This window comes from Cheilinus undulatus, linkage group 22 (genome assembly GCF_018320785.1).
Source record: "Cheilinus undulatus linkage group 22, ASM1832078v1, whole genome shotgun sequence".
NCBI lineage: Eukaryota > Metazoa > Chordata > Actinopteri > Labriformes > Labridae > Cheilinus > Cheilinus undulatus.
Window position 1 is genome coordinate 2904625 of NC_054886.1, and position 288358 is coordinate 3192982.

Consider the following 288358-nt stretch of genomic DNA (forward strand, 5'->3'; position numbering starts at 1 on the left):
GCGTACAGTAAAATTATGATGTGTTTAATGACAACTCAGACTCTAGAGTATCGAAGGGGGGACAAAGTTAAGACCTTTTTGTGATGTGTTCAAATGTCCCACCGAGAAAATTTGAAGTTTAGATTTTAGTGAGAAATCTGAATAAATCTAGTCATTTTAAAGGAGGAATATTATAGATGTTAAAAATGGGTTAAGTTAAAAACATGTCTCATTTTTCCACCTTAAATACACAAATAATCCTGTTGATATAACTAATAGTATCAATGAAGAGTGTAACAGCTCCTCTGGCCCTTTAGAATAAAAAGTTAAAGAATTTCATACATTAATAAAACACATCAACGTAGCACACCTGTAAAGCTGGAATGGCTTAAAAAATCTGATAATTTAATTTAGTTTGGCTCTGGGTTTTAGGTACTGGAGACTCGACTAGGACTCGAACACAGGTAGTGGGGACTCGACTAGGACTCGAACACAGGTAGTGGGGACTCGACTCGGACTAGAACACTAAGGACTGGGGACTCGACTTGGACTCGAACACAGGTAGTGGGGACTCGACTCGGACTAGAACACTAAGGACTGGGGACTTGACTTGGACTCGAGGTTTGGTGACTTGACAACAACATATAGTGTGACCCATGCATGCAAGTGAACACCATGTTGGAGCTTAAAGAGACTTGGATTACACCAGACGAGCAGTAAATAGGCATTTTGTTTCTTTTTTCCCAGTTGTTTTTTCCGTTTGAAAACTGGACACCATTCACTAACGTTGTTTGGGAGACTGCTACGCTGTTTTCCTGTGAAACTAGCAGTGTTTTGTGGACTAAGGGTGAGTGAATAAAGACTGAATTTTCATTTTTGGGGTGAACTATCCCTTTAATATGTTGTGTTTGTCTGTAACTTCAAACGTATGTATACAGTTGAAGGGTTGCACAGTAGACATTTCTATATGTCATACCAGAAAATCAAAAGTGTTTTAATGACTGCTCCATTTCACTTAAGGGAGGTTCTTCTACTGTGCATGCTGGTTCACCATCACTGTTACAGGGACACTTAAAGAAACTGTTAAGTCCACCTGTGTTTTTCCTGGTCCTAACAAGTCAAAATATCTGCTGTGCAACAAGATCACCTTTGACGATTTGAGAACGGTATTGAGGACTGTTACTACATATTAAGCATATTTGTGTAACAGTTGTTGCATTTACTTTGTTGTTAAGTGTTAATGTATTTCTATAGTTATGCATTTTATACACGTGTTGGTCTAACATGTTGTGACCAAAGTTAATGTAATAAAGTAAAAAAAACAAAAGATTTTAGTATGTCTTTTTTTTCCCCACACAACTTAAATATTTACTTATTTTGAAAGTATTTAAATTATATTTGACAACCTAAAATTTAACATAAGCGTTACTATAAAAACAACTTTTTCCTAAACCATAATATTAGGTTGTTAAGGAACAGTATTTTACTTTAAGGTGAAGCAAAAATTTGAGTTGGGAAAACTGATTTTTTTAAATCGACCTACCCTAAAATTTAAGTTGCATTAATGCAAACTTTTGATTTGAAATAACTAAAATCATTAACTTAATTTGACTTAAACAGTTGTGTTGATTCAACTTGTTAATTTGACTTGAGATAACTTAATTCAGTTGTGTTACCAATTGAAGTAATTTTTTTAAGTTGGTCCAACAATTTTCTTTTTTCAGTGTACTCTTATCATAGAAACACATTTTAATTCATTTTTGTAGTAAGTAGCCCTCTTTAGAGCTCTCATTTTGTTAAAATCAGAATTACGCTAAGTTAAAATGAGCTAAAATTGGTTCGTAATGGCCAAAAATGGGGGGAAAGATGGTGAAATTAAATTGTAAAAGTAGCAGCAAGGGGTTAGAAAAATTAGCAAAAAAGAAAGACAAAAGATGGTTTAAAGTGGCAAAATGGGCAGATTAAGTAGTAAAATGGATTCAAAAGTGGCTGAAATGGCGTTAAAGGGGCAAAAAATAGGTGGAAATTTGGTGAAATGGGATAAAAATTGGCAACAAAGGGTTAGCTGAGGCAGAAACAGGAAAAAATGGGCAAATATCAAATTGTGAAATGTGGCTTATAAAGTGGTAAAAGGGGTTAATAGTGGCAATAATGTGTCAACAGAGCCAATAATACGCAGAGATTTGAGAGATTTGGTTTAAAGTGGCAAAAACAGGCAGAAAAAAGTGTTGGAAAGGGTTTAAAATGGACAGAAAATGGGTTTCATGTTGAAAAAATGTGATAAAATTGGCAAAATTAGTGGGAAAAAGTGATGAAAACAGTTTAAAACTGGGTTAAATTGGTGTAGGTGGCAACAGTGTAATTCAAAAACGTTCTTACTTATTTTTTTAAGGCATCTGGAGACCCCCTCTCAGTGTCTCACGACCCCCAATGGGGTCCCAGCCCCAAGGTTGAGAACCCCTGCTCTACCTGAACTTCAGAAGACAAAGGCAGTGATTTATTACTGACTTGTGGGGTTTTTAAAGTTCATTTACTGTTTGACATTCAGTTGAATCTCCCTCTGAAGTCCAAGAAGCAGCATTTGCATAGCCATTCCTTATGGTAATGGAGATTAAGAGATGAACTTCATCAGGTGATAACTATGACTCAGCTACCACTCAGGAAAGTCTATCAGGACTAAATATTTACTACAGACATGGACCTTTTCAAAAAGGATTTCAAACCTTTGCCACCTTGAGTGGTACTGATATCTGAAATGTTGGGGTCTGGCCCATGGACTATATGACGTCATTTAACTGCACAATATTTACACAGTGGCCATTTTGATTCTTGTAAAATGACAGATTTGGTGGGAGTGAACAGTAACTTATTTAAGTATGTTTTTTTAATTGTATAATGTTTCCTGCTAATATGCTAATGATAACTGATGGTTCTGGGCTGGAAACACTTGTAAAAAGAATAATTCGGCTCTAAAATACAGGAAAAGAGCTTCATTTGGTCAGATTCTCTTCCACACATTTTGGTTTTTCCCCTTAAACTTTATAAATCCTCTTTATTTCTCATAACCCAATTATTCAGATTTATTTTTGAGATTGTTTTATTTTCTGTGTCGTGCACTCACATGCGCGTGCGTCACTCACACGCGTCACTCGTTGCCATGGTAACATCCGTGACGTTTGATTCGAAGATGACAGCCAAAGAACTTTTTTGAATTTATCGTTCCATTCAGACTTTACACCCGTTGGCCTGACTGTTGAAACTGTTTGGAGAGCGAAAACTTTGGAGAAAACTTTCTCTACAGCCGGAAATCAAACACCTGGACAAGTGAAATCTTCAACAAATAATCTTAATAAATAATCCAAATCAAAATCATCTAGAAATACCTGGTGAAAATAAAGCTCTACCACCGTGATGGACCGCCTGCTGGCCTGGGTCAGACGATGGCTAACCAGCCTTGCTAGTAAGACATCCTCATATTTTCACCAATAAATGTATTTTTAAAACAATCTTTATTTCTGTCTTCATGTCTTTAGATGTGTTTTATTCCAAATATGCTGTAAAATTAGATGAATTATCTCATGTAAAGATCGACAGCTAATCTAAATGTAATTCACCTGTTAGCAAAACACAAAATGTTCGATTAAGGCTAGTCAAAGTTTTGCTGATTTACAGTGATTATTTTATGCTGAGATGTGCTTATTTATCGTTGCTCAACTCTTCAAATATATTTGTTCAAATAAAAGTGTATTAAAATCGTCTTTAAAATCGTGTATTTCTGGTTAATAGTCTCAGTAAATATCAGCAGCTCGGCTAACAGAAGTGTCATTGACCTGTTAGCAAACACAGACTGTTGGATATATGCTGTTTTCTAGATTTAAAAGGTTAAATAATAATCAATTGTAATTATTTATGACTTCATTATTTAGACTGATGTAAATAAAATTAGTATAATTCTTATACTAGTATTAGAATTACTATTTTGAAAACATGATTTAGTATTTATAGGTATATTGTTGCCACAATACAATATATTTTTTGACCCTGTCATTTCTGGGGCTCTGTAGTCATTAGAAAACAGATGTGTTTTGTTTGAAAAACACTTTTATTTTGGTTTGATGGCATCAGATTCTACTAAATTAGGTGTTGAGATCTGGCCTTAATGATGGATTCAGATTTTTTCTCAGATCTTATTCTTTTTGTTTGTTTGCCTGTTCACACTGCAGTTGAACTCCAAAGATCAGATACATATCTGAGTTAGAACCACATATGAAAGTGGCCTGAATCTGGTTGGAAAAGGTCAGATTCAGTGGGACTTGTGCTGTTCACACTGTCAGAAAAAATCAGATATAAGTCACATATGAGCAAAAAACTTCATATTCAGGTGACTTTGAACTTTAGTGTGAACGCAGCCTTTGAGAACAAAAAGCATTTTGGACTTCAGACATATGAAAATAATTTAGGAAGGTTGGTGGCAAATACAAGGATGTTAATGAGCATGTGTATTTAATAGAGCTTGTTCCACTGAGGAGAAGGTTTATTTTTTTAACATGGTTGTTGAAGTTTAGTCAGATATATTGATCCTTTCTTTCATCGATGTTTTCAGAGATGTGTCAGGAATATTTTGGCCTTGTTCATATATTTTAATAGGGTTTTTATGATTCCCGACTCCTCCACGTGTTTGATTTACATGTGATAAATAAATAAAAAATATAAGATCATTTGTGTTTTTAGCTCGTATTTATTGAGCTAGATTTAATAAAGACATTCACGTTTTGGCATGTAATCACTCAAATATGAATATTTCCTTTATTTATCACAGCTATTTGTTTTATTATTGGGAATATATTCATTATAAAGAAAATATGCTTTTATTAGTGAAAACAAGATAGAGATAATTTAAAAAGTGCCAGTGAAAGTGATGTTTAATCTCCCAAATTCAGTTATTTATAGTCACTGTATTATTATTAAAAAAATAACTGTTGAATCTACTTAAGGAGTAGTTTTCAGGACGTATAGCCATTAAAAACAACTGCTGTATCATAGTAAACCTTCTAATTATGTCAGTTTACTATCAGCTGGACCAAAATATCTCCCCTGGTTGTAATGGTATTTTATTTATCAGGTTGTGATTGTGGATGTTTCTTCTTACATGGACTCAGTTTCATAGCACACTTGTTTGTCCATTAGCAGAGCTGGGTGCCTGTCTGTTAATTGTTACATATCATCATAAAGGTTTTATTTACATTTTATCATAGATTTGAAACTGAAATATGATTAATGAAACCACTGACTTTTGTGAAATTCAGTTTCTGTTAACTTCATTTTCTAACAAATGCGTCCTGGGTTTGCCCCCATTATGTTTGAAATAGAAGAAGGATCCAAACCCTGATCTGACATACAGAGCTGCTGATATGCAAACTGAGTAAAGAGCATTAATGCACCATAAAATCAGTGATGTATATGAACATAGAGTGCAGTTATTGTAGATAATATAATGTTTAAGTTTTATCATCAAAAAAGGTTAATTATGTCTGACAGCCTCTTGTTTCAGTCTATTTTATGGACGTACAAATCTTAACTTTTTAGATATTGTGTCTCCTCTAGATGGTGCTGTTCATCATGGTGATCCTGCTGCTCCTCCTGTAGCCCACCCTGGACCTGCTGCTCCTCCTGTAGCCCACCCTGGACCTGCTGCTCCTCCTGCAGCCCACCCTGGACCTGCTGCTCCTCCTGTAGCCCACCCTGGACCTGCTGCTCCTCCTGCAGCCCACCCTGGACCTGCTGCTCCTCCTGTAGCCCACCCTGGACCTGCTGCTCCTCCCTCTGCTTCATTTGCTCCTGTAGATCCTCCTGCAGCTCCTGCCTATCCTGCATTTCTTCCTGACGCTCCTTTTGCTGCTAATCTTCATGATCCTGCTGCTCCTTCTCCTGCTGAGCCTGCTGCTTTTCCTGTCCATCCTGTTGCTGTTCATCCTTTCCCTGGAGCTCATCCTCATGCTGCTCCTGCTTATCCTTTTGTGTATCCGTACTCTTATTCTCCTGCTTATCCTTTGGCATATCCTCCTGCTTATGTTCCTTCTCTGTATGCTTATCCCTATGCTTATCCTCCTGCCTATCCTTATTCTTATTCTTACCCTAATGCTTATCCTTATGCTTTCCCTCATGCTGATCTTCCTTTCCCCTATGTCGGTCCTGAGGTTCATCTTCCTTTTGTTGACCCTTTACCTCCTTTCCAACATGAGGACCCTGAACCTGAGGCTGACCCTATTGCTGCTGCAGTTGATCAGTTTCTTGCTGACCAACGGCAGCAAGTGGACTTCATGCAGCAAGAAGATGGTCATCTAGAGGATGATTATGAAGAGCATGATCATCCAGAGGATGATTATGAAGAGCATGATCATCCAGTGGAGTATGATCCAGAGCGTGATGTTTTATGGGAAGCGTCAGAGTCAGAGTCAGAGTCTGGCAGCGAGCATCCTGAGGCAGACCAGGATGGGGATATGATCTATCTCCCATCCATTGCTGTCGAGAACATCGGACCAGGTGATTCTGACAGCTCTATGACAGAGGATGAGGACAGCTACAATAACAACCCTGTTCCATCGACTTCTGGACTCAGCTCTTCGCTGAGGATGCGTCAACCATGGGAGGACAGCGAGTCTGAGGAGGAGGAGGAAGAGGAAGCTGTTCCATCAACATCTGGACTCAGCTCCTCAGGGAGACGACGAGCGAGGGAGGACAGCGATGATGATGAGGAGGGTCCTGCTGCCAAGAGGCTGAGAGGGGCTGATGACAGCGACTCAGACTGATTCTGTAGTCGTCTATCAGAACTCTTTGGCTGGATTGGTGCAGCACCATTCCTCACATCACAGGACCATAGATTCTGGAGGACTCCTTCACCCTGGTTGGATTTTTGACACCCTGAGTGGAATCTTACACCAGGATTTATAATTACCAGGACAGGCAAAACGCCTGAGAACAAGCCTTTGCATCTGGCTGGGCTCAAGACAACGGACCCATTCTCGGGCCATTTATTTCTTTAATTGTAGGGACAATGGACCCTTTCAAATCTTGCCTTTGCGTCTGGCAGGGCTTCTTGTTTTGTTTGTCATGCAGAGATAATGGACCCTTTAAACTCTTAACAAGCCTTTGCGACTGGCAGGGCTTCTCATTCACAGGGTAGGGATAACGGACCCTTTAGACCCATAGAACAAGCCTTTGCGACTGGCGGGGCTTGACAACCCGAGTAGCGTCTTGCACCGGGACATTTCCTTTTTTACTTGCACTAGGGAAAACGGACCCTTTTTGACATCTTGCCTTTGCGTCTGGCTGGGCAAGATAGTCCTCAAGGAGCCTCTGCATCCTGCAGGGCTTCAAAGATCCCAGGTAGCGTCTTGCACCAGGATTTTAACAGCCTACTTCTTTTTCTTGAAGCACGAGGAAGTATCGACTTGTCTTGCAACTCGAGGGATCCTGAGGCATCGCTGTCCTTTGCAGGAACAGCGATGCCTCAGGTCACTCTTGCATCTGGCAGGGCTGTCGACACCTCGTGTATTTAACAGGACAGGAACATAGGAAAGAAGACGGACCAGAAAGCTGCACCATGGGAAACTCCCTAAAGGCTGTTGGACCACAGCTCACACCAGGATCTGGAAGGTACCAGATGTTCTAAAGCTTGGTGATGCCTGGACCACATGGACCTGGATCAGTCTGGAGTTTAGTGGAGTTCATGCAGCGAGAAGAACTCGAGGAACAACCCACCAACCTGGATTTAACGGAGGACGTCTCAGGCAAGCTCCTCCCATTCAGGTAACACAAACAACAAAGGTAAGTATGGAGCTCTGGATCAGCTCAGACGGTGGAGCAGGAGCCTCGTAGCCCTATCCATCAATTTCTCAAGACATGGTGCAAATTTCAGGGTAGCTGAAACTCTAGGGCGTAGTAACACAAGACTAAAAAGCAAGAAGAAAAAAAAATACCAACAAGAAAGAATATCAGAGAAAATGTGTCCTCAAAATCCAATTTTATAGATATGCTAGCAGTAGTTTTCAAAATATATGTTAAAGTAGAGAATAAGTTAAAGTTGTCTGAAATTAAAGACATACAACTCCTAAAGTATTAGATGTAGAATAAGAATTAGAAATAATAATAAAAATAATAATAAGAAATGAATTAAAGACAAAAGAGGGAAAATAAGCAGATTTACCATGATACAAACATTGAGCAGAGATCAGTTTATATTTTGGAGTTTAAAACTAGATAAAATTTTAAAAAATAAAAAGTTTTGGCATCTAATTAAGTGATTATTTTTCGGTAAAGTTGATTTTTATGTCATTGAATGGGGATAGTGGGTTTAAATTCTTACAATAAAAGTCACAAAGAAAAAACAGTTATTAAAAGTAAAGTTATTTGTCCTCCGTTGAGGGCTGGTGGTGGCGGGTTTAGAATATTATGAATATTAATTGTCTATTTAATTAATTTTCAAATATAATAAAAATATTTTTAAAATTTAAGAAAAGTAAAATATTGTATTTATTTTGAATAGAATAAAGTTATTTGTCCTCCGCTGAGGGGTGGTGGTGGTGGTGGATTTAGCATTTTTAAGACATAAATAGTCAAATTAATTATTTGAAAATAGAATAAAAGTAGGTCTAGTATTTAACAAAGTCAATCTGCTCTTTTATTTTCCTGGGAATAAAGTTATTTGTTCTCCACTGAGGGGGTGGTGGTGGTTGGTTTAGCATATAAAAGACATGAATTGTCAGATATAATCATTTTAAAATAAAATTAAAATAGTTCTAGATTTAACAAAGTAAAACTGCTTATTTATTTGAATAGAATAAAGTTATTTGTCCTCCACTGAGGGGTGGTGGTGGTGCGTTTAGCATTTTTAAGATAAAAATAGTTAAATAAATTATTTGAAAATAAAATTAAAATAGAACTAGATTTAAAAAGTAAAATTGCTAATTTCTTTGAATAGAATAAAGTTATCTGTCCTCCACTGAGGGGGGGTGGTGGTGGGTTTAGCATTTTAAAGATATAAATAGTCAAATTAATTATTTGAAAATAGAATAAAAGTAGTTCTAGTATTTAACAAAGTCAATCTGCTCTTTTATTTTCCTGGGAATAAAGTTATTTGTTCTCCACTGAGGGGTGGTGGTGGTGGGTTTAGCATTTTTAAGACATAAATAGTTAAATGAATTATTTGAAAATAGAATAAAAGTAGTTCTAGGATTTAACAAAGTCAATCTGCTCTTTTATTTTCCTGGGAATAAAGTTATTTGTCCTCCACTGAGGGGGGGTGGTGGTGGGTTAAGCATATAAAAGACATGAATTGTCAGATATAATCATTTTAAAATAAAATTAAAATAGTTCTAGATTTAACAAAGTAAAACTGCTTATTTATTTGAATAGAATAAAGTTATTTGTCCTCCACTGAGGGGTGGTGGTGGTGGGTTTAGCATTTTTAAGATAAAAATAGTTAAATAAATTATTTGAAAATAAAATTAAAATAGAACTAGATTTAAAAAGTAAAATTGCTCATTTATTTGAATAAAATAAAGTTATCTGTCCTCTGCTGAGGGGTGGTGGTGGTGGGTTTAGCATTTTTAAGACATAAATAGTCAAATTAATTATTTGAAAATAGAATAAAAGTAGTTCTAGTATTTAACAAAGTCAATCTGCTCTTTTATTTTCCAGGTAATAAAGTTATTTGTCCTCCACTGAGGTGGGGTGGTGGTGGGTTAAGCATATAAAAGACATGAATTGTCAGATATAATCATTTTAAAATAAAATTAAAATAGTTCTAGATTTAACAAAGTAAAACTGCTTATTTATTTGAATAGAATAAAGTTATTTGTCCTCCACTGAGGGGGGGTGGTGGTGGGTTTAGCATTTTTAAGATATAAATAGTCAAATTAATTGTTTGAAAATAGAATAAAAGTCGTTCTAGGATTTAACAAAGTAAAACTGCTCATTTATTTGAATAGAACAAAGTTATTTGTCCTGCGCTGAAGGGGGGTAACTCCGTTACTGTTGAGTGGTCATCAGAGTAACTGTAAGTAGGTGTAAGTAAATGTAAGTGTTCAACCATCTTCAGGTACAGTCGGGGTCCCTGGCCCCTGCACCTTTATTTTGGTGGTCGTGGGCTGAAAAGGTTGAGAACCACTGTGGTAGAGGTAGAAGTCCACTAGGTGGCGGTGTTGTGTTAAAAAACTAAACCAGCACCTTGTGTCTGCTCTGTTTGCCAGAGTTACACTGCAGGTAAATGAAGAAAAGAAATGTCATGTCTGTGTTGCGTTCTTTATTTCAGTGCTCCAAGCAATACCAATTTCTACAAGGCATATGAAGAATAAGGTGATAGTGTTCTTTTTGAGCAGGTTTTTATTGTGGAAGGAAACCCTGCCACAAAGTGGGGGGATATTAAACTGTTTGTAAGCATAATCAACCAAGCACGGTCAAGAACTGTACAACGCTGTGTAATAAAACATTTTTGTATCAGCAGTGAGCATCACTCAAGCAGGGGTTTCCAAACTTTCCATGTAAAGATCACGGCAAAACTGGACAGAGTGCTGGCACTATGGCACTGAGAGAAAGAGAGCACTGACCAGCAGAGGAAGCATCATTTCTGTCCAATGTTGCTCCACTTAACCCTCGTACATACCTTAAAATTGACATACACTTGTTAACCTCGTGTACACAAACGGTCCGTCTCATTAATGTGCTATAAAAACATAAATATTTTTGTTTTACTTTCACTGCATCATATCTCTTCAACAACTTCAGACATATCCACAAATATAAAGTTTATTATATTTTTAAATATTGTTTATGTTTTGATGGTCTTTTTTCATTAGAACCCCTGATTTTTTCAACAGGAAAAACACAAAATGTGCAATATTTCCAAAAATGGGGTGCAAAGTGAAACATTTGTGATGAATATTTTACAGCCTTGACCATGTCAATAATTGATAAGAATATTGATTTTAATGCATTATTATTTTTGGCATAATGAGAGTTTTAAAAAACAATTACACCTGTTCACCTCGTGTACACAAACGGTCCGTCTCATTAAAGTGCTATAAAAATGTAATACATAAATATTTTTTTACTTTCACTGCATCAGATCTCTTCAACAACTTCAGACCTATCCATAGATATAAAGTTTATTTTAATTTTTAAATATTTTTTATGTTTTATGGTCTTTCTGTCATTACAACCCCTGATTTTTTCAATGTGAAAAACACACAAATCTCTCGTCATCACCCTCCATTGAATTGTCTTCACAACAACTAATGACCAAAGTACAGAGTGCTGGGTCACTCACAAAGAGCTGGGCATAAACATCCCGGGATTAGAGCAGGATTAAAAGAGGAATGACAAGCTCTCTTGGGTTGGTTGAAGACCAGACGTGCTGCAGGGTTCTGGATCATCTGCAGAGGTTTAACTGTGCATGCAGGGAGGCCTGCCAGTAATGAGTTGCAGTAGTCAATGCCCGATATTACAAGAGCCGGTACCAGGAGCTGTGTTGTCAGGTAGGGTCTGATCCTCCTGATGTTATAGAGGGAAAATCAGCTGGACAGAGCAATCGAGGCCACATGAACCTTGAAGGTTAGCTGGTCATCAATCATGACACCCAGATTTCAGGCAGACTTAGTGGGCATGAGATTATTTGATCCAAGATGGATACTGATCTGTGGTTCCACAGTGGGACTGGCTAGAATGATAATAAGCTCAGTCTTGGACAGGTCAAAATGGCAGGGTCACTTCATGTGAGGAAGACCGAAGGATTTCACCATTTGGTGACTTCCATTGAGAGGTGTCATTCTCCACTGCCTCTTCCTCCTCCTCTTCATTTTCCCCTGTCAAGTTGCAGGGTTCCTCTCTGTCTGGAAGGTACTCCTCCCCTGAATCTTTCTGGCTCCAAGGTGAGTTCACTGCTCATATACTCCTCAGAAACATGCGCCTCACTCCCCTCAGACAGCTGCACACATGCAGCAACTGCCTGCTCCAAGTTCAGATGGTTTTCCTCTAGAGAAATGACCTGCCAAGTTGTGTTTGAAGTTCAGTTTTTTTCTTGATCAAACGGAAACCTCATTGGATGTGTGGAATGGCATGTTTTAGGGTGTGTGTGTTGCTGCAGTCTTGCAGTCCTCTGAGGAGAATGAGGAGCATGTTTCTGAGGTGGAATCTTACCAGCAGTGAGGATTCATCTGAGAGTCAGTCAGAGTCGTGTTTGTGTGTGACGATTGAAAAATCCCAGGTCAAATGGGCTCTGTTCATGTTTTTTTTTCATATTCACACCACTATTTTATATCAGTGCTAATATACCAAGACCATTTTATGGTCTTCAGATGTTTTATTGCTAGATATTGCTAGGTAAGAAATCCAGGCCTTCACTGAAGTTTCCCTGAAACTTTATGTGATGGCCTCTGGTAGTTAAAGGGGGCCATTACACCTAAAACACCTTTTCCCTATATTTTGGAGGGAGAGGCTTAGATTTATTAGGAATTAATGGAAAAAGCACTATAATATGTCAGGATTATCATATATGAAAAATATGTGGTTATAATGGGAGTCAATGTGGCAAATTTGGTCACGAGGTGAAAGAGTGTTGGTGTGATGCAAATCTCCTATTCTATACACTTCTAGTAGACAGGATTTTGGAATTAGGAAATAGAAATGAAAAAAAAATAGTGGCAAAATTTCATACAGTTAGCCTTTAAACTGACAGGTATACTGAGAGTTAAACAAAAAAAACAGCCAAAATGTCACTTTTGGTCCCCAAGATGCTACGAGGGTTAAAAATGAAGAAAATTGAAAAAATGAAGAAAACATGATAAAATCTGCTATGCAAACATGAAAAATGGGAACATTTGCCATTGAATACATCTATATGTCAGGTTCTTTAAAGGAATCAGATAATAAATCAGATTATAACTGGCTGTACTGGTTGCTGCTAAAATCTGTGATGTGCATCATTTATTTTTGTATAAAAGACTAAATTTATAATAGAAATGTACTAAAAAAGTGCTCATGTTCAGTGCAGTGATAACATCTTAAACGCTGTATCTATTTGGATAAATAAAGCTTTACTATTTGATTTTAAAAGTAGAAATGATGGCTTCAGGAACTCAGTATCCTGTCAAATCTGGTTAGAGAATCAAGTTTCTTAGTAACCATAACTGCCTTTCTCTGGTCTGATATCACCTTCTCTGGTAACTGGTGTTAGATTCCCAGTTTATACCCCTGTACAGGAGGTACTGGACCAGCTCTCTATCCCTCAGGTAAGACTGTCAGCTATCATCCCTATTGGTATTACCAACAGGGGGAACTGACAGTGTTTAAGCTGGTGGCGAGGAGACTTGCCTAACTTCCTAACTGCCTTCCTCCTGACGTCTACCCTGCTTCCTCTAACACTGCACTCAGTCGAGTAGCCTTAGACTAAATACTAGCATTAGAGTTAACGCCAGTTAACGGCAGCTCTCCTCTGTGAATCTTGGCTCTTGGTAAATGTGTTAGGAATTCAGTTAGAGATTTATACAAAAAATCCCAAGGGTCTATTACTTTTATTGGCTAGAATAACCTATGGGAACCGTAGATGTAAGTTACACTTAACTTGTAGGATCAATGGTCTCGGGGAACTTTAAAAGACAAAATCAAATGTCCATTCCTTGTCTTTAAATGCAAATTAAGTATTTTATTGCAATTTAGCAGGGCAAACAACTTGAAATCATGGAATAATTGAGTAAGGTAAGACCTTATGATTAATAGTTACAATTAGTAATAATGTAAGAATTTGTAATAAAAACCTTGTGCAGTTAACTTGTCCAAGTGAACAAAAGCGTTATGCCGATCAGATTAATCACTCATCTTAATCGACCCATCCGGCTCTCTAGATGGACGAGTGCTCGCATGGACGTCAGTCACTGATTCAACCAACTATCCCTTGTGTTGGTGCCAGGTATCCATTTGTTCATGCCAAGTGTTCAAGAGTTGATGCTGAGGTTTAGTTCTTTAATTTAAGAGACTGAGAGAGGGGCCTCCAGGCCAAGGTGGCCCCTCTTTTAGTCCACAACGAACTGTAGGCTTCAGATAGTCCCAAGATCTTGTGCAAAATCCTCAGAAATAATCCAAATTCCATTTGGTTCCTTGTGGTTGGAGGGTAGAAAGAACTCTGTCCGAATCGGTAATCCACAATTGAAAGGAATGGTTAATCACCCCCATTTGACACTCCTCAGGAAAATAGTCCAACAGTGGAAAATAGAGTCCTTTTCTGTAAGTCTCTCCAAGAGCAGCAAAATAGAATAACTGTAGAGAAGCGATCCTGCACTTCCTCTTGCAGTCTCGATCCTGCTCCTAAGGTGTCCGGGGTAGAAGGACAAGATTTTATTCTGTTCTCCTGTTTTTTACTGATAGTTTGTCTCATACAACCATTTACATATTAGCACATTTTCTGGCCAATCAATCCACATTAGTGCATTTCTTATCCAATCAATTGCTGATAGTTTAATTCTTATCCATGAATTATTCATTTCTGACAGATTTTCTTATGATTCTTAACTTCCTCTTCTTACACTCAAGCATCTCCCCCTGCACACAGTTAAGCAGACTCATGGTGAATTGGCACTTTTTGAACAGGACATGTTAAGACATGTCTTGGACTTAACTGTGTTCAATACATCTCATACAATGATTAAAATATTTCATTCCTTAGCATCTATTACATTCAAAAACAGCTTGCAGCAGTTAGCTTTCTGATTTCTCATAATATAGACTTTGTTATCTTTCATTCAGGGTAAAGGGTGCTCTTACTATGGTATCCTCAAACAAGGAATGATTCAATTTTACTTGACACTGGCCAGGTATAATTCCAGCGTTCTTCACATTTTTACCACACAGCACTGAGAAAACTGAATCTGAGCCACAGCAAATGTAGCTGATTTCAATCTGTGATAACAATAAAAACAATCAAATAAGCTTCATAAATACGCCTCATTTTGAAGTCTGTTTATTTTGTTCAGACGTTGTGAAAAGTTGACCTGAACAGAATCATTGATGTAATGTCAGCTGATGTTTCTGAGTTCATCCACACAACTAAACTTCATTTTACTGGCTTCCATTCTTTATTTCAACACATAAATACTACATTACCCATCAGCGCCCCCCTGTGGTGCATTGTGGGTATTTCAGTATTAGGGATAAAGAGCTTTGTGAATGAACAGCTGAACTGTTGACTGAGGGGGGATTTCAAATGTGGGCAGAATTTTCCCATGATGCCCTGGGGCAGAGTGTAAATGTAGATTTGATGAAATGTGTGGAGAGATGACTGCTGAGATTCCTCTGATCCTGTTTGTGAGAGATTAGTGTTGTTAAAGAGAGCTCTTCCTCACTCATCATCTCTGCTATGGAGGAATAAAAGCAGAGTCAAACAGCAGTCAGGTGGATTTATACCGGCCTGCTGGAAGAGGCTTCTAGAAATGAAGTGTGGAAAAATACACAAACTAATGGCTACAAATCTGTGCTCTGATCAATCAACACCATAAAACTGAGTTTGTTTTAAAGCCGGCTTTACTTCAAACTACATTTATTTCAAGAAGAAATACCAAACTAAGCAAAGGCTAGCTTTGTTCAACCTACTAACAGAGTGAGAGAAAGTTACAGAGATTTTTGGTTCTTCAACTAAAATAAATGAGTGGTTTATGTAAAGATTCATCTGACTGGCTATTTTTCAGTGTCTGATAAAAACCTCCAGCCAGCTCTACTTACAAATCTGATTTTTTAATGTAGATTAACCAAATTCATCTTTTTACACTGAGAAAAATCAATCTGGGCAAAAGTAAATGTAACTTCATTTAATCTGTGATTTCAACAATAAAAATCCAAGTTTCTATCTTGACATAAATCATTTTGTAGTCAGTTTCTTTTGTTAAAAATACAAGACACTGTGATTTTTCTCCTAAACAAGAATAATTGAGGTCATGTAAGCCAATCTTCCAGAGTTTATCCACATAACTAAGCCTGACTTTGTTTCCTTTACTCAGTTTCATTCTGTTTCTTTTTTATTTTAACTTTATTTATTGTTGTTTTTAACAAATACAAAACATGTTGATGAAATGAAGATCATGAGACAAAGATTCCCCGCCTCCTACCCCCACCCTGTGAAGCCACATTATGTAGTAATGTGATAAATGTTCATTTCATTATGTAATAAAGCCACATTATGTAATAATGTAATACATTTTCACTTCATTATGTAATAAAGCCACATTATGTAATAATGTAATACATTTCACTTCATTATGTAATAAAGCCGCATTATGTAATAATGTAATACATTTCACTTCATTATGTAATAAAGCCGCATTATGTAATAATGTAATACATTTCACTTCATTATGTAATAAAGCCGCATTATGTAATAATGTAATACATTTCACTTCATTATGTAATAAAGCCGCATTATGTAATAATGTAATACATTTCACTTCATTATGTAATAAAGCCGCATTATGTAATAATGTAATACATTTCACTTCATTATGTAATAAAGCCGCATTATGTAATAATGTAATACATTTCACTTCATTATGTAATAAAGCCACATTATGTAATAATGTAATACATTTCACTTCATTATGTAATAAAGCCGCATTATGTAATAATGTAATACATTTCACTTCATTATGTAATAAAGCATTATGTAATAATGTAATACATTTCACTTCATTATGTAATAAAGCCACATTATGTAATAATGTAATACATTTCACTTCATTATGTAATAAAGCCGCATTATGTAATAATGTAATACATTTCACTTCATTATGTAATAAAGCCACATTATGTAATAATGTAATACATTTCACTTCATTATGTAATAAAGCCACATTATGTAATAATGTAATACATTTCACTTCATTATGTAATAAAGCCGCATTATGTAATAATGTAATACATTTCACTTCATTATGTAATAAAGCCGCATTCTGTAATAATGTAATACATTTCACTTCATTATGTAATAAAGCCGCATTATGTAATAATGTAATACATTTCACTTCATTATGTAATAAAGCCGCATTATACATGATAGAAAGCAGACAAAACACGAAAACAAACATGGAACAGAAAATGTAACAAATTTCGCCCTTCATCTGTAGTTATAGGCAGAGGTCGCGTTAACTGAATATTCTCTGTCATAGACCTTTTTTTTTTTTTCAAGGATGACAGAGAATTTTGAAGTCTGTCATTTTGACTGGAATGACGAGGATGAGCCTGCATTTCAGCGCACACACACAGACAGATGCATAGACCTTTTCCATTTAGCACACATGGACTATCAAGGTTATTTAATCTATTAAAAATCTAGTAGCAGTGGGCTCTCTCACTGATCTAAACATCATAGATTAATAAAAAAGCAGATTATTACACAATGCAGCTTTATTACATAATGAAGTGAAAATTTATTACATTATTACATAATGGCTTCACACACCCTCACCCTTCAGGAGGCAAATAACAGGTTATACACTCAAAATGAGAGTAAAATGTAGTCCACCAAAACACACAGATACATACAATGATTGAATAAATGAGTATTCAAGTTCAAAAACATCATGACCTCAGCGATCCACTGAGTAAAAGTAGGAGGGGTTTAACTCTTCCAATGAAGCAAAATGAGACCACAGCCAATCAGAGATGCAAAAGCTAGAGCATTTTTACAGGAAAGGGGGAGCTTTATACCTTCTTCTATTACTCCATAAACTGCTGTCAGAGGGTTGGGATTAATAGTCTCATTCCCTGTTGCTGAAAGAGAAGGAAAAACCAGGATCCAGAAATTGGAGAGAGATTGACAAGACCAAAACATGTGACAAAGGGAAACAGGGGAGTACTGACACTGAGGGCATGCCGGGTCAACACTGGGATAAATCTTTGCCAGTTTATCATTAGAGTAGTGAAGACGGTGCACCACTTTAAACTGGATGACTCCATGACCAACACAGAAGGACCAAGTGTGTATTTTAGAGATCATGTTTTCCCAAGTTTCATCCAGAATGGGTTCCCCAATATCAGCCTCCCAGGCACTTTTAGATTTTTCCCATTTATGGAAGAGCTCTTTTTGGATCAAGTTGTATCATTTAGAAATCAAACCTCTCTTGGATGGGTCAATGTTGAGGACTAAATATGATATATCTTCTGGGGAGTTTGGCAAATTGTAAAGCTGGCAAAGTGAAATAAATGGTAGGAAGCCCTCCTCATGAAACAAATCCTTAAAGAAAACAAGAGCGTTTGTACGCCACAATGAAAATGCTGAGTCTAGTTGAGATGGCCTGAAGAGATGGTTAAACATAATAGGGCAAAGTCTATTTATACCTTTAAGGCCAAAATGTCTCCTGAACTGGTCCCATATTTGAACAGAGTTTCTGACAACCAAATGAACATTCAAATTCTGGTTAGTGTTTTTAGTACTCAGTGGTGCTGTCAGAAATGAAACTGGAGAGACTGGGAGAGTTGACTTTAACTCCATGTCTACCCAAAGGGCTCCTTCTTTGCCAGCCAACACTGTGGTCCAATAATTGAGTTTGGCAATGTTAGCAGCCCAATAGTAGTGTCAAAAACTGGGTAAGCCCAGACCTCCCTCTGATTTAGCTCTCTCTAAATGAGATTTTTTCACTCTTGCTGTGGATTTATTCCATATAAATGAAGAAACAAGAGCATCTAGTTGAAGGAAAAAGGACTTAGGGAGGAAAATGGGTATCATCTGAAATAAATAAAGAAACTTAGACATTATTGTCAACTTCATTGAATTAATCCGGACAGCCAGTGAAATGGTCGATCCTTGAATAACTGTGATGAACCGGGGAGAAAAAAATGACTATTGTCTGGTGGTGGGATTCATTTTCCTCCATGGATCACACAGGCCGTAGGAATGCAGAAAAGAATTCACAACAGTTGCTGAAGCTGACAGGGAGCTATTTGGATTGGGATTCATCTGTCAAGATGTGTATGAAGGACGTAATTAAAATCCCCTCCCCAACTTAGCTGATGGCAGTTCAAATCAGGTAGAACTGAGGATTATCCCAGTTTGGGTCATAAACATGAAATAAAATGAGGGGGGTATTAAATAATTTGCCCACAACTATGACATAACGTCCATTAACATCTGAAATAGTATCGGTAAGTTCAAAAGGAATCCCTCTCCTGATAAGAATAGCTGTCCCCCTGGCCTTATCATTAAAATTTGAATGGAAAATTTGTCCAATCCACTTACACCTCAACCTCCCTGACAAGCAATCTTCAAATGTGTCTCTTGTAAGAATCTGATGTCCACATGGAGTGATTTAAGGTGAGTCAGTATTTTGATTCGTTTCACCGGATTATTCAATACTTTAACATTCCAGCTAACAAAGGATATTGCACCTTTTTGATGATTTTCTATTTCAGAAACTATTTCTGAGGATTGTCAGGGGTCTCGGGGGTTTTCGGGGATTCAGGGTCGGGAGAGTCCAAGGCCTCTGGGCCTGCTTTGGCCTTCGAATGTTTTGGCATTTCAGGGAAATTTAACTCACCGGATGTTGAGGAGACATCTATTTTTTGAATTATACAACTACAAACATGTTGTAGTATGTCCTTTTTTGACTTTTAGACTGAGAGCAAAAAACAATACTTAAATTTTTATCCATGCAGCGCTCGTAAACCCACGTCTTTACATGTCACTGCTCACAAGCGCCCCCTAGCTCTCTTTTTTGACACATTTGTGTGTTTTCAGTCCAGATCTTGTGAAGCTTTTCTCACAACCAACACACCAGTACGGCCTGTGTCCGGTGTGGATACGCAGATGCTCCTCAAGACTGTGAGCTGAAGCAAACCTTTTGTCACAGCGCTCACACTGGTACTCTCTGACTCCAACATGGGTGAGTTCATGTCTGCCAAGTGAAGATGACCAATCAAAACTCTTCCCACACTCCCCACAGACGTATGGTTTCAGACCGGTGTGGACGCGTTCATGTCTGATGCATTCCCATTGACTTCTGAAGGCTTTCTCACAGTGTCTACATTTGTGTGGTTTCTCTCCAGTGTGGATCTGCTGGTGGACTGTTAAGTTGCTTTTATGCCTGAAGGTTTTCCCACATTGGTCACAACTGAATGGCTTTTCTCCAGTGTGGCGACGCTGATGGATCCTTAGATTACTTACTCGAGTGAAGGCCATACCACATTGCTCACAGCTGTATGGTTTCTCTCCAGTGTGGGTGCGCTCATGGTTTATACGTGATCCTATTGCTGTGAATTTCTTTTCACAGTATCTGCACTTGTATGGTTTCTCTCCAGTGTGAATACGCTCATGATGCTTTAAAGCACTTTGACTAGTATAGACTTTCCCACAATCCTGACAAGGGTAGAGTAATTCTCTGGTGTGGATGTTTCTGTGAGTCTTGAAGGTATCCAACCAACTGAAACTTTTACCACAGTCCTCACATTTGTATGGTTTCTCTCCAGTGTGAATGCGTATATGATTCTTCAATGCAGATGACTGTGTGAATGCTTTCCCACAGATCTCACAGCTGTATGGTTTCTCTCCTGTGTGAATACGCTGATGGATCTTTAACTTGTCCTTTCGAGCAAATTTTTTCCCACACATGTCACAGCTGTACAGTTTCTCTCCAGTATGAATGTGGCGGTGTAACCTGAGTTTCTCTAACACTGAGAAAGCTTTCCCACACTGATCACAAGTGAACGGCTTTTCTCCAGTGTGGCGACGCTGATGGATCCTTAGATTACTTACTCGAGAGAAGGCCATACCACACTGATCACAGCTGTATGGTTTCTCTCCAGTGTGAACTCGCATATGCCTCTTTAAATGTGATGAAGAAGAGAACTCTTTACCACACTGCTGACAGTCATGACTACGAGGCGTGCCCCTCCGTTTCTAGAACAACAAGAAGCAGAAAAGAAAACAGTCATGGTGGAGATCTTCAGCTGACAGCTTTGCATTACTGTGGAGGAGAGTTGTCACAATAGCAGTGTTTTCAATGTCAAACTGATACACTTTTCAATACCACTGCAACAAAAATGGCCTCCTGGTAGGAGTCAGTGATATGGATAAAAAACTGATTCACACTTTTTTTCTGTCATGACCAAAACATCCACAGATTTTACTTTCCTGAAGTCAGTTGGCATAGTAACATGAAAATGTTTGTTTTTAGAAATGAAAACAACTGTAGAAGACTGGACTACTAGACTACTACAAGACAGGAGCTCAGTTACAGTTAGAGGAAACTACACCAAATAACTATGTCTAACCTTCCAGGACATCCAAACCTTTCTCACTGGAGGCAGAAAATCAGCTGCTCAACTCCATCACATTGTCAGAAAGGAAAAAGTCAAACTTTAAATGTGTTAGGTGTATTTCACTTTAATTGTTGTTTTCAATAAATTGCTTACTCAAAATCTTTTTTGTCTCACTCCCATTTCTTCTTCTTGCATTTTGAAGCTCTACTTAGAACCTTCTTAAGATCCAACAGTGCAAAATGTAAATTCTTGCAATTTTTCAACTGGTCTGAAGATTTTGATCAGGAGTGTATAACAGGTATAACAGGTTATACTTCCTGTACTTAAGGTGCTCTTCCACGTAGTGTTTCACAACGCTGAAGAAGACCAAGTCAAAACGCATCCGTTGTGCCACATTTTACCTTGGATAAAACTACCTAAAAAGACATTTTCAAGTGCTGATACCTCTTGTTCTTGTAAGTCTTTTTTGTTGTGCACCTTTAGGAGTTTATTTTTATTGTTATTGCTCCTTTTTTCCCTTTCTCTGTAAATTCATTCCTACCTTGAGAGGGGGAGTCATCTTTCTTCCTCAGACAGCTGCCCTGAAGTCAGATTCAATGATGGACGGCGTTCCTCTCCACAAGTGTCTGGTCTCAGCACTGAGCTGAGGACAAACAGAGACACATTATCAGACAGCAGCTCCTCAAGTGTCCACGGTCTGCAGAAGCCCGCTGCCTCATTCTTACAAACTTCTAGAAAGGCGTCATAGTGGCGGCTCCATTCAGAAAGAAAGGAACAGTAGTTTTTATCTCAGAGAGGAGGTGGGCTCAAAAATAACACCTGGCGTGACTCATGCTTTCACGGGCTGTGATTGGTTGATGTAAACTGTGAATAATAGGGATGAACGTGATTAGATTTGTGTTTATATCAGACATTTACTAATTAGGTTTAGCTTATTCCTTGTAAGAATGTGGAGCAGACCTAAAACTTCAGTCCTTAGGACCAGCCCATTAAACAAACAGCAGCCATCAGGAAATAACATACAGTCAAGCCTGAAATCATTCGTACCCCTGTCACTTTGAAGTACTTTTGATTTTTCTCATTTAAACAGTGACTCTTCACCCTCAAAACAACATGGACAGAAAATGTTGGAAAGCCTTCAGCCAAAAACATTTTACTTTGGAATTACAACCATAACACATATTTTTAACAACACAAAAAAAATCACTGTGTCAAAATGATTCATACCCTGTTTTAGTGATCAACTGCAAAGCCTCTATTTTTAGTAACAGCCTCCAAGTGATTCCTGGAATTGCTCACAAGTTTGTTACAAAAGTCCTTGGGAAGTTTGAACCACTCTTCCTTGGCAAAAGCTTCAAGATCCTTGAAGTTGATCTTCTTCCTTGCTGCTACCCTTTTCTTAAGTTCCCCCAGAAGTTCTCAATGGGGTTGAGATCAGGACTTTGACAAGGCCATTCCAAAACTTTCACATCATTGGTTTGAAAGCATTTCCTCGCCACTTTGGCCGTATGTTTTGGGTCGTTGTCCTGTTGATAAGTCCAACACTCCCCCAGGTCCAGACTCTCAGCTGACGGCTTGATGTTTTCTTTGAGAATCTTGAGATCCTGCTGTTTTTCCACTTTGACTAAGTTGCCCCCCTGGAAAAGAAGGCTGCCCCAAATCATGAGCTGATATTTACAGCCGAAACAGGCCTTTATTTACAGTACAAAAACAAGCCCATATTTACAGAAAAACAGAACCTATATCTACAGCCAAAACAGGCCTATGTTTACAATCAAAACAAGCCTATATTTAAACCTAAAACAAGGCTATATTGATAGCCAAAGGAATCCTATAATTAAAGGCAAAACAATCCTATCTTTACATCCAAAGCAAGGCAATATTTGAAGCCCAAACCGGCCTTCATTCACAGCCAAAAAAGGCAAATATTTACAGAAAAAAGGGGCTTTATTTAACAAAAACAAGCCTATATTAACAGCCAAAACAAGCCTATACACTCAGAACAAAGTCTTAAGATCAGTAGATAAATTGAAAGAATTTGCATTTTGCACTGTTGGATCTGAAGCAGGCCGTGCCTCGTCCTTCAGTCTCGGGGCAGTGAAGCATGCCGTCCCCAAGCATGGAACAAATGTACTCTCAATGGTCAAACGTTCTGGACTTTAAGCTCAAAGAGCCCAGACATGGTCCGGATGGTCTAGTGTGAGTGTGCAGTAACTGCTCCATCACTCTGATACCATCACTCTCCAGAAAGTCCTCCCTAACTAATGGATGTTGGTTCTTCCTGGCCCTAAACCTTGGGTAGGCGGCAGCCTTTTTGTCCCTACTCAGCTCCTGTAGTCGTCTTCTTCTTCTTCATCTTTTTGTTTTGTTGGTGGGTGGCAACCAGCATAAAGGTGCATTACCACCACCTACTGTGTTGGAGTGTGGACCAGTATTCAACAAATAATAAAACAAAATAATAATTAAATAAATAAAAAATAAATAGAACAAAAACAATCCTAAATTCTTCACATTAAACCTGTCTCAATAAGGTTCTTGAACAGACATTTTTGTCCCACAGTTCAAAGATGTTTAAGTGTCATCTCAACTCCCAGTTTCCTGACTTCTCTCCTCAATATTTCTTGCTTATCTTCAAACTTCTGACAATGAAATAAAACATGTTCAACTGATTCCACAAGGCTGCACTGTTCACATAGTCCTGTCAGATGCTTTTTTATCAAGTGTCTTGTTTAAACCTGGATGTCCTACTCTTAATCTTCTTCATAGATTTTCTTCATGTGTTCTTCTACTCCTCCTCCTCGCTGTACCCACTTCTTGCTGTATTGCATAAAGGTGCCTTCCAGTATATCCATTATCCCAACTTTGTTGCCATACTTTCATGATGTGACTTTTAACTAATGCTTTAGCCTCATTTTTACTGATAGGGATATTCATTTTATCATCAAGTTTCAGAGACACTTTTAGACTCAATCAGACATTTCATTGTCTTTAATCCTCCTATGAGCTTTTAATCATAGTTTTAGTGGATGAAATGAACACTGATTTAACAGACAAACACCGGACTGATGCTCAGAGAGAGAGAGCAATGGACAATATGCTGCGTTACGTTCAGGTGCGACTCCAAAAGGAGGACAAATAAGCGTCCGGCGCCGGACAAGGCATTTAAATCCCGGCCTGTCCGGACACATGTCCACCCTAATCACTACTAAACATAGAAGATGAACAAACAAACAACTGTGACACAGTCAAACCACTAACTTTAGTTTAGCACAGATCAGGTTTACCTTCTTCTTCTTCTTCTCTGGACTTCTTTGGCGGTTAGCAGACCAGCTGAAAATCACTCTAACCTTCAGAGGAGACGAGGGGCCGTGTGGACTCACTCAGCGCTGACCGGAAGTAGGTCAATGGCGGGACTGTTGCAGAATTGTCCGGATGCATTTAATTGTAATGGACGCTGTAGGAGAGAGGAAAAACGTCATGAGAGACAAAAAGTTAGTAAAAAGAGCCTCAGTATGTGTAGAACTACAAATGAACTTTCTTCTTCTGGACAAAAATCAGAGACACTCTGGCAGAGTTACTTCAAATTGGATTCATTGATGTTTTTGACTTTATTCTTCTAGTTTTCATCAGTTTGGTTTTCATGAGTTTGGTGTAGTTTTAAACCGTATGATCCACTTAAGAGCCTCCAACAAATCACAGTGAAACATGAAGATTTTCAAGCAGAACTATCACTCCCTCCAGGAAATATACCACACCAAAGTTCTTCTGGAACTGATGGATTTATTCTTTCAGCACATCATCTTCATCTAATCCACCGTCCAACTGTTTGAAATACACTACACTGCATTACAAAGCAGCATGCATTCATATTACACAAGTTGGAGAATAAAGTGTGAAACATCAAAATAAAGATGAAATAAATACCTCGCTGTCTGCACACAACCGAGAGGGAATGAGTCCGGAAGAGAGATGAATGTGCATCCACTAAAGTTTCCCCTGGACAACAAGTAGCAGCTAAATAGTTCCTACCTTACATTAGACATGTCAAATCAGATACTTCAACAAAAATAAACTACTAAGTTAAATGTGCAAATAAATCACTCAATTGACATGCTATTGTGGCAGTTAAAATAACATTTGTGTGTGTGTGTGTGTGTGTGTGTGTGGGGGGGGGTGGGGGTGTGTGTGTGTGTGTGTGTGTGTGGGTGTGTGTGTGTGTGTGCAACCTACATTAACAATCTAAATCAAGGGTGTCAAACTCAGTCCCACAGAACACAAACATATTTAACAATAACAAAATATTTCACAGGTTAAAATGTATTTAATATATTCAAACTTATTTAAATCATCAGTTTAAATATATCTAATATAGTCACACTATTTTAAATCATCAGTTTAAGTATATTGAATATATTCAAACTTATTTAAAGAATCACTTTAAATATACTACATATGTTCTAAATTATTTGAACTATAAGTTTAAGTATATTACACATATCCAGAATTATTTAAACTCTCAGTTTAAATACATTAAATATATTTGAAGAAACGAGCATTTTTAAGACTGTTTGAGCCATTGTTTCATCAAATGTTTGTAGAATAATGTTTTGGGCGTGTCGTCTTTACTGATAGTTACAGACTTCATTTTCAGCTGATTCAGGCTACAGGCTACATGAAGCTATGCTAAGTAGAGCCTGCTGCCAGTGATGTCATTTAGAAAGGTCATGTGACTAAACAACAACAAATCTATCCATGTTTAAAGTGACATTTTACTAGAAGACTTCAGATTCTCCTCCACAGAGAAAGGAGATGGACTGTTTGGTAGAATCAGTTTTAGTAGCTGTATTTGTAAAATAGCTGTTGCTCCTTTTAATCCTCTTTCCTACACATCAGCAAACATCCAATCAATAAGACCACAGCGTCTGATTTATTGATGAGACATTTCAAAGTTTATCAGGTCAGTGTAACTGGAGTGTTTTAAATGAACAAGACATGTTGATTGAGTGTTTTAGTTAAAGGTAGGCCTGGAGTTTACTACAACACCATTTTGATTCTAAGCTGACATTTATTAAATGATCCTGGTCTATGAGAGTAATCAGCTGAATGTGAAGATCCTAAATCAAACTTTAAATCTAACTGGATGGCATGGTGTTTGGTCATTTATAGATCATTTCTTCTTTCTTTATTCAATCATGTTGAAATGTGGGGCTACCTATTTCCCCACACTCCTGTTTCCCCTTGATTCTGCAGTAAAGTCATTCTGCCACTAGATGGAGACAAAGAACAGCTGCTTGGTGAAGTCAGAGCAGATTCTGCAGGACATTTCACACACAGAGAAACAAATGAGATCAATATGTGTGTGAATCTGTGTTGTTGAGTGCACAGATGTATGCCAGACTGATGCATATAAAGACAGAATCATGAAAACCCCTCCCATAGGCTTTAAGCTAACAGGATATTTGGCGTTGGCTATCAGAACTTTGAAGGATGACATATCCATCAACTAAACAAAGGTTCACTCAGTCATGTGAAGTCTCTGTCACTTTTAACCTTTAACTTTTGAACTGCATTTTGCTATCCTATCTGGCACCAACAAAACTATCTCTATGTTGTTTTCTTACTTGATCATTACATCATAAATAAACATTTTTCATCATCTGTCCCTTTAAATCCAGAAACTTCTGAGTCTATTCCCTGCTGTGGTCATTCATTCGTGGCAGCGCTGCACTGAAATAAGGCCCAGAATTATATTATACCTGAATTTATCAGTGAGTTGGTGTTTGTTCTGTGGGGATAACTACGTATTTCCTGTGATTGTTGTTTTTATGTATTTTTGCTCGATTTTCTCTGATTCAACCTGTTGTGCAACACTTAAGATAAGATAAGATAGGATAAGATAAGATAAGATAAGATAAGATAAGATAAGATAAGATAAGATAAGATAAGATAAGATAAGATAAGATAAGATAAGATAAGATAAGATTAGATTAGATTAGATTAGATAAGATAAGATAAGATAAGATAAGATAAGATAAGATAAGATAAGATAAGATAGGATAAGATAAGATAAGATAAGATAAGATAAGATAAGATAAGATAAGATAAGATAAGATTAGATTAGATTAGATTAGATAAGATTAGATTAGATTAGATAAGATTAGATAAGATAAGATAAGATAAGATTAGATAAGATAAGATAAGATAAGATAGGATAAGATAAGATAAGATAAGATAAGATAAGATAAGATAAGATAAGATAAGATAAGATAAGATAAGATAAGATAGGATAAGATAAGATAAGATAAGATAAGATAAGATAAGATAAGATAAGATAAGATAAGATTAGATTAGATTAGATTAGATTAGATAAGATTAGATAAGATAAGATAAGATAAGATAAGATTAGATTAGATTAGATTAGATTAGATAAGATAAGATAAGATAAGATTAGATAAGATAAGACTTTATTGATCCCCCAGAAGGTAAATTCTGGCATTGTTGTTAAGAAGTGGAAGAATGACTGTTAACTCAGATGTTAACTACTCTTATATACAGTACATGTGACTTGGGACTTCATGGTACACACCAGGAAATAGGGCTCCTCTGAAAATGTGAACACTGAGTGCCTGGTTTTTCTAGAGAGGGAGATGCTCTCATCATCACTCTGTCTCAAAAGATGCTACTGTAGTGATGGTGCAGCTTTCAGCGTAGCATTCTCCACGTCCTCTCCACAGTTTGACCAAACTCTCCAACTGCCATAGGCAGAATCTGGACTCATGGCTGAACAGGAACCAGTCAGGAACCTGAATGTCAGCACCTGGTGGTACCAGAAGCTCAAAACAAGAGTCAGTAGCAACAGCAACATGAGCTGGTTAGCTCTGGCAGAGAAGATCTGGCTAACTTTTCACGAGTGCAGCCCACACACTCAGCTCTGCTGCTCATCCCACAAACACATGTTCCTTACAAATGTGTCTCCATTTAAAAGGAGAATAAACAGACTGTCCAACAGAATAAGATTCATTACCATGGAGCATTTTTACAACAGAAGGTTTTTCAGTTTTCGTGTCCTTCTATTTAGAATTATGAATTCATTCAACCCTGTAGCTCTTGTTTCAACCCTGTTACCATTTCATTTTAACAAAATAATCTTAAATTATATTCTTTCACTGCAAGAGCTTTAAACTGTTGTCATCTAAATAGTTTTGGTCATGATGTATCTGAGTAAATATCTGAAATAAATACTGAGAAATGTTGGAATTGGAAATGTTGTCCAAGATTGATTTCCAAAGCTCCTTAAATTCTTAGAAAGTCAAATCCTAGCAGATTTATGAGAATTCAGAGTGAATGTGACTTACTCTGTTTTAATGAGAAAGGATTTATTAAACAATAATTTAAATACCTGTGTTTCAGGCTGGAGTTCTGGTAACAGGATTCACCAAGAAGGAGACAACAAATAAAAATGCTTTTGATGCTAAACACGTTATATGATAATCAACTAGATGTATTTTCTAAATAGAAATATCAAGAGTTTGCAGAACATAAAGTTGATTTTTCTGTATTTTGGTGTCTAAATTTTCCTCTTATTCTGGATTGACCCTAAATGTCCATGAACAACTTAGATCTATGTAAGCCTGGATTATGTAGGTTATGCAGGTCAAACTGTAGGACGGAGTCAAAGCTGGTGTTAAAGACCTGCTGATACCAAAGACCAGGGCTGTCAAACTCAACCACAGCAGGGGCCGAAATCTGAGTTTAGGTCTAACACGAGGGTCTAACAGGGTCAAGATTTAACTGGAAACCGTCAACTGTGCTTCACAGGTAATGAATTATAGGGAAATTAAACAGTGATGATAAATGAATTTAAGATTTCTAAAAAAAGTCCAAATGATTAAAATCAGCATCAATCAATCTGAGATATAAAGTCAACTCTATAAGTCCTGAAGGTCAAAATACAAAATTAAAACTCAAAGTAAGTTTTTAAAAGGCAAATATATGAGATAGAGAGTTAAATCATGAGTTTAAAGGTCAAGATATGAGATAAAATACAAAATCAAGAGTTTAAAAAGTCAAAATAGAAGATAAAATTCAAAATTGTGACTCTAAAAGGTCAAAATATGAGATAAAATTCTACATCAGATTTTCAAAAGTTAAAATATGGTATTAAAAGTCAAAGTTGGGAGTTTAAAAAGTCTCAATATGATTTATAATGAAAAACTGAATCCTAAAGGTCACAGTTGAGAGAAACGGTCAAAATTATGAATTTAAAGAGTCCAAATATGAAATGAAAAGTGAAAATCCTGAGTTTCAGTGATATTCTTGGGATGCAAAATGAAAATGTGAAATGAAAACACAAAATAATTTCTTTTCCTCATTCCTGACTTTTAGTCTAATTATTCCTACTCTCGACTTTTTCAGATTTTTATAACTTAACAAGGATTTTTTTTAAATACTGAGGGTTAAATTTACATTTCTATACTGGAGGAAATCTGCAGACCTCACAGCAGCAGGCCACTTCTAATTCAGACGTGATCTTGTGGGCCGGGTTAAACTGCACCGCGGGCCGCATTTGGCCCCCGGGCCTTGAGTTTGACACCCGTGTCATAACTGTAGAAAGAACAGCTGATACCTAGACTCGGTTTAACCTGCAGAGTAACCCACATCCAGCCCCTCTCAGGGGAGGGGAGGGGAGGGGAGGGGAGGGGAGTTATCTCCCCTGGTTCCCTAGGCAACCAAACGTCGCCATGGTAACGCACACTGACTCAGCCCGGGCTGGACGGAGGGGAAAGTAGAGGCATACTGACAGAGACAAGATGACTTTTTCTAAAGTGGTGCTGTCTTTCAGAGTAGAAGGTAAGAATACATACTTCATCTTTGTCCTCGAGGCTGATTTGGCTTTTAAGGACGTTCGCGCTCGAGACTCTCTCATAAAAGGCGACAGTTAGCACGGGGCTATGCTAGCAGGCTAACGCTCTGTGCTCTAGTTAGCTGGAGACACCTCCTCCAACATGAGTCCGTTATAAAGTCCAACTAGACTCCACTTTAAAAATTGTTCCTTTGTAACTTCAGTTATATTTGTTTGCACCAAAATAAGCAACATTTATGACGTTTTCCCCCAATTTGACCAATCAATGAAAGACATTTTTAACCCCAACCCCAGACAGGCTGAAAAGAGCCGTGCTAACGGCCGATATTCCTCAAATAGCATCAGGAAAGGAGGCCAATATGACAAAGCCCTTAGCTGAGGTGATAACCAAGGCTTTAACCCTAAACCCTGACACAGAGCAGTAAAATAACAGTCTGATCATTTAAAGGTGGAAACAACCTGTGATATAAAAGCAGTGCTGACATGAAACATCCGCTAAAATCCTCCCCCTAGTCTTCCTCTAAACCAGGGGGGCAGACTCAGTCCCAGCGGGGGCCAGGGTCTGGATTCAGGTCTAACCTGAGGGCCGAACAGGTTCATTATAAACACCATGAAAAGTCAAAATGGTCAGTTTAAAGGCTCAAATCTGAAGTGAAAAGTTGAGTTCAAAAGGTCAAAACACAAAATAAAAAGACAAATAGAATAGAAAAGTAATATATGAGGCTGAAAGTCAAAATCATGAACGTAAAAGATCAAAATATGAGACAAAATTCACAACTGTGAAATACGAGAATATGAAATATGAGATAGAATTTAAAATTATGAGTTTAAAAGCTCAATACATGAGATAAAATTCAAAATTATGAGTTTTAAAGCTCAAAATATGAGATAAAATTTAAAATCATGAGTTTTAAAGCTCAAAACATGAGATAAAATTTAAAAAATCATGAGTTTGAAAGCTCAAAATATGAGATAAAATTAAAAAATCATGAGTTTGAAAGCTCAAAATATGAGATAAAATAAAAAAAAATCATGAGTTTGAAAGCTCAATACATGAGATAAAATTCAAAATTATGAGTTTTAAAGCTCAAAATATGAGATAAAATTCAAAATTATGAGTTTGAAAGCTCAGAATATAAGATAAAATTAAAAAATCATGAGTTTGAAAGCTCAAAATAAGAGATAAAATTTACAATCAGGAATTTTAAAGCTCAAAATATGAGATAAAATTCAAAATTATGAGTTTGAAAGCTCAAATATGAGATAAAATTCAAAATTATGAGTTTTAAAGCTCAAAACATGAGATAAAATTTAAAAAATATGAGTTTTAAAGCTCAAAACATGAGATAAAATTAAAAAATCATGAGTTTGAAAGCTCAAGATATGAGATAAAATTAAAAAATCATGAGTTTTGAGTTTGAAAGCTCAAAATATGAGATAAAATAAAAAATTATGAGTTTGAAAGCTCAAAATATGAGATAAAATTTAAAAATCATGAGTTTTAAAGCTCAAAATATGAGATAAAATTAAAAATTATGAGTTTTAAAGCTCAAAATATGAGATAAAATTAAAAATCATGAGTTTTAAAGCTCAAAATATGAGATAAAATTAAAAAATCATGAGTTTGAAAGCTCAAAATATAGAGATAAAATTCAAAATTATGAGTTTGAAAGCTCAAAATATGAGATAAAATTCAAAATTATGAGTTTTAAAGCTCAAAATATGAGATAAAATTCAAAATCATGAGTTTTAAAACTCAAAATATGAGATAAAATTAAAAAAATCATGAGTTTTAAAGCTCAAAACATGAGATAAAATTAAAAAATCATGAGTTTGAAAGCTCAAAATATGAGATAAAATTAAAAAATCATGAGTTTGAAAGCTCAAAATATGAGATAAATTTACAATCATGAGTTTTAAAGCTCAAAACATGAGATAAAATTCAAAATTATGAGTTTTAAAGCTCAAAATATGAGATAAAATTCAAAATTATGAGTTTTAAAGCTCAAAATATGAGATAAAATTCAAAATCATGAGTTTTAAAGCTCAAAATATAACATAAAATTAAAAAATCATGAGTTTGAAAGCTCAAAATATGAGATAAAATTAAAAAATCATGAGTTTGAAAGCTCAAAATATGAGATAAAATTTAAAAAATCATGAGTTTTAAAGCTCAAAACATGAGATAAAATTAAAAATTATGAGTTTTAAAGCTCAAAATATGAGATAAAATTAAAAAATCATGAGTTTTAAAGCTCAAAACATGAGATAAAATTAAAAAATCATGAGTTTTAAAGCTCAAAATATAAGATAAAATTCAAAATTATGAGTTTGAAAGCTCAAAATATGAGATAAAATTCAAAATTATGAGTTTTAAAGCTCAAAATATGAGATAAAATTCAAAATTATGAGTTTTAAAGCTCAAAATATGAGATAAAATTTAAAAAAAATCATGAGTTTTAAAGCTCAAAACATGAGATAAAATTAAAAAATCATGAGTTTGAAAGCTCAAGATATGAGATAAAATTAAAAAATCATGAGTTTGAAAGCTCAAAATATGAGATAAAATTAAAAAAATCATGAGTTTGAAAGCTCAAAATATGAGATAAAATAAAAAAAATCATGAGTTTGAAAGCTCAAAATAAGAGATGAAATTTACAATCAAGAATTTTAAAGCTCAAAACATGAGATAAAATTCAAAATTATGAGTTTTAAAGCTCAAAATATGAGATAAAATTCAAAATCATGAGTTTTAAAGCTCAAAATATGAGATAAAATTAAAAAATCATGAGTTTGAAAGCTCAAAATATGAGATAAAATTAAAAAATCATGAGTTTGAAAGCTCAAAATATGAGATAAAATAAAAAAAATCATGAGTTTGAAAGCTCAATACATGAGATAAAATTCAAAATTATGAGTTTTAAAGCTCAAAATATGAGATAAAATTCAAAATTATGAGTTTTAAAGCTCAAAATATGAGATAAAATTTAAAAAAATCATGAGTTTTAAAGCTCAAAACATGAGATAAAATTCAAAATTATGAGTTTGAAAGCTCAAAACATGAGATAAAATTAAAAAATCATGAGTTTGAAAGCTCAAAATATGAGATAAAATTAAAAAATCATGAGTTTGAAAGCTCAAAATATGAGATAAAATAAAAAAAATCATGAGTTTGAAAGCTCAAAACATGAGATAAAATTCAAAATTATGAGTTTTAAAGCTCAAAATATGAGATAAAATTCAAAATTATGAGTTTTAAAGCTCAAAATATGAGATAAAATTTAAAAAAATCATGAGTTTTAAAGCTCAATACATGAGATAAAATTCAAAATTATGAGTTTTAAAGCTCAAAATATGAGATAAAATTCAAAATTATGAGTTTGAAAGCTCAGAATATAAGATAAAATTAAAAAATCATGAGTTTGAAAGCTCAAAATAAGAGATAAAATTTACAATCAGGAATTTTGAAGCTCAAAATATGAGATAAAATTCAAAATTATGAGTTTTAAAGCTCAAATATGAGATAAAATTCAAAATTATGAGTTTTAAAGCTCAAAACATGAGATAAAATTTAAAAAATATGAGTTTTAAAGCTCAAAACATGAGATAAAATTAAAAAAATCATGAGTTTGAAAGCTCAAAACATGAGATAAAATTAAAAAATCATGAGTTTTGAGTTTGAAAGCTCAAAACATGAGATAAAATAAAAAAATCATGAGTTTGAAAGCTCAAAATATGAGATAAAATTTAAAAAATCATGAGTTTTAAAGCTCAAAACATGAGATAAAATTAAAAATTATGAGTTTTAAAGCTCAAAATATGAGATAAAATTAAAAAATCATGAGTTTTAAAGCTCAAAACATGAGATAAAATTAAAAATTATGAGTTTTAAAGCTCAAAATATAAGATAAAATTCAAAATTATGAGTTTGAAAGCTCAAAATATGAGATAAAATTCAAAATTATGAGTTTTAAAGCTCAAAATATGAGATAAAATTCAAAATTATGAGTTTTAAAGCTCAAAATATGAGATAAAATTTAAAAAAATATGAGTTTTAAAGCTCAAAACATGAGATAAAATTAAAAAATCATGAGTTTGAAAGCTCAAGATATGAGATAAAATTAAAAAATCATGAGTTTGAAAGCTCAAAATAAGAGATGAAATTTACAATCAAGAATTTTAAAGCTCAAAACATGAGATAAAATTCAAAATTATGAGTTTTAAAGCTCAAAATATGAGATAAAATTCAAAATCATGAGTTTTAAAACTCAAAATATGAGATAAAATTAAAAAAATATGAGTTTTAAAGCTCAAAACATGAGATAAAATTAAAAAATCATGAGTTTGAAAGCTCAAAATATGAGATAAAATTAAAAAATCATGAGTTTGAAAGCTCAAAATATGAGATAAAATTAAAAAATCATGAGTTTGAAAGCTCAAAATATGAGATAAATTAAAAAAAATCATGAGTTTGAAAGCTCAATACATGAGATAAAATTCAAAATTATGAGTTTTAAAGCTCAAAATATGAGATAAAATTCAAAATTATGAGTTTTAAAGCTCAAAATATGAGATAAAATTCAAAATCATGAGTTTTAAAGCTCAAAATATAACATAAAATTAAAAAATCATGAGTTTGAAAGCTCAAAATATGAGATAAAATTAAAAAATCATGAGTTTGAAAGCTCAAAATATGAGATAAAATTTAAAAAATCATGAGTTTTAAAGCTCAAAACATGAGATAAAATTAAAAATTATGAGTTTTAAAGCTCAAAATATGAGATAAAATTAAAAAATCATGAGTTTTAAAGCTCAAAACATGAGATAAAATTAAAAAATCATGAGTTTTAAAGCTCAAAATATAAGATAAAATTCAAAATTATGAGTTTGAAAGCTCAAAATATGAGATAAAATTCAAAATTATGAGTTTTAAAGCTCAAAATATGAGATAAAATTCAAAATTATGAGTTTTAAAGCTCAAAATATGAGATAAAATTTAAAAAAATCATGAGTTTTAAAGCTCAAAACATGAGATAAAATTAAAAAATCATGAGTTTGAAAGCTCAAGATATGAGATAAAATTAAAAAATCATGAGTTTGAAAGCTCAAAATATGAGATAAAATTAAAAAATCATGAGTTTGAAAGCTCAAAATATGAGATAAAATAAAAAAATCATGAGTTTGAAAGCTCAAAATAAGAGATGAAATTTACAATCAAGAATTTTAAAGCTCAAAACATGAGATAAAATTCAAAATTATGAGTTTTAAAGCTCAAAATATGAGATAAAATTCAAAATCATGAGTTTTAAAGCTCAAAATATGAGATAAAATTAAAAAATCATGAGTTTGAAAGCTCAAAATATGAGATAAAATTAAAAAATCATGAGTTTTAAAGCTCAAAATATGAGATAAAATAAAAAAAATCATGAGTTTGAAAGCTCAATACATGAGATAAAATTCAAAATTATGAGTTTTAAAGCTCAAAATATGAGATAAAATTCAAAATTATGAGTTTGAAAGCTCAAAATATAAGATAAAATTAAAAAATCATGAGTTTGAAAGCTCAAAATAAGAGATAAAATTTACAATCAGGAATTTTAAAGCTCAAAATGTGAGATAAAATTCAAAATTATGAGTTTTAAAGCTCAAATATGAGATAAAATTCAAAATTATGAGTTTTAAAGCTCAAAATATGAGATAAAATTCAAAATTATGAGTTTGAAAGCTCAAATATGAGATAAAATTCAAAATTATGAGTTTTAAAGCTCAAAACATGAGATAAAATTTAAAAAATATGAGTTTTAAAGCTCAAAACATGAGATAAAATTAAAAAATCATGAGTTTTGAGTTTGAAAGCTCAAAACATGAGATAAAATTAAAAAATCATGAGTTTTGAGTTTGAAAGCTCAAAACATGAGATAAAATAAAAAAATCATGAGTTTGAAAGCTCAAAATATGAGATAAAATTAAAAAATCATGAGTTTGAAAGCTCAAAATAAGAGATAAAATTTACAATCAGGAATTTTAAAGCTCAATACATGAGATAAAATTCAAAATTATGAGTTTTAAAGCTCAAAATATGAGATAAAATTCAAAACCATGAGTTTTAAAGCTAAAAATATGAGATAAAATTCAAAACCATGAGTTTTAAAGCTCAAAGTGTGAGATAAAATTCCAAATCACGAGTTTTATATGTAAAATATGAGATAAAATTCAAAACCATGAGTTGTAAAGCGTTCAGCCCTGCTAGTGCTGACTGGGTAGGAAGACCAGAGCCCTAATGTTTGTACATGATCTTAAAAATGTGACCTATGTTTGAGTGTTACACACAGAGAAGCATCACAGGAGGAGTAAACATTCAAGATTAGACCTGAGGTAAAGTGATGTCTTCAAATGTCAGTGTTTTGTGTTTGAACAGGAGCAGAATCTTAAAGTGAGCACTCAGAAGAAATGGAGGAAGACTACTGCAGGACTATTCGTCCGGTAAAGCTAGGTCTTTGACTGTAATCCCTGATGTTCACTCTTCCTTTAATTAAAATAACTACCCAGTAGTCCTACTGACCGTGTCTGTCTCTTTTTGTCTCCCTCCATCCATTTGAAGATGTTTATTCTGCGTGTGGCTCTTCCTGGTGTAACAGAGGAGTTGTGGACGGAGGAGAATGAGACAGCTTTGGATCAGTTTATACTTGACCCCACAATCGAAGCCATGGTTGTGTATCTGGACTCTGACTCTAGACTGATGGTGGAGTTCTCTGTTTCTGTGCAGGTAAACACAATGTTGTGTTTGTTTTTTAAATTCTTCAGTCTTCTTTAATCCTGCTTGTTACGAGCCTTTAAACATGTGTTTTACATGGACAGGTGGCAGGGCAGCTGTTCTTTTTTATCCGTGTGCCAGGAGCAATTATCACAGCAGAGACTTTTGAGACGGCTGTCAGATTTGGCTCAGTGCAGGGCTACGCCATCCAGAGGCTGCTCCATGACATTTCCTGTTCTCACGCTCCCTCTCTGGCCCTCACTACCTACCAGAGGGGCATCAAAGAGGACTATATGAACAACATGCACTGTTACCTCTCTGTCCTCACAGGTGAGACACTCAGTTAAAGTTCTACCAGAGTTTCTGAGGTTATAAAACCAGGCGTTGTCTTAGCTCTACTCAGTGGTATTTCTTCTGAAACTCCAGTTTTCTCTTTGTTATTAGGCATGTTAAACTGTAAATTATTTCAGACACTATCTCATCATCTCATGCAACTAAACTGTTCTTTTTAAAAATGAAATGTTCCTGTCATAAAGTCTCTGTTCAACTAATCTGCAATACAGGATCTGTAGGCAAATGACAGTTTTTTAAAGCATTCAGGTTTCTGTTTCTTATCAGCGTATTATAGTTGTAGTAAGATACTCTCTATCACTTAACCACGGCTTCTCTGGAAACCAAGAAATGCTGGCTGTTTCTCAGAGACTCTGGACTTTTCTTACTAAAGATGGAATATTTGATCCCTGTGCCATATTTTCAACACATTCTAAACAAGTTGGGTCTGTGTTTGAGGAGTGTGATGAGAAAGCAACAGTTCTACTTACATATGTCGTGGACTAGAATTATTGCTGTTTCTAGAGATTCTGTCTGAACCAGCTGGTCTGAGTAGAACCTTACCAGAAGAATTCATCTGGCCTTTAAAATGGAACATATTCACAGGACCAAGGTTATCGTAGTTAAGTAAAACTAACTAAATAACTAAAACTGAAATTCAAAAGTCATTTTAGTTAACTGACACTAACTAAATAACTAAAACTGATATTCAAAAATCATTTTAGTTAACTGACACTAACTAAATAACTAGAACTGAAATTCAAAAATCAGAAGTCATTTTAGTTAACTGACACTAACTAAATAACTAAAACTGATATTCAAAAATCATTTTAGTTAACTGACACTAACTAAATAACTAAAACTGAAATTCAAAAGTCATTTTAATGAACTGAAACTAACTAAATAACTAGAACTGAAATTCAAAAATCATTTTAGTTAACTGACACTAACTAAATAACTAAAACTGAAATTCAAAAATCATTTTAGTTAACTGACACTAACTAAATAACTAAAACTGAAATTCAAAAGTCATTTTAGTTAACTGACACTAACTAAATAACTAAAACTGATATTCAAAAATCATTTTAGTTAACTGACACTAACTAAATAACTAGAACTGAAATTCAAAAATCAGAAGTCATTTTAGTTAACTGACACTAACTAAATAACTAAAACTGAAATTCAAAAGTCATTTTAATGAACTGAAACTAACTAAATAACTAAAACTGAAATTCAAAAATCATTTTAGTTAACTGACACTAACTAAATAACTAAAACTGAAATTCAGAAGTCATTTTAGTTAACTGACACTGACTAAATAACTAAAACTGAAATTCAAAAATCATTTTAGTTAACTGACACTAACTAAATAACTAAAAGTGAAATTCAAAAGTCATTTTAGTGAACTGAAACTAACTAAATAACTAAAACTAAAATTCAAAAATCATTCTTGTTAACTAAAACTAAATTAAAAACTAAGCTTTACTGAAAAAACGTAACCTAACTTAAACTGTATTGTGCACTTACAAACTAACTAAAATAAAATAAAAATGGAGACAAAATATCCTTAGTTTTAGTCTTTGACACAACCAAACTGACTGGAACCTCCACCAGAGTCTGAGTAGAGTAAAATTGCCTGATCTGCTTGGTTAAGACTTCTTACAGTTTTATTTCTGGTGTTGTATTCAAAGATCATCTTTAAACAAATAAAATGAAAAGTGAAGAGTAGCCTGTTAGAAGGTATAATGTTCCTTCAGCCCTGACATCTATCCATAAAAAACTAAACTAACACTAAAACAAACTAAAACTGAACTGAAACGAAGCATTTTTGCAAAATAAAAACTAAACTAAGCTAACAAACCAGCAGTCAAAACTAATAAAAACTAATAAAAACTAAACTGAAATTGATAATAGAAAGTGAAAACGAAGTAAAAATAAAAATTTAATAAAGATTATTTTGGTAAGGTAAGATGAGATAAACTTTTTTATTTATTGCCCATTGGGGGAAATTTTGTCAGTACAACAGCACAACAAGAGAGAGGCAGAAATCTGAAATATTTAACAGACGTAGAAATAAAATGTGCAAACAATACTAAAATACAATATATCCCAAATTTGCAATAAAAATAATAACAATAAACTGATCTGTAAGTGACCAGATTTAGCGTAAGTGTTGAGCATTAAGCTTATCTACAGTTATGGCTTTTTGTTATGTTTTATTTTTGTAACTTTTGTATTAATTTAAGCTAAGGTAACTGTACTTCCTGTTTAGGCAGTAGCAGACTTTTACTTTGAAAGAGCTAGAAAGGAAGAGAGTAAAGTAACACAAGGGAACTTGACTAAGGTGAGAAAAGTTAACAGGGCAAACGAGAACGTGAAAACCTAGCACCCTTTTGCAGGTATTAAATTCTCAGGGTGTTAAAATAGTTAAACCACAAAAATCATCAGTTTGAGAGTCAGCGTCATTCATTCAGGAGGGATGCTGCATGATCTGTTCACTGAGTGTGAAATGGATGGTTGGAGGGACTGTGCTTATGTTTGTAATAGATTACAGGTAAAGTTTCCCTTAAAGAAGACTCTGGCTGTGTCCAAACCACTCACTATTCCCTCTGTAGTCCTCTATATAGTGAATATGCCATGTTGTAGACGTGTCTGGATTCTGAGTGAGCATTGTTATACACTATAGTGCTCTACTCAGAAGATACAAACACATACAAAGCTGCTAATATCAGTAATATTAGTAAATGAAATTAGTTGTTTTCCTGCTCAGGGCTGTCTTCAGACGATGGCAGTTATTTTTATATCAGTCCTTATTTGTCTAGCACCAGTTCATATCAGATGTTTTCACATCTTTGCAGAGAGGACAGGTCTTCACTATTTGTTCTATCATTCATGCAGACCAAACATTAATCCAATGTTCACTGCACTATTTAGAAAAAGGCAGGGATAAACCTCCCTTTGACAGACAGAAACCCTGAGCCAAACCAGACTCACGTTGAACAGCATTCTCCCAAAGCTATGTAGAGTAAGACAGCAAAGATGGGTGGAGGGGAATGAATGAGACGGATGTATGGCTGTCTTGGCGTTTATCCTGTTTTTCTAATTAAAGGATATAATGTTAAAAATAATGATAGCAATATGTGTCGTTTTAGCAAGCATTCCCATGTTTGATAACAGACTGAACAGATAATATAGACTGATAATAGACTGAATCTGGTATTAGCAGTAGCAAATATGGTCAAGAAATGGAGATGGCTAACATTGGTAATTATGATTGTTAAAGTTGAGCAGATTCTTGCTAACATTTATGATAAGGATAATAGATTCAAGACTGAATGTTACAGATATCAGGATGTTCCATAGCAGCAGGTTGTCCATGTCCAGAGTGTTTGGTATCTTGTGGCCATCCACAAGAACATGGGAGTCTCAGATACCAGGAATATCATTCTAAAGGAAATTTAGCATAGCTACATCTGTTTTAGTAATGATATTTAATATCACTGTAATTCTGTGCAGATGATGTGTATAAGAAGCTGGGCAAAACAGTGCTATACATCCCAATGGAAGGCCTACAGAGCAGCCCTGAGGAGGCCAGGAAGGACAGGGGGCTTGTGCAAAGAATGGAGAGTAAGCCTGAAAAGTTTTTCTTCCTCCTCATGTGTTTCTGTGGGGCCGATATATTCAGACCTTTGCTCCTCTGTCCCTCTGTTTTTAAGTTGTTCTTTCTCTTTACCTTTCTTCCTGTCTTTATCTTTCTGGGGCTGCACAGTGGTGCAGGGGTCAGTGCTGTTGCCTCACCTGGTCAAGGCTTTTCTGTGTGTCCAGCTTTCTCCCACCAACATGCTGGTTAGTTAACTGGTGACTGGCGACCAGTCTCGCCTAAATGACAGCTGGGATAGACTCCAGCCCCCTCATGACCCTACATGGGATAAGCAGTGTAAAAAATGGCTGGATTTTCCTGTAGCTTTATTTCCACTGAATTCCTGTCCCTGTTTTTGCTAGCCGCTGTAATCTACTGGACGGATCAGATCAAGGAGGTGCTGAATGACCAAGAAGTCAAAGAGACGGGGGACACTTGTGGCCCGCTGCAGGAGATAGAATTCTGGAAGAGTCACTCAGTTAAGCTGTTGGACATCAGCCACCAGCTGCAGAACCCAAAAGTTAAGCACATCCAGAAGATACTGCAGCTCTCAAAGTCTCTTTATGAACAACGCTTTAGCAGACTGTCCACAGAGATTCAGGTACTCAAAGACAGCAAGTCTGCTTTCTATCAGTCATTTATTAGAAGCATGCTGTGTTTATTATACAAGATAAGGGCAAAAATTAAAGAACGATGCAGAGCTTTGTAATGACTATGTCTGATAATAACTTAATATTATCAATAAACCTTGTAGAAGAATAGGGCACCACTGCTTATGCAGATTGGTCAGTTAATAACCAATAAAATATTGTAATTATTAATCAATCAAGACCTTTAATTAACAAGAACATTAACTGTAAATCAATCTCATTTCTAAACTAATGAGTCCTCGTAACAGGGACTCCATTCCTCACGGCTTAATAAAAATTGATTTCCCGAACCATGACTGTATTTTGAAGATTTATTATCATATCACAAAATAATCGACATGAATCCCGGGTGATATGTATGTAATGTGGATGAATAATCAAAACATGACTAAATATGATAAGAAAGAAAGGATGCTAGCTTAGTTGGTGAAGAGAGGATTATGATAATCAAAATGGAAAAATTAACTAAAGGCCTAAAATTTGGAGTGTGACTTTAGAAGAAAATCTATTTGGTCTGAAACTAGAACTAGTTTTGGATTTGGAGATGTCGGCACGGCCAGATGGGTTTGGGTCTCTGGGAGTAGTCGCTCGTCTTCCAAAAATAGTTCGTAATTCGTCCAATTAAAATCAGATAAATTCAAAACATCGACATCACGTGACTGTGGGTTACAGTGATGGAGTGATGGACATGCAGAAAAAGGAAAAACGAAAACTCTGCTTTACAAAAAGTTACCTCAAGGCTATAAAAAAGAAAAATTAGTGCTAGAAAAACTTAGGGTTCTAAATCCAGTTGGACCAGACTTGGCACAGCGCTTGGTTTGTGAGCATAGCAGATGGAAACAGGACTCAACAGAGTTCTTCTGAACTCTCCTGTTGAACCCCCGCTTGAACTGAAATGGCTTCTCTTTAAGAAAGAAAAGGGAGGGGTCGGTTTACTAAGCCCTCCTCTTGATCAACTGGGTGTCTTTTATGACACCCAGTTCAAAGGTGAGGGTTTTATGGCTTTGGTAGAAGAAGAGGCTTGGGCCGAAAAGTTGATCAGCCAATCAGAGATTTCGATTTTAAGGTGGTGAATCTCTCTGGGGATCTGGCGTATATCCGAAATGTCACTTTCAGCGCCGCATTGTCTATGAAACTCTGTAAAGCAGGAAGAGTTCATCCATAAAGATGGGCCTGGGAAAAAAGGGTCCTTTCCCCTCTGACAGAATTTATGACGCGATATTCGAGATGTAGATTTTGAGATAGTGTGGACACGCAGAGGATTCAGGCCTTTGATTCCACTACAGCTTTGTTGCCTAATACTGTAATTCTATATGACGAATGTGTCCATTCTCCTACGGCTGACAGCTATGGATATACACAAAGACTGCTCACTGTGCTAACCTCTGCTCTCCATTTATAAAGATGAAAAACCCTGAGACTAAAAACCTGAGATTACATAACTTTGGACAAGAACCATGATGTGTGAAAATGACAATGGTAATTTAGTAGTGCTGTGTCAGCATTGCAGTATAATTAAGGTCCGTAATTGCTGCATTCATATTTTAGTGGATTAATCACATGCTTTATTGTCACAGTTTGGTTAATCCACAGCAGCGTCTCTCTGCAGCCACAGTGATGTTACATTAATGTGATAAAGAAGGAGGTCATTTGCCCTTAGTTTGTGGGTGGGTAGGGATCACAATTAGCTGCAGGATTTCTGAGATTAATGAGGATTTTAATGTTGACAGCCCATATATTAATATTTCCATCCTTGGTATTTTGTGTGTGTTGCTTCCAGGAAAGCTCAGTTCAAGCTAGATCAAACCTGACCTATCTGTCCATAGTGAAGCAGCCCTTTGAAGAGCTAGCCACACTCAAGCCTAATCAAGTTTCTTCCAAACTGGGCCACATTGTAAGCCTAATCCGCATCATTTGGATGAAATCCCCCTACTACAACAGTCGTGAGAGGATCACTGGCCTCTTCCGGAAGGTACTTTTTCTTCTTCCTTTTCTCCATTTTTAACAAACAGCACACGTACAGTCATGGATGAAAGTATTGGCACCCCTGGAATTTTTCCAGAAAATACAACATTTCTCCCAGAAATTGTTGCAATTACAAGTATTTTTGGTATACATATGTTTATTTCATTTATGTACATTGAAACAACACAAAAAAGCAGAAGAAAAAAGCCAACATTGTCATAATTTTACATAAAACTCAAAAATTGGCCGGACAAAATTATCGGCACCCTCAACTTAATATTTGGTTGCACACCCTTGGGAAAAAATAACTGAAACCAATGGCATCCTGTAACCATCAACAAGCTTCTTACACCTCTCTACTGGAATTTTGGACCACTCTTCTTTGCAAACTGCTCCAGGTCTCTCAGATTTGAAGGGTGCTTCTTCCAAAAGCGGTTTTGAGATCTCTCCATAGGTGTTCAATGGGATTAAGATCCGGACTCATTGCTGGCCATTTCAGAACTCTCCAGCTTTGTCTCCAACCATTTCTTGGTGCTTTTTGAGGTATGTTTGGGGTCATTGTCCTGCTGGAACACCCATGACCTCTGACCCAGACCCAGCTTTCTGACACTAGGCCCTACATTGCAGCTCAAAATCTTTTAATAGTCTCCAGATTTCATGATTCCTTTCACACAGTCAAGGCACCCAGTGCCAGAAGCAGCAAAATAACCCCAAAACACCCTTGAAGCTCCACCATGTTTGACTGTAGGTACTGTGTTCTTTTCTTTGTAGGCCTCATTCTGTTTTCTGTAAACAGTAGAATGACGTGCTTTTCCAAAAAGCTCTACCTTAGTCTCATCTGTCCACAACATGTTCTCCCAGAAGGATTGAGGCTTACTCAGGTACATTTTTGCAAACTCCAGTCTGGCTTTTTTATGTCTCTTTGTCAGCAGTGGGGTTCTCCTCGGTCTCCTGCCATAGCGCTTCATCTCATTCAGATGACCACGTATGGTCCCAGCTGACACTTTTGCACCCTGAGTCTGCAGGACAGCCTGAATTAGTGTGGAAGTTGACTGAGGATGTTTATCCACCATTCCAACTGTCCTGCGTTGCATTCTGTTGTCAGTTTTTCTCTTCTGTCCACGTCCAGGGAGATTAGCCACAGCTCCATGGTTATAAACTTCTTGATTATATTACACACAGTGGACAAAGGAATTTCTAGATCTCTGGAGATGGTCTTTAACCTTGAGATTGTTCATATTTTTCCACAATTTTGCTTCTCAAGTCCTCAGACAGTTCTTGGCTCCTCTTTCTCTTCTCCATGCTTGGTGTGACACACACAGGCACACAACACAAAGGTTGAGTCAACTTTTAGACATTCTAACTGGCCTCAGGTGTGATTTCTAGATTGCCAGCACCTGTTACTGCCACAGGAGAGTTTAAATGAGCATCACATGCTTGAAATAAAATGATTTACTCACAATTTAGAAAGGGTGACAGTATTTTGTCCGGCCCATTTTTGAGATTGGGTAGAATTATGACAATTTAGTCTTTTTTTCTTCTGCTTTTTTGTTTTGTTCCAATACACATAAATGAAATAAACACATGGATACCAAAAACATTTGTAATTGCAACAATTTCTGGGAGAAATGTTGTATTTTCTGGAAAAATTCCAGGGGTGCCAATACTTTCGTCCATGACTGTATGGTAGAGCTCTACTGTTAATTATTTTAGATAAGGATTTGCCCTCAGTCCATGTTTCTTCTACTGCATGCTGGTATGTTTTATAGACACGTCCTCTCTCCTGTTTCTTTGCAGCTACATGCTAAGTGTCGTTTGTTCTAAGTTTGTTTATTCATTCTGGCTGCCTTAATCCACCCTTTAATTTGCAGAAAATTACTTTTTTCATATTTATCTGATTCTGCAAATGGAAATGCATATCTGTGCATGTGCTGTTGCTTTTTAATTGTGCCATATTTGTTTTATTTTGTGTTGCAGATGAGTAACGAGGTCATCAACCTGTGCTTCAGAAGTATCTCTCTGGACAGGATCTTTGAGGGTTTTGTGCTATCCAGCAAGAAAAGCCTAAATGACTGCATCCAGTGCCTCCTGTCCTGGGAGGAAATTTACCAGAAAGCCTCTCTTGTTCATATCAAGTAGGATTAACCTGCATGTGGACTCAACACTAAAATTTCAGTCTATGTTTGTTTTCAAGAGCCAACATTCATGTCTTTATGAGGGTCTAGTTTAAATCCTTATAAGCTGAAGGAAATCGTTATTTTAGGTTGAGAGTTTTCTTGGGATCAGATTTGCACCATTAAAAACGTTGTGGAACTGAATAGCCTTGATTTGACAGTGATAGTATATTGAAGCTCATCTTCAAAAAGTTTCCTTTATATCAGAAATGTAAACCGTCGGTAGTGACAGTCTCTTATCCCCCTTTATCACTCTTGTGTTATTTTTCCCTTTGACATCAGGCTTTCATCAAAGGGATGGCTGGTGCACGAGAAGAGCATCTTTGTGGTCATTGATGCTGTCATTCAGAGGTTTAAAGACCTGATTGAGGTATTTTTTTCTTTTTATCACAGAAACAGAGAACTAAAGCGTGTAAAATGAGAGTTCTTTATGCTAACTCTGTGTATGCTGTTGGATCAGTCGTAAAACAGCTGTAAACAAATGCAAAGCAAATGCATATTTCCCTAATGATGACATTTGATGCAACCTATTAATAATGGAGGCAAAACCCTGACGCTTTTTTTTTCTTGTCACAACTTCCTTTGAGCTTCCATCCTTTTTTACCTTTAGTTCTATTTCTCTATTTCAATCAGGAGAGACTTATACGAGTTAAACAATGATTTATTTAAGGAGTTTGGAAATGTCTGACAATATTTGGAGTAGACTCCATAGTGATGTCTTGATAAACTTGAAGGGGTAGTGAGGCAGACAGCAGGACAGGATACCGCCCTGCTATGGGTTGCACCAGATGTGCGTAAGTTCAAACATAGTCTAGTTTGAACGTAAGTTCTTACTTACGACGGAGTTCACGCTCCCCTAACATTTAAGGTGTTGCACCAGCTGTGGTAGTTTCAACGTAGGCGTAAGTTATAACTGTCATAGCTCTAAAAGACGTGATAACCCAGAGCATGGTGAGGAGTTGAGGACTTTACCGGGAATTTGGAGTCAGCACTGTGTTCCCCATGATCAATAACTGTTGTTTTCCGTGAGGGGGAATCATTTCCACCATCTACTGTTAAATTACCTTGTGCTATTAGCGATTTCACCACTCGATATCAGTGTTATTTTTTACTGGCTCTAGGTTTAGGCTGTAGGCTTCACAATACTCACATTGGCAAAATGCCTTCTCATATTTTTCATCCACACTGGACGCTGTTTGATGATTAACAGCAGTTAGCATACATTATTTTTAGCCGTTAGCAAACAGGGGTTAAAAAATGCTTTTCAGTGGTTGGTTAAAGTAAGAGAATACATCAGATCTGTGACAATATTTTGGTTATTTTGGATGTAAATCTCTACTAGTTAAGATCAACCTTACATCTCTGCGGTGCAACTGAGCAATGACACAACTTAAGCTAGAACTGAACTAGTCTCAACGTAGGGTTTAGTGTGGACTTTACAGCATAACTTAAGACAGAACTTACACATAGCTGGTGCAACAGGCTACTGGAGTCTGGACACTGGTGGTGGTGATGGAAGGAGTAAGATCAGATGAGTAAGAGACTTCTGAGGAGTAGATATCAGAGGAGCTTGACCCAGACGCTGATGAGATGTGATGGAGGTAGCTGGGGAGGAGGAGGGTTGCAGCGATCGCACTGAAACGACAGACTGACTGTGAAGGAAAGAGAACAGATTTTAAAATATGACATCTGCAGGATGATTGGATAGAGAGAGGTCGTGGCTGAAAGGGATTGGCTCAAAGCTTTAGTGAGTAGACGCCCATTGATGATTACTAGAGCAGGAGCAGGAAAATGAGGGACAGGTGAGTGAGTGGTTACTAATGAATGAAAAGGTGAATGGAAATCAAACAGTCTTCCAGCTTGGACTTCACTCCCTGGTTATATATGCCTTTGGGTTTGCTTCTATTTAAATAACTCAACATAAAAACAACACGACTGTCTCTTCAGTAGTAACTAAAACTTTCCCATGTTTCTGTGTCATATGACGGTATCAAAAGGGTCATTAATTACAGTTTTTGACTCGCTGAGGTTCATACAGAGTATTCCTGTTAGAGTTAGCAGACATATTGGTGGCTATCATCCTGATTTTGTATCCATTCTGCATTTATGCTCAATCATGCTGTTTTTCTTTGTTCCCACCATATTTAAGGTAGCCTCTCTGTGAATATCACGCTTTATACAACCAAGAACAAATGACTTCAGTCATGAAGGCAGTAATTTCACCTCCTGTTTTTCCTTACAGGGTAATACTCTGTTTATATGATGCTGTTGTTTTTAGGTCTGTGACTGCCAGCACCAGTTTGCCCGCTGGGAGGATGGTCAGCAGAGGGCTCTGCCATGCTTTAGTGGTGTACAAGGACCAGACTTCACCCGGTCCCTCCTGGAGCTAGAGGGCATTTTGCACGGCAGCCTACAGAACCTGCGCTCTGTCACTGAGAACATGTTTGATGTTGAGAGCCCCGTTTGGTTCAGAGAGTTTAACAGGTAGGTGTGACTCTTTAAACTTAGACTGTAGCCCAAAATAATAGCTTAGCTTGTCAAAGTTGAAAAGAGCGTTCTCTCCGATCATCTGGACATGACTTTTCAGCACCGTTACTGAAGGTATTCACGGGTTTCATTCCCATCAGACTCAAATTTTCACTCTGCTTAAACCTTTATGAGCATACAGGCTGTGAAAGATCCTCCTTAGCCAAATCCCATGTAAGTTCAACCTAAAGCAATTTCTGCCAATGCAGTTAATTTCTTATGAACCCCATAATATTCCAGTGAAAGTGTCCAACAACTGTTTTTTTTTTTTTTTTTTTCTGAAAATCTGAGTCTGTTCCAGCATGCTAGCTGTGTCACTACATGCTTGGCAAGCCCTTTAAGCTTTTCTGTGGCTTCAGATGATCTAGCTGGGCTTCTATTCATGTTTCTATAAAGGCTGTTCTTGAAACAGACATGGATCAGCAGAAAAACATTAAGCAAGCATATTTTTAATCATTTGTCAAAACTTAACTTTAATATTCCAACAGATGTATGAAGGGTTGAGATAAAATAATGGTTCACCTCTTTAATTTAACTTAAAGTCTACATGTTTCCCTACTTTTGTAGATCTTTCCATCTGCTCATCTTTGCACTCTTTTGCTCTGTTCTTGTAAATGCAGTATCTCAGAAATGTCTGGAATGTGTTTCAGTGTGATATTTATAGTTTAACATAATCATCTGCACAAAAAGACCTTTGTCCTTTTGCTCCATGTGGCTTATATTGTATTCATCATCTGCTTATGCTATTTGTTTTTCATTCTGTGATAAATATGTGCTTGTGTCTGTTTTTTTTTTTTTTGGATGCGTAGATTTCGTACAGCAATAAAGGATCTGGAAATAAAGGTGCAGCACTTGATCAATTCAGTGTTTAGGACGGTGAACACAGTTGAGGAGGGAGTTCGGCTTCTGGCTATTTTTAGACCCATGTCTACTCGAGAGGTGATTCCCTGACTCACACAGACACACACCTAAACACACATAAAGGACAAAAGGAAGAAGAACAGATGGAGCCACAGGTTTCTTTGTCCTCTTTTAGGGAGAAACTTGTTGCTTTCTAATGTTTAATTTTAACACCAACCATTTCTAATAATATTAAAGATACTTTATATCTCGATGGCCTGCCCCCCTGAGTTTAACTTCTAATTGTTGACTCTCACACACTGCAGTGCCTACTAGCCTAATAACAGTGGCACATCTGTGCAGAATGAGGTGTTGCTTATAGCACTCACTTATATCCACCTCATGTACCTGAGTTTCTGAGCAGCATCGCCTGCAGTATCAATTTTTGCATGTGGGAGACACCCGCTTTTGGTCTGCACTATGCTCAGATCTCCGCCTATTGATGATATCTGATAGACTTTTAGTGTAAAGTAGCCATAATCGGGAAAACTTAGTTTGGTTTGCATCAAACACAAAGTTGCACCATGACATTTACTGATGTGGCTGTTGCAGTGTGAATTTTGGCGGCTATTTTTCATTTTAGTTTTGGTCTTTAAATGAAATGCATTTAAGTTTTAGTCCCATTTTAGTCATTTCTATCCTTTTTGGTTTTACTCTATGAAAACTCCAAACATTTTAGTCTAGTTTTAGTCCAGAAAAAGTCCTCACATTTTAGTCTTAACTTTTAGTCCAAGCATTTATTCTCTTGCCTAAATCTGGTACCAAATCATGGTAGTGTGTTCTCTGCCAAACCTGGGGTCCCTGCTTTCTACAGCTGAGAGGCAGAATAGATACAAATGCATTGTTCTTAGATAGATTTACCCACAGTGGAGAAATATCACAGATTTACAATGTCTGACCAAAACTACATTACATTTTAGTCTATTTTAGTCATCTCTATGAAAACTAAACTTAGTTTTTGTCAGTTTTAGTCATCACAGATCTATTTTTGTTAGTTTTAGTCTGGTTTTTGTCATGAAAAAAAGGCTGTTGACAAATAGTTTTGGTCATAGTTTTAGTTGACAAAATTAACACCGGACCATTGGCATTGGTGTAATTATTCCACATGCACACATGCAGTTGTTACTGAGAACGCCCATACTGGTTGCACTTCATGTTTGCCTGAGCGCTAAATGCTCTTCTAAACATGCAAACTGACTGTTAGGCATTCCTCAGATCATATTTATTTGACGTGAATTTTTAATGCCTGTGGTCTCTGCAATAAATCCATCTTTTACAGTGTAAAGTCAGTTTTTCTCACTTAAGTTCTGCCTGTGTAACCACTCCGGTACACCATGTGAGGCTTGGCATGCAGCTTATCTGTCTCACATTGTAGAAACACTTGTTGGACTTCACAGGTCTGACAGTGTTGAGTTTATTTCAAAGTTCATGACATCCTCGTCTCAGTATTCTTGTCCTACTGTTCATTTCCTTTTTTTTTCCAGGCTATTAAACGCACTACGGACGAGAAGGTTGAGGAAGTGTATAATATCTTTAACATGGAGCTTAAAAAAATCAAAAAGGCGTTTTACCAGCAGGCAGCGGTTTCTCCTGACCATATACCCCACATATCAGGTCAGGCCCACTGGGTGAGGGCCCTCAAACATCGCCTACAGAGACCCATGGAGGTGAGTCCACGTGTACTTCACATTTATCCATTTAGCCCAGAGGTGCCAAACTCAGGGCCCGGGGGCCCAATCTGGCCTGTGGTACAGTTACACCCGGCCCGCAAGATCATATCCTATTCTTACTATAACTGGCCCGAAAATATAAGGTCTGCAGATTTCCTCCAGCATAAAAATGTGAACTTAACCTTAATGATTAAAATATCCTTAAGTCATGGATATGTCAAAAATAAAGAGGAAAAAGAAAAGAGGTCTCATATTTTGACCTTTTACATTTATTATTTGGACTTTTATTTCATATTTGGACTGTTTACATTTATTATTTGGACTTTTATTTCATATTTGGACTGTTTACATTTATTATTTGGAATTCTATTTTATATTTTGACCTTTTACATTTATTATTTTGACTTTTTGTCTCATACTTTTAATTTGTCAATTTATTATTTTCACTTTTTTTGAGTTTTTCAATTTATAATTTCAACCTTTTTCTCATATTTTGACCTTTTATGTGCACCATTTTACATATTAAGTCATATTTTTGCATTAAAAACATGATAGTGACTTTCTTTTTTCTATGTTTGCCTTTTAAAGCATTTACATCTAATTTTGTGTTTTGTCCTTTTGAACTAAAAAGTTTGACTTCCTTTCTCAGATCTTATAATTTTGACTTTTTTAATCTTAAAATCATTTATCATCAATGCTTATTTTATCCCCAAAATGTATAAGAGTTTGGTTTTGTGTGGACCCTGTTAGGCCCTCAGGTTAGACCTGAATTCAGAATCTGGCCCCTTCTGTGATTGGGTTTGACACCCCTGATTTAACCTGTGGTATATCAGTAATTGAAAAAAGTGGTCCAACTTTCTGTTAGGTTTTTAGTGTTTTGCATGCACACAAACATTAGCCCCTTCTACACTGTATTTTTAATGTCATGGAGGCATTGTGGTTAGCTGAACTCTTTCCTCTGACATAGTGGCAAAATGATGCAACTGCAAGGATAGGTCACAGTGTCTATGCTGTTTTTTATAAGTGGGTTGGGCACAGTGTTTAATTTTTTCCTCTTTCTCTCCTTCTAGTTCCTTCAAATTGCCCATTTTATGCATGAATCATTCAGTCAAAGGCAGGCTAGTTTTGACTTTGGCCAAATGGTCCAGGTTTTGGACGAAACAGCCAGAAAGTATTTCAGCATGTGGAACCAGAAGCTGGATGGTCAATCCATACAGAGGCTTGAGCAGCCCCTCATGGTGCGCTGCAAGGACAAGACTGCCAAGCTGGACGTCAATTTTGACAAGTGGGTCACACAAAAACCCCTTAAGCACAGGAGACGAGGACCATCTGCATCAAATATGATACAGATTTTCTTTGCATGTATGATTGCATATTAGGAACAGATACAGAAGACACTGATTCCCTCATATAACACAAACTCATATAGAAACTAAGCTATTAACTACAAATAAAATACAAAAATCAATAAAAATTACAAGAGCTCAGAGTTTTTACACTTTTGTTTGCAGAAACTTGTTGAGCCTGTTCTCTGAGTTCCAGTACTGGGACCGTATGAAGTTTGAGGTCCCACAGAGTGTGTCTGACATTTGTCAAGACAGAGAGGACTTCAGGGCCCTGAGAGAGGGAACACTGCTGCTGATCCGGGACTATAACAGGTCAGCACACTAACACTGGCATCCAGTGAGCCTTGTACACAGATTTTAGGCAGATATGTGGCTTTTGAATTAGTAATGGGAACCACTCTTAAGTATTTGAGGTGGGTAAGAACCAGATACCAAAATAATGTATTATGCCCGCTGATAGCATTGGAATTTGCAAGGAATTATGCCTGCTTTTTGCCCCACTTTTGAACCATATGCCAAAAAAAGTGCACAAGCACGCCCACAAAGTTTGAGCACATTTTGTGCCTGTACTGTTGCTATCCCTCTGAATGATAAAGGTGAAGACATCACAGACCCCTGAACCATGAAAAACATGAGGAGAAGCGAAGGGTGGACCTAGTTGACATAATGCACACGAGCTGTTTATGTGGGACGGTCTGCTGTAAGACTCCAAACTTCAGTCTCCTTCACACATTTTTACAAGTAAAACTTTATTATAGTGACGCAAATCATACAACCAAAACCATTAGATAAAAATAGTCTAGGTCCAGGCAAGATGGTTGGAAAATGAAATGGCCTTTAAAGGGGACATATTATGAAAAAATCACTTTCTCAGGCTTTTTTTAAACAAAAATATGTGCCCCTGGCCTCTCCACAATCCATTTAAGTACAGAACCCCCGCCCCTTTTTCCACCTTTTGGAAAATGTGTCCTAAAACAAACCGTTCTCAGATTTCCCCTCATGATGTCATGTGGGGAGTTAGCTCCGCCCCCAGGTTCTGTCAGTCCTTCCCACTTGGAAGAAAGTTCCGTCCTTCCCTCCTGATCCTGAGCCACATCCATTTCCTGAGAGGGGCGGAGTCAGGGGCGGAGTCAGACATTTAAAGCCAGAGACAGAGAAACAGCTGGTTTTGAGCAGGGCTGAAATAGAGGGGTTTTTAGACATGCAAAAATCCAATACTGGAGTGTTCTTTCAGCAGCAATCTTCACAGGCATGTTTTAGGGAGCTCTGAGACCGATATAAACTTGTCTTAAAATGTTAAAATATTCCCCCTTTAATTTCTAGGGCTAGAAACATGAAAAAAATACACCGGTGCATATCGGCTTACTCCTTTCTCAGGGTGTAGTGACACTTTAATCAAAGAGAGTAATTTTTTCTGCAGTTTAGGTTTGACTGAGTCTTTTACTCCTGTCCAGCGAGAAAGCCCTGTTTTAGTCCTGAGTAAAGCGCTGGGGGGGGGGTCTTCGCTGTCTGAAAAGTTGGTGCATGTCCATAGATTGAGTGTTGGAATCTTGATGAGTCACATATTCGCTCTGTCGTGCATGTGTTTATGTCTGTGTACATCAGGATCATTGACATGCTGTCTGCTGATGAGCTGGGTCTGTTTCGGGAGCGTATTCGTCTCTTGGATAAGAAGATTAAGCCTGGTTTGACAAGGCTCCTGTGGCTGTCAAAGGGAGCATCACACATCTTCACCAGAGAGTGCCTCCTACACATCAACAAGGTTTTTACATACAGTTCACCAAATTACTGAAATCAATCTCAGACACCTGTGATCATTAGTTTGCCAGGTGAGCCCAATTAAAGGAAAACTACTTAAGAAGGACGTTCCACATTATTAAGCAGGCCACAGGTTTCAGCAACATGGGAAAGAAAAAGGATCTCTGCTGCCGAAAAGTGTCAAATAGCGTAATGCCTTGGACAAGGAATGAAAACATGAGATATTTCAGGAAAATTTAAGCGTGATCTTGTACTGAGAAGAAATTTGTGGCTGATTCAGGGCACAGACGAGTTTGTGCAGATAAAGGCATAATGAGGAAGGTTTCTGACAGACAAATTCATCAGATTAAGAGAGCAGCTGCTAAAATACCATTACAAAGCAGCAAACAGGTATTTGAAGCTGCTGGTGCCTCTGGAGTCCCACCAACCTCAAGGTGTAGGATCCTCCAGAGGCTTGCAGTCGTGTATAAACCTACTATTCAGCCACCCCTAACCAATGCTCACAAGCAGAAGGGCAGTGGGCTCAGAAATACATGAAGACTCATTTTCAAACAGTCTTGTTGACTGATGAGTGCCGTGCAACCCTGGATGGTCCAGATGGAGGAGTAATGGATGGTTGGTAGATGGACACAATGTCCCAGTAAGGCTGTAATGCCAGCAAGGAGTGGGCAGAGTCATGTTTTTGGCTGGATTCATGAGGAGAGAGCTGGTAGGCCCTTTAGGTCCCTGAAGGTGTGAAAATGACCTCGGCAAAGTATATAAAGTTTCTGACTGACCACTTTCTTCCATGTTACAAAAAGAAGAACAGTGCCTTCTGTAGCAAAATGATCTTCATGCATGACAATGCTCCATCTCATGCTGCAAAGAATCCCTCTGTGTCATTGGCTGCTATGGGCATAAAAGGAGAGAAACTCATGGTGTGGCCCCCATCCTCTCCTGACCTTTAACCCTGTTGAGAACCTTTGGAGCATCCTCAAGCTAAAGATCTATGAGGGTGGGAGGCAGTTCACATCAAAACAGCAGCTCTGGGAGGATATTCTGACATCCTGCAAAGAAATTCAAGCAGAAACTCTCCAAAAACTCACAAATTCAATGGATGCAAGAATAGTGAAGGTGATATCAGAGAAGGGCTCCTATGTTAACATGAACTTGGCCTGTTAAGATGTTTTTGATTGAAATAGCTTTGATTTCAGTAAATATGACCTCCTAATGCTTCAAATTCAACAAATGACCATTTTCAGTTCTTTACAATCAAAAAATGTTTTAAAGCTCTGTTGTGCTTAATAATGTGGAACAGTGCATTTTGAGGTTTTTATTTTAAAAAAAAAGGTTATCATTATGAAGTTTGTTCAGAAACATTTAAATTATGCTCTAAAGGCTGATGACTTGAAGAATAATGTAATAATTTGGAACGTGGTGTAATTGTAGTGGGAGGTGTCTTGTAATGAAGGCTGTAAGTTCAGTCGCCCTGACTCAACTTCCTGACGTGGGTGTGAAAATGACTACTGCATCACGTAAACAAGACCAGGTTAAAACCTGTGGCTGACCACAGCTATCTGGGATGCCTGTGGTAACGCTGGACAGGAAGAGGAGTAGCTCCGCCTACTCCCCCAAACAACCGCTCCACAGCGCTACAGACAGAACATTAACCTGACACACCAGAGAGAATGTTTCATATCTCCATTGTATGAATATATTCAACATTAATCTGGGAAAACTCTTACATAGAGCTTTTGGGTAGGGCGGGACTTCTCAAAAAATTCTCACAAGGTGATTGGAGGAATGTTCTGTCACATTCATAATGGGCCAATCAGAATGGCAAGACAAAATGATGTTCTGTGCATGCACTCCTCTTGTGCTGACAGGCTAATGCTATCATAGACTGTTAATGGTGGAGCTTCTCTTTGAATAAAGTTGGTGCCAAGCCCTGTCAGGGGACGTGCATAAACATTTTCTCAGCTAAGACAAGCTTTCAGTGTGGCTCTCTGATCTTGTTTTAAAAAGAAATGTGGTCCAGTTCTGATAAAACTGCTGCTTTCCTACAGCTACCTCTGAGCTTACAGCTACCGCTGCAGCAACCATTGGATACACCGGCAAACCTCACCTTAACGATCGCAAACCTGTGCGGAAGCAGACTGTGACAAAATCGAAAACATGACAAACGCGTTGTCCAGTTCTGACACAACTGCTGCTGTAGCTAAGTCTGAGCTAATTACTCCACTAGCAGCCATTGCACCCAACAGCTACCCCTTCCCTCTGAACTAACACAGACTCATGCTGAAGCAGGTCGGTAGAACTGCGAAAACACCTTTACATCATGAAAGCTGGTAGTGTTTTGATCTTTATTTCATACAGAAGCGTGGTCTGGGTTCTACAGAAACTGACACAATGCTAAAGCTACGTCCGACGTAAACACCACAGAGAAGGCAGCTTTGACAACAACTAAGCCCCGCCCACTGGGCTACTCTTTATGTACGGCTCTAATAGGAACGTCACTCGCTCAGTTACCCAGTCAGGCAGTCAAGCACATACAGACCTGTGTGTAGGGCTGACCTCAGCAGTCGGCCAAAAGCACACTTTCGCTGTGTGCCAACACAGTATGATAAGGCCCACAGCTACAACTGCTGGAGTTTAATGAGTGGCTGTGGATTTGTTAGGGAACTGGACCAAGAGCACTGAAGGATTTGGATCTCCTCTCCTGTTGTCTTTCCTCTTCTTCTCTCCTCTTCTTCACTCAGGCCCAGCTGGTAGTGAATGAATTCAAGGAATCCAATCTCTCCATCTCCAACCTCTGTCTCCAGATGAGTGAAACATTACTGGTTAAACTGGATGGAAAGAATGTGTACAGGTAATGAAGGATATGCAAATTGTTACCTAATACAGACAATTTTACAATGGTAAAACACAGAGGAATACATTAACGCTCATAAATATCACTAGTTAGATTTGGAGCGTTTTCATATAATAGTTTTCTTATTTCCTACATTGCATGTGTTTATCTAAATGTACCAGAAAATGGGTGTTTTCATACATTTTCTGATTTTTCAGCTCATACAGTAGGGCATATATCAGTGATACTCAACGTGTGGCTCTTTTGTGATTATTTTTGGCTCTTTTATGTCTTAATTTTATTACCCCAGAAAACCTTAAATAAGGGAAACCTTTTGCCATTTTCACCATTTTTGCCACTTTTCACCCATTTAGGCTATCTTTTGCCATTAATTACCTCTTTTTTCCTATTTTTTTGGCCATTTTGCAACTTCTTTTTGCCACCTTTCCCCACTCTTTCAACTTTTAGCCCATTTTTGCCCATTCAAGCTACATTTTGCCATTAAAGATCCATTTTTTATACTTTATTTTTTATATTTTTGGTTTTTTTTTTTAACAAACACATGGAACGATAAAAAACAGACAGGGTCATCACATATCAGACAGAATGTTTTGTCAGCACATAATATTGAGCTTAAACGACATATAAAATGAAATAAACATACATAAAAATTTACAGTAAGGTTACAATTAGGTGCTCAAGTCAGTATTTCCTTAGTCCTTGTACAAATCAATAATAATAATAATAATGTCCCCTGAGCTCAAAAGTCTCCTTAATGTTATTCCAGAACAGATTTTATAAAGGATCAAGACATCATTTCAGGTTACTATATGCTTTCCAGTTTTTCCAGTATTTTTCTCCTTTTTGGTTGCATACCACAGAGAGAATGTGAGTTGTTCCATTTCATAAATGTCCTGAATTATTTGCTTCCATTCAGTGATCGTTGGAGGTTCCTTATTCAACCATTTCCTGGTAATTGCTTTTCTACTACCAGCTAGCAGTATTTGCAGTAAATACCTGTCCTGTTTATTAAGTCCAGTTGGCACATTTCCCAAATATACAAGACTGAAAGAAAAATTAAGCTCAGAACTGATTATAGACCTAATTGCAGTCATAATATCCACCCAGTAAGAAGAAATAGCAGGACAGTCCCAAAATATATGAAAATGACTTGCAGACATGTTTCCACACACTAGATATCCCTTTTATTGCTAATTTTTGCCTCTTCTTTTTGCCTCTTTCTTGCCTATTTTTGCCCTTTTTCCACTGTTTTTTGGCCACGTTTTGCCCATTTGAGCTACCTTTTGCCATTAAATACCACTTGTTTCCTAATTTTCTTGCCCATTTTTGCCAATTTTGACTGCTTTTTGCCCATTTTAGTCACTTTTCACATATTTTTTGCCACGTTTTTGCCCCTTATGGACCATTTTTGCCACCTGTAACTAATTGTTTTTGTTACTTCTCACCCATTTTTGCTACTTTCTGACCATTTTTTCTCTATTTATCCCCATTTTCACCCCTTTTTGCCACATTTTGACCATTTTTGCCACCTTTAACTTATTTGTATTGCTACTTCAAGTCTTTGTTGCCACTTTTCCACCTCTTAGATTGTGGCTCTTGCAGATGTATTTTTCAGCAGTTTGGCTCTTTGGCTGAGCGGGGTTGAGTAACACGGGTATGTATAATAGAATAATAAATACAGTTTTTAACCAGGAAATGGGTCCCATATCCCTAACAGCAGGATTAGGAAGCAGCAAGCTCTTCCCCTTTATAAGATCTTCAGTCCTGATCTTTGTTTGCTTCTGAAGTGGTTTTGTCTGTTTGTTGGATCCTCTTTATGTGTTCTGTTGGAATACTAGGGACCTGCAGTTTGAGGATGACCAGAAGGCTCACCAGCAAAGCCAACTCCAGTCACTGCTCTCAGCACACCAGGATATTGTTGCTATCATGACCCGCATTTACAGTATCTTCTCTAATGAGGGATCTGAGGTCAGTGCTATGTTCGCTGTCATTCACTCAGTATAGGAGATATTTGATCATTCAGCCTCTTTGCATGTTAAATGTGCTTTGACCTGTAGTAATAAGGCTGATAGAAATACTTCAGCTGTTTCTCAAAGTCCAGGATCCTTCCTCTGTAGGACGGATCCTCCTGAGTCAGGGCTGACTGAGGTGAGAGTCCTCCCTAAACACACATTTGGGACAGACTAGCGAGTGTGTGTGGTTAGAACCGTCAGACCCATATATATTTTACCCAGCACTAATATGCTGTCATATCATCATATAATTGAATACAATAATGTGGTTATGTCATCATATTTATCATATAATAAAACCATGATATAAGCATATTCTTTAGTGCCTCTTTTACCCGTCCAGCTTTCCTCTGACTCCAGAATATGATGATGATACAAATCTACAGTGAAAACAGAACATTCGATGACCTAGTAAACAGCAGACGGAGGACTGCACCCTGGCTTTGAGGAACAGCTTGAGTGGGACACTGGTCACTTGTACGTCTCTAAGGTCCTGGCTAGGGCTGGGAAATTAATCGCAAATTAGATTTAATCACAATACGGCATGCTGCAATTTTCAAATTGTAAAAATTACAATATTTTTTGAACTTGAAATCTGTCAACATACCAGTGTAAGACTTTTTTTGCAGGGGATATTTTATGCACATCATGCAAACATTCAAGTATTTTTAGAATAAAAATGGCTGTTTTACTTATTTACAATGAGATGACAGAAAAATGATCATCCCTTCAATATAGCGATTGGTATCAAATTTGCAATAGGAGCCAAAAATTCCAATCAGCTATTTGTTTTAAATTGTTTTGCCCTTGTATATTCTATATAATAGTGTGAAGGTTATAATATAGAAATTTATTGCTTGCATTTATTGAAAAATATATCAGATTAGGAATTAAATTGCAATTGCAATATTGGGGGGAAAAAATCACAATTAGATTATTTACACAAGTTGTTCAGCCCTAGACGGAAAATTCATATTTTTAGTGGCTATGTTTTCAATCTGAGAATGACCAAAAAAAGAGAGAACCAGGTACTCCAAACATGAATAAATGTATAAAATGAGGGAGGAGAGCCTTAGAAAGCCTTTTTATAATGTCCAAATCATTCAAAAGCCAGCATGTTTGCACCAGGCCGGTCTTCTTCAGGGCTGACGGAGCAGTCACCCCTCCTTCCTGTTGTTCTCTGAGGAATGAGTGAGATGTAACAGAAAACATGCTGAATTTACCAAATCATCTTACGATTGAAGAGCATGCAAAGGCAGCTAGCTTCCTTTTGTTCATGCAAGCTGGTATCAGTGAAATAGATGAAGATTTTGAAGAAAAAGTATTATTTTATATTATAAAAATTAACCCTGATGATTGAAAACCTCCTTCATAAAAATTAGAAAAAGTAAAAAGTTAACATAATTAGACTTAAAAAAAGAGGAATGTGAGAAAATAAATTTCTGTTTTCATTTTATATTCTTAATTTTGCATCTCACAGTTATGACACAAAGTCGTGATTTTGACTTTTATGTCATATTTTGACCTTTTAGATCCTCAATTTTTAAAATTGAAGTAATCTCCCGACCTTTCAAACTCAGTGTTTTGATTTTTTACTCACATTTTACCTCCTGACTTTGACTTTTATCTCATAATTTGACCTATTAGGTCATACATTTAAATCTTAAACAATATTTTGATCTTCAAAACTCTAAATGTATTATTTTTCTCACACTTTGATGCTTTAAAGAGATGGTTTTGAATTTGATCTCAAATATTGACCTTTAAAACTCTGATTCCAATTGCCTTTTAAAAACATTATTTTGACTTTACATGCCATGTTTTGACCTTTTGAGATAATTAGTTTGAATTTTTATTGCAGAGTTTGAGCCTTTAAACTTATCATTTTGTTTAGGGTTGAATGTTGACCCAGTTCGGCCCTCAGGTTGGACCCAAATGCAGAATTTGGGCCCTATGCATTTGCATAGTCCGCCTAAAGCAAGAAACAGCCCTGTTAGGCTTAACAGTATATGTGTCATTGCTCTGTGTTCTGTCAGGCTTGGTGTAGGGAAACCAATTATTTTTGCAGCTTTTGAGCTACTATGAGTGAGTTTGGCATTGCCGCTCTGGCTTTTTACCAAAAACCATCTACAGCTTTGATTCTGTTGCAGATCAGTTAATTGTATTTGTCTAAAAAGGCTTATTTTTGTGGTGTTTTGTTGTGTAAGGTCCAGGAGCACTGGGAACAGTACACAAAGAAGGTAGACGGCATGATAGAGGAAGCCCTTAGAAGTAATATCAAGCAGTCCATGAAGAAACTATCCAGGGTCATCAATGGAGACAGCAAGACATCCCCTGAACCCCTGTTCAAAGTCCTGGTAGTACTGCACCAGGCATCATCAGAATCCCCACCACAGGTAACAGCATTCACTCTTAAACCACTGACTTAGAGATTCATTCACACTATGTTCACTGAGTTTAAATATATAAATGTATATAGACTTTTAATCAAGGCAGGTAGTTCAAACTTTGTTAATCTACATGGTTGGGGTTGTGATCGATTGTTACTTTTGCTTTACTTTAAAAAAGTTTTACCCATCAGCCCCCTGTACCAGCTACCCATCCTCCTTCCACCTGCCCCCCTAAGCTAGGTCAGGTGTCAACTCTTGGTGCTTTCTTTCTTTATAGTTGGGGTTCTCTCCTGCACTTGCAAAGCTTGCTCAGCAAGTGAACATTTTACCCCAGCTCATAAACACCACCTTAGGAATCAAGCGTCTGCCTGAACTTCTCTCTGGCAAACAGTTCCAGAGGAATCCTATTCACATAAACCTGGGTGAGATCATTATTGTGTTCAGTTAACTCTTAACTGCCTTTAACTTTTATCTCATATCTCTATCTAGTGGCTTTTTATTGGTGGATTTAGATCAGATGTATAAATGATTTCCCAGTGCATTAAAGAATAAAGCACTGTGGTTACTGTACACTTAAATGTATTTGTGTGCTTTCACACTCACCCCTATTTCTCACTCCTGTCCTCTGTTCAGAACAAGATGAGGAGATTCAAAAGATTCAGGCTGCCATTTCAACAGGGATGACAGCAAATGCAAGTCACCTCCAAGCCTATCTGAAGACCTGGGACAAATACAGGGACATCTGGCAGACCAACAAGGACGCTGTCATACAACGCTACCAGAGACAAAACCCAGGAGTCACTGCTTTTGATGCAGATATTCTAAGGCACTGTGCAGTTCAAATCATTTTTAAAAATCACTTTTCTAGACCATAATGTTTTACTTGGCCTTTTATATTTTTGGTTATTTTTCAAAAATTTAAACCAAATCGCTCAGGAGAACAAACTTTGGATAGAACAGGTTCCTTGAATAAATTCAAACGGACTTCAACAACTGTCTCATTGTCATTAAAATGCTTTACGAAGCATTTCTGCATCCTTTACATTTCTGATTTGTGTCCTGCTCTCTGTTCAACCCCAGATACACAGAAGAAGCCAACAATATTGAACAGGAAAATACTGTGGCTGAAATTGGCTTTGTCACACTGGATTGTTCACCGCTCAAGTCCTCCTTGGTGCAGCACTGCAGTGATTGGCAGACAAAATTCACTCAGCTGCTTAACCTGATGGCGAGCAGCCGCCTTACAGAACTCCACGACTCTTTGCAAGACAACGCCAGAAGGTAAGAAGTCAGCTTGGTTTAGGAACAAGGGCCCCTGGTTTTATATTGTACTCTGGTTAATTGCTGTGTTGTTATTCTGTTCAAAAATTCTTTGTATTTATTATTCTTCCACTCGCTTTTCGGCGCGCTTCTTCTTCGACAAAATTCAACCTATTCAAACCATTCAGCCTTCAAAAGATTCAGCCATATCAGCTATATCTTTTCAAAGACCTCTTCTTCATAGTTTCAGAGATATTCAGCCGTTTTCAAAAAAGTTGGGACCATTGAAATGAATGGGTAGAATGTTCTAAAAGAATTCAACTGATTCAACTTTAAAAATATATTAAGGTGGTTTAAAGGATTATTATATTTACCATAGTACTTTCCATTTGATTCAAACTTGTCTACCTTTTATTTATTGATTAGGTTATTTTTTAACATTAAATTAATCTTCTGCCCTTCAAATTTCATTCCCACTATTAGCAGATTGGCTTTAGCAATTCAATATTAAATTGAGCTTCTTTCTCAGATTTTTCCAACCCACCATTAGCAGTTTAGGATCAGCCATTCAAGATAGCATTTAGCTTCTCTCAGGGAATATTGAAAACGCTGCATTAGCAGTTAGGCTTTAGCAATTCAGTATTAAATTGAGCTTCTTCCTCAGATTTTTCATACCCACTTTAAGTAGTTCGGTGTCAGCCATTCAAGACTACCTTTAGGTTCTTTAATAGATTTTTCAAACCCACCATTACCAGGTCTGCGTCAGCCGTTCAAGATAGCATTTTGCTTCTTTCAGGGATCGTTCCAACCCAGCATTAGCAGTGCGGCGCAGCCGTTCAGCATTTCAGCATTCACAGCCAGTTTGTTCAGAAATTGCATTCTCTAGTTCTCATGTTGCCTTTTCCTTTATGGTATCTATGTGTGAGTGTGGCCATTAATGGGTTATCCAAAGTGTGCAGGAAGTTCAAACCCTAATTCTAAAGATGTCAGGATGTTGTGCAAGATAGGTATTTTAAAAATGCAAACATATTTGCGCAATCGAAATTTGATGCCGGCAAAATATTCCAACAAAGTTGGGACAGGAATGTGTTGAGATACATCACCTCTTCTTCCAACAACACTCTGGAAGTTTCTGACTGAGGACACTAACTGTTGAAGTAAAATGGAGCTCTCTCTTTGTCACACTTGCTTAATTTGCTCAACAGAGCAGGGTTTCTATTGTGTTTGGTGCTTCATAATGGGCCACTCATTTTCCATGGGTCAGGTCTGGACTCGTCCTGTACCCTTACTCTTACTGCAAAGCCCTGAGGTTATGGGGTTGCAGAATGTGGCTTGGCATCGTCTTGCTGAAAAAGTAAGACGTGGCTAAGGGGTGGCTCCAGTATTGATAGTGCCTTCACAGGTGTGCAAGTTACCCATGCCACATGCATTAATACACCTCAACACCATCACAGACGCTGGCTTTTCAACTTTGTATTGAAAGCAGTCTGGGCGGTCCTCTTTAGCCCTGAGGACTCACCAGAGGAGTCAGCAGTGCTTCTAGATGATGATGTACTGTATGACTTTGATTTGTATGGTAGAGTCTGAACTTATGGAGAAGCAGTGAAGTGCTGTGTTGGCTTTCCTAAGTGTTTACAAGCCCCTGTTGTAATATTATAGGTCTTTTCCACCAAGCGGTCCAGCTCACTTCATTAATTAATGTATAGTTGTTTTTTTAAAAGCACTTTCAGCTAAAATAAAGCTGTTTAATGCTCATTCCCTACTGAATCAAACTGGACCTTCTGATGGAAACATGGCTTTAGTTACAGATTGTTGCTGGTTTTCAATAAAGCAGGCCGGAGGGGTTAAAGGTCATGGACATTCAGACTTAGTCTAGTTTTAGTCATCACAGATCTATTTTTGTTAGTCTTAGTCTAGTTTGAGTCATCACAGATCTATTTTTGTTAGTCTCAGTCTAGTTGTAGTCATCACAGATCTATTTTTGTTAGTCTCAGTCTAGTTGTAGTCATCACAGATCTATTTTTGTTAGACTCAGTCTAGTTTTAGTCATCACAGATCTATTTTTGTTAGTCTTAGTCTATTTTTAGTCATCACAGATCTATTTTTGTTAGTCTCAGTCTGTTTTTAGTCATCACAGATCTATTTTTGTCAGTCTTAGTCTAGTTTGAGTCATCACAGATCTATTTTTGTTAGTCTCAGTCTATTTTTAGTCATCACAGATCTATTTTTGTTAGTCTTAGTCTAGTTTGAGTCATCACAGACCTATTTTTGTTAGTCTTAGTCTGTTTTTAGTCATCACAGCTCTATTTTTGTTAGTCTCAGTCTAGTTTTAGTCATCACAGATCTATTTTTGTTAGTCTTAGTCTAGTTTTAGTCATCACAGATCTATTTTTGTTAGTCTCAGTCTATTCTTAGTCATCACAGATCTATTTTTGTTAGTCTCAGTCTAGTTTTAGTCATCACAGATCTATTTTTGTTAGTCTTAGTCTTGTTTTAGTCATCACAGATCTATTTTTGTTAGTCTCAGTCTGTTTTTAGTCATCACAGATCTATTTTTGTCAGTCTCAGTCTAGTTTTAGTCATCACAGATCTATTTTTGTTAGTCTCAGTCTATTTTTAGTCATCACAGATCTATTTTTGTTAGTCTCAGTCTAGTTTTAGTCATCACAGATCTGTTTTTGTCAGTCTTAGTCTAGTTTTTGTCATGGAAAGAAAGGCTGTCCACGAACATTTTTAGTCACAGTTTTAGTCGATGAAATGAACACTGTTGGAGATGATGGGATACAGAAGAGAAATGCTGACTCATTCATACATTTGAGATATAATTTGTTTCTAAAATTGTGACTCATTATTGTATGTGTGTTTAGGCTTACTCAACCCCCCCAGACACTGGCAGAGCTCGGGGAGAGCTTGAAGCTCTTGGAAAGTCTTCAGAGCAATCTGCCCAGAACAGAGGCTGAGATTCCTCTCATCCATGATCAGTTTGCTATTCTTGATAAATATGAAGTCCCCATGGAAGCAGCTGTAAGTTTCTCACTCATCAAAAACAAAAGCACTCTCCATGATTATCTATCATTAAAGGAAAACACATGTGATGTTGAACTGACATAAGGCTTTGCTGCTGTGCTAGCATTCCTGAAAACAATAGCAACAGTGTCTGCTAGTGACACTGAGTTGTCATGACAACAATGACAACAGTACATTTCTGATGAGGAGAAGAGTTCATTTTATTACAGTCAGGTTTGTCCTGATTTTTACTCTGTTTATTCAGATAAAAAATCAGGACAAATTGAGATTTGATTTAAAATATGAAAGAACAGCAGGGGCAGGTAGGCCACACTCTGACCTCTGAGTTTACAGGTGTCATTGTAAATTTATGATGAGAATATTCTTCCTCACCATGAGCCCTCTCCTGTCTTTTGGATTACAGGTGCAGAATATGCGTGAAGTGCTGAATGAAGAGTGGGTGTGGTTCCAGGGAGTGTTGATTGATAGTGAGATCACGCTCCAAAAGCACAAGGAAAAGTTTAAGAACAGCCTCATCGTCTCCTCTGACGAGTTAAAGAAGAAGGTCCAGGCAATGATCCAAGAGTTCAACAGCACAGGTGCTGCACTCTCTGGTCTCAGGTTTACAAAAACGTTCACCCTCCTAAACCAGCAGCTTTTATTTCATACCCCATCCACCTTGACACTCCAGATGACTGTTTCATATATCCATGGCATGGAAATATTTCACATTTATCTGGGAATCCTCTCACACAAAGTATTTAAGAGGGGCAGGCCTTATCAAAAAGCTCTTAAAAGGTGATTGGACGAATGTTCTGTCTGTAATATTTTTTACGGGCCAATCAGAGCGATACGACAGAATGAGGTGGTAGAAAGCTGGCAGGCTTCTGAACGGTTGAGCTAGTTGGTGGATAAAACTCATGCTGCAGCAGGGCAGGAGAAAAGTGAAAACACCTTTTCTCTCATGAAGAACTTTCAGTCCAGTTCTTTGATCTCCGTTTGCTAATGAAAATGGTCCAGTTCTGATAAAACAGCTGCTGTATCATTGCTACATCAGAGCTACCTGCATGCAGAAAATTTAAACCTCCCATGTAGATCCTGCGTTGTTCTCCTCAATGGCACTGATTGGTCTGGTCTGTTCTTAGACCTGGCACAGTTGTTCCAGCTTGGAGCTCTGCAAGATAGATCTGCCTGATGGCAGACGTGGAATCTCGCTTTCACGTTTTTCCTTTCATGATGACTTCTTACGTCTGTTACCCTCCACAGGGTAACTGGAGGATCCTAAACTTCTGCTATACTATCCCTTATTTCTTTGCCTTACTCTTGCTTTTTGCTTCTATTATATTTCCTCCACTTTTTCCTGCTTCTTTCTAGTTCTTATTGTGTGTTTCTACACAGTTTCACATTATATGAAAACATTTCAGTGCTCTTCCTGACCATTAAGATGCAGTTTATCTCCTTTGTTTTGGTGTTTTTGTGTGCTGACTTATAAATGTCTTTTTGTGATTGCATATGCACATCTAGGTCCATTTAACAGTGCACTCAGCACTAAGAAGGCCCTGGACCAAATATCAGAGCATCATAGCCAACTGGAGGCTCTCAAACAGGAAGAAACCACCATCATTGATGGCCTGGGCTTCTTTAAGACAGAGCAACCCCCCAACAAAAGCATCCGTGCCCTGGAGAAGGTCTGTCACAGCACTAGGATAATAAGGGTGGGATTATTGAAAAGTGGCAGGATAAATGAGAGACCATATGTGTTACAAAGGCCCCCGGCTGAATGCCAGCCCAGCATAATGCCGTGTCATTGGTATCATTTTTATGTTTTTGAGGTTAGTGTTTATGTATGTCTACATGTTTTCTACAGGACATAAACCAGCTACAGGAGGTTTGGGAGATCACACAGGAATGGAATACCGTGTGGAACACCTGGAAGGTCGGCCAGTTTGCTACACTGCAGACAGAAAGCATGGAGAGCACGGCGCAGGACATGTTCAAGAAACTGCATAAGCTGCAAAGAGAGCTAAAGGTCAGTTCCATCACACAAATGATCGATGGTAAGCTTTCTACAAAGACAATATCATGCTTTTTGCTTCTAACTGATGCAGTGACTCAGGTGACAGAAGGTGTTTTCAGTAGGGATGCATGATATTGGTGCATGACACTCTTTAAAGTCTGTTTTAAGGACTGAAATTGTTCATTTTTGATCCTCAGATATTAAACTGAGTGTTTTAAGGACTTTAGTTTTTGGTCCAAACTACATTTAGATATCAATATCAGCATTATCTAAGCTTATGTTTGTAAATATCGATTATCAGATATCTGCCAGAATGCAACATTGTGCATCCCAGGTTGTAAGTTTGGATACAGTGTTGCCTAAAATGTTAAATGTGTGCACAAAACTGTTTGTCTTTGTCAGTTACTGTTTTGTATCACAAACCACAGTAGTGAGGATGTGTTTTATGTCTGCAGGATAAAGACTGGGACATCGTACATTTCTCAAAGAGCAGGATGGAGCAGTTCAGGCGGACTATCCCTCTCATTGGAGATCTGAGAAACCCAGCTATGAGGGACAGGTGCTGACCTAACTATTTATCTTTTATTACAAATCATTCAAGGGTTTTTTCATCCAGAGTATCATGTATTTAATGTCCCGACAACCTATTAGACAAAATAGTTACATGAACTCCTTGTTGGTGTTTGGGAGCTGCTACAACTTAATTGTGGGGTTTAAGATTCACATGACCTACAGCCATTTGTAAATTAAGCAAGTGGATATATGATTTATAATGTAATAGAATAGCAGGTAAATTTCACACACACTCACTGGCTACTTTATTAAGTACACGTTTATTCAATCTTAATCTAACCCCAAGATTTCATTGAGAGCAACCTCTCATTTATAATGATGTGAAAGTTGCCTCAGCTGATGGGTGTCTCCTGGTGTCTCCTGCTGCTGTAGCCATTCTTCTTCAAGGTTTGAGGTGTCATGCCTTCAGAGATGCTCCTCTGCTCGCCTCTCTTGCTAAGCTGGCCAGATTCCATGTCTGTCGTTTGGTGGATCCATCTTGTAAAGTGTCAAGATAAAACCTTATTCCAGGTCAGAGAATGATGGCACCGGTCAGTGGCATTGAAGGAAAGGATTTGGTGGCTTTAGGCGTGGTTTAGTTGAACTACTCTGTGTCACTCAGGCTCTCGCCTCCAGTTTATGAGTCTGTGCACATTTGCTGTTTGGAAAAGCATGACATGATGATGAAAAGCCTGTTGGTTGTCACAGCCCAGTTACAATGCATTCTGGGATACAGACAGACAATATGGCAGCTAGCCTGCTAGCTGCAAGGATGATCAAAAATGGATGACAAACGGATAGAAAGACATCCAGATTTGAAGTTACTGGTGTGTCTGTAGTCTTTAAAGACCCCAGAACGTCACCAAGTTCTAGGCTCACTAGAAAATGTTCTGTAAGAGCTACAAAGGCGTGGATAGCTTCATTAGAAAGGCACAAACACGGGTCAGAGGAAAAGTGGCTGAGATTTATGGTTGAAAAGCTATTTAACTTTGAAGAACAAGTCTCTTCTTGTCGTGTTTGACAACGCCAGTCTCTGAGGGTTAAAAATGTTTTTTGACAGCCCTAGTTTAAATAAATTTGACTGTGCTGTTACAGACCACACAGAAATACAGAGGTCTCTGCTGCACTCAGATTACATACTTTTACTGTTGTCACAGAGAACATCATCTGTTTCACCTGCATACATTTAATCATAAAAACGAGCTATACGTGTAAATGAAGCCTGGACAGCCCTCACAGTCATTAGATATTCTCCTGATCAGTCTTGGTTTAGGCTGGGCTCTCCAGAATAAAATACATAAAAGCTTCTTTTCTTAATATCCTGTAGTGATCAAACACGAGAGACATCTCTGAGTCCTGAAAATGAATAATAACTGCAGTGAAACCAGAGCATAATGATGAATAGTGGATTTTTGTCATTCAGTAGGAGGAGAACGGGAATGCAGCAGCTGTGTGGGATCTCTGTTTTATGTCTTATTCTTTTCTGACTGTTAGCATTCTGGCAAACTCACAGTGATGTCAAACCACCCTTTCACTTACAAGCACTTTAGTTTCACTGTTGCTATATTTGATGCCTTTTCCAAACACTGCATGTGTTTCCCAGATGGATGTTAAAACACAAATCAGGCCATTACACAGCAGACAGCAGTACATGTAGTAATGAGAAGTTGAACCAGTACCTGTTGAGTGTTTGTATCAGTCACTGGTTAAGGTTTTAAATTAGTGCGCTGCTCCAGAAAATCTCCAGACAGTAACAGAGGCACTAGTTCTTCTTTCTTTTCCCTGTAACACTTTTATTATCAGCACAAGCCCTCAGTTTTTTTCAGTTATTGAGCTAATGTTATACGGTATTAGGGGATTGTGTAGATTCCAGCATCCGTCAGTTGGAAATTTCTTGTTGCTACTCAATATTTATAGGAATGTGAGATTTTAGTGTGGTTTTGTGGAGTCTGAAAACCTGGAATATTTATGATGTAATTAGGGATGCATTATATTAGATTTTTGCTGATATCCGATATGTCGATATTTACAGATTTGTTTTATCCGATAAAAATTCAGACCTTTGAACACAATTTTAGGTTTGAGGATAAAAAAAGAAACAAACCATTTTTTTTCATCAAAAACACATTTTAAAGTTTAAAGAATGAGAATGAATAAAGAAAAAGATCTCAACTTACAAAGGTCTGTGAGTCCAGCCTAAAACTAAAACACTAATTTATTAGTATATATGGACACATTTTACATTTGATATATGCCAATATTCATGATAAAATATCAAATTAAATATCGACAAAAATTTTGATAGCTGCTGATACCGATATTTGGCCTTTTTTGTTGCTAATATCTGCCGATACGACATCTGGCCGATAATATGGTGCATCCCTAGATGTAATTAATGCAAAGCCCCTGCTTATGTATTATTTTACTGTGTATCAGCCAGGCTTGTTAATGATTTAACCCATAAGGACCCACAGGTGTAACATGACCTTTAAAGGTCAATTCATAAGGCCCCTGAGTGAAACACACTCAACATTCTGATCACATCATGTGGCCGGCCCATTACGGGGATAAAGGGGAGAACTTTCTTGGGCTCAGCCAAACAGGGGACCCATTAAGGTCAGCAAAATCATGATCCATTCTAAAGTTAAGATGTGATAACCATGTTTTATATTTTTGAAAAATGTATATATTGCAGTGTATAAATGGGTTAGATGTGGCAAACAAGTTGCAAAAATGGCCTGATATGGTAAACAGGGCTAAACATTGACAAAAATGAGTTAAAAGTGGAAAAAAATGGAATCGATGTAGGAAAAAACTGGCTAAAGGAATGGAAACAGTGGGAAAGGGTTCAAAAGAGGAAAACTGATTTTGACCAATGCTGTATAAATACAAACAAAATATATAGTTAGTGTTGTGCCTCCAATAATTTTTCTATCAGGAGAACTGCGTGTGGGTCCTTATGGGTTAAATATTACTGGTAGCTGCTGACATTAACTTAAACCTGTCCTTTGTTAGATGGCCTCTTTGTTAAGCTAAACTAGAGTATACTGTGATTTCATTGGCTCTTTTCTTTCAGGCACTGGAAGCAGATATGTGAAGAGATGCAGTGCTATTTTGACCACACCAGCGCTGAATTTACCCTGGAGAAGATGATTTCTCAGGGCCTGGACAAGTATGCTGAAAAGATCTGTGAGATCTCTGGAGCCGCAAGCAAGGAACTTTCCATCGAGCAGGTCTGGCCTTCTCTGCGGTCTAGACTGACGTTGTGTTAAAGTGTGTGAATGTGGTGTGGACTGGTAAATAGACATTTCTAGACTTCTACACAGCATTTCTATGAGTTTACCTAAACAGTTCCCAGTCTCTGATTTATGTAAGAATGATTTATTCTCTCAGGGTTTTTAAAGTTTTAAATTTCTGTTAAAACCACTGCTGTCTCATTCTGTGTTTTATGTATAAGGGTCTGGAGGACATCAGCAAGACCTGGAAGGATACATTGCTGGACATAGTTCCTTACAAAGACCAAGGCCACTACCGGCTGAGGTGAGAACCCAGGCTCTGAGGGTTTGAAGATCTTGATTTAAACTAGGGTTTATTAAGATTATTTATTCACCAGGTCTGATTTACCTGCATCACTCCATGTCACCACCACTACAGACTAATGTAATGCTTCTGATGCTGAGTTCTCTAGGGCAGGGGTTCTCAACCTTGGGGTCGGAACTCCCTAGGGAGTCACGAGACACTGAAAGGGGGTCACCAGATGCTTTACAAAAAAACTAAGAACGTTTTTTTTTTAATTACACTGTTGCCGTTTTACACCAATTTGACCAAATGTTTACTTTTTCATCACTTTTAACACCAATTTTAACACATTTTTGCCACTTAAAACCCATCTGTGTTAATTTTTAACCCTTTCCACCACTTTTTTCTGCCTGTGTTTTCCACTTCTAAATCAGTTCTTGCCACTTTCTGCCTATCGTTGCCTCTGTTGACCCATTTTTGCCACTGTTAACCACTTTTCACTCTAGTATTTGCTTATTTTAACCACAGTTAACCCATTTCACCCAATTTCCAACAGTCTTTTGCACTTTAAAGCCATTTCAGCCACTTTTTTTAATCCCCTTTTACAACTTTATGTGCCCATTTTTGCCACTTTAATCCATCTTTGGTTATTTTTTACCACTTTTATCTAATTTTTGCCACTTTTAACCCAATTATCTTCTTTAAGAATCCAGTTTCACCACATTTTCCACCATTTTTTTTTGTCATTGTTAACCAATTTTAACCCATTTCATGTTTTTAACAAGAGTTATTTTAATTTTAAGAAGGCTGTTTGCTACGCAAATGAATAAATAAAGATATTTGTTGCCTTGATAAGAGTGGTTATTATTCAGGTCAAATATAAAATGTGATTTTCACAGCTTTTCTTTACAATAGACCATAATTTTTGGTCTGACCTCTGTGGTCCCCCACTTTGGCTGGGTCCCAGAAACCTACCTCTTTATCCCTCCTCATGGATGGCTTTGTCTGAACATGACTTTTCTTGAATGTTCATGGCTGTTCAACCACCTTCAGGTACAGTAGGGGTCCCCAGTCTCTGGCACCTTTATTGTGGGGGTTTCAGGCTGAACAGGTTGAGAACCCCTGCTGTAGAGAACGTAGATTTAAGAGGAGAAATATCAAAACTGTTAGTATGTGTGCCTAAATCACCAGTAAAGCTTAGAGTAGATGGTAGAAAATATGTTATTAAGCTCACCAGGTTTTTTTAATTGCTTGTTTTAAAACTTAAGCTCAGTATTGATGGATCATGTTTAACATGTTTAGAAAGGTCAGTAAAATTAGAAATATAAGTTTATTTTAGTTTATCTGAAATTATAACAGCTATAATTAAAAACTGACACCAGGGTGAATAGAAAGCTTTCAGGTACATTCTGATAGTAGTTGAACATTAAAGTGTTTTTTATTTTTAAATGTGTGCATCAATGATGGATGAAATTAACTGATAGTTTAACAGCAGGCCTCACTCATATTTAACTCTTTACCTCTGACATGCATTGACAGCAGCCAGCAGCACTCATGCTGAATTTCTTGCCTTGTGTCTTCCAGGAACACTGAGGAGGTTTTCCAGGCCCTGGAGGACAATCAGGTTATTCTCTCAACAATGAAAGCTTCTCGGTTTGTGAAAGCCTTTGAGCAGGACGTGGACCGCTGGGAACGGAGTCTGTCGCTGATCCTGGAGGTCATAGAGATGATTCTGACTGTGCAGCGTCAGTGGATTTATCTGGAGGTACGGAGCATCATTGGTGGGAAATTATTTATCTTCATACTCGGCCATTAGCTGCTAATCATTGAGAAAATCTGTCTGTGAAGTTCACATTTTTCATCCTTTGAATTAGAAAAGTTGACTTGATTTTCTCACAGTGAAGGAAACTTAAACTAAAGGACCCAAGTACAGAAAACGGAAATGGATTATTTCTGACACCAAAGACAAACTAAAAACAACTCACTCAACATTCAAAGTTCCAAAATTACAGTTTAAATTCAGAGGTAAGAATGAGAGCAAGAGGAAACATGGCAAAGTTTGAATGGTGAAAATATGAGATCAATTTTGAAATCATGAGTTTAAGAGTCAAAATATGACTTTAAATTTTAAATTGTGAGTCTGATAATTCAAAATATGGGAATAAAAAGCCAAAAATTAGGAGTTGAAATGTCAAAATATGAGCTAGAATTCAAAATGATGACTTAAATAGTTAAAAATATGACTTAAATTCAAAATTGGGAGTGTAAACAGTCAAAACATGGTATAAAAAGTACAAATTATTCATTTAAAATGTCAAAATATGAGATAGAAAATTTGAAATCAAATTTTTAAAGTCAAAATATGGGATTAAAAAGCCAAAGTCAGGAGTTGAAAAGGTCAAAATTGGGATTGGGAATTTAAAATTGGGAGTGTAAAAGATAAAAATGTGACATATAAAGTCCAAATTATGAGTTGAAAAGGTCAAAGTATGAAATGAAGACTCAAAATCAGAAGTTTGAGTCGCAATATTGAGATGCAAAATTGAAAATATGAAATAAAAACACTAATTTATTCCTTTCCATTCTTGACTTTTTATGAAATGTTTCTTACTCTTTACTTTTTCAGATTTCTATGGTTTAAGAAGAATATTTTAAAAAATCAAGTTGAAGTTTACATTTTTATACAGGAGGAAATCTGCAGACCTCAGACTGGTGGGCCAGTTATAATAAAAATACGATATGATCTTGTGGGCCGGATATAATCGTTCCATGGGCCGGAAACACAATTTTCATCACAGGTTTCTCAAGGGCCCGTCCCTACTGAGGGCCCGGGTAGTCAGGACCCCTCTGATAACACGCTGGATCATCCCTCTCCTCTAATAATCACGCTGGATCGTCCCTCTGCTCTGATAACACGCTGGATCGTCCCTCTGCTCTGATAACACGCTGTAGCAGTGAGCAGGACACAGCTTCCATCATTCCTATGTCCTCATCCACTTTCCATGTTTTTTTCTCTAACTGCTTAGAATATCTTCCAAGGAAAAGACATCAGGGAGCAGCTACCCAATGAGTGCAGGCAGTTTGAGGACATCAGCTGTAGCTGGGAGACCATCATGGGACGGCTTTTCAAGCAGGACAATGCTCTGGAGGGGACCCACCACCCAGGTATGACACGGCTTTCATGGGCTTTAAAGTTCTCATTTATCCAACATAAATGCTGCAGTGGTAGAGCCAATGGAAGACAGACTTAAGAGGATTTTATGGAGTTCTGGACTTAAGCAAGTTTTTCTTTTGAGTATGTGGATTTCATGTGATCATTATTTTTGGAGCAAACGCATTACTTTTACTTCACTCTGTTTTTCTGACTGTTAGAAATAAATAAAATTTAATTTAATAGAATAGAGTTTGATTTAATAGGAAAGAAATACAAAATGCCATTGATTCAGAGCAGTTCTAAGGGATTTTAATAAGTTTGAAAAGCCTTTTTATCTAAATTATTTTCTTGGAATGTAAAATTTTATGTTTCTCATAATTTTAAAATGGAAAAAACAGGAGAATTGATAAAAAGGGGAACGAGTAAAACCAGCTTTGGTTAAAGAAAGTGTAAATGTGTGTTCAGTTATAGCCTTTAACCCTTAGAGCTCATCCGTGCCGCAGACACAGCCCTTTATAAATCACTTGGTAACGTTTGAACCGTAGGTCGTAGACACTTAATTGCTTTTTAATCTGAAAGCTCTCCGTCGTGCTGTTCCAAATATGTCCTTCAAGCATTCGTTGCTCTCACACAACATTTTTTAGTGAGCCCTAAACTCAGCTGATTTTCCGGGGCCTCTGATGACAGCGTTGTTGTGTGCAACAAGAAGTGACATTGTTAATAAAAATGTTAATAACTTTTGAACCGTAAGTCATAGACACTTACTCTTTCTTTCCTCTGAAAACTGACTTTCTAGTCGTTCATTTGCTACCCTTGACGTCTCTGTAGCCCTAAAGGGCGCCGTTCTAGCGAGCCCGGAACTTCAGTAATTTTTTGGGGTCTTTTAGATCAGATAATAAGCATCTTTTATCGATTTTTAATCCATTTTTAATCAATAACTTCAGTTTTTTGCTCAGGGCATTACCATTTTTTTTGTGGCTATGCATTATGGGATGTGTAGTTGTCCAGTCGTCTCTACTTCTTAAAGGAATGGCAAAAATGAATCAAACTGCATAAAAGGCGCATGGACTTTTTCTTTGTATATATGTAGATATTTTGAGAACTATTAGTCACAGAATGTTTATTTATTCTCTGTTGTGTCCCCAAGAGATGGAGAACAAGTCACTGATGTTTTCTGTATGTTATAAATAAAAATCTCTGAGTTTCAAATTCCGATTTGTTTTTTCCTCTGTCTTTAGAGTCCTATAACTCTTTAAAAATTCAAGTGGCATTATTGTAGATATTTTCTTAAAGTCCAGGTTGTCCTGAATACAAGGATGTATAGGGTTGAAGCTTTTTAAGACAGAAAGTTCAGACGAGACGTGATAGTGAAAAAACAGCTGTGAGCTCTAAGGGGTTAATATCTCTGTCCATCAGGCTTGCTTGGAAAGCTGACAGAGATGAGTGTGGAGCTGGAGGAGATCCAGAAAGCCCTGGACATGTATCTGGAGACCAAAAGACAGATCTTCCCCAGATTCTACTTCCTGTCTAATGATGACGTGCTGGAGATTCTGGGGCAGTCTCAGAACCCAGAGGCCATGCAACCCCACCTGAAGAAATGTTTCGATAACATCAAGAGCCTGAGCATTGAGAAGGTATGAGCGTGTAAAAAATCAAGTACAGCACAGCTGTCATTCCAGATCACTTAGTCAGCATAAATCAGTATTATGTTTATATATTCCATACATAAAGCTTTTTTTCCCTGTTTTTACTGATAAAACTGTTCAGCTAGCTGCACGAGCTGCAGAAACATCTGTTACTAATGTCAGTGATGAATTTTAACCTGAATCTTCATGCAGAATGAAAATGTAGAGATGACGCTGTGTTTTCATGTCCTCTTAGAGAATTACCATTTCAGAGGCCCACGGCATGTTCTCTGCTGACGGGGAGTTTGTAGAGTTCTTTGGTACTGTGAAGCTGGACAAACCTGTGGAGGTACAGCAGCAGTTTTGTTGGTTATTATAGCTGTAGGCTGTTAGATTTTATAAATGGGTGTACATTTACCCAGACTGTGAGGAGCACAAGCATCACGGTGTTCTGTGTCTGTTAAGGTGTGGCTGTGTGACGTTGAAGCAGCGATGCGTTGTACACTGAAGAACTCTCTCATCCACTGCTTCGACGCTTTGAAGGGCTTGAAGGGACAGAGAGACAAGTGGGTCAAAGAATGGCCAGGACAGGTATTTCTTTAACCCTTTCCTTCCCTTTCTTTAGACGTGGATATGAATGTGACAGCTAATGTGAAAAATGAACCTCAAAGTTTTTCCTTATTTTGTTTATTTATTTATTTATTGACTTCAGTGGTTGGTAATGTTGCTTGGTGGAGTGGTTCTCAACACAGGGGTTGGGACCCCCATGGGGGTCACAAGACTCTGAAGGGGGTCGCAAGATGCCCTAAAAAACTAAGAATATTTTTAAAATTACACTGTTGCCACTTTACACCAATTTTGCTCAATTTTAACCCCTTTTTATCACTTTTTCCTACCAATTTTGCTAATTTTAACACATTTTTACCAATTAAAACCCATTTTTTCCCATTTCAGACCCTTTCCAACATTTTTTTTCTGCCTGTTTTTGCCACTTTTAAACCGAGTCTTGCTACCTTACACCTCTTGTTGCCTCTATTAACCACATTCCACCACATTTTATGCCCATTTCAGCCACAATTCACAATTTAATATGCTCTTTTTTGTCAGTTTAACCCTTTTCTGCCAATTTCTGCCCATTTTTCTGTCTTAGTTAACTCTTTTTGAAGGTTTTTATTAATTTTTCATCCCATATCACCAAATTTTCAACCCTTTGTTGCCAATTTAAAGTCGTTTCAGACACTTCTTAACTCCCCTTACCACAACCTATGCCTGTTTTTGACACTTTAACCAACTTTTGCCACTTTTTGCTTATTTTTTGCCAATTTTATCAAATTTTTGCCACTTCTAACCAATTTCTGCTTCTTTTAAAATCCAATTTCTCCACCTTTCACACCGTTTTTTGCCATCATTAACTTATTCTAGCCATTTTTAACCCATTTTATTTCTGTTTTTAACAAAATGGATTTGAATACATTTTTAAGAAGGATATCTACCACAGAAATGAATACAAAATATATTGCATCTTTGGTAGGAGTAAATATTTTTCAGGTTAAAGCTCTCCCATTTACCCCCCCCCCCCCATGGGCGGCCTTGTCTGCTCATGACTGAAACCACCTTCTGGTTCAGTGGGGGTCCCCAGTCTCTTGCACCTTTATTTTTGGGGTCCTGGGCTGAAAAGACTGAGAGCCTCTGGCTTAGTGGGATGTTTTAATGTTCTCCAGAATTTTGATTTGAAGACCCTGTAAAGTGAAATCCAAAGTTTGTGTCTTAACAGTCTACAAATGTTGGACTATGGTTGCTGTAAACATGTGAAAACAGTGAGATCTACATGTGACTGAATTCTGGATTTAGACAGTTTGAAAGTTTTTCACCTCTTTCCTGGCTGGGTTTAATGTGGGTGGGGCTAATACGTGGACTGGTGATGTCATCAGCCCACAGTGGGGAATGACCCCGCCCCTCTAACACTCCAATCTAAAATCCCAGAGCAGTTCATCTCAGTCCAGTCTGTTGTTAGCTGAAGTCTCTGCCTTTATTGAAAGTTAACAGTCAGTTAAATGCTGTTTTCCTGTTCACTATGAGGTAAATTTACCAAATCTATCAGCCACAGTGGTCTATGGATCATTTAAAGCATCAGAACAGAGATTTGAGCCAGAATATGGACTTTGTCTCTTCTAAGGTCAACAAAAGGTCAAGAGACAGGCTAATAGTGTGAGAGCTTTCCTCTACTCAGATTGTAGCATTTTTTTTAAATTTGAGAGGATCGTATTTCTCCTGAGTGGGCGTGGCTTCAGCTCATTCAATAGACATGGCCACACCATCCTGGAGATCTTACTGCCTTATTCTTCATGATTTTGAAGCTTAATTTTATAAACTTAGAGATGTTTTGTTAGACTAAAATTTGACCTGGAGGTTCATAAAACAGTGATCTATCATACAACAAACCTAAATACAAATTTATTTTTACTTTGCAGGGTCTTTAACAGATAATAGACCTTGAAGCAGTTGTATTGAGGTATTTAAAAACATTTATTACCACGTTTTTCCGAAGTTTAATTGCCTTTCTTCCTTATATAGATGCTCATCACAGCGAGTCAGATCCAGTGGACCACTGATGTAACAAAATCTCTCATTACCAGCAAGGAGAAATCTGGGAAGTCTTCTCTGAAGTCGATGAAGAAGAAACAGGTTTGTTACAGAAACTGTCTGGAAAATTTTTTTTTTTATTGTTTTACCACCGTTTAAGGAAGATCAGAGAGGGTGTAGGCAGGATGTCTGTTTACTGTGTTGCCTGATAATCTAAACCCTCTTTGTTTTTAATCTTGTTCATCTGATAGAGTACTGAAGGCTTCAGATATCTCATCCTTGTGTCATATTTTCACATTTTATCTTATCTAATGATGTTTTTTACTGTAACTGATAAACTTGATGTTTTCTCAGTTTTTGAGGCCGTGTTTCTCTCACCCTAGATTTACTAACTATCCTCTGTTCTACCCCTGCATGTCTTTAATATTTTCTTTTGTTGAAAGTGTGCAGAGAACTCTGAGCCCTCCAGTGATCATCAGTGTTCTAGCTTTATAAGAAAAGCTCTCATTAGCTTGCTTTCATTTAGACGTTTATTAGATAGAAGTCACATCAGAGTCCGATGTTTCTTATCCACTCTGGATGTGATTTCTACCTGCTCTCATTAAATGTTGTCATCTCTATCACTATAACAGCAGTTAAACTTCTTCAGTTTGGATTTAGAAATGCTGTATGTTCATAGCTACAGAATTTTAATGTTTTCTTCACCGATATTATCTAAGCTAATTTGAGTCTCATTTAAGAGTTGATTGTTTTTCCCTGTGATTTTCTTCAGAAAGTTAAAATTCCATGACTTCTAGATTCATCTCATTAAAATGAAATGTTTCAGGACTTGTTTTGTTTTAATCTTGCCAAATGTTGACCTCCTGGGAGGTTATGGTCCTTTGTGCACTCAGTAATCCATTGAAGGTCCTTTGGCATAAATTACTGCACCTGTGAAATGTGGCATGGAGCCATCATCCGTGGTCCTGCTGGGGTGTTATGGGGTTTATCTCAAACCATCACTGACTGTAAAAACACTGGATTTCAAGCACGCCTCTACAATCATCGTCCAGACTCTGGGACCTTGATTTCCAAATTAAATGCTAAATTTACTTTCATCTGAGAACAGGATCAATGTTCCTGTTCCTTTTCTCTTTAGCCCAGGTGAAAAGCTTAAGACATCTCTGGTGGGTCTTGGTACTCTGACTCCAGCCTTCGTCTCTTCCTGTGAATCTGCTTTGACAGTCCTCTGAAGGCTGTGGTTGTGCACCTTTTTTCCCTTCCAGTGAAATTTCTCTGAATATGCTTTAAACAGCATTCTGAGAACAGCCTGCCCTTTAAGCAGCGAGCTACCGTGGCTCACCCTCCTTGTGAAGGGGGTCGATGACTGGCCCAATCCCAACGTCCACACTCACACACTCACTGACTTTGAGGCACGCTCCCATTAAAGGCTCAGGGTTGTCCCACTGTCAGATCATAAAGTGTGTGAGGGATCTCTCGCTGACTTTTTGAGCCCTTCTTGCACCCTTTCCATGAGTGGGCATCTCTGCAGACTTACCGCGAGGGAATTACCCAAAGTTCAATGCATTGTGATGTATGACAGGGATTCTCGGGGGATAAATGCTACAAAAGTGAAAACATGGAAGGTGCAAAAAGGGGTTGAAGTATTTTTCCTGTAAGTATATTATATAAAACAACCTTCACCCACTGAGAAAACAGGTCTATAGGTGAGGCACGCTTGTTTTTATCTTTGTTTAAGATCTGCAAGATGACAAAGGGCTGTCCCATTCCTGTTTCTACCACTTAGAGTCTCGCAGCCTCACGAACTCAGTCACTCTCCAGGTGCAGTCATTGAAGTCAGTGAGGGCTCAGGGCTCAGGGTTTAGGGAGGAGTTTGAGATTCAGCCACTGTCTTCTGGACTGGAGTCCAGTCAGAAGTCTTCCCCATGATCATGGTTGTGTGAACTGAACCAGAGTGAGAGAATGAAGACTCAGGAAACCTTTGCAAACTGGGCTTTTTCACAATATCCTAATATCTTGAATTTTGGTGGTGATTTTTTTTTTTACTTTAATGAGCTGTAAGCCGTAATCATCAGGATTAAAACAGAAAAGTCTTTAAATATTATACTTAGTATGAGATTAATACTGGATTTATGGAAATGTAACTTTCTGAAGTAAATCACAGGAAAAAAATCAACTTTTACATGACATTCTAATTTTTTAGATGCAGCTGTATTTGGACCAAAGAGTTTTTTAACTTAGGTACTCAGACTGATGTTTTCTCTTTCTGTTATTTGAGGAGGAGCCACAGGTTAAACTTAAACCTGTTTTATCAAGTTTCGCACGTCTTATTCTATTAATGGCTTCTGTGATGTGATCAGATCTGACTTTTGTCTGTACAGTGTCCTGTTTTGAACAAAAGGAGGCATAGATACACTGCCTGGCCAAAAAAACACTCGCCACCAAAAAAAAGGTCCCACACTCTAATATTTCATTGGACCGCCTTTAGCTTTGATTACAGCACCCAGTCACTGTGGCGTTGTTTCGAGAAGCTTCTGCAATGTCCCAAGATTTATTTCCATTCAGTGTTGCATTAATTTTTCACCAAGATCTTGTATTGATGATGGGAGAGTCTGACCACTGCGCAAAGCCTTCTCCAGCACATCCCAAAGATTCTCAGTGGGGTTAAGGTCTGGACTCTGTGGTGGCCAGTCCATGTGTGAAAATGATGTCTCATGCTCCCTGAACCACTCTTTCACAGTATGAGCCTGATGAATCCTGGCATTGTCATCTTGGAATATGCCCGTGCCATTAGGGGAGAAAAAATCCATTGATGGAATAACCTGGTCATTCAGTATATCCAGGTAGTCAGCTGACCTCATTCTTTGGGCACATAATGTTGCTGAACCTAGACCTGACCAACTGCAGCAACCCCAGATCATAGCCCTGCCCCCACAGGCTTGTACAGTAGGCACTAGGCATGATGGGAGCATCACTTCACCTGCCTCTCTTCTTACCCTGATGTGCCCATCACTCTGGAACAGGGTCAGTCTGGACTCATCAGACCACATGACCTTCTTCCATTCCTCCAGAGTCCAATCTTTATGCTCCCTAGCAAACTGAAGCCTTTTTTGCATGCCAATGATTTGACCCTTCTTAAACAGACTAACATCTTTTCCATGACCACAGGATGTGTCTTTGACATGGTTGTTTAAGAAATGAGAAGTTACTCATTGCATCAGCTGGGGTTAAATAACTTGTTGCCAGCTGAAAGATAATCGCACATGCAGTAATTATCCAATAGGAGACTCGTACCTATTTGCTTAGTTCAGTCCTGGTGGTGACTTTTTTTTTGGCCAGGCAGTGTATTTAGAGAGTCCATCCAGCCTGCTCTTAAGAGCATCTTAGCCTCCTACTTTATGTTTTTGTGAATTCAATGTTTGGATTGATAATCAACCCTGTGTTTATGTCCTAGGTGTCCAAGCTGCAGAAGTATTCAGAAACCATCCGTGGAAACCTTTCAAAGGTGCTGCGTCTTAAAATCGTAGCTCTGGTCACCGTGGAGGTTCATGCGCGGGATGTTATTGATAAGCTCGCCAAAGCGGGCTGCAATGATGTCAACGCCTTTGAATGGCTGTGTCAGCTGAGGCTGTACTTGGACAAGGTATGTACTGGGAGAAAGGCCAGTGTGAACTACTTCAAGGAAACTGTGGAAGGAAGGCAACCATTACCTCAGCCTGATTTTTAAAGGTTTTTTTAGCATTTGCCGTTGTTTTGACTGATGTGGGTCAGAGTTCCTATAGATCAGTGTTACTCAACCAAAGAGCAAAACTGTTGAAAAAAACCTTTGCAAGAGCCACAATCTAAGAGGTGAAAAGTGGCAAAAGCAGCTTGAAGAAGTATTAACAATAAGTTAATGGTGGCAAAAATGGTCAAAAAGCAGCACAAATGGATGAGAAGTGACAAAAAAGGGTTACAGGTGTCAAAAAATGGTTAAAAGATGCTAAAATCATGGTAGAAAAATGAGTGAAAAGAGACTTAAATGTGTAAAAAGCAGTCAACAGTGGCAAAAATGGACAAAAAGTAGGAAACAAGGGGTATTTAATGGCTAAAGATAGCTTAAATGGGCAAAACATGGTGAAAAAGGGCAACAGTGGGACAAAAAAAAGTGGCTAAAAGAAGAAGCAAAAATTTGGGAAAAAAGGAAACAAGTAGAATTTAATGGCAGAGGGTAGCTTATTTGGAAAAAAGTGGCAACAAATGGTGAAAAAGGGCAAAAATTGGATAAAAGTGGCAAAAAGTAGTTGCTAAATGGCTAGAAAAAGGGGCATTTAATGGCAGAAGTGGCTTAAATAGGTGAAAAGTGGCAACAAATGGTGAAAAAGGGTGAAAATTGGATAAAAGTGACAAAGAGTAGTTGCAAAATGCCCAAAAAAAGAAGGAAAAATGGGGTATTTAATGGCAAAAGGTAGCTTAAATGGGTGAAAAGTGGCAAAAATGGTGAAAATAGCAAGAAAATTTCTCTTTTTCAAGGTTTTCTGGGTGAATAATATTTCAAATGAAGACATAAAAGATCCACAGATAATCAGAAAAGGGCCAGGTGCTGCTCCAGAGCCACAGGTTGGTTATGGCTGCTATAGATTAACCCCATTCTTATCCAATCAATGATTTTCTTCATTCCTGATCTGTGTATTTAACTTTTTTTATTATATATAGATAAGTAGTTTCTAATGATCATGATGACCAAAAAAAAAATTCAAATTCATATATGTTTCAACAATTATAGGATGTGAGAAACTGCATAATCCGGCAGACCAACACTCGTTTCGAGTACGGATACGAGTACCTGGGCAACTCTGGACGCCTGGTCATCACCCCGCTCACTGACAGGTACCCATCATGCCCTGAGAGGCTGCTATCCTACAGACACACCAATCATTCCCTCAGTGCTGCTCCTGTGTGACCCTCAGTTCATCTTTGAGTTTAGCCCTCATCCTGAGTTTTTAAAGTCCACGTCTGTTTACAGCATCATAACTGTGTGCATAAAACAAGCACTTTCTTCTTCACTTCCCTTTGTAAATTAATTTTCAGTGTTTGGTTTTAGGTGTTACATGACCCTGACAACAGCGCTCCACCTCCATCGGGGGGGCTCGCCTAAAGGCCCAGCGGGGACCGGAAAGACGGAGACGACGAAGGACTTAGGCAAAGCTCTGGGCATGTATGTAATTGTGGTCAACTGTTCTGAAGGACTAGACTACAAGTCTATGGGACGCATGTACTCTGGTCTGGCACAGGTGAGGGGAAACAGGATTACACTGATGATGATGATGATGATGGTGACTATGATAATGATTCATTTATAATGGCAGAGGAAGTACAGCATTATTCAGACACTTCTCTTACAGTAGTGAGTTGTTCTCTCATATGTGTGTTGGCCATCTTTGTGTTTTAATGATATCAGGTCAGCGTTCAGTATTTCTAAGCAGAGAGAGTAAAATGATGCATTGACGTCTTGTTTTTTAACTTCCTGTCCCGGTCAGACAGGAGCATGGGGCTGCTTCGATGAGTTCAATCGCATCAACATCGAGGTGTTGTCTGTCGTGGCCCAGCAGATCCTCTCCATTCTGTCTGCCCTCTCTGCCAAACAAGTCAAGTTCCACTTTGATGGACAGCACATACGTCTGGTCCCGTCGTGCGGGATTTTCATTACCATGAACCCTGGTAGGTTAACACCCACGTCCATTTAAAGATGCCACACTTTGATTTTTCTTTAAGAATCTTGATGAGCACAGGTTAGAGAAAAAAAATGTGTGTTGCAGAAATAGTTTGAGACATTCTGAGTTGATGTATTTTCTTACTAAAGGATCCTCTTCAGTTGTTATTGCTGTACTTTATCTCTATTTCTATGTTTTTAAGGTTATGCCGGTCGGACTGAGCTTCCAGATAACCTCAAGTCTATGTTCAGACCTATCTCCATGGTGGTGCCAGATTCCACCCTCATTGCTGAGATCATTCTATTTGGAGAGGGCTTCAACAACTGCAAGGTACAACTATAATACTAAACTGCAAACAAGTCAAACAGAACAGAAATGTGAAGTCATGTGATTCCTTAATGTAACGAGCATTTACTCAGGTTTTAGGCCTGAACATTTATGGTTTATTAGCTCCATTTGACTCTCCATAAACACTTCCGTAACATTTCTGCTAGGTGACAGAGGTCAAATTTAAATCTGGTTTTGCTTATGGTTTTTGTAGTCCTACTACAGATGGCTGTAGTCATAAATATCTGTCAGATTCACATCTCTGTCTCTCATTAATAGCTGTCATCAGATCCACGTTCTGTCCATTCAATGTCCAGATTGGATCCAGATATAGAGATACTGAGTCTCCAGTATGTTATGTCTTTGTCTCCAACATGGAGCTGTCCCCTGTCTTATACAGAGCACATATAAAGATACCCCAGAATTAACCCCTTATATACCAGAAGTGCTTCTAAAGGAAATCAGTGTTCAACCTGAGCATTTAGGAGCTTTGTAGAAAAACTGGGCGAGAAGTCACAACAAAGACGAGATAAACATGATTACAAATGATTGGAGACTCTCAAACCTGTTAGGACATGTACAGGTGTAAACACAGAGCTTTTTCAAATGTCACTGAATTCTACTTACCACATACAGTCAAAATGAGGCTAAATGTTTGAGTAGTGATGTGATTCTGAAGCTATGATTTAGGTGCTGATCATAGATTAGTAGGGATGCACGATATGTGATTTTTGCCGATATCTGATGTGCCGATATTTTGAAACAAATTTTGGCCGATACCGATATCGATATTTAATTACATTTTTTTCCACTGTTATAAACACCAATTCTATCATGGACTGCAGTTTTTTTTAAATATTGGTAGTCTGTTTTTGTACAAACTGACAAAACATTTGATTTTTATCGGAACTGAAGGATATATATATGTTTTTTTTTTTTTTCAAATACAGCCATACACTAATGACAAACTTACAGTAATGTCTTTGGGTTACATGTGTATTACATGCTTACATGTGTTTTTAACAGTACAGCCAAAGTCATCTGCATTTTTGAGGGCAATAAGCAGCAGCAAAATAACCTGCTGACTCTGAGCTCCACAGTGCAAAAAAGAAATAGCTTATACATTTAGACTGATTCTCCTTATTACTCAGCCAGTTTGCAGGATGGCTCCCTGAGATACTCCTGACAAAGGGCTTTAAAAAACAACAACACAGATTCTTAAATGCAAAAAAAAAAAAAAAACTAGCTATAGCTCAGAGCTTAATTATAATTCTAAATTTCTGAGACTCAAGGTGAACAGAAGTAAAACTTCAACTAAAGTAGTTCTCCTGATTCTGCTTTAAACAGCACAAACTAACTAAGCAACCAAGTTTAATGGGCATCTCACTGTAAACAGCGCTGTAACACACCTTCGTGCACCTTCGAGTGTGCACAGGAGACGGCACACAGAAGTCTGTCATTGCTTTTGCCATGTTTCGCGCATGTCACGTAGGACGACATGCACGTTCTTTTTATCTCTATCTAAACATGTTATCAAAAGCGGCTGCAACTGCGGCTGCTGAGTCAGCACTCCTGTGAGTGTAGGACAGACTTTATTAGAGTAAAATCCTCCTCTATCCATGGAGGCAGTGAGGCTAAACGTGATGATGTCTGTATAACCGTGGTGAAGCTAATATGTTTAGCTTTAACAAAGAGCCTCTATACGTGACTGGAAACAAAGTTTTTCAGTTCAGATAAGGCTATAAGCGCCTGCTGGGTATAACGTAGCAGGGCTTTAAATGCATCACAAGCTAGTATATTCCACCACGCTGAAAGGCTGATTATCAAGAGCTATAAATTCAATGATTTTCCTGTTCAGCTCATTACCTTTGGGTGGTCATTGCTGTATTTTTAGCTTTGTTGAATGACTTAAGTAGAGGCTGCTGCCGAGTTTTCCCTGGCACGAAGTTTTGCCATTCTTTATAGTCCTTGTAGTCATCAGGTTGGCAGCTTTTTAGATGCAAAATTAAACTGGTGGTGTTAAAGGCATGTTGTCAAGCTCCTCCACGCATCTGATGTACTTTACAAGCGATGCAAACAGCTACTTTGCTGTCTTGTTCCCACTCCTCAGACTTCTCCCACACAGCTGACATGTTTTGTTTATTGTTGTTGTTTGCGTACGTCCGGCATCATCACATGCACTTAATTATGTTGTCATATTATCGGCCATACACATCAGCGTAAATATTACTATCGGCCGATACCGATGAACTTTTTAAGCTATTATCGGCCAATACCGATATACTACCGATAATATTGTGCATCCCTATAAGTACCAAAATGTGATTTATTGTTGAACATGAGGTTACGGTCTTTCTTTATCACTATCTCAGGTTTTTTGGTACGGCTGCATGATTGGAAAGTGAAGGTACATGATCAAATAACTTAATATAGTTATGATTCTACACTTTGCTTTGTTTTAGTACATTGTCATCTAGAAAAATCTTTGAGCAATCACCTTTACCCTAACTGTGATGAGGCAAAGATATTTAAACACCATGATGGTTTCTCATCAGATCAGTCTGATATAGTCTCTCTGTGAGCTTCAGAGTACCAAACTACTCTAAACTAGTGCGCTCTTTATCAGCCAGGTGTTTTTCTGCTATAATATAAAAGATTTTGTTGTAAAACGGGTGTGGTTTTTGATGTAGTCAAACATAATTCAGTGGTTTCTCTGCAGCTTCTAAGTTCAGAGTCAGAATCTGGACAGTGATCAACTATACTATTTCTTCATGCATGAATATCTCTTCATATTCACATTGTTCTCTGACTTCTTATCATGTTATTTCCATCTCTGTCTTCTCTTTAATCTCAGCTCCTGGCTAAGAAAGTGTTCACCCTGTACTCCCTGGCAGTGCAGCAGCTTTCTAAACAGGACCACTATGATTTTGGACTGCGGGCCCTGACCTCTTTGCTTCGTTATGCTGGAAAGAAGCGCAGATTCTGCCCCAATGTACCCGATGAAGAAGTAGGTTTCTCCCTCTGTGGTACAGGATGTATACGGCATTTCAGGACTTACTCAAAGAACAACATACGATATGAACAGCTTTTTATTCTGGCCTTTCTCTGAGTAATTCTATACTCAGAGGTTTATGTGGAGGTTTATTTAAATGTTCATCAGCCTGTGGGACTCAAGTCCAGTTAGCATCCTCTTTTAAACCCTCCACAGAAACTGTAATGTTGAGGAATCTGTTTTTGAACGTCTCTTCTCAGGTCCTGCTTATGGCGATGAAGGACATGAACATAGCCAAGCTGTCTTCTTCAGACCTGCCGCTGTTCAACGGGATTATCCGGGACTTGTTCCCTGCTGTGGAGACCCCGACTATAGATTATGGCAAAGTAAGACAGCAGTACAGCGAACTGTTCCTTTTCTTCACATGCCACATATTTGTGTCTTTGACTGTCTGATAATGCTTGTTCTGTTTGGACCCACACTCTCAGATACTGGTGTAGGAATCATGGTACAACCAGGTCCAAATGTGATCTATGAAGCACACATATCTGTCCGGTCACAGATGAAGAATGAGCAGGTGTTGACAGCAGCAGCGGCTGAAAAAGCATCATATAGATTATATGTCCCAGGGTTCAGAGGACAGCTGAACATTGAATAATATTGAATATTTGATTTTACATTGATTTTAACTTACAAATGATATGGTCACAATTCTTCATATGTAAGTTATAATGTAATCACATGTTTTGACATTAATGAAAAAAAGTGATCTGGACTTAAGACTGGGACAAAACGCTCTGATTAGAGGCCAGCTGAACCCCAGCATGAAAGCTGACCTAGTCCTATCAGTATTATTATATAGTTAAGGGAGCAGACAGGGATGTGCCACTCTTCCTACTGCTTAGGAGACTTTAAAAAACAAAATTATCTGGTGGCCTTTTCTAATGTCTTTCTCATTTAAAATGAACTAACATCAGATTTTAGTTCTTGTTTTTAGAAGCACAGGATCAGGTCCTGGATCTGTCTGACAGCCTCCTGATTAAGAACAGGGCACTGCAGCCAATTAGACTGCTTATTTAAATCTATATATGTATAACAGTTTGTTTAATTCAGTCTAAATTAATGTTGAGTGTTCTTCAATGGTCAGCCATACTGTAGGTTTGTACAGTTAAATAGTTTAAAGCAGGGATCATCAACTATATTTGCACAAGGGCCAGATTAAGGGTGAATCCCATTTCTACCCCTTAGCCCTTATCTTAGCCCTACCCCTTGGTTTTGCATGTTCACGTCAGGTGAAGTGGTGTCCCAATTCTCTTTTGAATTGAGGGGTAGGGCTAAGGGCCAAGGGCTACATAGTCCTTGAAATGAAGATTTTTCAGGACACCACTTGAAACACAGGGGTATGATGAATTTCCCCTCCATGCACTGCGTTCAGTTACAAAATGGCACAACAGACTATGAAGGAGGCACATAAATGAAAAATATTTTCAGCATAATGATTATAGAAAACACAACAGTTGTATTTTCTAGCCACTAACCACTGAGGATTGAAGTTTATTGTATTTTTGGTATCTACACGTGTAAACGAGGGTTATTAATTGTATAAATGAGTGGAGAAGATCAACGCAGTATGAACGAGACGGTTGAAGCTTTATAGTCACCTCTGATGACGCAGCTGTTTATCGGCAATGTGTGATGATGAACTGCAATCAAGTGGTCTTGTTTCTTACGGGAAGGTTTTCACCCCTTCCCTTACCACTCTGTTTCAAGAGGCCAGGGGAAGGGGTAGATGAAGGGGAAGGGGTAGACCAAGGGGAAGTGGTAGACCAAGGGGAAGGGGTAGACCAAGGGGAAGGGGTAGACCAAGGGGAAGGGATAGATCAAGGGGAAGGGGTAGATCAAGGGGAAGGGGTAGACCAAGGGGAAAGGGTAGACCAAGGGTAAGGGGTGGACCAAGGGGAAGGGGTAGACAAAGGGGAAGGGGTAGACCAAGGGGAAGTGGTAGACCAAGGGGAAGGGGTGGACCAAGGGGAAGTGGTAGACCAAGGGGAAGTGGTAGACCAAGGGGAAGGGGTAGACCAAGGGAAGGGTAGATCAAGGGGAAGGGGGTAGACCAAGGGAAGGGGTGGACCAAGGGAAGGGGTGGACCAAGGGGAAGTGGTAGACCAAGGGGAAGGGGTGGACCATGGGGAAGGGGTAGATGAAGGGGAAGGGGTAGACCAAGGGGAAAGGGTAGACCAAGGGTAGGGGGTGGACCAAGGGGAAGGGGTAGACAAAGGGGAAGGGGTAGACTAAGGGGAAGGGGTAGACCAAGGGGAAGTGGTAGACCAAGGGGAAGGGGTAGACCAAGGGGAAGGGGTAGACCAAGGAGAAGGGGTAGACCAAGGGGAAGGGGTAGACCAAGGGGAAGGGGTAGACCAAGGGGAAGGGGTAGACCAAGGGGAAGGGGTAGACCAAGGGGAAGGGGTAGACCAAGGGGAAGGGGTAGACCAAGGGGAAGGGGTAGACTAAGGGGAAGGGGTAAACCAAGGGGAAGGGGTAGACTAAGGGGAAGTGGTAAACCAAGGGGAAGGGGTAGACTAAGGGGAAGGGGTAGACCAAGGGGAAGGGGTAGACTAAGGGGAAGGGTACAAGGGTGGAAATGGGGGCACCAAAGAACTTTGTCAGGGCGCAAGGCTTTGTCTGCTCTGAGACTGCCAAAATTAGATTTGCAAATATCACCTAAAAACATGATAAAGTAGTTTATACAAAGGTCTTTTGATAAGAAATGCATGCATAGGCATTTTTTAGGGTTTTATCAATGGACAACATTAGAATCAATGTTGATTTTTGGCGGCATTGTGTCACTTTTTTTTCTCTCTTGGGGTCCTGGGGGGGCTCCAGGGAAAATTGTTGGAGAAACATTGGTTTAAAGTCTTTGCAATAGTTTTATAAATGAATACCTTAAATTGTTTTTCTGCCTCTGTCTTCCATAACAACTACCATTTTGATTTTATTGCGCACTCTGGAACTTCTAAAATCAAGAAAAGCAGCACTTTCCTTTCTAAGTAAACTGCTCTACATCACTGAAAAGGCAGTAATGCTTACAGGGATTGTAAAAGTGGAGGTTAACGATGAAAAAATGATGATGAAGCGTGCACAAGCTCAGACCTGCTATGGGATTAAAACGTATCCTCCACTCACATCCAGTCTGATAAATGCTGATCTTTACATAAATGAATGTAAACCAGGTTTCTCTCTGCAGGCTAGATCATGAGGGCCGATGTTTGCGCTTCCTGTGAGACCCGTAGCCCCTCTCTATGACACTGTAGCTCACTGATCACTGCATCCTGTTGAGTCTGAAGGACCGTTTCTCCAACTCTGTCCCTCTTCCTCTGTTGCAGCTGAAGGAGGCTATAGAGGCAGAGCTCCGTCAGAGCGGTTTGCAGGTGACTCCCTTTGCTTTGACAAAAGTCATCCAACTTTATGAGACCAAAAACTCCAGACACTCCTCGATGCTTGTGGGAAAGACGGGCAGTGCTAAGAGTGTTACCTGGAGGATCCTGCAGTGCGCTCTCACTGCCATGCATCACAAGGGTGTACCTGGATTCCAGCTGGTCCAGGTGGGTACAGGTAACAATGGATGCTCTGTAATGAGGCTGTTCTAATCAAGGTAGAACATTCGGATGTCTTTTTTAGCTGTCTGGGTCAGGAAGTAAAACTGACAAGTTACTAAAGTCTTCTTATTTTATTTTCCAGATATTTCTGTAGAAGTAGCAGATATATGAACAGTATCAATAATATAACATAGAAACTTTCGGTTTCTTTCTCTTCAGTTTTAATCCGTCAGCTTAACAGTTTTGGACCGCTGCTCTCCTCATGTGCTCCAATTGTACTAGTTGAGACTACTAGACCTTATCCAGCTGATCTGATCTGCCATTGTTATAAACTTTATCAGCTTGTTTATCAGATTCTCTCTCATGCTCTGAACCCTTTGGCACAACAGGACTATCCTCTGAACCCCAAGGCAATGAGTCTAGGAGAGCTGTACGGAGAGAATGACCTCTCAACCAACGAGTGGACCGATGGAGTGCTTTCTGCCCTCATGAGATCAGCCTGTGCAGGTCCTGACACCTCAAACACATTACTCTACTCTCTCTTACTGGAAGAAGTGGTTTTTACAGAATTCAGACTAAACAGCAGAGCTGCAGTCCTAAAAACAAGTATATTTAACATCTTAACATGGATCTAAGTGTCATTGTCTTGGTACTTTGTCTTTTTTACCAAAATTATAACCTTCTCCCTGAATTCTGAATGAATACTCAGGACTAAAAGTAGGATGGTTGTCCTTTTTGACTACCTGGCACTCCGGTTCTTTTCTAATACTGCTAAGAAAATATGTCAATTAACTTTCACACAGCACTACTGAATAAACCTACCTGGGGGGGTTTCTATGTCACGAACTTTATATAAAAAGTAGAACGTTACCACCTCTTACCATTCAGAGACCACTCCCATCCAGTCAGAGACCACTCCCATCCATTCAGGGACCATTCCCATCATTCAGAGACCACTCCCATCCATTCAGAGACCACTCCCATCCAGTCAGAGACCACTCCCATCATTCAGAGACCACTCCCATCCAGTCAGAGACCACTCCCATCATTCAGAGACCACTCCCATCCATTCAGAGACCGTTCCCATCATTCAGAGACCACCCCCATCCAGTCAGAGACCACTCCCATCCATTCAGGGACCATTCCCATCATTCAGAGACCACTCCCATCCATTCAGAGACCACTCCCATCCATTCAGGGAACATTCCCATCATTCGGAGACCACTCCCATCATTCAGAGGCCACTCCCATCATTCAGAGACCACTCCCATCATTCAGAGACCGTTCCTATCATTCAGAGACCACTCCCATCTAGTCAGAGACCACTCCCATCATTCAGAGACCATTCCCATCATTCAGAGACCGTTCCTATCATTCAGAGACCACTCCCATCCAGTCAGAGACCACTCCCATCATTCAGAGACCACTCCCATCCAGTCAGAGACCACTCCCATCATTCAGAGACCACTCCCATCCATTCAGAGACCGTTCCCATCATTCAGAGACCATTCCCATCATTCAGAGACCACTCCTATCCATTCAAAGACCATTTCTATCCTCTCCTGCACCTGCACTGCCTGAGCTCTGAGGGCTCTGGCTCTAGTCGCCAATGGCCCAAACAGGTAGAGCTCAGGACCACCACCGTCCACCACCACTCCCCAGCCTGCTTCACTGTAATATCGAGGGGGAATCATTCATAGACCACTCCCATCCAGTCAGAGACCACTCCCATCATTCAGAGACCACTCCCATCATTCAGAGACCACTCCCATCCAGTCAGAGACCGTTCCCATCATTCAGAGACCACTCCCATCCATTCAGAGACCGTTCCCATCATTCAGAGACCATTCCCATCATTCAGAGACCACTCCTATCCATTCAAAGACCATTTCTATCCTCTCCTGCACCTGCACTGCCTGAGCTCTGAGGGCTCTGGCTCTAGTTACGCCGGCCAATGGCCCAAACAGGTAGAGCTCAGGACCACCATGGTCCACCACCACTCCACAGCCTGCTTCAGGGGACTCTGGAGGGGGAATCATTCAGAGACCACTCCCATCCAGTCAGAGACCACTCCCATCATTCAGAGACCACTCCCATCATTCAGAGACCACTCCCATCCAGTCAGAGACCGTTCCCATCATTCAGAGACCACTCCCATCCATTCAGAGACCGTTCCCATCATTCAGAGACCATTCCCATCATTCAGAGACCACTCCTATCCATTCAAAGACCATTTCTATCCTCTCCTGCACCTGCACTGCCTGAGCTCTGAGGGCTCTGGCTCTAGTTACGCCGGCCAATGGCCCAAACAGGTAGAGCTCAGGACCACCATGGTCCACCACCACTCCACAGCCTGCTTCAGGGGACTCTGGAGGGGGAATCATTCAGAGACCACTCCCATCCAGTCAGAGACCACTCCCATCCATGAGTGGTTGGGGCGCGTGCTATGTGTGCAGGTGACCCAACGAATCCGGATCCGGCCTGTGGCACTGTTTCCTGCGTGTCTCTCCCCGCTCTCCTCCCTGTTTCCGACTCTATCCACTGTCCTATCTAATGAAGGCAAAAAGGCCAAAAATAAATCTTAAAAAAAATAATAAATAAAAATAATAGGAGTGATGATGATAATGATATAAGTTCAATGATGATGATGAAGATCTCAGATGTCAGAGGGGATCCAAGATCATCATTCACGTAAAAGAGATGGCTCTTGAAACCGGCTCGTTCAGGAACAACGCATCATCAGTTTCTAACAAGTGATCCTAGCATGCTTTGCAAATCTGGAAGAGCAACATTTACGGCTGTTCTTACTCATTCTTGTTAATGAAATCAGAATGTCAGTTTACTGTTTAGTAAATACACCTACACTAGTTTAGCTCTCTGGGTAGAGCAGGCGTCCGTATTTAGAAACTACGTCTTCTACCCCACTCTCTCACCATATTTCCCATCTGTCTTCAGCCATCCTGTCTAAGAAAGGCAAAAAGCTCCCAAAATAATCTTGAAATAAAAACAGCAGAGCTGCAGAGCACTGGTCTCTACTTCTCACAATGTGCTATTGTTTAGACTCAGCGCCCCCTGGTGGTGGAATTAACATACTGTTCATTTAATCCAAGCAGATATGGAGAGATATGAGACTGGCTGCAGGAACACCAGACTGTGATTTGTGTTTTCTGTGATTGTTTCACTGAAATTAACCCCTGTGTTTCTGACAGCATTAGTAATGGTATTTTATCTCTGTGCCTCTGTGCATGTGTTCTTCGTTCTGCAGATGAGAAGCCTGATGAGAAGTGGATTGTTTTTGATGGACCTGTTGACACTCTTTGGATAGAGAGTATGAACTCTGTTATGGATGACAACAAAGTTCTTACTCTCATCAATGGAGAACGAATTTCCATGCCTGAGCAGGTGAGAGCAGAAATACAGAGTCACAGCTTATAATATTTAATATTTATTACACTGATATTAATATTAAACTGTGGTATGGATAGGTTGTTTATGGTCTCAGGTAACATAATCAGTTTTAATGTTCTGATCATTTGAGGGGGAAATCTTCTTCGGTTTCAGGTGTCTTTGCTGTTTGAAGTGGAGAACCTGGCAATGGCTTCTCCAGCAACGGTGTCCCGCTGTGGGATGGTCTACAATGATTACGCTGCTCTGGGCTGGATGCCTTTTGTTCAGTCCTGGCTGGACAAACGACACAAGGTAGAATAGATCCATGACCTTAGAGTACTGTCCCATAGTCTGTTTCCAGAATCACAGAGGAAAACTAGACGACACTCAGTTTATTTATTACTTTTGTACTTTTTTTTCACCGTCACTGACATCTAACTATGACTCCATTTCTTCTTAGGCTGAAGTGGACCATTTAAAGCCTTTGTTCCATAAATATGTAGAGAGTGTGCAGACCTTTAAGAAGAACAGCTGTAAAGAACTGATTCCCATCACTGAGCTGAACGGAGTCACCTCTCTCTGCCGTCTTTATGACTCCCTAGCAACAAGCAGCAACGGGGTACGCACACTGTAACCTAACCACTACACTGTAATTTTGACTTTTCACCTTACATGTTGAGCTTTAATGGTTCTAGAGTAAGTAATTTAACACTTGTGACTGTAGTAAAACATGCAAAACCAGCTAAAGATTTCCCATTTGTCCAGGTCAGCACTGCTGACACAGAACACCTGGGCAGGATGGTGGAGCTGTGGTTCGTCTTCAGCCTGATCTGGTCTATGTGTGCCTCTGTTGATGAGGATGGACGCAGGAAAATGGACAGCTTTCTACGGGATATGGAGGGAACTTTCCCAAAAAAGGTTCTCAGTAGTTAAAGAGGCTGTGACGTCTGCTGCATGTCCTTTTCTTTGGATTCTAGTTTGTGTCTGCACATCCACCCTGACCTATAGGTTGTTTTGAACCCTATAAATCAGTGATAACGCGTGGTTCTTGAGCTTCATGTGGCACTTTTGTGATTATTTGTAGCTTTTTTATGTCTTAACTTGAAATATTATTCCCTCAGAGCACCTTAATAAGGGAAATTATCCATTGTAAGTCACATTAATCTGTTTGTTTCCCACACTTATACAGCAGCTTTAACTGTCAAACTTAACTGTGAGCCTTATTTTTTTCTGTATATTTCCATTGCCCTTATTTCCATTTTCACCCCCGTTTTTCACTCTTAACCCCTTTTTACTGCCTTTACCCCATTTCTGCCACTTCTTTTTGCCACTTTTATCCTACTTTTTGCTATTTGCAACTTTCGCCCCTTTTCTACGTTTTTATTTTGCCAGGGTTAGGGTTAAATTAAATTGCCTTTTGCCTTTGTATGGTACTTTTCCCCCCATTTTGCCACTTCTGGCTGTTTTGTTCCCCTTCTTCCCACTTTTCTGCTCATTTTGCCCATTTTTGTCACTTTTCGCTTGTTTTTGCCACTTTAATTCCATTTTTGCCACCTGCAACTCTTTTTGTTGTCATGAATCACCCGTTTTGCCACTTTCTGGCCTTCTTTGCCACTTTTTCCTCCTCATTTCTGCCACTTTACACCCATTTTTTGCTATTTTATGCATATTTTGCTCCTTTTCACATGTTTTTCTGACACTTTTCAGCCACTTTTTGACAGTAATTGCCACCTTTAACTTATTTTAGCTGCCACTTTAACACATGTTTGCCACTTCTTTGTGCCACTTCTATCCCATTTTTTCCTTTTTAATCCAATTTTTGCCACTTTTATCCTGCTTTTTGCTATTTGCAATTTTTGCCCCTTTTCTACCATTTTTTTTTTCTTAGCACTTTTCACCCATTTAAGTTGCCTTTTGCCATTAAATGTCACTCCCTCACCCATTTTGCCACTTTTGGCTGTTTTGTTCCCCTTCTTCCCATCTTTCTGCTCATTTTGCCACATTTTTGTCACTTTCCACTCTTTTTTTGCCACGTTTTTGCCACTTTTTTGACCATGTTTTACCACATGTGCCAACTTTTTTTTGTCACTTCTCACCTGTTTTGCCACTTTTTGCCCTCCCCTGATACTTCTTCCTCCCCATTTCTTCCACTTTACACCCATTTTTGCCATTTTTTACATATTTTAGCCATTTTGACACTTTTTGGCCACTTTTTGACAGTATTTGCCACCTTTAACTTATTTTAGGTGCCACTTTAATGTATTTTTCACAACTCAGATTGTGACTCTGACAAAGGTATTTTTCAACATTTGGCTCTTTGGTTGAGCAGAGTTAAGTAACACTGGTATAAAGAAACTCAAAAGCACACTCTCTTCCTTAGGATGTATCAAAATTTATGTTTACTGCATGTTTCAACTGCAGAACTTCATGTACATAAGAACATTTGATAGTTAAGGCTATTTAGCCATTGAATGTTTTCACAATGTTGTTACAAAGCCAGTTTACATGAGTTTGGAAAGAGGAAGGTGAGATTTAAAGTCACTTCTTCTACAGTAACAGAGGCCTTCTTGGCTTCAGTGTCATACAGGTAGTTTTCATGTGCAAGTCAGAATGCATCAGCATGAGCTGAGCTTCTAATGTGCACCCTCACTTTCAATCACCTGTCTTTGTGTCAGCACTAATATTCTCTTTTTGGAAACTCTTTCAGGACACAGTTTATGAGTACTACGTGGATACCAAGAATAAGACCTGGGCTTCTTTTGAAGAAATGCTTCCAAAAGGCTGGAGCTACAATGCCAAGTAAATAACAGCATTGTCTTTCATACCTTTCAGAAAGCAGATTTGTTTGACGATCACGTTTTTACCGGCAGATTTATTTTCACTTCTGAATCTGTAAAAATAACAGCACGACTCACAGCTAATATCTCCCTCTCCGCTCTCTTGCAGCGCTCCTTTCTATAAGATCATGGTTCCCACAGTGGATACGGTTCGCTACAACTTCCTGGTCAAAGCTCTGGTGTTGGGTCAGTACCCAGTGCTGCTCACTGGACCAGTGGGAACTGGTAAAACCTCAGTGGCCCAGAACATCCTGCAAGGCTTGGATAGCAAATGGACTACACTGACTATCAACATGTCTTCTCAGGTTAGTGCCTTTGCACAGGGTAGATGTGTCTGTGGATCACACATCATGATTTTTTTATCTTTTAACTAATTTATCTTCAAAAACAAAAACATTATCCCAACTGTCTCTGCCAGTGTGGGGATTATGTCCGTTTTATTCAGCTGTATGCTAAGCTAAATCATTGGTACTAGACTCACCACCTTTACCTCTTCATTTGATCTGCACAGGATTGATGTTTTTTGAATTTTTCTCTTTTTTTGAGTCCAGGGCCACATACAGAAAAATAAAGATGGCAGGGCAGATATTCCTGAATTTGAGTTTTTTTAAAAGTTGGTAAAACAGATTCAATGTAGGATCAGATAAGCTCAGGGACTGAACATCTTAGAGGGGCTTTCTTTCTTTATCTTTGAAGGAAGGAAGAAACTAGACCATCATTCTTTAGGATTTTGGGTTGGCCTATCAGATTTCAGGTGGGCGGGTGCTCTGTTTAGCCCTGGCTAGCACTTATCTACCCTCAGTCAGGATGGGAATGATGCTCTGTACAGCAGAAATGGCACTACTCCATATTCAGATCCAAAACCAGATCAGATCCTGAGATGGAGCAGAAGAGATCACTTTGTTGGGTTTGGTATCTTCTGGGTTTTTTCCAGTCCCGGTGCTAAATTGATACTTTTGATACTGTCCCAGCAGTGTTAAATTTGGCAGCTATTTTAAATTATATTCTTAGTTTTAGTCTTTAAATGAAATTCATTTTAGTTTTAGTCACGTTTTAGTAATGTCTATCCTTCTTAGTTTTAGTCTAGTTTTAGTCCAGAAAAAGTCCTCACATTTTAGTCTTTACTTTTAGTCCAAGCATTTATTCTCTTGCCTAAATCTGGTACCAAATCATGGTAGTGTGTTCTCTGCCAAACCTGGGGTCCCTGCTTTCTACAGCTGAGAGGCAGAAGAGATACAGATGCATTGTTCTTAGATAGATTTACCCACAGTGGAGAAATATCACAGATTAACAATGTCAGACAGAAACTAAATTACATTTTAGTCTAGATTTAGTCGTCACAGATCTATTTTTGTTAGTCTCAGTCTAGTTTTAGTCATCACAGATCTATTTTTGTTAGTCTCAGTCTAGATTTAGTCATCACAGATCTATTTTTGTTAGTCTCAGTCTAGATTTAGTCATCACAGATCTATTTTTGTTAGTCATAGTCTAGTTTCAGTCATCACAGATCTATTTTTGTTAGTCTCAGTCTAGTTTCAGTCATCACAGATCTATTTTTGTTAGTCTCAGTCTAGTTTTAGTCATCACAGATCTATTTTTGTTAGTCTCAGTCTAGTTTCAGTCATCACAGATCTATTTTTGTTAGTCTCAGTCCAGTTTCAGTCATCACAGATCTATTTTTGTTAGTCTCAGTCTAGTTTTAGTCATCACAGATCTATTTTTGTTAGTCTCAGTCTAGTTTCAGTCATCACAGATCTATTTTTGTTAGTCTCAGTCTAGTTTCAGTCATCACAGATCTATTTTTGTTAGTCTCAGTCTAGTTTCAGTCATCACAGATCTATTTTTGTTAGTCTCAGTCTAGTTTCAGTCATCACAGATCTATTTTTGTTAGTCTCAGTCTAGTTTCAGTCATCACAGATCTATTTTTGTTAGTCTCAGTCTAGTTTTAGTCATCACAGATCTATTTTTGTTAGTCTTAGTCTAGTTTTAGTCATCACAGATCTATTTTTGTTAGTCCTAGTCTAGTTTCAGTCATCACAGATCTATTTTTGTTAGTCCTAGTCTAGTTTTAGTCATCACAGATCTATTTTTGTTAGTCTTAGTCTAGTTTTAGTCATCACAGATCTATTTTTGTTAGTCTCAGTCTAGTTTTAGTCATCACAGATCTATTTTTGTTAGTCTCAGTCTAGTTTCAGTCATCACAGATCTATTTTTGTTAGTCTCAGTCTAGTTTTAGTCATCACAGATCTATTTTTGTTAGTCTTAGTCTAGTTTCAGTCATCACAGATCTATTTTTGTTAGTCTCAGTCTAGTTTTAGCCATGATAAAAAGGCTGTCAACGAACATTTTTAGTCACAGTTTTAGTTGATGAAATTAACACTGGGTGCCGGTACCTTAACAGTTCCTGACTTGATCCTTTTGAGGGGGAAATGTGTGTTAAAGTCAGCAGCAGAATAAAATCTTTCTTGGTATCATAAATGATTTTCAGAAATATCTTTTTTAGCTGTCAGTCAAACATGGGATATAAAAGGGAACTGGGTAGCTTAACAAATAAATCACACAGACGTTTTTCTTACCTTTCATTGGGTGGGAAGGTATGGAAATTAAGAATCACCGTCTGTGTTGTAATTTGGTCTGGAAGGTATCTGATGTGTTGGTACCAGTTGTCAAAACCCTCCCTACCAATTTGTGCTGCTATCTGCTGTCGTAACTCTGATGTCTTTATGAATTAAGGTTTTATTGTTTTGGTTGTCAATCCCTTTTCCATTTACTCTGCCTGTTTAGTCCTGAATGAAAGTTGATCACCAAATTCCTCTTGTCAGAGTGTAAGTTCACAGAATAGGTGTAGCAGCACCCCCTAGTGTCAGAAAGAAGTAAAATACTGTAGAGATCAAGCTTCATCATGTGTTTTAGTTCATTTTTATAAAATTGGTCCGGGACACCGCTGCTGTTGCCAGTCAGTCAAGCTTTCTCGCCAGCAACTGTTATTTATAGGACAGTCATAGTTGGAAAGTTTTACTTCCTACAGGCTCTCATTTGACCAATCAAAATGCTCGTTGTTCCTGTTTAACAGTTTTGATGTAGACTTAGCAGGAGCAAAAACATTTTCCTCTCTTTGTTACTTGTCATTCTGATGTAAAGAGCTCCGTTTCATAGAGCAGTTTGTGTCTATCCAGTGCTGAGTTAATTTCTTCTTTCATAAATGTCAGTTAACCCTGTAAAAGATCAAACAGGCAGCAGATAGGTCGACACGTGTCCAGTGGATCTGTATGGAACTTTCCTCCATTAAAAACAAAGTTTCCTCTCACTAAGCTCCCTGGACATGCTCCTCTTCTTCCTCAGCCTCAGAGCTAACCTGAACAGAGCTTCAGAGCTATAGCAATGAGAAACCCCTTCATTCCTTTCTCCTATCTTTTTTCTTTGCTTATGTCATCATCGCCATCCAGACAACCTCCAATAACATCCAAGCCATCGTGGAAAGCCACGTAGAGAAGAGAACCAAGGGTTTATTTGTGCCAACAGGTGGGAAGCGTCTTCTCTGCTTCCTGGATGACCTCAACATGCCGGCTCATGACCTCTTTGGCTCACAGCCTCCACTGGAGCTGCTGCGTCTCTGGATCGACTACGGCTTCTGGTATGACCGCCAGAAACAGTCTGTTAAGTTTGTCAAGGTGAGACTTTTGTTTGGTATAGCATGGTGCAGTAGTGAGCCCTAAAAGGTAGAAATGTGTAGTTCAGCACAGCTAATTCCACTTCCTCAAAACCTGTAAGATATTTAAATAAGCTTTTAGAAAGATGCTACGACAAGGTCAGTAGTAAATATGAGCTGAAGAGATTTTAAAGACCATGTAAAGTGAAAATAAATCTGTATTTAGGTTTGTCATATGATAGATCACTGTGTTATGAACCCCCAGGTCAAATTTCAGTCACATAAAGCATCTCCAAGTTTATAAAATTAAGCTTCAAATCATGAAAAATGAGGCAGTAAAATCTGCTCCATGATGGTGTCTGTTGAATGAGCTGAAACCACGCCCACTCAGGACACGGGTAGTCTGCAGCATTAACCCCCTCACTCATGGTGTCATACTTGGAAAAATATTTTTCTCTAAAAACATGAACCAATAAACAAAACATGCAGAACTATAACTTTGCAATGAAACATGAACATTACAGAACGGTACAAGAGCACAAGACTGAATTCCTTTGCACAAAATGAACCAGAAGTCCCTGCTCCAGGCGACTGCTTCCTTCCACAACAGTGTAGTGTTAGAGGGGCGGGGTCATTCTCTACTGTGGGCTCATGACATCATGAGCCCACATATTGGCTCCTCCACATGAAACCAAGCCAGGAAAGAGATGAAATGGCCTAAATCCAGAATTCAGTCTCATGTAGATCTCAGAGTTTTCACATGTTTACAGCAACCAGATTCCAACATTTTTGGAGTGTTCAGACAAAAACTTTGGATTTCACTTTACAGGGTCTTTAACTGTTTTTGTACAAACATACACTGAATCTGGAGGGACTGAACTTGTGAATGTGTGAAGGTTTTTCATCTTAAAATGTAGTTTCTAGAGAATAGTAATGTGGGACAGTAGTTTAATAAAAGTCAGTACACTGAACATGTAAACTAATCTGCGGCCCTAGCTTTCTCCAGGTGTATCTATTTGCTAAACTAGTTTTTATAGAAGAGATTTGAGCCTTAAAAGCTGAGAGCTTAGAAAAAACACTCCAGTATTGGATGTTTGCATGTCTAAAACCCCCTCTGTTTCAGCCCTGCGCAGAACCAGCTGTTTCTGTCTGTAGCTTTAAATGTGACTGACCTGTCTGACTCCGCCCCTGGCCACGCCCCTCTCAGGAAATGGATACTCTCCTGATCCTCCTCTGGATTTTTCTGGTACTTGAGAGAATTGTGGAGAGGCCAGGGGCATGTATTTTTGTTAGGAAAGCCTGAAAAAGTGATTTTTTGCATGATATGTGTAAGAAACGAGACACCACTTGATTGCTGTTCATCATCAAACTTTGCTGATGAACAGCTGCATCAGTATGATGATGATGTTTCCATTACAGTTTTTCTCAAAATAAAAGTGATACTTCTTAAATTTCGATTAAGAACAATTGCGCTTTAAATGCGTTTCCATTGAAGGGAGTTTTGGGCATAGGCCTTGCAATTCTCGTAAAATCTCATCTCGCGTGAATCTGCTGCAGGGAAGCTTGACGCTCAACACTTGTTGCGTGTTGGTACGGTTTTGGTTACATCTACGGCGGTTGCCTTGATAATTTTGAACAAAAGACGGAGGTAACGGATGATAGTTCAGAGGTAAAGTCTGTATGTATGGCAAAAGCCACGTATAAGGGTAGAAGTTTGATGTTAAGAAAAGTCTCGTCTCTTCTTCTGTCTACACGTACCGCGCCATGTTATCTCGGAGTGAATGGTCATGTGACGCCGTACGTCATGTCCCGTGACTTGTAAATGCGGAAAAAGTGTTTCCATTACACTTTTGCGATATATTTCTATATCAAAACGCCTGAAAAACCTCCTCATGAAAGCGTAAAAACTTTTTAGCGATGTGTTTGGGTTTTTTCGAAATTCAGGTGTTTCCATTACCAGTTTTTTATTGCGCTATTCTGATTTTGCGCATTTCCAAGTGTAATGGAAACCCAGCTAGTGATGTTGATCTTCTCAATTTATTTACACAGTTTACAGCTCTGGTTTACACATGTACAATAAAAATACAATAAACTCCCACACCTAGTAGCTAAAGATTAAATATATATGAGAAAACACAACTGTTGTCTTTTCTATAATCAATGCTGAAAATATTTACATTTATGCGCCTCCTTTGTTGTCCATTATGCCGTTTGGCAAGTGAACACGGTGCATGGTGGGAAATTCCACATACCCCTTGGTTTTAAGTGTGGTCCTGAAAAATCTTCGTTGGCCTTAGCCCTCGATTCAAAGACAGTTGTGATATCCCTTTACCTGGGGAAGGGCTAAGATAAGAGCTCAGGGGGAGAAATGGGATTGACCCTAAATCTATGAGGAGAGTCTTCCTGATTCAGAAACTGTATTAATGTGTAACTGTGTAATTCTTTTCTCTGTGTGAGGCAGACATAATTTTTAATATGGATTATAGTCATCTGATAGGAGAGCATTGCTGAGAAGCCTTCCATCTGGACTGCTCGTGTGTGTTTCTGTTTTTTAGGACATGTTCTTGTTAGCATCGATGGGGCCCCCTGGTGGAGGGAGGACTCACATTTCTGGACGCTTCCAGAGTCGGTTCAACCTGATCAACATGACTTTCCCTAATGTAAGTCCCTGTGTTAATCCCTGTCCAGCCAAGCCTTGTCTTCACCTCAAGGAGGACTAGTGGAATTTATTTTGAACATGTAAAATAAAAACAAACATGGTCGTATACCTTCAGACAGAATGAAAGTGAAGAAAGAGAGAAAAGAAACCAAACCAGAACATCTGATCAATTAAAATAATAAGAAATTATTCAGTTTACTTGATAAACTTTAAATTTGTTCATTTAAAACTTTCCAAGATTCATTAATAATGTGCTTCTTTTTTTTTTTACTTATTTTAAAGACTCAGAATAATTTTTCTCTTGTTCTTAATCCAACTGTTTCTGTTACATTATGGTTAATCCTGGTGATCTTTATTTACCTTTTATTTGCATCTGTCTACTATTCCACAGGTTTTTAGCTTAGTTATGATAAAAGCACGAGTGTTAACAACGACCACTGCTAAATTGTACCTTATTCCATATCTCCCACTCTCCTTGGCTTTAATTCTGTTTCAGTTGTTTTTCTCTTTTTTTTAGTTACTTTGCATTTTAGTACTTTTCTCCTCTAACAGGTCACCCCCTTTTCTAGACCAGGGGTTCTCAACATTGGGGTCGAGATCCCCTTGGGGGTTGTGAGACACTGAGAGGGGGTCGCCAGATGCCTTAAAAATTTGAGGATATTTTTAAATGTTATAAAACTGTATATTTTAGCCATTTTAATGAAAACATATGCATGAAATAGTAAAATGTAAAATAAAAAAGTTTTATCAGTAGCATCCTGAATAACTGTTCCCTTATTTGGGAGCTGAAAAGCGTGTCTAACTGTTATGGGGTTTTTTATATTAAGACTATCTGTAAGTGCCACTGTTTAACCAATGTCCCTACCCAATGTTGCCATTATCTTTGGCAATTTTTCAACAATTTTTGCTCAGTTTAAACCCTTTTTTTAAACCCTCTTTACCTACTTTTGCCACTTTACACCAATTTTACCTGATTACCAGTTTTCATCACCTTTATCCTAACATTTTTAACACATTTTACATTCACATTTGGTTATTATTCAGGTTAAATGTATGATATCACAGCTTAACTTAAACATGGGTCCCAAAACCCGCCCCCCCCCCACCCATGCATTGCCTGTGCATGACTGTGTATGACTGTGTATGACTGTTCATGGCTGTTCATGGCTGTTCATGACTGTTCATGGCTGTTCATGGCTGTTCATGGCTGTTCATGACTGTTCATGACTGTGCATGACTGTGTATGACTGTTCATGGCTGTTCATGACTGTTCATGGCTGTTCATGACTGTTCCTGGCTGTTCATGGCTGTTCATGGCTGTTCATGACTGTTCATGGCTGTTCATGACTGTTCATGACTGTGTATGACTGTTCATGACTGTGTATGACTGTTCATGGCTGTGTATGACTGTTCATGACTGTTCATGACTGTGTATGACTGTTCATGACTGTGTATGACTGTTCATGACTGTGTATGACTGTTCATGACTGTTCATGGCTGTTCATGACTGTTCATGGCTGTTCATGACTGTTCATGGCTGTTCATGGCTGTTCATGGCTGTTCATGGCTGTTCATGACTGTGTATGACTGTTCATGGCTGTTCATGGCTGTTCATGGCTGTTCATGACTGTTCATGGCTGTTCATGACTGTTCATGGCTGTTCATGACTGTTCATGGCTGTTCATGGCTGTTCATGGCTGTTCATGGCTGTTCATGGCTGTTCATGACTGTTCATGACTGTGTATGACTGTTCATGACTGTTCATGACTGTGTATGACTGTTCATGGCTGTTCATGACTGTTCATGGCTGTTCATGACTGTTCATGGCTGTTCATGGCTGTTCATGGCTGTTCATGGCTGTTCATGACTGTGTATGACTGTTCATGGCTGTTCATGGCTGTTCATGGCTGTTCATGGCTGTTCATGACTGTTCATGGCTGTTCATGACTGTGTATGACTGTTCATGGCTGTTCATGGCTGTTCATGGCTGTTCATGACTGTGTATGACTGTTCATGGCTGTTCATGGCTGTTCATGGCTGTTCATGACTGTGTATGACTGTGTATGACTGTTCATGACTGTTCATGACTGTGTATGACTGTTCATGACTGTTCATGACTGTGTATGACTGTTCATGGCTGTTCATGGCTGTTCATGGCTGTTCATGGCTGTTCATGACTGTTCATGGCTGTTCATGACTGTTCATGACTGTTCATGGCTGTTCATGACTGTTCATGACTGTGTATGACTGTTCATGACTGTTCATGGCTGTTCATGACTGTTCATGGCTGTTCATGACTGTTCATGGCTGTTCATGACTGTTCATGACTGTTCATGGCTGTTCATGACTGTTCATGACTGTGTATGACTGTTCATGACTGTTCATGGCTGTTCATGACTGTTCATGACTGTGTATGACTGTTCATGACTGTTCATGGCTGTTCATGACTGTTCATGACTGTTCATGACTGTTCATGACTGTTCATGACTGTTCATGACTGTTCATGACTGTGTATGACTGTTCATGACTGTTCATGACTGTGTATGACTGTTCATGACTGTTCATGGCTGTTCATGGCTGTTCATGGCTGTTCATGACTGTTCATGACTGTGTATGACTGTTCATGACTGTTCATGACTGTGTATGACTGTTCATGGCTGTTCATGACTGTTCATGACTGTTCATGGCTGTTCATGGCTGTTCATGACTGTTCATGGCTGTTCATGACTGTTCATGACTGTGTATGACTGTTCATGACTGTTCATGACTGTGTATGACTGTTCATGGCTGTTCATGACTGTTCATGACTGTTCATGACTGTTCATGGCTGTTCATGACTGTTCATGGCTGTTCATGGCTGTTCATGGCTGTTCATGGCTGTTCATGACTGTTCATGGCTGTTCATGGCTGTTCATGACTGTTCATGGCTGTTCATGGCTGTTCATGGCTGTTCATGACTGTGTATGACTGTTCATGACTGTTCATGACTGTGTATGACTGTTCATGGCTGTTCATGGCTGTTCATGACTGTTCATGGCTGTTCATGGCTGTTCATGGCTGTTCATGACTGTGTATGACTGTTCATGGCTGTTCATGGCTGTTCATGGCTGTTCATGGCTGTTCATGACTGTTCATGGCTGTTCATGACTGTTCATGGCTGTTCATGACTGTTCATGGCTGTTCATGACTGTTCATGACTGTTCATGGCTGTTCATGACTGTTCATGACTGTGTATGACTGTTCATGGCTGTTCATGGCTGTTCATGACTGTTCATGGCTGTTCATGACTGTTCATGGCTGTTCATGACTGTTCATGACTGTTCATGGCTGTTCATGACTGTTCATGGCTGTTCATGACTGTTCATGACTGTTCATGGCTGTTCATGACTGTTCATGGCTGTTCATGGCTGTTCATGACTGTGTATGGCTGTTCATGACTGTTCATGGCTGTTCATGGCTGTTCATGACTGTGTATGGCTGTTCATGGCTGTTCATGACTGTTCATGACTGTTCATGGCTGTTCATGGCTTTTCATGACTGTTCATGACTGTTCATGACTGTTCATGACTGTTCATGGCTGTTCATGACTGTGTATGGCTGTTCATGACTGTTCATGACTGTTCATGGCTGTTCATGGCTTTTCATGACTGTTCATGACTGTTCATGACTGTTCATGACTGTTCATGGCTGTTCATGGCTGTTCATGACTGTGTATGGCTGTTCATGGCTGTTCATGACTGTGTATGGCTGTTCATGGCTGTTCATGACTGTTCATGACTGTTCATGGCTGTTCATGGCTGTTCATGACTGTTCATGACTGTTCATGGCTGTTCATGGCTGTTCATGACTGTTCATGGCTGTTCATGGCTGTTCATGACTGTTCACGGCTGTTCATGACTGTTCATGACTGTGTATGACTGTTCATGGCTGTTCATGACTGTTCATGGCTGTTCATGGCTGTTCATGACTGTTCATGGCTGTTCATGACTGTGTATGGCTGTTCATGGCTGTTCATGACTGTTCATGACTGTTCATGACTGTGTATGACTGTTCATGGCTGTTCATGACTGTTCATGGCTGTTCATGGCTGTTCATGACTGTTCATGGCTGTTCATGACTGTGTATGGCTGTTCATGGCTGTTCATGGCTGTTCATGGCTGTTCATGACTGTGTATGGCTGTTCATGGCTGTTCATGACTGTGTATGGCTGTTCATGGCTGTTCATGGCTGTTCATGACTGTTCATGGCTGTTCATGGCTGTTCATGACTGTTCATGGCTGTTCATGACTGTTCATGACTGTTCATGACTGTTCATGGCTGTTCATGACTGTTCATCGCTGTTCATGACTGTTCATGACTGTTCATGGCTGTTCATGGCTGTTCCTGACTGTTCATGGCTGTTCATGACTGTTCATGGCTGTTCATGACTGTTCACGGCTGTTCATGACTGTTCATGACTGTTCATGACTGTTCATGGCTGTTCATGACTGTTCATCACTGTTCATGACTGTTCATGACTGTTCATGGCTGTTCATGGCTGTTCATGACTGTTCATGGCTGTTCATGGCTGTTCATGACTGTTCATGGCTGTTCATGACTGTTCATGACTGTACATGGCTGTTCATGGCTGTGCATGGCTGTTCATGGCTGTTCATGACTGTTCATGACTGTACATGGCTGTTCATGGCTGTGCATGGCTGTTCATGGCTGTTCATGACTGTGCATGACTGTGTATGACTGTTCATGGCTGTTCATGACTGTTCATGACTGTTCATGACTGTTCATGACTGTTCATGACTGTGTATGACTGTTCATGGCTGTTCATGGCTGTTCATGACTGTTCATGACTGTTCATGACTGTGTATGACTGTTCATGGCTGTTCATGACTGTTCATGACTGTTCATGACTGTTCATGACTGTGTATGACTGTTCATGGCTGTTCATGACTGTTCATGACTGTTCATGACTGTTCATGACTGTGTATGACTGTTCATGACTGTTCATGACTGTTCATGACTGTGTATGACTGTTCATGGCTGTTCATGACTGTTCATGACTGTTCATGACTGTTCATGACTGTGTATGACTGTTCATGACTGTTCATGACTGTTCATGACTGTGTATGACTGTTCATGGCTGTTCATGGCTATTCATGACTGTTCATGACTGTGTATGACTGTTCATGACTGTTCATGACTGTTCATGACTGTGTATGACTGTTCATGACTGTTCATGGCTGTTCATGGCTGTTCATGGCTGTTCATGACTGTTCATGACTGTTCATGACTGTGTATGACTGTGTATGACTGTTCATGACTGTGTATGACTGTGTATGACTGTTCATGGCTGTTCATGACTGTTCATGACTGTGTATGACTGTGTATGACTGTTCATGGCTGTTCATGACTGTTCATGACTGTTCATGGCTGTTCATGACTGTTCATGATTGTTCATGACTGTGTATGACTGTGTATGACTGTTCATGGCTGTTCATGACTGTTCATGACTGTTCATGGCTGTTCATGACTGTTCATGACTGTTCATGACTGTTCATGGCTGTTCATGACTGTTCATGGCTGTTCATGACTGTTCATGACTGTGTATGACTGTGTATGACTGTTCATGGCTGTTCATGACTGTTCATGACTGTGTATGACTGTGTATGACTGTTCATGGCTGTTCATGACTGTTCATGACTGTGTATGACTGTGTATGACTGTTCATGGCTGTTCATGACTGTTCATGGCTGTTCATGACTGTTCATGACTGTTCATGACTGTGTATGACTGTGTATGACTGTTCATGGCTGTTCATGACTGTTCATGACTGTGTATGACTGTTCATGGCTGTTCATGACTGTTCATGGCTTTTCATGACTGTTCATGACTGTTCATGACTGTTCATGGCTGTTCATGGCTGTTCATGGCTGTTCATGACTGTTCATGACTGTGTATGACTGTGTATGACTGTGTATGACTGTTCATGACTGTTCATGACTGTTCATGCCTGTTCATGGCTGTTCATGACTGTTCATGACTGTTCATGACTGTGTATGACTGTGTATGACTGTTCATGGCTGTTCATGACTGTTCATGACTGTTCATGACTGTGTATGACTGTTCATGGCTGTTCATGACTGTTCATGACTGTTCATGACTGTTCATGACTGTGTATGACTGTTCATGACTGTTCATGACTGTTCATGACTGTGTATGACTGTTCATGGCTGTTCATGGCTATTCATGACTGTTCATGACTGTGTATGACTGTTCATGACTGTTCATGACTGTTCATGACTGTGTATGACTGTTCATGGCTGTTCATGGCTGTTCATGGCTGTTCATGACTGTTCATGACTGTTCATGACTGTGTATGACTGTTCATGACTGTGTATGACTGTGTATGACTGTTCATGGCTGTTCATGACTGTTCATGACTGTTCATGACTGTGTATGACTGTGTATGACTGTTCATGGCTGTTCATGACTGTTCATGACTGTTCATGGCTGTTCATGACTGTTCATGACTGTTCATGACTGTTCATGACTGTTCATGGCTGTTCATGACTGTTCATGACTGTTCATGGCTGTTCATGGCTGTTCATGACTGTGTATGACTGTTCATGGCTGTTCATGACTGTTCATGACTGTGTATGACTGTGTATGACTGTTCATGGCTGTTCATGACTGTTCATGACTGTTCATGACTGTGTATGACTGTGTATGACTGTGTATGACTGTTCATGACTGTTCATGCCTGTTCATGGCTGTTCATGGCTGTTCATGACTGTTCATGACTGTGTATGACTGTGTATGACTGTTCATGGCTGTTCATGACTGTTCATGACTGTGTATGACTGTTCATGACTGTTCATGACTGTTCATGACTGTGTATGACTGTTCATGGCTGTTCATGACTGTTCATGACTGTGTATGACTGTGTATGACTGTTCATGGCTGTTCATGGCTGTTCATGGCTGTTCATGACTGTGTATGGCTGTTCATGGCTGTTCATGGCTGTTCATGGCTATTCATGACTGTGTTTGACTGTTCATGGCTGTTCATGGCTGTTCATGACTGTGTATGACTGTTCATGACTGTTCATGGCTGTTCATGACTGTTCATGACTGTTCATGACTGTTCATGACTGTTCATGACTGTGTATGACTGTTCATGGCTGTTCATGGCTGTTCATGACTGTTCATGACTGTTCATGACTGTGTATGACTGTTCATGGCTGTGCATGGCTGTTCATGGCTGTTCATGACTGTGCATGACTGTGTATGACTGTTCATGGCTGTTCATGACTGTTCATGACTGTTCATGACTGTGTATGACTGTTCATGGCTGTTCATGACTGTTCATGACTGTTCATGACTGTTCATGACTGTGTATGACTGTTCATGACTGTTCATGACTGTTCATGACTGTGTATGACTGTTCATGGCTGTTCATGGCTATTCATGACTGTTCATGACTGTGTATGACTGTTCATGACTGTTCATGACTGTTCATGACTGTGTATGACTGTTCATGACTGTTCATGGCTGTTCATGGCTGTTCATGGCTGTTCATGACTGTTCATGACTGTTCATGACTGTGTATGACTGTGTATGACTGTTCATGACTGTGTATGACTGTTCATGACTGTTCATGGCTGTTCATGGCTGTTCATGGCTGTTCATGACTGTTCATGGCTGTTCATGACTGTTCATGACTGTGTATGACTGTTCATGACTGTTCATGGCTGTTCATGACTGTTCATGACTGTGTATGACTGTGTATGACTGTTCATGGCTGTTCATGACTGTTCATGACTGTTCATGGCTGTTCATGACTGTTCATGACTGTTCATGACTGTGTATGACTGTGTATGACTGTTCATGGCTGTTCATGACTGTGTATGACTGTTCATGGCTGTTCATGGCTGTTCATGGCTGTTCATGACTGTTCATGGCTGTTCATGACTGTTCATGGCTGTTCATGACTGTTCATGACTGTGTATGACTGTGTATGACTGTTCATGGCTGTTCATGGCTGTTCATGACTGTGTATGACTGTGTATGACTGTTCATGGCTGTTCATGACTGTTCATGACTGTGTATGACTGTGTATGACTGTTCATGGCTGTTCATGACTGTTCATGGCTGTTCATGACTGTTCATGACTGTTCATGACTGTGTATGACTGTGTATGACTGTTCATGGCTGTTCATGACTGTTCATGACTGTGTATGACTGTGTATGACTGTTCATGGCTGTTCATGACTGTTCATGGCTTTTCATGACTGTTCATGACTGTTCATGACTGTTCATGGCTGTTCATGGCTGTTCATGGCTGTTCATGACTGTTCATGACTGTGTATGACTGTGTATGACTGTGTATGACTGTTCATGACTGTTCATGACTGTTCATGCCTGTTCATGGCTGTTCATGACTGTTCATGACTGTGTATGACTGTGTATGACTGTTCATGGCTGTTCATGACTGTTCATGACTGTTCATGACTGTTCATGACTGTGTATGACTGTTCATGGCTGTTCATGACTGTTCATGACTGTTCATGACTGTTCATGACTGTGTATGACTGTTCATGACTGTTCATGACTGTTCATGACTGTGTATGACTGTTCATGGCTGTTCATGGCTATTCATGACTGTTCATGACTGTGTATGACTGTTCATGACTGTGTATGACTGTGTATGACTGTTCATGGCTGTTCATGGCTGTTCATGGCTGTTCATGGCTGTTCATGACTGTTCATGACTGTTCATGACTGTGTATGACTGTTCATGACTGTGTATGACTGTGTATGACTGTTCATGGCTGTTCATGACTGTTCATGACTGTTCATGACTGTGTATGACTGTGTATGACTGTTCATGGCTGTTCATGACTGTTCATGACTGTTCATGGCTGTTCATGACTGTTCATGACTGTTCATGACTGTTCATGACTGTTCATGGCTGTTCATGGCTGTTCATGACTGTGTATGACTGTTCATGGCTGTTCATGACTGTTCATGACTGTGTATGACTGTGTATGACTGTTCATGGCTGTTCATGACTGTTCATGACTGTTCATGACTGTGTATGACTGTGTATGACTGTGTATGACTGTTCATGACTGTTCATGACTGTTCATGCCTGTTCATGGCTGTTCATGGCTGTTCATGACTGTTCATGACTGTGTATGACTGTGTATGACTGTTCATGGCTGTTCATGGCTGTTCATGACTGTGTATGACTGTTCATGGCTGTTCATGGCTGTTCATGGCTGTTCATGACTGTGTATGACTGTTCATGGCTGTTCATGGCTGTTCATGGCTGTGCATGACTGTGTATGACTGTGTATGACTGTTCATGGCTGTTCATGACTGTTCATGACTGTGTATGACTGTGTATGACTGTTCATGGCTGTTCATGACTGTTCATGGCTTTTCATGACTGTTCATGACTGTTCATGACTGTGTATGACTGTGTATGACTGTTCATGGCTGTTCATGACTGTTCATGACTGTGTATGACTGTGTATGACTGTTCATGGCTGTTCATGACTGTTCATGGCTTTTCATGACTGTTCATGGCTGTTCATGGCTGTTCATGGCTGTTCATGACTGTGTATGACTGTTCATGGCTGTTCATGGCTGTTCATGACTGTGTATGACTGTTCATGGCTGTTCATGGCTGTTCATGGCTGTTCATGACTGTGTATGACTGTTCATGGCTGTTCATGGCTGTGTATGACTGTTCATGGCTGTTCATGACTGTGTATGACTGTTCATGCCTGTTCATGGCTGTTCATGGCTGTTCATGACTGTTCATGACTGTGTATGACTGTTCATGACTGTTCATGACTGTTCATGACTGTGTATGACTGTTCATGACTGTGTATGACTGTTCATGACTGTGTATGACTGTGTATGACTGTTCATGGCTGTTCATGGCTGTTCATGACTGTTCATGACTGTTCATGACTGTGTATGACTGTTCATGACTGTGTATGACTGTTCATGCCTGTTCATGCCTGTTCATGGCTGTTCATGGCTGTTCATGACTGTTCATGACTGTGTATGACTGTTCATGACTGTTCATGACTGTTCATGACTGTGTATGACTGTTCATGGCTGTTCATGACTGTGTATGACTGTGTATGACTGTTCATGGCTGTTCATGGCTGTTCATGGCTGTTCATGACTGTGTATGGCTGTTCATGGCTGTTCATGGCTGTTCATGGCTATTCATGACTGTGTATGACTGTTCATGGCTGTTCATGGCTGTTCATGACTGTGTATGACTGTTCATGGCTGTTCATGGCTGTTCATGACTGTTCATGGCTGTTCATGACTGTGTATGACTGTTCATGGCTGTTCATGCCTGTTCATGGCTGTTCATGGCTGTTCATGACTGTTCATGACTGTGTATGACTGTTCATGACTGTTCATGACTGTTCATGACTGTGTATGACTGTTCATGACTGTGTATGACTGTTCATGACTGTGTATGACTGTGTATGACTGTTCATGGCTGTTCATGGCTGTTCATGACTGTTCATGACTGTTCATGACTGTGTATGACTGTTCATGGCTGTTCATGGCTGTTCATGACTGTTCATGACTGTGTATGACTGTTCATGACTGTGTATGACTGTTCATGCCTGTTCATGGCTGTTCATGGCTGTTCATGACTGTTCATGACTGTGTATGACTGTTCATGACTGTTCATGACTGTTCATGACTGTGTATGACTGTTCATGGCTGTTCATGACTGTGTATGACTGTGTATGACTGTTCATGGCTGTTCATGGCTGTTCATGGCTGTTCATGACTGTGTATGGCTGTTCATGGCTGTTCATGGCTGTTCATGGCTATTCATGACTGTGTATGACTGTTCATGGCTGTTCATGGCTGTTCATGACTGTGTATGACTGTTCATGGCTGTTCATGGCTGTTCATGACTGTTCATGGCTGTTCATGACTGTGTATGACTGTTCATGGCTGTTCATGGCTGTTCATGACTGTTCATGGCTATTCATGACTGTGTATGACTGTTCATGACTGTTCATGACTGTGTATGACTGTTCATGACTGTTCATGACTGTGTATGACTGTTCATGACTGTTCATGACTGTGTATGACTGTTCATGACTGTTCATGACTGTTCATGACTGTTCATGGCTGTTCATGACTGGTCCCCGGTCTCTGGCACCTTTATTTCGGGGGTTGCAGGCTGCGAAGGTTGAGAACCCCTGTTCTAGATGACGTCCTTTTTAGACCTAATATTTGGCTTTTTGAATGATTTTTTAACTCCTTTTAGCCATCTCGTTTGTGTTTTGTTTTTGCAGTGCCTCTCCTCGGCCCTTGTTAAAGTAGGGCAGAACTGCAGACTATTTTTGAAATGAGCCAAATACTGTTCTTAAAGCTTACACCTTTTTTCTCTCATGGTTGGTTCTTCAATAATCTGTACCTGGCCTGAACACACCTGTTCTCATGGTCTGCAGGAGTCTCAGATCAGGAGGATCTACAGTACCATGATCAACCAAAAGCTGCAGGGCTTTAAGGAGAACGTGAAACCTATCGGAGCGATTCTGACACAGGCCACTGTGGAACTGTATTACGCTGTTTCAGCTTGTTTTCTCCCCACTCCAGCCAAGATACACTACCTCTTCAACCTCAGGGATATCTCCAAGGTAGAGATGATGCAGAGATGGGTCAGAGGATGAAAACACTGTACAACACACGCACAGCTAAACAGACAGTACAGTTATTTACATGTATAATCCGTGTATTATCTGTTTCTTCCCACCCCTTGTAGGTGTTTCAGGGTCTGCTAAGAGCTCATCCAGAGTTCCATGATAGTAAAAACAACATCACTCGGCTCTGGATCCATGAGTGCTTCAGGTAACATCTATGGACTACAGAACAAAAGTTTAAGAAATACTAACACATGAGATTTATACAAGCTTAACGTTTTTTCTTTTCAGAGTTTTCTCAGACCGGCTGGTAGATCACAGTGACATGGAGGTCTTTATTTCTTTGCTGAGCGAGAAACTCTCCTCTCTGTTTGACCTCACGTTCCACAACATCTGCCCCAACAAGCAGCCTCCTATATTTGGTACATTTACTCCTGCAGAGATATCTCCTCATCCTTTAATGTGAAGGCCTCTCCTTTCTGAAGTGGTAGAGATAAGATTGAACTGAAGTCTCCTCTTTGGGGTTTATAAATAAACTCCACTAGTAGATCTAAATGTGTATCTGTGTGGATTTCTCTGTATGGGTCAGGTGACTTCATGAGTGAGACTGGGGTGTATGAAGACCTGCTGGATGTACAAAGTCTGAAGAAGTTCATGACAACCCAGCTGGAGGACTACAACATGATGCCTGGAGTGGTGCCCATGAACCTGGTGCTATTCCGCGACGCCATTGAACACAGTACGTCAACACGGCCTTGCACACGCTCAGTGGGAAGGATCGCATTTACAAGACCCCTTAACCCCTTCCTTTAGCATTCAGTCTACAAGGTTCTCATCTTCTCACTCTGACTTGTCTTTGCTGTTCAACGTCGACACTAAAAATCAGTATCAGTAAAATATCTCAGCTCAACAACTGCTTTTTATGAGATTTTTGAAAGGGTTTATTAGGCAAAGTGTGAAAACGAACTTCTCTGAATGGATTAAGTATCTGAAGATTTATAAGAAATCGATTGTGGATAGCCGTTGATATCCATGTTTGACAGAAGACTGAATGTTCAAATATAAGCATTAAAAACTAAGATGACGAGAGCTGGGCTCTTTTCTTAAAGCGGACATATTTAACCCTTTAAGACAAGTTTATATCGTCTCAGAGGTCCCCAAAACATGCCTGTAAATTTTTACTGCTGAAAAAACACTAGTATAGGATTTTTGCATGTCTAAAAACTCCTCTGTTTCAGCCCTGCTCAGAGCGAGCTATTTCTGTGTCTGTGGCTTTAAATGTGTCTGAGCTGTCTGACTCCGCCCCTGACCACACCCCTCTCAGGAAATGGATGTGGCACTCCTGATGTTCTCCCAGATCAAAGTCAGCAGGGTAACCCACTGAACTATCCTGCATCTCAGCTGGCAGCTCAGAGGAAGATCAGGAGAAAAGGTGGAACTTTCTTCCAAGGGAGGGGCGTCTGAACCTGGGGGCGGGGCTAACTCCCCACATGACATCATGAGGGGAAAATCTGACAACGCCTTGTTTCAGCACACATTTTCTGAAAGGTGGAGAAAGAGGGGGGTGGAAGGGAATGGATTTTACTGGTACTTGAGGGGATTTTGGACAGTCCAGGGGCACAGATTTCTGTTAGAAAAGCCTGAAAAGGTGATTTTTGCACAGAAGGTGACCTTTCATTTAAGAAATATCTGCAGGAGATCTTATTTTTATCTTTCACTGCAAAAACAGCTGAGTTCATCGGTGTGATACAAGGATAAATAGTTAGAAGATGTCCCGAGACGCTCGTCATTCTAGATATCAGTCTTTTACTGTCTGCTGACATTTGGAGTCTTATTTTACCTTTAAGGGAAGAACAAGAGGAGGAATAATGGAGAGGGATTTAGATTCTATCCATCAGTAATAGAGGGGATGTAGACTCCAGGACATGACTAGACAGGCTGTGAGCCACTGTACTGCACAGCATCGTCTAGTGCAGTGTTACTCAACCCTACACAACCAAAAAGCCAAACTGTTGAAAAATACCTTTGCAAGAGCCACAATCTAAGTGGTGAAAAGTGGCAAAAACAGCTAAAAGCAGCAATAACAATAAGTTAAAGGTGGCAAAATGGTCAAAAAGCAACAAAAATGGGTAAAAATGGGGAGGAAAAGGACCAGAAGGTAGCAAGAAAGAGTGAGAAGTGACAAAAAAATGAGTTACAGGTGGCAAAAAATGGTCCAAAAGTGGCAAAAACGTGGCAAAAATATAAGTGAAAAGAGATTAAAATGGGCAAAAAAGTAGGAAAAAGTGGTATTTCACGGCAAAAGGTAGCTAAAATGGATGAAAAATGACAAATATGGTGAAAAAGGGCATAAAAGTTTCCCTTTTTTAAGGTTTTCTGTGGGAATAATATTCAAAGGGAACTTCTGAAAACAGCTTGTTTCAGTACACATTTTTTTTCTTTTTTAAAAATTTATTTTTGGGCATTTATTAAATAGAGGAGGACAGTTGATAGAGTCAGAAACAGGGTCAAGAGTAGGGGAAAGACATATGCGGGAAAGGGCCTCAGGCTGGATTCGAGCCTGGACCGCCTGCGTACATGGGGAGCGCCTTTAACCACTAGGCCACCTGCTCCCCAGCACACATTTTCTGAAAGGTGGAGAAGGAGAGGGAGGAAGGAAATTGATTTTTCTGGTATCTGAGGGGATTGTGGACAGGCCAGTGGCACATGTTTTTGTTAGAAAAGCCTAAAAACAGGGATTTTAGCATAATAGGTCCCCTTTAATCCCCCTCCCCATTGGCTCCTGTTGGATTTCTGACCATATACCCCCCGCTCCTACAGCATGTGCCATCCCATTCCATCCACTAAAGGAGTGTCAATCCTGCACCAGTTTTGATAATCCATATTACATTTTCAGAATAACAGACAGTTGGTGTGATTAAAGGTGATAGTGATATGTTCACTGAAGCACAGCCATGATAAAGTTTCCTCTCTGAATGAAGGAAACCCAAAGAAAACATGCGCCCTCATCACGTGTAACGGCGCCACACATGGATAGAAACCAGCTGTTTCAGACTGATTTAACTCCTGGTTATGGCTTAGAATTGACAATGTCAAAGTAACATTTTCTGACCTCATTTACTCACAGTTTATCATCATTTATTTTAAAGATAAAGGGCTTTAACCCTTTGCGTGTGCTCTGTGAATGGTTGAGTCCAGTTTAATGGGAGCAATGGCTGCACAGCCGTTTAGTGAATCAGGCTTTCTATGCTGGTAAAGATGATTTCTCTGCTCCCTTTGCAGTAACTCGTGCCGTACGTGTGATCAGCCAGCTCAGAGGCAACATGCTGCTTGTTGGTGTTGGAGGTTCTGGTAGACAGAGCCTGTCCAAGATGGCTGCCTTCATCTGTGAGTACCAGGTGTTCCAGGTGGAGGTCACCAAGCAGTACCGCAGACAGGAGTTCAGAGAAGGTGAGACTACGTACTCAAACACGGAAAACAAGGAAAAGACTCCTAACTCATGAGGTTTAGACATTTGAACACAGCAGGACTGTAAAAATAAAGAACCTGTGAGGCCTGGCCAGTCAGCTGATTCACCTCAGTCTGGAATCACCTCTGCCTTTAACAACAGTCAGCAAAAGACTCTTCTGTCTTTACTTTCAGACATCAAGAAACTGTACCGTTTGACCGGTGTTGACAACAAGCCCACAGTCTTCCTGTTCAACGACACCCAGATTGTGGATGAATCCTTCCTGGAGGATATCAACAATATTCTGAGCTCAGGAGAGGTGCCGAACCTCTACAAGCAGGATGAGTTTGTTGAGGTGGGTGTTTCTGTGGTTTTTAAAGTAGACTAATAACACACGTGCCGCTCTGTAGTCTTTACCCTGTCTGTGCTAAGAGTATGTGAGTTTTCTGATGGTTAGAGCATCTAAACATGTCTGAAGTAAGTTTCTCGGTAAATCCAGCACACGCTACAGGCCACTGTGGTTTCATCTCCAGGTCTGTAACGCCCTGTCAGAGTCAGCCAGGAAAGACAACGTCATGGAGACTCCTGAGTCCTTGTTTGGCTACCTGATAGAGCGAGTGAGGAACAACCTGCACATCGTTCTCTGCATGAGCCCCGTGGGAGAGCCCTTCAGGTAGAGCGTGGTGTCAGCGTTTACTCCTTGGATAACTTTTTTAAAACACAGGAGTGTGTAGATGTGAAGCAGGCAGAGGCTGAGCCATCTGAGCGGAGCAGCAGCTTTCCTCTAGCAGCACATTACTGCTTTAAAAGGATGCAAATATCTGTCTTCTCACTGCATTGTCATTCAGTTTCACAGTTTCTGACAAATTTCTCACTTACCTGTATTTCTGTAAATTTCCATTATTTGCTTACATTTTTTATTATTTGAATTAGGGGTTTTTTCTCTGATGTGCACTTTTGATCAAGACACATGGATGTCTTCCTGGTGTAATAAAGGGAAATATCTGAATTACTAAAATATAAATCAGAGGGGGTATAACGATGGTGTGTACATGTTTTAACAGGCAGAGTCCCAGCAGTTCTAGTAGAAAGTCCATAATGGGGACTGGAATCAGGAGGAAATAAGCAGTTATCACTCTCAGTCGTCATAGTCGTCATTTCTACATGTTCCCTGCTGGCTGTATCTATATACTCAGCTCATATAATATGTTTTAGAAATGTTTAGAGCCATAACGTCACATTGATTAAGGTACTAGACCAGTGATACTTAACATGTGGCTCTTTTGTGATTATTGGTGGCTCTTTTATGTCTTCATCTGAAATATTATTCCCCCAGATAACCTTTATAAAGGTAAACTATGACCTCAGAAATTAGCCATTGCAAGTCACATTGATCAGTTTAAATCCCCACATTAATACAGTTGGCTTTCATTTTCAACCCATATTTTTTGTTTGTATATTTCCAATGCCCTTATTTGCATTTTTTTTCAAATTTTTTGCCACTTTTAATCGATGTTTACTGCTTTAAGCCCACTTTTGCCATCTCTTTTTGCTCATTTTTACTAATTCTATCCCATTTTTGCCACCACTTTTTTGCCTCTTTCGTCCTGCTCTTTGCTATTTTAAATTTTTCCCTTTTTAGCCACTTTTCGCCCATTTAAGCCATATTGTACCATTAAATACCACTATTTTCAGCATTCTTGCCACTTTTTGCTGCTTTTTCACCATTTTTCTCACATTTTTGTCCATTTTAGTCCCTTTTAGACTAATTTTTGGCCATATTTTGGGCATTTTCCCACATTTTACACTCATTTTTTGCTGCTTTTTGACCATTTTCCTTCATTTTTGACCATTTTAGTCATTTTTACACTCATTTTTTGCTGTTTTTTGACCATTTTCTTTAATTTTTGACCATTTTAGTCACTTTTACACTCATTTTACCATGTTTTTTGCTGCTTTTTGACACTTGTTCCAACTTTTTGCCTATTTTTGTCACTTGTACACTTATTTTTGCCATGTTTTTGCTGTTATTTGGCCATTTTTTGCCACTGACTGCCCTATTCTGCCATTTTTTCTCTCTGTTTTTCCACGTTTTGCCATTTTATGCCTACTTTGCCCCTTGTTGCCACTTTTATGCTGCTGTTTGACCATTATTTGCCACCTCGTACTAATTTTTTTAGCCACTATAATCGTTTTTTGCCACTTTTCACCACTTTGATTGTGGCTCTTCCTAAGGCATTTTTCAACAGTGTGGCTCTTTGGTGGAGCAGGGTTGAGTTACACTGCTCTATACCATCTAGAAGCCAAACTAAGCGTCTCAGCTGTACGCTCTGAGGATTCTCTGCTGTATGTGACTGTAGGAGCCAAAATGATTTTCTAGGGATCCATCTGAAAACTCTTCATCAAAAGGAAACACCTGTATATCTTTAAGTTTGAATTATTTAAGCATATGCAGGAAGATATTTTCATTGTCTTCAAAACTGTTTAAATTGCCAAATGTACTGGCAGTGATTTGTAGATCAGCATCATATTACAGCCAATCACGCAGGAACAAAACTCACAAAAACCTCTATGTCTACAGAAAACGCATCCTCCAGTACCCAGCTCTGGTAAACTGTGCCTCCATTGACTGGTTCTGTGAGTGGCCTAAAGACGCCCTGCTGGAGGTGGCTGAGAGGTACCTGGATGGACTGGACCTAGGCTCTGTGAGTGGGGTGAGGCATTATGCTACAGACTATAGAGCTATTTACAATGTTACATACTGGATCTGTGATAGTATAAAGCTTTTTCAGCCACCATTCAATAAGCCAAACATCTGTTTAGTCATCATGCTGAGTTTTAGCCGTCCTAAAAGAGATGGTAGCTGCTCCAGACGAGCAGATGTAGGATGTCAAACACAGGGAGATCATAGTCACAGTGTAAATACAAGAAAATGTGTGTTTCATTGAAAAAACCTGGATTCCTTGTTAGCATGTCAGGCTAACGTTTTTGCTTTGTGATGTCGTAGATCCAGACGAAGGTGGCCAGTATCTTTGTGACCACACACCAGTCAGTAGCCCAGGTTTCACAGAGGATGAAGGTGGAGCTGAGGAGGCATAATTATGTGACTCCCACCAACTACCTGGAGCTGGTGTCCGGATATAAAAAGTGAGAGCTTTAGCCTGCTGCTATCAGTCTTACTTCCCTTCTTCTAAGCTGCTGATTTCCTGTTTTTATCTGCTTTTTCAGCTCTCTTCTTTAACCCTCAGGCATCACTAGGGACATTTTTGTCCATTTGGGCAAATGTTTCCTCTTTCTCTGCGGACCATTTTGGCTGTGTTAGTGCATATGGTCTCATTTTTGTAACAAAGTTTCTTTGAAGGAAAATTTTTGAATTCAAATTTCAATTGCTATAATAGGTCACCCTTAAAAGCCATTAAGGACAAACATGTCCACTTCCAAAAAACTGCTATAAAAACTTAACAGATTCATATTTTTCTGCTATTTTTGCATAAATCTCTTAAAAAACTTCAGCTGTACTCAAAGCTACCAAACATTCAATCATTTTGAGGATTTTAACCCTTTAAAGGCCAGTTTGATTACTTAAAGTCAATGTTTTTATGAAAAAAAAGTGGAAAAAATGTGATATCTCCCTCAAACCAAATGTTGGATGGCTGAGGCATTATTCTAAATCCAGCATAAGCATGTCAATGATTAACCAAAATATTAACTTTGATGCATTTTTAGTTTTTGTGTAACATCTGTTTTAAAATTTACTACCCTTTCGAGTCATTAACCCTTTAAAACCTACCATTGTGCAAGTCCGCCAGGACATACTGTTTAGTTTTTACATACTGAAGTGCTATTTTAGGTAGTATTTTTATTTGCTTTACATCAATATAACCCTTATATCCCAAGTTTTAATAATATGGATTGACTTATGTCTTAACTACTACAATAAATTGCTTAAAAGTGCAATAAACCAAAAAAAAAAAAAAAAAGAAAATTGTTTTTGTTTTTTCACATTTATTTTAAAATACAGAAATTGCACAGCTGTATTCCTCAAATTTGTGAATGTAAAGAAGTTGCACAATATCATTTGGAACCACAGGAAATTTATTTTGAGTCTGTTCATAACTTGCTTTTTGATATATAGTCAGTTTTGTAACCTGTAAAAAAAACGAGCCAAATGAGTAGTTAGACTCTTCATCCAATGTTGAAATTAGTTTGAGAGCTCTAAAACTAAAGCTCTAAAACTGTTTGGCAGGACCAGGGTTTTGCGAATCCATAACTACGTATGTGTGGAAGTGTGTCAGAGGTGTGTGTGATGGATGTCTGGTGTGTCTGAGTGTTTTTGTAAAACAAAGTTGGGCTGAAATGAGAGCGAGGGCGAGTATGTGTGCAGGCGAAGTTCTTCAATGTATTCCATGGAAAAAAATACAACTCCCGGGAAAATACACCACTTCCTTTTGTTGGGGTAGGGAGCCTATGAGGTAGGGACACTTAAGAACCATGTGACAGGTCATGCCCACAATGTGATGATGTTTATTTCAACGCAGGAAGTGCTGCAAATACCCGTGGTCTTGTTTATAAAGATTTTTATGTGCATTTTATTGTGTATTTTTACAAACCCATCACTGCAACGAAAAGCACTCTAAAATGTGGTGAATGTGTGAAGTGTTAGTGTAACTCTCCAAGTTTTATATGCAAAAAGAATGATCGATCTATCTTATCAGGTTTCAAATCTACCGCCAGTCAAAAATGGATGTGCTTATTGTAGTGCCGATGGTTCTATAGGGTTAAGGATAAAAACGTCCACTTCACAAAACATTTTTTCTGCTTTTTTTGGTCAGATCTTTGATTAACTTCAGTTGTAATCAAAACAATTGATTATTGAGTAATTTTCAGGATTTTAACCCTTTAAATGTCAGTTTGATTACAGGATGGTCGTATTTTTTCTAAAAAAAAAAAACACAAAAAAAACATTAATTATTTTACAGATAACTAATGTTGGGGGGTTGGGCATTATTTTTTTAAATCAGTCCTGGGTATGTCAAACATTAGCCAAAATACTGACTTTGATGCATTTTTAGTTTTTGTGTAGCATCCAATTTAAAATTCACTACCCTTTTGAGTCACTTGTGGACAAAAACGTCCCATTGACTCCCATTCAAACCACATTTTTTGATCTTTAAGTAATCAAACTGGCATGTAAAGGGTTAAAATCTTCAAAATGATTGAATGTTTGGTAGTTTCGAGCACAGCTGAAGTTTTTAAAGAGATTTCTACAAAAAGAAGCAGAATAAAATATCAATCTGTTAATTTTATAGCAGTTTATTGGAAGTAGGCATTTTTATCCTTAATGGCTTTAAAGGGTAGTAAATTAAAGCCATGCCTGAGGGTTGATGAGATTTAAACAAGGAAACTCTTCTTAAACACAACTCTGAATAAGTTTTTGATGCCGAGCACTGCACAGCGTGGCCTTTAGACCTCTGTTTCCCCTTGTTTGTTATTTCACCACAGTTCTCAAATCTCAGCTCTTTGACTCTGACTCTTCAAACCTCTCACTCATTCACATGCATGCTCACAGCTTGTTCTCTCGTAGGCTCTGCTGCTCTCCATAAAGTTAAAATGCTGTGGATAAACTGTATAATCGTCCCTTTCTCTAGGCTGTTAGCAGAGAAGCGTAGTGAATTGGGAGAGCAGGTCAGTAAGCTGCGTAACGGCCTACTCAAGATCAGCGACACACGGGAGAAGGTGGAGGTCATGTCTGTGGAGCTGGAGGAGGCCAAGGACCAGGTGGCCGACTTCCAGATCCAGTGTGAGGAGTACCTAACCGTCATTGTTCAGCAGAATCAAGAGGCCAAAATTCAGCAGCAGGTACGCCACAGTTACAGGAGTAAGCTTGTTAAAGTAATGGTCAAACTAAGATTTCTGAATGAGTCAGCTACCTGAGCTTACAGATGACTAGACTGCATAAACATCAGTGTTGGTGCTCTGAAGAAAGCATCTTTTCTTTGGTTTAAAGAGACATAAAAGTCAGGGACTCATGGATGTATGTTTACATGTGTTTTTAGACTGTGAGTGCCAGCAGTGAGAAAATCGCAGCTGAAGAGTTAGAGTGTAAAGCCATCGCTGAGAATGCACAGAAAGAGCTGGACGAGGCTCTTCCTGCCCTTGAAGAGGCCATGAAGGTACATGTTTTTGCTTAGTTATCTGAAATGTCAGTGCCTTTTTGTCTTCATCTGCTTATCCAAACATTGGCTGTCCCGTCCTCCGTTCGCTCACAGGCTCTGGAGTCTCTGAATAAGAAGGACATGACAGAGATCAAGTCATACGGCCGTCCTCCGGCGCTGGTGGAGACAGTCATGCAAGCTGTCATGATCCTTCTGTGCAAGGAGCCAACGTGGGCCGAGGCCAAGAGACAGCTGGGTAGGAGAGAGTGAATGAACGGAGTTGTACCAGACAAATGCATGTGGAGTTACTCTAAAGAACGGAGCGATAGCAATGGAGTAGAAGATACCAGCTTAAATATTTCAGATCATCAAGCTCATTTTATTTTTCAAAGACAAAGAATCAATCAGATAGAACCTGTCAGACAACATGAAGTAGGCTAAAAGACCTCAAACAGCAGCACATCATGTTAAAATCTACAGAAAGATCAGATGAGAAACAAAGTCAGGGACTACTTACAGTCTGGATAGGGTTATAAAGCCATTTTGAAGGCTTTTGGACTCCAGTGAACCACAATGAGAGCCGTTATCCACAAATAGAGAAAATTTGGTACAGAGGGGAACCCTCCCAGGAGTGGCCAGCCTGCCAAAATGAGCATATTGACTCATCCAGGAGCTCCCAAAAATATGCCAGAACTTCTATCTGAAGGCCTCCATTGACTCAGTTTGATATGAGTCAACCAAAATAAAGAGACCGGGCAAAAATGGCATCAATGGGAGAGTTCCAAGGCCAAAACCACTGCTGAGCAAAAAGAACACAAAGGCTCGTCTCACATTTGATTAAATCATCTTGATGGTCCCCAAGACCTTTGGGGAATTATATCTGATGTAAAAGTTGCACAGCGTTTCATGGTAAGAAAAGTAACCAACAGTCAACCATGGTGGCAGTGGTGTGATGGTCTGGACCAGGACCTGGAACCATGAATTCTGCTCTCTACCAGGAAGTCCTGAAGGAGAATGTCCTGCCATCAGTTCTGCAGTCACAATGATCTGAAACATACAGCAAGTTTACCTCTGAATGTCTCTAGAAATAAACAAAATTAAGGTTTTGGAGTAGCCTATAGAAAGTCTGGACTTAAATCCAATTGAGATAATGTGGCATGACCTTGACAGGCCTGTCTTGCTGGAAAACCTTCCAATGGGCTAAATTAAAACATTCTGCAAAACCGGTCGTCGAGTGGTTAAGGCATGCACCGTGTATGTGGGCGGCCCGGGTTCCAAAAAAAAAAGTGACCTACAAATTAAAGTTAAACAGTCAAGGTTCTCTTGAAATTTACAGCAAAGAAAAATGTAAGAAACTGCCACTGATGTTTTTTTCTTTGAAAATGTTCTGACAGGTGAAGCCAACTTCATCAAAACATTAGTGAACTTTGACAAGGACAACATCTCAGACCGTGTGCTGAAGAAGATCGGCCAGTATTGCAAGCTGTCAGATTTCCAACCAGAGATCATTGGCAAAGTGTCATTGGCTGCCAAGTCGCTCTGTATGTGGGTCAGAGCCATGGAGGTAAGAGGTTATCAGGGCCACTCACACCAGAACACATTAGAACAGTGGCTGTATTTATTTACAAGCCTAACTCCAAACAGGTGTGGCACTGAGTAAATTGTACAAAAAACACAGAATGCATTCATTTTTATAATAAACCCGTATTTATTCACAACCAAAGTTTAACAATATATCAGATGTTAAAGAATTTAACTCATTTTGATTCTGATTGCAGCAACACATCACTAAAAAGTAGAGACAGGGTGACAAAAGGCTGGAAAAGTAAGTGGCACCAATGAAAAACAGCTTGAGGAGCATTTGGCAGCTAATTATCAGCAGGTCAGTCACATGACTGGGTATAAAAGAAGCATTTTAGAGAGGCAGAGTCTCTCGCTCATTCGATGTGTCATTTTTTTAACTCAAGATCTTTTTATTGTAATACATGCAGCAAAATTAACCAGTCATTAGTTTACATTAGATCTCAACTAAACACACATTTAACAGGCATGTATAAGAGTGGAATTAAGTGTACAAAAACTCTGACAGGAGTATGTAAAATAATCCCTGCAGTACCCGTTCCTGGACGTACCCGTTCAAAAATGCTGCCATAGAAAAGTCATTGAACAGATTTTCCACAAAATCCTAAAATGTCATCAATCAGGAACTTCCCTGTGTTATGAAGAGAGTGGAATGTGATTGCATCTTAGTGCCAGCAGAGGGCACCAGAGTCATATAAAGTGTGGGGGATTATGTGGCAGAAGTAGGAAAGCTGGCACAGGACTTCACTGCAGCTGATGTAGAGATTGTTTGTTCTGAGGCGGACTGACCTTTGAAAAAGCACCCGAGTTTGCATAAGCAATGGAGGCGTGAAAGAGCCTGGTGAATGGAATAAAGCAGAAATTAGAAAATGCTACAGATGCGGTGGAGAAAACCACCTGGCAACAAATGCAGGTTTGTCAATGCGTGAGAGAGAAGGAAGGAGCAGGCTCTGATCTAAATCATCAGTCACCTGTTTAAATTCACTGAACTGATGCAAAAAAAACCCAGAAAAACTCAAACCTGGACATCTCAGTGTCAGTGTGTAAAAATAATTAGCACAACATGAGCTTGATTTTATTCTTTAATATGCTAAACATTATCAAAGCGGTGTCAGTGTGCACAGGCTCACACAGGGTGACATGACCATGTTCTGTCTGGATGTGGAGCTAGTCATTCCTAGAGAAGAACCAGTCTGTAGTGGTAGTGAAAGGCTCAGGATCCAGTCTAGTACCTATCAGTGAAATGTCTATATGAACAGGGAGTATATGGACGAAAACTCAGTCCTCAGATGTGCATGTTCCCACAGGTTTATGGGCGTATCTACAGAGTGGTGCAGCCAAAGCGGGCCCAGCTGAACACTGCTATGACCCAGCTAGCAGAGAAGCAGGCTGCACTGGCAGAGGCTCAGAGAAAACTCAGTGAAGTAAGTGGGGTGTCTCAGTGAGGACACTGGGTCGTATTTATGTACAAATGCTACTGTTGATGTAATGTTCTAAATGACAGGTGAAATACCAGTGTGTTATGATAACTGTGTGTGTGCAGGTGGAGGAAAAGCGGCAGCAGTTAGAAAAGCAGTACAGTGAGAAGTTAGCCATGAAGGAGGATCTGAGGAAGAAATCTGAGGAGATGGAGGTGAAACTAGACAGAGCTGACAAACTGGTGACTGGACTGGCAGGAGAGAGAGTCCGCTGGGAGGAAAGAGTTGTTGTAGGCTCCACATGCACACACACACACAAATACACACGCATTGATAAACAGCATAAAAGGCCCTAGGAAATTAAAGTTGAACACCTCAACACAAATGCACACACACCGATCTGTGGCTGTTTACTTCAGGGACTTGAGGAGAACATGGGATACCTGGTTGGAGACTGCCTGCTGGCAGCATCTTTCCTGTCCTACATGGGACCCTTTCTTTCTAACTATAGAGACGAGCTGCTTGCCATCTGGATGAAGGAGGTGACACACACACACACACACACACACACACACACAGAAATCATAATACCTTTCACCCTGGTTACCTCTCAGTGAAAAGCTTGCTGTTTATTTTAGTTTTTAATGTGACAAGCAAATCATGAAAAAGAAGTTTCCTCTTAAAGATGCAGCCATAGATTAGATCAGTGTTACTCAACGCTTCTCAACCAAAGAGCCAAACTGTTGAAAGATACCTTTGCAAGAGCCACAATCTAAGCATGGAAGAATGGCAAAAATAGGTTAAAGAGGCAATAAAAATAAGTTAAAGGTGGAAAAAATGGTCGAAAAGTGGCAACAAAGTGGCAGAAATGGGTGAAAAAGGGGAAAATTGGCATAAAATGGCAAACAACTTTGTGAAAAGTGGAAAAAATGGGTAAAAAGTGGCAAAAAAAATAGTTATAAGTGACAAACATGGTCTAAAAGCAGCAAGCACATAGCAAAAATGTGTGAAAAGTGACTAAAATGGGCAAAGAACAGCAAAAAGTGGCAAAAATGGGTATAAGGGGGGTAAAATTGGTATATAATGGCAAAAGTATGGGTGAGAAGTGGCTAAATGGGGAAAAAGTGGCAAAAAAATGAGTCACAGGTGGCCAAAATGTTCAAAAGAGGCATTCACATAGCAAAAAATGAGTGAAAAGTCACTAAAAAGGACAAAAATCAGCAAAAAGTATCTAACAAGGGGAAAAGATTTTATAGCAATTTAGATTTTATAGCATTTTATAGCAAAAGACAGCTTAAATAGGTGAAACACAGCAAAAATTGATTTAAAGTCGCAAAAAATGGAAAAAATAAGGGCAATGGAAATATACAGACAAAAATATGGTTGACCATTAAGTTTGACATTTAAAGCCCGCTGTGTAAGTGTGGGAAGCAAACTGATTGTGACTTGCAATGGATAATTTTTGAGGTCAAAGTTTCCCTTTTCTAAGGTTTTCTGGGGGAATAAAATTTAAAATTAAGACATTAAAAGAGCCACAAATCATCATCAAAGAGCCACAGGTTGAGTAACACTGGATTAGACTATTATTCTCTGGTTTAATTTCCCATGTTGCAGTCCTGCTGTCTTCCCTCCGTCTCATCTCTATCACCTGTTGTTTCTTCTCTGTAGGTAAGGGACTTTGAAATCCCCTGCACTCCTGGATTCAGTTTTTCAACTTTCCTGTCCAGACCTACAGCAGTGAGAGACTGGAACATCCAGGGCCTGCCCTCTGATGCTTTCTCCACTGAGAACGGAGTTATAGTCACTCGTGGAAACCGGTAAGACAGCAACACAAGACTGCTTTAGTTAAAGGTTCAATAGTTGTGACATATTCTCTGATAAATAGATAAAGTAAAGGACTTCTGGTTGTGTTTTATCACCATTTTGACTTTATTATTTAAATAAAACAAATGTCTAATATTATTAATACAAGCAATCTTTTATTTCCTACCCTTCTTTACAGATGGCCACTGATGGTGGACCCTCAAGGCCAAGCCCTGAAGTGGATCAAGAACATGGAGAGGGAGAGAGTAAGTCTTCAATAATCTGATCTAGCTGCTTGTTTGGTTATTGAATCATTATAATTAGACAATTAAAGTCCAGTGAAACTCAGAGTTATGTTAGTGTCAGTAACCATCAGCAGTTAAGATATGGATTTATGATGTCAGAGTGCTGAAATACTATGAACACCACAGCTACCTGATGTCTGATATCACAGAGGAGGATCTGTTCTTAGTTAGACCAATGGAGACTTTTTATTTTTCTCAAGCATACGTGCTTAGATATGATCAGAACAAACAGATTTGTGTCCAGTCTCATTATAGTCCAGTCTGGTTAATTTTCCACTGACACATTTTCCTCCTACAGTCTTTAATTTCTCATCGATTTTCTCAGTGAGTGCAGCACTTCCTGCTGAAGGTGCAGCAGGAGAAAGAGAGCCTTTTCAGAATGATATACTTGACATTCTCATGTAAACGGACAGCCAAAAACACTGTGAATGTTTTGTGTTTTCATCTGAAACATTGTGCAAACTGGGCCCCGTTCCTCGTGCCTGGCTAACTCAGTTAGCTGGATAATTTCAGGATAACCTGACGTCATGTCAGGCTTGTTCCATGCCTCGAAGCAGGCTAAGCTAAATCACTATAGCAACAGATCAATAAACCTAAACCTGCTCCAGGGTAATAATGATAATAATAATGATATCTTGAATTTATATAGCGCCTTTCAAGAAACCCATGGACACTTTACAGGAACACATAGACATGGACAAACTATGTGAGGGGTAGGATGAGTGTAAGGGTTGGTTTAGTGAAGACTGTAGGCTGTGGTGAACAGGTGGTGCTTGAGACGGTTTTTGAAAATGTCCAGAGATGGAGCGCTACGAATGTCTGCAGGAAGAGTGTTCCAGAGGGTGGGAGCTGCAGCACTGAAGGCTCTGTCTCCATAGGTTCGGAGTTTGGTTTTGGGCATGGAAAGTAGGCCGGTGTCTGAAGATCGAAGGTTGCGGGATGGTGTGTATGGATGGAGGAGATCAGAAAGGTACTGGGGAGCCAGAGCATGGAGAGATTTGTATGTGAGGAGGAGGACTTTGTAGTTGATACGGGACTTGATAGGGAGCCAGTGGAGGTGGATGAGGGTCGGAGTGATGTGTTGCCAGGGTCTAGTGCGGGTGAGAACTCTAGCTGCAGAGTTTTGGACGTACTGAAGCCTGTCCAGGGTTTTGCTGGGAACTCCAGACAGGACTCCATTACAGTAGTCCAGGCGGGAGGTTATGAAAGCATGAATGAGTGTTTCAGCCACAGAATCAGGGAGTGATGGTCGGAGTCTGGAGATGTTCTTGAGATGATAGAAGGCAGATTTGGTGACAGACTTTATGTGGGACTGGAAGGAGAGGGTGGAGTCCAGGATGACGCCCAGGTTTCGGACCTCAGAGGATGGACAGATGGAGGTCCCGTCCACATCGAGCATGAGATCTCCAACCTTCTGCAGCAGCGCTTTGGGGGCCACCACCATGAGCTCTGTTTTATTGCTGTTGAGTTTGAGTTGGTTAGAGGTCATCCAGGCTTTGATGTCGTGGAGGCAGTTTACCAGGGAGTGGGGAGGGAGCTGAGTGGATGGTTTGGTGCTGAGATAGAGTTGGGTGTCATCTGCATAAGAGTGAAAGCTGAGACCGTGTTTGTGAATAATCTGTCCAAGGGGAAGCATGTAGATGGTGAAAAGGAGAGGTCCAAGAACAGGGTAGGTTTATTTCAAGAAGCCGGATCTTAAGACACACGTACCAAAAGAAAAAAGGAGGAAGCTCCCTTCCTGAGAGACCAAAGCCAACAGGAGCAATCATAATCCGTGCCGCATTTCACAGGGAAAGACTGATCTGAGATCGCCAAGATCCCTTATCATTTTCTAATGATTTTTAGTATGAGTGTTACTGTTTCAGTCGCCAAGGCATTATTTATTTGCAACAGCTGATAGGGCCATATATCACCAATACTACCCAGCACTGACCTGACACGCCAGATGGATTTGTTTCACACATCAGTGAAAAACAAGGAAATGGGCGTATCCATCTGCTTTGCAAGGTTAACCCAGCGCAGCCGTGTGCTTACTGTCACTCAGACTTTGTGTAGGATTGCAGTTTTTGCGGGTGGCAGTGTGGCATATTCAAGAAACATTTCTAATTCAACACCATGGAGCAAATGATATTCCTGTACCACACTGAATAATGTTCTTGTATTTTTTTTTACTTGTTCCCAAGTTTGCTTGACATTTGGGTTTGTTCTATATGAAGCGATAAGAGGAGAAAAAGTGCACAATATATAAATATGAAAACAGATAGCTGGGCCTATAGGCTATATAAAACACATCATCTTAAATTAGTAAGCTTACTAACAGCTTCCTTTAGAAAATACACAAGGTTCATTATGATAGGAAGTAATTAATCTAGGTCATTAGGCTACGAGGTTATGGCAAACACACATTTAAATTAACAGCCTAGGCTATAGCCTTATACAGCAGTGCATAACTAGGCCTACATGTTCCTTACTTGCACATTTAACTTGTCCACAATCCTTTGCCAAGCTGCATGTCTCGCCTTCGCTGCAGCCGAGCTGTTGGATTTCACAGTTACAATGTTTATGTACTTTTCAAACTCCTCCATGATTGTTTGCTGCTCTGTTTGTGTGAAAAATGTCGCCCTTTCCTTATTATTCGCCATGAATTATGACAGACAATCATGATTTCTGTGATCTACACTGCTCCCTTTTTCTGAAGAACGGGCACGCGCAAGTATCCTGATCGCTCATGTCTGGTCCCAATTAACGTCACTGATTTAGCGCGATTCAGCCGTGGAGGAACGGACTTAGCCAGCCTTCAATCATCACGTTAATTGAATCAGGCTTAAAGGACATTAGCTCTGATTATTTGAACCACAGGAACGGGGCCCAGGGCCTGAGATAGCTTATTTACATCTGAGAGACTAATGCCTTTGGCATGAGAGGAGCTGTGGCTCAGCAGGTAGTCAGATGTCTGCAGGTTTGAGCCCCTCAGTTACATGTTGATGGATCCTTCAGGAAGGCACTTAACCCCGGTTTAATCCCACAGCTGTAACCAGGGTGTGTGTGAATGTGTGTTAATGTGTGTCAATGTACTTTACCACTACTGATAGCCTCACTATCCGTGTGTGAGTTCGGAGTGAAAGGGTGTGAATAGATGAGAGTGACCAGTGGTAGTATGTGCAGTCAGACTAGAGCAGTGATCCTCAACCTGTGGCTCTGGGGCCACATTTGGCTCCTTTGTGTTTATTTGTGGCTCTTTTATGTCTTAAATTGAAATATTATTTTCCCAGAAAACCTTAAAAAATGGGACACTTTTTCCCTTTTCACCAAATTTAGCCACTTTTCATCCTTTTAAGCTGCCTTTTACCATTGAATACCACTTTTTCCCTACTTTTTTCCCATTTTTGCCATGTTTTTTTGCTATTATCCCAGTTTTGCCCATTTGAGCTACCTTTTGCCATTGAATACCAATTTTTTCCTACTTTTTGCCCATTTTGCCACTTGTTGATTTAATTTACCTTTTGTCAATAAATACCACTTTGTTCTTAGTTTTTGCCCATTTTTGACACATTCTTTGCCACTTTTATCACATTTTTGCCCTTTTTTGCCACGTTTCACCCATTTGAGCTACCTTTTGCCATTACATACCACTTTTTCCCTACTTTTTTTGCCAATTTTAGTCACTTTTCACTCATTTTTTCCATGTTTTTGCCACTTTTGGACCATTTTTTGCTACCTGTAACTAATTTTTTTGTCACTTCTCACCCATTTTTGCTACTTTCTGACCCTTTTCCTCCCCATTTTCACCTGTTTTTGTTGCTTTTTGACCATTTTTGCCACCTTTAACTTATTTTTATTGCTACTTCAAGCCTTCACCACTTAGATTGTGGCTCTTGCAAAGGTATTTTTCAATAGTTTGTCTCTTTGGTTGAGCAGGGTTGAGTAACACTGGACTAGAGTATTATACAAGCTGAAGTCCATTTACTATGTGCATGAATTTGAACTTTAACTTTTTTACAGACGTGTCTCTTTGGTTTAGCAGAGACTTTTCTACATGCTTGTGTGTGCCTTGATTTGTTTATCCTATTCTTTTTCTCCAGATATATTCTGATCTCTCATGCAGAATAGATCCTGATCAAAAATATATGTTAAAATAAAACCATGCTTCTCTTTCTCTTCTGTTTTTGTGTCTGTGTGTGAAGGGTCTGAAGGTGATAGACTTCCAGATGCCAGACTACCTGCGCATCCTTGAGAACGCCATCCAGTTTGGAAATCCTGTTTTACTGCAGAATGTCCATGAGGAGTTAGAACCCTCCCTCAACCCAGTCCTTAACAAGTCCTTTACTCGAACAGGTCAGAGGGAAATAGAGGCAGGAGCACACACTATGAATGTTTAGGAATCTGAAGTAATGAGGCTGAAACTGAGCTGTGCCGTTATCAAACAGCACGCATGTTCTGTTCATTTCCTCCAGGTGGCAGACTGCTGCTGAAACTGGGCGATAAGGAGGTGGAATATAATCCAGAGTTTAGTTTCTACATCACCACCAAACTGTCAAACCCACACTACACTCCAGAGATCTTTTCAAAGACGACCATCGTCAACTTCGCTGTCAAGGAGCAGGTTTGTGTGCCTGCATGTGTCTGTGAATATCCTTATTTTGGCTGTTGTGTTTGTCTGAGTTTGTATAACCTCACAGGCTGGAGTAATGAGCTGCTACCTCAGTTATCTGCTTGTGTTTGTCTGTAGGGTCTTGAGGCCCAGCTGCTGGGGATTGTGGTGCGAAAGGAGCGTCCTGAGCTGGAAGAACAGAAAGACTCTTTGGTGATCAGCATTGCCTCTGGCAAGAAAAGCCTGCAGGAGCTGGAGGATGAGATCCTCAGGTTGGTAAATGGGACACTGACTTTCCTCCAGAGTCGTATTTATTGGTGGAAAAGTAACGATTTGATCAGTTAAAGCTTCAGTGGTACTGGTAGCTGTGAAAGTAGGAGAATATAGCTTAACACTAATCCTAAGTTTTAAATACATTAAAACTGTAACCACAAGAAGAAGCATGCAGCTAAAGCTGGAATGTTTAGGATTAGGATAATAGTAGGAACATGACAGGTTTGAAGCTGATGGTTTTTCTACTCTGCAAGGCTGCTTAATGAAGCCACTGGCTCACTCCTGGATGATGTGCAGCTGGTGAACACGCTGCAAACATCTAAAGTCACAGCCACCAAGGTTTCAGAACAGCTGGAGAGCAGCGAACGCACCGAAATAGAGATCGACTCTGCTCGAGAGGTCAGCTGTGTTACTGAAGGAGATGTGATTTAAATGACAGCTGTTCATTTATGAATCTCAAAGTCAGTGCGCTCTCTGTTAACAGGCCTATCGCCCATGTGCCCAGCGAGCCTCCATCCTCTTCTTCATTCTCAACGACATGGGCCGCATTGACCCCATGTACCAGTTCTCTCTGGATGCCTATATTAACCTGTTCAACCTCAGCATCAAAAAAAGCAAGCACAGCCAGAAACTGGAGGAGAGGATTACACACCTCAATGACTACCACACCTATGCAGTTTACAGGTAAGCCTTTTCACTGTGCTGGGATTCTACATGTAATTTAACCAGGAAAACCTCAGTGAGAGTAAAATATCTTTTCAAGAACATCCATGATACAAAAAATCCTCTCAAAAGACCCGAGCAGGAACAGCTGATTCTGTTTCAATTCATTCTTAGTAAACGGAGCAGGAAATTCAAACATCTACCCAGCTACCCCTACACCGACCCTCCTTACCCAGTTAAAGTCTGACCTTTGGAGCGGTTGAAGAATATTTTAAGTCATAGTTTTGGTCGACTAAATTAACAGTGCTCCCTTTATTAAAACAAGGGCAGAGAGCAACGCTGAGAGCTTTTCATGACAGAGAAGATGCTTCTTTCACTCTTCCCCTGTCTGCTTCAGCATGGGTTTGTGATGGTTACGGTGGGGGTTTCTGGTGTATTCAGGGGGTTTCTGCTGCAGTAGCCGTTAGCTGAGGTCTGCTTCAGCATGGGTTTGTGATGGTTACGGTGGGGGTTTCTGGTGTATTCAGGGGGGTTCTGCTGCAGTAGCCGTTAGCTGAGGTCTGCTTCAGCATGGGTTTGTGATGGTTACGGTGGGGGTTTCTGGTGTATTCAGGGGGGTTCTGCTGCAGTAGCCGTTAGCTGAGGTCTGCTTCAGCATGGGTTTGTGATGGTTACGGTGGGGTTTCTGGTGTATTCAGGGGTTTCTGCAGTAGCCGTCCGCGGAGGTCTGCTTCAGCATGGGTTTGTGATGGTTACAGTGGGGGTTTCTGGTGTATTCAGGGGGTTTCTGCTGCAGTAGCCGTTAGCTGAGGTCTGCTTCAGCATGAGTTTGTGATGGTTACGGTGGGGGTTTCTGGTGTATTCAGGGGGCTTCTGCTGCAGTAGCCGTTAGCTGAGGTCTGCTTCAGCATGGGTTTGTGATGGTTACGGTGGGGTTTCTGGTGTATTCAGGGGGTTTCTGCTGCAGTAGCCGTTAGCTGAGGTCTGCTTCAGCATGGGTTTGTGATGGTTACGGTGGGGGTTTCTGGTGTATTCAGGGGGTTTCTGCTGCAGTAGCCGTTAGCTGAGGTCTGCTTCAGCATGGGTTTGTGATGGTTACGGTGGGGGTTTCTGGTGTATTCAGGGGGCTTCTGCTGCAGTAGCCGTTAGCTGAGGCCTGCTTCAGCATGAGTTTGTGATGGTTACGGTGGGGGTTTCTGGTGTATTCAGGGGGTTTCTGCTGCAGTAGCCGTTAGCTGAGGTCTGCTTCAGCATGGGTTTGTGATGGTTACGGTGGGGGTTTCTGGTGTATTCAGGGGGGTTCTGCTGCAGTAGCCGTTAGCTGAGGTCTGCTTCAGCATGGGTTTGTGATGGTTACGGTGGGGGTTTCTGGTGTATTCAGGGGGGTTCTGCTGCAGTAGCCGTTAGCTGAGGCCTGCTTCAGCATGAGTTTGTGATGGTTACGGTGGGGGTTTCTGGTGTATTCAGGGGGTTTCTGCTGCAGTAGCCGTTAGCTGAGGTCTGCTTCAGCATGGGTTTGTGATGGTTACGGTGGGGGTTTCTGGTGTATTCAGGGGGTTTCTGCTGCATTAGCTCAGGTCTGCTTCATTTTGATTTTTTATTTAAAAAGCTGGAGAATGTTAGTGAAGATAAAACTAAAACTATGGGTGCATGCTGCAGCACAACGAGTCTGAAGTTCCACCTTCAGGCAAAGCACATCTTTGCTAATGTTAGCACAGACGCTAACAACAACACGGGATCAAGCCATGGTCATACCACTCTGTTCAGCTTCTTCAGGACAGTTTTCTTCTTCAGCTGCTCAAATAAATGCTGAAAAGCTCCAAAACTTTGAGACAGTCTTGTTTGTTAATAATATTAATCCAGAGTAGAAATCCACGGCGGAATCGGCAAAATTGAAGTTAAGTAGTGAACTTTATTTAGACGAGTGTATTTTATATGTAAGGATGTGTTCAAATGCCACTTAAAAATGGGAAAATGTAGTCTTTGATGAGAAACTTCAATAAGTACAGTGTGAATATGTGTTTATATTTGAGGGACATACAATAGATGTGACAGACTGTGATTAATTGTGATCAATCACAGTGTAGTGATGTAATTAACTTGGTTAATTTTATTAATGGAGTAACAGGACTAGAATTTACTAAACCAAACTCAGTTTTAGTGTTTTAGTGTTTTATTTTTCTTATTAGCATTTCTTGATTTCATTTTTTTTGTATGTTTTTGACAGACTGAGTTAAATGTGGGACAACAATATTATAGTTATTTAAAACAGGGGTTCTCAACCTTTTTAGCCTGTGACCCCCAAAATAAAGGTGTCAGAGACCAAGGACCCCCACTGTACCTGAAGGTGGTTGAACACAGCCATGCACAATTAAGAATATAATAAGTGGGGGCTTAATGTAAATCCCTTTTGTTAAAAAAAAAAGAATTAAAGTAGGTTAAAAATGGCTAAAATAGGTTGATAATGGCAAAAAAATGGTGGAAAAGGTGGTGAAATGGATTTTTGAAGTAGCAGAAATGACTTAAAGTGGCAAAAATGGAGTTGAAGAGAGGCTTAAATGGGCAAAAATGGGTGGAAATTTGTTGAAATGGGGTGGAAAATTGATATAAAATGGCAAGAAAGGTAAACTGAGAAAGAAAAAATAGGCAGATATTGACGGAAATTGGTTAAAATACCAAAACTGGGCATATCAAATGGTGAAATGTGGTTAAAATGGGAAAACATTGGGTTTTAAAAGGGGTTTATATTAGCAATAATGGGTCAGCAGAGGCAACATTAAGCTTAAGTGGCAAGAATGGGTTTAGAAGTGGCAAAAACAGGCAGAAAAAAAGTGGTGGAAAGAGTTTTAACCTGACCAAAATAGGTGCTAAATATAAAAATGTGTTAAAATTGATGGGGGAAAATGATGAAAAGGGGTTAAAAGTGGCAACAGTGTAATTTAAAAAAATAATCCTAGTTTTTTAGGGCATCTGGAGACCCCCTCTCAGTGTCTCCCGACCCCAAGGTTGAGAACCACTGATCTAAAATATCAGGAACAAAATACTCAGTACTAAGTACTGACGACACAAACAGAATCCTGAGTAAACGGCCTGATTTCACTGAAGAGGACTAAACACAATGGTAACTTTAGGTCCTTAGTTGTTTTCAAAGATCAGATCAGAATGAATGAGATTAGGGGTGAAGAGCTGCTGATTTGAATGGATTTTAAAGAGGAAAATAAGAAAAGATATGTTAACTTTCCCTGGTCCTTTGTGGTCTCAGCCCTGACAGATACTACTGAAAAAAACAAAACTAATGAAAACTGAACTAAAACCAGGTATTTTTGCAAAATGAAAACTAAACTTCACTGACAAACTAGTATTAAAAACTAATAACTAAACTAGACTTGAAAACTAGAATTGAAATAAATTGATGAAACCCCTGTGGGTGGACTGTAGCAAAGTTTCCCAGCTCTTTAATGGCCGTCCTCTGCAGGTACACCTGCCAAGGTCTGTTTGAGGCCCACAAGCTGCTCTTCAGCTTCCAGATGTGTGCGAAGATCCTGGAGGTAGCTGGAAAACTCAACATGGACGAATACAACTTCTTCCTACGAGGAGGGCTGGTAAGAACAGCAGACGCAGGTCTTTTTAAGAGAATCCTCAGAATAAATATATAAACATCTAATTTTTCTTATTCTTTGAACTTAGTGACCAACAGGTGTTTCAGGACGACCTCAGTGATGCGTCGTCTGACCATCGATAATGTCTCAAACTTTATTGTAAGGACAGTCTGGCTGTGAATAATGTTGGATTGCTTTGTAGGTGCTTGATAAAGAGGATCAGATGGAAAACCCCTGCCCCGGCTGGCTGGCAGACTCCTGCTGGGACAACATCACAGAGCTGGATAAGCTTCCAAATTTCCACGGCATCATGACCTCCTTTGAACAGTATCCTCGAGACTGGAATCAGTGGTTCACCAGCGCTGAGCCGGAGAGCGCCTCACTGCCAGGTTCCTCAGATCTACCCAGGGTTTCCTCTTCTTAGAACTAATAATCCCTGTTATTACGTACAGAAATCTGCAGGCAGAAGCAAACATGCATCCTGTCTCTCTGCTTTCTTAGCTGACTGGGAGAATAACTGTAATGAGCTGCAGAAGATGCTGGTTGTGCGGTCTTTGCGTCAGGACCGGGTCTCTCTGTGCGTGACGACCTTCATCGTTAAGAACCTCGGCTCTCGCTTTGTGGAACCGCCTGTTCTGGACATGAAGGCTGTGAGTGTTCTTCCATTCTTATGTGTTTCTGTAGCTAAACCCTTCCAGACGCTGGTCTAGTTTGACAAAGCTCTTCTTGACTCTGACATTAGCTCAGGGATGTTCTCGCTGTTGTCTTCCAGGTTGTGGAGGAATCCAACTGCATAACTCCTCTGATCTTTGTCCTGTCTCCTGGTGTGGACCCTACAGGGGCCCTGCTGCAGCTCGCTGAGGCCTCTGGCATGAGTAACGCTTTCCACGCTCTGTCTCTGGGCCAGGGGCAGGCGCCGATAGCCAAGAGCATGATCCAGGAGGGTGTCCAGAACGGTATCCTCTGAGCTCTGACCTCCTGCTTTATTATCTGGCATGCTTTCATGCACAGAATGATCTTTTAACAATTACTTCTGTCAGTTAACCTTTGCTCCCCTGCTTTTATCTCTTCATGGTTTGTGGAAGATAACCCCGGCACTCAGAAACAATGAAACACTACATGAGGAAAATTCACAGGATGAATCAAAGTAACTGGAGTTTTGTCGTCTCAGGTCACTGGGTGTTTCTTGCCAACTGCCACCTGTCCCTCTCATGGATGCCTGAGTTGGACAAACTAGTGGAGCAGCTTCAGGTGCAAGAGCCCAACAAGAACTTCAGACTGTGGCTCAGCTCCTCTCCACACCCAGGGTTTCCTATCACCATTTTACAGGCCGGCATCAAGATGACGACTGAACCTCCAAAGGTGCCATACGATGCAGATGCATGCCACGTCCAAACTGATTTAAAGTGCTGCTGTTTGTTGTAGTTATTAGTGTGAACTGTCATGTGTTTATAGTCAAATATTGATGATACAGTGTTAACTCTGCTGTTTTTGTCATTAGGGTGTTAAAGCCAACATGAAGCGTCTGTACCAGCTGGTGTCTGAGGATCAGTTCAACCGCTGCTTGAAGCCTGTCCCGTACAGGAAGCTGCTCTTCTCTCTCTGCTTTTTTCACAGCATTCTGCTGGAGAGGAAGAAGTTTCTACAGCTGGGCTGGAACATCGTCTATGGCTTCAATGATTCTGACTTTGAGGTCAGAACTTTATGAAGGAAGGAGAGGAGAGTGTTAGAGAGCGTGTTAGTGAGGACAGCTGGGGTTGGAGTTGTTATGTAGGGATAAAAAGGCTGATTACTGATTGAATACATGACAATGACCTCAGTTTATTTCATGTGTTAGAACTTCCTCCCTTGTCTGTTTCTGTGTCCCTCCGTGTTTCTAAAACCATTTCTGCCCCCAGGTGAGTGAGAGTCTGTTGAGTCTGTACCTGGATGAGTATGAGGAGATTCCATGGGATGCTCTGAAGTATCTGATCGCTGGGGTCAACTACGGAGGTCATGTGACTGACGACTGGGACAGGCGTCTTCTCACAACATACATCAATGGCTACTTCTGTGAGGCTGCCGTTAGCCAGCCGCTCTTCAAGTGAGGCACTCCTACACTCCGACACACAGATCTGGATGATAAACACTGGTAGAATAGAGAGAAGGGCAGGAAGAAGTTTTATACTGAATGCAGAGACGTTTAGGTGCATCGTCTATAAAACAGACAGTCTGAGGTTGAACTAAGGTGATCATATCAACCGTCAGAGCGCCAGCACCCCCATGTGGACACTTAGGGTACTCAGCCACTAAGAGGAGCCCTATACTTTTATACACTTAGATTGCTTTATGTTCCAGCCAACAGCTAGAAGAGAAATGTTCCTCTCTAGAATAATTTAACACACCAGCTCCTACTAACACTGATGAGATAAAGAGTTCTGTTTAACAGGTTTAATAGTCTCCTCTGGGACAATGGCATTACTACCACATCTGACAGCAGACAGAGAAATGAACATAAATATTCACATTTGTACATATCATCATTTATTTTGATTGTTTTCTACAGTTTTAAGGTAGACCAGTACAAGAAAGCTGGGCCTTTAGTTAAACAGTGTTGTGATGGTCTAAGGCAGGGGTGTCAAACTCAGTCACAGCAGGGCCGGATTCTGGATTCAGGACTAACCTGAACATGGTCACCTTTTTAACATAAACTGTCAACCTCATCTGACCACTAATAAAATATGAAAAAAAACCTTTGCAACAATGTTAACTGATTTTGACATTTAAAAAGTTAAAAAGATAAGTCTAAAGGCTCACAATCTGAGAAAAGTAAATTTATTAGTTCAAAAAGGTCAAAACATGAAAGTGAAATTGAAAAATTATGTTTTTTAAAGGCAAATATATTAGAAAGAAAGTCAAAATCATGAGTTTAAAACAGGTGTGTCAAACTCAAGGCCCAGGGGCCAAATCCGGCCCACGAGATCACATGATATTTCTGTTCTAACTGTCCCATCAGTCTGAGGTCTGCAGATTTCCTCAAGTATAAAAATGTGAACTTATCCTGATGATTTAAGATTTCCTTGTTAAGTCACAAAACCTGAAAAAGTAAGGAGTAAAAATGTTTAGTTAAGAAGTCAGGAATGTGGGAAAATAGATTATTTTGTGTTTTAATTTCACATTTTCATTTTTGCATCTCCCAATTAGAACTCATACTTAGGATTTTGACTTTTAATTTCATACTTTGAGCATTTTAACTTATAATTTTGACTTCTCATATGATATTTTGGGCTTTAGGATTCACAATTTAAAATTTTAAGTGATATTTTGACCTTTTTAACTAATTATTTTGTATTTTATCTCATATTTTCAACTCCAGACTTTGACTTCATAATCCCATAGTTTGACCTTTTAGACTCACAATTTAAAATTCTGAATCATATTTTGACTTTTAATTTCATGATGACAAATTTTATTTCATATTTTTACCTTTAAACTCATGATTTTGACTTTCTTTCTAATATATTTGTCTTTATAAAACATTATTTGTCAGTTTCAATGTCATGTTTTGACCTTTCTGAACTGATAAATTGACTTTTCTCAGATTGTGAGCCTTTAAACTTATCTTTTAACTTTTTAAATGTCAAAATCATTTATCATCAGTGCTAAGGTTTTTTTTTCATATCTAATTACCAGGGAAACAAGGTTGACAGTTTATGGCTAAAAAGGTGACCCTGTTGGACCCTCAGGTTAGACCTGAATCCAGAATCCGGCCCCTGCTGTGATTAAGTTTGACACCCCTGGTTTAAAAGGTCAAACTATGGGATTATGAAGACAATGTAATGAGATGAAAGTATAAGATAAAATACAAAATAACTGGTTAAAAGGTCAAATATGACTTAAACATTAGAGTTATGAATCTTAAAACTCAAAATATTCTATGAGAAGTCAAAATTATGAGTTGAAATGCTCAAAGCATGAAATTAAAAGTCAAAATCCTAAGTTTGAGTCCTAATTGGGAGATGTAAAATTGAAAATATAAAATTAAAACACAAATTAATTTATTTCCCCACATTCCTGACTTCTTATCTAAATATTTTTACTCCTTTTTCAGATTTTATGATTTAACAAGGATATCTTAAATCATCAGGATAAGTTCACATTTTTATATTTGAGGAAATCTGCAGACCTCAGACTGATGGGCCAGTTAGAACAGAAATATCAGATCATCTTGTGGGCCAGATTTAACTGTTCCACGGGCCGGATTTGGCCCCCGGGCCTTGAGTTTGACACCCCTGTTCTAAGGCATCTTTGACTGTTAACACAGTAAAGTGTTAAGAATAAAGATGCTGCAGCATGTGACCCCCAAAAACAAAGAGACCAGGCACCAGGGACCCCCACTGTCCCTGGAGGCGCTTAAAGAGTAAAAGACTATTGAACTAAAGTAAAGTGCAGTTAATGTGGTAGAAATGTATTTAAGCAGAAGCACTGGCCAATAAATACACTCAAGTACAAACACGTTTATTTAAACTTAAAGAGCTGAATAGCTCCTCAGTAACTGTTCAGTAGAATATGATCTTTCCACGATGACATCAGGAGAAAATAAAGATTTAAAGTCACACCTTTATAATAAAGGGGAATGAACAGCTGTTGTGGGATGTGTACATACATTACTGAAATCTAAGCTCAGATCTCACCAACACCTCTGGTTTTATGTGAAGTTGAACTCATTTTAGGATTTTTACAGTGATGAATAAAACATAAAACATGATGTAATTTTAAATGCATCCATGTTTTAAGAGAATACAGAGGAATAACTCTGACTGTCTCTCTTATATGTGTCAGGTTGTCCTCCCTAAGCTCCCATTACATCCCCAACAACGGTCCCCAGTCCTCTTACAGGGACTACATCAGTATGCTGCCATCCACAGAGCACCCGGAGGTGTTCGGCCAGCACCCTAACGCTGACATTGCCAGCCAGATCGCAGAATCCAGGACATTGTTTGACACCCTACTGTCCCTGCAGCCCCGAGTCACCGGTCCCACTTCTGCAGGGGGCGGGCCGAGTAGAGAGGAGAAGGTGAGACCAAAGTGAAAGGAGACTTTTGAGACAGAAAAAGGGCCGAGATCTAACATCTTTTAGCAAAGTAGCTTCTCCAAACCTAACCACTACAGCCTCAGAGAAATATACAAACCTACTCTTAAAGAAGTCAGGTCTGAATCAGTGCTCTTCACTAAAGATTAGTAACTGATACTGAGCTGTCAGCTAACCTGTCAAAGTTTGTTTTTGTCAAACATTTTTTGGTGTCTTCAGGTGTTAGAGCTTTTGTCAGACGTCCAGGGGAAGATCCCAACACTCATTGACCTCGGGGGGACGAGGTCACTGCTCCAGGACAACCCTTCACCTCTTAACGTGGTCCTTTTACAAGAAATCCAACGATACAACGCACTGATGGAAACCATCATGTAAGAGCACAGCTCCTGGCTCCTCCCCCTCATGTCATTCCCCTCCCCCACTGCCCTGTCTCTCTAATCAGAGCGTAAAACCTAAAGTAAGCCTTAGAAACAGCATGTATGGGCTGTCAGATCTCAGTGATAGCGTGTGTTGGTGCTGTGTTTGTGTTTTTATCAGCTCTTCCCTGGTGGAACTGGAGAAAGGGATCAGAGGCTTCGTGGTGATGTCGTCCAGTTTGGAGGAGACCTTCAACTGCATCTATGACGCCCGAGTGCCACCGCTGTGGGAGAAGGTGCAAGGTTCACACACACACACACACGCACACACACAGACAGGCTTCCACTAATAAACAGCACCCACAGCCTCACAGGCACAAGACATGCAGACGAGTAGCATCCAGCTGGAAGTAGCTTAGCTGCCTGAAACAACCTAATATTTTGCTTTAAATGGAATTTCACAATTTACTGTTGTTCTGGGACCTTAAATGTCTAAAACTTACATTCCTTGTTGTGTTAAAGTGTGCTCAGCCCTTCCTCTCCTGTCTTATGTCAGTCAAACAGCTGCAGGCCTCTCTCTGAATCTCACCGGTCTGTTATTAAACTTGTATTTATCCATCATTCTGCAGAGACACACACACATTGTTCTTCTCTGTTCACTGGCAGACACACCATCACAGAGTTCCTGGGCTCAGCTCTGGCAGGGCTCCAGCTGTAATTTTGTTCACTTTATGCTGGACTAGAGAACACAGGGTGCTGTCAGCCAGGATAAGTGGGGGGTATCAGGGGTCTCTCAGGGTGTTTCATGTCTATCTTCAAGTCTCTCATTTGGTTTTCATAATGAACTATGCAGGAAAGTGCTTACCTGCTTGTGTTCATCAGAGCTTCAGAGCTCACCTGAGCTTACCTGGGGATTAAACTCACTGGGCCTTACTCACCATCATCTTCCTCTAGATTCTCACGTTTCTTCTTCAGAAGATCCTCAGGAGTCTAAAGCAGATCCATGAAGCTGTTCTTAAACTGATGATTTGATCATACTTAGTGCTTAGTTTATAGCCACGATATCACATTTAGTAGTTTTGATCGATTATTGCACTGTAAAAATGAGACCTCTTTTAAAGGTGCAGTGCAATATTTATCCTGGTAGTATTTAGTGAAACAAACTTGGTCAAAATGAAACCAAATATTTATCATCATTAGTGTTCAATCACCAGAATACAAAAATGTTTTTGTTTTCTTTTTTGTTCTAATTTAACTCAGAATACGCCTCTCTGCTATACCTAGGGAGGGTTCCCTCCACAAACGGCGCCATCTTTGATTTTTGCATTGTGCATGTTTCTACGGCATCACAGAAGGAACAAATAACAGACACACATTCTTTAATCCCAGCAGAGAAATGAGTATCACTGTCTAGAACTGGCTGCTGTTATTCTGCACCTTAAACCTTGTTTTATGTGTATTTGATCCTGTAAAGTCAAACATAATGTATGATTTGGCTCTGACGTGTCAGCGCATAAATATTTAAAAAGTCTTCTTAGGTTCTGTTGTTTGCCAGGAAAGTCCCAGATAAGAAAACTTTATTAGAATATTAAAAACTGCATAAAAATTGGTTTTAGGATCAAATGTTCACCTGAGAGAAACAGATGAATGTGGCTGAGCCTGCAGCATCTTACTGCTCAGGTGGACAGGTGTGAGTATACAGGTGTGTTTATTCCCTTTAGTATGATGTGGTGTTGTGGACAGACTGTATAGGATGACTCTATCTCCAGTTTCGGGGTCCCATAGATGCCGTTTTTCCTGTTTTCTTTTTTTGTGTGTGTCCAGTCTGAGCAGCAACAAAGTCCTCTCTCTGTGCTGCTTATTTATCTCTCCATCCTTTCAAGCCGAGGTTCTCCACCCCTCCTTGGCATGGAAGCCTGTCATTAGTTCCAATCTCATGGATTTGTGGCTTTAATTTTGACCTGCTTGCTTCTTAGTCTGTGTCCATCTTGTTTCTGTGGAAGGCTCTGGTGAATGTCAGTGTGTAAAAATTCTGATTCTCATATGTAAAGATATGAACGATGTGCAGATCTGTTGTGCAGCTGTGTTGAAAAGTAAGGATGTTGTCCCTGACTCTACGCTGACAGGTAAAATGTAAATAGAAGCTTTCCTGTTCAGAATCTTTCTAACCTGGTCTGATCAGGAGAAAGTCGAGCACAGGCAGTGATGATGTCAGTTTTTACCTGTACACGGGGCACTAGTGTTGCCTTTTAAATCATGGCGTCCAGTCCACCATTTTGTCTGGTTGTTGCACCAGCTGATAGCACTTATGGACATAGAAAACTGAACAGAGGAGTTACAGACTCACATGGATGGGCAAACCAGGCTGTGCAGAAAGACTCATACCCTAAAGCAGTGGTTCTCAACTGGTGGATTGGGACCCAAAAGTGGGTCGCAGAGCAGTTTTCAATGGGTCGTGACTAGGTGTCTGGAAAGAAAATGGTGGCAAAAGACCTGAAGTCCTTAATGGACAAACATTGATATCTTTTATTTTACCCTGTTTTACTGTGAAATTTGATACATTAAATGTTTGATCAATATTTCAACTAATTTATCTCTTCTTCTGGCATTAAATGGCTGCTTTACTCTCTTTGTCAAATCCTGCCCACTATGAGGGCAGAATGCGATCTGTCGTAGGACAGACTGGTGGGTCCTGAGTCTTGAGTTTCTCAACGGGGCTGTGCGTCCATCTATGTTAGAGTATTCTCATGGAAACAACAAAACAAGCAGCAGAGCTAAGGATGGTAAATAGACATGGGTAAGGTCTTGATGACATTGGGTAAATGGGTAAATCTGTCTAACAGCCCAACAGCCTAACTTTAAGACCTGGAGAAGACCAGAAACTGAAGTGGGTTTTTAGCCTCCTGACACAGCGACAGTGAACTAACCCACAGCCAGGTGCCTCACGATGGATAGTCTTATCCTCCATTAAACCAAAATGAATTTAAAAAACAGCAAACTTTGGAGACAACATTCAAAACTAGCCTGTCTGAATCTCAGATCTATAGATCAGCACTCCAGGAAATCATTTTACGTGTCCTACCACTTGGTGACTGAGTTGCTGTCATTCCCAATGGCTTCCACTTTGGAATATTTAGGAGCCAGAAAATTTCACCACTGGACTTGTTGCACAGGTGGCATCCTATCACAGTACCACGCTGGAATTCACTGAGCTCCTGAGAGTGAACCATTCTTTCACTAATGTTTGTAGAAACAGTCTGCATGCCTAGGTGATGATTTTATACTCCTGTGGACATAGAAGTGACTGGAATACCTGATTTACATTATTCAGATGGGTGAGTGAATACTTTTGGTAATATAGTGTATTTAGACAGTAAACTAGATCCCAGGCTTGAAGGGATGGGAACATTTTACAAGCTACTGTTCCAAAAAAATGTGGACATCATGTAAAATGTGTAGAGATTCAATTGAATATACTAAGGACGATAGGTTTATATGAAACTGAGAAACTTTGTTAAAGGTCAGGTATTTCATCCCTTTAAGACAAGTTTATATCAGTCTCAGAGGTCCCAAAACATGCCTGTGAAGTTTGTTGCTGTAAAAACACTCCAGTATTGGATGTTTGCATGTCTGAAACCCTCTCTGTTTCAGCCCTGCTCAGAACCAGCTGTTTCTGTGTCTGTGGCTTTAAATGTTAATGAGCTGTCTGACTCCGCCCCTCTCAGGAAGTGGATGTAGCTCTCCTGACCCTCCTCTCAGTTGATGAGAGGAAGATCAGGAGAGGAGGGCAGAACCTTCTTCCAAGCGGAGAGGGCAACTGAACCTGGGGGCGGGGCTAACTCCCCACATGACATCATGAGGGGAAAATCAGAGAACAGCTTGTTTCAGCCCACATTTTCTGAAAGGTGGAGAAAGAGAGGAGGGAGGGAATGGATTTTTCTGGTACCTGGTGAGATTGTGGACAAACCAGGGGCACACATGTTTGTTAGAAGAACCTGAACACGTGATTTTAGAATAGTGTGTGATCTTTAAGGTCACTAAGTAGCATCATTATACAAACCCTCATAATCCCATTAGTTCAACAAAAGTTACACACACCAAAAATCTAAGGAAGCTGATCCATTTTTATTTATCAGTTACTGATGAATTCACCTTACTTTTTCCTCTAAGCTCTGGAATAAAGTTTTGGGGCTTTTACTGGAAACAAGTCTTTCTGTTGTTCTCCTTTATTTCCCTCAGAATATTTCATTATGATAACTCTGAGCTCACACCTCTGTTATCTGACACACACACCTCACACACCTCTGCATCCCGCTGATACTGCTTGTTCCTATCTGGCTTCTACTGCAGCTGCCAACAGCTGGTGGTGTCTGCAGCAGAGACGCCTTTACTTCTGTCTCTCCCTCTCCTCATGCCGTTCTCTCTCTGCACCAGGCGTACCCCTCACTGAAGCCCCTGGCAGCATGGACCAGGGATCTTTGCCAGCGAGTCAATCAGTTTGCACGCTGGGCTGAGATGGCCCAGCCCCCCAACTTGTTCTGGCTCTCCGGCTTCACCTTTCCTAACAGTTTCCTCACCGCCGTTCTGCAGTCGGCTGCTCGGCAGAAAAATGTGAGTGCACACAACGGCAACACAGAGAAAGGAGACAGTATAAAAGACAACAACAGGACACGCTTTTTAGTTATCTCACCTCCTAAATGCTAGAAAGATAAACCATATATCATAAATGTAGACTCCAGTAATATCAACTATATGATGTTTGTGACCAACAGCCACAACTGATAGAAACAAAGCCAGTAAAACTCACTGGTTTTAGACTTCAACCTGTTTTTTTATTCCAGTTTTATCCTTCTGAACAATCTTCTCTCTCTCTCTTCTGAGTCTGTAAAAGATCTACGTCTCATGGATCTTAGAGCCAACAACAACGTTTAACCTCAGTAACTAAAACTCTAACTATTCCTATTATGTGAAAACATCTGTTTGTGTTTGCAGATCTCAGTGGATACGCTGTCCTGGGAGTTTATAGTGTCGACTGTAGATGACAACCTCCTCCTCGACCCCCCCAAGGTGATTCCTTCTATTTACCTTCATATTTTCAGCTAGACTTCTATAAACCTGGAATAATAACAATCATCTAAACCAGTGATACTCAACGTGTGGCTCTGGAGCCACATGTGGCTCTTTTATGTTTATTTGTGGCTCTTTTATGTCTTAATTTTAAATATTATTAACCCAGAAAACCTTTAAAAAGGAATGTTTTTGCCATTTTCACCTGTTTAAGCTATCTTTTGCCATTAAATATCTCTTTTTTTCTATTTTTTTGCCCATTTTTCAACTTCTTTTATGCCACTTTTGCCCATTTAAGCCACTTTTTACGATTAAATATCCCTTTTTTGTTTGTTTTTTTGCCAATTTTTGCCTTTTCTCTTTGCCACTTTTTTCCATTTTCCCCCTTTTCACCATTTTTGCCACATTTTGCCCATTTAAGCTACCTTTTGCCACTAAATACCACTTGTTTCCTTTTTTGCCCATGTTTGCCAATCTTGACTGCTTTTTGCCCCTTTTAGTCACTTTTGCACTCATTTTTTGCCACTGTTGGACCATTCTTTGCCACCTGTAACTCATTTTTTGGTCACTTCTCACCCATTTTTGCTACTTTCTGACCATTTTACCACTTTGCTCCCCATTTTTACCCATTTTTGCTGCATTTTGACCATTTTTGCCACCTTTTACTTCTTTTTATTGCTACTTCAAACTGTTTTTGCCCCTTTTCACCTCTTAGATTGTGGCTCTTACAGAGGTATTTTTCAACAGTTTGGCTCTTTGGTTGAGCAGGGTTGAATAACACTGGTCTAAACTAAAACAATTCAAATCAGGCTAACTTTTTGTGCTTACATGGTAACTCTTCAGTTTTCAGTCATTTCTCTTAGCTGCTTCTTTATTTTTGGCTCTTTCCTTCCATCCAAAGTGAATTTCATCTTGTTTCCTCTCTTCCTCTTCTTTGCCAGTTTTCCTCCATGCTCTCTATCCTCTTCTCCTGGTTTTCTCTCCTTTCTCCAACCTTTACGTCCTACATTGTCTCCCATCTGTAGTTCCTCTTTATCTAGCTGCCCTCTTCTTTCACCTTCATACCTCTTTAAAAATGCATTACCTTATTGGAAATGGCTGTTGTTCACCTTAAAAGGTCACATTTTTTACCCTTTTAAGACAAGTTTATATCGGTCTCAGAGGTCCTAAAACATGCCTGTGAAGTTTGTAGCTGTAAAAACACTCCACTATTGGATTTCTGCATGTCTGAAACCCCCTCTGTTTCAGCCCTGCTCAGAACCAGCTGTTTCTGTGTCTGTGGCTTTAAATGTTAATGAGCTGTCTGACTCCACCCCTCTCAGGAAATGGGTGTGGCTCTCCTGATCCTCCTCTGAGATCTCAGCTGAGAGGAAGATCAGGAGAGGAGGGCAGAACTTTCTTCCAAGCGGAGAGGGCCAACCAAACCTGGGGGTGGGGCTAACTCCCCACATGACATCATGAGGGGAAAATCTGAGAACGGCTTGTTTCAGCACACATTTTCTGAAAGGCGGAGAAGGAGAGGAGGGAGAGAATGGATTTTTCTGGTACTTGAGGGGGTTGTGCACAGGTCAGGGCCACATATTTTTGTTAGAAGAGCCTGAAAAAGTGTATTTACCATAATATGTCCCTTTTAAACAAGTATGGCCCTTGCTTTCCCGTATCCTCCTCTCCCTCTCATGTCAGGATGGGGTGTTTGTCCGAGGTCTGTACCTGGAGGGGGCAGGTTGGGACAAGAAGAACTCCTGCCTGGTGGAAGCAGAGCCCATGCAGATGGTCTGTCCCATCCCAACGATCAACTTCAAACCTGTGGAAAACCGCAAAAAGATGGCCAAGAGTGAGTTGTTCTGAATGATGCTCTGTCCTGTTTGTCTCATTTTTGGATTAGCCCCGCCCACTTCTTCATGTTTGTGTTTAGGTATGTACCTTTGCCCGTGCTACTACCTCCCGCTTCGGTCAGGAAGGGCGGGCAGAGCGTCTTTCGTGGTCAGCGTGGAGCTGAAGTCTGGAGCTGTGACTCAGGATCACTGGATCAAGAGAGGAACCGCACTCCTCATGAGCCTGGACAGCTGAGGGACTCAGACTCACACATGGGCTCTTTCTGAACTTTTATTGGCTGCAGAGCCAGAGGAACAACTCAGTAACATCACTGAGCATCTATGTTCACTATTTAGTTTCACTTATCAGCTGTTTTATTGAGCGTGATGCATCACTTCCTGTCTTTGGCTCACATGAATTTTTAATACAGATCTATTTAACTGTTTATTTTGTATTTCTGTTTTTTACTCTAAAAAGTGTCCCTTTGTATAAATGTGGATATTCTACAGGCTAGAAACCTTCAGAAACAAGCATTCTCCCACTGTTCGACACTCACACATGCAAACAGTGAATGAAGGTGAGGTGAAGGATATTTGGATGCTAATATTCAGTCCCTCCTAGCAATAGGAGAAAGAGGACGGAGGGAGGGAACGACTGGAGGAGAACTGAAGCTTTTCAAACAAATGAATTCTAATGAAGCTTTGCAGACAAGACGGTTGGAGTCGCTGAGAGAAGGCCCAGACTTCCCCACTGGAAAGTCCAAACTGAAAGAGAGGCAGAGAAAAACAAGAGAAGCACCCTAGAGAAAGTGAGCTGGGGGAAGAATGGTCCAGTAATGAGAGAGGGGAACCAGAGAGAGGGGGGCTGAGTTCAAGGTTGTATTCAGACGCAAAGATTGTCCCCCTGAAAGACTGAACAGACTTCCTCAGGGTTTAAGAGCCTCTTTATCAGACCTGGGCCTGTGTGTGTGTGGGTGTGTGTGTACACTGGTGGTCTGGTTGGGTGGGAGATGGAGGGGTGCGCTCACAGCAATATACTGAATTCAAATTCAAATTGGCTTATTCTGGGGACAGTTGCTAGAAAATACCAGAAATGTTGTTTGGGGGGTCGTGTTAAAAACTGTAGCTGAAGCTAGAATGTAAACGTGCTGTCAGACCAGTTTGAATGCTTCTGTTATTCCATTTTAACCAACAGGACATGGATGTTGTTTACAAAGGTGTGCAGATTTCAGGTCAGCATCTACGGGGCTGAGGAAAGAATTTACCCCCTCCAGTGTCAAAGTGGGACGCAGTAGTGGACCGGTTTTCTTAGTATACATTCATTTCATATTCTTGATTTTACATCCCCAGTTATCAGGCAGTTATGGTTTTGACTTTTTATTTCATATTTTGACCTTTTAAACTCACATTTTTGACTTTTTATCTTATTTTTCACCTTTTTTCCTCCTTATTTTTAAAATTTAAAGTAATATTTTGACCTTATAACTCACGATTTTTTTTTCTCACCTTTTGACCTTTTTAGCTCCTGACTCTTACTTTTTTCCTCATAATTTTGCCTTTTTTATCCTCAATTTTAAATACTAAGTAAGATTTTGACCTGTGAAACTCAAAATTATTTTGACATTTTTGAGAATGATTTTGAAATTTATCTCATATTTTCACCTTTAAAACTCATGATTTTAATTTTTTTATCTCATGTTTTGACCCTTAAAAATCCTCATTTAAACTTTCTCTCTTATGTATTTGCCTTTTAAGAACATGATTTTGACTTTTAATGCCTTTTACGTTTGAATTTTTAGATTTTGAGCCTTTAAACTTACCAGTTTTACTTTTTTAAATCTCAAACTCCTTTATCAACAGTGCTAAGGTTTTTTTCCCCCATAATTCATTGCTGGTGAAAATGAAGTTGACAGTTTCTGGTTAAATGTGGACCCTGCTCGGCCCTAAGGTTGGACCCAAACACAGAATCCGGCCCCTGCTGAGACTGTGTTTGACACGCCTGCTTTAAACAATGTTTTATTTTTACATACACAGCAGTTACAGAGGTGACAGCTACGCCACTGTAGGACCGACCAGCTGGAGGTTGTTAAAAAAAGAAAAGAAAAAGGTTGTTTTAACTCCCAAATAGCTGCTTCAGCTCTAGTTTTCTGAGTTGTTGAACACATTTTTAGTTTTAGGTAAACAGTACTCAGTCATTGTTATTGTTTTTCACTCAGTGTGGCTTTTAGTCACTAAAACTGGACTACACTGGAAATATTCAGAATTAAAGTATGTGATAGAAAGAAGGGGATAATGTATTTTGAGTACATTTACTCAGTTTAATTTGTTAATTCTACTAAATCGGTTTATGCAGACATTAAAATATCAGTTAGATTTACTCATTGTTAATGACTTGATTTACAAAGCTTTGAAATCTACTTCATATTTTTGAGTGTAAAAATGTTTTATTGATTTAATGAAGTAAAGAGCAGGAATATTTTTAGAGTGAGGCTGGAATGGGTTACAGAGCATTTACAAGGATTTGGGACTCCAGTGAACCACCGTGAGAGCCATTATCCACAAATGGAGAAAACTTGTAACAATGGTGAACCTTCCCAGGAGTGGATGGCCAACTAAAACTGTTCCAAGAGAACACGGACGAATCATCCAGGAGGTCCCAGAAGAACCCAGAACAACGACTACAGACTGCAGGCCTCACTGACTCCGCTAAGGTCAGAGTTCATGACTAAACAATCAGAAACTGGGCAACCATGGCATCATGGGAAAGTTCCAACACCAAAACCACTGCTGAGCAAAAAGAACACAAAGGCTCGTCTCACATTTGACTAAAAACATCCTGATGATCCCTGAGACTTTTGGAGAAATATTCTGTGGACTGACCAGACCAAAGTTGAACTTTAGGACCTGTTAAACTATCAGATTCTATAAACAGAACATCAGACCAGCAGTCAAACATGGGGGTAGGGTGATGGTCTGGACCAGGACCTGGACTGCTTGACTCGTCATTGATGGAACCACGATTTCTGCTCTCTAGCAGAAAATCCTGAAGGAGAATGTCTGGCCATCGATGCCATTGAGGACTACTTGGGTTATGCAGGAGGAAAATGGTTTGAAACCAGAGCAAGTCCACCTCTGGATGGTTGAAAGCAGGAAAAATTAGGATTTTGGGTAACCTTGCATGCAGTAACCTGACACACCAGATGGCTGTGTGAAAGCTTCAATAGGAAATGTTTGAGAAAAGGCAGAGGATTTGAAAACACTCGGAGTGTGATTGGGTGAGCGTTCTATCACATCTCTACGGGCCAATCAGAGCAAGAAAAGAAATGTTTTTGAAAAGAAAACAACTCACTGCCGTTCTTTGTTCTTCTTTTAACGAAGAAATGTCATCAAGTTCTGATAAAACTGGCACTTGCATCTTGTTAAGCTCCCGTCTGAACAGTTTGGGCCCGGTTAGAAAGTGACAGGACCAATCAGTGACGAGGGGCAGTGCTTTCAGACGCGGCGGAGTCGTGACGTAAACAAGGAGCAACAAGAGGGCAGAGCAATTATGGCAGAAGAGCTTAGCTGCTAAAGCGCTAGTTTTATCAGAACTTGACGACATTTCTTGGTTAAAAGAAGAACAAAGAACAGCAGTGAGGTGTTTTCTTTTCTAAAACGACAAAAGCCGTGTGCTGACACATCTACAGTCGTCTCAGTAGCTGCCCATGCAGACCTCGGTCACGGCTACGTCGCGTGTTTGTTGCTCTGATTGGCCCATAAAGATGTGACAGACAGAGCGATAATCCAGTCACAGAGTTTTTTTCAAATCCTCTGCTCTTTCCCAAACACCGTCTATGAGAGGTTTACCAGATGGATGTGTGGCCTAGCCAAACTCCAGATTTAAATCTGGATAAAATTCTGTGGCGTGAGCTTGAACAGGCTGGAAAATCCTCCACTGAACTAAAACAAGTCTGGTATGAGCTCCTCACACAGGGCCGGTGGATCTGGATGGCTTTTTCCTTAACTATTAAAACTGTATTTTCTTTTACTTGGGTTATCTTTGTCGTACATGAAACTGTTTTGCAGCGTCTGAGTGTGACGTGCAGCAAAAGAGAAATCAGGAGGAGGCTAATACTCCTAGCTCAACAGCAGAAAGACGGACTGATCTGCAGACCCCTGTAGAAACAGTCTCTCATGTTCTCCCATAGAAATGAAAGTCCCTCCAAAGTTTGCCATGACCCCCTGACGGCTCCTCCACCCTCATGGAGCTTCTGTGTGGTCTTCAGCAGTCTGCTCCTGAACCTGAGGAGGAACCTGTCACACATGCCCCCATGCTGACTGCTGACCCCCTCACCGGTCTGAGACTTGGACTCCTGCATGGTGGCTCTCCTCCGGGTCCAGGGAAGTTGTTGGAGGAATTTGGGCTGGATGTACAGTGTGTTAGCCAGAGACTGAGGAGGCGGGGCAGTTAATGTCCAAGACTCTTCCACCGAAAATAAACCTGCATGAGGGAAGAGAGAGAGCAGGGGGAGGAGGAAGGGAAGAGCCTTTCAACAGGGACCAAAGGGAAAGAGTCTCCGTTTCAATGGAATAAAAACTGCGCAATTTCTTTACGCGCTGCCTGCTGGCTGCGCCGAGGACTCGTCCTCCTCTGGCCCCGGCTATCAGCGCTGTTTTTGGGGGGATTAGGGAATCCGCCGCCTCGGAGGCAAGAGCTGACGTTTTTTTTTCAGCAGAGGAGGAAACGAGCAGTGCAATCATTTAGGAAGGCGATATGACTGTGCAGATGTGGACCGGAGAGGAGTCTGCCCATCGAGCCTCGACGTTTGCACCTAAACGCGACATGGATGTTGGATTGGGGAGGAGGGGGGTGCTTTTTGGGAGAGTGCTTTTAGGGGGCTGCGTCATCCCTGGTCTGGGAATGAGATGGAGTGTTTTTGCAGAGGATCCACTGTAACAGTTTTCAGAGTCGGCACCTCCCAGCACATTTAGGATCGCATAGAGAGGTATGTATGGAGCAGGACTATCATGCATGCATGTGAGGCTGGAGCCTGTTACCTAATTGTACCAGGGGAACCAATGAGAGTCCAGAAAGTCCCAGATTATAATCCTGAAACAGAGAAGAGCCCACTAACACCACAGGGGCATTAAATCAGATGTGTGTGAAGGGTTTATGTCTGTGAAACTCCTGCTGAGGCTCAGTCAGTCTGTTAGATAAGGCTCGTGTTAACCACATAAATGCTCATATTCAGTAGAAAAGCGTGTCCTCCCCATAAACAGGCTGATAAGTTGGTGACTGCTGCAGCTTTCTGTGCGTCTGTTTTAACCTGAGAGCCCAGACAAACTGCTGCTGGTGATGTCATGTTTTCACGGAAAGGAAGGAATAGTTTACGGGAAGGTAGCTCTCTACTTGATGTCGCAATCGGATTTTCTTCATCTAGTTATATGTGGGAGAAATGCGCTAAAGCACGTGCGCTAAAGTGCGTGTGCGCAGAAGAGGTCTGGTTTGAAGAAGGGTTTATCTAAGGAGGTCTGGGTGGAGGAAGAAGGAGAAGAGGTGGCGTATATTCTTATGGAAATGTCATGTGGTGAAGTTGTGGCGGGTTCTCTACTATTTCCAGGAAGAGCGTTTGAATTTTCTTCCCCTGGATTTTACTGTCTCCACCCCTCTGCTCGCTGTCCTGGTGCCACTTCCGGTGTACGGCCGCTGGGTGGCGCGCTAGGACAGGGATAGGCAGATGTGAAATTAATAGAGGTCATCTTCTGTCTAATAACAGGTCTCCCGGTCCAGTACTGTGGTTTTCCAAGGATGAGGGCTGGTGTGTTGGAGTCCGGACTAAAGGGACAGGGGGGAGGGGAAAGTCTGCAGGAGCCGAGCCCAGTCCTGGCCTCGAGCTCCAGTAGGCCTCTGCATTAACTTTATTAACAAACACACTGGGCCTGCAGTGAAACCATGGTGAGGGGAGAAAGTCTGAGACAGAGCTCCGGACTAAGAAGAGTCATAATAGGATAAATATGATAATAATAAGACAATAATATTATTACAGTATAAAGTATTATAAGAAGACTCATTCTTTCCCCACAGTCACCAACACCCTGGTCTGTAGAAGGACCACATTAATCCAGAAGTTAGATTACTCCAGTTACCTGTACCTCCACATCCTGGTCTGTAGAAGGACCACATTAATCCAGAAGTTAGATTACTCCAGTTACCTGTACCTCCACACCCTGGTCTGTAGAAGGACCACATTAATCCAGAAGTTAGATTACTCCAGTTACCTGTACCTCCACACCCTGGTCTGTAGAAGGACCACATTAATCCAGAAGTTAGATTACTCCAGTTACCTGTACCTCCACACCCTGGTCTGTAGAAGGACCACATTAATCCAGAAGTTAGATTACTCCAGTTACCTGTACCTCCACACCCTGGTCTGTAGAAGGACCACATTAATCCAGAAGTTAGATTACTCCAGTTACCTGTACCTCCACACCCTGGTCTGTAGAAGGACCACATTTATCCAGAAGTTAGTTTCATCTCATATTTTGAGCTTTAAAACTCATGATTTTGAATTTTATCTCATATTTTGAGCTTTAACTCTTTGGGCGCCAGAGTATTTTCAAGAAAATATTCAATTTTGATATCAAGATTGCAAAAGGCTGTAGCTTGAAAGTGGTTAGAGATAAAGGCATACTGTAAATGAGAAAAATCTTCAGTATGACCCAAAGTTTGTGATAGGAGTAAATTCACTCATCTAATTTGCATATTCTGACATCACTAGACAGCCTCCATCGCCATTGGCTGTCCATTTTCTCCCACAGCTTCTAACATGGCCGCCCCTATCTCTGCGGTGTTTTTCGTTCCCTACCTCTGTCACTATTCGCTGTGTTTTAACCATCCCGATACCCCCACCATGTCCCCTCCCTCCCTGGCCACGGTGAGGCAAAGCATCGGCTTCGGTATGTGCTGCTTGTGGACTGTCATGGCGCACGGATGCACTGTCGGTGCTCACAGATGCACCGTCAGTCTCACCCATGGTTCCATCGGATGACTGAACATCATGTCAGAGGGTGAATATTCCTCTATTCCTCCCAGCATTGTGATTATTCTCGCTCCGCTCCGACTACAACCACCGCTTCCTCATCTCCTCGACCGGGGGTGGGTCTTTCAAAACTCTCTCTCCATAACTTTGAATAGAAACACGCCCACAAATGCTGCTAGGATTGAAGTTACTCATGTCCGCCATCTCATGATGTAAAGTAGTAACTGCATTAGGCGCCATATTTGCAGCTCATGATTTTGAATTTAATTCATATTTTGAGGTTTAAAACTCATGATTTTGAATTATATCTCATATTTTGAGGTTTAAAACTCATGATTTTGAATTATATCTCATATTTTGAGGTTTAAAACTCATGATTTTGAATTATATCTCATATTTTGAGGTTTAAAACTCATGATTTTGAATTATATCTCATATTTTGAGGTTTAAAACTCATGATTTTGAATTATATCTCATATTTTGAGGTTTAAAACTCATGATTTTGAATTATATCTCATATTTTGAGGTTTAAAACTCATGATTTTGAATTATATCTCATATTTTGAGCTTTAAAACTCATGATTTTGAATTATATCTCATATTTTGAGGTTTAAAACTCATGATTTTGAATTATATCTCATATTTTGAGCTTTAAAACTCATGATTTTGAATTATATTTCATATTTTGAGGTTGAAAACTCATGATTTTGAATTTATTTCATATTTTGAGGTTGAAAACTCATGATTTTGAATTTTATCTCATATTTTGAGCTTTAAAACTCATGATTTTGAATTATATCTCATATTTTGAGGTTTAAAACTCATGATTTTGAATTATATCTCATATTTTGAGGTTTAAAACTCATGATTTTGAATTATTATCTCATATTTTGAGGTTGAAAACTCATGATTTTGAATTTATTTCATATTTTGAGGTTGAAAACTCATGATTTTGAATTTTATCTCATATTTTGAGCTTTAAAACTCATGATTTTGAATTATATCTCATATTTTGAGCTTTAAAACTCATGATTTTGAATTATATCTCATATTTTGAGGTTTAAAACTCATGATTTTGAATTATATCTCATATTTTGAGCTTTAAAACTCATGATTTTGAATTATATTTCATATTTTGAGGTTGAAAACTCATGATTTTGAATTTATTTCATATTTTGAGGTTGAAAACTCATGATTTTGAATTTTATCTCATATTTTGAGCTTTAAAACTCATGATTTTGAATTATATCTCATATTTTGAGGTTTAAAACTCATGATTTTGAATTATATCTCATATTTTGAGGTTTAAAACTCATGATTTTGAATTATTTTTCATATTTTGAGGTTGAAAACTCATGATTTTGAATTTATTTCATATTTTGAGGTTGAAAACTCATGATTTTGAATTTTATCTCATATTTTGAGCTTTAAAACTCATGATTTTGAATTATATCTCATATTTTGAGGTTTAAAACTCATGATTTTGAATTATATCTCATATTTTGAGGTTTAAAACTCATGATTTTGAATTATATCTCATATTTTGAGGTTTAAAACTCATGATTTTGAATTATATTTCATATTTTGAGGTTGAAAACTCATGATTTTGAATTTATTTCATATTTTGAGGTTGAAAACTCATGATTTTGAATTTTATCTCATATTTTGAGCTTTAAAACTCATGATTTTGAATTATATCTCATATTTTGAGCTTTAAAACTCATGATTTTGAATTATATCTCATATTTTGAGCTTTAAAACTCATGATTTTGAATTATTTTTCATATTTTGAGGTTGAAAACTCATGATTTTGAATTTATTTCATATTTTGAGGTTGAAAACTCATGATTTTGAATTATATCTCATATTTTGAGCTTTAAAACTCATGATTTTGAATTATATCTCATATTTTGAGGTTTAAAACTCATGATTTTGAATTATATCTCATATTTTGAGGTTTAAAACTCATGATTTTGAATTATATCTCATATTTTGAGGTTTAAAACTCATGATTTTGAATTATATCTCATATTTTGAGGTTTAAAACTCATGATTTTGAATTATATCTCATATTTTGAGCTTTAAAACTCATGATTTTGAATTATATTTCATATTTTGAGGTTGAAAACTCATGATTTTGAATTTATTTCATATTTTGAGGTTGAAAACTCATGATTTTGAATTTTATCTCATATTTTGAGGTTTAAAACTCATGATTTTGAATTATATCTCATATTTTGAGGTTTAAAACTCATGATTTTGAATTATATCTCATATTTTGAGCTTTAAAACTCATGATTTTGAATTATTTTTCATATTTTGAGTTTTAAAACTATTGTTTTTTAATTTATTTCATATTTTGAGGTTTAAAACTCATGATTTTGAATTTTATCTCATATTTTGAGGTTTAAAACTCATGATTTTGAATTATATCTCATATTTTGAGGTTTAAAACTCATGATTTTGAATTATATCTCATATTTTGAGCTTTAAAACTCATGATTTTGAATTATATCTCATATTTTGAGGTTTAAAACTCATGATTTTGAATTATATCTCATATTTTGAGGTTTAAAACTCATGATTTTGAATTATATCTCATATTTTGAGCTTTAAAACTCATGATTTTGAATTATATTTCATATTTTGAGGTTGAAAACTCATGATTTTGAATTTATTTCATATTTTGAGGTTGAAAACTCATGATTTTGAATTTTATCTCATATTTTGAGCTTTAAAACTCATGATTTTGAATTATATCTCATATTTTGAGGTTTAAAACTCATGATTTTGAATTATATCTCATATTTTGAGGTTTAAAACTCATGATTTTGAATTATTTTTCATATTTTGAGGTTGAAAACTCATGATTTTGAATTTATTTCATATTTTGAGGTTGAAAACTCATGATTTTGAATTTTATCTCATATTTTGAGCTTTAAAACTCATGATTTTGAATTATATCTCATATTTTGAGGTTTAAAACTCATGATTTTGAATTATATCTCATATTTTGAGGTTTAAAACTCATGATTTTGAATTATATCTCATATTTTGAGCTTTAAAACTCATGATTTTGAATTATATTTCATATTTTGAGGTTGAAAACTCATGATTTTGAATTTATTTCATATTTTGAGGTTGAAAACTCATGATTTTGAATTTTATCTCATATTTTGAGCTTTAAAACTCATGATTTTGAATTATATCTCATATTTTGAGCTTTAAAACTCATGATTTTGAATTATATCTCATATTTTGAGCTTTAAAACTCATGATTTTGAATTTTTTCATATTTTGAGGTTGAAAACTCATGATTTTTAATTTATATCATATTTTGAGGTTTAAAACTCATGATTTTGAATTTTATCTCATATTTTGAGCTTTAAAACTCATGATTTTGAATTATATCTCATATTTTGAGGTTTAAAACTCATGATTTTGAATTATATCTCATATTTTGAGGTTTAAAACTCATGATTTTGAATTATATCTCATATTTTGAGGTTTAAAACTCATGATTTTGAATTATATCTCATATTTTGAGGTTTAAAACTCATGATTTTGAATTATATCTCATATTTTGAGCTTTAAAACTCATGATTTTGAATTATATTTCATATTTTGAGGTTGAAAACTCATGATTTTGAATTTATTTCATATTTTGAGGTTGAAAACTCATGATTTTGAATTTTATCTCATATTTTGAGGTTTAAAACTCATGATTTTGAATTATATCTCATATTTTGAGGTTTAAAACTCATGATTTTGAATTATATCTCATATTTTGAGCTTTAAAACTCATGATTTTGATTTATTTTTCTCATATTTTGAGGTTGAAAACTCATGATTTTGAATTTATTTCATATTTTGAGGTTGAAAACTCATGATTTTGAATTTTATCTCATATTTTGAGCTTTAAAACTCATGATTTTGAATTATATCTCATATTTTGAGCTTTAAAACTCATGATTTTGAATTATATCTCATATTTTGAGCTTTAAAACTCATGATTTTGAATTATTTTTCATATTTTGAGGTTTAAAACTCATGATTTTGAATTTATTTCATATTTTGAGGTTGAAAACTCATGATTTTGAATTTTATCTCATATTTTGAGCTTTAAAACTCATGATTTTGAATTATATCTCATATTTTGAGCTTTAAAACTCATGATTTTGAATTATATCTCATATTTTGAGCTTTAAAACTCATGATTTTGAATTATTTTTCATATTTTGAGGTTGAAAACTCATGATTTTGAATTTATTTCATATTTTGAGGTTGAAAACTCATGATTTTGAATTTTATCTCATATTTTGAGCTTTAAAACTCATGATTTTGAATTATATCTCATATTTTGAGCTTTAAAACTCATGATTTTGAATTATATCTCATATTTTGAGCTTTAAAACTCATGATTTTGAATTATTTTTCATATTTTGAGGTTGAAAACTCATGATTTTGAATTTATTTCATATTTTGAGCTTTAAAACTCATGATTTTGAATTATATCTCATATTTTGAGCTTTAAAACTCATGATTTTGAATTTATTTCATATTTTGAGCTTTAAAACTCATGATTTTGAATTATATCTCATATTTTGAGCTTTAAAACTCATGATTTTGAATTAAATCTCATATTTTGAGCTTTAAAACTCGTAATTTTGAATTATATCTCATATTTTGAGCTTTAAAACTCATGATTTTGAATTATATCTCATATTTTGAGCTTTAAAACTTGTGATTTTGAATTTTTTCTCATATTTTGCCTCTTGACTGCTTTGTCAAACCTCTTTCAGTCACTTTTCACTTATTTTTTGGACATTTTTTTTGCCACCTGTAACTTGTTATTTGCCCCCTTTCACCCATTTTTGCTACTTTGTGTTTTTTTTTTCCACCTTTTCTCCTAATTTTCACCCATTTTTGCCACTTTTCACCCATTTTAGCTACCTTTTGCCATTAAATACCACTTAAATACTACTTTTTGCCCATTTTTGCCAATCCTGACTGTTTTTTGCCCACTTTAGTCACTTTTCTTGTACTTTTTAGACAATTTTTTGCCACCTGTAACTTGTTTTTTTGTCACCTCTCACCTATTTTTGCTACTTCATGTCCTTTTTTCCACCCTTTCTCCTAATTTTCACCCATTTTTGCCACCTTTTGTTCGTTTTTGCCACCTTTAACTTATTTTTTATTGCTAATTTAACCTGTTTTTGCCTGTTTTCACCACTTAGATTGTGGCTCTTACAAAGGTATTACAGTTTGGCTCTTGGTTGAGCAGGGTTGAGTAATGCTTGTCTAAAACATCCACTTCTATGTCTTAGTTTTCTATTACAGTTTATACAAACATGTATTTTTGCTTTGGTAAGCTCTGTTTCCTCATGTGTGTGTTTATGGACACACACATGGATAACCTCTTATAAACAGTGATGCTCTGTCAGTTTTTAGTGGCTTAAAACTTTATTTCTTCAATTCTTCATGTTTTTCTTTAACACAGTGTGAAACCAGTAAAATATAAAAACATATATATGATAAAAATGTTCAGTGTTTCACTGGTCATGCTGCTGTCCTGCAGTGAAGCACATTCTCCAGTAGGTGGAGACACATCCTCAGTCAGTCCAGACCTGGTCCCTGAGTGTCCTCTGTGGATAGAGGCTGGTTTTTCTGAGTTCAGCTCTGCAGGGCCACATCCTCAGTCAGTCCAGACCTGGTCCCTGAGTGTCCTCTGTGGATAGATGCTGGTTTTTCTGAGTTCAGCTCTGCAGGGACACTCTTATTTGATAACATGTTCAGTGTTGGGAAGCAGAAGCCTCACATTCTGCTCTAGTTAAAAAACATCAACAGAAATGAGGCCGGCGTTTTCAGTCAGGGTGTTCACAGCTACATTCTCCTCAGTCCTAATCCTAACCTGTGTTAATCCCAGTGATCCAGTGACTGATTATGATTCTGCTCTGGTTCACAGTGAAGAAGTATGGCAGAGCACAGGTGTGCTGTGTTTGAAGAACCACCTGACTGAGTCTGAGTCTGGACCACACCGATGCCGTTCTGACGCTGTGGTGAGTGTGACAGGATTATTCAACTGCTGCTGTGCTGTGCTCATCTCCAGTCCTTGGTGTGTGAGGCTTTTAAATAAGAGTCTGAGTCACTGGACCAAACTTCTCCATCAGTAGTTTCAGTACAGGACCACAGATCCTGGATCCGGAGAGCCACATCCAATAAGCCATGTCGATTTCCTGAGAGGGGTGTGGTCAGGGGCGGAGTCAGACAGCTCAGTAACATTAAAAGGGCTGAAACAAAGAGAGAACAAGAGTTTTTAGACGTGCAAAAATCCAAAACTGGAGTGTTTTTACAGAAACAAATTTCACAGGCATGTTTTGAGGACCTCTGAGAACAATATAAACTCATCTTAAAGGGGTCAAATATGTGACCTTTAAACATGAGACACAGAAAAGAGGAAATGAAATTAGAGGACAGCCTAATATCACCAGGTTTGAAAAATGAACATGCATAAACAGCACGTTCTGGAGCGTGTCTCTTATTATGTATCTTAGTAATGACATATTTATTTTGTAGAGCCAGCTACTTCCTCTTCTTCGTTGGTGGTTTGACAGCAGTAGAAACATGTAAGAACAGTACTGCCTAGACTGCTGGGTAAACACTGTCGTATTTGTTTGTTTATTTTATTGTTTTTTGGTCATGTGACTACGTGGTCAACGGTGACTTAAATAAAGTTACACCCCTACTGTTAGACTTTACTAACCTCCCTTTAGCTAATGGTGTGTAACTCAGGTTTGTTCTCCAGACACACCAGTAGAAGTCTCCATAGGTGTCTGTGAGCATGAACCAAAAACAGTACATTTAAGAGTTCAGCATCATCATCATCATCATCATCGCTCTGTGACCAGTGAGAGAGGAGAACGCTGGAAGTCCACAGGTGTGTGTGTGTGTTTAGGTGTGTGCGTGTGTGTGCATCGTCATCAGCCCTAGCAGTAACCTCAGCGGTGCAGCAGACAGATGAGTGTTTTCTATGGTCAGGACTCTGCAGCAGTAGTTTAACATGGTTATGTGCAGCATTGAGGGTAAAATACTCAGAGCTTACAGCAGCGTTACTCAACCATGCTCAACCAAAGAGCCACAGTGTTGAAAAATACATTTGCAAGAGTCACAATCTGAATGGTAAAAAGTGACTAAAATGGGCAAAAACGATGTAAAAAGGTAGGAAAATGGGGTAAAAGTGGCAATTAATGGAAAGAGGCAGCTGAAATGGGTGCAAAAAAAGCAAAGAAGCAGGACAAAAGTGGCTAAAGCGGATCAAAAAGGGCAAAAATGGAATAAAAGTGGCAAAAATGGTGGAAAAGATGCTAAAAGAAGTGGTTAAAATGGGCTAAAAGCAGCAGAAATGGAATGAAAATGTGAAAAACTTGGGGAAAAGGGCAAAAGAGGCATACAGTGGAGAAAACTGGGTGAAAGTGGCAAGAATGGATGCAAAGTCACAACAAATAGTAGAAGTGGCATTTAATGGCAAAAGGAAGCTGAAATGGGCAGAAAAAGTGCAAAGAAGCAGGATAGAAGTGGCTAAAACTGATGAAATAGGGCAAAAAGCTGAATAAAAGTGACAAAAATGGTCCAAAAGACACTAAAAGAAGTGGCAAAAATGGTCCAAAAGACACTAAAAGAAGTGGCAAAAATGGTCCAAAAGACACTAAAAGAAGGGACAAAAATGGTCCAAAAGACACTAAAAGAAGGGACAAAAATGGTCAAAAAGACACTAAAAGACGGGACAAAAATGGTCAAAAAGACACTAGAAGAAGTGGCAAAAATGGTCCAAAAGACACTAAAAGAAGGGACAAAAATGGTCCAAAAGACACTAAAAGAAGTGGCAAAAATGGTCAAAAAGACACTAAAAGAAGTTGCAAAAATGGTCAAAAAGACACTAAAAGAAGTGACAAAATTGGTCAAAAAGACACTAAAAGAAGTGGCAAAAATGGTCAAAAAGACACTAAAAGAAGTTGCAAAAATGGTCCAAAAGACACTAAAAGAAGTTGCAAAAATGGTCCAAAAGACACTAAAAGAAGTTGCAAAAATGGTCCAAAAGACACTAAAAGAAGGGACAAAAATGGTCAAAAAGACACTAAAAGAAGGGACAAAAATGGTCAAAAAGACACCAAAAGAAGTGGCAAAAATGGTCAAAAGACACTAAAAGAAGTGGCAAAAATGGTCCAAAAGACACATTAAATGAAGTTGCAAAAATGGTCCAAAAGACACTAAAAGAAGTTGCAAAAATGGTCAAAAAGACACTAAAAGAAGTTGCAAAATTGGTCAAAAAGACACTAAAAGAAGTGACAAAAATGGTCAAAAAGACACTAAAAGAAGTGGCAAAAATGGTCAAAAAGACACTAAAAGAAGTGACAAAATTGGTCAAAAAGACACTAAAAGAAGTTGCAAAAATGGTCAAAAAGACACTAAAAGAAGGGACAAAAATGGTCAAAAAGACACTAAAAGAAGTTGCAAAAATGGTCAAAAAGACACTAAAAGAAGTGGCAAAAATGGTCAAAAAGACACTAAAAGAAGTGGCAAAAATGGTCAAAAAGACACTAAAAGAAGTTGCTAAAATGGTCCAAAAGACACTAAAAGAAGTTGCAAAAATGGTCCAAAAGACACTAAAAGAAGTTGCAAAAATGGTCCAAAAGACACTAAAAGAAGGGACAAAAATGGTCAAAAAGACACTAAAAGAAGGGACAAAAATGGTCAAAAAGACACTAAAAGAAGTGGCAAAAATGGTCAAAAGACACTAAAAGAAGTGGCAAAAATGGTCCAAAAGACACATTAAATGAAGTTGCAAAAATGGTCCAAAAGACACTAAAAGAAGTTGCAAAAATGGTCAAAAAGACACTAAAAGAAGTTGCAAAATTGGTCAAAAAGACACTAAAAGAAGGGACAAAAATGGTCAAAAAGACACTAAAAGAAGTGGCAAAAATGGTCAAAAAGACACTAAAAGAAGTGGCAAAAATGGTCAAAAAGACACTAAAAGAAGTGACAAAATTGGTCAAAAAGACACTAAAAGAAGTGACAAAAATGGTCAAAAAGACACTAAAAGAAGTGACAAAAATGGTCAAAAAGACACTAAAAGAAGTTGCAAAAATGGTCAAAAAGACACTAAAAGAAGGGACAAAAATGGTCAAAAAGACACTAAAAGAAGTGGAAAAAATGGTCAAAAAGACACTAAAAGAAGTGGCAAAAATGGTCAAAAAGACACTAAAAGAAGTGGCAAAAATGGTCAAAAAGACACTAAAAGAAGTTGCAAAAATGGTCCAAAAGACACTAAAAGAAGTTGCAAAAATGGTCCAAAAGACACTAAAAGAAGTTGCAAAAATGGTCCAAAAGACACTACAAGAAGGGACAAAATGGTCAAAAGACACTAAAAGAAGGGCCAAAAATGGTCAAAAAGACACTAAAAGAAGTGGCAAAAATGGTCAAAAGACACTAAAAGAAGTGGCAAAAATGGTCCAAAAGACACATTAAATGAAGTTGCAAAAATGGTCAAAAAGACACTAAAAGAAGTGGCAAAAATGGTCAAAAAGACACTAAAAGAAGTTGCAAAATTGGTCAAAAAGACACTAAAAGAAGTGACAAAAATGGTCAAAAAGACACTAAAAGAAGTGACAAAATTGGTCAAAAAGACACTAAAAGAAGTGGCAAAAATGGTCAAAAAGACACTAAAAGAAGTGGCAAAAATGGTCAAAAAGACACTAAAAGACGGGACAAAAATGGTCCAAAAGACACTAAAAGAAGTGACAAAATTGGTCAAAAAGACACTAAAAGAAGTGGCAAAAATGGTCAAAAAGACACTAAAAGAAGTGGCAAAAATGGTCAAAAAGACACTAAAAGAAGTTGCAAAAATGGTCCAAAAGACACTAAAAGAAGTTGCAAAAATGGTCCAAAAGACACTAAAAGAAGGGACAAAAATGGTCAAAAAGACACTAAAAGAAGGGACAAAAATGGTCAAAAAGACACTAAAAGAAGTGGAAAAAATGGTCAAAAGACACTAAAAGAAGTGGCAAAAATGGTCCAAAAGACACATTAAATGAAGTTGCAAAAATGGTCAAAAAGACACTAAAAGAAGTTGCAAAATTGGTCAAAAAGACACTAAAAGAAGTGACAAAAATGGTCAAAAAGACACTAAAAGAAGTGGCAAAAATGGTCAAAAAGACACTAAAAGAAGTGGCAAAAATGGTCAAAAAGACACTAAAAGAAGTGACAAAATTGGTCAAAAAGACACTAAAAGAAGGGACAAAAATGGTCAAAAAGACACTAAAAGAAGGGACAAAAATGGTCAAAAAGACACTAAAAGAAGTTGCAAAAATGGTCAAAAAGACACTAAAAGAAGGGACAAAAATGGTCAAAAAGACACTAAAAGAAGTGGCAAAAATGGTCAAAAAGACACTAAAAGAAGTGGCAAAAATGGTCAAAAAGACACTAAAAGAAGTGGCAAAAATGGTCAAAAAGACACTAAAAGAAGTTGCAAAAATGGTCCAAAAGACACTAAAAGAAGTTGCAAAAATGGTCCAAAAGACACTAAAAGAAGTTGCAAAAATGGTCCAAAAGACACTAAAAGAAGTTGCAAAAATGGTCAAAAAGACACTAAAAGAAGGGACAAAAATGGTCAAAAAGACACTAAAAGAAGTGGCAAAAATGGTCAAAAGACACTAAAAGAAGTGGCAAAAATGGTCCAAAAGACACATTAAATGAAGTTGCAAAAATGGTCAAAAAGACACTAAAAGAAGTGGCAAAAATGGTCAAAAAGACACTAAAAGAAGTTGCAAAATTGGTCAAAAAGACACTAAAAGAAGTGTCAAAAATGGTCAAAAAGACACTAAAAGAAGTGGCAAAAATGGTCAAAAAGACACTAAAAGAAGTGGCAAAAATGGTCAAAAAGACACTAAAAGAAGTGACAAAATTGGTCAAAAAGACACTAAAAGAAGTTGCAAAAATGGTCAAAAAGACACTAAAAGAAGTGACAAAATTGGTCAAAAAGACACTAAAAGAAGTGACAAAATTGGTCAAAAAGACACTAAAAGAAGTGACAAAAATGGTCCAAAAGACACTAAAAGACGGGACAAAAATGGTCAAAAAGACACTAAAAGAAGTGGCAAAAATGGTCAAAAAGACACTAAAAGAAGTGGCAAAAATGGTCAAAAAGACACTAAAAGAAGTGGCAAAAATGGTCAAAAAGACACAAAAAGAAGTGACAAAATTGGTCAAAAAGACACTAAAAGAAGTGACAAAAATGGTCAAAAAGACACTAAAAGAAGTGACAAAATTGGTCAAAAAGACACTAAAAGAAGTGGCAAAAATGGTCAAAAGACACTAAAAGAAGTGACAAAATTGGTCAAAAGACACTAAAAGAAGTGACAAAATGGTCAAAAGACACTAAAAGAAGGGACAAAATTGGTCAAAAGACACTAAAAGAAGTGACAAAATTGGTCAAAAAGACACTAAAAGAAGTGGCAAAAATGGTCCAAAAGACACTAAAAGAAGTGACAAAATGGTCAAAAGACACTAAAAGAAGGACAAAATTGGTCAAAAAGACACTAAAAGAAGTGACAAAATGGTCAAAAGACACTAAAAGAAGGGACAAAATGGTCAAAAGACACTAAAAGAAGGGACAAAAATGGTCAAAAGACACTAAAAGAAGTGACAAAATTGGTCAAAAGACACTAAAAGAAGTGACAAAATTGGTCAAAAGACACTAAAAGAAGTGACAAAATTGGTCAAAAGACACTAAAAGAAGTGACAAAATGGTCAAAAGACACTAAAAGAAGGGACAAAATGGTCAAAAAGACACTAAAAGAAGTGACAAAATGGTCAAAAGACACTAAAAGAAGGACAAAATGGTCAAAAAGACACAAAAAGAAGTGACAAAATTGGTCAAAAAGACACTAAAAGAAGTGACAAAAATGGTCAAAAAGACACTAAAAGAAGTGACAAAATTGGTCAAAAAGACACTAAAAGAAGTGGCAAAAATGGTCAAAAAGACACTAAAAGAAGTGACAAAATTGGTCAAAAAGACACTAAAAGAAGGGACAAAATTGGTCAAAAAGACACTAAAAGAAGGGACAAAAATGGTCAAAAAGACACTAAAAGAAGGGACAAAATTGGTCAAAAAGACACTAAAAGAAGTGACAAAATTGGTCAAAAAGACACTAAAAGAAGTGACAAAATTGGTCAAAAAGACACTAAAAGAAGTGACAAAATTGGTCAAAAAGACACTAAAAGAAGGGACAAAAATGGTCAAAAAGACACTAAAAGAAGTGGCAAAAATGGTCAAAAAGACACTAAAAGAAGTGACAAAATTGGTCAAAAAGACACTAAAAGAAGTGGCAAAAATGGTCAAAAAGACACTAAAAGAAGTGACAAAATTGGTCAAAAAGACACTAAAAGAAGTGACAAAATTGGTCAAAAAGACACTAAAAGAAGTGACAAAATTGGTCAAAACACACTAAAATAAGTTAAAAAATTGGTCAAAAAGACAATAAAAGAAGTGCAAAAAATGGTCAAAAAGACACTAAAAGAAGGGACAAAATTGGTCAAAAAGACACTAAAAGAAGGGACAAAATTGGTCAAAAAGACACTAAAAGAAGGGACAAAATTGGTCAAAAAGACACTAAAAGAAGGGACAAAAATGGTCAAAAAGACACTAAAAGAAGTGACAAAATTGGTCAAAAAGACACTAAAAGAAGTGACAAAATTGGTCAAAAAGACACTAAAAGAAGTGACAAAATTGGTCAAAAAGACACTAAAAGAAGTGACAAAATTGGTCAAAAAGACACTAAAAGACGGGACAAAAATGGTCAAAAAGACACTGAAAGACGGGACAAAAATGGTCAAAAAGACACTAAAAGAAGGGACAAAAATGGTCAAAAAGACACTAAAAGAAGGGACAAAAATGGTCAAAAAGACACTAAAAGAAGGGACAAAAATGGTCAAAAAGACACTAAAAGAAGTGGCAAAAATGGTCAAAAGACACTAAAAGAAGTGGCAAAAATGGTCCAAAAGACACATTAAATGAAGTTGCAAAAATGGTCAAAAAGACACTAAAAGAAGTGGCAAAAATGGTCAAAAAGACACTAAAAGAAGTTGCAAAATTGGTCAAAAAGACACTAAAAGAAGTGACAAAAATGGTCAAAAAGACACTAAAAGAAGTGGCAAAAATGGTCAAAAAGACACTAAAAGAAGTGACAAAATTGGTCAAAAAGACACTAAAAGAAGTTGCAAAAATGGTCAAAAGACACTAAAAGAAGTGACAAAATGGTCAAAAGACACTAAAAGAAGTGACAAAATGGTCAAAAGACACTAAAAGAAGTTGCAAAAATGGTCCAAAAGACACTAAAAGAAGGACAAAATGGTCAAAAGACACTAAAAGAAGTGGCAAAATGGTCAAAAGACACTAAAAGAAGTGACAAAATGGTCAAAAGACACTAAAAGAAGTGGCAAAATGGTCAAAAAGACACAAAAAGAAGTTGCAAAAATGGTCAAAAGACACTAAAAGAAGTGACAAAATTGGTCAAAAGACACTAAAAGAAGTGACAAAATTGGTCAAAAGACACTAAAAGAAGTGGCAAAAATGGTCAAAAGACACTAAAAGAAGGACAAAAATGGTCAAAAAGACACTAAAAGAACGGACAAAATGGTCAAAAATACACTAAAAGAAGTGACAAAATTGGTCAAAAAGACACTAAAAGAAGGTACAAAAATGGTCAAAAAGACACTAAAAGAAGGGACAAAAATGGTCAAAAAGACACTAAAAGAAGTTGCAAAAATGGTCAAAAAGACACTAAAAGAAGTGGCAAAAATGGTCAAAAAGACACTAAAAGAAGTGGCAAAATTGGTCAAAAAGACACTAAAAGAAGGGACAAAAATGGTCAAAAAGACACTAAAAGAAGGGACAAAAATGGTCAAAAGACACTAAAAGAAGTTGCAAAAATGGTCAAAAAGACACTAAAAGACGGACAAAAATGGTCAAAAGACACTAAAAGAAGGGACAAAAATGGTCAAAAGACACTAAAAGAAGGGACAAAATGGTCAAAAGACACTAAAAGAAGTAAAAATGGTCAAAAAGACACTAAAAGAAGGGACAAAATGGTCAAAAGACACTAAAAGAAGGACAAAATGGTCAAAAAGACACTAAAAGAAGGACAAAAATGGTCAAAAGACACTAAAAGAAGGGACAAAAATGGTCAAAAGACACTAAAAGAAGGGACAAAAATGGTCAAAAGACACTAAAAGAAGTGGACAAAAATGGTCAAAAAGACACTAAAAGAAGTGACACAAAATGGTCAAAAGACACTAAAAGAAGTTGCAAAAATGGTCAAAAGACACTAAAAGAAGTGGACAAAATGGTCAAAAGACACTAAAAGAAGTGACAAAATGGTCAAAAAGACACTGAAAAGAAGTGACAAAATGGTCAAAAGACACTAAAAGAAGTTGCACAAACGGTCAAAAAGACACTAAAAGACGGGACAAAAATGGTCAAAAAGACACTAAAAGACGGGACAAAAATGGTCAAAAAGACACTAAAAGAAGTTGCAAAAATGGTCAAAAAGACACTAAAAGACGGGACAAAAATGGTCAAAAAGACACTAAAAGACGGGACAAAATTGGTCAAAAAGACACTAAAAGAAGTGGCAAAAATGGTCAAAAAGACACTAAAAGAAGTGACAAAATTGGTCAAAAAGACACTAAAAGAAGTGACAAAATTGGTCAAAAAGACACTAAAAGAAGTGACAAAATTGGTCAAAAAGACACTAAAAGAAGGGACAAAAATGGTCAAAAAGACACTAAAAGACGGGACAAAAATGGTCAAAAAGACACTAAAAGACGGGACAAAAATGGTCAAAAAGACACTAGAAGAAGTTGCAAAAATGGTCAAAAAGACACTAAAAGACGGGACAAAAATGGTCAAAAAGACACTAAAAGACGGGACAAAATTGGTCAAAAAGACACTAAAAGAAGTGACAAAAATGGTCAAAAAGACACTAAAAGAAGTGACAAAATTGGTCAAAAAGACACTAAAAGAAGGGACAAAATTGGTCAAAAAGACACTAAAATAAGTGACAAAAATGGTCAAAAAGACACTAAAAGAAGGGACAAAAATGGTCAAAAAGACACTAAAAGAAGTGACAAAATTGGTCAAAAAGACACTAAAAGAAGTGACAAAATTGGTCAAAAAGACACTAAAAGAAGTGACAAAATTGGTCAAAAAGACACTAAAAGAAGGGACAAAAATGGTCAAAAAGACACTAAAAGAAGTGGCAAAAATGGTCAAAAAGACACTAAAAGAAGTGACAAAATTGGTCAAAAAGACACTAAAAGAAGTGGCAAAAATGGTCAAAAAGACACTAAAAGAAGTGACAAAATTGGTCAAAAAGACACTAAAAGAAGTGACAAAATTGGTCAAAAAGACACTAAAAGACGGGACAAAAATGGTCAAAAAGACACTAAAAGACGGGACAAAAATGGTCAAAAAGACACTAAAAGAAGTGACAAAAATGGTCAAAAAGACACTAAAAGAAGGGACAAAATTGGTCAAAAAGACACTAAAAGAAGGGACAAAATTGGTCAAAAAGACACTAAAAGAAGGGACAAAATTGGTCAAAAAGACACTAAAAGAAGGGACAAAATTGGTCAAAAAGACACTAAAAGAAGTGACAAAATTGGTCAAAAAGACACTAAAAGAAGTGACAAAATTGGTCAAAAAGACACTAAAAGAAGTGACAAAATTGGTCAAAAAGACACTAAAAGAAGTGACAAAATTGGTCAAAAAGACACTAAAAGACGGGACAAAAATGGTCAAAAAGACACTAAAAGACGGGACAAAAATGGTCAAAAAGACACTAAAAGAAGTGACAAAAATGGTCAAAAAGACACTAAAAGAAGGGACAAAAATGGTCAAAAAGACACTAAAAGAAGGGACAAAATGGTGACAAAAGACACTAAAAGAAGTGGCAAAAATGGTCCAAAAGACACATTAAATGAAGTTGCAAAAATGGTCAAAAAGACACTAAAAGAAGTGGCAAAAATGGTCAAAAAGACACTAAAAGAAGTTGCAAAATTGGTCAAAAAGACACTAAAAGAAGTGACAAAAATGGTCAAAAAGACACTAAAAGAAGTGGCAAAAATGGTCAAAAAGACACTAAAAGAAGTGACAAAATTGGTCAAAAAGACACTAAAAGAAGTTGCAAAAATGGTCAAAAAGACACTAAAAGAAGTGACAAAATTGGTCAAAAAGACACTAAAAGAAGTGACAAAATTGGTCAAAAAGACACTAAAAGAAGTTGCAAAAATGGTCCAAAAGACACTAAAAGACGGGACAAAAATGGTCAAAAAGACACTAAAAGAAGTGGCAAAAATGGTCAAAAAGACACTAAAAGAAGTGACAAAATTGGTCAAAAAGACACTAAAAGAAGTGGCAAAAATGGTCAAAAAGACACAAAAAGAAGTGACAAAATTGGTCAAAAAGACACTAAAAGAAGTGACAAAATTGGTCAAAAAGACACTAAAAGAAGTGACAAAATTGGTCAAAAAGACACTAAAAGAAGGGACAAAAATGGTCAAAAAGACACTAAAAGACGGGACAAAAATGGTCAAAAAGACACTAAAAGAAGTTGAAAAAATGGTCAAAAAGACACTAAAAGAAGTTGAAAAAATGGTCAAAAAGACACTAAAAGACGGGACAAAAATGGTCAAAAAGACACTAAAAGACGGGACAAAAATGGTCAAAAAGACACTAAAAGAAGTTGAAAAAATGGTCAAAAAGACACTAAAAGAAGTTGAAAAAATGGTCAAAAAGACACTAAAAGACGGGACAAAAATGGTCAAAAAGACACTGATAGACGGGACAAAAATGGTCAAAAAGACACTAAAAGACGGGACAAAAATGGTCAAAAAGACACTAAAAGAAGTTGCAAAAATGGTCAAAAAGACACTAAAAGAAGGGACAAAAATGGTCAAAAAGACACTAAAAGACGGGACAAAAATGGTCAAAAAGACACTAAAAGACGGGACAAAAATGGTCAAAAAGACACTAAAAGAAGGGACAAAAATGGTCAAAAAGACACTAAAAGAAGGGACAAAAATGGTCAAAAAGACACTAAAAGACGGGACAAAAATGGTCAAAAAGACACTAAAAGACGGGACAAAAATGGTCAAAAAGACACTAAAAGAAGTTGCAAAAATGGTCAAAAAGACACTAAAAGAAGGGACAAAAATGGTCAAAAAGACACTAAAAGACGGGACAAAAATGGTCAAAAAGACACTAAAAGACGGGACAAAAATGGTCAAAAAGACACTAAAAGAAGTTGCAAAAATGGTCAAAAAGACACTAAAAGACGGGACAAAAATGGTCAAAAAGACACTAAAAGACGGGACAAAAATGGTCAAAAAGACACTGAAAGACGGGACAAAAATGGTCAAAAAGACACTAAAAGAAGTTGCAAAAATGGTCAAAAAGACACTAAAAGACGGGACAAAAATGGTCAAAAAGACACTAAAAGACGGGACAAAAATGGTCAAAAAGACACTAAAAGAAGTTGCAAAAATGGTCAAAAAGACACTAAAAGACGGGACAAAAATGGTCAAAAAGACACTAAAAGACGGGACAAAAATGGTCAAAAAGACACTGAAAGACGGGACAAAAATGGTCAAAAAGACACTAAAAGAAGTTGCAAAAATGGTCAAAAAGACACTAAAAGACGGGACAAAAATGGTCAAAAAGACACTAAAAGACGGGACAAAAATGGTCAAAAAGACACTAAAAGAAGGGACAAAAATGGTCAAGAATCAGCAAAAATGGGTGAAAATTGGGAGAACAGTGGAAAAGGGTCAGAAAGTAGCAAAAATGGTTGAGAATTGACAAAAAACAGGTTACAGGTGGCAACAAAAGGTCAAGAATGAGTGAAAAGCGACTGGGGTTTCCAACCCCTCCTCCTGCATAAGCAGCTCAGAAAAACGTCACTGCTCTGAGAAGATTCAGAGGTGTTTCACTGAGAAACCTAAAGATGGCATGGACCTGTGACTATGGTATCACAGAAAGGACAAAATTTAACAACACAGTGTTTGCTATCTCCTTATTCCTCTGAAAATCAAGATGCAGAGTCCTTCTACAGCTCTGTCAGTCTGAGAGCGAGGGATCATGGGAAAAATGAGAGAACGTTCAGTTCAGATGAGAACAGATCTAAGAGGAGTGAAGGAGAGAGAGGTGGTAAGAGCTGACTCAGGATCCCAGGGGTAGGAGGAGAACAGGAAGTACGCCGCGCGGGTGAGACACCTCTTCATCATCCTCCTCCTCCTCTGTCATCATCAGTGGTGACACTGAGGGAGGAATGTCAAAAGCAGGGAGGAGAGGTGGAGCTGTTCTCATCCGCCTCCAGAGATCTGTGAGGGCAGACTTCCACATTCACATTAACCAACGACATCTGGACCACAGAACAGGGACGGTCCGGACCAGAGAACAGGGACGGTCCGGACCAGAGAACAGGGACGGTCCGGACCAGAGAACAGGGACGGTCCGGACCAGAGAACAGGGACGGTCCGGACCAGAGAACAGGGACGATCCGGACCACAGAAAAGGGACGGTCCGGACCAGCGAACAGGGGCAGTCCGGACCACAGAACAGGGACGGTCTTGACCAAAGTACCGGGACAGTATGGACCAGAGACCAGGGACGGTCCGGACCAGCGAACAGGGGCAGTCCGGACCACAGAACAGGGACGGTCTTGACCAGAGACCAGGGACGGTCTGGACCAGAGCACAGGGACAGTCTGGACCAGAGACCAGGGACAGTCTGAACCAGAGACCAGGGACGGTCTGGACCAGAGAACAGGGACAGTCTGGACCAGAGAACAGGGACGGTCTGGACCAGAGAACAGGGACAGTCTGGACCAGAGAACAAGGACAGTCTGGACCAGAGCACAGGGACAGTCTGGACCAGAGACCAGGGAGAGTCTGGACCAGAGAACAGGGACAGTCTGGACCAGAGAACAGGGAAAGTCTGGACCTGAGCACAGGGACTGTCTGGACCAGAGACCAGGGGCAGTCTGGACCAGAGAACAGGGACAGTCTGGACCAGAGACCAGGGAGAGTCTGGACCAGAGTGCAGCTCACAGGAGTGCAGAGACGATGGCAGAGTGAGGTGTGCACTCAGAGCTCTCTCTGATTACATAACTCTGCAGCAGAGAGGGCATTGGGTTTATGTGTGTGCCTGCTTGTTCTGGTGTGAACTTGCTGTGTAGGCTTTTTGTGTTTGTGTGAGGAGAGACGACGGTCTGCAGAGAGGAGGATGCTAACATGCCTGCTGTCCTTCACTGTGATGCTGGCCTGTGTTACCCAGCTGTCCCAGCTTTATCTGCAGTATTAGAGAGAGTGTATTCAGAAGGTCTCTGTGCACAGGTATGTTTAGGGGAGGTTAGGTAGGTCAGGGGAGTGTGAGGTTTGTTTAAGGGAGCTGGAGAGCTTGTGGTCAGCACCGTGTTTATCATGTTAGCTTTAGTAGAGGTAAAGGTGAGTGTACAGAGCTGTAGCTGCTTCTCTGCCTGCTTCTTTGAATCATCATGGATTTAAAACAAGGGAGTCATCAGTTAAAACACACATTTAACAACTGTTTTAATATGAATCACTGCAGCGCCGTTATACAGTCAAACTAAGTTGATCCATTGCAGCGCACAGCTTGTATTAAAGCACCGGATAGACCCAGAGAGTCTGCAGAGCATAGCTGCTCTGTATTACAGCCGTCTGATTACTGTTCTACATGCTGACTACACTAAACAGAAGGTGATATTCTGCTACCTGGCTGTTTTTGTCCGTGTTTTGTCATTGACATTGAGTGTAGTTTAGTGTTTTTCCAACTGCCACAGTCACACTTTTCTTTCAAAACAAAAAGTAGGAATCAGACGGGACTCAAGGTTTGGCTTTGAGGTTAGGCAACATGGACTAGCCCAGGGGTTCTCAAACTTTTCAGCCCGTGACCCCCAAAATAAAGGTGCCAGTGATCAGGGACTCCCACTGTACCTGAAGCCATGCACACTCAATAATAGTCATGTGTGACAAGGCCACCCATTAGGGGGGAAACATGGGAGAGCTTTCTGGGGCCCAGCCAGACTGGGGGCCAGCAAAATCGTGGTCTATTGTAACGTTAGCTGTGGTATTTTATATTTAACCTGAATATTAACCACTCTTTTTTTTTTTTTAAGATTTATTTTTGGGCATTTTTGTGCCTTTATTAGATAGAGGAGGACAGTGGATAGAGTCGGAAACAGGGTCAAGAGTGAGGGAGAGACATGAGGTCAAGGGCCTCAGGCCGGATTTGAGCCCGGGCCGCCCATGTACATGGGGAGCGCCTTTAACCACTAGGCCACCTGCTCCCCAATATTAACCACTCTTATAAAAGAAACACATTTTAGCCCTCTTAAAAATGTAAATCCTTTTGTAGAAATCAGAATTAAAATACATTAAGAATAGCTAAAATGGGTTAATAATGTCAGAAAAATGGTGGTAAAGGTGGTGAAATTAGATTTTAAAAGTAGCAGAAACAGGTTAGAAAGGCCAAAAATTAGATAAAAGGTTCAAAAAATTAACCAAAAAATGGCAAAAAACATGGTTAAAGTGGCTAAAATGGGCATTTTAAGTGGTAAAAGGAGATTCAAAAGTGGCTGAAATTACATTTAAGTGGCAAAATAGGGGGAAATTTGGTGAAATGGGATGACAATTGATATAAACTGGTAAAAAAAAGGGTTAGCTGAGGCAGAAATAGTCAGAAACTGGCAAAAATGGGCATATGAAATTGTGAAATGTTCCTTAAAGAGTGGTAAAAGGGGTTAATAGTGACAATAATGTGTCAACAGAGCCAACAATAGGCAGAGTGGTAAAAAAAAAGTGGTGGAAAGGGATTAAAATGGACAAACAATGGGTTTTAAGCTGCAAAAATGTGTTAAAATTGTCAAAATAGGTGAGGAAAAAAAGTGATAAAAATGGGTTCAGTTTAGACAAAAACTGGTGTGACGTGGCAACAGTGTAATTAAAAAATGCTCTTAATTTTTAAGGCATCTGGAGACCCCCTCTCAGTGTCTCTCCTGACCCCAATCTTGAGAACCACTGGACTAGCCCACTGTTAGTGCTTTCAGACAGACATGGTTCTGGCTCTGGTTCTGGTTCTGGAGTCTCAGAACTTGGTGCTTTCTGGCAAACCGGCCCGCGTTGACACCAGTTTAAGTTGAGCTAATGTGGGAGGACATTACTCCGTGTTACTCAGGACGTTTGTTGGGTTTATCATGTATGTGGTCTGGCGTTCAGGTGAGTCCAGCCTTTCCACGTCTCTTCCATATTTAACTCACACTTCCTGGTTCTGCTCTCCAGCTTCACCTGGAATTCTGTCGATTCTCCACCAAACATGTGGTCTCCTCAGCAGAACACCTGTTCACAACCTAGAAATGACATGCCCTCCGGTGATGTCACACTGTGAAAGAACCAACTTTTGAGATTCTGAACCAGGTTTTTTAAGGTTCAGGAACCAGACCCGACACAGAGCCCTGCTGGTCTGAAAGGCCTGATCCCTGATGGAGCTATTTGAGCCAGAATCAGACCGTACCTAACCTTACAAAGCAGATGGATGCGCCTGTTTCTGTGTTTTTCATTGGCAGATCCATCTTGCAAAACTCCCGTTAGAAAGTGACAGGACCAATCAGCGACGAGGGGCAGTACTTTCAGGCGCGGCGGAGTCGTGATGTAAGCAAGCAGCAACAAGAGGCCGGTGCAGATATGGTGGAAGAGATTAGCGTGGATGCTGCTAAAGCGCCAGTTTTATTAGAACTTGACGACACTTCTTCTTTAAAAGAAGAACAAAGAACAGCAGTGAGTTGTTTTCTTTTCAAAAACGACAAAAGTCGAGTACTGACATGTCTACAGTCGTCATGGTTCGTGTTCTGCTGTTCTCTATGGAGTTTACTCCTCGGTAGTGGCTACGTCACGTGTTTTGTTGCTCTGATTGGCCCGTAGAGATGTCACAGACAGAACGTTCATCCAATCACCCTCTGAGTTTTTTTTCAAAGGCTCTGCCCTTTCCCAAACACCATCTATGAGAGGTTTTCCAGGTGGATGTGTGAAACAAATCCATCTGGTGTGTCAGGTCAGACCGTACCAGGATCATTTCAGTGTACTCCTGGTCATATTAACCATCTCTCTCTCTGACTAACTGGCTGTCGTATGTCTGTGTGTGCATTTTTATTGTGTATTTAGTATAAATTATTTAGAAATAGATTATGATGAAAAAGATTTGAAATGTTTTCTCACATTTTATCATTATCGTTATATTTTGTGATTTTGAGGCTGCATGAGCCCTCTCTCTGCTGGAGTGTTCCTCACCATGCTCCTTCATCCTGTGAATCCAGTTAAACACATCAGTGATATAAATGCACAAACGTTCCCATCGCTGACGTCCCGTCAGTTTCAAATATCAGTTTTAAAGATGACTTGTTTTTCTGTCTAGTTTGTTTAGAGATCTGCAGGTATTACAGACACCTTTAGGGTGTGTTATCTCTCTGCAGGTTCTGTTGCTGCTCTGAGTATGAAACGTGTCGTGTTTAAGGGCTCTGCTCTAAAGAGTGATAGTCTGAAATGCATCCACAGGCTTTAGCAACTGTTGACGATGCATTCCCCAAACCAAACCTCTTCTTGAACAGAACTATACAGCCTGGAAACAAACCATGGCCAAGTTAAAGCTTCCTCTCTTACCCCTCGACCCCTAGACGATGGCGTCCCATCTCTCTATCCAAGTTCCTGTTTTGGCTTTCTGACTCTCAGGTTTCTCCCCACCCCCATCATCCATCTACACTCCATGGCCCCCCTTTGACCCCCTGTTACCCCCCCATCCACCACCTTGCCATCCCTCCTGCTCCCAGGGCAAGCCCACAGCCTGCAGTCTTTTGTGCCTGCCTCTCCCCTCCCTCCTCCTCCTCCTCCTCTGCCTCCCCCTGCCTTTGTGTGTGTGGGGCCAGCAGAGGGAAAGAGAGGCGAAGGGGAGAGTGAAAGACAGGAGAGGAGTCCAGCAGATCTGCAGTGACACCTCACATCAGAGCTTTTATTTACCACATGCTCAAAACCATAAATGTATGGACGATTTAGTGCATTTTAAAGAATGAAAGCCAGCATGCTTTACTGGTTACCCACAATCCTCTGCAGAATAAAAAGTCTAGTAAATGACCCATAAAGCGAGCAGACAGGTGTAGCAGAGGGAAGAGGAGCCCAGGGTTTGAGTGAGGTGGAGTGGTCAGACATAGACCTGGTGTGTTCCTGCAGAAAAGTCAGAGAACTTCAGCCCCTAAAGCCTGATCTAAACGCTAACACCTGGGCCACAGTGATATTTATACGACTGCCTGAAAGACGGGCATGGACCGTCCTGTAATGGGACTGTTCTAGGAGTGGAGAAATTTTCAGTCACAGCTCCTGCAGTCACATTGTCCTGGGGTAAAAACATGACTGCCACTGCTGCATCAGTGGCATGTAACATGTAGAAGTGTAATATGCACAAATGTAGCATGTACAAATGTAGCGTGTACAAATGTAACATGTACATATGTAACATGTACATATGTAACATGTACATATGTAACATGTACATATGTAACATGTACAAATGTAACATGTACATATGTAACATGTACATATGTAACATGTACATATGTAACATGTACAAATGTAACATGTACATATGTAACATGTACATATGTAACATGTACAAATGTAGCATGTACAAATGTAACATGTACAAATGTAGCATGTACAAATGTAACATGTACAAATGTAACATGTACATATGTAACATGTACAAATGTAGCATGTACAAATGTAACATGTACAAATGTAACATGTACAAATGTAACATGTACAAATGTAGCTTAACGCTGCAGAGAGTATGTCAGACTCATACCTGCTGACACAATGACCCTGGGGTAATTGGACTGTTTTCTAGGGATCAGATAAGCATAGAGAAGGATTCAGATAATAAACCAAAATTTAAATGAGTATTTAGACCGATGAGGAAGTAGACGTGTAGGATTATCCTTATGTCTGACCATTAAGATGTGCAGACTCTGAAGACCTAGCTTAAATATTTCAGGGAGCTGCCAGCAGATAATAAACCACTCAGATGTAGACAGGAGGAGTGGCTGAGAGAAACTGTCAGAGCACAGCAGAGATGGTCTGGTGTTATGAAAGTACACACAAATGTGTCGATAAGCTTGTCTCTGAGTGTGTGCATGCATTCTGCATGTCTGCAGACCCTCAACACTCCACATGTATTTTTAAAACCCAGGAAACTGACAGGTGTACCTCTGTGTGTGTGTGTGTGTGTGTGTGTGTGCATGCGTATCTATGATAGTGTGTGCATCTTTGAGTGACATCCACTATAGTGCATGTAGTAGGGGAATATATTCCTGGAAAGCCAGCTGCCACTCCCCTTATCACTGCTAACTTGATTAAAGGAGCTTCTGCTGCTGAGCCCTCTACAGCAGCTTCATGCAGGACTGACATACACCCACACACACACACACACACTGACACTGTTGAAGTAGTGCTCCATTCATTGAAATCAGCAATAATAAAGTTTAACCTCTTTCCCCTTCGTTCCAACAATGGAACCATTTGAATAAAGCTGGAGCTTAGCTCTAGTAGCATGTATTCTAAAGAAAAAGTCACTCTGTTGTCAGTGTGGCAGATTTCTCACTCGAACTGTGCAGGTAGCTGTGACTATTCGTGTCTTTTTGTTGACTTTACATGTCATCACCTTGAGCAGGGGATTTTTCTCGTGTCTGGTGTGAACAAGGCTGGCCACTGTGGGGCGCTGTGGCTCAGCTGGAAGGTTGTGGGTTTGATCCCCAGCTGCCTGAGTCACATGACCATGTGTCTCCAATCCTGCACTGGTGAATACAAAAGCGCCCGGACACTGAACCAGTGTTTCTCAACGTGTGGCTCTAGAGCTGCATGTGGCCCTTTTATGTCTTAATCTGAAATATTATTCCCCCAGGAAACCTTCAAAAGGAAAATCTGACCTCAGAAATGATCCATTTCAAGTCACATGAATCAGTTTGTTCCCCACACTTACACAGCAGGCTTTAATGTCAACCTCTGTTTTTGTCTGCATGTTTCCATCGCCCTTATTTGCAGTTTTTTGGTACTTTTATTCCATTTTGACTGCTTTAGGCCATTCTTTGACAAATTTGCCCCTTTTTTCACCTTTTTGCTGATTTTTTCCCATTTTTGTCACTTTTCACTCATTTTCAGCCACGTTTTTGCCACTTCTGGACCTTTTTTGCCACCTGTAACTCTTTTTTTCTTAATTCTCACCCATTTGTTGCCACTTTCTGCTCTTTTATGCCACTTTTAACTTTTTAGTCCATTAGTCCATTCTTTTATCCTGCTTTTTGCATTTTTTTTGGCCCTTTTTTATACTTTTTTGCCATTTCTCGCATATTTAAGCTATTTCTTGCAATTAAATGCCCATTTTTGACTATTTTCCCCACCTTTTTGCTGACTTTTGCTCATTGTAGTCACCTTTCCCCCCTTTTTTGCCACTTTTTGACTATACTTACCACCTCTAACTTATTTTAATTTCCACTTCTCACCACTTGGATTGTGTATTTTTCAACATTTGCCTCTTTGGTTGAGTAACACTGGTCTTAATGCTCAAATAGATTTGAAACACTGAAGACATAAGTAAATCCCATTTTAATAAAATACATCAGAATGTTAAATTTTTGGGAGAAGACCTTTAGACCTCCTGCCTGATGGTGCCAGCTGTGAAATATTTGAATATTTCATGCATTGACCAGTAGACTGTTGCTGAAGGCAAAGCCAAAAACTCAGTGTTTGTGCATTTGAAAATTAATATGGGAAATAAGTCTGGTTAGTTGTTAGTTGTTCACTGGCTAATCTAAAAACCAGGCTGATAAAAAGTGTTATAGATTTGGTCCATCACTGAGAGATGGTGATGTTTTTCCATGTGGCCCCCTGACTGTGGAGTGAATGGGTTTGGTGACCTCTATGGTAAACATGCTGTAGTCAGAAGAAGAGCTCTGACCAGCTCAGGTTCATTTACCATCATCACCACTTCTGAGCAAAGCTGACATAAGAGCCGTTACTGTTCCTCCTGTGGTCAGCAGTAGCTGAGTGTTAGTCGCTGGTTAACTGATGGGACACTAACAGGATGGACTAAAGTTACTCTGATATCCTCTGACCCTCAGTGTTGTTTCCAGGATGTGTTTTATCTCATGGGAGGAGGAGGGGGTACTGGTCTTCATCCTCTACCATGGTCACTGCCACACTGGTCCAGATGTCTGTAGTTACGCTCTGAAGCAGAACACACTGAGGTGAAGCTGGCTCTCTGAGCATCAGACCCATTTATCATGTGTCTGCAGACACAGCTCCTCATTTTCACAATTAACAATTTCAAATTCAAATTCAAATTTTATTTCATATTTCAACCTTTTAAACTCATGATTTTGACTTTTTTTTCATTATATTTGCTTTTAAAAAACATTATTTTTAAATGTCATGTTTTGACTTTCTTGAACCAATAAATGTACTTTTCTCAGACTGTGAGCCTTTAAACTTTTCTTTATAACTTTTTAAATGTCAAAATCATTTATCATCAGTGCTGAGTTTTTTCATACTTTATTACTGGTGAAATGAGGTTGACAGTTTATGGTTAAAAAGGTGACCCTAGGCCCTCAGGTTAGTCCTGAATCCAGAATCGGCCCTGCTGTGACTGGGTTTGACAGCCCAGGTCTAATACATGGTGATGATTGTTCAGGCCCTCTCTGCATCAGGAGCAGCATTCATCTCCTCTCAGTGTTTCTGACCTGCAGGCGTGTTGTTCATGCCATGTGGATTCTGTGAATGTTCAGGAAGCTCAGGTTGATGCTAGCTTCTCTAAGAACTGTGAGAGAGGTGGACTGTCTGATTGGCTGACGGATAAAAACAAACACAGAGAGTGGAGCCGTGTGTTTCTGCTCCTCACTGACTGTCTGACGGTACTGACCCCAGTATTTACAGGCTTCTATCACTCCTCTTCTCTGTGTACAACACTAACGCGTGTGTTATTTCACTAGTGTGGACTCTGCTGTACTGGGTGTGTGTAGGTGTGTGTATGTGTGTGTGTGTACTGTATATAACACTAACGCGTGTGTTATTTCACTAGTGTGGACTCTGCTGTACTGCGTGTGTGTGTGTATGTGTGTGTGTGTACTGTATATAACACTAAAGTGTGTGTTATTTCACTGTTGTGGACTCTGCTGTACTGTCTGTGTGTAGGTGTGTGTATGTGTGTGTGTGTGTACTGTATATAACACTAAAGTGTGTGTTATTTCACTGTTGTGGACTCTGCTGTACTGTCTGTGTGTAGGTGTGTGTGTGTGTGTGTGTGTGTGTGTGTATACATGTGCTTGGCAGACAGGCCAAATCCAGGGCTAAGAGCAGGGTTGTGTTGCCATGGTGAAGATGAAATCCAAAATGCAGAGTTGCAAGGAAGCCCCTGATTGGCCGAGGAGCCATGCATGGGATTGTGATGCATGCTGTCAGCTGGCCAATGAGATGCAGGCTGAGCTTGAGCTGTTGCTAGGGGGAGTAGCTTGGAACAAAGTCAGCTGGGTTCTCTCTCTCTCTCTCCATACCTCTCTGGCTCGATCGCCCTTCCTCTCCTGCTGCTTGCTCTGACTTTGCCCTCATTGACTCCTTCTCCCCCTCCTTCCTGTCTCCCCCACCCCTGCATTTTTTTCGCACTTATACACATGGAAAGGGGAAAGAGCACATGTTGAAAAATTCACTGCATATTTCATGCAGCTTGTTGTGTGGAGCAGAGAAGTCCTGCACTCAGACTAGTCTATAGTCTCTCCTCCTGCTGGCCTCAAACTTTTTTGTTCTATTGTATGTTTTATTTGACTTATCTCTGGATCAGGGTTTTGTTTCTCTGCAGCTGACCTTGTCTTTTTATTCATTTACTATTTTTTTTACACCTTTGTGGAAATGCTTCATACACACCTCTAGTGACCTCCTGTCTTTAGGCTTTAGTGTGTGTTTGGTGCAGGGTTAAGCCTGGAGGTTCTTCACAACTTTAAAATCTTGAACAAAAATGGGAATTATTCAAGTTAAGTGTTTCTTAATGAACTTTTTCATTGTTGTTATCAAATGTTTAACTGACACATTTTATGCAAAAACAGCTCGTTTTCAGTGTGAAGGGCAGCAACACATTTAAAAAAGTGGGGACAGGCCACAGAAGGCTGGAAAAGTAAGTGGTACTAATGATAACAGCTGAGTGAGCATTTTGCAGTGAGTTAGGTTAATCATTAACAGGTCAGTGGTGTAAAAGCAGCATTTTAGAGAGGCAGAGTCTCTAAGAAGTAAAGATGGCAAAATCCCTTTATTGTGTCTATGAATACATTTTACACAGTGGCCCAACTTTTTTGGGAACTGCACTCTACTTGCATTTTGCTGACAATGGGGAGAAAAAAGTGTCATCAAAGGGCAGAAAGTGGCAACAATGGTGAGAAAAAGTGGCAACAATGGGCAGAAAGTGGCAACAATGGTGAGAAAAAGTGGCAACAATGGGCAGAAAGTGGCAACAATGGGGAGAATAAGTGGCAACAATTGGCAGAAAGTGGCACCATGGGGAGGAAAATTGGCAACAATGGGGAGAAAAGTGTCATCAAAGGGCAGAAATATTGGCAACAATGGGCAGAAAGTGGCAACAATGGGGAGAATAAGTGGCAACAATGGGCAGAAAGTGGCAACAATAGTAAGAAAAAGTGTCATCAAAGGGCAGAAAGTGGAAACAATGGGGAGAAAAAGTGTCATCAAAGGGCAGAAAGTGGCAACAATGGTGAGAAAAAGTGTCATCAAAGGGCAGAAAGTGGCAACAATGGTGAGAAAAAGTGTCATCAAAGGGCAGAAAGTGGCAACAACGGGGAGAAAAAGTGGCAACAATGGGGCAGAAAGTGGCAACAATGGTGAGAAAAAGTGTCATCAAAGGGCAGAAAGTGGCAACAGTGGGGAGAAAAGTGTCATCAAAGAGCAGAAAGTGGCAACAATGGTGAGAAAAAGTGGCATAAAAGGGCAGAAAGTGGCAACAATGGTGAGAAAAAGTGGCAACAATGGTGAGAAAAAGTGTCATCAAAGAGCAGAAAGTGGCAACAATGGGGAGAAAAAGTGTCATCAAAGGGCAGAAAGTGGCAACAATGGTGAGAAAAAGTGGCAACAGTGGTCAGAAAGTGGCAACAATGGTGAGAAAAAATGGCAACGATGGGCAGAAAGTGGCAACAATGGTGAGAAAAAGTGTCATCAAAGGGCAGAAAGTGGCAACAATGGTGAGAAAAAGTGGCAACAATGGGCAGAAAGTGGCAACAATGGTGAGAAAAAGTGGCATCAAAGGGCAGAAAGTGGCAACAATGGTGAGAAAGAGTGTCATCAAAGGGCAGAAAGTGGCAACAATGGGGAGAAAAAGTGGCAACAATGGGGAGAAAAAGTGGCAACAACGGGGAGAAAAAGTGGCAACAATGGGGAAAAAGTGGCAACAATGGGGAGAAAAAGTGTCATCAAAGGGCAGAAAGTGGCAACAATGGGGAGAAAAAGTGGCAACAATGGGGCAGAAAGTGGCAACAATGGTGAGAAAAAGTGGCAACAATGGGGCAGAAAGTGGCAACAATGGTGAGAAAAAGTGTCATCAAAGGGCAGAAAGTGGCAACAATGGTGAGAAAAAGTGTCATCAAAGGGCAGAAAGTGGCAACAACGGGGAGAAAAAGTGGCAACAATGGGGCAGAAAGTGGCAACAATGGTGAGAAAAAGTGTCATCAAAGGGCAGAAAGTGGCAACAGTGGGGAGAAAAGTGTCATCAAAGAGCAGAAAGTGGCAACAATGGTGAGAAAAAGTGTCATCAAAGGGCAGAAAGTGGCAACAATGGTGAGAAAAAGTGGCAACAATGGTGAGAAAAAGTGTCATCAAAGAGCAGAAAGTGGCAACAATGGGGAGAAAAAGTGTCATCAAAGGGCAGAAAGTGGCAACAATGGTGAGAAAAAGTGGCAACAGCGGTCAGAAAGTGGCAACAATGGGGAGAAAAAATGGCAACGATGGGCAGAAAGTGGCAACAATGGTGAGAAAAAGTGTCATCAAAGGGCAGAAAGTGGCAACAATGGTGAGAAAAAGTGGCAACAATGGGCAGAAAGTGGCAACAATGGTGAGAAAAAGTGGCATCAAAGGGCAGAAAGTGGCAACAATGGTGAGAAAAAGTGTCATCAAAGGGCAGAAAGTGGAAACAATGGGGAGAAAAAGTGTCATCAAAGGGCAGAAAGTGGCAACAATGGTGAGAAAAAGTGTCATCAAAGGGCAAAAAGTGGCAACAATGGTGAGAAAAAGTGTCATCAAAGGGCAGAAAGTGGCAACAATGGTGAGAAAAAGTGTCATCAAAGGGCAGAAAGTGGCAACAATGGTGAGAAAAAGTGGCATAAAAGGGCAAAAAGTGGCAACAATGGGGAGAAAAAGTGTCATCAAAGGGCAGAAAGTGGCAACAATGGTGAGAAAAAGTGGCAACAATGGGGCAGAAAGTGGCAAAAATGGTGAGAAAAAGTGGCAACAATGGGGCAGAAAGTGGCAACAATGGGGAGAATAAGTGTCATCAAAGGGCAGAAAGTGGAAACAATGGGGAGAAAAAGTGTCATCAAAGGGCAGAAAGTGGCAACAATGGTGAGAAAAAGTGTCATCAAAGGGCAAAAAGTGGCAACAATGGTGAGAAAAAGTGTCATCAAAGGGCAGAAAGTGGCAACAATGGTGAGAAAAAGTGTCATCAAAGGGCAGAAAGTGGCAACAATGGTGAGAAAAAGTGGCATAAAAGGGCAAAAAGTGGCAACAATGGGGAGAAAAAGTGTCGTCAAAGGGCAGAAAGTGGGAACAGTGGTGAGAAAAAGTGTCATCAAAGGGCAGAAAGTGGCAACAATGGGGAGAAAAAGTGGCAACAATGGGGCAGAAAGTGGCAACAATGGTGAGAAAAAGTGGCAACAATGGGGCAGAAAGTGGCAACAATGGTGAGAAAAAGTGTCATCAAAGGGCAGAAAGTGGAAACAATGGTGAGAAAAAGTGTCATCAAAGGGCAGAAAGTGGCAACAATGGTGAGAAAAAGTGTCATCAAAGGGCAGAAAGTGGCAACAGTGGTGAGAAAAAGTGTCATCAAAGGGCAGAAAGTGGCAACAATGGGGAGAAAAAGTGGCATCAAAGAGCAGAAAGTGGCAACAATGGGGAGAAAAAGTGGCAACAATGGGGAGAAAGTGGCAACAATGGTGAGCAAAAGTTTCATCAAAGGGCAGAAAGTGGCAACAATGGTGAGAAAAAGGGGCATAAAAGAGCAGAAAGTGGCAACATTAAAGAGAAAAAGTGGCAACAATGGACAAAAAGTGGCAACAATGGTGAGAAAAAGGGGCATAATAGAGCAGAAAGTGGCATCAAAGAGCAGAAAGTGGCAACAATGGTGAGAAAAAGTGGCATAAAAGGGCAGAAAGTGGCAACAATGGGAGAAAAAGTGGCAACAATGGGGAGAAAGTGGTAACAATGGTGAGAACAAGTGGCAACAATGGGGAGAAAAAGTGGCATAAAAGGGCAGAATGTGGCAACAATGGTGTGAAAAAGTGGCAACAATGGTGAGAAAAAGTGGCAGAAAAGTACAGAAAGTGGCAACAAAGAGCAGAAATAGTGGCATCAAAGAGCAGAAATAGTGGCATCACAGAGCAGAAAGTGGCAACAATGGTGAGAAAAAGTGTCATCAAAGGGCAGAAAGTGGAAACAATGGTGAGAAAAAGGGGCATCAAAGAGCAGAAAGTGGCAACATTAAAGAGAAAAAGTGGCAACAATGGGCAAAAAGTGGCAACAATGGTGAGAAAAAGTGGCATCAAAGAGCAGAAAGTGGCAACAATGGTGAGAAAAAGGGGCAAAAAAGAGCAGAAAGTGGCAACATTAAAGAAAAAGTGGACACAATGGGGAGAAAAAGTGGCAATAAAGAGCAGAAATAGTGGCATCAAAGAGCAGAAATAGTGGCATCAAAGAGCAGAAAGTGGCAACAATGGTGAGAAAAAGTGGCATAAAAGGGCAGAAAGTGGCAACAATGGTGAGAAAAAATGGCAACAATGGTGAGAAAAAGTGGCAACAATGGGCAGAAAGTGGCAACAATGTTGAGAAAAAGTGTCATCAAAGGGCAGAAAGTGGCAACAGTGGTGAGAAAAAGTGTCATCAAAGGGCAGAAAGTGGCAACAGTGGTGAGAAAAAGTGTCATCAAAGGGCAGAAAGTGGCAACAATGGTGAGAAAAAGTGGCAACAATGGGGCAGAAAGTGGCAACAATGGGGAGAAAAAGTGGCAACAATGGGGAGAAAGTGGCAACAATGGTGAGAAAAAGTTTCATCAAAGGGCAGAAAGTGGCAACAATGGTGAGAAAAAGGGGCATAAAAGAGCAGAAAGTGGCAACATTAAAGAGAAAAAGTGGCATAAAAGGGCAAAAAGTGGCAACAATGGTGAGAAAAAGTGGCATAAAAGGGCAGAAAGTGGAAACAATGGTAAGAAAAAGGGGCATCAAAGAGCAGAAAGTGGCAACATTAAAGAGAAAAAGTGGCAACAATGGTGAGAAAAAGTGTCATCAGAGAGCAGAATGTGGCAACAACAGTGAGAAAAAGTGGCATAAATGGGACGAAAGTGGCAACAATGGTGAGGAAAGGTGGCAACAATGGGGAGAAAAAGTGGCATCAAAGAGCAGAAATAGTGGCATCAAAGAGCAGAAAGTGGCAACAATGGTGAGAAAAAGTGGCATAAAAGGGCAGAAAGTGGCAACAATGGGGAGAAAAAGTGGCAGAAAAGTACAGAAAGTGGCAACAATGGTGAGAAAAAAAAAGTGTCATCAAAGGGCAGAAATAGTGGCAACAATGGTGAGAAAAAGGGGCATAAAAGAGCAGAAAGTGGCAACATTAAAGAGAAAAAGTGGCAACAATGGGCAAAAAGTGGCAACAATGGTGAGAAAAAGTGGCATCAAAGAGCAGAAAGTGGCAACAATGGTGAGAAAAAGGGGCATAAAAGAGCAGAAAGTGGCAACATTAAAGAAAAAGTGGACACAATGGGGAGAAAAAGTGGCAACAAAGAACAGAAATAGTGGCATCAAAGAGCAGAAATAGTGGCATCAAAGAGCAGAAAGTGGCAACAATGGTGAGAAAAAGTGGCATAAAAGGGCAGAAAGTGGCAACAATGGGGAGAAAAAGTGGCAGAAAAGTACAGAAAGTGGCAACAATGGTGAGAAAAAAAAAGTGTCATCAAAGGGCAGAAAGTGGCAACAATGGTGAGAAAAAGGGGCATAAAAGAGCAGAAAGTGGCAACAGTAAAGAGAAAAAGTGGCAACAATGGGCAAAAAGTGGCAACAATGGTGAGAAAAAGTGGCATCAAAGAGCAGAAAGTGGCAACAATGGTGAGAAAAAGGGGCATAAAAGAGCAGAAAGTGGCAACATTAAAGAAAAAGTGGACACAATGGGGAGAAAAAGTGGCAACAAAGAACAGAAATAGTGGCATCAAAGAGCAGAAATAGTGGCATCAAAGAGCAGAAAGTGGCAACAATGGTGAGAAAAAGTGGCATAAAAGGGCAGAAAGTGGCAACAATGGGGAGAAAAAATGGCAACAATGGTGAGAAAAAGTGGCAACAATGGTGAGAAAAAGTGGCAACAATGGTGAGAAAAAGTGTCATCAGAGAGCAGAATGTGGCAACAATGGTGAGGAAAAGTAGCATTTAAGAGCAGAAAGTTTAGTTGTAGCTTGTATAGCACTTTTTCTAGTCATAACCATTACCCTAACCTACACATTCACACACTGACGGCCAGGTTGCTATGGAGACGTGACCATCAGTATTAGCTTATCCCATTCATACCCATTTACACACCACACTGGGAGCGAACTGGGGTTTAATGTCTTACCCAAGGAAACATTCACATGTGACTGCAGGAGCTGGGGATCAAACCCACAACCTTCTGGATAAGAGACGACCACCCACTGAACCACAGTCGTCCCATTTGAACCGTTTAGCTGGTTTATTGTGCACATCCTTGCTTTATAATCTGAAGTCCTTTCCCCTCTCTAAACAGTCTCTTCTCTTATTCTGTGCGCTGTCTCTGATAACGTCTGTCCTCCATGTCTCTCTGAGACACTCGTCTAGAACTCCTGTAGCCTTTGTCCTGTTTGCCTGCTGCTGTTTGTGAATGACACACGTGTCCAGGAGCAGGTTGAGGTTGTGCGTGTGCATCCTCTGATTAGTCACAGCCATCCTCAGTTATTTATCTATTTATTTATTTATCTCTGACAGAGTCCAGGATGAGCTGTGGATGGTCTGACTGGTCCATGAAGGACTGGAGCTTCTGTGAGTGGATGTTAGTATCTGAGGCATGAGTCAGGCACTGTGGTAGTCAATGACCAAACTTTGCCAGGAGGAACATTCAAAGACGGACTTTATAGTTCATTTTTGGAGAGGTAGGAATATTATACGTCAGCCCATATGTGGGAGAAGCAGAAACAAAGCATCTGCTCTTCCTACACACTTTTCTCTGTCCCTCCCCCTTCTGTTTCCTTCCTCCTTTCATTTCCTCCCTCCACACTTCCTGTTTCCTGGCTCTCATCCTCTCTTTGTTCAGCTTTCTCCCTCTCAGACACATTCTTCTCCTTCTGCTGTCATTTGGTGTGTGGGTGTGTGTGTGGTGTGTGTGTGTGTGTGAGGGGGGGTAGATCCATTGTGCAGATAGCTGCCAGGGGAATCTCTGATGTGCGGCTTCTTACAAATCAAACTCCACTAATAGAGCAGTTCTGGCTCGCTCTGAGATGACGTAACAAACACACACACACACACTTTGGCCATCCCATAGCCCCAAATCATTCATTCATAATAATCCTCTCAGTCTAATTCATGATGAGAGACAGGGGAGGGAGGGGGAGGCATTTACTCTCACCGTGTGAAAACAAAGCGGTTACGGCGTGATTGCTCATGTAAGCTGTGTGTGTGTGTGTGTGTGGGTGTGTGTGTGTGTGTGTGTGAGCCTTAAAGAGTGTGTGGCAGAGATGAAGGCTGCAGTCCCAGCTGGAGCTAGAGCTGTCCTCTCGGCTCTCTGCTGGTTATCAGGGTGGTCTCCTTACTGATGTGTGACTGTATGTGGGCGTGGCTTCCTCCATTCTTCAAGTTTTCTCATGGCACGAGCAGAAAAGCCTCAACCTGCAGTGGAAGAACAAATACCCCAAAAACAGACAGGAATGAGGGCATTTAGGCACGTCGCTGTCACGTGCACGTGTTTTTCCCCTCTGTTATGATGGAAAACATCAGACACGTGCATGAGCTCTGACACAAGTTTCCTAGTGTGCACTCTCAGAGAAGAAAACCAAGCAGCCCAATGTGCAGGGGTCTAAAAATAGCAATGACACACAGACAAACATGCGCATGCATGCACACGCACACACACACACACACACACATGCACATCTGCTGGAAACAGAAGCCCAACCCCCCTGTTCCCATTTTTCTCTTTTTCTCTTCCTTGTTTTTGCTTCTCTCTCTCTCTCTCTCTCTCTGTCTCTCTATCTTTATTTGTATTGAAACCCTCTGTTTGCATTGCCATGCAGGATACAAAAATGTACAACAGAATAGAGTCTTTTTTAACTTTAAAATGATGGTTCAAATATGTTTAGGCAGTTGTGTTTTTGGTATTTGAGGCTCTTTTATTGGTCACATAATCTGCAGCAGTATTTGCCCATGGTGGCACTTCTCCCAGCAGATCTGGAAGTTTCTGTCCATGCTGATGAATTATTTGTGTTTGCTGCTGAGTCGTCCTGTGTCCTTGGACAGTTAGAGTGCAGCTCAGTTTCCTCCTGTTGGCTGCAGTGGGTGCAGGGATCCAGTCTCTTTCTAACTTTAGTTGAGTTCAGATATAATCTGTTGCTGCTGAAGCAGAGAGAACAATGGATACAGTGCATCATAGATTCAGTACTCGCTCACCCACCTCTTTAAAATGGTGTGCTGTGTGATCAACTTACCTTTTCTGAACCCATGTTTGCCACTTTTATTCTGCACTTAAATCCTATTTTTTGATCATATTTTGCTAATTTCACCCTTTCTATGCCCCCTTCTTGCCACTTCAACTCATTTTTGCTGCCTTTTGACCATTTGTGTCAGTTTTTAAATCATTTTTAATCACTGTTTTGTCTCTTCTTTATGGCACTTTTATCCCTGTTCTGCTGCTTTTTGGCCATAATTGCCACCTTTTTGCCACTTTTTACTAGGGATGGGTACCGAATTCAGCACTTTTATAGGTACTGACCGAATTCCGTCGGTATCAACGAGGACATATTCACGTAAAATCAATTGGTACCATGTTTCGGTACCTAAACGCATCCTTGTGACTGCAAGAGAGTGGAAGAGTAGTCAATTTTCCATGCCGGACACAAACGCAGCATTACACACCAGGGGTGACCTGGAATAGTCGGCGATTTGACGATTCGCTTCAGAGGAGTCTGATTCGACTATGAGCCTCATAGTCGAACCAGACTCCACCCACTGTCCTGCGGTGCTGGGGTTGTTTATCACCTCAGACGGCAAGCACATGGCTAATTATGTATGCATGATGACGTCAAAGCAAGTCTCTCTCTCTGTGCAAGCTCAGTAGCTGGGGACTATGCAGGGAAAGTTGGAAAGTCTGACCAGAGCTTTCTCGTAAAGCAGAATTTTAATCTAAGTCAGGTTTTCCTGGTTAACCAAAGGCTTAATATCATCAGCGGTATGGAGGGATTTTGTGTCATTGCTGCGAGTAATGGAGAGGCTGAAACAAAGGGAACTATGGCTGAGCAGCTGAAACACCGATGCAGCAGAGAGAGAGAGAGGCCTACGCTGGCTGATTAGCAGAAGTAGTCTTGGATAAGCCGTTAATGAGAGGAAGACTGGAGTTGACTATCTGCCGTGGAGCTTTTGTCTTTTCGGGACTAGTCCAAATAAACCAGGATGGTTGGATTAACAGCTTTAGCAGAGGTTACAGTGATATCATCATGAGGACTGATATTAGCAGCTGATGGTAAGACTCATTTTTCATTTGAGTTATAGAGTTCTAACAGTGTCCAGTTGAGGGACCACTTTTGTTATGTGTTTGGATGCGTCATTGTGGTCGCTGGAGGATGGTATTTGGCTGTTGTAAGCTGCTAAGTTATGGTAGCAGCCAATATGCTAACAGGCCAACGGTGCTGATGTGAAGCTAACTGTTGTTATTTATGTCTTAAATGTGGGCGTATATTGTGTAACTGACTGCGTGTGTAAGGAAAAGCGCACAGCTTTCATTTTGATACTTTAAACCACTTACACAAAGAAAAATAAGAGAGAGATTTATGCGTTTTGCTGCTGTTAACGCAACAAAAAAACGTTAAAGCAAATGTCCGGTAGTTGCTCTAAATGGTCGGAATTCTTGAGGACTGTTGGTCCGGGGACAAAAAAGTCCAGCGGAAACGCCGTTCGACTGTTAGTCGACTAAAGGCAAAATCTGACCAATCAGATTCGACTATGAAAAACCTTAGTCGTTGACACCCCTATTACACGCACGTGAGTAATGACGTCGGCAGCAGTGAACTGGATCAACAAAACAAGCATGGCTGATGGGAAGCTGTGGAAGGGAGCGCTTCACTTTTCAAAGTACGATTCAGGTTACGCTGCAGTATTTGTTACATGAGGTTTAATGTTTACCAATGCAGAACCTCTAATCTGAGGAAGCAGTGTGATGATTGATGACTCAGATCAGCTCCCACTGTTTCCTGTTGTTCGCCCCCCTCCCTCTCTCTCTCGTGCCAAATCCTCGCTTTAAACACCGTGATTTACCCGTTTATCATGTGGATATCAACCATGGAAATATTATGTTATTTTTTGTCTGTATATTTCTATTGCCAGTATTTGCACCCCCCTCCCCTTATTTTTCTGTTTTTTTTTGCCACTGTTAATCTATTTTTCTGGTTTTTATGTGTATTTTGCCACTATTGTCCTATTTTGGCCCTTTTTTAACCCTTTTTTGCCTGTTTTATTCTGCTTTTTTATGCACAAATGTTGTCCCCCCATTTAAGCTGCTTTATGCCATTGAATGTCACTTATTTACCCCATTTTTTCCACTTTTGCTACCCATTTTAGTCACTTTTCACTCATTTTTACAATGTTTTTACCACTTTTTTCCCCATTTGTGACCAAAGCTGGTAAAAACTCCTGCAAGTCGTCCGAGGTCATTTTTGAGTTCTTTACACATTATGAAAGCGTAGATCCCAAGCTTTCTACTGGTGTATCACACACCTTAATCTGATCATATTTTACAAAGATATGCTCATTTGAATGTTAACTTCTAGTTCCTGTTTGTTCTGAGAAAACCAGGCTCAAAGTTTCAGGACTTCAGGCAGGCCGGGAGATGGATGTGAACAACAGGGCCACATTTACATAAAGTCCACCCAAACCAAGCTTCTGAATCGACTGGTGACGCTCATCAAAATATTCCCACAGGAAATCCACCGTCATCAAACTTGCCCTGTCGAGTGATCTTGAAGTTGTCCGAAGTCTGTTGATAATTCTTGCTGCTTCTTCATCGTCTCTTCTTCTTTTCTTCGCTGCAGGGTGCATCTTGAGGCTTGTTGTTAAAGGTGATAACTAGAAACAGCTGTATACGTGCCGAGGGGGTTGGCGTTTGATTCATGCAGTGTTTGTTATTGTCCAGCTCAATGGGCGAAACTGGGAACAATGGCAGACTGAGTGGCCAATTATCACCCTGCAGTTTCGCTTTCCCCTCCCCTCAATATCCTTGCAGCAACTGCGAGAATAGGGCATTTTAAAACACAAAATTAACGCTTTTAAATATCACATTTGTGTTACTTCTCATCGAATGAGTAGTTTAAATGTCGGACTTGCATAAAATGAGAAAAAAATGGAAAATGATCATTTTGAAGAAAACGACTTTGTATCCATTTTTCTCAATCAAGAATGCCGACTTGCAGGAACTTTATCTGGGTTCGGTCACATTTTTGCCACCTGTAACTTGTTTTCTCCCCATTTTTTGCCATTATATACCAAGTTGTTGCAACTTTCTGCCTAGTTTGTCCCTTTTCACCCATGTTTTGCCACTGATCTGATACCAGTGAGAACTATCCTGACTGACTGTGCAGACTAGTAAATTACTCTAGACCGATATTTGACTCATCAAATAGAATCCTAATACAGCATCTCTGTGAGCCTTAACTTGTTTTCCTGCTGATTTTTGAGTTTTACTGCTAAATATTAAAATAACAATAATACAAGGGGCTGCAGCACAGACTCTCTCTCTCCTTTATGCTCTGTTCAGGCAGTGTCACATGATTACAGAACAGCCTGCTATTGGCTGACAGTTCAGTTGTTGCTATTTTAAAACTCTCCTTCTGTCCCGTCTGAGTCTCTTTATCCGTCTTTCTGTCCCAAGGATGTGCCCCTTTTGCTGATGACCTCATCAATAAGTGGCGTGTTTGGGGGGCAGGGTCAGGGGCGTGTATGTTATTGTGTGCATGACCCTAATGGTTTGATTGGGGCAGAGAGGGAGTGCGTGCCCCTGTCTTCCTCCATCTTAGGTTTCTGTCTATTGAGCGCTCCTCCTGGCCGGATCTAATGTCTCCTGGTCTCAGTCTTACTCTCCTCACTGCAGGTGGACAGAACAATCGCTCTGTCTCATCTCTGATATATGAATCTCCGCCCGGTCACTGTCCCTCCCATTCAGTCTCTCCATCCTCTCCCACTTCCTGTCTGCGCTCTATCATCCCTTTATTCTCTCAGACGGTCCCTGCCGGCCTCTGGTCAGGTGAGAGAGAGGTGAGAGGAGGGGCTGTGAGTGCCTGGCTGTCTGGAGCCAGTGGTAACTCTATACTCTACAGAGGGAGGAAGGCTTGGCGCTAAGCTGAGCTGTGGTGATTGGACATTTAACTCAGAGGTCATATTTGTAGATATCAGAGAGCAAACAATCACACAATGAGCTGAGATATTTGTCTACATCTAACAAACAAAAGTCCTGTTTGAGATGAATGCTGTAATCCCTCTGGGCGATCGGCCACTCCTGTTCTCTCAGAGGCCTGTGGTGGATCAGCTGGTCCAGCTAGAAACAGGACCCCAGTCAGCAGGGAGCTTTAACCAGAGTAGTCTACTTCTTATTTTAGCCCCACTAGAACTGGACTATTGAAATCAAGTTCTAGACTATGTCCCACATGCTCGTGCAAAGATCCAGATCTTAGAGCCACTCATGTTCATGTAGAGAGCTGTCCCTGTCAGTAGGCTCCACCTACTGACTCCACCTCCCTCACTGTCACGACCTCATATATCAGACCCTGACGTACCTGCATGGCACACACCTGTCGTCTCTTTAAAGCTCCGGTAACATGATGAATAAATCTGTGTTTAGGTCTGTAGTATGGCCGGCCACTGTGTTAGGACCCTCCAGGCCAAAGGTCAGCCATGAAAAACATCCTTAAGTTTATAGAATTAAGCCTCAGAGTCAGCAGTAGAGCTGCTGTAGGATGTTGTGGGCGTGTCTGTTGAATGACCACGCCCACTCAGGACAAATATGGCCCTCTAAAACAGCAATACTCAATGCGTGGCTCTTTTATGTTTTAGTTTCAAATATTTCCCTGTTTTTTGGCCATTTTGCATCTTCTTTTTGCCACCTTTTCCCTATTTTTTCCACTGTTACCCCATTTTTGCCCTCTTTCACCATTGTTTTTGCAACTTTCTGACCATATAAGCTGCCTTTTGCCATTAAATACCACTTTTTAATTCCTATTTTTTGCCCATTTTTAACCATTTTTTCCACTTTTTTTTTCCCATTTAAGCTACCTTTTGCCATCACATACCACTTGTTTCCTATTTCTTTTTTTTTTTTTTGGGATCAATTTATTATTATTCAAAGAAAGTTCATAATGAGGATGTACATAGTGTTGTGTCCCATTAGAAGCCAGTATACAGAAGAGAGAGATTATTTGCGCACACATGCAACAATACTGAACAGAGGATAAAAGGATAATAGACCAAAAGAAAGCATGCAACATCAAGACTAGCCTATCCCTCTGTTCTCAATCATCACAAGAATACATAGAAGAAAAGTCAAATAAATCACACCCCATCCAACCCATACCCACTGAGCAACCTGTCCCAGATACCACCAACCCCAAGGGCCCCATGGATGGACAAAATAATAATAAAGCTTTTCATAGTAAAGCCTTAAGGGTTCCTACGGTATCAAACCAGTATGTTGGTTTTTGGCTTTGTTTGATTTTTGCCACTCTTGACTGCTTTTTGCCCATTTTAGTCCCTTTTCACTCATTTTTTTGCCACTTTTGGACCAGCTGTAACTCATTTTTTGTCACTTCTCACCCATTTTTGATACTTTCTGTCCCCCTTTCCACTTTCTCCTCCCCATTTTCACCCATTTATGCTGCGTTTTGACCATTTTTGCCACTTTAAACTTATTTTTACTGCCATTTTAACCCTTTTTTTGGCCACTTCTCACTGCTTAGATTGTGGCTCTTGCAAAGGTACTTTTCAACAGTTTGACTCTTTGGTTGAGCAGGGTTGAGTAACATGTCTCTAAAATTTGAAACCTGACTGGAGGAGTCTCTCTCTGCAGTTCTCAGCATTAGCCACCAGAGGAACAGCCACGTGAATGTCAGGACAGTTACCAGCAGACCTCACTTCTTCTTAGATCCACCACAGAGTGAATCCAGAAGGACAGCTGGGAGGAGGTCTGGGTTGGAGGAAAGTTCTGGGCCTGCTTGCTCCAGAATCTTCTTCTCTGTTTCCGTAGCAGTGTCACAGCGCCACCTACATGTCTGGCATATGTACTACAGCGGTTTCAGTTTGGTTCCTCTGCAGACATTTCTTAAAACGATGTGGTGTTTACAGAGAACTTTCTAGAAATGAAACAGAAATAGTTTGTATCACATGGAGGCAGAGTGGTGGACTGTCGTCAGAGTTTTATCACAGCACTGTTACACTAGACTGAGGTCTTGATGAGTGGAGACTAGTTTATTCTGACAGTCCCGGTCTCATTGATGGTGTGAGATATTTTAACCCTCCTCCAGTGGTTGTAGGTCACTGACACCAAAACAACAGAAGAACTGCAGGAAGGATTGCTGTGATTTCTTTAATTTTACCCTGAAAACTTTATTTTTGTAGCAGTGCTTCAGCGCTAGCAGGGCTAGCAGTGGTACTGTGGTTGAACCCCAAAGCTCTGCTGGTTCTAGTCTCTGTCACCCCTGTGTCTGTAGAACCAGCTCCAGCCCGGCTCAGGTCTGTAGACAGGTTTGTAGCCATGCCGACCACTCACCACCGGGCTCTGAGGACCAGATGTGTCAAGTGGCTGAGCTGGAGGCACAATAGGCCCCCTGGCGCCTGCTGAAGTGTCTTTGGGGCGGCGGGCCGGACTCCTGCTTATGCCACCTCCCCTCAGCCCCCATCCCTCTTTAGGCCGGGGCTTTTCCCGGGCTGAGTCGCACAGTGTGTGTCCTGGCCAGGTGCCAGAGCAGCCAGCCTGCCCGCCTCTGCCAGCCTCCCTCCCCTGAGACACAAGACAAAGCTGGGACACAGCCAGACACTTCACACTGTGTGTTTATCTCTCCATCATCGGCCTCCTCTCTCCAGACTGTCTTTGTTTTCTTCTCAGTCATCGGGGGTCATCCTGCCCTCCTTCTCTTTCTCTGTTCCACTCTTTCTTTTCCTTTAGCTAAAAACCATTCTGTCATCTTTTCCTCTCATTCATGTTTTCTCCAAAAGCATCTGAAACACTCCTTTAACTTCACAGTGGCTCATTAGTACACACACTCATAAACACTCAGGTTTACCTGCATATATGAGCCGTACATCTCACTGACCCTCCCACACTTCCTCTCCCGTACTCACAGATGTATTATTGCAGCTTTCCCACATAAACATATAGCCCAACTCATCACGTCCCCTACCCAGAACCCCCCTCTCTCTGTGGTGTGTATTACAGTGTGTCTGTCATCCTGTCGCTGTGTGTGGGCTCCACATCAAACCAGCTTCCTCACCAATAAAGGCTAGTGCTAGCCACTGGGCTCAGCCCAGCTCAGATGCATCACTCAGTGTGTGTGTGTGTGGGTGTGTGTGTGTGTGTGTGCACCCTCCTCCACAACCTCCCACAGAGCTGCTGCTAACAACTAAACTACAGCAGGCAGAGACTTCCCTCACATCACACGTTTCTATGCTCTCTGGCTCTAGACCAGCCGTACTCAACCCCCAAAACTAAAGAGCCAAACTGTTGAAAGCTACCTTTGCAAGGGCCACAATCTAAGTGGTGAAAAACGGCAAAAAAAGGGTTAAAGTGGCAATAAAAAAAAGTTAATATGGCATGAGTGGTTAAAAAGCGACCACAAGGTCACAAAAATAGGTGAAAAGTGGTTAAAATGGGTTAAGGAGAAAAACAAAAGTTAAATTTGACACGAATGGTCAAAAAGTGACAAAAAATCCAAAAATGAGTGAAATATAGCAAAAATGGTCAAAGAGTGACAAAAATGGGACAAACAGTGGCACCAAAGGTCAGAAAGCAGCAAAAATGGGTGAGAAGTGACCAGAATAGGCAAAAGCAAACAATGGCCAAAAATAGGGAAAAATTGGCATTTATGGGCGAAGGGAAGATTAACTGGGCAAGATGTGGCAAAAATTGGCTATAAGCAGCAAAAATTCATTAAAAGAGGCAAAAAATAACAAATAAGGGCGATGGAAATATACCGCAAAAATCTGATCAAAGCCTGCTGTGTTAGTGTGGGAAATAAACTGATTTATGTGATTGTGATGATAATATTTTAAGGTTTTGTGGGGGATAATATTTCAGATGAAGACTTTTAACAGACATGTGGGGCTGAGTAGCACTGCTCTAGGCCTTTTGATCGAGCTTACTTTCATTTTCATGATTTAGCCTTACTGCCCTCTGTCATGCAGCCTTCTAATTACCGTTCTGTCTGCCACTCTCTCAGCCTCTGGACCACAGTCTTCACACCTCAGAGAGAGGAATGCACACACGCTAAAGCCAGAGAGGAAGAGTGCCCTAACCCACCCTCTCTCCAGGAACTCTGCCTGTTTTACTGAAAACCATTCTTTGGGGTAAATTTGACCTGCATGGCGGTTCTAGATAGAAATGTCCATTAAAAAAATTCAGGTTTAGGCTAAGATTTTTTTCTGACACCAGGTGCTATCTAACAAACTTTTAGAAAACATCAACTACTGACAGTCTCTAAAACTGTAAACACATCCAGTAAGACACAATTAAAGAACAGCCTTGGGTAAATTTGAGCCATTGGCAGTTCTAGTGTTAAAGAAATGACATTCCTGAAGCAGCACCCATAGGAGAGTGCTCAAAGACAACCATGGCGCCCCCTTTTTAAAGGAACAACACACTTCTATGATAGGGACAGAGCAGGACTTCCTTCTTCTAGTCTGAGCTGAGGTCAAAATGATGAATAATTCTTAACGCGTCAAAATACAGTCAGACCAACAACCAATAAAACACATGGCTGCAGAGTGAGAGAGTAGGCAGGAGAAGGATGAACTCTCCTCAGATGTGTCTAAGGATGATTCAGTCTCAGAGGGAGCAGGCTGTGCTTCTCTCCCTTCACTATGACTGTTCTGACAGCAACAGTTATCACTAAACTTCAGCTAATGTCGCGCTTTTCTAGCCATCTGACTACTCAGAGCTCTTTTAGTCACACACAGATGTTAAAGTCCATCAGCTGATCCCATCTGTACATGTTCACAGACCACCAACACAGCAGAGGGAGCAGACTGGGGTGAAGTGTCTTCCCCAAACAGACACTGACATGTGACAGCTGGGGATCAAACCTAGAACCTTCCTGTTGGAAGACTCCGCCCACTGACCCACGGTCGCCCCATTGAGGATCAGAACTGGGAATTGGCTTTTTGGCGATTATTGCAGCAGAAATGTGAGCAGATCCAGCAGCCGGGGACGACCTGGGGGGTAAGGATAGCTCCACCAGCAGCAGAAGCTCCGCCCCACACGTCATCCAGCCTCCTCCCAAATCTCAGCAGCACCTGACTCAGCAAGAAGAGGCAGAAGAATGGTCATCTCAGCAGAGATGTGCTGTTTCTGTTATGATGAGTTTATATGTACCAACCTCCAGGAACTGCCAGGGTAATAATCCATCCCTACCTGCAGCGTGTCACATGAAAAACAGGTGAGGGGTTGCAGAGATTTTCTGCAGTGAGTCTAGACCCAAGTCTGGGGGAGTACAGCCTCACAGAGGTGATGAAGTGATCCTGGCGTTGTTGTACAAAACAAAAAAACATGAATCGTAACCACTTTTTATCCCTCCTAATCAGGGCTGGGCAGTTAATCCCAAATTAGATTAAATTGCAGTATGACCTGCTGCAATTTACAAACTGCGAAAGCTGCAATATTTCTTCATTCAAACTACCAGTAATGCACATCATGTAAACATTCAACATTCCTGTTTAACTTATTTAAAATGAAATGACATAAAAGCAATCATCCCTTCAACATAGAAATTTAAATCAAAATTGCAATATGAGCAAAAAAATCCCAATTAGCTATTTGTATTAAATTGTTCTGCCCTTTTATGTCCTATATAATGGTGTGAAGGTTTTAATATAGAAAGTTATTGCTTGCATTTATTGAAAAATAATCACATATTAAATCATAAATGGGGAAAAAAATCACGATTAGATTATTTCCACAAATCGTTCAGCCCTAGTCTAATGATGCTTTTCCTCATGGAAGCTTTAGCAAGCCTGGAACTTTCCAGGGCATTTAAAGATTAAATCCACACTTTAATCCACTTTCTATTGTCCTATTGACTATAATGTTTCCCACAATGCATTGTCACGTCATGCTTTGCCAAACTGCACGTGCTTTAGCTCTTTGAAACAGCCTGAGGAGTTTCTACTGAAGAGAACGAGACACAGAGAGGCCGTGACGTATCCCTCTGTGTCTCTGCAGACAGGAAGTGCTTTAAATAGACTCAGAGGAAAACAATGCCAAAAAGTGCAAGGACTTCTTTTGTAAATATGTGAATGTTTTGAAGAATTGGTGTCACAGAATGATTATTTTTTTCACTTTTTGGTCCCAAAGGATGACATTTCTGCAGCACACACTCTTAAAGCCCGGGTGGTCCTGGATAAAGGGATGTTTAGGGTCTTCAGACCACAGGGTTGATATTTTCTATGATTTTAAGACAAAAAGTCCAGCAGAGACAGGATGGTTAAAACATGGATCAGGGCTCAGGGGGTTAAAAGTTTCTCTGGACACTTTTCTTAATCAGTTTGGATCATGTCTAGATCGCCTAGATTGTCTGGATCGTCAAACTCGCGTGTCCTTCGTTTCAGTGAGGAATGAAGAGGTAGAGACGGTAGCTCTCTCTGTTCCTCATTGGAGGGCTGGCTGACCAGCTGGTCTGATGGTTGCTGTTGTGGCTGAGGGAGACGTGTAGGGGTCATCTTTTTAATTCTTTGCACTGTTTGAAGTTTTTCTTCGGTCTGTTCCAAATTTTGACATCAGAAGATCAGGTCAGACAGCCTGCCTTCATCTCTGCGTCCTCCTTCTCCCATCAGCCCCTGCTCTCTCACTCCCTGTGACCTGGGGAGACGAGCGTTGGAGTGTCCAGCTGATAAGACCGATGCTCCTACAGAGACTCACTTCACAGAGACGAGTGAGCACAGCCAGGTCTCAGCCAGCACATCTGCAGCTAGAATACGACAGTTTACGGTGTTAACTACTATTCACTCAGGGACCTCTGCTAACGTGCTACGTGTGACAGCGGAACTGAGCGGACCAATGTTTAGCAGATTTTATTTGTCGGCATACAGACTCTTAAATAAGTCAGAGACAAATGAATACAGACAGCCTGTATGTGCCTCCACCATTTATAAAGAGGCTGATCTGGACTGGATTACTGTCTTAGAGGACTCATCTGTTCACTGAAACATGCCCTGAGATGTTTAATATACAAATAATAATAACAAAATAGATGTGATGACTAAAACTAGACTAGGACTAACAAAAATAGATCTGTGATGACTAAAACAAGACTGAGACTAACAAAAATAGATCTGTGATGACTAAAACTAGACTGAGACTAACAAAAATAGATCTGTGATGACTAAAACTAGACTGAGACTAACAAAAATAGATCTGTGATGACTAAAACTAGACTGAGACTAACAAAAATAGATCTGTGATGACTAAAACTAGACTGAAACTAACAAAAATAGATCTGTGATGACTAAAACAAGACTAAGTCTAACAAAAATAGATCTGTGATGACTAAAACAAGACTGAGACTAACAAAAATAGATCTGTGATGACTAAAACTAGACTGAGACTAACAAAAATAGATCTGTGATGACTAAAACTAGACTGAGACTAACAAAAATAGATCTGTGATGACTAAAACTAGACTGAAACTAACAAAAATAGATCTGTGATGACTAAAACAAGACTAAGACTAACAAAAATAGATCTGTGATGACTAAAACTAGACTGAAACTAACAAAAATAGATCTGTGATGACTAAAACAAGACTAAGACTAACAAAAATAGATCTGTGATGACTAAAACTAGACTAAGACTAACAAAAATAGATCTGTGATGACTAAAACTAGACTAAGACTAACAAAAATAGATCTGTGATGACTAAAACTAGACTGAGACCAACAAAAATAGATCTGTGATGACTAAAACTAGACTGAGACTAACAAAAATAGATCTGTGATGACTAAAACTAGACTGAGACTAACAAAAATAGATCTGTGATGACTAAAACTAGACTGAGACTAACAAAAATAGATCTGTGATGACTAAAACTAGACTAAGACTAACAAAAATAGATCTGTGATGACTAAAACTAGACTAAGACTAACAAAAATAGATCTGTGATGACTAAACCTAGACTGAGACTAACAAAAATAGATCTGTGATGACTAAAACTAGACAAAGACTAACAAAAATAGATCTGTGATGACTAAAACTAGACTAAGACTAACAAAAATAGATCTGTGATGACTAAAACTAGACTAAGACTAACAAAAATAGATCTGTGATGACTAAAACTAGACTAAGACTAACAAAAATAGATCTGTGATGACTAAAACTAGACTAAGACTAACAAAAATAGATCTGTGATGACTAAAACTAGACTGAGACTAACAAAAATAGATCTGTGATGACTAAAACTAGACTAAGACTAACAAAAATAGATCTGTGATGACTAAAACTAGACTGAGACTAACAAAAATAGATCTGTGATGACTAAAACTAGACTGAGACTAACAAAAATAGATCTGTGATGACTAAAACTAGACTAAGACTAACAAAAATAGATCTGTGATGACTAAAACTAGACTGAGACTAACAAAAATAGATCTGTGATGACTAAAACTAGACTGAGACTAACAAAAATAGATCTGTGATGACTAAAACTAGACTAGACTAACAAAAATAGATCTGTGATGACTAAAACTAGACTGAGACTAACAAAAATAGATCTGTGATGACTAAAACTAGACTGAGACTAACAAAAATAGATCTGTGATGACTAAAACTAGACTGAGACTAACAAAAATAGATCTGTGATGACTAAAACAAGACTAAGACTAACAAAAATAGATCTGTGATGACTAAAACAAGACTAAGACTAACAAAAATAGATCTGTGATGACTAAAACAAGACTAAGACTAACAAAAATAGATCTGTGATGACTAAAACTAGACTAGGACTAACAAAAATAGATCTGTGATGACTAAAACTAGACTGAGACTAACAAAAATAGATCTGTGATGACTAAAACTAGACTAAGACTAACAAAAATAGATCTGTGATGACTAAAACTAGACTAGGACTAACAAAAATAGATCTGTGATGACTAAAACTAGACTGAGACTAACAAAAATAGATCTGTGATGACTAAAACTAGACTAAGACTAACAAAAATAGATCTGTGATGACTAAAACTAGACTAAGACTAACAAAAATAGATCTGTGATGACTAAAACTAGACTAGGACTAACAAAAATAGATCTGTGATGACTAAAACTAGACTGAGACTAACAAAAATAGATCTGTGATGACTAAAACTAGACTGAGACTAACAAAAATAGATCTGTGATGACTAAAACTAGACTAAGACTAACAAAAATAGATCTGTGATGACTAAAACTAGACTGAGACTAACAAAAATAGATCTGTGATGACTAAAACTAGACTAAAATTAACAAAAATAGATCTGTGATGACTAAAACTAGACTAAGACTAACAAAAATAGATCTGTGATGACTAAAACTAGACTGAGACTAACAAACATAGATCTGTGATGACTAAAACTAGACTGAGACTAACAAAAATAGATCTGTGATGACTGAAACTAGACTGAGACTAACAAAAATAGATCTGTGATGACTAAAACTAGACTGAGACTAACAAAAATAGATCTGTGATGACTAAAACTAGACTGAGACTAACAAAAATAGATCTGTGATGACTAAAACTAGACTAAGACTAACAAAAATAGATCTGTGATGACTAAAACTAGACTAAGACTAACAAAAATAGATCTGTGATGACTGAAACTAGACTGAGACTAACAAAAATAGATCTGTGATGACTAAAACTAGACTGAGACTAACAAAAATAGATCTGTGATGACTAAAACTAGACTAAGACTAACAAAAATAGATCTGTGATGACTAAAACTAGACTAAGACTAACAAAAATAGATCTGTGATGACTGAAACTAGACTGAGACTAACAAAAATAGATCTGTGATGACTAAAACTAGACTAAAACTAACAAAAATAGATCTGTGATGACTAAAACTAGACTAAGACTAACAAAAATAGATCTGTGATGACTAAAACTAGACTAAGACTAACAAAAATAGATCTGTGATGACTAAAACTAGACTAAGACTAACAAAAATAGATCTGTGATGACTAAAACTAGACTGAGACTAACAAAAATAGATCTGTGATGACTAAAACTAGACTAAGACTAACAAAAATAGATCTGTGATGACTAAAACTAGACTGAGACTAACAAAAATAGATCTGTGATGACTAAAACTAGACTGAGACTAACAAAAATAGATCTGTGATGACTAAAACTAGACTAAGACTAACAAAAATAGATCTGTGATGACTAAAACTAGACTGAGACTAACAAAAATAGATCTGTGATGACTAAAACTAGACTGAGACTAACAAAAATAGATCTGTGATGACTAAAACTAGACTAGGACTAACAAAAATAGATCTGTGATGACTGAAACTAGACTGAGACTAACAAAAATAGATCTGTGATGACTAAAACTAGACTGAGACTAACAAAAATAGATCTGTGATGACTAAAACTAGACTGAGACTAACAAAAATAGATCTGTGATGACTAAAACAAGACTAAGACTAACAAAAATAGATCTGTGATGACTAAAACAAGACTAAGACTAACAAAAATAGATCTGTGATGACTAAAACAAGACTAAGACTAACAAAAATAGATCTGTGATGACTAAAACTAGACTAAGACTAACAAAAATAGATCTGTGATGACTAAAACTAGACTAGGACTAACAAAAATAGATCTGTGATGACTAAAACTAGACTGAGACTAACAAAAATAGATCTGTGATGACTAAAACAAGACTAAGACTAACAAAAATAGATCTGTGATGACTAAAACTAGACTAAGACTAACAAAAATAGATCTGTGATGACTAAAACTAGACTGAGACTAACAAAAATAGATCTGTGTTGACTAAAACTAGACTGAGACTAACAAAAATAGATCTGTGATGACTAAAACTAGACTGAGACTAACAAAAATAGATCTGTGATGACTAAAACTAGACTAGGACTAACAAAAATAGATCTGTGATGACTAAAACTAGACTGAGACTAACAAAAATAGATCTGTGATGACTAAAACTAGACTAGGACTAACAAAAATAGATCTGTGATGACTAAAACTAGACTAAGACTAACAAAAATAGATCTGTGATGACTAAAACTAGACTAAGACTAACAAAAATAGATCTGTGATGACTAAAACTAGACAAAGACTAACAAAAATAGATCTGTGATGACTAAAACTGGACTAAGACTAACAAAAATAGATCTGTGATGACTAAAACTAGACTGAGACTAACAAAAATAGATCTGTGATGACTAAAACTAGACTGAGACTAACAAAAATAGATCTGTGATGACTGAAACTAGACTGAGACTAACAAAAATAGATCTGTGATGACTAAAACTAGACTGAGACTAACAAAAATAGATCTGTGATGACTAAAACTAGACTGAGACTAACAAAAATAGATCTGTGATGACTAAAACTAGACTAAGACTAACAAAAATAGATCTGTGATGACTAAAACTAGACTAAGACTAACAAAAATAGATCTGTGATGACTAAAACTAGACTGAGACTAACAAAAATAGATCTGTGATGACTAAAACTAGACTAAAACTAACAAAAATAGATCTGTGATGACTAAAACTAGACTAAGACTAACAAAAATAGATCTGTGATGACTAAAACTAGACTAAGACTAACAAAAATAGATCTGTGATGACTAAAACTAGACTAAGACTAACAAAAATAGATCTGTGATGACTAAAACTAGACTGAGACTAACAAAAATAGATCTGTGATGACTAAAACTAGACTGAGACTAACAAAAATAGATCTGTGATGACTAAAACTAGACTGAGACTAACAAAAATAGATCTGTGATGACTAAAACTAGACTGAGACTAACAAAAATAGATCTGTGATGACTAAAACTAGACTAAGACTAACAAAAATAGATCTGTGATGACTAAAACTAGACTAAGACTAACAAAAATAGATCTGTGATGACTAAAACTAGACTGAGACTAACAAAAATAGATCTGTGATGACTAAAACTAGACTAGGACTAACAAAAATAGATCTGTGATGACTGAAACTAGACTGAGACTAACAAAAATAGATCTGTGATGACTAAAACTAGACTGAGACTAACAAAAATAGATCTGTGATGACTAAAACTAGACTGAGACTAACAAAAATAGATCTGTGATGACTAAAACAAGACTAAGACTAACAAAAATAGATCTGTGATGACTAAAACAAGACTAAGACTAACAAAAATAGATCTGTGATGACTAAAACAAGACTAAGACTAACAAAAATAGATCTGTGATGACTAAAACTAGACTAAGACTAACAAAAATAGATCTGTGATGACTAAAACTAGACTAGGACTAACAAAAATAGATCTGTGATGACTAAAACTAGACTGAGACTAACAAAAATAGATCTGTGATGACTAAAACAAGACTAAGACTAACAAAAATAGATCTGTGATGACTAAAACTAGACTAAGACTAACAAAAATAGATCTGTGATGACTAAAACTAGACTAGGACTAACAAAAATAGATCTGTGTTGACTAAAACTAGACTGAGACTAACAAAAATAGATCTGTGATGACTAAAACTAGACTGAGACTAACAAAAATAGATCTGTGATGACTAAAACTAGACTAGGACTAACAAAAATAGATCTGTGATGACTAAAACTAGACTGAGACTAACAAAAATAGATCTGTGATGACTAAAACTAGACTAGGACTAACAAAAATAGATCTGTGATGACTAAAACTAGACTAAGACTAACAAAAATAGATCTGTGATGACTAAAACTAGACTGAGACTAACAAAAATAGATCTGTGATGACTAAAACTAGACTAAAATTAACAAAAATAGATCTGTGATGACTAAAACTAGACTAAGACTAACAAAAATAGATCTGTGATGACTAAAACTAGACTGAGACTAACAAAAATAGATCTGTGATGACTAAAACTAGACTGAGACTAACAAAAATAGATCTGTGATGACTAAAACTAGACTAAGACTAACAAAAATAGATCTGTGATGACTAAAACTAGACTAAGACTAACAAAAATAGATCTGTGATGACTAAAACTAGACTAAACTAACAAAAATAGATCTGTGATGACTAAAACTAGACTAAGACTAACAAAAATAGATCTGTGATGACTAAAACTAGACTAAAACTAACAAAAATAGATCTGTGATGACTAAAACTAGACTAAGACTAACAAACATAGATCTGTGATGACTAAAACTAGACTAAGACTAACAAAAATAGATCTGTGATGACTGAAACTAGACTGAGACTAACAAAAATAGATCTGTGATGACTAAAACTAGACTAAGACTAACAAAAATAGATCTGTGATGACTAAAACTAGACTAAGACTAACAAAAATAGATCTGTGATGACTGAAACTAGACTGAGACTAACAAAAATAGATCTGTGATGACTAAAACTAGACTAAGACTAACAAAAATAGATCTGTGATGACTAAAACTAGACTAAGACTAACAAAAATAGATCTGTGATGACTAAAACTAGACTAGGACTAACAAAAATAGATCTGTGATGACTAAAACTAGACTAGGACTAACAAAAATAGATCTGTGATGACTAAAACTAGACTAGGACTAACAAAAATAGATCTGTGATGACTAAAACTAGACTGAAACTAACAAAAATAGATCTGTGATGACTAAAACTAGACTGAGACTAACAAAAATAGATCTGTGATGACTAAAACAAGACTGAGACTAACAAAAATAGATCTGTGATGACTAAAACAAGACTAAGACTAACAAAAATAGATCTGTGATGACTAAAACTAGACTGAGACTAACAAAAATAGATCTGTGATGACTAAAACTAGACTAAGACTAACAAAAATAGATCTGTGATGACTAAAACTAGACTGAGACTAACAAACATAGATCTGTGATGACTAAAACTAGACTGAGACTAACAAAAATAGATCTGTGATGACTAAAACTAGACTAAGACTAACAAAAATAGATCTGTGATGACTAAAACTAGACTGAGACTAACAAACATAGATCTGTGATGACTAAAACTAGACTGAGACTAACAAAAATAGATCTGTGATGGCTAAAACTAGACTGAGACTAACAAAAATAGATCTGTGATGACTAAAACTAGACTGAGACTAACAAACATAGATCTGTGATGACTAAAACTAGACTGAGACTAACAAAAATAGATCTGTGATGACTAAAACTAGACTGAGACTAACAAACATAGATCTGTGATGATTTAGAATGCATCAAACTGGTATTTTGTTTCATGTCAGTGAAGATTAATTTAAGTTTGGATGAATTTGCACACGGCTGTGTTAAACGTGCCCCCTTCAGGAGCGTTGGAGCGTCTGTGTTTGGGTCATGTGTCTCTCAGGACTGAACAGCTGCATGTGGATGGTGCTTGTGTGTCTGACAGCAGCTCGCCCCTCTCTCTCTCCTGTCTGAACTCAGGGTGAGCCCCCTCCTCCATTCAGCCCCATCAAAGCTCTGACCACAGGACAAACACACACACACACACTTAAACACACACACACACCCCACCCGTACTTGCTTTCTGTCCCGGTCTAAGAGGAGCCAGATGTGAAGTAGCTCTGCCGGCTCTCTCAGACTAGTGTGTGTTTTCATGTGTTTCTGCAGAGTTTCTTCCTTGTCTTTGATGCTTTTCTTTGTTTCCTGTGTGCTGCTGGGTGTGCAGTATGTCAGCATGTTAGCGTGCTCTACGTGATCAGGAGAAACGCTGCTGTGAGTGTGTGTGTGTCTCCTGGTTACAGCGCTTGTTTTTTCCAAACCTCCAGTCTTTTTATTTGGACATGCTGACTCAGCTGATCTGGAGCGTTTAATAGGGAGTGTTGCAGCTCCAGCTAGGTTTAATAGTGAGAGCACACTAGTCTGTGAACAGAGTGTTACTGGACATTATGTTGTATAATGGCTGAGGAATCCTGGAAAAGCATGGACCGTATACACACACTCTCTATAGGAGGACCTGGAGGCTGGGTGTGTTTGCACGCCCGTATGTGTGCACGGATGTATTGACCTTGTCTCTCTCTGCCAGTTCCCAGAAGGTTGATGAATAAATAAAGGTGTGACGCCTCCCCAGCGTCTGCTAATAGCAAGAATGACACACACACACACACCCCCACACACACACACACAACCCCCCGCCACACACACACACAGGCAGGGCTATCTTCTGTTTGCAGGGTGTTGTTTGTTCCGTGCGATGATGTTTGTTCTCTGATAGTTGGACCCTACTCCTGCCTTTCCTGTGTTCCTGCACGTCGTCAGACATTAGTAACTATAACTGTAAGAAACCTTCTAGGATTTTACTGACACTGGGTAGAAAACAGCGTACAAATATTCTGGTACAGCTGTGAGTTCAACCATGTGATAAGATCTGAACTCTGACCTCTGACCTCTGTGAGTCTGGGAAGGTATTTTCCTCTTTGCATCCTGTGAATTTTTTTAAAGCCTTTGAAATCCCAGTATTTTAAGCGTTGCAGTTATTTTGACTCATACACAGTGGATATGCAGTATAATAATAATGATAATAATAACAATAATAATTATTATTATTATTGTCAATATTAGTGTTGTTATTCTTATTTTTCTCATTATTATTATTATTATTATTTTTATTAATCTAATAATTTTTATATTATTATTGTTATATAATAATAATAATGATAATAATAACGACAATAATTATTATTATTATTACTCTTACTGTAATTATTATTATTATTAAATATATATATTTATATTTATTATATTATTTTATTTTTCTTAATCTATATGTTTATTGTTGTTATTATTATTATTATTATTATTATTAAATATAGATATTTATTATTATTATATTATTTTATTTTTCTTAATATATATGTTTATTATTATTATTATTATTATTATTATTATTATTATATCTTAATATATATATATATTATTTATTTTGTTGTTATTATTATATAAGCATTGCAGTTATTTTGACTCATACACAGTGGAAATGAAGTGCTGTGATGAAGAGAGGGATGATTTCATATCTCTCATTTTGAGATAAACATATAAAAACAAGGAAATTAGGATTTTCTGTAAAGTCTTCTTTAAAATGACGCTTGCATGTTTGCATGTGTAGAGTTTAACATCTCTGCTGCAGGAAAGTTTGATATAGTTATAGTTATAGGACTGACGTCATATTAAACCCTATGGATTCAGAATGGGATGTCACTGAAGTTCATATGTGAGTCAAGGCAGGTGAGCGAATACTTTTGGCAATATAGTGTATATATCCTGATGTTTTAACACCTCCTCTAAACAGCTGTTTAAATGTTGAACTCAGCCCTTCGGTGCATGAATGACACCAGATTCAAACAGACCCTTGTGTTGGACTGTTTAGTGCAGAGAGGGTTAAACCACTATCAGGTTAAATTCAGCACTGGGCCGTGCTTTGGTCACATGTTTAAAGATTTCTGTGTTTAAATTTGAACCCCTACCAGATGAAGGATCCAAAAACCTGCGTGTACAGAGAATGGGCGGGGCGTGAGCTCTCTGCTTTTAGAGAGAGGCGTTCAGGGACAATGGGAGAAGCCAAACTCCGGAGAGAACTGCACTCTGACTGCTCAAACTTACATGTGATTTACACTCAGTGGTCTCAATAAAGTCATCTTATACATCTCTGACAACAGCAGCGAGTTTACTGGAGTATTCCCCCTCTCTGGTTATCTGGGTCCACCCACACCCCAGAATTATTGAAGAGAATTATGCCTCACATACTCCAGCTGATTTATGGCTTTTCCATCATTTAGCACCTCTCATTAGTAGAAGGTAAAGAGTTACTAAAACCATCTCCCACTGTATATCTGTGTCATCGAAGGTGAGCAGACCTTCAGTGGTCAGAAGCAGTGGTGCATCTCTGAGAAGCAGTCAGCTACAGTATGCATGTTATTAGCAGATTAGTTCTTTTCCAGGTCAGCTTAAACATCTTGATTATTACGTGATTTAGTTCATCGAGTCTTTCTCTGGGTATTATCCTGGTCAGGACCTGAGCTGGGATAAGTCACTGCATCATTCCATCCATGGAGCTGTGGCCTCATAAAGAAGCATAATAAAAAATCAGAAGATTTCTCTAAAATCAGACATAGCACTAAAAGAATCAGCCTTTTTAAGCTGGGCTTTCTCACAGTTTGGGCCACATGCTGGAGCAGCAGCTAGCACTGTTGGACCCACGCTAGGACGAGGTCTTTCTGAGGAGTTCATGTTTCCTCTGCATGCATGCATGGCTCTCTGCAGGTATTCCTGCACACAGCAGGCCAAAGTCATGTGACTGTGTCTGTAGGTGTTAGTGTTGACTGGTAAACACTCCAGATCCAGGTTCAGGTTCTGCCATCACTGCTCTTTCTTTCTTTTAAATCGAGTCTGCAGCATTATATAGGAGTCCCAGTGTGATTTTACATTGTTAGAGTTGCAGAATCACAAAAGCACGCCATGCAGAGAAGCACACACACGCGTATGATGGCCTGTCCAGTTCCTTCTCATTCATTATGAGGAACAGAGCAGACAGTTTCAGAGTGGAGCTGGAGAGGAGAGCACATCCATGTTAGCCAAACATGATGAAGGAGGAAGAGTGAAGAGAGACAAAGACAGAGACGAGAGCGTGTGAGAGGAGGAGCAGAACTGATTAAAGAAAGTGGAGTTTTAGTTGGCTGTTGATTCCTCAAGGAGAGATGGTCCCAGGTGTGTTCACTGAGAGGAAACAAAGAGGATGAGGGAAGGACACGAGGTCCCTGTGCGCCATATGTTCTCAATCTTCTTCTCTGTGTCTTCTTCTTTCATTCAGGCTGTGCAGCAGCTCACTGAGTTAAGATGATGCACGTTTGCACGTTTTCCTCTCTGTTCTGCTATTGCAGTCTGACTGAGTGGGTTAGGGGTCTCTGGGTTCTAGGTTGTTGATTATAGATTTCTAGTCTCTCTTTCCTCCGTGGCTGTGAGTTTAAGCCTTTTTCTTCTGTGTATTTTGTTAAAGACAGTCTCTGAGTTTATTATTGACAGTGTATTTCTCTGTGTAGACTGACTCATGCAGCATGCTGTGGTGTTAAAAGTTCCACCAGGAGCATAAAACTGACATGTAACTCAGAAAAGAAGTAAACTAACTCCCCCTGTACCTGAGTCCAGCCTCAGTGGCCAGCCCGCTCCATCGTGGGTCTCTCCACCCTGCCACCGTACCGTAAACTAGAGAGAAGGAGCTGGACATTATTGTCTGCCAGTTCAAGCTAACAGGAGAGGAGCCGTCTCCAGCTGGTGGTTAGGAAGCTGCTGCTGCTGCTGCTGTGTCACCGGTTTGGGGGCCTCAGGGCTCAGGCCTCAGGCCCCTCTTTGGTCTCTTTTCTGTTTTGGCGGTGCAGATGCATGTGTGGGCCCTCAGGCTGTTGTCAGGCTGATCACAGGAGCTGTAGTGAGCTCGTCTGTGCCTACCTGCACGCCTCTGTTCCCTGAAGAAAAGGCAGAGAGGAGGAGAAGGGAAACATGAGGAGGAAGTAGAAGTGAACATATTCCTCCACGTTTACAAAACACGTCCACAGGGGAGCTGGACCAGCAGGATTCATAGACATCCAACTATTCAAAACAAGACTCCCCGAGTACAGACACTCAGATCATCACTGTCCTCCTCCTCCAGCTGTGAGAGGTTCATCCAGAGGGAAGAATTTCAAAATAAAATGCTGGATTATTTAGAGATGATGGATGACGGCATGTTTGTGTGCTAACGTGAAATGATTGCTTGTTGTTTTCAGGCTTTGGAGTTTGAATTATTGACAGCATGGCTGATTGTTTTTCAGTGAGGTGACAACCAAAATCAGAGCGTGACAGGATGTGCTGACTTCTCTGGTAAAGAGCCACACAACAACAGCTCCAGTAACAACATTCTGACGGAGAGGAGGGATTATTAGGGATCCAGTTCAATCACATTTCCTCATTAAATTAAGAAAATTATAAATTAAACTACTGTGGTTTATTGTGTGCTGATAGATGTATCCTAAATATTTTACACCATTTATTAATATTATTATTATCATCATCATCATCATCATTATTATTATTATTATTATTATTATTATTATATAAAGTTTTGGCAGTATTTAAAATGGTCAGGTGTAAAACATCAAATTGGTCAGTGGAACTATGCACCTGATTGAGGAATGTCCCAACTTTAACTGTGTTAGATTTAACCCTTTGATGACTGTTTACGTTGTTTGGGTGGATGATTTCTGATAAAACTGTTCAGATTTAACCCTATGATGACTGATGACTGTGTAGTTTTGGGAAACTGAGCCACAGTTTGTGTAAAAGTATTATATGTTTGGGATAAAATGACATTTATTTTTGTGTTTCTAGTTTTTCTATCTACCCTCTGAATGCCCCCCCCCCCACACACACACACACACATCCACACACACACACACACACACACACACACCTATCCACACACACACGTGTCCTGCGTGGCCGTTGTTGTTCCTCATGTGCCCCATCCCGGCCCGCAGACTCCTTCTTCTCTGTTTTTGTAAACAAACTGCATGTTTGAGGCTGAGCTCCTCCTGTCCTACTTACCCTGCTGATAAACAGGCTGGAGGTTTTAATTACACACATATTGCTCTGCCTTACATCATGCTCTTATCTTGTTTACGTGTTTTGATTGGCTGGTGTTGTTTGTGTGTGTCGGTCACAGTTTCACGTGTGTATTTGGATTTATTCAGACGTGATGACAGCCGGAGACACTGTCCTCTGCTTGTTGTTTTCATCTCTGTGTTTGGTCGGCATTTAGGGGGGTGGGGGTTAAGACGACTGAATTACATCAGAAACTGTTTCTCTAAATGCCTCTACATGTTTTCATAAAACTGTCTCCTATGGTTAATATTGAAAGTGAGCCTTTGTTTCTGTGTGTCTGCTCTCATCTCTCAGTGATGGTGACAGAAACAAACATTCTCACCCTCTCATGAGCTTCAACTACAGAACATTTGAACTTAAATATACACTATATCAACTGTCAGTGTTATTATTAGAAAGTGGAAGAGTTTAGGAACAGCAGCAGCTCAGCCATGAAGCAGAAGACCGGTTTCTCAGGGTCAGGGCTCGGCCCAAACCCAGTCCGAAGGCTTCAGCATACAGAGACGTTTTGGACTGGGTTTGGGGAAGGCCCCTTTTCTATTCCAACACGACTGGACCCCAGTTAAAAAAGTTACACTCCACCCACACTGGGAGCAAACTGGAGTTAAGTGTTCTGCCCAAGAACACAAACTCAACTCTTCCTAGAAAGCCCCGATCTACTCAGTGGGTGTCCACATACTTTTGTCCATAAACCATAATGCTAACTTTAATCCTGACTCTGCTTCTGTTTGTTTTCAGGGTAGGATGTGACCCGTCCCGTCATCAGAGCACCAGGCTGGGCTCTGCAGAGGCAGGTAAGTGGGACGTGTGTGTGCACGGATGCACGTCTGTGTTTCCTCCATGAGAGATTATGGATGCTCTGCTGAGCTGGTCAGCCACAGCAGACAGCTGAAACGGGCCTGGACTCCCCTGAGGAAAGGAGATATCTCACAAACCAGCACACACGCACAGCAGCTACAAAGAGCAGCACAATCTGACTTCACAGTGAACGCGCCTCCATGCTCAGGGCTTTAAAGCACGCTTTCACACCCACAAACACACAATTAGACACAGCACACACCTGCTGGTCCTTTGAGAAAACAGAGTTCCTTTCTGCACGTATCAGGAGATGAGAGGAGACTGGCAGGAGGGAGAGGAGGAGGAGGGATTTGAGGAGAGGAGAGAGAGGAAGATGGGCAGGGAAGAAGACAAAGAGAGACGGTATCTTAGGAGGGATAGGAGCAGCACCTAGCTCCTAGGTACTAGACTGTGATGGTGAAATGCTCTGGTTGTCTCTACAGCCTCCTCTGCAGTCCTTATACATATATGTGGCATGTGTATATATAATGTTCTTGACAAGACATGCAGGTTCTGCAGTCATCCCTACACATCATCTAAAACCTGGAGTGAGATGAAGTGATCTTTGGACAGAGAGACGAGCAGAAGGAGAGGCTCCAGGCAGATGATGGATCAGATAAAAGGGGGGAAGAGAGAGATAAGGCAGGATGAAGAAAAGGATGGATGAAGAAGGCATCAAACCTGCAAGCTTTGTGTGATTTAGTCCTCGGAGGGCGGAAGGAGAATGGAAGCATGGAGAGGAATTTAAATGTCTTGGTGTCAGCAGGTTTACTGGTAACACACACTCCCTCCATTCCTGACATGAGGAAAACTGTGTTTCATGGCGCTACCATCTAAATCTAAAGAGCTACTAATGTTGTAGAGCAAACAGAATGACCAGATTCCATATCTGTCATCAGGCAAATCAGTCTTCAATCTGAAAAGACCGTCCGGTCTGAGGACAGACCAGCCAGGGTGATATGAAGAGAATGAGGCAGTAGCTACAGGTAGGCCTAGTGGTAGTGGTGGCAGGTAGCTATGGCTACCCCCGATGTGGCGGTTTCCCTTAAAGACAGGTTTATATCGGTCTCAGAGGTCCCCAAAACATGCCTCTGAAGTTTGATGTAAAAACACTCCAGTATTGGATGTTTGCATGTCTAAAATAAAAACCATTTTAGAGACTCAAAGTGAAGTAGAGGCATGGGGGACTTGGACAGACTCTAAGAAATATCAGATTTCTAGCAGTCATTCTGGTCCTGATTATTATCTACAGATATGTCAGTGATCTAGTTTCTCCTTCCTCTGTGTGTCCGACAGGAAAGACAGGAGGTGTGAGGTTTGAGGAGAGAAGGGAGGCAGCGTGTTCAGAGATGGAGCCTAAACTAGTATTAATTGAACACAGCTGTACCTCATTAAACATTAATTGGCAATTAATCACCCCCCCCCCCCAGCTTTAGAGAACTTGACTATTTCTGTGGAAAAAGGAAAGACAGCGAGTGGGAAATGAAGTAAATAATTCAAAGTAGCACAAGGAAAGCCTGTTCTCACTCAGCCTCCCTTCTCCATCTCATCTCCTCTCTGTGCTCCTTTCAGATCATTAATCTTGTTTTCTGCCTTCATCTCTGCTTCCTTCCACTGCTCTGAATGTGGTCCACCCAGGGAGAGAGAGAGAGAGAGAGAGGGAGATAGAGGGAGATAGAGAGAGAGAGAGGGAGAGATGTGGATGTAGTCCACCCAGGGAGAGGGAGAGAGAGAGAGAGAGGGAGAGATGTGGATGTAGTCCACCCAGGGAGAGAGAGAGAGAGAGAGAGGGAGAGATGTGGATGTAGTCCACCCAGGGAGAGAGAGAGAGAGAGAGAGAGATGTGGATGTAGTCCACCCAGGGAGAGAGAGAGAGAGAGGGAGAGATGTGGATGTAGTCCACCCAGGGAGAGAGAGAGAGAGAGAGAGGGAGAGATGTGGATGTAGTCCACCCAGGGAGAGGGAGAGAGAGAGAGAGAGGGAGAGATGTGGATGTAGTCCACCCAGGGAGAGAAAGAGAGAGAGAGAGGGAGAGATGTGGATGTAGTCCACCCAGGGAGAGAGAGAGAGAGAGAGAGAGAGATGGATGTAGTCCACCCAGGGAGAGAAAGAGAGAGAGAGAGAGATGGATGTAGTCCACCCAGGGAGAGAAAGAGAGAGAGATGTGGATGTAGTCCACCCAGAGAGAGAGAGAGAGAGAGATGTGGATGTAGTCCACCCAGGGAGAGAGAGAGAGAGAGAGAGAGAGATGGATGTAGTCCACCCAGGGAGAGAGAGAGAGAGAGAGAGAGGGAGAGATGTGGATGTAGTCCACCAAGGGAGAGAAAGAGAGAGAGAGAGGGAGAGATGTGGATGTAGTCCACCCAGGGAGAGAGAGAGAGAGAGAGAGATGTGGATGTAGTCCACCCAGGGAGAGAGAGAGAGAGAGAGATGTGGATGTAGTCCACCCAGGGAGAGAGAGAGAGAGAGAGAGATGGATGTAGTCCACCTAGGGAGAGAAAGAGAGAGAGATGTGGATGTAGTCCACCCAGAGAGAGAGAGAGAGAGAAATGTGGATGTAGTCCACCCAGGGAGAGAGAGAGAGAGAGAGAGAGAGATGGATGTAGTCCACCTAGGGAGAGAAAGAGAGAGAGATGTGGATGTAGTCCACCCAGGGAGAGAGAGAGAGAGAGAGAGAGAGATGGATGTAGTCCACCTAGGGAGAGAAAGAGAGAGAGATGTGGATGTAGTCCACCCAGGGAGAGAAAGAGAGAGAGAGAGGGAGAGATGTGGATGTAGTCCACCCAGGGAGAGAGAGAAAGAGAGAGAGAGAGAGATGGATGTAGTCCACCCAGGGAGAGATGGAGAGAGAGAGAGATGGATGTAGTCCACCTAGGGAGAGAAAGAGAGAGAGATGTGGATGTAGTCCACCCAGAGAGAGAGAGAGAGAGAGATGTGGATGTAGTCCACCCAGGGAGAGAGAGAGAGAGAGAGAGAGAGATGGATGTAGTCCACCCAGGGAGAGAGAGAGAGAGAGAGAGAGGGAGAGATGTGGATGTAGTCCACCCAGGGAGAGAGAGAGAGAGAGAGAGAGAGAGAGATGTGGATGTAGTCCACCCAGGGAGAGAGAGAGAGAGAGAGAGAGAGATGTGGATGTAGTCCACCCAGGGAGAGAGAGAGAGGGAGAGAGATGTGGATGTAGTCCACCCAGGGAGAGAGAGCGCGAGAGAGAGAGACAGAGAGAGATGTGGATGTAGTCCACCCAGGGAGAGAGAGAGAGAGAGAGAGATGTGGATGTAGTCCACCCAGGGAGAGAGAGAGAGAGAGAGAGATGTGGATGTAGTCCACCCAGGGAGAGAGAGATGTGAAAAAATGGGAGATGTGCTGGAGTGGAGAGGAGGTGCGCTCGAGGAAAGGAGGCCCTGTTGTTCCTGCATGAAGGGAATCATTGATAGCAGGACTGTCGCCATGTGTGACTCGCTTCCAACCTTAAAGGAATCATTTTGAATTGGTTTAGGCAATTCCAGGAAAGCTGGGACATTGTATCCAATGTAAACAAGTATAAATAAATAAATAAATAATAGTTATTTATTATTCCTTCTAAACAATAATGCAGCACAAAGTCAGGATATTTAATTATCAGCTGGATAAACTTTACAGTTCTGTGGACATAAGCACAGATTGGGCCCCGGATCACTCTATAAAAACCACTGTCAGTCAACTTTACACATGACTGTGTCTAATGAAAGCCATACATCACCAACATCCAAAGGTTCTGCCTGCTCCTCCTGGTCAAAGCTCAGAGATGGACTGACCTAAAGAAGTAACTAAGTAACTAAAGTAACTAAAGTCTAGTTCATACTGTTTCTGAGAAGCCAACTTCACCTCCTCCACCCCAGCCTCCTCCTTTATAGACTAAAGCTTCACCTCCTCCACCCCAGCCTCCTCCTTTATAGACTAAAGCTTCACCTCTTCCACCCCAGCCTCCTCCTTTATAGACTAAAGCTTCACCTCCTCCACCCCAGCCTCCTCCTTTATAGACTAAAGCTTCACCTCCTCCACCCTAGCCTCCTCCTTTATAGACTAAAGCTTCACCTCCTCCACCCCAGCCTCCTCCTTTATAGACTAAAGCTTCACCTCCTCCACCCCAGCCTCCTCCTTTATAGACTAAAGCTTCACCTCTTCCACCCCAGCCTCCTCCTTTATAGACTAAAACTTCACCTCCTCCACCCCAGCCTCCTCCTTTATAGACTAAAACTTCATCTCCTCCACCCCAGCCTCCTCCTTTATAGACTAAAGCTTAAGGCTGGGGTGGAGGAGGTGGCAAAAACAGGCAGGAACAAGTTGTGGAAAGAGTTAAAAACTAACAATAGGGGTTAAGTGGCAAAAATATGTTAAAAATAGTCGAAAAATTATGAAAAATAAAAGATAAAATTGGTGTGAAGTGGCAACAGTGTAATTTAAAAAAATATTCCTAGTTTTTTTAGGGCATCTGAAGCTCCCCTCTTAATGTTTGTAAAAATATTAAGTTTAAAGGCTCAAAATCTGAGTTAAAAATTCAAACTTATTAGCTCAAAAGGCATTTAAAGTCAGAATTATGTTTTTAGCAGACCCCCATGAGGTCCCAACGCCCAAGGTTGAGAAGCCCTGATGAGAACAGTTAGTGATTAAAGCTGAGCTCACAGTTTTACTGTTTTTATTCCCCTTTTTTCTTTTTGGTTCTCAGACAGCTGGTGGAACCAGCATTTACATGACCAGCCCCTGTGTGAGTGCATCCTTGTTTGATGGTCATTTTCAGTGATTAGTAGAATGGTGAGGTTGTTGTCAGAGTAGCCTGTCACATATATACAGTTGAAACCAGAAGTTTACATACACTATATAAAAAGGCACATAAACCCTTTTTTTTAACCGTCTGACATTAAATCAGATTAAACTTTTCCTGTTTTTGGTCAATTAGGATTACCACAATTATTTCTATTTGCTAAATGCCAGAATAATGAGAAAAGGGTTTTTTTAGACAATTTTTATTTCTTTCTTCAAAGTCAGAAGTTTACATACACTAAGATTACTGTGCCTTTAAACAATTTGGGAAAGCCCAGATGATGATGTCATGTCTTTGGAAGCCTCTGATAGGTTTATTGACAACATTTGAGTTAATGAGAGGCACACCTGTGGATATATTTTGAGGCACACCTGAAACACACTGCTTCTTTGTGTAACATCATGGGAAAATCAAAAGAAATCAGCCAAGATATCAGGAAGAGAATTGTGGACTTGCACAAGTCTGGTTCATCCTTGGGTGCAATTTCCAGAAGCCTGAAGGTGCCACGTTCATCTGTTCAAACAATTATACGCAAGTATAAACACCATGGGAATGTCCAGCCATCATACCGCTCAGGAAGGAGACGGGTTCTGTGTCCCAGAGATGAACGTGCTTTAGTCTGAAAAGTGCATCTCAACCCAAGAACAAAAGCAAAAGACCTTGTGAAGATGCTGGCTGAAGCTGGTAAGAGTGTGTCATTATCAACAGTCAAACGAGTCCTGTACCCACATGGGCTGAAAGGCCACTCTCCCAGGAAGAAGCCATTACTCCAAAAGAAACATCAAAAAGCCAGATTACAGTTTGCAAATGCACACAGGGACAAAGACCTTAATTTTTGGAGACATGTTCTGTGGTCTGAGGAAACTAAAATTGAACTTTTTGGCCATAATGACCATCGTTACATTTGGAGAAAAAAGGGGGAAGCTTGCAAGCCTGAGAACACCATCCCAACTGTGAAACATGGGGGTGGCAGCATCATGTTGTGGGGTTGTTTTGCTGCAGGAGGGACTGGTGCACTTCACAAAATAGATGGCATCATGAGGAAAGAACATTATGTGGAAATACTGAAGCAACATCTCAAGACATCAGCCAGGAAGTTAAAGCTTGGGCGCAAATGGGTTTTCCAAATGGACAAAGACCCTAAGCATACTGCCAAACTGGTTACAAAGTGGCTTAAGGATAACAAAGTCAATGTTTTGGAGTGGTCATCACAAAGCCCTGATCTCAATCCCATTGAAAATTTATGGGCAGAGCTGAAAAGGCATGTGTGAGCAAGGCGGCCTACAAACTTGGCTAGTTACACCAGTTCTGCCAGGAGGAATGGGCCAAAATTCCTGCAAACTATTGTGAGAAGCTTGTGGAAGCATATCCAAAACATTTGCCCCAAGTCATACAGTTTAAAGACAATGCTACCAAATACTAATGAAATGTATGTAAACTTCTGACTCTCAAGAAAATAATAAAAAAATGTCTAAAAAATGATCTCTCTCATTATTCTGGCATTTAGCAAATAGAAATAATTTTGGTAATCCTAATTGACCAAAAACAGGAAAAGTTTAATCTGATTTAATGTTAGACGGTGAGAAAAAAGTTTATGGTGCTTTTTATATAGTGTATGTAAACTTCTGGTTTCAACTGTACATATACATATATATATATATATTAATATGTGGCCAGGCCGTTTGTGTTCCTGCTGTTGGCAGATTTACTCTGTGTGTACTCTGTGTTTAGAGACCCAGTCTGTCCTGCTGAACCAGTGTGTCTGGCTGCTCTGCCCAGTCCCAGTGCTGCTGGCTCTTACGTAACAGTACTGATTACAACAAGGCTAACCTGCAGTGCACTCACTGACACACATTCTTTCTCTCCAACCTCTCCCTGTCTCTTTTATCCCTACTTTCACTTGTTTCCTTTCATCTGAAACTCTCTATTTCTATCTCATCAATTAAACGCTCTCTTGAACTCTTTGTTTCCCTCCGTCTTTCTCATTATCCGCCGCTACTTCCTCTCTTTATCTGTGTCACTTTGGCTGCATTCCAGAATTCCCAGCTATTGCTCGTCCTCCCTCTGTTTTCTCTTCTTCACTGTCCTCTTCATCAGTCACTATCTGGCCTCACCATCGCAGTCTCTCTTTCTCTCTCTGTCTGGGCTCCAGCTCAAATATTACAAATGCTATTGCATAATGGCTAGGAGCCAAATCAGCAAAGCGATAAATCAATACAGTGGAAGAATTATGTAACGTGCCACCGTATCGCCTGGACTTCTCCCTTCCTCCTGTACCCTGTCTAGGTGCTTTCTTTCTCTGCGTGCCTGTTCTCTGTCAGAGGCTCTCAGTGCTTCTTCTCCAGTCTTTGATCTTTGCCCCCTTTTAAGAGGTGAGGTACTCTACATCAGGGCTGTCAAACTCAACCACAGCAGGGGCTGGATTCTGGATTTAGGTCTAACCTGAGAGCCTAACAGGGTCCACATTTAACCATAACTGCTGACAGTGTTCACCTTTTTCACCAGCAATGAATTATGGGGGAAAACACCTTAGCAGTGATGATAAAGGATTTTGAGATTTTAAAATGTAAATTTATTAAGTTTAAAGGCTCACAATCTGAGCTAAAAATTCAAACTTATTAGCTCAAAAGGTATTTAAAGTCAAAATTATGTTTTTAGCAGGCAACTATATAAGAAACAAGGTTTAGTTCATGATTTAAAGGGTCAAAACACGAGATAAAAATTTGAATTACTGATTTTTAAAGTCAAAATATGAGATAAATCTCAAAATCATTGGCTAAAAATGTCAAAGCCTGAAAAATTTTTTTTTATTTTCACAGGTCAAAATATTACTTAGAATTTAAAATTAAGGATACTAAAGGTAAAATTGTGAGAGGTCAAAAGGTGTAAAAAAACTAAAATTGTGAGTTAAAAGTTTAAAACATTACTTTAAATTTTAACATTAAAGGTCAAAAAAGGTAAAAAAAAAAAGATAAAAAGTCAAAAATGTGAGTTTAAACGGTCAAAATATGAAACTAGAAAAGCACTCATAGAGCCAGACCTCCGCCATTAGCCCTATCTCCCAATAGTACAGAATCTTTTAAAAAACTCCTGGATCCAGACGATGATCCGGATCGCTCCCAAATTCTAATCACTTCTTCCTTATGCCATTTCTGTCATTTCCTGAAAATTTCATCAACATCCGTCCATAACTTTTTGAGTTATGTTGCTAACAAACTAACCCTGCCGATCACATGGCAGAGATAATAAAAAGTCAAAACCATGGCTTTGCCTGAGAACTGTGAGATGCAAAATCAAGAATGAGAAATGAAAACAGAAATCTATTTTCCCACATTCCTGCTCAGAACAAGAATTTTTGAAGTCATCAGGGTTATAGGTTTACATTTTTAAACTGGAGGAAACAACGGAGACAAAAAACATTATATTACCGTTTCATTTTGAAAATGTTTTCTGTAAATAAGGGATCGTTTCAGGAAATGTCTGCATGAGCAATGAACCACTGACTGAAAACTGGAGTATACATGCCAACCTGTAAGTGGCGCTGTAATGTGACTCGGAAATGCACCGAAAGAGAGAAGAAGATCACAGAAAACTGCCACAAACGTTCTCCTGGTTGTCCTTCTGGTTGTTCTCCACGGTGGATTTCAGGACTTCTGGTGCCTGCTGTTCTCTGCTGGTAAAGGAGCAGCAGATTTAGCTGATAAAGCCAGAACAAGCTCAGTATTTCTCTCCAAAATTCTTGAAAAAACTGTCGCCTCTCAACTTCTCATCTGTCTCACAATAATCTGTATGAACAATTTCAATCTGGTCTCTGCCCCCTTCACTCTACCGAAACTGCCTTACTGAAAATAGCCAACGATCTCCTCTAGCTGCTGATTCTGGCCTACTATCACACAGACACCCCTCACCTGGTTTAAATCCGGTCTCTCTGGCCGCATTCAGTTCATTCAGCTCAGATCATTTACTTCCCACCTACTCTCAGTCACCACAGGTGTGCCCCAGGGCTCAGTCCTGGGGCCCCTGCTCTACATCATCTACATCCTCCCACTTGGCCACATCCTCCGAAAATACAACATTCAGTTCCACTGCTACGCGGATGACACCCAGCTCTCCATATCCACTAAACCTGACTCCACCCTCCCACCTTCCTCCCTCACCGACTGTCTCCTTGAAATAAAGTCCTGGTTCACACTCATTTTCCTCAGATTAAACAGTGATAAAACAGAAATGTCAACAAATCTAACAGTTTCTCTATTCCATTTGACCACTCCTCCATCTCCCCCTCCCCTCAGGTCAAGAGTCTGGGTGTCATCCTGGACAGCACACTCTCCTTCACATCACACATCAACAATGTAACCCGGTCAGCGTGCTTCCACCTCCAAAATATCAAATGTCTATAATGTATTATCATTATTATAAGTAGCTTCTGCAGCATGAACACAACCCTGGAATCCGCCATTGTTGTTTTGGTTTAATTCACGCATGCTGCTTAGGTGGGCTGTAGCGTAATCGTTTCAAGAGAGATGCGGTTGGCTGTCCACACAGAGATGAAATGGTAAGCGTGTACAGATCCATTCACTCTGAGACCCGGTTTCAAAAAGTACCATTTACAGCCTCCCAAAACGCCGTTTCAGTGTGAATGAAACACCGATACGACAAAAAACTGTAGCGTGTACCCCTGAATTCATCTCCCTGTGGACGGGGCCTGACATTCAGTGGACGTTTGTTTTATTTCACACATTAGAAAGATCCGCTCTAACAGGACTGCTGAATAAAACAGCTCGTCCACTGTGAGCCTCTTCTGAGCGCGCTCAGACACACCCACATGGAGCCGCTATCATAGTAGGCTACACTACATCCACCCAGTAATCCAACCTTCACCTTTGAAAGTTCAGTACTGTTGCTCCACAATGTGTAAACGACAGGATCCTGCTTACTTTACAGGATGCAGTATTATCAATACAAGTAATTAATTAATTGAAAAGCACTGAGCTATCTGCTTCCTTCTCCTTGTTTTCATTGATGACTGTCCCAGCTTTTTTGGGATTTGTTCCCATGTCATGGGATTCTTATTGATCAGTTTAAACCCATGAAGTAGCATTCACTGAGAGATTAGACAGAAGCAGCTTTAATGGGTTAACATGTCCTAAATATTAAAGACGAGTTCAGTTGCCATAGTTTGTCATGGTTATCAGCCGTCGTCATGGTTACCGAGCAGCTGTTTTCTGATGATAGCAGTTCAACAAACGATCTCATGTTCTGCTGATCGTCCTGAGACCTGAGCTTTAGTCTGCAATGCATTTTTATTTTCTCCCACTTGTTCGGGACAGTTTGGACCTTATAAGTTAAAACGCTCAGCCTTGACTTTAAACAGGAGTTGATTTTGACCTAAAAGCCTATTACTAACACAAATTCCCCCAGATTTCAAAGAAACTACCCAAAATATCTGTGAAACATTCTGAAAAACAAAAAAGTGTTGCATAAAAAACACCCCCAAAAATGTTTCAATGAAGCTTTATGATAAACTCTAAATATTTGAAAGAAAATTTCCCCAAAATTCTATTTACATTCCTGAAAAATCCTCAAAGCAAATTCCCCAAATCATACAAAAAGATTCAATCAAAGATGATGGAAAATCCCCCCAAATGTGCCAACAAATTCCCTGATAATTCCATTAAATTCTAGAAATTTCGAAGGATACCCCTCTTACCATTCTCCAATTAAATTCCCCAAATCAAATACTCAAAAATTTCAATGCAAAAACACTCCTAATGAAACTCTCAAAAATATACAAAAGTTTCCCAAAATTTCCATGAAAATTCTGGAAAATTTACAAGATACATTCTGAAATTTGTGACCAAAGCTGGTAAAAACTCCTGCAAGTCGTCCGAGGTCATTTTTGAGTTTTTTACACATGATGAAAGCGTAGATTCCAAGCTTTCTACTGGTGTATCACACACCTTAATCTGAGCATATTTTACAAACATATGCTCATATATGAAAACATATGAATGTTAACTTCTAGCTCCTGTTTGTTCTGAGAAAACCAGGCTCAAAGTTTCAGGACTTCTCCTACCTTCAGGCAGGCCGGGAGATGGATGTGAACAATAGAGCCACATTTACATAAAGTCCACCCAAACCAAGCTTCTGAATCGACTGGTGACGCTCATCAAAATATTCCCACAGGAAATCCACCGTCATCAAACTTTTACTGTCGAGTGATCCTGAAGTCGTCCCGAGTCTGTTGATAATTCTTGCTGCTTCTTCATCGTCTCTTCTTCTTTTCTTCGCTGCAGGGTGCATCTTGAGGCTTGTTGATAAAGGTGATAACTAGAAACAGCTGTAGTTACGTGCCGAGGGGGGTGGCGTTTGAGCCATGCGGTGTTTGTTATTGTCCATCTCAATGGGCGAAACTGGGAACAATGGCAGACTTTTTTCGAGGTTAGACCCCGGCCTTCTCTCTTCCTCTCTCAGTGGTGGTGTTAGGTTCAGGGTCTTAGGAGGTTAGACCCCAGCCTCCCTATTCCTCTCTCAGTGGTGGTGTTAGGTTCAGGGTCTTAGAGGTTAGACCCCAGCCTTCTCTCTTTCTCTCTCAGTGGTGGTGTTAGGTTCAGGGTCTTAGAGGTTAGACCCCGGCCTTCTCTCTTACTCTCTCAGTGGTGGTGTTAGGTTCAGGGTCTTAGAGGTTAGACCCCGGCCTTCTCTCTTTCTCTCTCAGTGGTGGTGTTAGGTTCAGGGTCTTAGAGGTTAGACCCCAGCCTTCTCTCTTCCTCTCTCAGTGGTGGTGTTAGGTTCAGGGTCTTAGAGGTTAGACCCCAGCCTTCTCTCTTCCTCTCTCAGTGGTGGTGTTAGGTTCAGGGTCTTAGGAGGGAGCTGTGGCGGTCTATAGGATCCAGTCAGATCAGGAGCAGGTCCTATATTTCCTCTAGCCTGTGCCCTGGTCGGAGAGTGCAGCAGCTCCATGGTGGATTTTCCATACCGTCAACCCCAGTAAAATTCACTCTTCCTGCATGTGACCAACACTGGCATGATGTGTGTGTGTGTGTGTGTGTGTGTGTGTGTGGCAGTCTAGATGTTAGAATGGGAGCTACAGGAAACATATCCTGACTACGACAGGTCATAATGGAGTTTGTTGAAGCTTGTGTCTGATCGTGGTTGTAGCAGGGCTAGAATAAACTAGGGCAGAACCTTTTTATAAATATAAAATTACAATTGTTTTTGCTCCTGTTGCAGGAAATCAGGAAACCATGCATACAACCAGAAACGGAGGATTTTTTTGTGATCCATTCTAAAAAGTGGACACTTGAATGTGCAGAAAAGTCCTGCTACTGCTATAAATCAGTGCATTAAACTGGTTTTATGACACGTTTCAAGTTAAAGAAATAATGCACCTTCTGTGATTTGTGAATCGCAGCAGGCCATATTTGCAGTTTAACCTAATCTGCTGTGTAGGCAAGCTTTCTGAGAACTAGAGAACTCTCTAGTTAAAGAACAGCTCACGCTGACATTTCTGGATGTTACTATCTTATACAGCCCAACTTCAAAAACACCAGAATGTCCCTTTAACCAGAGCAGAGGTGGGGCCACTAAGCTAAATCCAGCTTAAACATTGAACAGGAGTCAAATGTTTGCAGAGTTAAGTCTTTAGTTCCTGGTGTTCTACACCAGAGATACTCAGCGCGTGGCTTTAGGGCCTCATGTGGCTCTTCTGTGTCTTCATCTGAAATATTATTCCCCCAGAAAACCTTTACAGAGGTAAACTATGACCTCAGAAATTAGCCATTACACGTCACATTAATCAGTCTGAGCCCCCTCAATAATACAGTTGGCTTTCATTTTCAACAATTGTTTTTTGTCTGTACATTTCCACTGCCCTAATTTGCATTTTTTTTGCCTTTTTTCAATTTTTTGCTACTTTTAATCAATGTTTACTGCTTTAGCACTTTTGCCACCTCTTTTTGCTCAGTTTTACAACTTCTATCCCATTTTTGCCACAAGTTTTTGCCTCTTTTACCCTGCTTTTTGCTATTTGCACATTTTTTGCCACTTTTTGCTCATTTAAGCCGCGTTTTACCATTAAATGCCACTGTTTCCAGCATTCTTGCCACTCTTTGCTGCTTTTTGACCATTTTCCCACATTTTTGCCCATTAAAGTCACTATTACACTCATATTTTGCCAGGTTTGGCTGCTCTTTGACAATTTTTTTCCATATTTTTCCCCATTTTAGTCACTTTTACACTCATTTTTTGCCATGTTTTTGCTGCTTTTTGCCCATTTTAGTCACTTTTACACCTTTTTTTGCCTGTTTGATGCTTTTTGACCATTTCCCCACATTTACGCCTTTTTTAGTCACTTTTGCATTCATTTTTGCTACTTTTTCAGCAGTTTTCCCACATTTTTTGTCCATTGTAGTCCCTTGAACACTCATTTTTGCCATGTTTTTGCTGCTTTTTCAGCAGTTTTCCCACATTTTTTGTCCATTGTAGTCTCTTGAACACTCATTTTTGCCATGTTTTTGCTGCTTTTTGGCCGTTTTTGCCACCTGTAACTCATTTTTGGGTAACTTCTCACAGATTTCTGCCACTTCCTGCCCTATTCTGCCACTTTTTCTCCCTGTTTTTCCATGTTTTGCCATTTTATGCCTACTTCTTTCTCTTTTCGCCCCTTGTTGCCACTTTTTTGCTGCTGTTTGACCATTATTGCCACCTTGTCCTTATTTTGACAGCCACTTTAATCAGTTTTTGCCCCTTTTCGCCCCTTGTTGCCACTTTTTTGCCGCTGTTAGACCATTATTTGCCACCTTGTGCTTTTTTTATAGCCACTTTAATCATGTTTTGCCACTTTTCAGGACTTAGACTGTGACTCTTCCTAAGGCGTTTTCCAACAGTGTGGCTCTTTGGTGGAGCAGGGTTGAGTGACGCTGCTCTACAGGATCTAGAAGCATTGTTCTCTCCTCATGTAGGCCGTGTTTGTGCTGAGTCTTCCTCCCTGCCTTCACACATCTGTTGATGCAAAGATGCTGGTGTTTAAGGAGCACATCTGTGCAGCATCACCCAGTTTAAGAGCCTGATCAAAGGTAATCTGCATCTGTATTGATTAGTTTGGGCTTTTTAATCAGCAGCGCTGCAGGTCAAAGCCTGTCTCCATCAGGCTAACATCACACTAATGAAGAGGAGAAATGGAGGTAGAGAGAGAGAGAGAGAGCTCCTTCTGCTCTCCAATCCCATCTGTTTGACACAGAGGTAGGGAGGGGAAGGCTGCAGGGAGGGAGGGAGAGGGAGGGCGAGTAGACGAATGAGAACGAGGCCAGATCAGGCTGAGGGAGGGGTGTGGGAGTGGGGGCTGGGGTGGGGGGTGTTGGGGGGGAGGTGCTGTTTAGGGAAAGGCAGGGAGTGAAGAAAAAATCAGAGGGAGGCAGGCTGGGGGGTTGGGCTCGGAGCCTCTGCATGTGTATGTGAGAGAGAGAGAGAGAGCAGTGTGTGTTGTGTATGTCTGTGTGTGTTTGCGCGTGTGTGTGATCGCTGTGTTCCTTTCTTTGTTTGACTACTGAGTGGAATAAAGCGAGGCAGAATATAGAGGCATAAGGAGAAGGTGAGGAAGAGGGAGAGAAAGGAGGAAGAGGAAATCAAAAAAGCTGGGATTTCTGTTTTTAACCCTTTCAGGTTGTGAAATAAGAAAATATAAAACAACAACAAAGTGGCTGAATGCTTGAACAACAGTGTCATATTCAGTAGCAGTGTGTGTGTGTGTGTGTGCTTGCTCACTAGTGTGTGTGTGTGTGTGGGGGGGGGGAGGTGGGGGGAGGCAGCCTGTGCAGTTTAAAGGGAAAATAGAAGGCACACACAAAGCCAGGAGCACAGGCAGCCTGGCACGGCAGCTGAAGGAAGGAGAGCTTGTGGGACTGCTGCACTCTTGGATTTTACTCCAGCGACAGCCCGGTGTCTCGGTGTGAGCGTGGTCACGGTAAGCTCTCAGCTGTTTCACCGCTTCCTCCAGACAAAGCAGGAGAAAGTTGCTGTGCATGTGTGCAGATGGTGGGGAGCTAGGCTAAGGCTCATGCTAAGGCTAAAAGGCGTGAGGAATGCAGCACAAAGGGAGCTTGTGTGCTCCAGCTGGGGCTGTGGATGTCTTTGTGGACGGCCTGAAATGTTTATGTCACGGGGCTTCCACAACTTTGCATATGAAGGATGAGCACAAAGTACTCCAGTAGTTGGCTGCAGGGTCCTTTTTGGTGGATTTGTCCTGTCCAGGCTTGTGGAGAGGACCAGAGGAGTCAGTATCAGCGTCTGCTGGTGTCCTTTAAAAGAGAAGAATTCACTTTAACACAGAGACAAAAGAGAAGTTTAAAGGAGCAGCTGCTTCTACATTTCACCTCTCTGACTGTCTCTCCTTCGCTTTATCTCATCTCTTCTCTGTCCTTCATCGTCTCCTCCTCAGTGCATGAAATGCCACTGTGCTCAAAGTTCTCTACCCTGGTCTCCTGCCTCATACCCCTGTCTTTATCCCTGTTAGAGCTGACAGGTGACCGTGTTGAGCGTGTGTCCTGTGATTTTGCTGCCTAAGCATTAATCAGTGAACGCCGGCTCCCACTGGCTTCTTTACAGTCGCACACAAACACACACTGCCTAGCTCAAAATAAAGGTGCCAGAGCCCGGGGACCCCCACTGTACCTGAAGGTGTCTGAACTCAGCCATGAACATTTCTAGAATAGTCATGTGGAGACAGGGCCGTCCATGAGGGGGGATAAAGGGGAGAGCTTTCTGGGACCCAGCCAAAGCGGGGGCACATGGAGGTCAGCAGAACCACGGTCCACTGTGGAGTTACGCTGTGATATCCATGTTTCATATTTAACCTGATTAATTACCACTCTCATCTAACAAACTAACAACTTTTTAAAATCATTTGTGTAGGAACAAACCTTCTTACAAATGTAAATGCCTTTTGTTTAAAAAACAAGTAACATGTCCCAGCAGGGGCCAGATTCTGGACTCAGGTCTAACCTGAGGGCCTAACAGGGTCAAGACTTAGCTGAAAATTGTTAACTGTGTTTTCACAGGTAATGAATTATAGAGGAAATTAAACAGTGATGATAGAGGATTTAAAGATTTCTAAAAAAAAAAAAAAAAAGTCCAAATGATTAAACACCACAGCATCAGTGTTACTGTGTCCATGTCAAACAAATGCTAAATAAATACAAAAATACAAATTAAAACTCAAAATAAGGTTTTTAAAAGGCAAATACATGAGATAAAATTTAAAGTTGTGACTCTAAAAGGTCAAAACATGACAGAAAATTCTCAATCAGGAGTTTAAAAAATGAAAATATGGGATTAAAAGTCAAAGTTAGGAGTTTAAAAGGTCAAAATATGATTCAAGATAAATACTTATAAATCTGAAAGGTCACAATGTGAGAGAAAAGGTCAAAATATGAATTTAAAGGTCAAAATGTGATTAAAAAAAAAAGTGGATTTAAAAGGTCAAAATATGAGAGAAAAGGTCAAGATTATGAATTTAAAAGGTCAAAATCTAAAATAAAAAGTCAAAGCCTAAGTTTCAGTCAGATTCTTGGGATGCAAAATGAAAATATGAAATGAAAACAAAATAATTTATCTTCCTCATTCCTGACTTTTGATCTCATTGTTTCTACTCTCTACTTTTTCAGATTTTTATAACTTAAAAAGGTTTTTTTTGTCTTCAAGGTTAGATTTTCATTTTTATACTGGAGGAAATCTGCAGACCTCATACTGGTGAGCCAGTTCTGTTTAAAATATGAAATGATCTTGTGGGGTAAAACTGCACTGTGGTCCGCATTTGGCCCCCAGCCTTCGGTTTGACACCTGTGCTTTAGAAATTGCTAAAATGGTTTAATAATGAAAAATAAAATGGTGGAAAAGGTAGTGAAGTTGGATTTTAACATTAGCAGAAATGGGCATAAATAATGGTAAAAGGGAGTTCAAATGAGGCTGCAAAGGCTTTAAATTTGGCAAAAATTAGTGGAAATTTAGTGAAATGGGATGAAAAATGATATAAACTGCCAAAAAAGTGTTAACCAGGAAAGGAAAAATAGGCAGAAATTCATCAAACTAGCAAAAATGGGCATATCAAATGTGAAATGTGGTTAAATGGGAAAAATTTGGGAGTAAAAAGGGTTTGTAGTAGCAATAATGGGTCAGTGGAGGCTTTAAGTGGTAAGAATTGGTTCAGAAGTGGCAAAAACAGGCAGAAAAAAGTGGTGGAAAGAGTTAAAAACAGACAAAAATAGGTGTTAAAGGTAAAAGTGTGTTAAAATTGGTGGAAAAAATGAAGGAGAAAAGAAAGTGGTGTGAAGGGGCAGCAGTGTCATCTTTAAGTTATTCTTAGTTTTTTAGGGCATCTGGAGACCCCCTCTCAGTGTCTCGTGACCCCCATGGTTGAGGACCAGTGGCCTAGCTGACCAGAGTGTGTGGCCCCTCCCTCAGTGCTGGGGTCTGGGGTCTGGGGTCTTGTCAGTGGTCAGCTTGTTATGGCGTGCATCAGCTAAGCGTTCAGAGAGAGTGTGAGAAATATGACACTTGTGCCTGCAGCTCATATTGGTGTCAGGATGTTGTCTGCCCCTCCCCCCACCCCTCCGCCCAATCCAAACATTCCCTGTGTATAAAAAGTCTCCGTGGTGTAAAACGATCCCTACTGTAATCCTTCACGCACAAACGTGAGCGCTGGCCCGCAGCAGACGCTCACATGCTTCCACCCACTAAACTAAGTCATGATTGGGATTCCTGGCCCACTCTTTCCACCCCCCGCCCTTTAAGCTTTCTGTTCTTTCCTACATCTGCAGCAGAAGAGGAGCGTTCTGTACTTCTGACATGTATTTGTCTTTCTTTATCTCTCCACCACTTCCTGTACAGCTGTGATTACCCAATAGTGGCGTGCCAGGCACAGTTCAGCCAGGGTCGCCTGCTCTGGGCTGGAATACATCATAGCTGCGCTCTCACTACCTGATATGGCCCTGCCGGATCAGAAAACACTGTATACAAAATACATCAGTCCCTAATGCTCTCTGATCTGTTTAAAGAGTGCTGCTGCTGCCCACTGCCATGGACAGTATGATCGGACTGCTACTATTGGATTAGACGATGGCTGAATCCATTACGCTACTCTAGAGAGTGCTGTGTGTTTGATACTAACAGAAAACAGGACAGGAAGATGGTCAGTGAGTCTGATCAGCATTTAAACATTAGTGTTAATAGTAAAACTGATTTAATGTAAACAGGACAGGACGATAGTCAGTGAGTCTGATCAGCATTTAAACATTAGAGTTAATAGTAATACTGATTTAATATTAACAGGACAGGACGATAGTCAGTGAGTCTAATCAGCATTTAAACATTAGTGTTAATTTTAATTGAAAAGCTCAAAATATCAGATAAAAAGTCTAAATATTAAATTGACGTCAAAACTTGAGACAACAAATGAAAACAATAATTCGACAAAGGCAAACGAGAGAAAAAGTGAAAATGATAAATTGAAGTCATAATTGTGAAATAGAAAACTGAAAATATAAAATGAAAACAGATTAATTTATTTTCTCACATTTTTTTCTCTGTATTCTTCTTTCTTGTTTTTCACTTTTTTATGACTCAGGGATATTTGATACCATCAAGGTTAAGTTTACATTTTCATCCTGGAGGAAATCTGCAGGCCTCATATTTTAGGGCCAGTTATAATGAGAATAGGATATGATCTTGCGGGCCAGGTGTAGCAGTACCACAGGCCGGATTTTGGCCCCCGGGCCTTGAGTTTGAGGCTCTAGAAAGAGCCACTGTTCTGCATGTGATGATTTCCTGACATTCCTGGTCACACCAGCAGGAAGTTTCCCTGTGGGGTAAGGGAGGGAGGGAGGGGGAATAATAGAGTGAAGATTTTATTGTGGTTGTGTTTCTGTCAGCTCACACAGAACAATCCAGAACAATTCCAGGACTTCAGTGCATGTGAGGATCAGAAATAGGTCCGATTCTGGTTTAATGCTGGTATTAGTATCAGCGAGTACACGAGTCGATGCACCAGTCTGATACTGTTTGGTTTAACTTTATATTCAGCTTTGTTGTGGTGTTCTAGAGTCATAATGAATAATAAACTCTATGATGTGGGAGAAACTATTCTGTTATCCATCACATGACTGATTCACTCAGCAGGCTTGAGATTTGCGTAGTCATTATTTGGGAGGGGTCTGACCCAGGTTAGCGTCTGGTTTTTTCCAGTGCAGATAAAATACAGAAAGTCGCCCAGGGTGAGAGTTGACGCTCTGATTTCCTCCTGCTCAGAGAGCCACCCAAACGCCCCGCCCCTCTGTCACCCACCCATTCTGCAGATATAACGGGGGGGGGGGGGGTTACCCTTCCTCAGCCCCAGGGCAGTCCCCCCTCCAGCTGAAGGAAAATTGTGCATTCATTGGAATGGAGGCTGAGCTGGCAGGGGGAGGAGGAAGATGAGGGTGAAGATGATTGAGTGTGCTGCCTGGAGAAGACAGAAAGAGGAGAAGGGGGGGGGGGGTAAAACAGGGTGGAAGGGAGAAGGAGAGGGGCAGACAGGCAGGAAGAGGAGCTCTGGGGTGGAGGTGAGGGGAGGATGGCTGTCTGGCGCCGTGGCTGTGTCTGGGGCTGGAGCTAAGCTAGCAGCTCATGTTCAGGGGGTAATTGAAGACACTTTTTTCATTTGTGAAGAGAGTTTTGCCTTTTAACTGATCGATGGTGAGCTTTACCTGAGTCTGCAGTCAGTTGATTACAGCGTTTCTGTAATATATTTCTCTGTCTTAGCATTATTTATCTAAATACAGCCGTATTTCTTTACCTCCTGGTCTAACGTGAGCCAGAGGTCAACAACCGTCCTGCTCAGACGGGACGTTTTCATCCTCTCACCATGGTGGTGTAACGGGACGTGGAGTGAGCCCCCCTCTGTCCAGCATGGGGGATTCTAACAGGGGCTCTGCTGGGGTGAAATGGGGTGTGTTTACATCCTGTCCTCTGTTGTGTATCCGTAACAAAAGTGAAATGAGGCCAACAGCGATCATTTCAGCAGAAATATGAAGGTGCAGTGATGATGGATGAGTTTCCTAGTGTTGGACTCTAATGTTCCCTCTGTCTACGTTATTTCTACACCTGCACATCAGAAGAGGACATGTGAGTGACCTCAGTGGTCTGCAGCAGTTTAACATGCAGGGCGCGTACCCGAGTTTATGCACCGATCCGTTACCGCTCGGTTTAGCTTTGTTTATCTTTATGCTAACATCCGTATTTGTTTGGGTCTGTCAGCCAATAGCAGGCTGTTCTGTAATCATGTGATGCTGCCTGAATAGAGCATAAAGGAGAGTCTGTGCTGCAGCCCCCTGTATTATTGGTATTCTAATATTCAGCAGTAAAACTCAATAACCAGCAGAAAAACAACTTCAGACTCACAGAGATGCTGGACATTAGGATTCTGTTTGATGAGTCAAATGTAGGTCCAGAATAATTCACTAATCTGAACAGAAAGTTCTCACAGGTATCAGATCAGGACTCAGTATCGGCTGATACCCAACACCTTGGTATCAGAATCAGGAAGGAAAAATGGTACTGGAACATCCCTGGACAAAACCGAAGAGTTTTTGTCTGTAGTCCGCTGCTCATCATCACTGTCAGTCCCAGCTCTGAATAACATCTGACATTTATTCTTGTCAGAAAGCACACAGGAAATTAGAATGGCTAAATTCTATTATCGTTAAAGTTTCAGTGTCTTGGTAATGTCGTTAAAGACTTCAGACTACTGTGTCCCACAGAATCTGATTTACCACGTTTTCCTGGAAAGTAGAAAAACGATGTAAAAACATGGCTTCCATTCTTCTCTGGTGTCACATTTATGTGTCACACATTTATTTTTTATCTCAAAACTCTGACTTTTATCTCATAATTCTGACTTTTATCTCATAATTCTGACTTTTATCTCATAATTCTGACATTTATCTCATAATTCTGACTTTTGTCTCGTAATTCTGACTTTTATCTCATAATTCTGAATTTTTATCTCGTAATTCTGACTTTTATCTCATAATTCTCACTTTTATCTCATAATTCTCACTTTTATCTCATAATTCTGACATTTATCTCATAATTCTGACTTTTATCTCATAATTCTGACTTTTATCTCATAATTCTGACTTTTATCTCATAATTCTCACTTTTATCTCATAATTCTGACTTTTATCTCATAATTCTGACTTTTATCTCATAATTCTCACTTTTATCTCATAATTCTCACTTTTATCTCATAATTCTCACTTTTATCTCATAATTCTGACATTTATCTCATAATTCTGACTTTTATCTCATAATTCTGACTTTTATCTCATAATTCTGACTTTTATCTCATAATTCTCACTTTTATTTCATAATTCTCACTTTTATCTCATAATTCTGACTTTTATCTCATAATTCTCACTTTTATCTCATAATTCTGACTTTTATCTCATAATTCTCACTTTTATCTCATAATTCTGAATTTTTATCTCGTAATTCTGACTTTTATCTCATAATTCTGACTTTTATCTCATAATTCTGACATTTATCTCATAATTCTGACTTTTATCTCATAATTCTGACTTTTATCTCGTAATTCTGACTTTTATCTCATAATTCTGACATTTATCTCATAATTCTGACTTTTATCTCATAATTCTGACTTTTATCTCATAATTCTGACTTTTATCTCATAATTCTCACTTTTATTTCATAATTCTCACTTTTATCTCATAATTCTCACTTTTATCTCATAATTCTGACTTTTATCTCATAATTCTGACATTTATCTCATAATTCTGACTTTTATCTCATAATTCTGACTTTTATCTCATAATTCTGACATTTATCTCATAATTCTGACTTTTATCTCATAATTCTCACTTTTATTACATAATTCTCACTTTTATCTCATAATTCTGACTTTTATCTCATAATTCTGACTTTTATCTCATAATTCTGACATTTATCTCATAATTCTGACTTTTATCTCATAATTCTGACTTTTATCTCATAATTCTGACTTTTATCTCATAATTCTGACTTTTATCTCATAATTCTGACATTTATCTCATAATTCTGACTTTTGTCTCGTAATTCTGACTTTTATCTCATAATTCTGAATTTTTATCTCGTAATTCTGACTTTTATTTCATAATTCTCACTTTTATCTCATAATTCTGACATTTATCTCATAATTCTGACTTTTATCTCATAATTCTCACTTTTATCTCATAATTCTCACTTTTATCTCATAATTCTGACATTTATCTCATAATTCTGACTTTTATCTCATAATTCTGACTTTTATCTCATAATTCTGACTTTTATCTCATAATTCTCACTTTTATTTCATAATTCTCACTTTTATCTCATAATTCTCACTTTTATCTCATAATTCTGACTTTTATCTCATAATTCTGACTTTTATCTCATAATTCTGACTTTTATCTCATAATTCTGACATTTATCTCATAATTCTGACTTTTATCTCATAATTCTCACTTTTATTACATAATTCTGACTTTTATCTCATAATTCTGACTTTTATCTCATAATTCTGACTTTTATCTCATAATTCTGACATTTATCTCATAATTCTGACTTTTATCTCATAATTCTGACTTTTATCTCATAATTCTGACTTTTATCTCATAATTCTGACATTTATCTCATAATTCTGACTTTTGTCTCGTAATTCTGACTTTTATCTCATAATTCTGAATTTTTATCTCGTAATTCTGACTTTTATTTCATAATTCTCACTTTTATCTCATAATTCTGACATTTATCTCATAATTCTGACTTTTATCTCATAATTCTCACTTTTATCTCATAATTCTCACTTTTATCTCATAATTCTGACTTTTATCTCATAATTCTGACTTTTATCTCATAATTCTGACTTTTATCTCATAATTCTGACTTTTATCTCATAATTCTCACTTTTATCTCATAATTCTCACTTTTATCTCATAATTCTGACTTTTATCTCATAATTCTGACTTTTATCTCATAATTCTGACTTTTATCTCATAATTCTGACATTTATCTCATAATTCTGACTTTTATCTCATAATTCTCACTTTTATTACATAATTCTCACTTTTATCTCATAATTCTGACTTTTATCTCATAATTCTGACTTTTATCTCATAATTCTGACTGAGTTCATGGTGTGAACTGTCTGCTTCTAGGGTGTCTTGCATAATTCATGTCAGGGTTGTAGATTAGCTGTGAAAGTCTCTGTGGTCCACCAGGTGAAGGACTCTGAACAGAGGACTTTTTCACACCAGGTTATTTTTAACAGTGGGTTAATCATTACAGAGATGAGCGTCAGAATCCTGTCAGGGATGTGATTGGAGAGCGGTCCAACCTCTGAATAAAGATCTTCTTACGCTGCCGCTCTCTGATGCAGGAGTATTTCTGAATGTTTGTATTGTTTGATTCCCAGAGCTCACACAAACACGTCGCCTGGCCCATCCCTGTGTCTTTGCTGCGCTCTATAATTATGCGTGCAGCAAACGTGCAGCTTCTTTGAAGAGTTTGCTTGCTCTCTCCTCCTTCTCCGTAGACTCTACTGGTTTATTTGTGGCAGTTTTCATCAACTGATGTGGTCATGCCCTGCAGCTTTTCATTGTTTGAGCACAATTCATTCCTGTGTTTGTGAAGCAGAGTGGAGCTGTTGTAGTGAGGACTAAAAGCAGAGGCAGGGTGTTTCATGCTGGAGTGTGTCTGTGAGTTTCTGCTCAGAGAAAGGTGGGCCCATCTCAGCACCTCTGATGATCATAGAACTGGGTACTCAGGTGTTCTCCTTGTCCTGGCTGGTGTCAGACTGTAAATGTGGAACAGTCCTGGGGCAGTCGGAGGAGGGTTTCATTAGGGATGGCGGAGGAAAGTTGCAAAGGTTGGCCAGATTCCCGTCTGAAATGACTGGAGTTGTAAACGGACCTGACCAATCAGCATCCGTCAGGGAGAACCAGCTCAGAGAGGGTAGCAATGGCTGCTGCCATTTTTATCCACCAACAGGCTCCACTCTTCATGAACTATGGCAGCGCTGCCCATGGCGCTCAGAGCTGTGCACGTCTACTTCCTGATGTTGGCCGTAATGAATGGGACGGACGGAGCGCTCGTCCAATCACCTTCTGAGAAGTTTTTGAAAAGCCCCGCCCTTTTCAAACATTGTATGGGAGATGAAAGTGACATCTATCCATGCTGTGCCATGCCACACACACTCTCATTAAAACACACACACACCAATGTCCTCATTTGTCCAAGCGTCCTGATATTGTAGGTGTGTTATCATAAACATGTACTCATTTGTCATGAAAACAAGCGCAAACTCGCACACACACACACCCACTGTAACCACAGCCAAGCTGAGCGACTTCAGTAATGTGTAACCTGACTGTGTGTGTAAAGGTTAAAGGTTAAAAGTGTCTGTCTGTCTGCAGACAGCTGATCATCCATGATGGGGGCTTTGACGTGGTAGAATCTTCAGTTTTAACCCTTTCCCTCCCCTCCTCTGTTTCTACCTGACCCCCTTCTCTCCTCTGTTTCTACCTGACCCCCTTCTCTCCTCTGTTTCTACCTGACCCCCTTCTCTCCTCTGTTTCTCCCTGACTCAGTCTGTCCCCTCCTGTGTTACATCACATGTGCCTTTGACCCACTTCCACACTGAACCCTGACCCTCACTCTTGTGTAACTCTGTGATAAGGATGCATGAGTGTAGTCTGTGAAGCTCGCTCCACTCATTCAGAATCGGTGTATTTGTTCAGACTTTGGTAGATTTCTGTGGAAACTCTCTGACTGACTATCATCCTCCTTCTTTCTGAGTTGGCTGCTGTGAATCCAGTGTGTGGACAGAACAAAGCCAGCTGAATCCAGACTCTTGGAGGGTTTTATGGGGTATCTGTGTCTCTGCATGTGTGTGTCTGGAGGGCGGTGGGTTCGCTGTGACCTTTACTAGTCTGTGTGCACATGTGAGTGTTTGCCCCCCCCCCCCGTAACATGATCTGTCTCAAACACCAAGCCCTGCAGCCTCAGCCTGTCTGTCTGCACCCTCCCTCCCTCTCTCTCCGTCCTTACATCTGCTCTGTCGCTCCTTCCTCCTATCTTTCATCCCTCGTTTTCTTTGTCCACTTTTTATCCCCGTGTTCTCGACCCTCAAGCCCTTTGAGATCTAGAAATACATGAGTCCAGATGCAGAACCCCCCTTTGTCTTCTCTCTCTGTATGTTACAGTCATGTAAACATGGCTGCAGTGAACAGAAAGAAGATGTGCATGCACGTGTGAGTACTCAGCATGCAGCTTTGGGTAACTCTCTCTGTGTGGACATTCCTCCACAGTGCTGAGGGACTTCACAGCTGCTTGTTTTTAGCACAGGACCAAAAGAACAGCCTGATATCCACTTTAATGATTTTATGTTCTTTAAAAGGTCTTTAATGCAAGCCTGGCTCAGATTCATGCCACTATTTTGACCTAGGAGTTGTTCATATCTGTGTTTTTAAACGGATACTGCTCACATCCACACAAATCAAAACCTCATGCTGTTTGTTCCTTAAAGTGCACGTCAGCATTCGTCGAAATGATTTCAGTAAATATGACCTCCTAATGCTGCAAACTCAACAAATGACCATTTTCACTTCTTTGCGACCTATAAAATCTTTTAAAACTATGTCGTGCTTAATAATGTGGATTTTGAGGTTTTTATTTTTTTTTTTAAATGGTTATAATTATGAAGTTTGTTCAAAAACATTTGAATTATACTCTAACGGCCGATGACTTGAAAAATACTCTGACTGTCATTTGCATTAATATTTAGGAAGATAAGAGAAAAATGTCATTTGCATAATAATGTGGAAAATGGTGTAGTTACAGAAAAAAGTGTTTCTGCAATCAAATTATTGACAGGTCTCTGTATTTAAAAATATCTCTTTAAGAAAACAACAAAGACCTGATTTCCTTTTAATTAGGAACACAACTATGAACACTTGTGTTCAAACATGTTGATTTAACAGCAAACGTTTTCAGTACCAAACATTTTATTTCCTCTCATCCTCAGATCCCTCTAAAGCACCAACATGGACTTTTTCTGCAGCCCTTCATAAAATGATGAGATGTTTGGCCTGTGTTCCTGTTTTAGATCTTTTTCTTAAACTTATTTACACACGTGGACTAGAACAGATATTTCTGCTTCATCAGCCCTTCATACTCTACACAGGCCTGTTAATGTGGCCGATAGTTCATTTAGTCTATTCACTGAGATTTAAATGAGGTCAAATATGGGACATATGATGTTATATAATGATTCTTTATCATTTTTTAATTATTGCAACCTTGATTTTAATAAATGGAGAGCTTAGACTGGAGCAAAGTTTTATGGTAAAAGACGCTCCTGTGATGAGCGGCCTCGTAACAAGAGTAGGGGGTATACAGAGAACAGCTGTCCTGCTTGAACCACGTTGAGTTTGGACAATATTTTTTATTATTACTATAAACCTAATGTGAGACGACAAAATAAAATCAGTGTATCAAAGCAGACTTTTCCCTCTCTGTGTATCTGCTGCAGACAACTCTCTTGCTACCTCAGCCATAACGAGTGTTTTCATCCGTGAACGATCTCATACGGCGGTTATATTCGGAGAAAGATGTAGACGTAGTCGGCAAACTAACCGTCCTGCAGCAGCGTCTGTCTGAAATATGACCACACAGACGAGAAGAAAAAAAGAGAAATCCTCTTTCCCTCGGCCGCAAAACTTTAAGCCACTGCTGCTAGTTAGCTGGCTAGCAGCTAGCTTGTTGAGGACGCTGCCTAGAGCAGAAACTGTCAACAGGCGTGCGTGTGGCTACCCAATCCATCCCACAACCCGATTTGTACTGTGCATGTGCAAACACGCGTCTACATAAATTAATTCTAACCAGAGGAATATAGATGCTAAACCTAACCTAGCTTTGATAGGCTGCAGAGCAGATGTAGATGTGTTTGCACATGTGCAGTACAAATTGGGTTTCCAGGACAGATCGGGTAGCAACAGTGTGGAAGGGAATTTCAAAATAAAAGTGTAGCTTGAAGCATTGATTTAGATCGATGTTGTGGCTTTCTATCGATCTGATTGGATCATCAATCAACCAGTCGATAAACATCGACGAATCATTACACCTCTAGTCTCTATGCACATTTAGATAGTGTTAAACTGACAGAGTGGAGAAAATGCTCAAAAAAACTGAACAGATGATTGAAACGATGAGTAGAGTGTGGCTAAAGTTAGCAGCTAGCATTTGTTCCTCTGTGCAGGTTAATATCCTGCTTATGTGAGTATTCATCACTTTGATTATTCAAAAATAGAACAGCCCACTTACTGCTAACTTTTAAGTGTTGATATCCCAGTTTAGCTTAGCTGGCTAGCTGCTGATTCAACAACACTTAGGGCTGCACGATATTATCGGCATTATTTTAGCTCAAAGAGTGAATTATCCCATCAGCAGATTTGATTGTTTCTGCCTATATTTTCAACCAATAGTGTAGAAATGTGTTTATTCTTCAACTTTGAATGTTGCTGAAGTTTTTGGTCACAACTACATCTAAATATTGGTACCCACGTTGGCAGCGGCTGAACTTTATTTATAAATATAGACATATCAGAAATTGGCATTAATTCTGTATCGTGATCCCTAAAATAATCAGAAGTTAGAAAATCTCCCTAACTCACAAACAAACACACACTGAACTGTTTCCTGGTTCATCAAATATTTCTGATTATTTTGCAACCTTCCCACATTTCTGGGCCCATGGCCCCTAAAGAGGATTGTAGTTAACCTCAAACAGCCTGCAGCAGTGTTTCCTTCAGGTCCTCATCCAGCATTGGCAGACTGCTGTGTTCCAGCAGGTCTGTGAGGCCAGGGCTGGTAAGTGATAGCCTCCCGTCCCTTTGTTTGATTATTGTTTGCTGTCTGGAAGCACTAGCCGCTCTGTTTACTCCTCTGCACAGGAATATGAACCAGGGCTGGGTGGGGCAGGGTGATCAGGGAGGTCATGAGACATGCTGACTCTCTTTAAGAGGATCTCCATTACCTGACGTATAGAATTACAAGCCTCACGGTGCACCCGATCGCCTCCGAGTCAGACCTTCAACACGGCATTTCACCCAATCAGGAGAGAGAATATTCTCCCCATAAATATTTAGTTTTACTTTCACGTGTCCTCAGGAGTTCTAGAGCCTTTAATCGTAGCGATCTAAGACGCTCACCAGCTGATGGCAACATGCTGAAATATGTGGGTGGTGTTAATGAATGAGGAAGGAGTGATGGTGGACTAAAGTGCCACAGCCTCAGCTGGAGTCCTCCCTCCTGTCTCATTCTGTCAGAAAAATAACTGTCCTAACTTTCAGACTTCCTGTCCCCTCACATAAAAACTCATCTGAGTGTTAAACACTGCGTGGTTTGCGTGGTTTGCGTGGTTTGCATGGTTTGCGTTGTTTGCGTGGTTTGCGTTGTTTGCAGTTGCAGCTGTTCAGGCCTTTCCTGAATGGTGGTATTCCTCCACAGTGTAAACACAGCTGGCTGCCTCCTGCGGCTGCACGGAGAACAGCAGACATGAAGGATCGGCTTTTACACCTGCATTCGGCCTTTTCACACATGAACCCTGAAAGTTTCCAGGAAACTCCAGAGAAAGCTAGCAGGCAGGCTTTAATGACAATAAACACTTCTCTCCTTCCACCCTCTCTCTCACGTCTGAGTTTTCTTTGTATTTTTGTTCTTTCTGGTCGACTGATGATGGCTTTTATCAGAGAAATGATCCAGAGACACAACAGGGGAGCTGAAGCAGAGAAGAGTGAAGACTGCTTATCATAAATAATGTCAGACCCCCCCCCCCCCCCCAGCACTCTCTATGCATGTGTCTGCGTCTGTGTGTGCCGGGGTAATTGAGGTGTGCGACCTTGTTTCAGGTCTGGCAGGTGTGAAGGCAGGGGAGGAGGGAAGCAGTGGATAAGCTGATAGGTGTGCATTTATGCAGACAGCCTATGGGTGCTCTCTGCTGAGGAGAGATCGCTGTGTGAGTGGGTAGAAGCACTTTCTTCTGCTGTCGATATGGAAATGTCATGTGACTGTCTGTGTGGGTGCAGGTGTTATCAAGCAGCTGTCAGATATCGTACTAGGCGTTCTACAGTTTGATATTTGCAAAGATTTTCTTCTAAATATTTGCATGAAGCTCTTTTGAACCCATGCATAAACCATGACACTGCAGGCTGAGGAGACAGCGGCCTTTATCTGAGATCACCTCCACAAATTTTGGTCCACAGCATTTTCATGAAGCGAGTTGTATTCCACTGCAAAGTTAGGCTCTGTCTGTCAGCTGGAGATTTACTGTAAGGCCCAGCAGAAGTCTGTTCAGATTATTGTAAGGGCTGCAGCCACAGGACAATAGAAGAGTGATGCACGTCTCTCTGAAACCGTTCACAGAACAGAACCATGGAGTCTGTGTGCAGGAATAGAGAGGACTCCATGAGAAAAGCTTCATTTGGGCACTCTGCCCTCTGACTGTCATATTTATATTTGGAAATGAACTTTGCACACTTTGTTTTGATCAATTCTCCGTCTGTTTTAAGGCTGAAAAAAAACAATAGCAACCAATAACACAAAAATTGGATTATTTTCCATGAAATTAATAGTAGATAGATGGGGCTTTGGGGGTGTTGAGAGTCTTGGATGGGTCAAAGATTAACAACAGAATTGATTTGATTGCATTAATATTTTTTATGTAGTGTCAGAAATACCCTCTTTACACCCTCGAGGCAAAAACGGCCCCATTGACTTCCATTAAAACCAGGTTTTTTAATCTCACTGTCACTGCTGTATAAAATCATGCATTCTCTAATGTCAGCATTTCAATGTGAAGAAGTCTAGTGAAATCTGACATTTTTACCATATTCCACCAGATTCAACCATTTAGGCTACTCATTGTAGGACCATGCACCAAATTCTTGTATTTTTGCCTGTGATGTTATAGAGAGATTTTGTGTAAGTTTAAAAGGGTTAAAATTCTGAGAATTGATGAATGTTTAGTAGTTTGAGCAGGTCTGAAGTTGTTAAAGAGATTTATGAAAAAAGTAAAAAAACAATATTGATGTATGCTGATTTAATGGCAGTGTTTTGCACCTGTACATTTTTGCCTCGAAGGTGTAAAAAGGGTCCAAAATTCACTGAAAGAGTCTGAATGACATTTAAGAGTAAAACATGTTGGATGTAAAAATTTAACTAGAAAGAAAAGTTCCTGTAAAAATTCATGCCACAGGCTGTAAAACTGACAAAATGATCACAAATTAAAAAAAAAAAAAGTTGAGAAAAGTGGCCAGAAATGGCCGAGGAGGGCACAAGGGTTAAACAAATGAAATGACAAAAACAAAAGGAAACTAAAGTGCTTTCGACATACACAGTCATGACAAAACATAGAAAAAATACTAATGAATTCAATTAACTAATTATAAAATTGCACTTTGTAAAAGTAAAAAAATTTAATAGTAAAAATATTTCAGTATTTTTGGACAGATTTTGCAGTCGATACATGCTGATTCACAGCAAACACATCAACCAAAATTTTTGATGTCTGTCAAACCGATATCAGCAGGATAATATCATGAATTTCTCCTGAAAGCAGGTGCAGAAAAAGGCCGTTGCATGGTTAAGACTGCGTTATAATAATCTAGTGCTCTATGCTAGCATCGTACGTCTAATGTGATTTACATCCTAAAATCTGAAGAAAGAAATAAACTAACTGGCTTCCCTCAGCTGGAGAACAAACATAGATGATGTTTGAGGTTGCTGGTTCTGGCTGACATCTCTCTGTAGTAGGGTTTGATGTTAAACCTGCTCTACTCAGCTGTGCACCCTTCACATACACAGCTGTAACACCAGGTTATGGCAGAAATACACTCACTGATTTCCTCCACCACAGCTGATGGGTGCATACCTTTCTGGATTCACTATGTGAAATATGTCAGGGTAACATGTGGCTGCAGTTTTACAGAAAGAAGACTAGCAAGCTTTCACAAGCCCATCCCCCTCTTCCTCTCCTTCTTCTGTGGCTCTGTGCTCTCCCCCCCTCCTCCTCTCCTCTCTCTGCACAGTAGCAGAGTGCATCTGTGTCATGTCACTGGGTTCTGGCGTCCCAGAGTAACCTGCTAATATTAGTGCAGCCTCTCTCTCTCTCTGCTGTCTTCTCCTTCTCCCTTTTCTTGCTTGAGTCTGCCCTCTGTGAAAGACATCCCCCTCATCCTCCTCTGGTCTCTTCTTTCTCAGTGTTTAGCTCTTGTCTCTACTCTCTCGCTCCTCTGACAAACTCTCATTTTCCTCCCTGTTCCTCCCCTCTCTTCCATAAGGCAGACACAAACATAGAAGTGTCTCTGTGCATGCATTAATAGATCCAAGCTCCTTAGCTGGCTGCTGCATGCATAATCTATCTGCTCATGTGAGCGGCGCCTTGGAGGCCCGAGGCTCCGCCCCCTAGAGAGAGAGAGACAGACAGGTGTGGACCAGATTGGGTTCCGCCTCATTTCCTCTGCCCTGTGCAGCTGGTCAAGGACACACATTCACACAAACACATGAATACACAGGTATCTCTGTGACACACACTCGTGTGCACGTTTGCAAACAGGGACAAAGACACACAGCGTGCACACATCTACACAAAGACTCCGCGCATGTTGATGTAGCAGATGCTGCATTAGCATAAACTTGCTCTGAACGTGTGTGTGTGTGTGGGGGGGCTGTACTTGAATTCCTATGGACGAGGATTACAGCAATAATTACAGCACAGTTGGCAGCATATTTCCAGATCTGTGAATGGTAGAACTCTGGTCCCAGTTTAAGTCCCTGAAGTCCCAGCACAAGGTGTGTGATCTATATTCAGAATTACAGAGCACATGTCTGTGTTATAAAAGCATAAAAGTAGACTAATGACAGCACACTCTCTTAACCTCCACTAGCACCATTCTGTCAGCTGATGTCAGCTGCTCCTGGTTTGATGTCAGGGCAGGATTTCACACATCTTAGAGGAGTCAGACTCTGGCAATCAGAGCATTTTAATTTACATTTTTCATGTGGGGCAGGGCTGTTTGTTCTTCCTGAGCCCTCAGGCCTTCTCTGCTGGCCTCCACAGTCAGATTCACACATGCATATGCTATTATTGCACATTTTTACACCAATACTGCACGTGTTCTGTTGGTTTAATGTTTTAGTTTCACTGCCACCCTCGTCCTCACTTCTGCTGCTTTCTGTTTAGTTTATTTAAGTTTCAGCTTTATTAGAGTTTGCCCTCGTCCTGTCTCCAGAGGCCCTCTAACCTGACAGGCCACATACTTCCTCTAACCTTGGATACAAAGGGGCGGGACCTTTCACAACCTTCTCAGCAGGTGACTGGACAAATGTTCAGTCTGTTATTTATTTTAGACCAATAAGGGAGTAGGTATATGCAGCTTTGGGACATGGTGGAACCAGTTTGAGGATAAAACGGGTTCTTGTCTGATGAAAACTGTTGCTACATCCCAGTCAGTGGCTTCCTCAGCTTACAGTAGGATTAAACCCCTCTGCAGCTATCGCCAACTCACGCCAAAGCAGAGAGAGTCCAGAGAAGAGGAAACATCTCTGCCTCAAAAGCTTTTAGTTTTCAGTCCTTTGCTCTTTCTCAGATGAAGAAATGTCCGTATCTGATGAAACTGCTGCTACACTGCAGCTACATCCCTGTACGAAGGTCCCCTGTGTGTGGCGTCACAGCCCCTTCATCCCTGTCTCACTCACCCAGCAATTTCCACATAGGACGAGTGCGCCGCACACCAAAGTGCCGCGGGTTTGGTCCGACCGACAGCGATCGACCTCGCCCACTGGAAGCGAGTCTAGAGCACAGCGCTGCGGCGCAGAGCCCTGATCAGCAGGCAGAGATCATGGGAGAACTGCGAGTTCACGCATGTCAACAGCGGACTATTTTAGCTTTCAGGGTTAATTTATCATCCTTTCTGGTATAAGTCTGTGATACTATTGCTTCCTCTATTGAGTGAGTACATTAGGAAGTTTAATGTTTGCTAAAGGATCTGTGGTTTTATGCTAAATTCTTTGGCTAAATATCCCCAAAAGTTAACTTTTCCCTGTCAATGGCGCCGTTGTAGCTCTGTGACCCACTGACCTGTTAGTGACCCTTTGCTCTCGCTGCAGGACGAGACGTAATGTTGATATAGTGATTTGCGATAGAGAGTCTGCGCATTGTGTTTTATTTTGAAAGAGCCGGATGCTCTACTCTTGTGACTTCCATGGTCGCTGCTTTCTGAACGACAGTGAGTTTACGAGGTTTGGCAGCGGCCGGCGCTGAAATAGACCTGCAGCGTATCTGAAATGAAGCGGAGCAGAGTGGCGCCGGTCTGGAGCGCCGGCTATGGAAATGCTCTGATAGACTAGAGAGGGAGCGATGTGCTCCGCAGTATGATTCGCTGGCGTTCCGTGGCGTACGCTGTATATGGAAATTGGAGGTCAGAGCAGATGAAGCAATAGCGAGGTTTCCATTACAGTTTTTCACAAAATAAAAGTGATATTTCTTAAATTTCGATGATGTACAATTGCTCTTTGAATGCGTTTCCATTGAAGGGAGTTTTGGGCAAAAGTCTTGCAATTCTCGTAAAATCTCATCTCGCGTGAATCTGCTGCAGGGAAGCTTGACGCTCAACACCTGTTGCGTGTTGGTACGGTTTTGGTTACATCTACGGCGGTTGCCTTGGTAATTTTGAACAAAAGACGAAGGCAACGGATGATAGTTCAGAGGTAAAGTCCGTACGTACGGCAAAAGCCACACACAGGGGTAGAAGCATGATGGTAAGAAAAGTCTCGTCTCTTCTTCTGCCCATGCGTACCACGCCATGTTGTCTCAGAGTGACTGGTCATGTGACACCGTACGTCACGTCCCGTGACTTGCAAATGCAGAAAAAGTTCTTCAATTACACTTTTGCGATATATTTCTATATCAAAACGCCTGAAAAACCTCCTCATGATGGTGTAAAAACTTTTTAGCGATATTTAAGATTTTTTTCCTAGATTCAGGTGTTTCCATTATCACTTTTAGCGCTTAGCATTAGCAGTAGCATCCGCGATTAGCATTAGCGGTAGCATGCTAGCTAAAAGAAGAGCAAGTAAATGTATTTATATCACTTATGTTGCCTTAACATTGCTAACATACATACCCTTATTTGTTGTAGTTATGTTGGTATGCTCAGTCTATGCTCTGTTATTAAGGGGTGGTATTTCGGTTCTCCGTGCTACTATCTGATAGCATACAGAGTATATTGTGTTCACAGACCACACACACACACACACACACACACTCATAGTTAGGAGTCAAGCTTTAAATGCAGTGTTCATCCTCAGCTGTTACAGTGAGGTGGAATTAAATGAATAACTCATGAAGGAAAGTGTTCTTACTGACACGTCACCTTAAAGTCAGCGCTACAGTCCTTACCTGGTCCTCGCCAACAATCCCAGCTAACTGCTACACCATCAGCTGTCGGCTTCCCCTGTGCTGATTGGTCTGGTCCGTTTTCAGATCTGATTGGAGCTTTGCAGGATGACAGACATGGAACTTGGTCAGTCTGCTTTGGAAGGTTTTGAGTATTCAGGAGGAGTAATGTTGACGGTCAGAGTCCACAATGCTCCTGTCTGATATCAACCACCTCTAGCTGCTTTAGCATCGTTAGCGTCTCACAGGGACAGCGCGTTTCTGCACGCTCTGATCTAGAAAACGGGGTTAAAGTTGTGCAGAGGCTGTGGCTTCTACCCTTATAGCTGAGTGTGTGTTCAGCTCAGGATGTGGACATGAACCTGCAGAAAGGATCAAACGCCAGCGGCACTAGCACTGCTAATGCTAATGCTAATGTTAGCCACTCTGCAGTTACTGTGTGAGGTTGTGTTACTGTAGCATGTGGATACGGTTTATTGAATGTCCTTATCTGAGTTTAGACTGGTTTTTAAACACCATAATAATCTGTGTTAACTGGACAGGAAGTTCTGTCTGTTCTGCTCTGTCATGATGAGCTCATCAGGACATCACTGAAGGTGTAAATGTGCAGCACGCCTCCATGTATCACTTTCATCAGGCTTTTACTCACATGGTAGCGAGCAGCTGGACCGTCAAACACCTCTGCAACGGTATGCAGGCTTGGCGTGGCCTCTATGACCACTCTCCAGCTCTGTCATTCTCTCTCTCCCTCGCTCGCTCGCTCACTCTTAGGGAGGCTTTTAGAGAGTTGGGGATCTTTCCTGTGGTTGTTGTAAGATTCATATAAATCCTGAAACAGAGAATGTTCACACAAACTAACAGAGCGACTGATGATGAAATAACTGATAGTACATACAGACTGGACAGACCTGCTTCAGGTCATAGTCTGGTAGGGCTGGTAGGGCTGTTTATTCAGCTGTTTGGAGGCTGTTCTAGGCTGGCTGTGTGCTTTACTCTCTACCATGCCAAGCAGCGTATTCGCTGTGTGAGTTCAGCTCTGATTTCTTCATAAGCTCTGCCAAATATGAGAGCATTGCTGCTAACATTCCCTGGCTGTTTTAACTGGTTCAGCAAAGTCATGTGATCCTCTTACACAGCAGTGTAAAACTGCTTAAACATCCATAACACTGTAAGCCAGGGGTGGTTTCAGAGGCTGAGTCTCTTAAAAGACCAGAACTAAACTAAAACCAGGTCTTTATTTCATATTCAGACCAAAAACTCTGTGAGCAGAGGAGCAGACACAGCTGGTTGCAGGAGGCTGTATTCACCAGATAGACGGGGCAAACACCAACACTTCTCTACTGGTTCTGGCTCAGACAGACTGCTTTTGCTCTGGTGGCTGGATGAAAATATAAAGATGAAGAAATAGGCCAAAGAAAGAGTCCCACTGCCTGCTCCGTCTCATGGTCTACAGAGTAGGGCTGGGCAGTTAATCGCAAATTAGATTAAATCGCAATAAGGCATGCTGCAATATTTCAATCACAGACAGTGCAATATTTCTTTAACCTGAAAAGTGTCAAAAATACCAGTTTGATACAATCTTTTTTTCTTTTTTATCCTTTACACCAGTGTTACTCAACCCTGCTCAACAAAAGAGCCAGATAGTTGAAAAATACCTTTACAAGAGCCACAATCTAAGAGGTGAAAAGTGGCAATAATAGATAGAGCCACGCGTTGAGTATCACTACTTTATACGTTATTCAAACCTTCAAGTATCTTTTTATTCTGTTTTATTTTTTACAAAAATCTTACTTTCCTTGCTCATGTGTTTATTTTTCTTCATCAGAAGTGAATAATATGAGAAATGATCATCCCCTTCAATAGTTGAGCCAAACTGGCAGTGAGATATCTTTATTCTGAATGTAGCCCTGGTTGAACTTCTCTAATGTTGTACTTGTTAGAACATAGAAGGATTTCTTGCTCGTGTTTGTTGTACAACAGAAAAACTGAGGAACCTAAATAATCGCATTTCAAATCGCAATCGCAGTTTTGCTGGAAAAAACTGCAGTTTGATTATTTTTGCGTATGTTCAGCCCTGCTACAGAGCACACTGAGAATAATGACGCTGGGAGGCTGTGTGCAGTTCTCTGAGTCCAGCTCGCCTTAGCCAGGCCGTACCAGTATTTATTTTATTCAGTCTCAGTAAATAAAGAGTCAGCCCTCCCTCCTCTTCCTCCTCTTCATCGTGGCTGAAGAGATGAAGCAGCTCAAAGTCATGACACTGAGAATAAAACAGCTCCAAGCATGTGAGCAGGACTGGAGGATCAATACTTTGGTTCCATGTAATGATGAAAATAACCAGGTTACAGAGGATGGTCCTCATGTTTGATCATCTGGGGTTAAGGATTTACTCAGACCAGTCTTATTGGCCAGATTTTAACAGTCAGCTGTCTTTTTTAACTTTCATGGAGCCATCTATTCTCCTTTTTTTAATATAGAGGGTGAACTTTGATTTGAACTAAATAAATATTCTCCAGTAGGACTAGATACACCTGGACTCAGTCTCACCTGGAAACTAGAGGTGTGTGACTGATAGGATGCATGCCCAGCACATTAGCCATGCAGCACGTTCATATTTTCATCAGAAATATCAGTTAATGAGAGTCAGTGATGGTCAGTGAGGTCAAACTGATCCCAGTGGAAGAGTGGGCTTCATGGTGACCCTGGACTCTGTGAGCTAGAAAGACCAGCTCCAAACCACAGCAGGGAACACGTATTATCAGGGGGATTTATTCACGCACACACTGAGATTCAGCTTTTTCAGATATGCATTAATAACTATCAGAGATGGGCTCATGGTTGGTTTAAAGAAAACAGGAAAATCAATGTAAAATCAGAGATTAAGCCCAGTGTTAGTGGAATTAGCAGGTGTTTGACCCAGAGAGCACATGATCACATGACTGAGGCTCTTTAGACAGATCATCACTATGTGGACTCTCCCCTAGCGTGGTTTCCTTCTATGCTCGCTGCCCCTCTCAGTATAAACCAGCTCCTGTTAACCCTCGCCCCCTCCTCACTTTAAGCATGGTTGAGGCCAGGAATCAGACATGCAGGTAAGTGTTAATAAAATCATCATTTTTTAAACTTTCACTGCTTTAAATCTCTTCACCAACTTCAACCCTGACCACTAAAAAAAACAACTAAAAAAATTAATGTGACACCCTTTCATTCCGGTTCTTGTCCACTATGCCGATGACTGTGATTCAGTGAGATAGCATCCATGCTAAACAGATGAGTCTATCAGAGCGTAAAACACACCGGTTTTAACCTCCTTTTCTCCAGCCTCCTCCTCTACCAAACCATATGCGACTGAACGCTTTTGTTCATGTTAGGTTTATTTTATGTCCAGGCATAAAAAATCAGAGGAAATATGTAGGATATGAATCACCAACACGCTCATTTCCACCTCTAACCAAAATGTGACCTTTATTATGCTCATTATGCTCATATATAAATGTACTGCATCTTTGAGATATGATATATTCTCTCCTATTGATGGAGAGGACCCGTGCATCCTCATGCATGTCCATCCACTTGCTATGAAGTGAGGGCAAAGTTGAAATTGTCCAAATGTCCCCCTTTCTTAGTCCCAGACTGCAGAACCCAGAAGTAGCATTTTCGCCCGTAAACACTCCACTTACAGCATGTCAGTCTGCAAACATAGATGCAGATTCTCCCCTGGGCACACACGTAGGAGCACACAGACTTTTCCTCACACATGTAGCCCACTCTCAGACATCCATGTCTAGGGGCATGAATCAGTTCATTTAATTCTGATGATGCTTAGGTGGTGAAACAGCGCTCCAAACGGCCTGAGTCCATGGAAGGACAACCATGTCTGCGCTGCTGAAGGGGTTAAAATGGTGTCTGGCACGATCAGCTGGATCACTGTGGTATGGTGAAATTTAGATCCCTGGTGATCGAGTGACTGCAGAGAAACAGTTGTTAGAAGTTGTTTTGGTGCCATAGACACACAGTCAAAAAACCTGCTTTTAATGGAAGTCTACTGTCCAGATTTTGGACTAACAAGGATGGATGGAGCTATGGGCAACATGTTTTTTATATATATGAAGAAAAATAATAACTGTGGCCAAATTTGATGCCTCAATCTATAAAAATGTGACTATCAACTCAAAAAATGATGATAAAAATTATGAATGTCCTCAAAACGGACACAATAGGATCCCAGGATTCCAGCAGCCTGTAGAACCAATGAGGGCATGTTTTAAATGACTGTACATCTACCTCTCTGTTCTATTGTCCTCTAAGATAGGAGTCACGTTTTCAGACTTCATGATTCATTAAAGCCATAAATGAAAACGGCTTCAGTCCTTATTTTGGCAGAACTTAGAAAACAGTCTGAACTCACAGCGCCAACATGCAGCCTGTCATGAGCAGCCATGAAACAGCTATAAAAACAGCCTTACAGGATAAATAACACATTTATCCAACAGCTCCAGTCAGAATTTGGTATTTAATTTTATTATCTTTCATCTAATGACACCCAGAAATGACCCCCGACCCCTGCAGTTCAGAAACATACATCACTGCAGAAGTCCGTCTCCATAGAAACGTGAGAAAAAATCATTTCTCCTCCACATACAGCTGAGCACAGCGCTATCACATTACATCTGTGTCTAATTACAGCCACGTGTCTGAAATAATGACCCTACCTGTAAAATACTCACAGACACAAACAAAGGTCAGAACACGTCTCAGCAGTCCACTCTTCATCTGCTGCCCCCACCGTCATCATCAGAGCAGAGGTCCTCAGCTCCATTCTCACATCATCCAGCTTTCTCTCCACTGACACTGTGGGTGATGGTCGTGAAATAAATTCAACTATTCTTGTAAAAATATCATTTCCTTCCTAAATTAAAGGAACTTCAAGCTTTCAACAGTGAGGTCAGTCCCTATCACCTATACTGCAGCCAGCCACAAGGGGGCGTTTGAGACATTTCAGCTGGAGCTGTCATGATGTCTGTCACTGAGTTTGATGCTCGTATGCTGTGCCGTGATTGGCCAAAAACACAGGCAGGAAACAGAACTGTGAGGAGAGCCAGACGGCGCAAACTGCACCCTCAAAGAGCCTTATGTGGAAAATTATTATGAAAAGATGCAACTCCAGTCAAGATAACAATAACAAGCATGTGTTTACCAAACGACAGGAATACTAGTGTGCTTCTCGTCTGATAAGGCTGAAGGTTTGATAATCCTGTGGGGTCCAGATGTGGCCCCCGGGCCTCCAGTTGATTATCACAAAGCTGTGTGTTATTCTTTTACATTTTCTGTTCTATAAGAAGGTCTAATTCATTTCTGTTGTTTATTTGTATAATCCATGATCTAGCAATGATAGATCAGCCTTGAGATGAATGTTATAAAAGTCACACGTGTATTTTTAACCTTCCTGAAAAGCTTTTAAGAAGAAACTCGTCCCTGCTGCATCCAGCCCCCCCAAGCTCTAACAACCATGGAAACACATGAATGTCCACACATCTGTGCATTTTTCATTATATTTTTATATTCAGTGAAATCAAGCTAACAGCTCAGTTAGTATGTAGTTTTCCAGTGAGCATCTGCTGAGGGTTTGTTAGCATGTCTGTCTTTACTGATGGTGACCCAAAGTCCCTTTCTGCCTGTTACTACTGGAACAAATTAGCCCCCAGACATGCTGAACTGTAACTCTGTAATCCCCTTCATACCAGCTTTATTTCTGCTACAGATGTGATATATGCTCTTTCTCTATCTCCTTGGTTCCCAACCTGGAGTCCTGGTCCCCTAAAGAGGGCACCAGAAGTTTAAGTGGGGGTGTGATCCTGTGTTAGCTCTGAGACTGTTAGAATCCTGAGGTAGACGACTCTGGGTCCAGGTCCAGATGATGAACCCGGAGGCTGGTCTGGTCTGGTCTGAGAAAAACCTGATCTACTGCACTGTGGTGTTTCAGTCCGACTGAGGAATCTGGATTAGTCCGCTTTCAGTCAGACTAGCATGTCTGCATGTGTTTAAAAGCCCTGAGAGAGACAGACAGGGGTCAGCATGATGGCTCTGAAGGCTTAGAAACCACAGTCTGGATAGTTTGGTCAGATTTCCTCTGTTAGATGGAGCAGTTTTCTAAAAGCACACGTCCATGTGTAAAACTCTGTTAGGAAGTGCAGACTTTGGTCTGATGGTGGCACCACAGTCAGAGAAGTATCGGACTATGTTGATTTCTGCTCTGCTGATCTTCCTCTCTGAGCTGAGCTGGTGGCTCTCAGGGTTGCAGAGTTTCAGGTTTAATTTTGAGGATCTGACAACCTCAGACTCTGCAGCCCTTATCCTGTCTAAAGCTGTGAAGGACTCGGTCTGTGCTGCTGCTGTTTGGGTTGTAGAGAAAAAAAGAGAAGTCTGTGTGAGTACAGAGAAGTAAGAGGAGTTTTTATCACACAATCAGTAGCAGAGAGTGTCATGCTCTCTCTGTCATACTCATGCTACTCACGGGTCTGCAGCCATCAGACACAGTTTACTAGCAACTGTTCATTCTGGTCTCTCCTTCTTTCTGCCGTTCTCATGGCTGATGGTTTTCAGACAGTTTACTAGCAACTGTTCATTCTGGTCTCTCCTTCTTTCTGCCGTTCTCATGGCTGATGGTTTTCAGACAGTTTACTAGCAACTGTTCATTCTGGTCTCTCCTTCTCTCTGCCGTTCTCATGGCTGATGGCTTGCAGACAGTTTTCTACCAACAGCTTTGATGTGTTGGAGTGGCTGCAGTCTGTCTGTCACCCTCTTCCTCTTCAGTGGGTGTCATTTTCCTGTCTGTTTTTAAGAGTCGGCCCTTTCTCTCGTTTAATGCATTTATTTGTTTCCTGGTCTTGAAGTGTGCGTGCTGGTGTGGGAGTCCGAGTGGGTGTTGTGGTTAGTGAGCCAGGATTGGTTTAGACCGTGACCTTTTACTGAAGCCATGTGGCAGAAGTTCACCAAACCAAACAGCTTTAACCACAGTGGAGCTGACACGCCTCCACGCTCGTCTGTAGCTCTGCCAACGCCTACCTCGCAAACACATGCCTGTTTACAGGAGTCAGGCACAGAACAGACTTATTTTTACCCATATGCACATCTAATAACGGGCTCATCACACACTTGTTCAGACCAGAACGAACACTGCTCATGACGCTGTGAAAGAGCAGAGAGAATCCTCCAACAGGCAGCTCTAGCTCTGCTGTTGTTAATAAAAATGTATGAATGAAAACAAGCAGACAGCTGATCATAAATGTAAACAAACATCAAAACTGTAGAACCAGAGCCCTCACACATCTCTGATGGGAGGAGTCAGCATTTCAAGGATTGTGGGTCACAAAACTGAGAGTTCTGCTCACATGTAGGTCATTGTGCATGCTTATCAGGACTGAGAGTCTCCTCCATCACAGCTCGGGGACCGTGACCCTGTTTAAACTATGCATTAACTTAGATTTTATCTGTTTGGGCGGTTAAGGCTCTGCACACTAACAGTTTCATGTTTCATAGCTCAGACTGCACTCTAAGACAAGCTGTCAGTGTGGGTCTCTCTAACAGACCCGTGGTCCAGTTCAGATAAAAGTGCTGCTGTGTACGTCTGAGCTAACTGATCCTGCTGCAGCCATTGGAGCAGCTTCAAGTCCAGCTAAATCCAAACCCCTCCTAAGTAAAGAAATCCAGTCCAGTCTGGTGAAACTGCTGCCATACTCTAGACCAGGGATCCTCAACCTGTGGCTCTAGGGCCACATGAGGCTCTTTTATGCCCTAATTTTAATTATTATTCCCCCAGAAAGCCTTAAAAAGGGAAATGTTTTTGCCCTTTTTCACCATTTTTTGCCACGTTTCATCCATTGAAGCTACCTTTTGTCATTAAATACAACTTTTCCTACTTTTTTTCCAATTTTTGCCACTATAATCCCATTTTTGCCCATTTAAGCTACCTTTTCCTATTAAATACCACTTTTTTCCATTTTTGACACTTTATTTGCAACTTTTTACCTGGTTTTTTTTACCACTTTTATCCCAATTTTTGCCTTTTTTCACAGTTTTTCTCCCCACTTTCACCCACTTCACTTACTTTTGCCATTAAATACCACTTTTTAAAATTTTTTTGCCCATTTTTGCCACTTTTTCCCATTTTTTTTCCCATGTTTATACAATTTTTGCCCATTTAAGCTATGTTTTGCCATTAAATACCACTTTTTTCCCTACTTTTTTCCATTTTTGACACTTTTATTCCATTTTTGCCCTTTTTCACAGTTTTTCTTCACATTTTCACCCATTTGACTTACCCTTTCTCATTAAATACCACTTGTGTCCCATTTTTGCTGATTTAAGCTACCTTTTGTCATTTAATACCACTCTTTTCCTAGTTTTGCACATTTTAGCCATTTCTTTTCTGCCACTTTTATCCCATTTTTGTCCTTTTCATCTTTTTTTCCACCACTTCTCACCCATTTAAGCTACCATTTGCCATTTAATACCACTTGTTTCCTATTTTGTACCCATTTTTGCCACTCTTGACTGCTTTACTGCCCATTTTAGTCACTTTTCACTCATTTTTGGACCATCTTTTGCCATCTGTAACTCATTTTTTGTCACTTCTCACCTGTTTTCCTCCCCATTTTCACCTGTTTTTGTTGCATTTTGACCATTTTTGCCACCTTTAACTTATTGTTATTGCTACATCAAGCTGTTTTTGCCTCTTTTCACCACTTAGATTGTGGCTCTTGCTGAGGTATTTTTCAACAGTTTGGCTCTTTGGTTGAGCAGAGTTAGTAACACTGCTCTAGAGAGCCAGTCTTACTGGTAGCCATACTGGCTTCCACTTCAGCTAAATGCCATCAGATTCTACTGATTGGTCCCGTCAGTTCTAACATGTGGGTCAGTGATTTCAGACTGGAGCTGTGGAAGTTGACGGACATGGAATCTGGCCAGTCCATCTGCTTTGCGAGGTTAAAGCTGAGATGCCTTTATCTGGATTGCATGAGCACCTGATCATCACGATCATCATTAATCCAGAATAATGCACGGCTGATCAACCCGTATGGTGAGGCTTCACTCCGCCTGTCTTGGTTTAAACGGTGAGGAACAGAGAGGCTCAGCGCCAGGCTCTGACTGAAGACATGGAGGGAGAACAGCCTGTCATTTGCTGCTCCTGTAGCGGCCTGTTCTCTTCGGTCTGCTGCAGGTATGAAGTTTGCTGCCCGGACTTGAAGAGACCTTTTGAATCTCCAGTGACTAAGGACTAGAGCAGCCTGAGCTCGGCTACTTACTCACCTACACAGGCTCACACACGCTGAGGAGATATGTGTGTGTTTGCTGTAAGGTTGGTTTGTGGGATTTTACAGGTCAGTGTGTTCTGAACTCAGCAGCAGTGAGACAGTGCTTCTTCTTACTCGTGTTTCCTCACAGGTTAGCAGAAACACCTGTGCAGGTATGTGTCTCTAAGGGTGACCCTGAAGAGTTGAACTCTCAGAAATTTGTTCTAAAAAGCCTCAGCCCTCTCCTAAATGAGGATCATTGAACTGGACCCAGTCCCACAGACCACAGCAGCCAAATTGACCATAACCACCACTGACACTAGAGATTTAAAATCCCTATATGTTTAAAAAAGCTAAGCTTCAGAGCGGGTGTGTTTATGGTATCAGGATGCCCTGGATCTCTATCATGCTGGTTAAACTCAGGGTGATGAGCCTGCTGTCGTCCATGTGTCTGCGGGGCAGGAGGCGTGGCTGATCAGCTTTATTGATAGGTGCTGCTAATTTTCAATGATTAATAAAAGAGAATTTAGATTATGGAATCAAATGTACAAACAGTTTTCATCCTAATGAAAATTAGAGAATGATTTATCACTCCAGTTTTTAATTCACAGGTTTTTATCCCCTCACTTTTACATTTTAAACCATGAGGGCTGGTTTACTTTCTCTCCTCATTTGTTAAAGGTCACATATGATGCTTGTGCTTTGTCAGGCTTTTTTTTTTTTAAACCTGCCAACAACCCTCCAAGAATCAGAAAAATCCATTCTCTCCACCCTCTCTTTCTCCACCTTTCAGAAAATGTGTGCTGAACCAAGTCGTTCTCAGATTTTACCCTCATGATGTCATGTGGGGAGTTAGCCCCGCCCCCAGGTTCCTCCTCCCTGCTTGGAAGAAAGTTACACCCTCCTGTCCTGATCCCCCTCTCAGCCACATGCCATTAAGCCACATCCATTTCCTGATAGGGGCGGAGTCAGGGGGCGGAGTCAGACAGCTCATTAACATTTAAAGCCACAGACACAGAAACAGCTGGTTCTGAGCAGGGCTGAAACAGAGGGGTGTTTAGACATGCAACAATCCAATACTGGAGTGTTTTTACAGCTACAAACTTCACAGGCACGTTCTAAGGACCTCTGAGACCAATATCAACTTGTCTTAAAGGGTCAAATATGTGACCTTTAACAGTTCCATGTATTTAGTGTCTGAGGGAAACACCACACCACTCAGATCTTTGGGACATAAAAATCCAAAAACTTCAATCTGAAACCTTTGTGCCCAGTCTGAGAATGGACCAATCAGCATCCTTCGAGGAGAATGAGGCGGTAGCAGTGGGCGGAGTTACATTTCACTGCAAGGCAGGAACCAATGGCAGCTGGTGAAGTGGTCATCTCTGCGGTAGTTTACGCAGCAGAGCTGGTAGCATGTGCTTATTAAAGAAGAGCAAAGAACCAGGATATTTTTACATTATACTGTTTAGAGGAAAGCATCCTGCAGCCCTCGTTGGTGTCCTGTAACCCCCCAGTGGTCCCACCACTGCACTAGATCCAGCATTTGCACACTGCGTTTGTTCTCTGAGTGAGAATAAATGCAGATCAGATTCAGATATTTATGATTCATGTGTACTCACTCTTTCATTGCAGACACAAACCTCCAGTTCTAATCAGAGGAACGACTTAGCTCTGACAGAAGCAAACAGGCTGTGTTTTATCTACCATTATGCTCTTCTCAGCATCGATCTTTCAAAGCAGTGTGTGCTCTAAAACCCAGCGCTGCTGCTAAATTGCTCTGCACAGAACAATAACAAAATTCTTTCTTTTTCTCTTTCCACCATCTTCCTCTGCCAGAACACTCCTGCTCTGGCTTTACTCCTTCTTATCTGTCAAACCTATCTGCCTTTTTCATCCTTTCTTGTCTGGCTCAAGGTCTGTACTCCCTCCTCCTCCTCCCCCTGCCATCACCCTCACTTTCTACGCCCCCCTTTTGTCCGCCTCTGTAGCTCCGCCCACAGCGTCTCCCTTTAAACCAGCTGATGCAGAGAGTAGTTTACCTTCATATCATCCAGTGTCTTATATCCTCGCTTAGCCTGACAGTGTCATTTCAAATATCTCCATTCTTTCTTAGTCCAGTTTGAAGTGTGTTTCATTGTTCTGATCTCTGGTCCTTGTCTTTTCCCGGCGTGGCCAGCGTCTCTGGCTCTTTATCTTGTTAGTAGCCTCCACAGTCTTGATATTGATCACGGTCAAATGATTATTACAAAGCTTGTGACATTTATTCAGAGCTGCCGTTCTGCACATGCTCACTGTCGCTGGTATGCCTTCTGTATAGTCCGCCTTCACAGAGCTGCCAGCTGGGGCTCTGTGGGCTCCTCACCTTTGACCTTCAGCTCTAGGGTGTGGGCCTTAACCATGAAATCATCTGAGGATAAGCCGTATCTGCTCTGTTGCACCAAACACACAACCACACTTCTTGTTACACCTCATTCATAACAGCGGCTCTATAAGAGGAATGGCGATCCCAACTTCATGTGGCCTTCAGATTAGCTCAAGAACAGTGGTAGAGAGCTTCATGAATGGGTTTCCATGGTAACAGCTGCATCCAAGCCATACATCACCAAGTGCAATGCAAAGCGTCGGATGCAGTGGTGTAAAGCACGCCGCTCCTGGACTCTAGAGCAGCGGAGACGCCTTCTCTGGAGTGACCAATCCCGCTTCTCCATCTGGCAATCTGATGGACCAGTCTGGGTTTGGCGGTTGCCAGGAGAACGGTACTTGTCTGACTGCATTGTGCCAAGTATAAAGTTTGGTGGAGGGGGGGTTATGGTGTGGGCTTGTTCTTCAGGAGCTGGGCTTGGCCCCTTAGTTCCAGTCAAAGGAACTCTGAATGCTTCAGCATACCAAGAGATTCTGGACAATTCCATGCTCCCAACTTTGTGGGAACAGTTTGGGGATGGCCCCTTCCTGTTCCAACATGACTGTGCACCAGTGCACAAAGCAAGGTCCATAAAGACATGGAGGAGAGAGTGACTGGCCCGCACAGAGTCCTGACCTCAACCCCATAAAACACCTTTGGGATGAATTAGAGCGGAGACTGAGAGCCAGACCTTCTGGTCCAACATCAGTGTGTGACCTCACAAATGTGCTTCTGGAAGAATGGTCAAAAATTCCCATAAACACACTCCTAAACCTTGTCTACTTTAGCGTCCAGCCCCCCTCCCACTAGAGCCTCACATTCTCTATACGCAGATATGTCTGTGGTTCTTTAAATGAGAGCTCTGAGGATGTGAAGGTACAAAACCACACCACCTGTTCTCAGTCATGTGACCCAGCAAATCGCTGAGCAGACGGCACCTGAGGAGCACACACACACACACACACTCCCAAACACACACACAAACACATATGGTCACAGTGCTGCTCCAGGCTTTGCTGCACAGTTTGGCTGACACACACTCTGTTCCATAGGCCACAGAGAGCATGAAGCCCCATCATAACCACAGAACAGTCACACATGCATGGTGGTGGGTGAATGGGATATCAGTGAGCACATCTCTGCTATTAGAATGAGGACAGGATCTTCAGACCCAGGACTAAACTGCTCTCTGAATCTCTAACTGCTACCTCAACTTACACTGGAATGTCAGAGACCGTGTTTAACCCTCGCTCTCAAGAGAGGAAAAGTCAAGACCCATTTTAATTCCTACATTTGTTTTATTTTGGTGGCTGAAAGTGAAAAACTGTTGACTAGTGTTTTGTTTACATGTGTTAAGAGTTGATGCTGTCTGAGTCCTACATTAACCCTTGGTACTCTGTGTTTGGTTCCAGGAGGAGGGATCTGTCATGATGGCCTGCTGAGAGAGACAGACTACATTACCCATGATCACCAGGTACGTCTTTTTAAACCTCCTGCTCACTCTTTCACATATTCGTCATCAGTGTGCCTGCATAAATCTGTGGTGCTTTTTCAGCCTCTCTGTGTCAGTGAGCGGTTCTGAGAATACGTACCAATCCTCCAGAACCAATCCTCTACGTTTATTAGACATACCTGCAGTAGAGGTGTGTTTACACACTGGACTAAAACATGAAGGTCAGACAGGTAGAACGACAGGGTGAGTGTGTGCTACACACAGTCATTAGTTAAACCTTGCAAAGCAGATGGTTATGCCAGTTTCCTTGTTTTTCTCTGGTGAATCCATCTCACGAAGCTCCCGTCTGAACAGTTTGGGCCTGGTAAGAAAGTGACAGGACCAATCAGCGACGAGGGGCGGTACTTTCAGGTGCAGCAGAGTCGTGATGCAAACGAGCAGCAGCAAGAGCTGGTGCAGTTATGGAGGAAGAGATTAGCGTGGATGCTGCTAAGTTTTATCAGAACTTGACCACATTTCTTTGTTAAAAGGCTTTTGGCCATTTTTTCCACATTTTTTCACATTTTTAGTCACTTTACACTTATGTTTTCCATGTTTTTGCTGCTGTCTTACAATTTTTCCCAGATTTTGCCCATTTAGTCACGTTTACACTTGTTTTGCCACGTTTTGGCTACTTTTGACTGTTTTGTTGCTCTGATTGGCCTGTAAAAATGTGACAGATAAAACGTTCATCCATCACACTTCCACTTTTTTTCAAACCCTCTGCCTTTTCCCAAACATTTCCGATAGAAGCTTTTCCAGATGGATGTTGAAACAAATCCATGCGGTGTGTCAGGTTATCATTAGTTATGAAGGCAAGGATTGAGGAATCATGGGTGATCATGGGGCCAAATCAGGCCCACAAAAGCAATTATATATAGACAGAAACCGTCTTCATAGATCCAGTTACAGTTAGCATTAATATATAGACAGAAACCGTCTTCATAGATCCAGTTACAGTTAGCATTAATATATAGACAGAAACCGTCTTCATAGATCCAGTTACAGTTAGCATTAATATATAGACAGAAACCGTCTTCATAGATCCAGTTACAGTTAGCATTAATATATAGACAGAAACCGTCTTCATAGATCCAGTTACAGTTAGCATTAATATATAGACAGAAACCGTCTTCATAGATCCAGTTACAGTTAGCATTAATATATAGACAGAAACCGTCTTCATAGATCCAGTTACAGTTAGCATTAATATATAGACAGAAACCGTCTTCATAGATCCAGTTACAGTTAGCATTAATATATAGACAGAAACCGTCTTCATCGATCCAGTTACAGTTAGCATTAATATATAGACAGAAACCGTCTTCATAGATCCAGTTACAGTTAGCATTAATATATAGACAGAAACCGTCTTCATAGATCCAGTTACAGTTAGCGTTAATATATAGACAGAAACCGTCTTCATCGATCCAGTTACAGTTAGCATTAATATATAGACAGAAACCGTCTTCATAGATCCAGTTACAGTTAGCATTAATATATAGACAGAAACCGTCTTCATAGGTCCAGTTACAGTTAGCGTTAATATATAGACAGAAACCGTCTTCATAGATCCAGTTACAGTTAGCATTAATATATAGACAGAAACCGTCTTCATAGATCCAGTTACAGTTAGCATTAATATATAGACAGAAACCGTCTTCATAGATCCAGTTACAGTTAGCATTAATATATAGACAGAAACCGTCTTCATAGGTCCAGTTACAGTTAGCATTAATATATAGACAGAAACCGTCTTCATAGATCCAGTTACAGTTAGCATTAATATATAGACAGAAACCGTCTTCATAGATCCAGTTACAGTTAGCATTAATATATAGACAGAAACCGTCTTCATAGATCCAGTTACAGTTAGCATTAATATATAGACAGAAACCGTCTTCATAGATCCAGTTACAGTTAGCATTAATATATAGACAGAAACCGTCTTCATAGATCCAGTTACAGTTAGCATTAATATATAGACAGAAACCGTCTTCATAGGTCCAGTTACAGTTAGCGTTAATATATAGACAGAAACCGTCTTCATAGGTCCAGTTACAGTTAGCGTTAATATATAGACAGAAACCGTCTTCATCGATCCAGTTACAGTTAGCATTAATATATAGACAGAAACCGTCTTCATCGATCCAGTTACAGTTAGCATTAATATATAGACAGAAACCGTCTTCATAGATCCAGTTACAGTTAGCATTAATATATAGACAGAAACCGTCTTCATAGGTCCAGTTACAGTTAGCATTAATATATAGACAGAAACCGTCTTCATAGATCCAGTTACAGTTAGCATTAATATATAGACAGAAACCGTCTTCATAGATCCAGTTACAGTTAGCATTAATATATAGACAGAAACCGTCTTCATCGATCCAGTTACAGTTAGCATTAATATATAGACAGAAACCGTCTTCATAGATCCAGTTACAGTTAGCATTAATATATAGACAGAAACCGTCTTCATAGGTCCAGTTACAGTTAGCGTTAATATATAGACAGAAACCGTCTTCATCGATCCAGTTACAGTTAGCATTAATATATAGACAGAAACCGTCTTCATAGGTCCAGTTACAGTTAGCGTTAATATATAGACAGAAACCGTCTTCATCGATCCAGTTACAGTTAGCATTAATATATAGACAGAAACCGTCTTCATAGGTCCAGTTACAGTTAGCGTTAATATATAGACAGAAACCGTCTTCATAGGTCCAGTTACAGTTAGCGTTAATATATAGACAGAAACCGTCTTCATCGATCCAGTTACAGTTAGCATTAATATATAGACAGAAACCGTCTTCATAGATCCAGTTACAGTTAGCGTTAATATATAGACAGAAACCGTCTTCATCGATCCAGTTACAGTTAGCATTAATATATAGACAGAAACCGTCTTCATAGATCCAGTTACAGTTAGCATTAATATATAGACAGAAACCGTCTTCATCGATCCAGTTACAGTTAGCATTAATATATAGACAGAAACCGTCTTCATAGATCCAGTTACAGTTAGCATTAATATATAGACAGAAACCGTCTTCATAGATCCAGTTACAGTTAGCGTTAATATATAGACAGAAACCGTCTTCATCGATCCAGTTACAGTTAGCATTAATATATAGACAGAAACCGTCTTCATAGGTCCAGTTACAGTTAGCGTTAATATATAGACAGAAACCGTCTTCATAGGTCCAGTTACAGTTAGCGTTAATATATAGACAGAAACCGTCTTCATCGATCCAGTTACAGTTAGCATTAATATATAGACAGAAACCGTCTTCATAGATCCAGTTACAGTTAGCATTAATATATAGACAGAAACCGTCTTCATAGGTCCAGTTACAGTTAGCGTTAATATATAGACAGAAACCGTCTTCATCGATCCAGTTACAGTTAGCATTAATATATAGACAGAAACCGTCTTCATAGATCCAGTTACAGTTAGCGTTAATATATAGACAGAAACCGTCTTCATCGATCCAGTTACAGTTAGCATTAATATATAGACAGAAACCGTCTTCATAGATCCAGTTACAGTTAGCATTAATATATAGACAGAAACCGTCTTCATAGGTCCAGTTACAGTTAGCGTTAATATATAGACAGAAACCGTCTTCATCGATCCAGTTACAGTTAGCATTAATATATAGACAGAAACCGTCTTCATAGGTCCAGTTACAGTTAGCATTAATATATAGACAGAAACCGTCTTCATAGATCCAGTTACAGTTAGCGTTAATATATAGACAGAAACCGTCTTCATCGATCCAGTTACAGTTAGCATTAATATATAGACAGAAACCGTCTTCATAGGTCCAGTTACAGTTAGCGTTAATATATAGACAGAAACCGTCTTCATAGATCCAGTTACAGTTAGCATTAATATATAGACAGAAACCGTCTTCATAGATCCAGTTACAGTTAGCGTTAATATATAGGCAGAAACCGTCTTCATAGATCCAGTTACAGTTAGCATTAATATATAGACAGAAACCGTCTTCATAGATCCAGTTACAGTTAGCGTTAATATATAGACAGAAACCGTCTTCATAGATCCAGTTACAGTTAGCATTAATATATAGACAGAAACCGTCTTCATAGATCCAGTTACAGTTAGCGTTAATATATAGACAGAAACCGTCTTCATAGATCCAGTTACAGTTAGCATTAATATATAGACAGAAACCGTCTTCATAGATCCAGTTACAGTTAGCATTAATATATAGACAGAAACCGTCTTCATAGATCCAGTTACAGTTAGCCTTAATATATAGACAGAAACCGTCTTCATAGATCCAGTTACAGTTAGCCTTAATATATAGACAGAAACCGTCTTCATAGATCCAGTTACAGTTAGCATTAATATATAGGCAGAAACCGTCTTCATAGATCCAGTTACAGTTAGCATTAATATATAGACAGAAACCGTCTTCATAGATCCAGTTACAGTTAGCATTAATATATAGACAGAAACCGTCTTCCTAGATCCAGTTACAGTTAGCATTAATATATAGGCAGAAACCGTCTTCATAGATCCAGTTACAGTTAGCATTAATATATAGGCAGAAACCGTCTTCATAGATCCAGTTACAGTTAGCATTAATATATAGGCAGAAACCGTCTTCATAGATCCAGTTACAGTTAGCATTAATATATAGACAGAAACCGTCTTCATAGATCCAGTTACAGTTAGCATTAATATATAGACAGAAACCGTCTTCCTAGATCCAGTTACAGTTAGCATTAATATATAGGCAGAAACCGTCTTCATAGATCCAGTTACAGTTAGCATATATATATAGGCAGAAACCGTCTTCATAGATTCAGTTACAGTTAGCATTAATATATAGGCAGAAACCGTCTTCATAGATCCAGTTACAGTTAGCATTAATATATAGACAGAAACCGTCTTCATAGATCCAGTTACAGTTAGCATTAATATATAGGCAGAAACCGTCTTCATAGATCCAGTTACAGTTAGCATTAATATATAGGCAGAAACCGTCTTCATAGATCCAGTTACAGTTAGCATTAATATATAGGCAGAAACCGTCTTCCTAGATCCAGTTACAGTTAGCGTTAATATATAGACAGAAACCGTCTTCATAGTGTTCTTCCCTGTTTCTTTGTCCGCCATCTTTGGTGTATTTTACGGGTTTTTTTACATCATGTGATCCATTTGTCTATGCTTCCAACTGTTGAGCTTCCAGTCTTTGTTAACATGTCCCAGTGGAGTTTAGCGCCTGTTTGACTCTGGGACGGTGACGGTGTTAGTCAGGACGAGGGTTAATCATGCCACTACAGTTTGGATTGACGCTGTTGGTGAATGTGACTCTCCATCCTCCACACTCTCCTTGAGTAAGGAATCATTGTTAGGGCTGCTCCATTCAGCAGCAAGGCTGTGTGTGTGTGTGTGTGTGTGGTCGTCTGGTCTCCTCGCTGTGTGACTTTGTACGAGTGTGTGAGTGGAGGTGACTATTACCACATCTGTCAGCCTCTCCGTCTACCAGAATGCTGACTCACAGTTTGCCACATATTCACACACACACACACACACACACACACACACACACACCCACCCACCGTCCCACACACGTCCTACATGTCAGAGATGAGAGGTACCATCTGTGCCAGGGACACAGTCTCCCACGATAACAGCACACTCACTGTCTCATGCTTTTTCTGCCACTGCTGTTAGAAGCTCTTCATGTCTCCATCTCTGAGCTGGCAGTATCCAGGACTGGGGGTGCTATATTTCTGTACTTTTCATCCTTTCACCTGCCAATCTGTGTTTTCTCTTCTGCTGTCATCACCCTAAGGTGACTGTGCTCAGATCTCACTTGCTTTAAGTCATGATGTGTCATAGAAAGAGAACTCAGACTTATGAAGTCATTTATCTGTGATCGTTTCCTCAGGCCTGAGTTGATTTTGACATCACAGGCTTGTTTTAGGGGGAGAAGCAGGGTTCCATTACCTGAATATACATTTAAATTGCATTATCTCTTTCAGATTTTTAATACCTCTACTTTAAAGGGCAAGAACAAATACTTTGGGACAAATTTGAGGCCACGTTTCTCTGTTATGTCCTTTAAAACAGCAGATTTTTCTTTAAAGCTGTTTACAAGTTTACAGACATCTCTGACAGAAGCATCCAGAGATACCTGCTGATCTGTGTCCCTGCACCCTCAACACAAATCAACATTAGACTGTAAACCTGCAGCTCTGCCTTCATGGTGGCTCAGTATGACATGCTGTAAACTCTCCAGAGTCTGTGCCAAGCCTGCCAGCTCCTGCTTTTCTTAAGTGCATGCTAATATAACATACAGCATGCCCTTATTTGCAATCTTTTTCCTTTTCATCTTCATCTTTTTTGCTACTTTTAATCCATTTTTACTGCTTTAGCACTTTTGCCATCTCTTTTTGCCCATTTTTACTGCTTCTCTCCCATTTTTGCCACAAGTTTTTTGCCTCTTTTACCCTGATTTGTGCTATTTGAATATTTTTCCCTTTTTTGCCATTTTTTTACCCATTAAAGCCACGTTATGCCATTAAATGCCACTGTTTTCAGCATTCTCGCCACTCTTTGCTGCTTTTGGCCAATTTTCCCACATTTTTGCCCATTTTAGTCACTATTACACTCATTTTCCCCATGTTTTTGCTGCTTTTTGACCATTTTCCCACATTTTTGCCCACTTTAGTCACTCTTACACTCATTTGTGAGATATTTTGCTGCTTTTTGACCATTTTTTGCCTATTTTAGTCACTTTTACGCTCATTTTCCCATGTTTTTGCTGCTTTTTGACCATTTTTCCACTTTTTGACCATTTCTGTCACATTTAAACTCATTTGTTGGCCACTCTTTGCTGCTTTTGGACTATTTGCCCCAACTTTTTGTTCATTTCTGTCACTTTTACACTTATTTGTGCCATGTTTTTGCTGCTTTTGGACTATCCAGTGAGCACCCTTGGGAATGAAAAAGGGGACCGGCCAGTCAGAGAGTGAAAAGCTTGTCCAGTTTACAGAGAGCAGTTTCATAATGTTGGCTATAAATAAAGTACATGTGTATTTATTCCTGTGTCATTGGCTCAGCATCATCCATGACACACTTCCATCAACCCCGGTAGTGGTAGCTAATTTAGCCTCCTGCTCTCTTGCTGAGGCAGAGCTTTCTAAATATAACCTCCACACGGTGAGTGTGTGTGTTAGCAGGAGTGTGTGACACATACTGTAGCTCGTACCCATGTGGCACTTTGGCGTTATTACAGAGTACAGGATGGTTGCTTTGGCAAAGACAAGCTTGAACAAATGTTTCCGGCCTTAGAGAGACCCGTTTGTGATTTTCAGAGCCCTGTTTACATCACACAGTATGTTAGCTTGCTGACTCTCACACGGCAGTGTCCTTATATCATCTGTTTAAGCCCAAAACTGGACATGAGAAAGAGATCCTCCTTATTTATCAGGCATTCTTAACTCCCTGTGTGTTGTAGTGACAGACAGTCAATAAGTAGAAGAATATTCACTGGTTTCAGTCAGTCTGCCATGAGTCTGGCAAAGATCATAAGGGCTGGACAGCAGACTCAAAACTATCACAATATTCAAAACTATACATTCATGGAACCAAAGCCAGTCATGCAGTTAGAATGAAGACATTATAATATTATAATAAAGACCTGTTATAATAGAGCAGTGTTAATCATTATAATATTATCATAAAGACCTGTTATAACAGAGCAGTGTTAATCATTATAATATTATAATAAAGACCTGTTATAATAGAGCAGTGTTAATCATTATAATATTATCATAAAGACCTGTTATAATAGAGCAGTGTTAATCATTATAATATTATCATAAAGACCTGTTATAATAGAGCAGTGTTAATCATTATAATATTATCATAAAGACCTGTTATAATAGAGCAGTGTTAATCATTATAATATTATCATAAAGACCTGTTATAATAGAGCAGTGTTAATCATTATAATATTATCATAAAGACCTGTTATAATAGAGCAGTGTTAATCATTATAATATTATCATAAAGACCTGTTATAACAGAGCAGTGTTAATCATTATAATATTATCATAAAGACCTGTTATAATAGAGCAGTGTTAATCATTATAATATTATCATAAAGACCTGTTATAATAGAGCAGTGTTAATCATTATAATATTATCATAAAGACCTGTTATAATAGAGCAGTGTTAATCATTATAATATTATCATAAAGACCTGTTATAATAGAGCAGTGTTAATCATTATAATATTATCATAAAGACCTGTTATAATAGAGCAGTGTTAATCATTAATATTATAATAAAGACCTGTTATAATAGAGCAGTGTTAATCATCAATATTATAATAAAGACCTGTTATAACAGAGCAGTGTTAATCATTATAATATTATCATAAAGACCTGTTATAATAGAGCAGTGTTAATCATTAATATTATAATAAAGACCTGTTATAATAGAGCAGTGTTAATCATTATAATATTATCATAAAGACCTGTTATAATAGAGCAGTGTTAATCAATAATATTATCATAAAGACCTGTTATAATAGAGCAGTGTTAATCATTATAATATTATCATAAAGACCTGTTATAATAGAGCAGTGTTAATCATTATTATATTATCATAAAGACCTGTTATAATAGAGCAGTGTTAATCATTAATATTATAATAAAGACCTGTTATAATAGAGCAGTGTTAATCATCAATATTATAATAAAGACCTGTTATAACAGAGCAGTGTTAATCATTAATATTATAATAAAGACCTGTTATAACAGAGCAGTGTTAATCATTAATATTATAATAAAGACCTGTTATAATAGAGCAGTGTTAATCATTATAATATTATCATAAAGACCTGTTATAATAGAGCAGTGTTAATCAATAATATTATCATAAAGACCTGTTATAATAGAGCAGTGTTAATCATTATAATATTATAATAAAGACCTGTTATAATAGAGCAGTGTTAATCATTATAATATTATAATAAAGACCTGTTATAATAGAGCAGTGTTAATCATCAATATTATATTAAAGACCTGTTATAATAGAGCAGTGTTAATCATTATAATATTATAATAAAGACCTGTTATAATAGAGCAGTGTTAATCAATAATATTATCATAAAGACCTGTTATAATAGAGCAGTGTTAATCATCAATATTAAAATAAAGACCTGTTATAATAGAGCAGTGTTAATCATTAATATTAACATAAAGACCTGTTATAATAGAGCAGTGTTAATCATTATAATATTATCATAAAGACCTGTTATAATAGAGCAGTGTTAATCAATAATATTATCATAAAGACCTGTTATAATAGAGCAGTGTTAATCATCAATATTATAATAAAGACCTGTTATAATAGAGCAGTGTTAATCATTAATATTATAATAAAGACCTGTTATAATAGAGCAGTGTTAATCATTAATATTATAATAAAGACCTGTTATAATAGAGCAGTGTTAATCATTATAATATTATAATAAAGACCTGTTATAATAGAGCAGTGTTAATCATTATAATATTATAATAAAGACCTGTTATAATAGAGCAGTGTTAATCATTATAATATTATAATAAAGACCTGTTATAATAGAGCAGTGTTAATCATTATAATATTATAATAAAGACCTGTTATAATAGAGCAGTGTTAATCATTATAATATTATAATAAAGACCTGTTAAAATAGAGCAGTGTTAATCATTAATATTATAATAAAGACCTGTTATAATAGAGCAGTGTTAATCATTAATATTATAATAAAGACCTGTTATAATAGAGCAGTGTTAATCATCAATATTATAATAAAGACCTGTTATAATAGAGCAGTGTTAATCATTATAATATTATAATAAAGACCTGTTATAATAGAGCAGTGTTAATCATCAATATTATAATAAAGACCTGTTATAATAGAGCAGTGTTAATCATCAATATTATCATAAAGACCTGTTATAATAGAGCAGTGTTAATCATCAATATTATCATAAAGACCTGTTATAATAGAGCAGTGTTAATCATTAATATTATCATAAAGACCTGTTATAATAGAGCAGTGTTAATCATTATAATATTATCATAAAGACCTGTTATAATAGAGCAGTGTTAATCATCAATATTATAATAAAGACCTGTTATAATAGAGCAGTGTTAATCATTAATATTATAATAAAGACCTGTTATAATAGAGCAGTGTTAATCATTAATATTATAATAAAGACCTGTTATAATAGAGCAGTGTTAATCATTATAATATTATAATAAAGACCTGATATAATAGAGCAGTGTTAATCATTATAATATTATATTAAAGACCTGTTATAATAGAGCAGTGTTAATCATTATAATATTATCATAAAGACCTGTTATAATAGAGCAGTGTTAATCAATTTAATATTATAATAAAGACCTGTTATAATAGAGCAGTGTTAATCATTATAATATTATAATAAAGACCTGTTATAATAGAGCAGTGTTAATCATTATAATAAAGACCTGTTATAATAGAGCAGTGTTAATCATTATAATATTATAATAAAGACCTGTTATAATAGAGCAGTGTTAATCATTAATATTATAATAAAGACCTGTTATAATAGAGCAGTGTTAATCATCAATATTATAATAAAGACCTGTTATAATAGAGCAGTGTTAATCATTATAATATTATAATAAAGACCTGTTATAATAGAGCAGTGTTAATCATTAATATTATAATAAAGACCTGTTATAATAGAGCAGTGTTAATCATCAATATTATAATAAAGACCTGTTATAATAGAGCAGTGTTAATCAATTTAATATTATAATAAAGACCTGTTATAATAGAGCAGTGTTAATCATTATAATATTATAATAAAGACCTGTTATAATAGAGCAGTGTTAATCATCAATATTATAATAAAGACCTGTTATAATAGAGCAGTGTTAATCAATTTAATATTATAATAAAGACCTGTTATAATAGAGCAGTGTTAATCAATTTAATATTATAATAAAGACCTGTTATAATAGAGCAGTGTTAATCATTATAATATTATAATAAAGACCTGTTATAATAGAGCAGTGTTAATCAATTTAATATTATAATAAAGACCTGTTATAATAGAGCAGTGTTAATCAATTTAATATTATAATAAAGACCTGTTATAATAGAGCAGTGTTAATCATTATAATATTATAATAAAGACCTGTTATAATAGAGCAGTGTTAATCATTATAATATTATAATAAAGACCTGTTAAAATAGAGCAGTGTTAATCATTATAATATTATAATAAAAACCTGTTATAATAGAGCAGTGTTAATCATTATAATATTATAATAAAGACCTGTTATAATAGAGCAGTGTTAATCATTAATATTATAATAAAGACCTGTTATAATACAGCAGTGTTAATCATTAATATTATAATAAAGACCTGCTATAATAGAGCAGTGTTAATCATTAATTTTATAATAAAGACCTGTTATAATAGAGCAGTGTTAATCATTGTAATATTATAATAAAGACCTGTTATAATAGAGCAGTGTTAATCATTATAATATTATAATTAAGACCTGTTATAATAGAGCAGTGTTAATCATTATAATATTATAATAAAGACCTGTTATAATAGAGCAGTGTTAATCATCAATATTATAATAAAGACCTGTTATAATAGAGCAGTGTTAATCATTAATATTATAATAAAAACCTGTTATAATAGAGCAGTGTTAATCATTATAATATTATAATTAAGACCTGTTATAATAGAGCAGTGTTAATCATCAATATTATAATAAAGACCTGTTATAATAGAGCAGTGTTAATCATTATAATATTATAATAAAGACCTGTTATAATAGAGCAGTGTTAATCATTATAATATTATAATAAAGACCTGTTATAATAGAGCAGTGTTAATCATTATAATATTATAATAAAGACCTGTTATAATAGAGCAGTGTTAATCATTATAATATTATAATAAAGACCTGTTATAATAGAGCAGTGTTAATCATTATAATATTATAATAAAGACCTGTTATAATAGAGCAGTGTTAATCATCAATATTATAATAAAGACCTGTTATAATAGAGCAGTGTTAATCATTATAATATTATAATAAAGACCTGTTATAATAGAGCAGTGTTAATCATTAATATTATAATAAAGACCTGTTATAATAGAGCAGTGTTAATCATTAATATTATAATAAAGACCTGCTATAATAGAGCAGTGTTAATCATTAATTTTATAATAAAGACCTGTTATAATAGAGCAGTGTTAATCATTAATATTATAATAAAGACCTGTTATGATAGAGCAGTGTTAATCATTATGATATTATAATAAAGACCTGTTATAATAGAGCAGTGTTAATCATTAATATTATAATAAAGACCTGTTATAATAGAGCAGTGTTAATCATTAATTTTATAATAAAGACCTGTTATAATAGAGCAGTGTTAATCATTAATTTTATAATAAAGACCTGTTATAATAGAGCAGTGTTAATCATTAATTTTATAATAAAGACCTGTTATAATAGAGCAGTGTTAATCATTATAATATTATAATAAAGACCTGTTATAATAGAGCAGTGTTAATCATTAATTTTATAATAAAGACCTGTTATAATAGAGCAGTGTTAATCATTAATTTTATAATAAAGACCTGTTATAATAGAGCAGTGTTAATCATTATAATATTATAATAAAGACCTGTTATAATAGAGCAGTGTTAATCATTATAATATTATAATTAAGACCTGTTATAATAGAGCAGTGTTAATCATTATAATATTATAATAAAGACCTGTTAAAATAGAGCAGTGTTAATCATTAATATTATTATAAAGACCTGTTATAATAGAGCAGTGTTAATCATTAATATTATAATAAAGACCTGTTATAACAGAGCAGTGTTAATCATTATAATATTATAATAAAGACCTGTTATAACAGAGCAGTGTTAATCATTATAATATTATAATAAAGACCTGTTATAATAGAGCAGTGTTAATCATTAATATTATAATAAAGACCTGTTATAACAGAGCAGTGTTAATCATTATAATATTATAATAAAGACCTGTTATAACAGAGCAGTGTTAATCATTATAATATTATAATAAAGACCTGTTATAATAGAGCAGTGTTAATCATTATAATATTATCATAAAGACCTGTTATAATAGAGCAGTGTTAATCATTATAATATTATAATAAAGACCTGTTATAATAGAGCAGTGTTAATCATTAATATTATAATAAAGACCTGTTATAATAGAGCAGTGTTAATCATTATAATATTGTAATAAAGACCTGTTATAACAGAGCAGTGTTAATCATTATAATATTATAATAAAGACCTGTTATAATAGAGCAGTGTTAATCATTATAATATTATCATAAAGACCTGTTATAATAGAGCAGTGTTAATCATTATAATATTATAATAAAGACCTGTTATAATAGAGCAGTGTTAATCATTAATATTATAATAAAGACCTGTTATAATAGAGCAGTGTTAATCATTATAATATTGTAATAAAGACCTGTTATAATAGAGCAGTGTTAATCATTAATATTATAATAAAGACCTGTTATAATAGAGCAGTGTTAATCATTAATATTATAATAAAGACCTGTTATAATAGAGCAGTGTTAATCATTATAATATTGTAATAAAGACCTGTTATAATAGAGCAATGTTAATCATTAATATTATTATAAAGACCTGTTATAATAGAGCAGTGTTAATCATTAATATTATAATAAAGACCTGTTATAACAGAGCAGTGTTAATCATTATAATATTATAATAAAGACCTGTTATAATAGAGCAGTGTTAATCATTATAATATTATCATAAAGACCTGTTATAATAGAGCAGTGTTAATCATTAATATTATAATAAAGACCTGTTATAATAGAGCAGTGTTAATCATTAATATTATAATAAAGACCTGTTATAATAGAGCAGTGTTAATCATTAATATTATAATAAAGACCTGTTATAACAGAGCAGTGTTAATCATTATAATATTATAATAAAGACCTGTTATAACAGAGCAGTGTTAATCATTATAATATTATAATAAAGACCTGTTATAACAGAGCAGTGTTAATCATTATAATATTATAATAAAGACCTGTTATAACAGAGCAGTGTTAATCATTATAATATTATAATAAAGACCTGTTATAACAGAGCAGTGTTAATCATTATAATATTATAATAAAGACCTGTTATAATAGAGCAGTGTTAATCATTAATATTATAATAAAGACCTGTTATAACAGAGCAGTGTTAATCATTATAATATTATAATAAAGACCTGTTATAACAGAGCAGTGTTAATCATTATAATATTATAATAAAGACCTGTTATAATAGAGCAGTGTTAATCATTAATATTATAATAAAGTACTGTTATAGTAGAGCAGTGTTAATCATTATAATATTATAATAAAGACCTGTTATAATAGAGCAGTGTTAATCATTATAATATTATAATAAAGACCTGTTATAATAGAGCAGTGTTAATCATTATAATATTATAATAAAGACCTGTTATAATAGAGCAGTGTTAATCATTATAATATTATAATAAAGACCTGTTATAATAGAGCAGTGTTAATCATTAATATTATAATAAAGACCTGTTATAATAGAGCAGTGTTAATCATTATAATATTATAATAAAAACCTGTTATAATAGAGCAGTGTTAATCATTAATATTATAATAAAGTACTGTTATAGTAGAGCAGTGTTAATCATTATAATATTATAATAAAGACCTGTTATAATAGAGCAGTGTTAATCATTATAATATTATAATAAAAACCTGTTATAATAGAGCAGTGTTAATCATTAATATTATAATAAAGTACTGTTATAGTAGAGCAGTGTTAATCATTATAATATTATAATAAAGACCTGTTATAATAGAGCAGTGTTAATCATTATAATATTATAATAAAGACCTGTTATAATAGAGCAGTGTTAATCATTATAATATTATAATAAAGACCTGTTATAATAGAGCAGTGTTAATCATTATAATATTATAATAAAGACCTGTTATAATAGAGCAGTGTTAATCATTAATATTATAATAAAGACCTGTTATAATAGAGCAGTGTTAATCATTATAATATTATAATAAAGACCTGTTATAATAGAGCAGTGTTAATCATTAATATTATAATAAAGACCTGTTATAACAGAGCAGTGTTCATCATTATAATATTATAATAAAGACCTGTTTTAATAGACTAGATAGCTGGGTTTCAGATGGACTAGACGGAGGGGCAGAGGAGTGAGAGACACAACTAAACAGCACATGAAGGACATATTTCCAGCAGTAGTGACTGTTAGCTTCTCTCCCAGTTTGTAGGAACCTCCTAGAACTGTACTGCTGTATGTGAATAATGGCATCTTTATCTACCTTTGTCATGGACCAGAGTGATCTGATCAATTATTGCTCTGATAAAACTGAACCCTAGAAAGACTGTCAAGCCCTTGATTAAGTTCCTGCAGTAAAATATTGATTTTGTCATGTTGGCTATTGTAACTCCAGTCACAATGCTGGAACAGGCTTGGGTGAATGCCGTTGTCTCATTAGGTATTTAGAGTAAACCGTATTAGCTGTTCTTCATAACTCAGAGAAACAGGCTAAATGACCTGTGACTAATTCTCAATCATTAATTTATAACTAAGGGCCACTAATGAGTGAACATAACTTTGTTGAGGTTCAGGGTTGTACCTGAGTTCATAAACTGACGCTGAAGAATTAAAAAGGAACCCAAGCATTTGTTTGGTGATGTCTGCCAGCTTGGTTTTAAATACAGTGTCAGGTAATGTACGGTGATATTTTATTTATATCAGTGTACAGCTGTAAACAGAGCTATTATCCACAGGCACAGGTTGTAACAGATATTTTTATTTTAGAACCATCCGCCTTGTTCGGGTCCTATTTAAAGTCCAGTGCAGTCAGGGCGATAGCTCTTCCTCGTCCAAAAATAGAGGCTCACGCGGAAACACGGCCAGCCTGTCTGTTTAGACCGGTCCTAGTGAGAAATGAGCAGGCTCGGATAAATACACCTTTAAGAGGGGGCATGAGGAGCGGTTTCAGTACCAGGACTCGGACTCGGTGCCTGTTTGCGCTGTCAGGGAATTCCGGGGCCGTGCAGTGACGTCACGTGTGCGTGCTCCTCTGTTTCCTTGTGCGTGTGTCTGAGCGTGCGTGGCTCTGTCCCTTTAAAACAGAGCTCAGCGCAATCCGATCCCCGCCTGCTGCCTGCCTGCCTGCCTGTCTGTGTGTGGAGCAAAGGAGAAAAGGAGCTCGAAGCAGAGAGACGACACCAACACGAGCTTTCGCCTGACGGTGAAGGAATATCCGTGAGGGAGAGTACAGACCGGACCGAGCCTTTCTGAGACCCTAGAGGGGCGCTTCGGCCATCAGGAAGCTCAAGTTTGATGGTTTTTCTAGAGGAAGACTAACGAGGATTACGGAGCTACCGCTGCTCCCCGCTCGGCCGGCTAGTCGGGAATTTGTTTGCAGACTCGGAGCTCCAAACTTACGGATAAAGAGACAGTAACGGCTTCCGTTTCCACCTGGGATTAAGACTCAAGTACATGTTGGATATTTTTGTCTCTGTTTCGGCTTTTAAACCCCCTTCTTCAGTGAACGGTGAGTGCTTCTGCTGCTGAGGACGGAGCGTTTAAAGGTCCAGTTGTAAACACACAAGCTAGTGGTCATAGCTTAGCCTCTCTGTCAACTTACACAGCCTGTAGCTGTGGTAGGACTGCTGAGCTCGGCTGGTCGGTTCTCAAGGCTCTGTTAGACCAGGGCTGGGTTCTCAAGGCTCTGTTAGACCAGGGCTGGGTTCTCAAGGCTCTGTTAGACCAGGGCTGGGTTCTCAAGGCTCTGTTAGACCAGGGCTGGGTTCTCAAGGCTCTGTTAGACCAGGGCTTGGTTCTCAAGGCTCTGTTAGACCAGGGTTGGGTTCTCAAGGCTCTGTTAGACCAGGGCTGGGTTCTCAAGGCTCTGTTAGACCAGGGCTGGGTTCTCAATGCTCTTTTAGACCAGGGTTGGGTTCTCAAGGCTCTGTTAGACCAGGGCTGGGTTCTCAAGGCTCTTTTAGACCAGGGCTTGGTTCTCAAGGCTCTTTTAGACCAGGGCTGGGTTCTCAAAGCTCTTTTAGACCAGGGCTGGGTTCTCAAAGCTCTTTTAGACCAGGGCTGGGTTCTCAAAGCTCTTTTAGACCAGGGCTTGGTTCTCAAGGCTCTTTTAGACCAGGGCTTGGTTCTCAAAGCTCTTTTAGACCAGGGCTGGGTTCTCAAAGGTCTTTTAGACCAGGGCTGGGTTCTCAAGGCTCTGTTAGACCAGGGTTGGGTTCTCAAGGCTCTATTAGACCAGGGTTGGGTTCTCAAGGCTCTTTTAGACCAGGGCTGGGTTCTCAAGGCTCTGTTAGACCAGGGTTGGGTTCTCAAGGCTCTATTAGACCAGGGTTGGGTTCTCAAGGCTCTTTTAGACCAGGGCTGGGTTCTCAAAGCTCTTTTAGACCAGGGTTTGCCCTGCTTCAGTGAGGGACAACCTTGTGTGGAGGCAATAAGCAGGGGGATTTCGCTGCTTTTCCTTCTTCACACTTGGCTCTTTGATCCCACGCGTGTCTGTCTTGGTTTACTGGATTCTGATGGCTCATAATTTAACCGATGAGATTAATTATTCAGTCACACATGGTTCAGAGTGTTTATTGTAAAGGGGCTTCGGTCAGGCACGTGGTTTATGTTATGTGCTCCAGAAGTGCTGAAGTTATTTGAGGGTTTTGTCCAGTGGAGGTTTGTCGGAGGGTTTGGTCAGTAGAACTGGTCCTCCGGGTAGGTTATCTAAGAAATAATTAAACAGCAGTTTGTCTCTGTAGTATCCTCCAAAGGCTAGAAAGGCAGGGAGAGAGGAAAATGCCTGTGTAAGGAGATCTCACGCCATTGTGTGCGTGTGTTGAGGGGTGGGGGTAGGCAGGATCACTGGGGTCGGCTGCCGTAAAGTGAATGGATAGCTGCCTCCCCCATCAGCCTCAGTCAGTCCTTGTGCACACAAAGAGCCAGATTGAAAGGAAATGATTTGCATCACCTCTCCTTTTTGGGGGGAGGGGGCGATGTTTTTGCTGCTGTTGGGGTCTGCCTTTTAGTCTGACCACGGTTTCTGTGAGCTCTCTGCGTATTTGGGAGAGTTAAAAACACGTCCAGACTCTGGGAGCAGTGTGAAAACCTCGAAGGAGTCAGCTGGATCCCTGTTTGACCTATAACCTAGGCTGCTGTTTTTATTTAGCCCATCTCTCTGTCTGTGGTCACCGGACAAGTTGTGATGAGAATTTGTAAAGGGGTCATTTGTTCCTTTATGGCCCGCTATAAACCGGCCCAGTCCAGGAAGGTGGAGTGTGCTGACATGGGGTCGTGAAGGGGGGGAAGCCTTTCAAGCCAGCCTGTCCTGCGTTTGATGTCCCGGGCTGTGAAAAGTTTAACTCCATTCACCCTCATGGTCGGAGAGTGCTGCCTCAGCTCTCCCCGCCCCCGTTTGTCCCGTGATCTCAGATGTGTGTGAATGAACAATCACCGCCCCTTTACTATAGCCCGAATGATGACGAACATGCAGGAGCGTTTGGGTTAGAGCCTACACACACACTCACACACACACGTCAGGAGGCAGAGGGAGAGTTTGATGACACTGGAAATAATGTTTAGTCACAATCTGAGTAAGAGGAGGAGGAGCCTGTGTGCCCTGTCCCACCCACCTCCTCCCAGCATGGGGGTAAAGGTGTGATCATCATATGTCCCAGCATAGTTTTTAGAGGGGGTTAAAGTTGTGTTCTTCATATGTCCCAGCATAGTTTTTGGCGGGGGTAAAGGTGTGAACATCATATGTCCCAGCATAGTTTTTGGGGGGGGGGGGTAAAGGTGTGATCATCATATGTCCCAGCATAGTTTTTAGAGGGGGTTAAAGTTGTGTTCTTCATATGTCCCAGCATAGTTTTTGGCGGGGGGGGGGTTAAAGGTGTGAACATCATAAGTCCCAGCATAGTTTCTAGAGGGGGGGTAAAGGTGTGATCATCATATGTCCCAGCATAGTTTCTGGCGGGTGGTAAACGTGTGAACATCAAAAGTACCAGCAAACTTTTTGGAGGGGGGGGGGGGTAAAGGTGGGAACATCATAGGTACCAGCATAGTTTCTGGGGGTAAAGGTGTGATCATCATATGTCCCAGCATAGTTTCTGGGGGTAAAGGTGTGAACATCATATGTCCCAGCATAGTTTTTGGCGGGGGTAAAGGTGTGAACATCATATGTCCCAGCATAGTTTTTGGCGGGGGTAAAGGTGTGAACATCATATGTCCCAGCATAGTTTCTGGGGGGGGGGTAAAGGTGTGATCATCATATGTCCCAGCATAGTTTCTAGAGGGGGGGTAAAGGTGTGAACATCATATGTCCCAGCATAGTTTCTGGGGGGGGGGGGTAAAGGTGTGTTCTTCATATGTCCCAGCATATTTTCTTCCGGGGGGGTAATGGTGTGATAATCATATGTCCCAGCATTGTTTCTACAGGGGGGGTAAAGGTGTGATCATCATATGTCCCAGCATAGTTTCTACAGGGGGGGTAAAGGTGTGAACATCATATGTCCCAGCATAGTTTCTACAGGGGGGGTAAAGGTGTGAACATCATATGTCCCAGCATAGTTTCTGGGGGTAAAGGTGTGTTCTTCATATGTCCCAGCATAGTTTCTAGAGGGGGTAAAGGTGTGATCATCATATGTCCCAGCATAGTTTCTGGGGGTAAAGGTGTGATCATCATATGTCCCAGCATAGTTTCTGGGGTAAAGGTGTGATCATCATATGTCCCAGCATAGTTTCTGGGGGTAAAGGTGTGATCATCATATGTCCCAGCATAGTTTCTGGGGGTAAAGGTGTGATCATCATATGTCCCAGCATAGTTTCTGGGGTAAAGGTGTGATCATCATATGTCCCAGCATAGTTTCTCGGGGGGGGGTAAAGGTGTGAACATCATATGTCCCAGCATAGTTTCTGGGGGTAAAGGTGTGACATCATATGTCCCAGCATAGTTTCTGGGGTAAAGGTGTGATCATCATATGTCCCAGCATAGTTTCTGGGGGGGGGGTAAAGGTGTGATCATCATATGTCCCAGCATAGTTTATAGAGGGGGGGTAAAGGAGTGAACAGCATATGTCCCAGCATAGTTTCTAGAGGGGGGGTAAAGGTGTGTTCTTCATATGTCCCAGCATAGTTTCTGGGGTAAAGGTGTGATCATCATATGTCCCAGCATAGTTTCTGGGGTAAAGGTGTGATCATCATATGTCCCAGCACAGTTTCTAGAGGGGGGGTAAAGGTGTGATCATCATATGTCCCAGCATAGTTTCTAGAGGGGGGGTAAAGGTGTGTTCATCATATGTCCCAGCATAGTTTTTGGGGGGGGGGGGGGGTAAAGGTGTGTTCTTCATATGTCCCAGCATAGTTTTTAGAGGGGGGGTAAAGGTGTGTTCTTCATATGTCCCAGCATCGTTTCTGGGGGGGGGGTAAAGGTGTGATCATCATATGTCCCAGCATAGTTTCTGGGGGGGGGGGGTAAAGATGTGTTCTTCATATGTCCCAGCATCGTTTCTGGGGGGGGGGTAAAGATGTGTTCTTCATATGTCCCAGCATAGTTTTTAGAGGGGGGGTAAAGGTGTGATCATCATATGTCCCAGCATAGTTTCTGGGGGGGGGGGGGTAAAGCTGTGTTCTTAATATGTCCCAGCATAGTTTTTAGAGGGGGGGTAAAGGTGTGATCATCATATGTCCCAGCATAGTTTCTGGGGTAAAGATGTGTTCTTCATATGTCCCAGCATCGTTTCTGGGGTAAAGATGTGTTCTTCCCTCAGCTGATCAGCTGTGAGCTGTGTGTTTATTCTGGGACATCCCGTCAGCTACTCCTTGCTCTGTTTCATTTTCACAGAGAAGTTGACAGGGAAAGTCCTTGGATGTCATCATGGAGTGTGTGGTGTGACACCGTGCTTCAGCCTTTCCAGTAAGGGGTGTCAGTTACACCAAACTACCCCGCTGAAGATTTTGACTCCAACAGGTTGGGCGTGAAAACACGACTTCCTCCTGTAAGCTGCCACAGTGAGGGGAACAGCTGAGGGCTGCTGTGATTTCTCTTTAGCAGAAGCTCAGAGCATTTAAAGGGGAAAACTAGAACTGTGACATTACTTTCTTCGCTCAGACATGAAGCACAGCAGTTGTACAACACTGACACATTTTATTACTTAACAACAGGGCAAAGGGCTGCTAGTGTATCAGGCTAACTCCTCAGCTCACTGAGTGCTGGCCCAGTCAGCAGAAGCTTCAGAGTTAGCTGGACTGAAACTTCTAGCA

At 39.6% G+C, this 288358-nt stretch overlaps 3 protein-coding genes and 1 long non-coding RNA gene across 7 annotated transcripts in view; 2 read left to right on the forward strand and 2 right to left on the reverse strand.

Moving 5' to 3' along the window:
* Positions 1-19496: 19496 nt before the first annotated feature.
* LOC121504430 (zinc finger protein 135-like) lies at positions 19497-25248 on the reverse strand. Of its 4 annotated transcripts, none has more exons than XM_041779178.1 (4): positions 25195-25245; positions 24618-24724; positions 21812-21913; positions 19497-20908 (listed from the first exon to the last, which is right to left on the reverse strand). In XM_041779178.1, exons 3-4 carry the CDS (start codon positions 21827-21829, stop codon positions 19715-19717), a joined length of 1212 nt encoding a protein of 403 aa, XP_041635112.1. In that variant the 5' UTR covers positions 21830-21913; positions 24618-24724; positions 25195-25245; the 3' UTR covers positions 19497-19714. The 4 variants fall into 4 exon arrangements, with proteins under 4 accessions (XP_041635112.1, XP_041635113.1, XP_041635111.1 ...); XM_041779177.1 differs by having other exon boundaries at positions 19499-20908; positions 24555-24683; XM_041779176.1 differs by having other exon boundaries at positions 19499-20908; positions 24555-24724.
* Positions 25249-30033: 4785 nt separating this feature from the next.
* Positions 30034-152237, forward strand: dnah2 (dynein, axonemal, heavy chain 2). Its single transcript, XM_041779160.1, is given in 88 exon segments — positions 30034-30120; positions 36552-36616; positions 36735-36899; positions 36992-37217; positions 40734-40844; positions 41220-41458; positions 43288-43479; positions 45450-45607; positions 45929-46016; positions 47925-48130; positions 48982-49111; positions 50557-50739; positions 51813-52027; positions 52254-52400; positions 53694-53850; positions 56585-56694; positions 58536-58665; positions 60917-61105; positions 61377-61521; positions 61733-61925; positions 62180-62380; positions 65227-65383; positions 65790-65964; positions 66890-67053; positions 67233-67394; positions 67838-67941; positions 71011-71167; positions 71392-71474; positions 73038-73218; positions 74480-74618; positions 76024-76263; positions 76505-76581; positions 76698-76823; positions 78807-78917; positions 82270-82458; positions 83581-83684; positions 83899-84088; positions 84335-84515; positions 84711-84838; positions 87690-87842; positions 88088-88213; positions 91211-91429; positions 91813-91930; positions 94689-94825; positions 94985-95122; positions 95271-95429; positions 95576-95728; positions 97518-97609; positions 97757-97952; positions 101094-101318; positions 103852-103956; positions 115456-115644; positions 115770-115855; positions 115939-116069; positions 116237-116386; positions 118930-119097; positions 119290-119450; positions 119629-119768; positions 121677-121809; positions 122103-122242; positions 124744-124954; positions 125152-125268; positions 125365-125506; positions 126645-126814; positions 128139-128255; positions 128375-128539; positions 128669-128791; positions 129918-130066; positions 130252-130318; positions 134542-134692; positions 134812-134960; positions 135087-135220; positions 135476-135620; positions 135706-135905; positions 139360-139486; positions 139686-139872; positions 139985-140133; positions 140256-140439; positions 140655-140845; positions 140985-141176; positions 141382-141566; positions 144305-144539; positions 144774-144925; positions 145092-145206; positions 149345-149521; positions 149903-149977; positions 151661-151811; positions 151893-152237. Coding segments are annotated over 87 exon segments (13320 nt in total). The 5' UTR covers positions 30034-30120; positions 36552-36583; the 3' UTR covers positions 152048-152237.
* Positions 152238-259247: 107010 nt separating this feature from the next.
* Positions 259248-260626, reverse strand: LOC121504444. Its single transcript, XR_005991461.1, has 2 exons — positions 260224-260626; positions 259248-260101 (listed from the first exon to the last, which is right to left on the reverse strand). It is a non-coding gene; the product is annotated as an uncharacterized LOC121504444 (long non-coding RNA).
* Positions 260627-282936: 22310 nt separating this feature from the next.
* Positions 282937-288358, forward strand: part of kdm6ba (lysine (K)-specific demethylase 6B, a) — a 38712-nt gene continuing 33290 nt past the window's right edge. The window contains exon 1 of the mRNA XM_041779195.1: positions 282937-283625. The gene's annotated coding sequence lies outside the window, so the exon portion shown is untranslated. The remainder of the gene's footprint in view (positions 283626-288358) is intronic.